Genomic DNA, 288,358 nt, shown 5'->3' on the forward strand with positions numbered 1-288,358 from the left:
AGAACCTAAATGCTAACATTGTTTTACAACTAAATATAATTAATAACACTGGTTTATAAGGGTTTAGTTGCCGAAACAAAATTATACTTTTCTGAAGGTTTTCGGTGTGCCGAACTCGAATCCGAAGTCAAAAACAACGAATCAGCTCCCATTTTTGAGATATTACCGTTAGAAAATGCAAAACAACGTTTTTTTTAATTTTTCGGATATTATTCTTTTGTGTAAGGAAAATTGTTTGAGCATATATAGTAACGGTTTCTATAAGAACTGTTTTCCATCTTTCGATACCTGTTTTAATCATTTCAATATCTTTTGTATTGCCTGAGATATCTTAAACTGAAGTCAGTGGGTTTGGCTTCATATATCATAAAGAAGATAATGACGTTATAAAATTTATAAAAATACCAAACAACTGCGGATATCTCGGGCAGTAAAAAAGATATCGGAAAGATTTAAACAGATTTAAAAAGGTGGTAAATAGTTCTTAAAAAAACCTTTACTACATATGCTCAAACAATTTTCCATATATAAAAGAATAAGGTCCGAAGTGCTGCATTTTCTAACGGTAATATTTCAAAAACGGGAGCTGATTATTTTTTTTTACTTCCGATTCGAATTCAAAACACCAAAAACCTTCAGAAAAGTATATTTTTGTTTCGGCGACAAAAAAAAAGTTTAATTTTGTCAACCAGAGTAATAAGAAAAACAATAACCAAAAATGCATAAAATTAAAAAAGGTTTGAGAAATGTAATTTAATTTTTTTCAGGATTTTGTAAAATCATCTTCTCGCAAAATTTGTTGCTTATTTGATAAATCGATAATTTTATGCTGGCAGATTTTTGAAAACCAGAATCTTGAAATCAAAATTTTGATCCCATTCCCTTTAATCCATACAAAAAATTATGGTAACAAAATTACCAAAATTTAAAAGAGTTCATGATAATACGACCTTTAAGTAACTAAGCATGAATTTGGATGCAAAGACCTTTAAGAAAAACTGCAAAGCAGATGCTTTTCTTTTTTAATGACTTTTATTTAATTAGAATTGTTGTTGCAAATTAAATTTTAGTAATATTGGCACAAAAAAAATTAAATCATGCAAATTTCTTTAAAAGAAGTAAAAATCCCAAAAATCTAACATTCATTTAACAGTATTTAAGCAGACTTTTATCCATTATAAAGAAAAAAACATGATTTTAAAAGCTCTCTTTTTTGGTATAAGAGATTTCTTAGACAAAAAGCTTTTGAGATAAAATATATAAACACCCTCACATGAATGTTGCAAGAGACAAACAAAATGTTTCCTTGATACTTTTTAACCTTATGTTGAAATTCGAGAGAATGCAACTTTATGCAAGTTATCGGAAGTATAATTGTTGCTTTAAATTGAATTTGAGAATGCACATTATATAAAATACATATATCATATATGTATCTATTTACATGTCCTTTGTACAAGGACGTCATTGCAGAATCGATTACTATTCTATTTTTTGATAGGAGTGTATCAGTTTGGTACCGAAATCCTTTTTTTTTTCTAAAAAAAATTTTATTTCCGATTTTGCAAAACAAACAAAAATCTATTTCATCATAAATAACCCATATTAGAACCATTTTTTTTTTTTTTTGAGGACCCAACCACCCGAGAAAAAAAGGGGGTTAAAATTGAACATGAAAAAATGTTAATATGAAATATCCTTGAATATATATCGGTTTCTATAGCAAAAAAAAAACAATAAGAAATTCCTACGCATCCTTTTATCCTTCCTGTTTTGGAATTAACATCTTTTTTATGTAAAAAGAGAAAAGGGTCCTTGAAATCTGCATATGTATGTACAATATTCCCACAAAATATTTGAAAAATCCATGTGACAACAAAATTTTATTGCCTAAAGGTGTTACACCACCTCAAGGGACATCGTTCTTAGCATATTCGATTCATGTACAAAAATACCAGCTGATATTAGATTTTTGTCCATATTCAATATTATAAAAGAGAAAATTTCCTCTCTCAATCTCTTTTGAAGTCCTTTTAAAAGCTCTATTTCCTTTCTTGGTGTAAAAAAAAAACATCACTGTAGTGCTATCATACACCTGTTCGATTTCCTTCCTCACTCAGTTCCGAATTGACATCGACCACGAATGGTATAAAGGACACGCGATTTTGCTTTTAACACTTCCATTTGCTTTTTCGCGTTTGGCTCGCTTTTGTGAGAATACCCTTTTGTAGCACAATTATTGTGACATTTTGATTCTAATTTGCTTAGAAATTGCTTAACTTGCGTAACAAAAAAAAAATTATTAAAAAATCCTTACCATATCCTTAAGGGTGCTTTGGCAAATTATCTCTATTTTTTTGTTTTCCTTGTTAGCCGGTTCAAAACAAGTTTTCGTGTGGTGTCTGTTGTGGGTGTGAACTTAGAAGAAATAGAAAAAAAAAAAAAAATATTTCGTTCGTGTATTCGTTTTCTTAAATGGTGTCCTGTCCTCAGTCCTGACTGAAAGGACTTAATTGTTTTCCTCCTTTTTTTTTCTTGCTTGTGCAATCAAAATAGAAAGAAAAAATAAAAATAGAAAAAAATAATTTACTCGTGTTGAGTGGTGGCAAGCAAGAGCGGTTGTTTTGTGTTTTCTCTGAGATTGGTTGTGATTGATTAGCAAATTGATTTCGTGTCGTCGTAATTATCCTTGAGAGTACGTACGACGTTTTCATTGTTATTTGTGTTTTTTTTTTCTATCCTCGGGAAATAGCGAGCGTTTGTGCTTTAACGCTTTTTTACAAGAAAAAAAAAGTCTTAACCTATTTTTATTGTTTATTATTACCAACATCTGTAAAATCTACAGGACTAAGCATCAATCAGAAATATTATATTTACATCAAAATCAACATGTTTTGGATACTACGAAGAACTGGAGCAGTAAATTTTTTCAATTCACTGAATAATAACTGCAGCTCATCGAAGAACAATAATAACAACACAAATGGTAAGTTGAGTGGGTTTACACTTAAGTTCAATAGTTTAAAAAGGATCATTGTACATTCTGTAGAATAGGTAGATACCTGCCGTTTTTTCCTTTTATCTTTTTTTAAAGTGCAGGCTTATATGAAAATAATTGAAAATTGTTATTGGTTCTTTTGAAAGAATTCAACAAGTGGAAAATTAAATAAATCACACGAGCATACTTCTTTTCTAAAGGTTTTAAAAGAAATATGAAAATGAAAATTGAAAGTTGTTCTGAGAAAATGGACAAAACAAGTGCCAATTTCCTAAAGTATAGATTTTTTTATAAAATAAATCAGTTTTTGAAATTATAATCAAATGCTTCAGGATTTTTTAGAATAAACGCTTACTATCAGATCCTTGTTTTTATCACCAATAATAGTTTTTGAGAAATACATAAATATGTAAATAGTAATAAAACAACAAACAAAAATTTTTTTAAAAGCTGAGATTTTGGGGATTATATTTTGATCAAGGGCACGGTTGAGCCCCAGCCAAGTTTTCTAGCAACTTAGGTAGTCGTTAAGTTTGTGTAGCAGGAATCTACTGTTTTCGTTTAAATTTAAATCACAAAAGTGAGTAAATTATATCTTTTTTACTGGGTCAATGGAATATTAAATGAGATTTATTATAAAAAAGGATATTGTTCCTTTATTTTCAGCACAACAAAGTAGAGAATCTTATCGAATTCGAATTTTGTTAATTTTATGTGCTGCATTTAAATTATTACAGGATCTTCTTTAACTTATATGTTTATTAATTGCAATAATTAATAACAGCCAAAACTTACCAATTGATTTATGTTCTCAAGGGGATAATATACACTATACAGTTAATATGATAAATACAGGGAGAAGTTTGCAAAAGAGATATCCATGAGCTTAAGTTTTGAAGATATATATTTTTAAATGGGTAGGAATAAAATAAAGGCGTGCGACGGCGGTGCGGTGGCGGTGCGGCGCTGGTGCGACGGATTCCCATTTTTATTCGAGAAATTTTACTCTTGGGTAAACGTGTTTTTCTTGAAGCACGAACAACAACGGTTGCATTTTTTGAGAAAGCAATACAACTTGCTATTTCTTAAGAGCTTTTGTCGTACAAATAACGATAGAACATGAAACGCGACTTGTCGGTCGCGTCGGTGCCCTAGAAATATGCATATTTGTTAAAGTTGTTGAACTATCACCTATCATTTTTATAGCTCTATTTTGTTTACTGTCTGGAACTAAAAGAGGTTATTGATATATCAATCTTTGAAAGAATATACCTAAGCCTTTTGTATATTACTGCTAGATCAGACCGGGAGAAAAATATCATGCATTTTCGGAGAAAAGTCAAACATTTCACAGTGGATTTGGCGGTGTCAAAAATATATTGATTCCACAGAAGGTGGTTTGTACACAGGCTTACAGTTGTTTACAATTTCATCATCTTTAACGAAATTTCCATAAAATTGTACAAGTGTTGGTATAGAATTGGATGTGTTTTCTTCGTCATTGGTAGTTATCAAGTCCGAAATGTTTTGACATGTTGATTATTATTTTTCCTATTTCTTTTAGTAAATTGAAAGGTTTTTTTTAGATTCTGGAGACGTCTTTATATAATTTTTGATATTGTTGTAAAGCCTCTTGTTGCTGGAGTATTCCCTCCGTTGCATCACAGCCAGTGTTGCCATAAAATATTTTTTGAAATCGGGAGATTACCACATCAAAAATCGGGGAAAATCGGGGAATCAGTAAAAATAAAAAAAAATCAAGACTTTAAATAAAACAGATTTTAAATAAAACAGAATCTTTAATTTCGATAGAAAACTTCCTTATAGCATTGTCATCAAGTTCTGAGTTGAATAACAATAAACATTAAATTACGGCCTGGACATTTTTTATTTCACGAGCAAAGGCTGAGGTGTGGTTTTGTTTTAATATTTAACTAGAGTAAAAAGAATTCTTTGTTGATATCGACTTTTTTTGTCGTTTTGAAATGTTTTGAGGTTTAAACTGGGGGTCGTTCGTAATTTTTGCATTGATAAAATCGACAAAACGATTAATCGTTAACGTTAATGTCCGTTTATTGCTTCACATAAAGTTTTTTTTTGCCACATTACAGTTTGAGAACCTTCAAAAATATTTGAAATCTTTAAAACTTTAAAGTTCTTGAATACCCAAACAGGAAATGGTTTAAAAATGTTGTAAAAAGTAGAAATATTTCTGTTTTAGACAGTACCCAAAAAGATCTTATATGTATGTGTAAAAATTTTTCTAAATTAAAATAACTTAATATTCGTGTTTAACTCTGTGGAAATAAGACAAAGTAGCTTATGTCGACTTAAGAAATTTTTTGAAAATTTCATTTTCAATGTTATTTTTTTGAGATTTTTAATTTTAATTGAACTGAAACTTTGTCTCTTCATATCGTGGGCACAACGCCAAAAACACGAATCTGCAAAATTGTAGTTTTGAGAGAAACGGCTTCAAAGTTTTGGAAATGCATGCAATCTTATGGGAACTCGTGCTACGGAAATTGATATTTTAGGCTTTTAGGCAACAGATGGATAATTGGGGTCGAAGCAGTGGATAGAGGGAACGATAACAAGTTAAATGACGCATTAAAGTGAAATTGTCCAAAAATGCAGATTCGCGGTTTTAGCTTTGTGCCGACGATATAAGCGTGAATCATAGCACAATTTCTGTGATTTTGTTTTTAAATTAAAACTTATATGTAATGAGTACGTACATGCAGATAAGAGTTGATTATGGTGAACTAATTTGTTCGTATTTTTTCAACCAAATTTTCATTAATTTAGTTTAATATTTTGCATTAATTTAGTTTAAATTTATTAAAATTTTTTTAACACAATTTTATTTCATTTGCAAAAAAAAATTATTTTGAATGCAATTTTTTTTTATTATGGAAGGCAAATGCATTTATAAAATATGTTTTTATAAGCCCGCTCTGGTGTAATAATGAAATAAAATCCTAAAAACTTCGGTTACCTATCGTCTATAAGCGCTGCCGTTTTGAAGACATTTATTAAAAGACCTACCGACCTACCGAAAAAAAATTTTAAACCAAAAACTGTTAAAAAAAGAAAACAACTAAGACGAAAGGAATTTTTAAAACGTTTAAGTGAAGTTCTGCCAACTTTAAAATAAAATTTTAAATGTTTCTATAAAAAACGTGACGACGTTAAGGTAGCACATCCTTTTTTGAGTTGAAAATCGGGAGAAAACCTAATTTTTAAACACAAAATCGGGCAATCGTAAATAGCTAAAAAAATCGGGAGAAATACGAAAAATCGGGGAATCTGGCAACGCTGATCACAGCACAGATTTACGAGATCTTTTTTAATTCAAAAACGACTAACTTCTTCATGTGCTAGGTTGCTTGTTAAGTAGCAGCTAGGTCCTCTGGCTGAAACTGATGGGTACGATGGAAAGCGAAGTTAGCTGTCTTCAAAACGGCTGTAGAATACGTGTTGAAGTCAAACCGTGTGACCGTTGAACTGGTAGGTGTATTTGTGTGTTTCAACTCTATAGATTTGGTGTATGTCAAGGAATCATAGGTAAGCAAGCTTTCCGTGTTGTCAGGGTGGATTCAGTCCAAGATAAAAATGTTGAAGAAGAATGGTTCACGTTTGGATTTTTGTGCAACCACTGCTCTTGTGACCTTTATTGTTGATAGCCAGCTACCGATTTGGACGTTAATCAGTAATAATGGAATCTCTAAATTGTTTAAATAAGACTATCGGAAAATTGGAGTTGATAGAGCTCGTGAATAAGTCCTTGTATCCAAACACCGTAAAATGCCTTTTCGACATCAAAGGAAGTATCCAACAGTGACCTGATGAGAGTTCAATAAACGAGTCACATCATGCTGCAGTTTTAAGAGACGATGGAGAGTAAATTTTTTTTTCACGAAATCCAAACTGCATATCAGAAACCATTGAGAAAGGAATACCTTCATCTATGTAATAAACTATGTTGTCGGAATAGAAGTTGAGATGAGATGTCTTTATTCTTCTTTTTTTGCAATTTTCCGTTTAGTAGAGAAAAACCAGTTGTTGCTTAAGATTTTGAGGAGTATTTATCATCACCGACTAGGTTAGGCTTTTCACGACAAAGTTCCAGATCTTATAAGGTCGTGCTGTATTTTGGTGGCTTCTATGAAGGATGTCCTGGATTTGGTCATAAGCGGTAAACTTTGTGTCATTAAAGGGATCATTGGCTGAATTGTTGCCGGGCCGCTGAAACTAGCATTCTCAAGATGCGATTGCACTCTTTGATTCAATAAGTCTATTTCATCTAGAAATTCTTGGTCCGCTGGTGGATTTGATTCAAAATGGGCTTTGAAGTAGTCTGCAAAGGATATTGTCATCGTAGCCTTTAGTGGTGGTGATGGTTGTTGGAATTTAAAGCCTATGAATTTGTTAATTTTCCTGAATGTGTCGGGCCCTGGTTTGATAGCCTAAAGTCTCTTCTAGTACCGAAAGAGCTGTACGGAATCAAGGGTAACAGTTAGAAATAAAGTAAAGTATCATACTTCAAGTCAAGTTTATTTAAGTACATATTTATAGGAAATTAAGGGCCATTTTTACTTGCGATATAGGTACTATATATCAAGTTATGCATTGTACAAAAAAAAATTGAGATAACATTTTTCCATGACATTACGATGGTAGACAATGCCAAAAAAGTGAGTCCCGGAAGTCCGTCTGTCTGTCTGTCTGTCAGTCTGTCCGTCAGTCTGTCTGTCTGTCTGTATAAGGAGCTACAGCCTAAACGGATGGACCGATTAATGTCAAACTTGGTATGTAGCGTTATTTGGCGACTCTCCAGAGGGGTTTTTGGAATTAATTTTTTTGGACCAAAAATAACGGTACTTGTCATATACCGATTTTAGTAAAATTGAAATATCTCAAAAACGGCTCTAACGATTTTGTTTAAAAAATTCAAATGTTAGTTTTAAGCTAGGGCCTATCTGTCAATGAAAAAATTTTTTTTGAAAATCATTATTAACTGTACCTGCCATAGAACCGTTTTTTTCAAATCCGATTATCTCCTAAACTGCGTATTCGATTTCAACGAAACTTTTTGTGAAGAAGCATTTATATAATTTAAATATAAGCCAAAAATAAAATTTTGAAAAAAATAAATTTTGGATTTTTAAAAAAACGGCTTTTTTAAAAAACTGCTCTAACGATTTTGAAATTTTTTTTTTTTAAATGCATCTTAATATATCAATCAAAACTGCATACTTGTTTTGGAGGGCAATTTAATTTCAGATTTTATTTTATTTTTTTTTTTAAATCGAATTTTACTTTTTTTTTCCAAATTTCTATATAAAAAGTCTTAAAAATTTAAGCATCTTTAACTCTAAGAGCAAGTTCGTACGACCCATACGTGCATTTTATTTTCACTCGGAGTTGAACATAACTTGAGAATTTTTATATGAAAAATTCTCAAGTTATGTTCAACTCCGAGTGAAAAAAAATGGCCCTAAATGATTTTAAACTATCTTCGGTAAATACTTTCAAGGCTGCTTCCCAGGTTCTGAATATCCTTAGGTATATTGCAGCTATTGAACTTTTAATTATTTTCGAGTTTAAAAGTCTATTAAAACTGCGTCCAAAGAATATCCGGAGGAAACAAAATATCTGGTGCAAATATTTGCCCCCGACTATGAATTTGCTTATTGTCTATTATCCCTTTTTTTTAACACAATAATTCACGAAACAATCAACTTATATCCATGTTTTAGGATTTATCTTATGGCGTTCCAATAAAAATAAACTATTTTTATTCAGTTTATCGAATGGAAGTACTGAAATTTTACTTTCCCCATAAGTGATAAGTGAGATATGATTCGTCTCATTTTTTACGATGGAAATAGTTATTTCCTTTATTGGTCAGGGATAAAATAAACTTTTTTTGTAGTAGCTATTACTTTTATGATTAATGTTATAGTGTTTTCTGTTTTCCATTGCAGCTTAATGTATTTTTGTGTGAACCATAACTCAAATCAAATGGTCGTTAAAAAAGCTTCCTAGTTTAGTTTTGAATCACAAATTTTGTAAATGGAATACAATCGTCATTTTTATGATGATTTTATGCTAAAACTACAGATTTTGTATTTCTGTTTTTTTTTTTTTTAACAACCTTGATTCAGAAAAACAAACATTTAAAATTAGGTCAGCATTCTATAATCCTAATTTGTTTAAACAAACCTTTATTGGACCTAAATAGTTTATCCATTTCTTATCAAAAAGGACATTAAATATAAAAAAAAGGACACCTTTTGTAAATTTCATTTTCAAAAATGGTCAACAAATGTATTTGCTTCTTTATCAAATAATATCTCTATCATCCCTATCCTAATCAAATATGTACCTTACCTTCATATTTATATTCACTCATGCATATGTATATCCTTCACGCTTAATGATTTCCATTCAAATAGCACATTTTTCCAATGAAAGAAAATTTATATAAATCCATACTATCAAGGATATCATTTTTTTACTTGCGATATAGGTACTATATATCAAGTTATGCATTCGTACAAAAAAAAAAAGTTGAGATAACATTTTTCCATGACATTACGATGGTAGACAATGCCAAAAAAGTGGGTCCCGGAAGTCCGTCTGTCTGTCTGTCTGTCTGTCAGTCTGTCAGTCTGTCTGTCTGTAAACGAAGCTACAGCCTAAACAGATGGGCCGATTGATGCCAAACTTGGTATGTAGCGTTATTTGGTGACTCTCCAGAGGGGTTTTTGGAATTAATTTTTTTGGACCAAAAATAACGGTACTTGTCATATACCGATTTCAGTAAAATTGAAATATCTTGAAAACGGCTCCAACGATTTTGTTTAAAAAATTCAAATGTTAGTTTTAAGCTAGGGCCTATCTGTCAATGAAAATTTTTTTTTTTGAAAATCATTATTAACGGTACCTGCCATAGAACCGTTTTTTTCAAATCCGAATATCTCCGAAACTGCATATTCGATTTCAACGAAACTTTTTGTGAAGAAGCATTTATACAATTTAAATATAAACCAAAAATAAAATTTCCAAAAAAATAATTTTTGGATTTTTAAAAAAATTTTGAAATTTTTTTTTTGAAAAATCAAATTTTCGAAAACGGAACATTGATTTTTTTTGAAATTTTGTGTTTAGATGTTGATTAGTGATTTCTACAAAATGGCATACCAATTTTATTTTAAAACTTTTTTTCCAAAAAAATATTTATAAAAAATTAGTTTTTTAAAAAACGGCTCTAACGATTTTGAAAATTTTTTTTCTAAAAATGCATGTTAATATATCAATCAAAACTGCATACTTGTTTTGGCAGGCAATTCAATTTCAGATTTTATTTTATTTTTTTTTTTTTAACGAATTTAATTTTTTTTCCAAATTTCTATATAAAAAGTCTTAAAAATTTAAGCAACTTTAACTCTAAGAGCAAGTTCGTGCGACCCAGTCGTGCATTTTATTTTTATCTGGTTTCTCCTTGAAATCCTTTAAAATCGAAAATATAATATACCTTTGGGTCAGTTTGACTTTTTATACTCGTAGATACGTATAAAAGGGTTAAATTTATGTTACATCCCATCCGATTCGAAAGGAATAAAATTAAATCTACCTTACTACGAAAATATCATCGAAATTGAAACCAATACTTGTCTGATGAACTTATTTCATTTCCTTTTTAGCTGTTGCAAAAGGTAGATATATATTTTTAAGGTAGCGCATCTCTTGAATGAAAAGTCTCATATTTCAAATTGAAATGTCCAATTTCCTTTCGTCGTCTTCGTAGACAAAATTCATTTAAAGAAGTGCGAGAATAAAAAAAGAACTCAGTTTACCTTCAACTTCAATTTAATTGAAAATGTTCTAAAAATAAAATCAAACCTTTTATTTATACTTTTCGGGATTGTTGAAGTCTATAAAAAAATATTGTGAGTGTGAGGTTTTATAATTAAAGCTATGGGCTAAGTTTACCAAAAGCTTAAGAATTTAAGATTGAGTTTTAACCAGAATATAATTAAAATCGCCCATTTTTAAATTGAAAAAAAAAAAATGTCGTTCGGGATCTAGCTAGAATTGCTTTTAGAATCCGAGCTAAACTAAATCACATGAACCATGGCATGGGTTGACTTGAGAACTAAGAGGACGAAGTATCAAGAATTTTGAGAGGACAAGATAAAAGCAGATAGTGTGATTAAAGTTGGTTACTCGCGTATATCTCGTAAAAGACTGCACCTATAACATTCATTTATTTTCATATCTTTATGACGATGTGTCTTTGAATTTTCAAAAAAAAAAACTGAAAGAAAATTTGAAAAAATTATTTTTTCTTACATGATTTTTTTGACTTACCTATGTAATTTGGAAAAAAATTATTAAAAATCAACAATTAAACCTTAAATAACATAATAAACCAAGTATTTTATTTTGTTTTTAAATAAATCAAGGGGCACGGTAGTGCCCAGCCAAGTTCTCTAGCAACTTTGGCACTACACCCTTATTTACAGGAAACAACTCAGGCCATTTTTGAGCCCCCTCTAACTTCCACACCAAAGATGCTAGAAATTTCAAACTCGCTTCGTTAAGCTGGTCAAAACAAAACTCCTCAAAAAATTTCAGCTTGCTACGATCAGTAGTTTCTGAGATATAGGGCTTCGAAAATCTGAAAAACCGTAACTGACTGACTGACTGACTGACTGATTCACTCACTGACAGACCATCAAAACTATGGAGAACTTCCCGTTATCGTAGAAACTTGAAATTTTACACGGCGATAGGACTTGTGGTTTATACAAAGGAAAAAATCGAAAATTTGAGATTTTCAATTCAGGGGGCGTGGCATCCGCCCATTTCCGCTGAATTTTCATCAAATATTACAGAGCACTTCTGATTATCTTAGAATCTCGAAATTTGGTAGAATGGTAGGGATGGTAGTTTATACAAAGGAAAAAATTTAAAATTTGAGAATTTCAGCCAGGGGGCGTGGCAACCGCCCATTTTCACTGAATTTTCATCAAATATAGAGATTTTCAATTCTACAGCTTTACCTTGCAAAAAGTAGTGAAATCACAACAAAAACATTACTGTTAAAAAAAGAGCCAAGTTCTCCTATGTTGAAATTATGCTGGCACAAAAAGTACTGAGATGTATAAGTGTACCAAGTTCTAAAGTTTGGGTTCAAATTTGTATCAATTTAATTTGTTTTAATTTTTTTCTGATAAGGTATGTATAACCAAATTTATGAATTACCTATTGTTAGCTAATATTTATGTACTTTTAACATAAGAGAAAGTACGTGCATTTTATTTTTTCGAAAAATTCGGATAACAAAATTATGAGCCGTTTTTGGAAAATTATATGTTTTTTTGGTTATATCTTATTATAGCCTAGAAATACTCATTCAAAACTAATTAAAAGATAATCCTTATCATAAGAAGTGATTCTGTGCATTTAGGAGGGTATCGGAATCCCGCTTCTTATAATCCAGAAAAATTAATTTAAAATCCCTTCTTTTAAAATATTTTTTATTGAGTCTTGTTTTCTAAAATCATACTTATTATAAATCACCTTTCTCATATCCCGACCAACCTTGTCAAATACATTTATCCATCAGACAAGAGGATTTAGGCTAAAAATTAAAGATTAAAAAATACAAATTGAATACTTTTTTTCATGCCTGGCGGATATCAATACGTAATGGTATTTTCGAGATACAGACAAACTTCAACCACAAATTTCAGTATTTTTTTTAATTTTTCCTCTAATAAGTTTGAAATTAGTCATTCAAAGCATTATTATAGATACCTAAGTAAATCAAAAATTTCCCTCAAATTTCAATATCCAAAATTATTTTAACACAACAAAAAAATTATTCATTAAGAACAGAAGAGGTGATATTCCATGAACAAACGATTTTATCACTAAAAAAATTATATCGAAAGAAAATCTCTTTAATGCAAAGAAACATCTAGAACAAAACATGCTGTGCAAAACAAAATTAACAAAAAAAAAAAAAAAAACAGATTAAATCTTTTCCTGGAATATGAATGATATTATTTTCATTCAATTCAAGCAAAACAAAAAATATTATATCTCTTGAGTTTTCTTTCATAATTTTATATGCTTTATCCTGTCCAACCAAAAAAAAAAAAATCTTCCCCAAAAGTGTAATTTAATCAGAATTCTCTTTGAATAAGATTAAATATCCATTGTGACGACCCTTAATTATCGTTGAGTGGTGTATATTTGGTGATAAATTGTATCTTCCATTTGATTGATTACATTTCTTGAAATCATGCAAACAAAAAAAAAAACAAAACACACAAAAATAAAGTTAGGTCCTTCCTCAATGCTTATCATTAATTGATTTTCTTGTGTTTACACAAATCTCAATTTTTTGTTTTTTGTCATAATTTTTGAAGGAACTTTGTCGTAGATTTGGGGGTAGATTGATGTAAATTGCTGTTTGTACTTACAAATGGAAAAACATTTATTTGGACTTGTTTTTATTTTTTGTTGTAATAGGTACAACATGACTTGAAAGAACCTTCAAGTATTTTCAACATACACCTGTTTTTTTTTTGTTCCTGGAAGAAAACAAGGTTACCTACTTCGTCTACATTAAAAACCTATTACAAGTTCATCATCATGACTGTATTCAATTTTTGAGATTACATGAGAACTTTTTCATCTTTTATGTTTCTTATTTTGGTGCTGCTTCACCATTTTCGGCATTAACTTTGCCGTAAATTCATGAGGAAACATTTTTTTATTATTATGTCTAATGGTGGTTTGTTGTAAGTTAAGGTGAAAAGAAATAAATGGAAACATCCTTACAAAAAAGGAAGAAATATATGTACCTACATAGGGATAGGATGAGTGATGTACAAATTGAGTATTTTTGTTTAGGGTGTATTAAAAAAAACGGTCAATTACGCAAAGTAAAATAATTACCGACAACGAAAAAAATCTTTTTAATGAATAGGTTAAAGTCATTCCTCTTTAATAATTATGGGAACGTTATCAGGGTTGTAAAAAAATATTCATTTTGAATGCATTATTTGTTTTCTACTACAAATTAAAACAAAAATTATCCATAGCAAAAAATTGCATTAGAAAAAAATATTTGTTGCAACTAAAAAAAATTTCCATTAAAAAAAAATTGTTTTGCAACTGAAAAATATTTGCATTAAAAAAAAATTTGTATTGCAACAAAAAGTATTTTGCATTAAAAAATGTTATTCCAACTGAAAAATATTTGCACTGAAAATAAAATTTTTATTGCAAATAAAAATATTTTGCATTGAAAAAAATTTTATTGCAAATAAAAAATTATCTGCACTGAAAAAAAAAAATCATAGCAAAAAGTGTGCATTAAATATTTTTTAAATTTAAATAACAATTTTCCATGACATTACGATGATAGAGAATGCCAAAAAAGTGGGTCCCGGAAGTCCGTCTGTCTGTCAGTCTGTGGTCTGTTTGTCTGTAAGCGAAGCTCCAGCCTAAACGGATGGACCGATTAATGTCAAACTTGTTATGTAGCGTTATTTGTCGACTCTATAGAGGAATTTTTATGATCCTGAACTTTGCAGACAACTTGTCTGCTGAGGTTTGGACAGCCACCAAAGTCGCAAAACCCGTCTGATTTTGAAAAATTAAATAAAAATCTAGAGGCGATATTTTTTAGTTTTTTTTTTATTTGCCTTAACAAAAAAGTTATTGCCAAAAACACACAAAAAACACCAAAAAAAATAATTTAAAAATTTTTGGACTTTCGTCACCACTGTAATAATTGACCCATTTTCATAATTTGTGTTTTTTGGCCATAACTTTTTTATTAAGACAAATAAAAAAAAAAACTAAAAAATATCGCCCCTATATTTATATTTAACAAAGCGAATGGTGTTTATTTTATGAAAATGGGTCCATTATTACAGTGGTGACGAAAGTCCAAAAATTTTTAAATTAATTTTTTGGTGTTTTTTTTTGTGTTTTTTGGCCATAACTTTTCTGTTAAGACGAATAAAAAAAGACTAAAAAATATCGCCCCTAGATTTTTATTTAACGAAGCTAATGGCGTTTAATTTTATGAAAATGTGTCCATTATTACAGTGGTGACGAAAGTCCAAAATTTACAAAAATAATTTTTTTTGATGTTTTTTGCGTTTTTTGGCCATAACTTTTTTGTTAAGACAAATAGATTTTTATCTAACGAAGCGAATGGCGTTTATTTTATGAAAATGTGTCCATTATTACAGTGGTGACGAAAGTCCAAAAATTTTTAAATTAATTTTCTGTTGTTTTTTTGTGTTTTTTGGCCTTAATCTTTTGTTAAGACAAATAAAAAAAACTAAAAATTAGATAGATTTTTATTTAACAAAGCGAATGGCGTTTATTTTATGAAAATGGGTCCATTATTACAGTGGTGACGAAAGTCCAAACATTTTTAAATTAATTTTTTGGTGTTTTTTGTGTTTTTTTGGCCATAACTTTTTTGTTAAAACAATTAAAAAAAAAACTAAAAAATATCGCCCCTATATTTTTATTTAACGAAGCGAATGGCGTTTAATTTTTCAAAATCAGAAGAGTTTTACGACTTTGGTGGCTGTCCAAACCTCAGCAGACAAATTGTCTGCAAAGTTCAGGATCATGAATTTTTGCAATTATTTTATTTTTTACCAAAAATAACGATTTTAATAAAGTTGAAATTTCTCGAAAACTGCTCCAACGATTTTGTTTAAAAAATTCAAATGTAAGTTTTAAGACAAGGGTTATCTTCTAATAAATTTTTTTTTTGAAAATAATTATTAACAGTACTTGCCATAGAATCGTTTCTTTTTTTAAATCCGATTTTCTCCGGAACCACCAACAATTTTTTTTTTTAAAGTATTTATATAATTTCAATATGTAAAGCCAATATAAAATTTTGAAAAAAAAATAATTTTTTGGATTTAAAAAAAAAAATGAAATTTTTTTTTTGAAAAATCAAATTTTCGAAAACCGGACATTAAATTTTTTTGAAATTTTGGTTTTAGATGTGGATTGGTAATTTCTTCAAAATGGCACCCAAATTTTTTTTAATTTTTTTTTTTCAAAAAATGATTTTTAAAAAATTAGTTTTCTAACGATTTTAATGTTTTTTTTTCTAAAAATGCTTTTTAATAAAAGAAATTGCATACTTGTTTTGGGGCCCAATTTGATTTAAAGTGTTATTTTTTTTTTTTTCCTTTGAAAAACGAATTTTAAGATTTTTTTTCAAATAAACTTTCTATGTTTTCATATTTACATATACATATATGTAAATATTCTTAAACATTTTAGCAACTTGAACCCTAAGAGCAAGTTCAGTCGTGCATTTATTTTTTAATTTCTTACATTTTTGACTATTTGATTTGTTAAAGTCGACATAGCTGATATGTGGTCAAATAGTCAAAATTGTAAGAAATTCGACGAAAATGAAAAAAAAAACAAACAAACAAACAAAATTTTTTATTTACAATAGATTTTTTTTTAAATATGTAAAATATTTTTAATTGCAGTACAAAATTTATTTCAATTAAGAATTTTAAGTTGCAATCATATTTTTTTCAACGCATAATATGTTTTGTTTAATTTCAAATGCATTCTTATTTAAATTGATATAAGTATTTACAATCCTGAAAAGTATAACAAGTTTCTCACATCAAAGAGTTTTGTGGTAGCTCAATTTAACTATTAAAGTGCAGACATAGCAAACGTCTTAAACATAAAACTAAAAATACAAATTATCAGATCATCAGTATTGCTTTGAGCTTCTTGAAATTGAAACCTAGTCGTTAGCTTTGTTAAAAAAATCCGATTAAATCAGAATTCATACAGAGATGCAATATGAAAATAAAACTTATTCCTCCCGACTTTCTACGAGTTCATCCTTTGAAATTATACCTTCGTATATGTAGGTACCTTCATACAAAATCCTTCATCCAACATGATTTCAATATTGAAGATAAGTTTCATTTCAAGAGGTAAAAAATATATAATTCTGATTCATATATAGGTAAGTATTATGGGTTAAGATACAAGAGTAGTACAAGGGAGAAGGTCATCACAAGTTGTTGAAATATATATTATTGAAACCTTGGCATTATGAGAGGATACTCTTGAAATGTCCATCTATCTATTGCTTTGATATAATGTCCTCACATTTATACACCATCCTATAACAAAGCCAGCTTAACACAATATTGATGGTTTGATATTTGTTTTACTTGACTTTGAATTTCTTTGCTTTTTATCCTTGAGACTAACACACAACAGAAAGCCAATGCAAACGTTTCAGATTCTCTATAGGAGACTTAATAAATATATGCAACTTACTTTAAGTATAAAATACTTGTACATACGATCTTTGTCTTTTTATTCGCAAAGAAAAAGGATAACCTTTGCCTTGGAAACTTTTAACAAGAAAATATAGGACGTAGAGGTACTCGTAGGTCATCCATCGTTAGTACTCAATTTATGTAGTTTAATGTTTTAATAACGTTAATTTTTTCATTTTTTTTCGGCTGTTGTTTGATGGTTATGTAAACGTTCAGATTTGTATTTTACGACTAGAAAATACTTGTCAAAAGGAAATGAGTAAGAGGTAGGCCAAAAAAAAGATGGGCTCTGACTTTGCATCCTTGTCTAATAGGTATCCAAGTAGAGTAAAAAAAATACTGGTATAAGTATCGAATCACATCTTTTTTACGTTGCACTAACTTGCACTCTCTTGCAAAAAATTGTCTGAAAAGGATTTTTTAGTTACTACTAATTAACCAAAACTGTACACAAAAATTACTTTATATTATGATTATTTGTTTTTGATTTGTTTTGTGTAAGTTTTCTATTTTTTAACTTATTTTTTATTTTTGCAATATTTATATATTTAATTACGATTTGGATTTGTTGGCAAACTTTCACGTTATTTCCTAGTTGTCCACGTACACTGTGGCGTATACGTGCTATAATTTTTATTTATTTGTTAATTTTTGAGTTTCATCTTATGTAAAACAACCTTAAACCAAGTGCAATATCCCACCACCGCGCCAAAATAAAATGTAATAAAATCAAACTTTTCATTTCACTTTATTACTTTGATATTTAAATAATATGTAAATTCTCCCAATTTCCAAAATTTTCAAACATATTTATCAAAAAAAAAAATTGTTTTCAATAGCTGAGTTTTATTTTCCTCGTGATCATTGTATTTATTTGCGAAACAACAACAAAACAAAATCCTGCTAATAAAAACAATGATCTGATCTGGATCACGAGGAAAATAAAACACAGCTAATATTTCAAAAAAATTAAATTTGTTTTTTTATAATCCAAAAATGAGTTTTTAAATTTTAAAATTTAATGTTCAAACCATTTAAAAACTTTTTGATAAATTTTTCATGGAAATCAGTTAAGTCATTTACGCAAAAGTCGGAGAAAAAGACAAATACCATTAATAACACTATGTGACAAAAACGAACTTTAAAAAAAAAACTTTTCTCTAGCCTAGTACGTTTTGTAGGGTTTGTTAAAGACGACATATTTTATTTTTCTACAATACATCACAACAAATATTTTTTCTACCTTCAGCTGTTGCAAAAATTTTATTGTCGTCAATTTTAAACAGATTTTTGTGTTTTTACCTGTTCAAAAGGTATGTAGAAGATATCAACCATGTTTAAAACGTGTGGTCACGAGGAGCATATAATGGAGACTCTGCTTAAAAATGTCAAAATACACTTGCACTAGAACATTTATTTTTAGTTTAGATTTATAGACAGTAATTATTTCCAAATATCACGACGCACTTTATATGCTGAGAAAAAAAATATATTTTTTTTAATTTTAATAATTTTTGTTTCTTTCTAAAAATATTTAATAAACGAAATTGATAGGTGACGCTTTCCAGAAGGCGGCAGCATTCTCATGTCTGTTTTCTCATTCGAAAAAAATTGTAATCTATTTTATGAAATAAAGAAAGAATACATATATCAATCTAACTCAAATTTGTTTGACGACGCTTTTTTTTGCAATGGCTCAAAATCGAAAAAAAAAACGATTTTGTCCCTATCTACCTCCAGATTTTGGGGACAAGTAAAATTTGTCCAATTTATTGAATTGAGGTTACCGATTTAAGTATATTGTTAGAAACGGCGTTATATTAAAGAATCCCAATGGCCCGTTTCAAAGCTTAATTCATTTTAAATATTTAATTAAGAAATAAATTAAGTTGATGTTTAATAATCTTCTTTCTTCAAATCAATAATTTCTAAGTTTTGTTTTTCAGAATAGTTTGATTAGCAGCTACTTCTATTTTAAGTTCTCAATAAGTGTTTCTTCGTATGAATGGATGTACCTATCTAACAATTTGAATATTAAAAGGAGGTCCATTTATAGCGATAGCAAACATGTAAGTCTGCCGACTTGTATCGCTGCCGGTTTTTGTTTAGAAAAAAAAATAAACAGTGCAGTTTTTAAAAATTTTGGAGCCAAACGAAATGATTTCCACCCACAATAGTTCATTGTTCCCTATAAATTCAAAACATTCGGTTCAACTAATTTAATTTTATTGTTGCCTTCTGAAATATGATGAAATATTTTGTTTCATAATAATTAAAAATAACCACTGTTAATGCATTTTTTCTCAGAATCGGCCCAATACAAACTTGCAACTTACAAGCTTGTTAGAGGTATATAAAAATATCAATTAAAAAAAAAATGAAATGAAAAAGCATTCGATCGACAACCACGAGATCTGATATGGGTGGCCCTCAGACAACGAGGAGTTCCGGAAACCTATGTGCGGATAATTATGGACATGTATGATGGAGCAGTTACTAAAGTAAGATGTGCAGCTGGAGTCACCGAAGAATTCGAAATCACAGTAGGTGTACACCAGGGAAGCGAATTGAGTCCTCTGCTCTTTATTACCGTTCTTGATTACCTGCTTCAAGGCAAAGTGACGGACCCAAAAGTGCATCAGTTATTCTTTGCTGACGATGGAGCCATCATAAGTGAAGACCCGATATCCCTGCAACGAGCACTTGATGTATGGGTGGATGTTCTAGAAGGTAGTGGGTACCGCATAAGCGCGAAAAAGACAGAATACCTATGCTGCCCATTTTCTGATCCACACAGGCCTATTCCTGACATTTATTTGAATGGTGTAGTGCTTCCCAAGTGTGAAAAGTTTAAATATCTGGGGTCTATGATAAATAACGAAGGTACTTGTGATGACGATATCAATCATCGCGTAAGCGTAGGGTGGATGAAGTGGCGGGAAAATTCTGCCATCTTCTGTGATCGAAAAATGCCCCCTAAGCTGAAAGGAAGACTCTACACCGCAGTCACATACGGTTCACAATGTTGGACAATGTACAAAAAGTATGAGAGTAAGTTAACGGCAGCTGAGATGAAGATGCTTCGTATGACAGCAGGAGTAACAAAGCTTGATAGAATTAGAAGTACGAAGATCCGAGGAAGCCTTCATGTTAAAAACACCATCTCCCAAAAAATTGAACACGACCGACTCAGTTGGTATTGCCATGTTCAAAGGAGAGATCCTGAGAACCCCGTCAAAAAAGCAATATCATACAACGTTCCAACACAAAATAGAAAGAAAGGTAGGAGTAAAAACTCCTGGTACAAGCAAATGCAAAACCACCAGCATTCAGTTGGCCTTAGAAATGGAACAATACAAAACCGGGAGGCTTGCCGCCGATTTCTGAGGTCAACCCGGCGAACCCCACAGGCGGATCACTAGTGTGAAGCAGTTACGTGGGATAGTTATGATCCCCTCGACATCGAGATCATAACAGCGCCGAGAAAAAGGAAGAAGAAGAATTAAAAAAAAATGCATTTTAAATGAAATAAAATATTAATTTCAAATACCTACAAAAATTTGCATTACAAAAATGTTTTTTTTTTGTACCTAACCAAAAATAGTGTGCATACACAAATAAAATGTTATTGCAAACGAAAAAAAAAAAAAATTGCATTGAAAATTAAATTTTTATTACAAATAAAAATATTTTGCATTAAAAAAAAGTTTTTTTACAACTTTGATTACACTGGTCCGCAAAAAAAAACAAAAAAAGTCGGGAGCAAGAACTCTGTAAGGTGATTTTAATAAACTTGAGTGTGCTGAATTCAAAACAGTTTACAGATTTTTTTTTGAGCTCTGCTCATCACAATTATTTTAGCTATAAAGTCCCAAAAACTAATTTTAAATGAAATGTTTTTTGACATTTGACCTAAAAATATTATTTTTCCGTAATATTTTGCTATTTTTTCAACCGAATCAGGAGTCGAAAACTAAAATTTACTTCAAATCTGCTTCAAAAACCATAAGTTACCTTAACCACCAAGATTTTGAGAAATCATACATACACTGTCCATCGAACCAAAAACCATACTTTTGACTTTGACTATCAATATCTCAACAACAGATAACTCCACAGAAAATTAAGGATACATTTGAAAATTTCATTTTATTCTCTGAAAAGAAGTTAAGTTTGCTTTGTTAAAAAAGTGTTTTCGTACATTTGATATCAATTTAGAAAACCTATCAATATAGGCCTTTTTACGGTTTTTTTTAGAAAATGTGCCGCTATATAACTATGGGTGATAAGATTAAACTGAGGCTTAATTATTGAAGCTTAATAGACTTGAAATTAATCTACAAAGTTTCAGACTTATTCATCAAATAGTTTTTCTGTTGTGGGGGTTTGAACTTTTGAGATAATTTAAAATACCACATTTTTGCAAATGTAAATGACTGACTTCTAATCACTTTTTTATGAGCAAAAATCAAATTCTTTTGAGTTTATTTGAACATTTTATTTTTTAATACCGTTTAAATAGATAAACCAAAGAAAATTAAAAGTTTTCAAAAAATTTTAAATTTTGAAAAAAAAAAATTCATACCGTTTTTGGATATTTTTCCATTTTTTGAAAATTTTGGATTTTTCTTTCCTTAATTATTTGGGCTAGTGTAATCCAATTACAATAATGTACGTTTATTTCATAAACGAAGAATGGGTTTAAATTTAATCTCCTGTAAGGCCATATATCCAATTTCAGGAATAACTTATTATCTAAATCCTAACACCTACGTATTACGCATTAAATTATATTTCCAATATAATAATTGACAGCATGTGGTTTTAGTCTTAAGAAATTCGGCAGAAATTGCCTTATAATAAATTTCCTCAAATCTAATCCATATGCATATACTTAACTCATTTACCAAAGTAATCTGATTTATATGTAAGAAATATCTGATGAGTCATTTTCTCTGTATTCTGAGAAAATAATCTTTAGCCTGGTGTTATCTCATCAGACTATAAAGGCATCAAGTGTGTACTGATTTCACTTATTTCCGCCGATAGAAGAGTGTTATTAATATCGAAATTTTATCTCACAAGATTTAACTCGACACGTGTGGGAGTGAATAATTTATATAAAAAAGCCACAGTATGTGGTTTTGTTTCAGTTGTGCCTTCATATCCTCTCACAATTTAAAAGATATCCTTTTTGGTTACACAGCATTCCGTTCGTTATTTTGCCATAAACATTATTACAGCCATATGGTACTCTGTTGGTTATATGTATTTTATTTTATATATGTATTTGTGGAGGCATAAGGTGTTATTCAATTCGATTGTAGTAATAATTGTCCATGCGGGAAAGTTGTGTGAAAGGTTATGGATTAAGGTTGGTATGTTTTTGATATAACCTTGAATGGTTTTGTATGGCGAAAAAGGCCATTTTGGACATGAGTATTACCTACATATTGTTGCTTGACCTTTAGCATTTTCAACTAAATACGTTGAAGCAACAGAGTGATGTATGGATGGAGCTCGTCTGGACTCTGGGGGCAATTTATTTGCCATAGAAATAAATCTAAGTGTATACTATACGAACCATAGACCACTGATTAAGATTTATCGTCTAGATACGGATACCTTAGCTGGTGTACCTTCTTGGATTTAATTGAGAATTATAAGTCGACTTTTTGATAAAGCCTTTTTGGAAGGTTCTTTTGGATTATATGGTTTACTCTGTTTGTTTTTGTTTCTTCGAGCAGAATTTTTGTTTTGTTTTGTTAGACTTTGGAAGCCATATGAGGCAATGTTTGAATAATGATTTATGATTGAGTATGAGAAGTGAGTATGTAGGTATTCTGTCATGCGAAACTTACGTTACATTAAGTCCCTAGTTTATGTCAATGGCCTACATACATACATTATTGATTGAAGCATTCATAGTTCAATAAATTCGCAATAAACACCCCCAAATACAAGTAATGATGATTAGAAACTGCATAAATAGAATATGCTTTGTATGATGTAGGCGTGATGGATATAATTAACTTCAAATAAATATTTTGAATCAATTTATGTAAATAATTTGCAATCAAATTGAATAGATGCAATGAAAATATTATATTTGAAATCAAACATTATTTTAAAATTGAAAAGCAATTCTTGGAAAATTATAGAATTTTGGCAAGTGGTAATTCAATAGAATAAATAACGTTTCAATTATGATGAAGTAGATGACGATGACGAAATGGTGGCGGTGGGGTACAAGGGCGGATCCAGGATTTTTTTTTCTGGGGGAAGCACAAGGGACGGATTGGCAAAAAAATCAGCAATAACAGTTAGATATAAAGTGAAGTATCACGACTGACTGACAAACAGCGCATTTTAGTGACGCACATTGCGGTATTTTGGTCTAAAATCTGGCCAAAAATATTTGGGCACATTTTTCACATCAAATAGGTACCAAATGACAAAAAAGTTATTCGGAAGGAAAAATTTTAATTTTTTTGGTACAGTAAAAGCCACTTAAGTGCTTACCCACTTACCTCCCGATTAGCCGGGAGAAAAAAAATATTAAAAATCATAAAATACACGTACAATCCTGTGCTATAACTTTTCTTAAAGTTAGTAATTTATATTTAATTTTTTTTTTGACTCAAGTTGTTTCATTAAATAGTTTTTGAGAAATTTAGTTTTAAAGATGAAATTTAGAAAAAAAAATGTTTTCGTTTTTTAATTATTGATTTTGTATAAATTTTGCAATATCATGGACATATTTATACCATTATTTAATGATCTGGTAATTTTTAGTCAAATACTTAAGACTACATTCTAATAAATATTAAAGTTAGAGTTGCATATACAATTAATTTTTTTTAGAATAGCATTCATACCTTGATTATCGATGTCCATATCAAAATTTTTCACCAAAATCACTTTGAGGTAAAAAAAAACACTTAGAAAATTCACTTTTTTTTTAAATCGAAAAAGAAATTCGTGTTTACCCAACAAATAGTCGTTTATTTATTTCTGAGGTGGAGCTTTTTATGGAAAAGGGATGCAACAAACAAAAAAATTCGCTTTTCCAGCCAGAAATAGACAAGAGTTTCACTCAAGTTCTTCCTGTTATTATTCATTTATTTTAACAACTTTTATAAATTGATTTGCTTTAAGTATGAACCAGTTCTAGGGGGGGGCACGTGCCCCTGTGCCCACCCCTGGATCCGCCGTTGGGTGGGGATATTATCGGCTAAATAGAAAAGGTCCACAATCAAACTGAGACTTCCAAATTTAGTCATATTTGGTTATTTTTGGGTCTGAGTCTGTCCCCAACTTCAAAAACTGTGGTAAAAAATATGAAAAAACAGTGTGGTGGTTGTTTAATGAATGGGTTTGACTTGTTTATAGCATGATTTCATTTTAAAATAAAATATGAAATCGTGAATGTGAATTCTGTTTATATTGTTCCAGACTCTTTAACTTTTATATTGTCTCACAGTTTTATTTTCTTCTGAGATTATTTTCTATGAAATCTCAGAAATTTGACAGACTTCCTAGTTTAGTGCACAATAAATATGGAATAGACCTAAAATGTCCAAACCACCCACATATCTAACACATCACATTATGTCAGTTTCTGTATATGGAAAAAAATAGATTGATTAAAAACAAAAAACAACCCAAAAACATCTGACATGGAATCGATTCGAGTTTAATTTAAATAGAAATCTATTAAGTCGTGTCGTAGTCGTGAATGTACTCCTGTTTGATTTAATTTTGTTTCTAATTAAATAGTCTATTGAATAGACCCTTTTGGATGGAACAAATTCGTTCAAGAGTTTTTATTGGCGATTATGATTCCTTGGCATACAAGAATACTCCAGCCAAAAGTGCTACTAAATCCATTGGTGCATTTCTGAGAAAACGGCAACACTGGTCGGTTTTCAGTTTTTTTGATTTAACTCGAAAACCAAGCCTGACTTTGAAATGGTTCAAAGACACTTTTCATAGCAAATTAAATTTTCTGTCAAGTTAAGATGGTTAAAAAATTTTAAAAATTATTTTTGTCTAAAATTCTAACCTAAAATCAAAGAAAAAAAAGTTAAAAAATTGACAATTTTATTTTTTTTTACTAAATCAAGGGGCATTTTGTGTATGTAGCCGGGACGTCCAAACTTTGTACTAATGAAATAAAGTAGAGGTAAAATCCTTTGATAATATGCAATTTTTAATTTTTTTTGTCAAGAAACAACTTAAATGTACCTATTCAAAAATTAGCACTTTTTCTAAATTTTTGACTTTTTTAGTTAAAAGCAAGTTTTTAAAACTCGATAAAATCGTATTAATTGGTAACTTTTAGACTTTTAAAGTAAACATACTTCGAGGGATTGATTTAATATAAACTAAATATGACAAACAAAAAAATTTATTTGCATCCTTATGGCCTTTTGTGCAATTTTGTGTATGTGCATTTTTATAAATTCGGGTCGAATGGATGGACGGAGAGCCATTAGCTTTGGTCTATTGCATAGAAGAACATTTAATACCAACTCTTTTACTGTTTTCAATGGCCTGAAAAACAATTCTTGTAAAATCCGCGACCAACGAAAAGTTTCTCTTGAAAAACGAAAAAAATACTCTAATGAGTTTGAAACAAAATAGCTCAGGGAAATTAGTAAATCAAATTGCACTTTTCGCGGGACAAATTTTTTTCATGGAACGTATTTAGGTGAATGTCCTTATCGTAAAAGTGAATTTTTTGGGATGATAAGATATCGGGAACAGCCGCCATCTTGGAAAAGAGGTCGGTGCCGTTTTTATTTTATAACTCCATTTTTACTCATTTAAACCAAAAATGTCCGAGGGTAGACTTATTATCAATTAAATTATCTAAAAAATGATATACAAATGAATTCCGTGAGTTAGTTAAATTCAATTTTATAGTCGGTCAAAGTCCGGGTTCTTCTCGCAAGGTTAAGACAATATGACATTTTTTTAAATATCTGAAGAACTTTTGATTTGTTTGGGATTTTCTTAAAGAATGAATTATAGCACTTTTAATTATCTATGAAATGAACCCTTTATTGTTTTTGTAACCATCACATTGTAGAGGCAACCAAACGTGGAAGTCATGATATACGATTTTTTAACTGAACATATTTGGGATTTCAATAGTTCAAATAAACAATCAAAAATTAAACACAATAGTCTCGAAAACATAACGGCTTACACACCTCATATCTTGAGTTATACTTATCGTAATGCTGAGATTGAGGTGTTCATGTTTAGGAAAAATGACAGGGCATCAGTTCTTATATTTAGAATTTTAAATAGTGTTACTTGAGCTTATTCACATTAATTGGAAAATTCACTTCATTTAAAACCTCGAAAACCATATAAAGGTTAACATTAAAGATTTCAAACTTTGAATTCAATATTTAGACGAATATAGTTAAAAAACTGTTTACTTATATTTTGGTTATACCTCCACTTCAAAAATTTGCTCGGTGTAATAGAAGAAAACTTGTTATTTTCTCACTTTTGGATAGTAGAATGTGAACTTCGACGTTAGATGGCTTATACATTATGTTGGTTACAGTAACGATAAAGGACTCATTTCATAGATAATTCAAAGTGCTATAATTCATACTTTAAGAAAATCCCCAACAAATCAAAAGTTCTTCAGATATTTAAAAAAATGTCATATTGTCTTAACCTTGCGAGAAGAACCCGGACTTTGACCGACTATAAAATTGAATTTAACTAACTCACGGAATTCATTTGTATATCATTTTTTAGATAATTTAATTGATAATAAGTCTACCCTCGGACATTTTTGGTTTAAATGAGTAAAAATGGAGTTATAAAATAAAAACGGCACCGACCTCTTTTCCAAGATGGCGGCTGTTCCCGATATCTTATCATCCCAAAAAATTCACTTTTACGATAAGGACATTCACCTAAATACGTTCCATGAAAAAAATTTGTCCCGCGAAAAGTGCAATTTGATTTACTAATTTCCCTGAGCTATTTTGTTTCAAACTCATTAGAGTATTTTTTTCGTTTTTCAAGAGAAACTTTTCGTTGGTCGCGGATTTTACAAGAATTGTTTTTCAGGCCATTGAAAACAGTAAAAGAGTTGGTATTAAATGTTCTTCTATGCAATAGACCAAAGCTAATGGCTCTCCGTCCATCCATTCGACCCGAATTTATAAAAATGCACATACACAAAATTGCACAAAAGGCCATAAGGATGCAAATAAATTTTTTTGTTTGTCATATTTAGTTTATATTAAATCAATCCCTCGAAGTATGTTTACTTTAAAAGTCTAAAAGTTACCAATTAATACGATTTTATCGAGTTTTAAAAACTTGCTTTTAACTAAAAAAGTCAAAAATTTAGAAAAAGTGCTAATTTTTGAATAGGTACATTTAAGTTGTTTCTTGACAAAAAAAATTAAAAATTGCATATTATCAAAGGATTTTACCTCTACTTTATTTCATTAGTACAAAGTTTGGACGTCCCGGCTACATACACAAAATGCCCCTTGATTTAGTAAAAAAAAATAAAATTGTCAATTTTTTAACTTTTTTTTCTTTGATTTTAGGTTAGAATTTTAGACAAAAATAATTTTTAAAATTTTTTAACCATCTTAACTTGACAGAAAATTTAATTTGCTATGAAAAGTGTCTTTGAACCATTTCAAAGTCAGGCTTGGTTTTCGAGTTAAATCAAAAAAACTGAAAACCGACCAGTGTTGCCGTTTTCTCAGAAATGCACCAATGGATTTAGTAGCACTTTTGGCTGGAGTATTCTTGTATGCCAAGGAATCATAATCGCCAATAAAAAGTCTTGAACGAATTTGTTCTATTTTTGCTCTGGAGCTCGGTTCTATTAAATAGACTAAAAATTAATGTGTTTGTATTTGCTTTATTTAACTTCATTCGAATTTGTTTTAAATAGAAGCATGTGTTTTCTTTCAAACACTTGCTTGTTTAATTTAAATACGTTTCTAGTGAGCATTTTCTGACATAAACATAGTTATTTAACAATTGATCTATTCTGGGGAAATTGTTTTATGTGGCTGAATTTTAGGTTTTTTTTTTACTATGCTGAAAACGAATCTGAAGTTGACCAACAATATGTAATATATTTGCTTATACGACTTCTGTTTTCCGCTTTAAAGATCATTGAAATTGATATGAGTTTTTTTACTGACTTACCTAATCGATTTTTCAAATGTTTTTTGAGTGGACACTCGAAAATGAATTCATGAATTTACTATCTAGTTTTTTTTATGTGTATACAGAACGGTATTGACATAATCGGAAAAAATAAAACCTTATTTCAGTGACCCTTTTGTGAGAATCAAAGCGCAAAGTCAGAGGGACGACCGTCGAATTAAGGTTAGAGCAAAGATCATATAACTAGTAAAGATGTCGCACGTAGAACAAACTTCTGTGCTTGAAATTTTCTACCATTAGATTTTACCCATAGGTCCAAAACATGTATCCAAGAATTAAATTGTTGAGAAACATTTTAAAATTTTTCGATGACTGCGTAGAAAAGAGAGGGTTGATTTTTATAGATGAATTTATTTAATGGGAGGAAGCGAGATAGTAGTTAAATGTTGATACGAATAAGGAAAAGAAAAAAAAAATACATTTGTCTGCGAGAATGTACCTATGAAATAATTTTTTTTTTGTTAAATTATTCAGGAAACTGATATTAACACATGATTCAAAATAATAATTTTAATAAGAATAATTTTAGAAATATATATGACAAGAGTGTATGAGCAAAATTGTGTGAAAATGAATTTCAACCCTCAAATTGTCAATAGTTATATACTAGTTATATGATCTTTGGTTAGAGCTTAAAATTGGTATCAAAGTTAATGCAAAACCTTCTTTCAAACTTGCTCTTAGGGTTGAAGTTGCTAAAATTTTTAGGACTCGCTATATAGAAATTTTGTAATTACTGTAGGTACCTACGTTAGAGCCGTTTTTTAAAAAACTAATATTTCATAAATAATTTTATGGAAAAAAAATTTTAAAATAAAATCTAAAACCAAAATTTCAAAAAAATTCAATGTCCCGTTTTCAAAAATTTGATTTTTCTAAAAAAATTAATTTTTTCAAAATTTTATTTTTGGTTTATATAAAAATTATATAACTGGTTTTTTAAAAAAAGTTTCGTTGAAATCAAATTAGTAGTATTGGAGTAAACCGAATAAAAAAATAAGGTCTATGGCAGGTACCGTTAATAATGATTTTCAAACAATTTTTTTTTCATTACAAGATAGACCTTGTTTAAAAACTTACACTTGAATTTTTTTAAGAAAATCGTTGGAGCCGTTTTCGAAAAAATTCAACTTTTTTAAAATCGATATATTACAGGTACGGTTATTTTTGGTCAAAAAAAATGTATTCAAAAAAATCCTCTAGAATGTCGCCAAAAAATGCTACATACCAAGGTTGATGTTAATCGCTCCATTCGTTTAGGCTGTAGCATCGTATACAGACAGACAGACAGAATGACAGACGGACTTCCGGGACCCACTTTTTTGGCATTCTCTATCATCGTAATGTCATGGAAAAATTTTATCTCAACTTTTTCTTTGTACGAATGAATAACTTGATATATGTATAGTACCTACATCGCAAGTAAAAAAGAGTAGGTACCCACAATTTTGTATACAAAAAAAAATCAAAACTATACACCATACTTTAGCTGACACTCTCTTCTTTTCATAAAAAAGTCGAGTGCCATCCCTAAAATATAGACAAGTTCTTTGCAACCCTTCAAAAATGTTAAGAAAAACTAAGATCCTCCTTACACTAAAAACTTTCTATCCCCCGATAGTTTGGTCGGTCTCTTAGAGCCCCCGCACACTACAGACTTTCTATCGGCCGATAGTTTAGTCGGGTTGGGCTCCTAGTGTGCGCACAGGCAACCGACTAAACAGTCGGGTCGCTAGGAAACATTTTAGTTTGAAGGCAATTGTGTAGCAAAACAAACTTTTTTTTCGATCAAACAAACTTTTTCATCGGCCGATACTTAATCGTTGTAGTGTGCGCACTTTCATACATTTTGATACTGATTAAGAGACCGACTAAACTGTCGGCCGATAGAAAGTTTGTAGTGTGCGGGGGCTCCCAACCCGATTAAACTATTGGCCGATAGATAGTCTGTAGTGTGCGGGTAAAAAGTAAAAATACTTTTTTCAGTCAAAAGGCATAATATTTGATAGAGTTATAGGTTAAAACTATATCAGATTTTATCTGTGATATTGTGATTCTAGTCTTTAGTTATGAGTGCCACCTTGAAAATATTGGAAACTGGTTCTAAGTCCCATCATATTTTGTTCTAAGTCCACTTTTTATGTAAAGGAAAAAACGTACTTGTATAGGAATTGTTCCATGGTCCAATTTTGGGTTTTTAGTTTTAAAAAATATTTAAAAATAGTATGCACCTACTAATGAGGTAAACTTGTATATTTTATTCAAGAGAAAAGAAAAAACTTAATAAAAAACATAACTTGAATGGCAAAATAGCAGAAAATTGTCGTATTAAACCAATTTGAAACTTAAAAATCGTGCCCTGTAAAATTTGCTTTTTGTGACTTAGAACAATTTTGCTTTACGGCGACGATTTATTGAATGGTCAATAAGGGTGAACTGTTGTAATTGTTTAGTCAGTTATAAATTTGTTTTAATTATTTAACTTGCGTCCTAACTGCGGGTCACTATGGCGTATGTGTAACTTTTTTTTACAAATAATTTTGATCACCAAATACCCAGGTGTTTCTCCATGCTTTTGATTTTTTTATTATAAATTCACTATAATAATTATAATCCCTAACACCTGATATGGCAATCTACACTTAATATTAAATTTTAATTCCACTTAAAAGGTTGTTTTCACTTTTAATGGAAAACCCAAATTGAAAATCACCTTAGAAATGTTCACTCCTCGATTTTTACATAAATTATGAGGTTATTCCTTATTCCCTAATAGACTAAATGGGTATTCGTCTATAACTCTATATAGTGCAATATTTCAAAAACAACTTAACCATATGCGGTTCTCTCATTTGATCAGGTTCAAGCAATTGTTTTTATTTGGCTTTGATAAATTGGTTAAATTATCTACCAACATATATTTATAAGATTTTTTTTTCTTTTTTGCTTTTGTTTTTGATGATGCGACAATTTATTTTTATGGACTGCCCTTAACATAATTATTCATTTGCCTCTAGCAGACATAAGAGAAACATTCAATCCATCCTATACATAGTCTGCCGGTCTGGGCTGAGTGTTTTCAATGGAAATAGCTGGCAATAAGTATTTTTCTTCGGATATTTTGTGTGAATTATTAGACTACTTTGAGGCTAGCTCCATACACACTTTTTGCGTCTTGGTCTTCGTGTATTTATGGAGGTGAAAAATATTTTGTGTAACTTAGGTGTTGGTTGCTGATACTTTGTCAAAGTGTTTTATTTATTCATAACACGATTTAAGAGCCAAAAACTTGTAATAGAAAAGTATATTAAACTTTTGCACATAAATCTAAAGGACAACCGCATAAGATAGAATGATATAGAAATTAACTTTGTCAAATGTCAATTCACACAAGAAAGTGAAGAAAGAAACTTCTGACACTGATGAATAAGACTTCATACAACTCAATAAAGGTAAATTGCTGGCAATTTTGGTATAATTTGTGAAGTTTTTTGAGAAAATGATGTTAAGACACCTGCCAATATTATAGCTTGTATTATATTGCCCATCCTTGATTTTCAGGATTCTATCCCATTCTTTAATTATTTTTTTTTCGTCAATTATATTATTGCGATGCGTAAATAACATCAACCTCAGTAATTGCAAAAAAGCGTTTTAACGGAATCAAATCAGATGAGTGTTTTTGGTTTGCGAACTAGGATAAAATACAATAGGGAATTAGGTAAGACAGCATCGAACTGATGAGCCAACTGTGATACCTGGCCGAAACGCATATTGGAGTAGAAATCAATTTGCATCAAAATATATAAGGTAACTTTTTTCTCGAAAATATATCATTTCGGAGTTAAAATTAATCTGGACGAATACCCATTTAGTTCCTTAACCTAATAGGGTATAGAAAAAACCTCATAAGCTATGTAAAAATCGAGGAGTGAAAATGTCTTAGGTGATTTTCAATTTGGGGCTTACTTTAAAAATGTAAACAGAAGCTTATAAGTGAAATTAAGATTTAATATTAAGTGATGATTGCCGCCTCAGGTATTAGGGACTATGCCGAAAAATTTATAAAATTTGTATTAAAGCAAAATGGAAATCTGAGAGGAATGTCATTCCATCGATTCTCATCATTCCATATTAAGAATTCTTCCTGGTTAAGCTAAGTTTTATTGAGGGAATTCCAATCCCTGACCCCTTAAAAATACCACTATGCTCTGGATGGAATTCTTTCCCTAACCCCCTTTGATTTCTCCTTATTAAGAACAATATACACGTAAAGTTTGAGAGAACTGGAAGGCAGCGGCATATGCGGATAATCTGGTTATTCTAGAATTTGGATAATTTTTACCCGTGATCAATGAAATGAAAGTTACAAAAACATCTACCTTCAAACGAAGTATGACATTTAATTTCTTGTATCATAAAAAACTTTAAGAAAAAATATGAAAATCGTTTTAAAAAAATTGTTTTTTTTTTATAGGTAACATAAAAATAAAAAAAAATTTTTTCAACTTTTTATTTTAAATCCAAAAATGATATTTTTTGAAAGCTAACCTGTCTGGACTGTTATGAAAAGCTAACCATTCGAATTTTTGACTAACACTTAAAAACTTCTTTTTATTTTTAATAAGTTATTACTTTTTATTCAAGATAATGGTATTTATATGAAACTGGTTTTAAATAAAAGGAAAAAAAAATTAAATTAAATTAAAATCGCATTTTTCATAGCACACGTTTTTTTCTGAAATCAAAAATTTTTTGATCGATGTGTGCCATTTTGACGAACGTTAGATATCTAGGGTTAAATATTAAAACCACTCATAAAATCGGATGTGTTATTTACGAGAAAATTAGGCATCATGGAAAAGTTTCAAAAAGTTTCATTTTTTTTTAATTTTAAAAGAAGTGCAACCTTATTTCACAACTTACATTTTGTAATCAAAATTGTTAGAGCCGTTTTTGTCAAAGAGCAACTTTTCCATTTTTGTCATATTTACCGTAAATTTTTGTTCTAAAAAAAAACAATTTCCCCTCTAGGGAATTACCTAAAACCCTTAACTACCAAGTTTGAAGTAAATTGCTTAAGTGGTTTAGGCTGAAGTAAGAGATAGAAACACAGACAAAGGTAAATGTCGGTACATATGGAGGGCTTAGAGCTGAAGTGAACCCAAGTCACAAAAAGTGAATTTCGAGATATAACGAGTTAAAGTACCTGAATACGCTACCATTGAATTTTATGGGGAATTTTTTCTAGGATAAATTAAAATTTGAAACGAAAAACTTTATGACCAAACTTAATGACAGATCTAAATAGAGTAAAACCTTGCGCATGTTTTGGTACTAGATTTTATTTTTGAAGTAAAAACTTCTTTAGTATCGTAGTGATTTGAAACAAGATGAAAAGAAAACGCGACACGAACATTCAACTTGTTTTAACTTTTTTGAATGAATGAAATTTGTACTGTAGATAGGTAATTAAATAAACTATAAATGTACAAAATTTCAATTAATTTCATATTCAAAATTCTGAGATAACGGTAAAAAGATGTTTTTTTTCTACACACGTTATATCTTTTGATCTAGTGCACTTACAAATTTGATTTAGCTTTAATACACATGCTGATAACATAACCTTTCATTTGATATATTACAATTAACTGTACGAGCTCTACAAGTTACACAATCTTAAATTGAAAAACTTGAAAAACACCTCAAAACACCTGTGGAGATCTGTTGACGATAACCAGTGTAGAAAAAACCTTTCAGATGATATAAAATTAACTATAGGTTGTCATTTAAAAAAATATATTTAATGGTGTTAAAAAAGATTGATTGTTTTGCTTTTTGGATGAAAAGTAATTTGGTTTGAAAAAAATAAGCTCTTTTTGTAGATGTTGCATAGACATGGACGATATAAATATTTTGAGCTGAAACAATAAGCTTTCAGATGATATAAAATTAATATAGGTTGTCATATAAAAAACATGTACCTATTTAAAGGAGATAGAATAAAAAATAGGTAGAGTTTTTCTTTTTTTTTGCAAGAACATTTTTTTTAAGGTTTCACTTCTACCACGTGTGAATTGCACACATGACTTTTTTTTTGTTTAAATTATTTTACTAGGTCCGTTACAGCTGTGAGACCTCCATATATGAAAAAAAAAAAAAAATAAAATTCGTTTTTCAAATGAAGAAAAACAGCATTTTAAATGAAATTGAGCTCCAAAAAAATTATGCAGTTCAATTCCATTCATAAGAAAACTAATTTCTTATGAAAAAAAAATTCTATCTGCTTAACAAGAATTGCCTTTTTTATTCATTTGTGCCACTTGAATGCTAGATTAAAGTTTTGTGTTTCTTCGATGTTTGAAATTTTTTGGAATTAAATTTTTTTTCATATTTTTGATCGAAAAGAAGGAAATAAGAAAATAACTGTTTAATCTTACAGTCAAATACGATTTAACTCACCCACGCAACTAGAATTATTTTTCCCCAGCAAAAATATCACTTCAATAGTGCAGTTTTAAAGTAATTCAACAAAAATTGTTGTGGTATTTTTCCCCAACAAAACACATGCCACGAGTCCAATTGTTAAAGAAACATGCCTCCCTTCCTTAATTTGGCATGTCTCATCCAATTATAAACTGGAAAACAATTTCAAATATCCCACAAATTGAATCAATTATTCAAACACAAAACGCACAAATTTGATTTCTTTGAAATGTAATTAACTTAAAAATAAAACAAAAATTATTATGCGAGGCAGAGAAAATATAAAAATAAAAAAAAAAAATATATATCTACTTCAAATTAAAAGCGTAATTCAATTTAATTATTATCTTCCTCGTAGGGACAACAACTGAAAATTTATATTTTGTTCACTATGGTCGGAACCCCAACAGCGGATACTTACTTATTATACAAAAGGACATTTTATAATTTTAAAGCTTAAGGAACATAATAGGTACTTAGTGTCAGCATTCACCATCTCCATTGTCCCTACTTGTTTAATTATTTTTATATTGTTCCAAAGTCTGCAAAACCACACACAAGCACAAATATATACCAACACATTGAAAAAGAGTGAATGAAATTCTTTATTTTTTGTAAATAACAAATACATATAAGTAAAGTGTATAAAAGTTATTTAATATTATGTAATTAAAATTCATTAAGCGTTAAGAATTTCACAAACAATGCAGACAAAACGAAACGATTTGAATATCAAGCAAAAATATAATCACGGAGTAACAGGACAGAGTTGAGTTGAGTTTGAATACGTGTTGTAATAAATCATTTAGAATGCCAGTCAGAGTCAACATCAGCAAAACAACAACCGCACCCACTTCAATGTCAAGAGTTTCTTTCGTCCTTTTTAGTGTCGAGTCGAGTCGACCACTGCCGCATAGTGCCAGTCACTATTACCATTACCATTTGGCACCCCCCCTCAACGCCATATTATTCCAACCTTGTTTCTTGACACAAACATTTCTATTTCTATCTATATCTTTTGGATTTTAATGAGTTTAAATTGTACGGTTTTGCTATTTGAATATCACCGCACCATCATCAACTATACTATTGTGCAATGAGCTGCTTCTTGAGAGTTTTTAACACTCAAGTTATTCTTCACCCACACGCCCATTCATTAAGTGGTTTTGAGTAACAAATTAACGATGTCATGATCCATGTTATCATATTACGAGAATTTTCAAAGCACTTTCTTTTTTTTGCTAAATTATGAAGCTTTATTATGGAAATCAGCGGACTACGAAATGAATTTTTCGTACAATTTAGGCAACCCTCTAGGGAACATTGGTGGTTTCCAGGATTTTAACCAAAACTACTACTGTTTTATTTTGGAAACAACATACTTTTTAAGGGTTGAACGTGGTTCGTAGTATCTCTTTGTGTTTGATACGCTAATGCCCTAACTACCCCTATTTGATAAGGATAGGATTCTGAGCTTTTATACAGGGTGTCCTAAAAGTTAACGTCAAAACGAAAACGGTAGATAGGGTAGGTGGTGATAGTTATCAGTAAAATAATTTAAAAAAATCGCAACCATATATTTTGTGAGTTATGGGCATTTGAATAAAAGTCGAAAAAATAGTCACCCTGTGAGGGTTTTTTATGTGCCGTGACTACAAATCTTAATTTTTTTCATTTTTTTTCTTTTGTTACGGAACCTTGAATAACCCTGCTACCAAATGCATTCAAAAATTTTGGCTCCGCGAAATTAGGCCCCAGGAAATAAGGCCTCAATAAAAAAATAAAATAAGGCCCCAAAAAAATACACACAAGACAACAACAACGAAATTTCTCAAATTTTGGGTTGTTATTTCATTTTTTGGGGCCTTGTTTAATTTTGTTTTTGGGGGATAATTTCATTACGAAATAAAGCCCCCATGAAATTAGACCCCAACACTTATTTTGGGGCTTACTTTCATTTTATAAAAAATGAAAAAATCGCGCGATTTTTTCAGCTATTCTGTTATTTAATACTGCAATTATTACTTTTTTGCCCAACTAAGTACTAAAAATTTGTACATGACTCTAATTCAATAAACCGTAGATAGTGTAAAAAAAAATGCACTAAAATGTTTCGGCAAGTTACCTTAAAAGTTGCTGTGTTCAATTCTCTTTTCAAAATGGTATAACATTGTTGAGAATATTCCATAAATAACCGAAATAATTTTTTTTTTCTTAAGAAATCCGACTTTTTTATTAGGTAATTTTTCCATATTATTGGTTCTGAAAGGCTACAAAACTTAAATAATATGCAAAAAATACTTAATAAAAAAGTCGGATTTCTTAAGAAAATAAATTTTATCTCGGTTATTTATGGAATATTTTCAACAATGTTATACCATTTTGAAAAGAGAATTGAACACACTAACTTTTAAGGTAACTTGCCGAAACATCGTAGTGTATTTTTTTTTTTCACTACGGTTCATTGAATTAGAGTCATGTAAAATTTTTTAGTACTTAGTTGGAAAAAAAAGTAATATTTCCTTTAAAACTAATGCAGCTGGGTTAAAATTTTTGGTAGCAGGGTTATTCAAGGTTCCGTAACAAAAGAATCAAATGAGAAAATTTAAGATTTGTAGTCACGGTACATGAAAAACCGTCACAGTGTGACCAATTTTTCGATTTTTTTTTCAAATGCCCATAACTCACAAAATATATGGCTGCGATTTTTTTTTATTATTTTTCACCACCTACCCTATCTACCGTTTTCGTTTCGACTTTTGGGACACCCTGTATAAACTGATCGGCAGAGTTTCTTGGTCATCATACCATAAGCAAAGCCAAAACCTAGCATTCGTCGAACATGGTAAACATGTCTATTAACCATCAACACCTGACCCTACCCTCCAGTCGAAATGAAAAAAGGATCAGGTACCGGAAACCTGCTGCTGCTAAGCTTGAAAGAGACGTCGACGATAAGCGAATTATCTTACCAGCTATTAAAAGGAAACTTTCTTTCTTCGAGATTGGAGCTAAGCTCACTGATCTCACATGGGTTTTTTTCAGCTTGGCGACACTATGTAGAATGTCAATGATGTTCAGTACCAGAAGGACTCCAGGCCTTCAAACCAGATCCATTCAGGAAGTTTAAAAGCTTCATCAGCAATAAGCCTTCTGTGCCAGCAATCATCCCAACCATGTATGGTGAAGTTACAGAGGATAAACCAAAATAATTTGCGGGCTGATCATGAAGATCATTTTAATCGAATCCACTGACCACGGTTTTGACCCCGTGGCGCACAGTTTGACGACTCATTTTAATAATTAAAAAATAAAACTATTTTAGCGGTATTTGAAATTAATTGGTAAGTGATCCCAAAAAAGCTCAAAATGCATTAAAATTTTTTGCATTTATTTATTAGTGCATAAGTTATAAACACGTGAACATAGCCTTTTTTCCGTTTTTTTTTTTTTTTTGTTATAAAGAGTTTTAAGGTGTTTTTGTTTCAGCTAATTGTTGTGCAAATATATTTCTCCTGTGAAAATTAGATTAATGATTGAGTATATTAATAGTCAAGGTATTTTAATTAAAATACTTTTTTCGTGTGTCTTTTTTTTAATTGTGATTTTAAATGTGTTAGTGCGATATGAGAAAAAAATAATATTTTCAAATTTTAAATCGAGTTTTCAAAATATGGTCAAATATGGTTGTTGGGGATTTTTTAGTTTCATAATAAGCAATGTGTCTATAAACCGAATCAAGAGAAAAATCTTGCGCAAGTTTGCGCCATTTTAAGTAAATTGACATTTTTAGGTTCATAGCAAAACATAAACAAACAATTATAAAAAAAAGTTAAAATAAAAACAAGTTCGCTGCTCAGCTCTGTAAAAAAAAATATCTTAGATTTATATGTTTTAGTGTATCAATTTCTTTGTTTTTAGGTTGCAATCATAGATATTTATCTGAATTTCTTATTTAATTCCCAAGATATTAATTTTGCCGTTTTTCCCATACACTCGTTCCACTGTGTGCTCGATGGACTATAAAGCCAAAGGTCTGAATTCTAACCTCGAAGTGGGAACCGTGAATGATCTGTTGATAGAACAGATAAGTCCCTTTCAGGACTAGTCTTCTTTAGATAACAGGACCGCCTGTGTACTTGCTATGCAAGCAGAAAGCTAATTAAGTTACCTTGTAAAGCAGGGCCTAACGAAAAACAAAGTTGTACTGAAAAATCGCCAAAAACTAATTTTTTTCAAAATTTCAAAATTCTGTCGTTTGGCCACACCGATTTTTTTTTACATAAATATATCAAAGATCGATGTCTACCCTACGTTTAGAAAATATTCAAAATTCAACATTTGCACAGAAAAAATTCAAAAGTCCTCAAAGCCCTTTCCAAAAAAATTGTTTGCAAACATTAAAGGACTTAAAATTTGTTATGTTTTTAAATTTTATGATTTTAGATGTTTTTGTGCGAGCTCTTTGTTTGCTAAATCCACAGTCATAATTTTGAACCTGCTAAAACCGTATAATTTTCACAGTAAGTGAGTGGTCAAAAATACTGAAATGGTTTTACAATTCTTTCAGTGATTAAATAAGAGTTAAAGACTAAAGTCACTGTGGTGTATGCGTAACTTTTTGGATGTAATAATCTTAAAGCATAATTTTTATTTTATTTATTTCTTGAATACAAAGACTAATCTATTAACGCAAAGCTTATTGCAACTTATTGATTTATTAAAAAAAAAAAATAATTGACAGGTTTTTTGTACTTCTTTCAAGAGTAGATAACAAAAAAAGGGGAATTTTTCAGTACACGAAAAATATGCATGCACAGTTATGATTTGATATTTATTTAAGCTTTTGTAGAAAAATGACACTAACAAACACAATTAGAAAAAAAAGATCAATTCTGATTCATGTTCCATCACTGCAGAAAAAAAGGATGAATTTGTAGTATACTTCTGATCTGAGTTGATTCAATGAAAACGAAATTAATTTTGCGTATTTGGTCTCTATTGCACCGTAAAACAGATAAAATTCTTTGAACTTCAAACTTAAATGCTTCGATGAACATTATCTTCTCCTTCACTTAATTCAAGTATATGTGTGTTCAATGAAGTATTCTTTCCGCTTAAATAAACAAAAATCTATCTGATTAGACCGCGTTTAACAGAGTAAAGTTTTGATAAACATTATCTCACTGAAATTTTATTATACACCCATGGGAATGAATTTTAAATTATCCTCATTCTAGTGAACTTTTTACAAATTATAAACTTATTACAGATATATTAATCTTTCAAGGATTAAAACAAGGAATTGTTTGGATACACTCTATCTCATATGATTGGGATTACTTTTGTGTGCAACTTTTTTATTTCTTTTAATAAGTTTTACCTATTTCAACATAAAATACATTTTAACAAACCTTTGGGGGTGAAAAACCACTAACTTTTTACTTAGAAATAAACCCTGTAAAACTATTGATTGTTGAAAAAAAAAAAACTATACGGACACCTAGTCAATTTATGCGGAGTGTTGTTCAGTAGATATGCATGCTATGCAAACATATTATACATAATAATGTAGTTTGTAGTTCATGTGGACCGCAGCGGGTGTGGAACAAAGTTAAAATTCAGCTAGAAGGAAAAACTTTTCCGCAACCACATACACGGATTTCCACCTCTACTGTGTTTTTGTTATGTGTTTTTCTTGTAGCGATAACCACAACCATCATTGCACCAAGGAATTTATCGATTAAATAAATAACTTCCCCGGGAGGCACAAAATATTTTCTTTTTTCAAGCTGTCACTGGCGGTATGACAAAGGTGGTTTGGTTTGTTTGGTAGGGAGTTCCAAACAGGATAATATGGTAAGAACTCTCTCACTCTTAGTTCCTCAGATATAACAAATTGAATTTTTTATTGCTTATTACAGTTCTGTACATCCATGCAGGAGCAGATAAAAATGTCATTTGCCGAGCTTACAAATTGAACCAAACCGACAATAAAGACATTTTTATAAAAAAAAAATGGAAGTTAAATTTTCGATTTTTCTGCAGATTTACAAAAAAGAAAACCCTAGGGGCTAGAAATACTTATAAATCGTTTCAGACATTTATGATTGTGAATTTTTTTTGTTGGTAAATGCTTCTAAAAGATCAGAAGAATCAAAACGAATCAATTTAAAAATGATTTTATTTTCTGATAAACACTTACATTATGTAAGTAGTTGGAAAGTAGTTAGAACTTGAAAAGTTATTCTTTGAACTCATTCATGATCATTACACTGAGGTAAAAAACAACTTAAAATCAACGAAAACCACGTTGATTCAACTATTTTTCGGAATGATTTTGCGTTAAAGACGAAAATTTTAAAATCAAAGTAGAACGTCGTTAGTTTAAAGTGGTTTACCGTTATAAAACATCTTTAAATCAAAGTTGTTTCAACTTAAAAAAAAAGCATCAACTTATTAAAAAAAAAAAGAAAAAATGGGCAGCCGCTGGGGATCGAACCTACAACTCTTAGGTTACTAGGCGAATGCTTTACCAACGTGCTATCTCACTGTTGAAAATTAGAGTGATAAAATGCAACAAAAGCTGAAGCCCAACAAAAATAAAAAAATTTCTTACGTTTTTCTTTCAATTTTATTTTGAAGAAGTTTCATGTTATTTTTTTTTTCAACATTAAATCAACGTTGAACATTTTACATTTTACGTTGCCTTTTTTCCCTCAGTGTAAGACTTTTATTCCACTTTAATTAGATGGATGTTTACTTCTCCGAAAATCCTTTGTATATCTGAAGATCTGTTTTATTGAAGGGTAAGTAAGTATTTATTTCACATCTTATTTAGACATCACTATTTCCTTTTGAAATTGCTATATCTTTACTCATAAAATTCACGAAAAAGCCATTCCCGAACTTTTTTCAACAAGTTTATGGTCCGGAAAATAGAGGAAGACTATTCCAAAACGATCCGTAATGTCAGAACGGTGACCACAAAGTTTTTGAATTACCAATTAGTCTATAACTCGTTTGTCCACCCTTCAAAAAATGTTTTTTACTTGCTCAATAGGGCAAGTATTGGTTTCGTGTCGAAAAAAAAATTTGGGGTTTTAATCAAAACCAACATTACGATGATGGAGAATTCCAAAAAAGTGGGTCTCGCAATTCCGTCCGTGCGTCTGTGCGTCTGTGCGTCTGTACGTCCATCTGTACACATTTCCACAGCCTAAACGGGTGGACGGATTTTCTTCAAATTTATTACAGATGGTTTTTATGGAATTCTGAAAGTTGGTTTTTTTTGTTTCTTTTTTTATCTCGCTCAGAAAGTGTACCTCCCATACAAATTTTTCAATTCAAACCAAATAACTCAAAAACGGTTCTAACGATTTTGATTAAACTTTGCAGACGTAATATTTCAAGCAATTGCAATAAAAAGTCAAAAAAGTGTACCTCCCATACAAATTTTTCAAAATTTTGCCCTAAATGTCGGCTCTTCCCAAACATCAACAAAATTTCTTTAATTTTATGTAGAGGCAGCTCTTAAAATCTACAAGTAAACTAACATAATAGTGTTTTAAACTGCAAGAGCAAGTACGTGCGACCCCAGTCGTGCATTTTATTTTTTTTATAGGAAGTGTGAAAAATCGTCTAAAACGCTTTCAATTGCAATTGTTACGCATTTAAGAAATGCATATTTAGGAAATATTCAAAAAATCAATTTTTTCATTGCAACTTTCTTTTTTTCTAAAATCCCCAAAAATTATCTTTTTTTTTTTCAAAAAATCAAACGGCAATCGTTTGTGCATCTTTTAAAAAATCATCGTTTGTCTACTCTACGTTTAGAAGATATTTAAAAAACAAATTTTGTATTGAAAAATTCATAGTTCCCCAAAATCTCAAAAGGTATTTTTTTTTGTAAATTGCACTGAAAAATTTAAAAGTCCTCAATTAAAAAAAAAAAAATAAATAAATAAAAAACTTTAGAGCTTAAACGTTAGCCGTTTTGTATTTAAAAAGAAATATGAGCTCTAAATTGTATAGATACAAAATTGATACGACAACATCCAGTTTTTTTTATGTTTTTATTTTTTATGATCTAAGGTGTTTTTTTTTTCAAAATTAAGACTCTACAACCACATAACTTCCAGTTAGTAAATCAAAAGGATTTTTTACTCAGTCAGTGATTAAATTAGAGGAAACTATGAAAGTCACTGTGGTGTATGCGTTACTTTTGTGTATGTTACAATCTTAACGCAAATATTTTTATTTTATTTAATTACTTATGTGGATATAAGTAAAAATATAATTACTTTTACAAAAACCATTCTGTATTCATGAAAAGGATTTTGTAAAGCTTTTATAAGAGAAAAAAATACTCTTTTTTTTGGATATTCGAAAGGATATTCGAAATTTTGGGAACAGCGTGAAGAGCCATTCATTTATCTTTTTTTTTATTTATTCAACTAAAATTTGCTGTTAAAATGACATTTCTATTAGCAATTTAATGAACCAAAATCAAACAAAAACACATGCATCAATAAATTTTTAGCGCTGATTGGTTATTAAATTGAAAACTTAATTAACTTAAAAACACATTACCCATCACTCATTCATTAATTTATTATTATGAACTATTATGATGAATAATGATTGCTTCGTTGTATCTACAACTATGATTGATGAGTAGATATAAACAGATTAATGCGTTTGACATGAATGTGTGTTCTGTTCTGTGTGACAAAAGGATATTGAAAATTCACAAGAAAATCAATTTCTATTTTATGCAACATAAAAGATAATTTTATATAAAATTATATTTAATATTCATTATTTAGTTTTGAAACACTGGCAGTTGGTTCACAGTGTATTAATTATGTTTTAATTAAGTTCATCGATTTAATCTTTAAAAAACGAAATAACTCTTATTTCCGAATATTTTCTTTTTCTAACGGTTATTTCTCTAAAATTCAACCTTCTAATTTGAAGTTCAAATTCATATTTCATAGGTAAAATTTATAAATAAAAACACACACACTTTCTTACCCTAGGCAATAAAATTTGTAAAAGCTAATTTGTAACCATACAATCTCATTTTCATTGCAATTTGTTTATGTCTTTTACATATCGTAAATGTTCTCAGAAAATACATATCGTATGTATTTTTAAATAACCTTAAGCTAAATTCATACATTATTCATGGTCTTCTTGAAAAACTTCCATCGAATAATATTTTACTTCGAAAGACAATCTATCAAGGTATTCAAGTTTGAATTTTGAATTTCTCCAATTAAAAACTCAAACATCTTTTTTTAGGTTCCTTGGAGCAATATAATGAAATTAACATGATAACACAACATGTGTGTTTTTGTGTTTTAAATTCTTGGTAATTTCAATTAGATGAGTTAGATACAAGTATTCAAGTCCCCTTTGTTGGAAAAGATAACATGAAAAGTAGTGAATATTCTGTTATATTTTTTGGAAAAGAAAAATATTTGTCTGTTTATTCTTTTTGTGTTTGATGTCTTATGGAAATTATTTCTGCATGGAAATACATCAAGGACCACACAAAGGACACTTTAAGATACTACATAGTGAAATTGAAAAATATTTTTCTGTTGGTTTTGGCTGAAATTATAGTGTTTCGACAAATGGAAATGGAATACTTGCAGCACATGCTGCACTCAGTCAGACAGGGTTACCAATAGAAACCAAGTCAAAGCAAAGCAAAATGGTACTAGCATGAAAATGATATCACAACAAAAACATTACTGTTAAAAAAAAGAGCCAAGTTCTCCTATGTTGAAGTTATGCTGGCACAAAAAGTATACTGAAATGTAAAAGTGTACCAAGTTCTAAGCATTTGCTTTAAATTTGTATAAATAAAATGTTGATTGTTCTTTTGACAATTTTTCTTCAAATTACCGATTTTTAAAGCTATTTGAAAAATTGCCAAGTTAGCAATCAACATTTTATTTATACAAATTTAAAGCCAAAGCTTAGAAACTTGGTTCACTTTTACATTTCAGAAAAAATTCAATTTTTTTCGACAAAATTCGAATTGAATAGTTACATGCTGGACTAATTTGAATTAAGTGCTCCATTTTCCGATGAATTTTTCGAGATTTTTCAAAAACAAAAAAATTGTCATTGTCATATATTTCAATGTGATAATATGAACATAAAGTCCTTCATCGATTTGTATATGGAAAATGAAAATATTTTTTTTTTTCGGAAAATCTCTGAAAAGTTTAAATTAATCGGGCACTTAATTACACGGTGTTACAAAAATGAGGTTTCAAAATATACGCGGGAGGAGACCTATCAGGTTTTGTAGAGCTAATCGCACTGATTACGAAACGGTATTTGAAAATCCCCTAACACCCCCAAAATCTGAAGTTACGGGCAAAAAACGGTTTTTTGGACCTTCACCCATTGAAAAAATTCTAGCTTCGACAATTTTGTACCCATTTTCGATTTTTACAGTTTTTACAGTTTCTGATAGAAGATAAATATACCTTTACAACAATGTATAAAACATGTAACTCGGTTAAACCACTTAGAATTTATAAGCTGTCAAAGTTCAAAAATTCCATTTTTTTCGTCATTTGCCCAACTTCGGCATCAATTTAAAGTATATGTTTTCAAAACAACATGCTATTTAAAAAATATATTCATAAACAATATCTATTTCCCAATCAATCGAGGTATTTTTTATGAAAATCACTCTAAAATTGGCTGAGAAAAATTTTTTTTTCGATTTCAACCCAGATACAGAAATTCGAACTTTTAGGTATAGAACAAAAATGTTGTTTCGGCACGTAGTAGGATAACGTGGGCGCCAGGATTTGATAACGGATTTTTGTAGAGGAGCTCAATACAAACATTTTTTTTCTTTGGAAGGGGGGTCTATCTCCCCCCGTTTAGGTGGGAGGGGCAGTTTTCTAAAAAAAAATTATCAAAATAAAAAAAAATTATTAAAAAACAACGGCAACACTTACAGTAATAAATGATACCATTTGCGAAAGGAAAAATTGTACATTTGATTCTTATTTTTAAATCAATATAATATAACCAATAGTTTTTGAAATAATCGATTTCAAAGTTAAAAATAGGCGAAAAAATTTTTTTAAAAACTCATTTAATACTATTTTTGTCCAGACTGTGAATTTTAGTAAACAAATTACTTACACAGAAAAATTATTTTATCAGATTTTTCTTTTTTCAAAATATTTTTTGTTTTTATTTGTCTTTATTTTTCAATTTTCTCAAAAACTAGAAGACATAGAAACATATAGTTTTCACGAAAATAGGCGAAAAAATTTTTTTAAAAACTCATTTAATACTATTTTTGTCCAGACTGTGAATTTTAGTAAACAAATTACTTACACAGAAAAATTATTTTATCAGATTTTTCTTTTTTCAAAATATTTTTTGTTTTTATTTGTCTTTATTTTTCAATTTTCTCAAAAACTAGAAGACATAGAAACATATAGTTTTCACTGTTCGATAAGGAATCAATTGAGGCAGTTTTGTGTGTTAAATTTTTTTTTATTATCGAAAATGGGTAAAAAATTGTCGAAGCTAGAATTTTTTCAATGGGTGAAGGTCCAAAAAACCGTTTTTTGCCCGTAACTTCAGATTTTGGGGGTGTTAGGGGATTTTCAAATACCGTTTCGTATTCAGTGCGACTAGCTCTACAAAACCTGATAGGTCTCCGCCCGCGTATATTTTGAGTGTTACACCGTGTTATTTAATTCAAATTTTCTCGAAAAAAAAGGAATTTTTTGAAAAAAAAAACAAATTTAATATTCAAGTACACGGAGAAAAAAGTGTCACATTAAAATAAGATGATGCGCACATTAAATTTCACCATCTTAAAATAAGGTGATATCCGCTTAAAATAAGGTGATTCCACTTAAACTCAGTTAAATTTAATGTGAACTTCGTCTTATTTTAATGTGAATGTATTTAATGTGAACTTCATCTTATTTTAATGTGAATGCTCATCTTAAGAAAACCGACCAAAAATAAAAATTTTAAAATTATAGTCACACTTAAGTTTTAGTTGTAGTTTATCATATTCAGCCCAGTAGTAAGGCACTGGCCTAGTTACCCAACAGTAGTTCGATCCCAAGTGGCTGCCAGTTTTTTTTTTTTAATTTGCGCATTCAAGAAATTAATGTGACTTGTCACCTTAATTTAAGGTGATGTCACCTTAATTTAAGGTGATGTCACCTTAATTAAAGGTGAAAGTCATCTTAGCAAAAAACCATGCAGAAATCCGCTTAAATTTAGGATTAAGGTGTGATCCACTTAATTCTATGTGGTCCGTTTTCTCCGTGTAGAACATGGATTTGTATGGAAAATAAAATTTTTTTTAATGGAAAATCTCGGAAAATCTTCGGAAAATGGGGTACCTACTTAATTTAAATTAGTCAAGTACTTAATTATTCAAGATAATTTGAAAAAAAAAAAAAAATTTTTTTTTCGAAAATCGGAGAAAAAAAATATTTTTGGAAAAAAACATTTATTTATTTATGTTTTCGAAAAGTAGTGGGGCACTTAATTTAATTTTGGGGCACTAATTTAGGACTTAATTAGCACTAAAAGACCCAGTAAAAAAACTTATGTTGTGCTAACCTTGCTCTGCTAACTTGAGGGACATTATTAAATCGTCCTGTAAGGCCAACAAAGTTACTTAGTTTTACGTAAAAAACAAAAATAAAATAACACAAATTAATTTATTATTTCTTATAAAATTAACACAATTTGAATTATTTTTTTCGTTTTAAGAATAACATTTATCATTTTTTTATTTATTTCCCCATATTGGCTCCTCTTCGGATGATGATGATGATGATGATGCAACTACTGTTGAATTCAATTCAGGCTTAATTTGATAGTTATTATATTCATTTGTTAAATGCCATATAGCCAATAATGTCAAAAGATCACTAAAACCCAAAACATTTTCATTTTTATTCAAAACATCTTTTGGATTTTCCTTCTTAATTCCATTAACGTTATCAATATTTTCGGTTACTCCAACAAAGTGTGTCAAATATTCAGATAGTGTTGATGCTTCAATTTCATTTGGACGGGGTATTCGTGCAACATGTTGCCGTTTTGGTGGTGCTTCTGTTGTATCCTCATCAAGTCTGATGTGATGTTTTGATTTTTCCAAAACATATGACAAGGTGGGATTTACAATTAACCCCAAGATAATAAAACAATAAACAATTTCCGACGAATTCATTGAATTTCTTTATAACTAGAACAAATAATTAATTTGTGATCTCAACAAGACGAATTATAAATTCGAACTGATCAAGCATTGAATATTATGTATTTAGATGAGATATAAAGTTCAATTTAAATGAAATTGGAAATCTTTTCTTTTCGTTTTTTTTTTTATTTTTTTTTTTTTGAGATAAGAACGCAATTTTGCCTGATGAACTGAATAAAGATTATTGTGTAGTGTAGTAGAAGCTACTACAAGAAAAAAACAATAACAATTATTAAAGACAAAAACCAGGACAGGGTGTTTTTGTTTATTTGTTTTTAGAAAAACTATGTAGGTAGTTAAGTTTTATTAAATCATTTAATAATTATAATAATTATTATAAGTGGCACTGAAAGTTTCTAGCGCCAAAAATATTATTTTTCTCGGCAATCAAGTGTACTAAAACGGAATGGAGCTTGTCCTAGATAGTTTGTTTTCCAAAAATTTGTTTAGGTTTAAAAAAGTATATTTTACTAATACACACATGAAGAAACAAAAATCAAAACGATTTTTTTTTTTTCAAAATTCAAAGTTTTAAATAATTCCCTAAAGAGGAAATTGAACTTGTTTTTTTTTTTTAACTTGCTATATGAACCAATATGGAAAACCTATACTTTTTTGTAAACGGCTCTAATGATTTAGATTAAACAAAATCTGTGTACTTTGGAAATTAAGGTCTCAATTTTAAAATATATAACAATTAAAATTTTTGAACTACACAAAAATGTATTGCACTGTTTATCACTAATAAAATCGGTCCCAGACCTATCATGGTTTTAAGGGCTTTTCCCGCTGATTACGAAATTAAATGTAAAAAATTCACTGCACATCTAAAATCTATTCATAGGGAGTTTCTAGCGCCGTCAATTTTCAACCGATTCAAGTGGTTTTACCTGTTTCTTTTTCTCAGGCGATTCTCAACTGATTTTGATAAAGGGTAACTCATTGAATTTGTAAATAATTATAATTATTATTTATAAATATGTATATAAATTAAAAATAACATCCAAAATCGATGTCAAAATGGCCAAAAAAAAAACAGTAGGTATTTCATACATTTGAGTTGAGTCTAGTTTATATTTATCTAAGAAAACATGTTTTATACACATATCCTACCATTATGTTCTAAACAAGTAAAAACACTGAAACAAAAGGTCGAACAAAATATATTTTACCAAAAATTTGCAAAATAAACAAAATATGGTATTTTACTATATATTCAACAATCCTTATAAAGCGCACTTGAAGAATAAAAGTATTTTTACCGTTATATCAAAATTTAATATTTTGAAAAACCACATTTTTTGGATTTTTGCGAAAAATTTAAATTTTTTGAAAATTTTGTTAATCATGTAACGAATCAAAATCTGTTAAGAATGGCATACCAATAATTTTTTTTTGAAAAATGTGTACAAATTTTGGATAAGATAGAGTTGAGAGCCAAGACTCTTTACAGATGAATGAAAAGTTCGATTTTATAACAATGAAAGCACATATTACATGATTCAAGCGTTTTTTAGAACCTAAATCCAAAAAATTTGCATCTTGAAAATAGAAAGTTATTTTTATTAAACAAAATTGTACGCAAAATCAGTAGGTATAAAAAAAAACCTTAATCATGCACAATATATGTGCATAATTCCATTACTACAAAATAAAATTTAAATTATTCAATCTTACTTTTCGCTTGGGCCCAAAAACACCCTCGTGTATATTTGTATAAACTCTTTTGGTTCTTTGTTATCATATCAACTGCAACACTTTCACTCAGTTTCATAAATGTTGCATTTAATTCACTGGGTATTTCGGTTCTATTTGCAAATCCTCTCATTTTCCTCAAAAATACGCTCTCAAGTGAAAAAATAAAAAAGAATTTATTGATTCTTTATATGCATTACAAATAAGTGGTCTAAGTGTGTCAGTCGTTTTCCTGACAGTAATTTTAACCTAACCTAACCTTACTATTTTTAATAGTATTTTGCTAATATTTGATCTTCTTTTAATCAACAAAATAGGAATCATAATGAAAAAGGATCAAAAGCTGTATCTTCACAGTTTTTGATCGCTTATATCAGTTTAAACAAATAAACGAAGTGGTCTAAACATGTTACACCTTACTACGGAAAATGTTTCAATTTACTTCAGCATGAAATTTTACAGAACGAAAAAAATTACACAAAACCAAAAATCACACGTACTTCACATTAATGCACAATTTTTTTAAAATGGTCGAATAAGTTTCCATTCCATTTAGCAGTATAAAATACTTTAAAATAATGGTTAAATTCACCAGATTACATGAACATAAAATTTCTAGTTGAATAAACCGTTTTCTTTTTCCCCTCCCTTTCAGTTTAAAAAAAAACCCAATATATAAATACAAAATATATATGTGAACAACGTGCAAATATTGTGAACTACAACTTTTCACTTATTAATTGAAAAAATCTTTCGCCCCTCTTAAATACTGTAAGCCTTATTTATTAGATTTCACTAACAAGCCTTTATGCTACGTTACATAAATTTCTATTTATAAAACATTTTCTTATCCATTATATTTATGCTAGGTTTGTGTCCAAATAAGTGCTAAAAATGGAAAATTAGTACTTTTAATCACTACAAACAACTCCATCTGTCGATAAAAAAAAACTCCATTTGATTCGAAAATAAACAAAAAAAAAAAAAACTAAAACGTGAGCGAAAGTTCTCTATGTCATATATACAGGGTGTCCGGTAGAAAATGGATAATCCTGAAATGGCTGATAGGTGCACTTTTGACTGTTCTGAAACCGAATAGAAAAAGTTTCTAACGCAACCAGTTTAGAAAATATTAGCTTTTTTTCGTTCAGTGTACTTTAACCACAACCACGAATGAATGAATTTTATAAATTTCTTATTTTTATAATTTTCTACAATAATTGGCTCACTACATAAGAAGTTAAAAGTTTTTATAACTGTTGCATCTTTTCTTTAAAAAAATTTTGAAATTTGTTTTTCGATGCAAAATGTGAAAAAAAAATTTGCATTAAAAAAAAAGTTACATTATTTTTTGTATAGCCATTGTTCAACGGTTATAACTCTTTTTTAATAGCTACGTGTAAGAAGAATTATTGTAAAATATGACTGATTAAAAAAACTGATGGAATCCATGCATTTGTGGCAGCAATGTGAAAATTTTAAGATTTTACAGTTAAAATAATTTATTAAATTAATAGGCTTTTTTTGCACTTTGGTACCAATAACTTCCTAGTAACTATAGATTTGATAAAAACTTTTACCATTCTGCAATCCCCTTTAGATGCGCATATTTTTAAAAGAGTTGGCCACAGGTGTTTGAAAATTTTCATAAAAATTTTTTTTCACATTTTGCATCGAAAAACAAATTTCAAAAATTTTTTAACCCTGGATGGTTATGCATATTTAACGCACACTAAAGTTATCCTTCGTCGAATCGACGAAGCCCATCTTAACACCTACGCTCTACTCAAACTATAGTGAATTTGATTCTGAAATTTCGCATTAAAACCTTTCAACATATTTTCTAATCAAAAAATCAGATTTTGTGCAGATATCATAATGTTTTATTCACTAAAAGTTAATATTATTTTGGGATGTTTTTAGGGAAATTTCAAAATTTGAAAAATGTGTTCGTCGATTCGACGAAGCATAACCATCCAGGGTTTTAAATAAAAGATGCAACAGTTTTAAAAACTTTTAACTTGTTATGTAGTGAGCCAATTATTGTAGAAAATTATAAAAATAAGAAATTTATAAAATTCATTCATTCGTGGTTGTGGTTAAAGAAAACGTAAGATGATGAAATTTAAAGTACACTGAACGAAAAAAAGCTAATATTTTCTAAACTGGTTGCGATAGAAACTTTTTCTATTCGGTTTCAGAACAGTCAAAAGTGCACCTATCAGCCACTTTAGGATTATCCATTTTCTACCGGACACCAAATTTCTTATTTTTTATTTTAGTTGTTTTCAAATTGTTCACTTAATTGCAAATGTATAGATAATCCAAAAAAATAAATTCTTCAATGAAAAATAAATTATACAAATCATTGCTATGTTTTCTTTTTCTGAAAATTATGTGATGTTCAAATGACATTTAAGCAAAATATATTCTTATTCAGGCTCTTAACAACATAAAAACGCGTTTAGCTCATAACACCTCTATGAAACGTTGCATAAAGTTTATAAATAACAATTTTCTAATTAAAGACATAATAAAGCGTACATAATGCTATGTAAAGTCTATGATGAGTTTATAAATAGGGCTGTGTTTATTTTAAAAATATTTTACACAGAATAAATACAGACAAACAAAATATTATTGTATACCTAAATAGAATTTTATTATTATATTTATTATTAGTTTTGCCTGCTGAGTAACCAGGGATTCAGAGATTTTTCGTTGATGTGACTATGGCGAAAATTTTCATTCATACCGGATTTTTTTCCCGGCGTCATTTCTATGTAATATTTATTAAATGATTAAAATTTAAAAAAAAACGCAAAAACTATAAAAACAAAATGAGAAACCTACGAAGTTATGAATACCAGAGATATGCGCGACAGAGTTACGCGCGTCAAAGTTACGCAAAACCGAAGTTACGAAAAACCAAAGCTATGAAAGACCGAAGTTACGAAAAACCAGAGTTATGAACAACAAAACTATGAAACGATGTTTTTGGGTTGGTAACCATTGGGAGAAACAATATGCGGGAGGAACGTAAACTGAAAACTGGATCCAAAAAAGTCTTGTCGTTTTCGATAAATACAAAAAAAACAAGACTACTTTTTTCAAAAAAGCCCTAGCTAAATATTTTTTGAAAGTCTTTGGCTTTACAAAAAAGTACAGTACGATATTACTGGTGTAACCGTTAATTTTCAATAATTTTTTTTCCAAATTAAGTCTTTTTTTTTAGAAAATCCCCCCTCCTGGCTATACGGAGGGGAATAGACACCCCAGTTCCATTCAATTTTTTTCTTGCCTTGACATAACCTATACGCTCTAGCTTTTTGGTACGTTCCTCCCGTATATCGTTCATCTCAATGGTTACCAACCCAAAAACATCGTTTCATAGCTTTGGTGTTCATAACTCTGGTTTTTCATAACTTCGGTTTTTCGTAACTTCGGTATTTCATAACGTCGATCTTTCATAACTTCGGTTTTTCGTAACTTCGGTTTTGCGTAACTTTGACGCCCGTAACTTTGTCGCGCATAACTCTGGTATACGTAATTGGAACAAAATAACCTTTTGCATTGACCGCCCTTTTGAAAAAAGTTGGAAAAAGCATTTACTACTTATAGGTCATAGAGCAATTATTTTGTGTTTATACTTTTCTATGAAATTACATTCACTAGTGTTTTTGTTGTGACAAAATGTTTTTATTTTTTTTTTTATTTTTTGTTTCGAATCACCCTGTCAACAACAATTATGCATTTAATAGAAAATAAATTCATTTTATTGATTCCACAAGTTGAGTTGTTTTCTTCTTTATCATCAAACAAATGAGAGCTGCTGTCAATTGATATAAATTTCACTGTATTAGATCGTTCTCTTGTTAGGTCTTCAGTAGTTGTTGATGTTTTTATACAAAATTAAGTTTTTTTTTTTCAAGAATTTCGCAACAATTGTTATTATACCGAGAAATATAAAACAAATTCAATTGAAAAATCATAGGTAAACGTAGTTGCAAACTCAATACACAATCGATTGAGTCTTGAATGTCAATATCAGAGAAGAGAACTTTGTAGGAAATTGTGCGGATTTTAATAATAAAAAAAAAAATATTTTGAAGTGTCTGTTCGTGAAATTGATTTCAAAACAATTTCGTTTAAATTGTTTGAAAGAAAAGAACACTCTTGAAATAAATTTGAAATAAAAATTGAAATGCATTTTCATCCAGGCTTCAATCAATCAATTTTGAATGAATGAAAAACTTCTGTTAAATTGATAGCAGATATTTTTTTATTTATGTAGGTTAAATGTCAATTTCATTCATTTCAATTTAATCCTTTAAGCCAGTTACTAATTTGATTAAAAGGAAATACGAACCTTAAATTAATGAAACATGTAATATATTTGTACGTTTCGGTCCTTAAGTAAATTCGAAATTTGATTATTTCGAAATATTGTAAGTGCCCTCTCCTTTTCCGAAAGGATATAAAAATATACTTAATAATATTTTTAAAATTTTTATCTCTTAATTGAAGCTTTCCAACAAACATCCAATTAAAAACTGTTCATTCATAAAATTCACGATTCATGAAGCAAAAAGCTTATTCCTGCGAAAAAAAAAACAAAAAAAAAATAAAACCAAATCAATAACTCCCGGGCTCGAAGGTATAATCTTTAATTGCAATACTATACCATTGCCATGCTAAAAAGTCAAAGGGCAAACGATGTCCTTGTGTGCCTTGGAGCAATACGGTTTCGTTTTTCTGCTGTGGTTTCCACTTTAAAGCGCGAAAAGTCGTTACACTATGGCGGTAAATTGATATAATGCCTTGAACAAAACTCTAGACTGCTGTAAAAGTGGCAATTTTGAAAACTTTTATACCAAATTATTGGTTTGCTTTTATTTTTAGCACTGAAAGAAAAAAACTTTTTTAACTTTGGAAAATGTTTGCTATTAAGGTATTGGTTGTGTTGGGATTTGGATATGGATAAGGGTTTAGCCGATTTTTTGTCCTCTCCAAGGAGATAAGATTTTTTTGTTTTGCTTTTGTTTTGTTTTTTTTTTTGGTTTTTTGTGTTGTGTTTGTTAAAAGTTTAGGTATTCACAAAAGTCGTTCAAGATAATTACTTTTGACAACTTTTTATCGATACACTTTATATACACTTTTGAGAGAAACAATAATTTGAGTTAACTTTTTGAAAATGTTAAGGTGCGAACATATTTTTTACAAAAAAAAAAAAAGAGGGTGGAATAAGATTATAGGTAAGTATAAATTTCATTTTTTAATGGAGACACCACGAAGGTATTCTTTTTTGGAAATATTCTTTTGATTATATTTTTTGAACTCAAATGAGACATTTTTAGAGGTTGATTTTATGTTTTGAGATAGATACCAATAACCTTTATGAATTTGTTGATGTTGAAAATTGGATTGACAAATAAATGAATAAAATAATAAATGTCCTTGGTTTCGGTCATGGATTCTTTAGGTTTTAAATTTAAAAAAAAAAAAAAAAAAACAATTTCAATTGTATAAGAGGTATAATAAAGGTTCATTTTTTATTTATAAATGTAATTGCTTGGATTTGCATGAAAAATAAAGAGTTTTAACATTAACTGCAGAACATGGACACATGGTGATTAAATTTATATTACAAGGACGTTTTACGTATGTAACGTGAATGAAATTATAGCTCTTACTTAAAAGAAACCATTTAAACGAGTACTTGATTACTTGATTCAAAAAGGATTTTCCCAGAGATGCCAGATAAATATCAGCAATTGCTGATATTAACGCAACACAATATTCAGAGTCCTCAGTGAGTGAAAGAGCAACCTTTCTGATGGATTTGTGGTCCTTTAAACTGCATTTATACTCGTACTTATAAAGTAAAGATGTCTTGTTAAATTAAATGGTTCTTTTAATGCAATCAAGTATCCTAGACAGAGTTCTCTTAGTAGAGCTTATAAAGTATACTTTTCCGAAAAATCGTTTCCTTCTTTTTGAGCGCAACTTTGTAATATCCAGTCTTTTTGATAACTTTTAAAGATTGCATATCTTTTTAAGTTGAAATGCCATTTAGGGTGCATAACGAACTTCTGTTTCTCATTTCTGGAATAGTTTTTTTTTTTAACAAAATCTCCATTTCTAGATATCCTTCAATCAATACGTCCTTATCGTTTGGAAAAGTTTATAAATGCTGAGCTTCGTTCTCTTCAATGAATTTCTCTTGATTGAAGTCTAGAATTATGTAGGTAATTTTTTAGGATATCGGAGTGTATTTGATTTTCTTCTGAATCATTTCTAGAGTTTCTCTGATTTCTTCGAATTAATTTTTTGATTTTTATAACTCACTCACTCGCTTTCGGGTTGCAATTTATGTAATGAAGCTACAGAAATTTTCTGATGTGCACCGTGTGTCCCGAAAGGGATAAACATAAGTCTTCCTTATGATATCACTTTCTTTTTGTTCTTTTTTAGATACTTCTTGCTTTGAGTCGATTTTTTTTTATTGTTTATTCAAATCAAGACTTTTGGTTCTTTCGAACAAAATATTTGAAATCCTTCATTGGTTTAAAAACGATTTATTTTTATATTATTTTAATTCATTCGAACAGTTTTCAGAGATGAAACATTTCCAAGGTAGCTAGAGAATCTTCTAAAACACAATGTAACACAATGTAACACAAAGCAGTTCGCTGCCAACTCTACACTGCCAGATAGTGTCATGACTCCTCCAGTACTTGAGTGTGTAAACGGTTCCATGGGACGAATCTTCTTTCGCACTCGTACAGTGGCAAGAGTCCTGAAAGACCTTGACATACACAAATCCGCTGGCCCGGATAGTATCCCTCCCATCGTTCTGAAGAGGTGTTCTTCCACGCTGGCAAAACCACTGCGTAAGCTTTTTCATCTGTCCTACTCTACTGGACTCGTTCCGAGTGGATGGAAAACCGCATTTGTCCAGCCTGTCCCTAAAAAAGGCGAATCCTCCTCACCCTCCAACTATCGACCAATTGCACTCACGTCCCTTCTTTCCAAGGTCATGGAAACGCTGATTAATTTCCAGCTTAAGAAATATCTTGAAGAACGGAAGCTTCTTAATGACCGGCAGTACGGCTTTCGTAGCAATAGGTCCACTGGTGATCTGATGGTATATCTCACCGAACAGTGGAACAAATCTTTGCATCGTTTTGGAGAAAGCAAGATTATTGCGCTTGATATTTCAAAGGCATTTGATAGAGTTTGGCATCAAGCTCTCTTATCGAAAATGCATGCATTCGGTATCGATGATTCTCTTCTTCATTGGATTAGAAATAACCTTTCGGGCCGTTCAATACAAGTCGTATTGGATGGTTTCAAGTCTGAAACCCACAAAATAAACGCTGGTGTGTCCCAGGGCTCCGTTTTGTCTCCGACACTCTTTCTCATTTTCATTAATGATTTGCTCTCTGAAACTTCTAATCCATTAAATTGTTTCGCAGATGATAGTACCCTCAGCTTTTCATATTCGTTTGAAGATTCACACCCATGTCCTTCGGATGTGGATTTTCAACGACAAAATATGATAAGCTCATTAAATTCTGACCTTGACAGCATTGTTCAATGGGGAATAAGAAATCGTGTAGAATTTAATGCATCAAAAACACAATGCTGCTTACTATCATTAAAACGGAACCTTCCACCCATGCCACTATCAATGAGTGGCACTTGCATCGAGGAAACTGAGAAACTTTCCATTCTCGGTATGAGTGTAACAAACCACCTTCTGTGGAACGAACACATATTCGATGTCGCCAAAAACGCTGCGAAATGTTTAGGTTTTCTCCGAAGATGCAAGAAATTCTTCTCATCTTCTGATCTAGCTGTAATCTATAAAGCTTACATTCGACCAAAACTTGAATACAATTGTCACATCTGGGCAGGTGCTCCGATAACGTATTTGAGTTTCTTGGACAGAATACAAAAACGTGCTTTCAAAATGATAGATGATAGATCGATAACTGAGACAATTGCGTCCCTAGACCACCGACGTAATGTGTCATGTCTCTCCTTGTTTTATCGCTATTTTTATAAACAATGTTCAGATGAAATAGCTAGTTGCATTCCTCCCCTGAAAAAATTTAACCGTAATACTCGCGCTTCTAGGAATGCTCATCAGTTTACCCTTGAGCCCAACTTCGGACGTACCGTCAAATACAGAGATTCTTTCTTTAGCCGCACCACACGAATGTGGAATATATTACCCGCCTCTGTTTTTCCCTGCCATTTTAATGTCCAGAGCTTTAAAACTAATGTGCATCGGTTTCTCCTTTTAAATCCCTCCCTATTTTCCTGAAGCTCGCACTGTGTTTAACATATTAAGGGTATTTAACTCCCTTTAGTGCGCGTTAATTATAAAAAAAAAAAAAAAAAAAAAGGCCTCGACCTAGACCCTAGATGTTACTAAGCTTTTATATTTTAACCTTTCCAAAGCTGAAGTGGAATTTTCTATTCCAGAGAAAACAATGGGGTTGGACTTCTGCTCAGTAAGTTAAGGGTGATTAAAATCCATTTAAAAAAGTGGCTATTGATATTGATACATAAATTTACTGTCAGGCTGAGAAAGGTATTGAAAAAATTCTAAAAATGACCCAAGTTATGAACGGTTTTTAAACTCAAACATGTGGTAAAACTTTGACAATAAATACATTTGGGGCATTTCTGAGAAAACGGCAGCACTGGTCGGTTTTCAGTTTTTTTTATTTAACTCGAAAACCAAGCCAACCAACTTTGAAATAGTTCAAAGACACTTTTCATAGCAAATTAAATTTTCTGTCAAATTAATATGGTTAAAAAATTAAAAAAAAAATTTTTTGACTAAGATTCTAACCTTAAATCAGTTTAAAAAATTGAGGATTTTATTTTCTTTTTACTAAATCAAGGGGCATTTAGCCGGTACGTCCAAACTTTGTATCTACTAATATATATATATATATTTTTAAAATTCGATAAAATCGTAATAATTGGTTAGTTTTAGACTTTTAAAGTAAACAGACCTCGAGGGATTGATTTAATATAAACTAAGTATGACAAAAAAAAAAAATTATTTGCATCCTTATGGCCTTTTGTGCAATTTTGTGTATGTGTATTTTTATAAATTCTGCATGCAGAATGCATCGCCAAAAAATTCTGTTGCCAACATACGACCATATTTTTCTCGTTTGTATGTGAAAACCAGAGATACCCTTTGAATTGTAATTCTCTGTCTCAGGTGAAGACTTATAAAAAAAAGAAATCACAACACACTGTTTATAACGTTTGATTGGTGCTGTTCAGAATTGGTTCCAAAATTAGCATAAATGAAGTTAACGCATTCAATAATTGTTATGTGTTTTTAATTAATAAGTTTTTGGCCAACAAGTCCTGTGTAAAATTGTAAGAGCACGAAAAACCGACCAAAATTAGTCATCTTCGAGTAGTGCAAATCATTACCAACCCAACCTACATATTGTTTATTTTTTAAATGAAAGTTTATGCTCATAAATTAATTTTGTCCGTTTGGTAGCAGAATAAATATGAATGAATAACAAATGTTTGTATATGTCGCCTTCAATGTAAATTGACTGAAAAAAAAAAACATTGTCATTGCAATCAAAACATTTTTCTTCATTTAAATAAATAAATAAAAAAATTTAAAAATCAATTACACCCATTGTCCCCTTATATAAACATAAACATAGTAATAATTAAAATTTCACACGAAATTTTGTTTGTTTCGATTTTGCAAACAAATTTTAATTTTAATTTTTAATCACAACCACTTTCATTCTGAATAACTCTTGAGGGTTAAAGTTCACAATATGTGTATAACATCTGATGATGTGTTTTTTTTTTTTCAAAACCACGTTATTATGATTTTCCCACATAAACAAACTGAATAAACCGATACAATGCATAATTAATTGTCAAATGTTTTCGTTTTTAACTCAAAATAAAATTATAAATAAAACAAACGAAGAGAATATAAATGATTCATTAATTAAATATTTTTTGTTTTAATCATTTTATGTATAGTATACAGTATAGAACAACGAAATTACAGGATTTCATTACGAACGACTGGGTTAGAATATAAAAATAACAAAGCAGATTAAAAATAAATGAGTTACGTTTGCATTGAGGTCGTTGCAGGAATAAACTTTTTCGTTTATATTACCTTGTAACTGCGCTATATACTATATCCACAAAAGTATTACCTTTTTCATATTAAATGTCACGGATACTTACATTAAATTCCTGGAATTCTCGCAAAAACAAATGGCATTATTTTTTTCGAAAAAATTAATTATTTTCCCTGCTTATTTAAAAAAGAAATAAATCAAATGCACGGCTAGGGTGGCACGAACTTGCTCGTTTTTAAAGTTCAAGTTGCTTTATAAATACAAATTAACTGGATGTAAGCTTTAAAAAAGAAAACAAATTTGTTTCAAAAGATAAAAAGAAAGCTCTAAAAAAAATATGCAACTGGACTAAATTCATCATGGATTTTTAGAAAAAGAAAATAAATTTAAGGTCGTAACACAAGTTTATACAAAAATAAACAGTTTTTCGAAAAACAAGATTCAAAAATAAAATTGCAATGCTATTTGTATCAATTATACCAACGCATAAAAACTAAATTTCAAATCCCGTTTTCGAAAAATTTTTAATATTTTTCCTGAACATCTTCATTTTTTTTAAATTGAGTTTTTGATTTATTTTTAAGCTACATAGATACACATACACAAAAGCTTTTGTAAAAAAAATCATTGAAATCGAATAAATCGTTTGTGAGAAATTCAAAAATTATAAAAAAAAGGCTGTACCCATACAACTTTTTTTAATAATTTTTGTACCTTTTATAATGAATTTTGAAAATAAAACTTTCATAAAAAAACACGAACACTTGACTTTTTATGAAAATTATAATTGCCGTTTTAAGAGAATTAAAATTTTCTGAAATTATAAGTGCATACATACAATACGCGTATGGAATGTATAAATAGGTACCGTTTTTTTTCGGTCCAAAAAACTGGTAAGTTTTAATAATAAATTCCTTCAAACTATGATATTTTTAATAAAAACAAATATTTTTTTTCCTTTGTTGGATTGGACAGTTGGTGGTGACAGTTTCTTCTCAAATCTGTTTCAATATTAATTCAGAGCGCTCAGAACACGTTCAGTTCGTTCAGAGCATTCTTCTGAACTAAAAAACAAAAACCCCTTATGTTACCTATGATTGTTACTCATTTCGCGCTATATTTATTTTAGCTTCCCCCTTTTTCTTCACTTTTTTTCGTGAACTTAATTGTGACATATACTAAATTTACAGCTTTACTGCAGGAACACAATGCAAAATCGGAGCCGGAACCATAACTGGCAAGGGCCAGTTACAAAATCAGCACTCAAAAATAAAGAAAGTATTTTAATTTTTTTTTGTAGAGAGTTATTTTCTTATTTTTTTTTTTTTTTTTTTTTTTTTTTTAAAGTAGAATTATTCTGGAACAACATATCAGGATTTACTGATAGTTGACCGCATTCACATCAATTCAATCGAAGAAAAGCAACGGGTAAAATCCCCTGTCACACAATAGGTGTGTTTTTTATTACCACCGGGCTTAGCTGGACAAAAACAACGCCTCGGGGCTTAACCGGAAATCTTGGCAGCACTGCTTATTGAATGTTCTGAAATCAGCAGACACAAAAAAAAATTAGAGTTTTCATATTTATCGCTTTCCGGTTTTCTTCTATTTTTCTTGTATGTTTTACAAAGAGATACAAAAATGTATGCTAGCAAAACTAGTTAAATAAATTTTGTCATTTCAAACGTCAGTACCTACCTGTTTGTAAACCAATTCTAAACAATTTATGAAAAAATTAGTTTAGTACCACAGATTTAAAACTGTTCAAAAAAAGTTATCCCAGAATTATAATTGGAGGAAGCAGTCGGAAGCTTATGTCAAATCCTACGTTTTTGTTGTTGTTTTCTTTGAATTTTTGATAAGCTTTCATCCGTCGAGTGCGGTTGGAAGCGCTGTTCCCCTGCGTTGAATCGGACGCTTCAGGCAATTATAGTTCTACCTTTAAGCCCAAGGATATCATCGGGCTTGAAAACTAAGCCCAAGGGGCTAAGGTGTTGCTGCATTTAACATGTAAATTGCTTAGCCCTGACTGCGCTTTTTTTGTCCAGCTAAACCCGGTGGTAATAAAAAAGAACCTAAACATGCAACAATTTTTTAATTTTCCTTAAAGTTCATATTACTCGTAATTAATCTCGTGATATTGTAATGTATGTTCAAACAAAAATATGAATTGTTACGTTTATGAAATAATTTTTTAATTGTTTTCTGTTTTTTTTTTTATTATTTTTTAATAAAAACTTAAAATCATATAAATTTTTTCTTGAAAAAAAAAGTTCTCTTATCCGATATTTTCGATTATCCGTAATGGGCTCGGTCCCGACCATCCCAGTTAATCGAGTTTCAACTGTATTTGGGTAAACAGGAATTTTTTTTTCGAAAAAAAAATTAATTTTCTAAGAAGTTTTTGTTTTTTTAACTTGAAAGTGATTTTGGTGAAAATTTTTGATATTGACATCGACAGTCAAGGTATGATTGGTATTCTTTAAAAAAAAAATTAATTGTATATGCAACTCTATTTTTTCATACGGAGGTGTTGAAGTACATTTTTAGTGTTTTTAAAATAGCACAACACCTCGCAACATTGCCTAGCCTATATTTAAAACTTAATTTCTCAAAAACTATTTAATGAAAAAACTTCATTAAAAAAACAAAATAAAGAATAAATTACTAAATTTAAGAAAAGTTATAGCACAGGATTGTGAGTGCATTTTTTGATTTTTAATAATTTTTTTCTTTCGGCTAATCGGGAGTTAAGTGGGTAAGAACTTAAGTGGTTTTACTGTACCAAGAATATGAAAATTTTTCCATCCGAATAACTTTTTTGTCATTTGGTACCTCCTTGATGTGAAAAATGTGCCCAAATGTTTTTGGCCAGATTTTAGCCCAAAATACCGCACTGTGCGTCACTAAAATTCGCTGCTTGTCAGTCACAAATTGTCGTACGTTTCACAAAAAGTACCCACACAACGTGTCTTACGATATTTGGTATATTTGTAGTTTACAAACACATCAAATTTCTCAAAAAATATTTTTATGTTCACTTTTATTTCTTATTTAGGGGAAGTGGGGGCAAGACCGCCTATGGGGCAAGACGGTTTTGTACTATGTTGAATGAAAAAATATTAAATTTGGCAGGACTTTTAATATAAAATAAATGGCTTCTGGTAAGATCGATTATGTCTGTAATGAGCAAGTTTGGTTGAAATCCCGAAAAGTTATAGTAAATTTTGTGATTTTTCATCAAATCGTCATGTTTTGTGTGAAAAGAAGTTTGTACTTTTTTAAATGAAATATTTAAAAATCTTAACTTTTTCTTTTTTTTTTAATAAAATTTGGGAACCGATGAAAAAATAGCATACGTTTGTGATATTTGCAAAAAGATTCCAAATTTTAAAATAGAAACGGTTTTATTATCAATAGAAGTTGATAGGGCGGTCTTGCCCCCATGTGGGGGCGTACATATTGTACGATTTCAACCCAGGCACAGAAATTCGAACGTTTGGGCACCGAACAAAAATGTTATTTTGACACGTAGTACGATAACTTGGGCGCCAAGATTTGATAACAGTTTTTTGTACAGCAGTTCAATACAATAATTTTTTACTATGCGAGGGGGGTCTATCTCCCCCCCCCTTTAGGATGGAGGGGTAATTTTCTAGAAATAATTATTAAAATAAAAAAAAATTATCAAAAACAACGGCAACACTTACAGTTATAAGTTATACCATTTCCGAAAGGCATAATTTTACATTTAATTCTAATTTTCAAATCTATACATATATTTAAACTAATTGTTTTTGAAATAATCGATTTCAAAGTTAAAAATAGGCGAATAATTTAAAAAAAAAATTCATTAATTACTATTTTTGTCCAGACTGTGAATTTTAATAAAAAAAAAAATTACTCATGCAGAAAACTGCCTCAATTGATTTCTAATCGAATATTGAAAACTATATGTTTCTAAGCCTTTTTAGGTTTTGAGAAAATTGAAAAATACTTTTGTCAGATATTTCTTTTTTCAAATTATTTTTTTTAATTTTTTAAATACCGTTTCGTAATCAGTGCGACTAGCTCTACAAAACGTGATAGTACTCCGCTCGCGTATATTTTGAGTTTTACACAGTTTTATTTTTGCTTTAAGTGGAGTGATTTTCACTTTAACTTTAAAATTTAACCTCTGATTTTACAGTTAAATCATTGCATTTTTTTTTGTTTAAATTTGTTGCTAAAAATTCTTAAAAAAAAAAAAAATTAAATGAAGTTTTTGTATATTTAAAACCAAAATGTATATTGTTTTACTTGTTTAAATTATTAATTAATTATTATTATATTTATTAAATTTCCTATGAAACTAAAAGAAAAATATTCTTTTATGCATTCTCACAAAACTGCTTAAATATTCCATGCAGCTTTAACTTTTTTAACAGTGACCCATTCGTATAGATTTTATTTTATTCAGTTTTAGACTTAAAGGAAAATTTACAATTTTTTTTTTTTGATATACCCACCTCCGAATGTTCTATCAGATTTTCAACTTTAAAACAAACATTATTGCATTTAATTTTTTATTATAACTCAATTTTTTGTTTCTTTTATTTTATTTGCAGGTAAATATCATGCAAATTAACATCAATTGTCGAACAAAGCGGAGATACTTTACAATATTTAATGGACAAAATGTGAAGCCAAAACGAATTGATGAATTAATTTATTCCTTACGATCGATATTTATTTAAATTTGAACGAGCTTTAATACAAAAAGTATTAAAAAAAGACGGTATATTTATGAATTTTACTTTAACTTTAGGTACTGATTTTAATTTATCGCCTGGCTGAAAATTATGGGTGTGTTAACGGTTGAGCATAGCTCTTAGTTTGCCAGCCGGGTATGGAGATAAGCATTAATACCAGCCAAAAAGTCTCGTCCTGAACAGATGATGACTTATTGGCGTCTAGCAAACTTTTGAAAAAACGATTTAGCGAGTGTAAACATTTTTAGCTTCATTAGAAGGTAGCGCAGAGGTCACTCGAACTGGAAGCTCGAAAGCAAAACAATAAATGGTAATTTTTCCTAAGTTGATTTGTAATATCAATTACAAAAAAAATGTATTTGAAATTAATAAAAAAAAAAATTAATGCAAATAAAAAAGTATTTATTGCAACTGAAAAAAATTTGCATTCAAAAAATTTTATTGCAACTGAAATTTAAAAAAAAATGCTATTGCAACTGACAAATATTTGCATTGAAAGTAAAATTTGTATTGCAAAAAAAAAATATTTTGCATTACAAAAAAATGTGCAAATAAAAAATTTTCTGCATTGAAAAAAAAAATTAATGCAAATTGTGTACTGCACACATTTTGCATAAAAACTTTTTTTCGATTTTTTATGCAATGGAAATATTTTTCAGTTGTTAAAAAATTTTTTTTAATGCTAACTTTTTCAGTTGCAATAAATATTTTTTTTTTAGTTCAAAATTTTTTCGTTTGCAACAAATACTTTTTTTTTAATTTGTGATGGAAAACAAATGCATTAAAAAATAAATTGCACGAACTTGCTCTTGGAATTCAAGTTGCTTAAATTTTTAAGACTTTTTATATAGAAATTTGGAAAATGTAGGTACCTACTATATAAGTAGGTAAAAAAAAAAAAATAAAATTCGTTTTTTAAAAAAATAAAATAAAATATGAAATCAAATTGCCCTTCAAAACAAATATGCAGTTTTGATTGATATATTAAAGTGTATTAAAAAAAAAATTTCAAAATCTTTAGAGCCGTTTTTTAAAAAACTAATTTTTTATAAATAATTTTTTGGAAAAAAAGTTTTTAAAAAAAATTGGTATGCCATTTTGTAGAAATCACTAATCAACATCTAAAAACAAATTTCAAAAAAATTCAATGTCCCGTTTTCGAAAATTTGATTTTTCAAAAAAAAATTATCAAAATTTTTTTAAAAATCCAAAAATTATTTTTTTTTTAAATTTTGTTTTTGGCTTATATTAAAATTATATAAATGCTTCTTCACAAAAAGTTTCGTTAAAATCGAACAAGCACCTTCGGAGATAATTGGATTAGAAAAAAAAAAAAAACGGTTCTATGACAGGTACCGTTAAAAATGATTTTCAAAAAAAAATTTTTTTATTAGAAGATAGACCTTGTCTTAAAACTTACATTTAAATTTTTTAAACAAAATCGTTGCAGCCGTTTTTGAGCAATTTCAATTTTACTAAAATCGGTATATGACAAGTACCGTTATTTTTGGTCCAAAATAATTAATTCCAAAAACCCCTCTGGAGAGTCGCCAAATAATGCTATATACCAAGTTTGACATCAATCGGTCCATCCGTTTAGGCTGTAGCTTTGTTTACAGACAGGCCGACGGACAGACAGACGGACAAACAGACGGACAGACAGACGGACTTCCGGGACCCACTTTTTTGGCATTCTCTATCATCTCTCTATCTCAACTTTTTTTTTTTTACGAATGCATAACTTGATATATAGTAATATAGTACATATATCGGAAGTGACTCTGAAAATACTACAGTAAAACTGCTGGTGTATGCCAGGACACAGCTGAACATCCTGCAAAGTAAAAATGTTCTTATTGTTATCTTTAACATTAAACATTGAATGGAAATATGTATATGGTGTTTTTTTTAATCCTTTATCAATTCTTTACAACAAAAGGGGGATATCAAGTTCGATTCCTTTTTATTTTTATCTTACCACAGTTTCTTCACAATCTACTCGAAAATATAAATTGTATAGATATCATTCACAAATTCACATGTCTATTTATAATGTGAAAGTTGACATTGAATACTTTAGCTTCGTCTTTTATGTTTTATAATTGACAGTTCTGTTGAATGGTTGAATGAGAAACATTTTAATTCTGTAAGAAGATTTGTGTTGATGATGTGGGTTTTCATTGAAATCTTTATAAAAAGACAGAAAACCCAACATTAGACTCCTAAGGGAAGTCGTCAATCACAAAACAAACGGGGAATAAAATTGTTAACATTAAACACCCAAACACTTTTAAAATTATTTTAAATTACAACACATTTTTTTGTTACAAATTTATTTCATGGTTTTTCAGTGTTTTGTTTTAGGTAGGTGAGAAAATGCTATGCTTTTATTTTTTTTTTTTTTATCAAAAGAATTAGGAGTTTTTTTTTTCTGTATCAAACCAATATTCGTTTTTAAAATGTCCTTTTTATTTGTTGGGCAAACATGTTTAAACAATGAAAAAAACCGGGCTCTTATTTAATTTAGTTATGGACATAGTGTAGGATGTAGATTAGTGTGGTCCACGTTATAAGGCAACAAAATAAACCATATAATTCATTACATCCCCACCCATTATTTTGCTACAGACATCTATACCAACATATGCTGAAAGTTTTAGCTCTCAAAAGTAAAAGGAAGAGGGCGCTCATCAGCTTTGAAATATTAGACTTTGTTACCCTTAATATCTGATTATATCGTAATAGGACTTGGCTTAGAGTTAGAATTTGGTTTAAATATGATAAGCACGCATGCTTCCAACAACCAAGTTAATGATTTTCACGTTTCTTTAGTTTTGAGTCATTCATATTTCATTGATTAATTCTGTTTTGTTTTAATTTTAAGCAAAAAATACTTACAGACGAATTTAAATGAACAGAAAAAAATTTGTGAAAACATCACTTAACTAGTGTTTTTTTTTATAAAAGAAAAAACATTTCATGAAAGAATTGACCACGTCACAACTTAATTCACATGATAAATTTAAAAAAAAAGTTAATTACTAGGCATGAGCACCTAGTTGTAACAACATCTGAGGAAAAACTTTGAGCCTGTTGAGCGCCCACTTACACTTCACCTAAAAAGCTGAAATCTCACGTGAGTAATACAAAACACATATGCAAACAATTTTTGAGTGGGGAACAACGGAAATGTAAAAACCAAAAAATTGGACCACCCTAATGTAGATAGATGGCGTCTTGCATTTAAAATGACTCCTTAAATAATTAAGGCTTTTGACATTTGTTTCCTTGTTTTGGCAATTAGCCATCTATTTTTAGAACAAGCATCTGAGAGCAATATCTAATTTTGTATTCATAGCTGATGACAGAGTGACAATTCTAATGAACAAAATGATGATTTTCCCTAAGAATGAAACTATCAAATTAACACACAAGGAGATTTTTTTGTTCGTTAATTTTTTTCTTTCGTTCATTGTTTCTGGTTTCCTTATTAAATGAAACCTTCCTTTCTTTCAGTAGACTGAACAAAAATTTGTACAAACAGTAGACTTTCATTGTAAACAAAACAAAAAAAAAAACATGTAAATCACATCATGAGGACATGTTCAATTAACTTTTATTGTAAATGTGACAGCATTGCATACATAATCTAAATTAGACTTTAGACCTGTGAGATGTGACAACACATATTTCTATGAAGTAATTTTTCAAACATGACTCCATTCTTCATGTACGGAGAAAAATTAATCTACATACGAGTAGGTACCTAGCAATGTTAAAGCTACAATAAATATAAGTATGCACTAGATTTTAACATAATTCACATTCCGTATCGACTATTTTATGGCTTCGTAAAATAAAACGTGCAAGTAAATTATAAAGGATATTCTTTTAAAAGCGTATAAACTTTGAAACGGTAATTTTTCAACTATAAGACTTATATTGTGCGCTATCATGCCTGAGTTCGAGGTTCTAATCCCAGTCCACATCATCAAAAGTACTGCCTTTTGCAAGGAACTGACAAAGGAACTGAAAAAGTGCACCTCTGTCAGCATAATTTGACAAGGAGTATCTATCCCACTCTTGCAAATACGGTTAAAAAAAAAAACAGTAGGTAGGGTACGTATACGCCACAGTGCATGTGGAATACGTGCAATGAATTTTATACGTGCAAATAATTTGAACAACACCTACGATTCAGTACATCGTAGCTGGTCAAAAGTCGAAAAAAAGTTGTTGTCAACATAAAAAATACCGTTAGGCCGAAAGTAAATTTTCTTAAACAACAAAAAACAACAAAAGTAATTTTTGATTCCGTTATTTTATTCATGGGAAGCATCTCAATATAATCATTCATGATTTGCTCACTCTCTATTTTAACGTCCGCGAGTTAACAAGTGTTTAAAAAGTGATAGTTTATGATAAAAGTGAGTAATTGAGCTAAACAAAAAAATGTCAGAAAATGCTAGTGGTATGTATTTTTAAATTCAATTTGTTTTTTGTAAAAAAAAGTCGGATTCTATTTCTATTAACTGAATGTTGTAAGGTATTTTTTTGATAGTTTTCAGATTTTTGTTTTTTACTTCTTGGACGATTAAAAAAAAGTGCCGAAGAGTGCCATCGTGAATTTTTTATATTTTGTAGTTTGAATCATTACCTTTACTCTGATGCTAAAATTAAGTGCCGAAAACCGCCGCAAACTATTTTTTTCGTCTCTTTCAGGTACCAATCCGCTCTTTTTAAGGTGACCATTTTTTTTACGGAAGGACATTGTTCAAGATTGTCTAGCTTGTAGAGCATGAACTGTTATGTGTGATATATGAAATGAAAGGTTATATTATCTCTTCTCAATATAAAAATAAATCAAATTTATAAATGCTCTATGTAAAAAGATATTACGTGTCAAAAAAAAGACCATCTTTTTACCGTTATCTCAAAAATGTGACTATGAAAATGATTGAAATTTTGCACAAATATAGTCCTGGCTTTTATTTATGTTTCCTGTTAATTTGATTGATATATCTATCAAAACGAAAAAGATATAAATAAAAAACCTGTCAAAAGGGCTCGAAAACGGTCAAAAATTTGGGAAAAAGAAATGTTTTTTCCCATTAAAGATATATCGGGCAGTAAAAAAGACATCAGAAAGATTTAAATAGGCATTGAAAGATGGAAAACAGTTCTTATAGAAACCGTTTCTAAATATGTTCCCTAAAAAACGTTTTTTTGCATCTTCTAACAGTAATATTTCAAAAACGGGAGCTGATTAATGTTTTTTAACTTCGGATTCGAGTTCAGGACACCGAAAACCTTCAGAAAAGTATATTTTTGTTTCGGCAACAAAACCTTTGTAAACCAGTGTTATAGTTTAAGCTGTACATTGATAAATTAATATAGCAGCTAAGGTGAAAAAACTGCTAACAGGCACGGGAAGAGCGGGGGACCAGGGTTCATCGATTTGTAAGACGTTATCACATTAAAAATAATATTCAAAGCCAATAAGACATATAAAAGAATTAAGTCCACCTAGTGACTCAAAATCGACCACTGTGCTTTGGTGTAAAAGCTTGCACACACTAATCGAAATTAAATAAACACAAGCATACTCAATTATTGAATAAAATGTTCATCTTATTGTCGACAGTGTTAAAAAATAAACAGAAAAACAAAATCCTTTCAAATAAAAATCACAAATTTAAAAATATATCGTCAGGTTCAATATAAAAACCTTAAACTAAACACTTTGGTTAATTAACAAGTTGAGTATAATTATTTAAGTTAACTACGCGAACTCGACCGAGCGCCCGTCACCGTTGATATGGAATGAATAATATTCTACTCAAACACCTACTTCACTCAGTCCCAGTCGAGCTGCGTACACAGATACATATCCTTATATACCTAACAGAGTGATCGGGATTTTATCACTCTCTACAATATCATCCCAGTATAAGCTCCTACAGTAGATTACCCATATTCTTTCCCTGTAGGTTAACAAATAATTCTGCTTATTTTTAAAATATTACGAAATGTCGCTAAATCTCATTCATACCGAATATTTTTTCCCGGTGTCACTTCCATATATTATTTTTGAACCATACAACTACATAACATAATAAATACTTTTTCAATAGTACATCCAATCTTAGCTGACTTTACAAGTGTTTTTGGAAGATTTTTTACTATCATCAACTGAATTTACATACAGCTTATAGAGTTCATTAATAAATGAACTCTCTAAGCACAGAGAATCAAATATTCTACGAAGGATTTTTCCTTAAAAGTACGCAAACTGCTGATCGTCCGAATCTCGGTTCTGTCTAAGAACTGCTACTAAAGAGGGTCCCATAATTCTTTGCCTCCGGGTACAAAGGGGTTAAGTCATAATTGATAGTTTGCCTGAAAATGTGAAGTTGAGCTAATCGATGAACTTTTGAGCATGGATCCTCTCATTTTTATAGAAAAGAGTTGTTCTAAATTTATGTTTTTGATACCAAAATCTTATTTCATCGAAACCCGGAAAGTGCAATTTAGTGACTTAACCCCTTTGTACTCGGCGGCAAAGAATTCACGCAAAATTTAATTTTTGCGCCCTTTAATAGTACAGTGTTGCCAACGCAAAAAGGTAACAATGTGATTGTGACAACTGAAAATTTGAGGTTGGTAAAAATATACCTAAAGATTATAAAAAATATAAAAAAAATGTGTTTTTAATGGATTTAAAGGAGTAAATCAAAAGGAAAAATAAAAATATAGAATTATTCAAAGTCCAGTATATTCGTGTTCGTTATCGTGAGATGATATACGGAGAAAAAAGACCACCTAAAAATAAACGGATTCTGTATTAAACTAAGTGGATTTCTGCATGGTTTTTTTCCGTCTTAAATTAAGCCAATGCAAAAGAAATCGACTGAATATAAGCGGAAAATCATCTTATTTTTATGTGGAAACATTTTTTAATTTAAACAAAAAAAAAAAACTGAAGATCGATCCTACAACCGTTGGGTCACTAAGTGAGTGCTTTACCATCAGCCTATCTCACTGTTTGAAAAAAAGTATGATAAACTGCAACTTAAGCTGATGTCAAAGTATAATATTAAATTTTTTATTTTTAATCGATTTTTAAGATGAAAATTCAAAATGAAATGATGCTCACTTTAAATTTAACAGAATTTAAGCGGATTCCCCTTATTTTAAGCGGAAATCGTATTGTTTTAATAAGGTAGGATTTAAAGTGGGCATCATCATCAAAATTTAATTGGCGAGAAAATCTCAAGTTTTAAAATTTTTTTCCTGTTCTACGAAATTTTAAAATTCTACAATGATCAGAAGTGCTCTGTAACAACAACAACAACAGCATCGACCGTATTTTTCTTTTTGAAACTTACTTTTTTAAAGACACCTATTACATCTTAGTCATTAGGTCATTACATATTTGAAAAGAAATTGTCAACCACATTATTTCACAAAAAAGCAAGAGCCCATTAAATTCCAAATTACAAAAAAAAAAACAACCTCCAGACAAAGTCAAAGCAGATGCTTTTAAAATCAACAATATTCTACCGTCTACCTTATTAATGGATTTTTAGATTTTATTTCCTCATTCCCCAGGACACGTACATTATACTCGATATTACGGTACATTGTTTCCCAATGATGCGTAAAGACTCGTGTTCTAAAAATATTTCCATGAATGTCATCATCATATGATATCCTTGATATCCTTTTTGGTGACAAAAACCAAAATCATAAAAAAAAAGAACAATTTTAATTCAGATTGTGTGTCGTATAAGGTATAACCCAAATCCCCTTACATACCGATTAAATGTGTGGTTTGGTGTCATGTCTACTTCAGATGATACCTAACACGTGGATGTAATAACCCAATACCCAATGGAACACTTTCAAAAAGTAGACAAATCACATTTTTATCGGTCTTCTTTCATTTTATAAAATAAATATATTGTGAACTTGATGCTCCAAAAATGAACCACAAACAACATGCGATCCTGAAATAATTGCTCTTCAAGGACAATTAAAATTTTGTTCAGATAACAGCAGATTGTTTGCACTGTGTGTTTATCAGTGTGATTGTGATGTTAATGTTATAAACTTTATTGTGTACTTATCAAACACACGCTCTAGGCTTTAATATGATGATTGTTTTTGTTACATCAACTGAATGTTTAATTTTTATTATTTTGACGAAGGATGCTTTTAAAATAATGACAGAATGGAAGTGGTGACAGACAACTGTGAAAATGGTTGATTGTTATGTGGGTGATTTAATTTTTGTTTTAATACAAACAAACAAGTAGATAGTAGCTAAATAAAGAATTTATTTTTTCATGTAGGTGTTTGTTTATTTTATTAAAATTGTTAAAACTTGCCAGCTGAAAATAGAAACAATTGAATTAATCTTGATAAAATACAATTTTAGAAGCTTGGAAGGTTTTGAATAATGAAAAAATTAAAAATAAATAAAGAATTGGGATTGCAAATACATCCTGTTGTATGTAAATAATGAATAAGATAACATGTTATCGAAGAGAATCGAAATAGATTCTTAAGTTTTAAGCAAACACTGTTACCTACATATGTATATTCTACATTTTCGAAGGCGTTTCCTAAAATCAAGGAGAATAAGGCTGGATAGATGATTATTTATACACTGAACCAAATCCTTACGTAAATACAACGAAAAACTTCGTTGAGCCAACGAAAATTTAATTAATTTTCAGCCGATGAAAAATTTAATTGGCTCAACGAAATGGCTTTCATACGTTAATGAAGAACTTCATCAATCAACGAAAACTGTAGTATTTTAATGAAATTTTTCATAAAAATTTTTGATCGAGAGTTAATGAATTTTTACATCACTTTACGAAATTTTTCATCGATTAACGTAAAATTTAATTAACCACGGTGATTCATTTATGAAAGAACTTTCGTTAGCTAACGAATTTTTTCGTAAATTTAATGAACATTTTAATTAAATTACGAAAAAATATTTGTTAACTAACGAAACTTTTCGTTGTATTAATTGTATTTTTTTATTGGACTTGTTAAATTATTAATTTAATATAGTCCATACCAAAAATTGGCGTTTCGACCCGGTGGAGCTCACTTTAGTCAACTGATGAGTCCGACTTATCGTGAGACACCTTGTCAATACGCAAATATTTTTAATATTCAGTTCAACTTACATAGATTTTTAAACAAAAACCTAATGTGAACTATATAAAGCAAGATTCAATTTTTAATCATTAAAACAGAAATGTACCCAAGTCTACGTTTTTTTTGTAAGGCAACGAATTTTTTCGTTAACTGATGTATTTTTTCATAAGCCAATGTAATATTTCATTAGTATATGAAGAATTTTCATAAGCTTATGAAGATTTTCGTTAGTTAATGTTGAATTTCATAAGTTAATGAATTTTTTCGTTACTTAATTAAAACTTTAATAAAGTAAGGAAAAAATTCTTATTTTTATTCTTTAAAATGAGTATGAAACGTTTTCATTAATTGATGAAGGTTTTCATATTACGAAAAATTACATATTTTCGTTGAGCCAACGAAAGTTTCGTTGGGCCAACGAAAATGTAGTGTATGAAAAGATTTTCGTAATCTTACGAAATTTATTATTTTCAGTGTATGTAAGTTATGGTAAAGTTCGCACAATTTGACTTTTGAAAACGGGATTGGTTCTTGAAAACTTACCTACTGGATATAAGAATATTTTTCAGAAGCTGGTCCTTTATTATTCTTTCTTTATAGAAAGCACTAAAAGAATGTGTGTAGGCCGAAATTCTGAAGCTAAAACTGGGGGTCAAATCGTCGCATACGTTAACGAGTAACTCGTTAACGAAATCTGTTCATTTGGCATGATGTCATACGTACAGCAAACGACTTCGTATTCAACTGAACGGAATGTCATTCGTTTGGTTTGAAGCTTTCGAACAAATTGTTAATGGGTTCAAAAAGTAATGAAAATATAAGAATATCTTATTTTAAAAATAATCAAACTGTTTGAAATCACGAAAACATACATTAGGGCATATATTAACAAAATAAAATTTCACCAAAAGAGTTCAAAGCACCAGCACCAACCCCCAATGATTTAAGAAAAAAATAATTCCTCAAATTAGAATTACAATGGAAAAAAAATTTGATTTTAAAACTAAAACGACGTGATTAGCCAAAAAAAATAATAAAACTCTTAAAATGTATAAAAAAAAATTAAAAAAAATTCTTGTCAAAAGTGCGATTCGAACCCATTGCCCATGTTCTGTAACTTTTATCACTGGCGATAAAATATTTGAATGACTTAAAAATCCACTTTATCTCAACGAAATAAAAGAAATTTGGTTCAAAATCATAGTTTCTTAGTTCATAAATTCTGAGTTTGAAAGAAATTTTGCTTTATGTGTGAGAGAAATTGGATTTTAGAGACGTTGAAAAACGCTTATCGCCAGTGATAAAGTTACAGAACAGGGGCCCATGTCATTTACGCTCCTATATCTTTAGAAGGCAACATTGTTTTTTGAGTCAGGCGCCTCAAACCACTCGGCCATCCTCGCATAGGGGTCGACGAAGTCAAATTTGTCACCAATTATGTTTTGGCCTATGCAGTTGTACATTCTACCAAAAATTTCGTTCTGTTTTTTAACGTATGCCGTCATCCCAATCGCTGTGCTCGTTTAATGTATCACGAAATTATCTTTCGTACGCTTGAGGTTTCGTCAACGGATGCGACGATTTGGCCCTTGGTTCTTTGTTTTTTCGGTAATTAAAAAATTTTATCCGTTTTTCAAACAAAGGAGAAAAATGAAATTTTAAGAATAAAATCGATGCGATGGTAAGAATAATGTTTTCGAAACATAAAGAAAACACCCATTGGCAGAAAAAACTACAAATCCAAAGTTTGGGATTACAAAAATTACAAATGGAGACTTCCGCTTATACTTTACAATTTAAAGCACTATTAAAAACATATTTCCAAACATATTAAGAGCCATTGTATTCACTATCGCTCAACTCGAGACAAATTCTTAAAGCGTAACAAATTTTTATACTTATTTATTTGTCTAAAAATGCCTCTTTTTAATATTTTAGTTCCTCTACCTACTTATCTGCAAATGAGGTACATACATAATACATAGTAACAGAATGTAAAATTATCTTTTTTTTAATTCCTTACAAATAAAACTTTTGTTAATGTTTTAAAAACCGACTTTAAAAATAATTTATAATTTTTTTTCTTAATTAACAAAAAATTAAATACCTTTTTTTTCAAACTCCTTTTACAAGTTGTTTATGTCGTTTTCGGAGCGAATTTAGGGCAAGTTTAGGATTCGGAACAAAAATCGAGCTCAGATCCCTAGAGCCAAAACTAACGGTACCAGTCGTTTAACGGAAATAGAAGAGTTAATTTGTTTTTATTTGAAATTTTGTGTGTGTAGTATTACACATAAGAGCGAACTTTTAAAAATAAAAAAAATATTAATTGTACCGTTATTAACGTTATTAACGGTACCTGTAATAGAACGTTTTTTTTTTTTGCTTTATGAATTTCTCGGACAAAACAGATGTCAACCAAAAACGTTAAAAGGAACGTTATTTAAAACATTTAAAAAAATTTTCAAAAAACACATTTTTGGATTTTTTAAAAATATTTATTTTTTTTTTTTTTGAAAAATCGATTTTTTGAAAACGGGTTTCATGAATTTTATCGAAATTTTGTTTTTATGTGTTAAAAATGGCATACCAATTTTTTTTTTTTTTTTGAAAAATGTTAGAAATTTTTTATACATAAAAAATTTTTTTTTACCGATTACACTGGTTTGCAACGAAAATGGAGCTGAACCAAAACCATAGTTTTCTAAAGGATTTTTGTGAGTTGATTCCGAATCCGAAGTCAAAATTTCACTGGCACGTCACGTTTTTGAAATACTTGAATATTAACAGGTCAAAAACGGGTACATTTGAAGTTGGATTACACAACAAAAAGAACTAGAAAATAAGTTTTTGAGAGTTTTTAGTGAAAATAGTTATGATATGAATATAGCTCAAAAACTAGGCGTGATAGAACAAAACGGTAAACAGTTTTGAATTCAGTACACTTAAGTCAAATAGAATCACCTTACATAGTTCTTTGATCCCGACTTTTTTTTTTGTTTTTGCCGACCAGTGTTATCGAAAATTTTTTTTTTTTTAATTCCTTTTTATTCAAGTTTTTGTAATCTAGTAGGCACCTAATGCATTTAATTTAACCATTTTTATAACTTATAGCAACCAAACCTAGGTTGGTAGGTTTATATAAAATTTCGTGCTACTTTGACGTGTATTTTGTTTTGATTTGGACCCTTTTTTATTGAGGCCACTTTTTCTCTTGAAAGTTGAAATCCTTATTTTGTGTCCTCTTTTTCAAAATCCGAATACCTGATTATGAATACTGAACAAATAGTGAAAGGCTCTTTTTGAGTACAAAATAATTCATAATGAACAAAACAACTACTTAAAATAATGAACTTTTATTATAATAACGAACAAATGGACACCGCACCTATGAATTCGTAAGAAAATCTATTTTAGGATAACAAAATCAATACAAAATTATGGCTGCCTTTTTTTAAATAATTTGTTTCATCTATTTTAATTTTTTTGCCTGATATCTTTTTTGAAAGATATCTTCGAAAAATGCAATTTATGAGAAGAACTTTTCCAACTACTTTGAGGACTTTTATCTTGTATTAAAAATTTTGTATATTAAAAAGGTTTAAATACTCCAAGCGAGTTTATTTTTAAAAGCAAGTAAGTTAAATCCAGTCGTGCATTTAAATTTTATTAAGTAGCTAGGTACCTACTTAAAATATTAAGTTATTTACAAATCTAAAGATTCTCAAAACAACCAATGAAGCTGCCACCTACTTGTTTCTACAAAACAAAGTACCGCAGGAATCAAACTCACCCTCATTTATTTAATGGTCTTTTGTCTACAACTTTAATATAGAATACTGTCTTAACAAATCCTTACCATAAAACCAATAAAAACGTTACTTTATAAGCTCCTTTCAATTTTATGGACCATTATCTGTTCAATGAGTCTCTAAATCCGATTAACTTCCGCAAGTTAAGTTCTGAGCTTACCGAATTTTGTTTTCTACCATTTATTTTCATATAAGTACATCCCATGAACGGACTTGAAGAATAATATAATAATCACTATATTTAGAATTGAGTGAAAGATAAACCATAAAATTTTCTCATTATGAAAAAAAAAAACAACACACATAGTTAGGAGTGTTTAGGTTTTTCTTTTTAAGGCATAAAATATTTTATGAACAAGACGAACATTTTGAGATGAAGCAAATGTAAAAAGAAAAAAACGATGTTAAGGAAGGAAATAAAAAAATAGTTGTGTTCTTTTACACACTAAAAAATCCTAAAAAGATTGTTTAAATAACAACAATCGCTGGGACTTCTCAAATGTAAAAACAGACAACACGAGGTTTTGGGTAGTTAGCGTAAACGATATCCCACTTCTGACACGCATGTTACATTTTCTCTACGACTTTTCTTCTTTGTTCAGAAAGTATCCAATTATAGAGATCAGTTCCCAACTAACACAGCTTCTGTAAATTGAAATCTTGTAGGTATTTGCTTTTATGGAGCTTGTATAGAGCTTGCTTCAGAATAGAATTGCTTATAGAAGTTCGAACTTCCTTAGCAACTTCTAATAAGTTGATAAAATACTGTTAAGGAAACTTAACCGAAGAAAGCTTGTTTTTCGGATAAGTTTCGTTTAATGAACTTACAGAAGCTATACAGAAATTGCCAAGTTTTGTACATACCTATTTTTTTTTTTTTTTTTTTTTAATTTAATAATCTAGTTCGTAATTTTTTTGGTCTGCACACTTAAAAATCTTAAAAAGGCATATACAAGATCTTTCGAAGCTATCTTTCAAATCTGAAAGCTTCGGTATAGCTTCGGTATAGCTACGTTTCAGCTTTTAATAGACCTTATAGAACATTGTTATAAAGGGTCAAACTTATATAACGTTCTCCTTTTTCCATGCCCAACAACCTTACTTAAGTTTAAAAGAAACTGAAATGTAGCTTCGGTAATAACTTTACCGAAGTTGAAATGCACACACAACATTCAATAATAATGTTTCTTATGGTTCGACTAACGGCAACGCTGATATCAGAGGGACCTGGTGATTTCTTGCGGTTGCTATTTAAACCATGGTGCTATTGGCTATCTCAAAATTTTGGAAAAAGGGTAGTCTGGCTGCAATGACATTTCTGACATCATTCCTTTTTTTGAACATTAGCACTTCTATCTTATTAATGGTGGAGGAGAAACCCATCCATACGAAAAAGGACATCTTTTCTAGCCTTTACAGTGTTCCTTTATTTAATAAATTCTAGTGGAAATTCTCTTGCAAATTTACCTCATTAAAACCCCACTTCTGAAAATGTCTATTTAATGAGTTCAAAGACATTATTTTATTTAACTTAAAAATCTTTTTCCAAAAAAAAAAAAAAAAAAAAAACATTGAAGGTACCTCTTTTCTATGTTAACAAGGGTTATGTCTCAAGAGCAAGAGATAGAACGTAAAAAATCTACTTCGACATTATGAAGGTAAATTGTCTACCCAAAAAGATAAAATTCCAACTTGCTCTCTCAAAAATGTTCTGTAATGTGAACATTAATGAATATTAAGATCAAAAATTGTTAAAACACGTCGACTTAATTCCTGAAATACCAAACAGTAAAAAAAAGAACTTAATTTAATCCCAAGGCCGGGAAAAAAAAATATCAGGTCCATTGAAGTTAAGTGATACGAGTATTACATTGTTGTACATAACCAGAACAAATATTTGTAAATACCAACGACTACAAGAAGGACATAACCAATTTACCCCAAACAAAAAAAAAAAGAAACAAAAAAAAGGAACTTCGTTACGCATGGTCTGGCAGGTATTTGTAGGTGTAGAAGAAGATGCCGTGCCTACCTCTTTTACGTTTACGACTTCACGTTAATCTTTCCTCTTTTTGAAACTCAATTCAAGTCATGAGCTATGACGTAAATTAAGAAATAGGTCGGGTTTTTATTACTCTCTTTTTTTTGTAGCTCAATAAATAAAGATTTTTTCTTCTTGGAAAAAAAAGGCCTAAGGACGAGAAGAAATAGGTTGATGAAAGTCAAGTAAGTGACCTTTTTGAGAAAAAAAAAAGACTCCTATATCATCTCGTGCGGAAGTGAAAAGGTTGAAAGATAGGCATTTGTTAATGAAATGCAATCTCGAAGATTTTTTCCTTTCCTTTTTAGCTTTGTACTTGATTTCAAAGACTTCAGCTCCAATGCTACATTTAAGAAAAAAAATAGAAGCAAATAAAATCACCAAATAAGATATAATTATTTGCTGACAGATTGGTATAACAATTTCCTACCCTTTTTTAAATGGATTGACATTGCAGAGGGTTTTATGGCGACATTACCACTGCTTTAACTGCGTTTACGAAGAAAAAAACCAAAACGTAACCCACAAAGAAGTGCTGCTCCCAACAAAGAGGGCAGATTTCGCTTGAATTAAACATAGTTACCTAAGCGACAATAGTTCCGGTCCGGTTGAACGGGCTTACATTATTACATAAATATTCAATCTATGATATAACGGTTTAAGACTCCATTCCCACCAACAATGGCTGGAATATACTATAGATGGAAGAGTGTCCAATAGGAGAGGGCTAGGTCAAGCATGTTTGTTTGGTTAGCTTTGGTTAGCTCCCCAAGAAAACTGGAATTCCGCCGAATCACCGCCGCACCCTACTTGGCACTTTGAGAGCCGAATCACCACCGCACAGTGGTGGCATTGGTCGTTTTTGGCGTCAAAATTCATTTGCACGACCATTTCTGTACGAAAAGTTATAATGTTATATGGTACACTGAATGATAATAGTATGGAGAATAAGAAAAAACTGCCAAATTTTTTTTATTCAAAATGGCGGCTCCAAAAAGGCGGAAAGAATGGGCGTTAAAATATAATTTTCATTTTCCAAACAGTATATAAGCTAGAAATTGGGCTAAATTCATAACAAAAAAGTTTTAGATCTTAGATTTAGGATTCATAGATTCATATTCTTTGAAAAAAAATTAAAAATTTTAAAAACAAAGTCCAAAAAATGCCAAATTAGTAAAACACACCTATTTCATGGATTGTTTTTTTAAATTAGCACAATTTTGAGATCTCTTCTATTTATTTTTTGTAAGAAAATTGAAAATATTGCGGTTATATCGTTGCCAACTATGTTTTTAAGTAAATATTAGAAAACATGATATAATGAAAAGTTTCAATGTTCAATAAAACTGAGAATTTATTTTTTCTGTGAACAAAAATATACTTTTCTAATAGATTTCAATGTTCTAAATTCAAATCTGAAGTTAAAAAAAAACTATGACGTTTTTTCTAATATTTACTTAAAAACATAGTTGGCAACCATATAACAGCAATATTTTCAATTTTCTTATAAAAAATAAATAGAAGAGATCTCAAAATTGTGCTAATTTAAAAAAAACAATCCATGAAATAGCGTAATAAGGGGTCTTAAAATGTGTTTTACTAATTTGGCATTTTTTGGACTGTTTTTAAAATTTTTGATTTTTTTTTCAAAGAATATGAATCTATGAATCCTAAATCTAAGATCTGACACCTTTTTGTTATGAATTTAGCCCAATTTCTAGCTTATATACTGTTTTGAAAATGAAAATTCTATTTTAACGCCCATTATTTCCGGCATTTTGGAGCCGCCATTTTGAATAAAAAAAAAAGTTGGCAGCTTTTTCTTATCCTCCATACTATAATCATTCAGTGTACCAAATTTTATAACTTTTCGTCCAGAAATGGCCGTGCAAATGAATTTTGACGCCAAAAACTACCAATGGCACCACTGTGCGCCGGATCACCGCCGAATCACCGCCGAATCACCGCTGCACCATGCACCATGTCCGTATAAAATGTTCTTCTAATTCGCCTACTTGTTTCCAATGCTCGGGCGCCATTAATCGATTTGGCACTTTTGAGCAATTGCTCCTCACTGCCTATCTCATAACTGAGAAGGCTCCTTGGCTATCGCGTTCTGAACATTTGTATTCAAAATCTCCATGGAAACAATTAATTTGCTTGCTCTGCTTAGTGATGTGCCTCGGGTATATACCAATCGGGTGGGTATTTATAAATGTGTATTTACCGGGTTTATACCGGGTAAATACCCAAACAGCGGGTTTATACCCAAAAAGAGGGTATTTACGATTTACAGACGAAAATGAAAGATCCCACTAGGGGGAGGAGTGATGTCAGGAAATATTTTTTTTCAATCAATACTTGTATTTTTAATAAGCTTTTATTAGCTTCAATGTAATAAAATCGAAGAAGTTAGTTTTGACCGACTTCCGATTATCGTATCAAGCTGAAACTTTGTACACATATGTAGTTCAGACGTCAACACCATATTTTGGTGGTCAGGGGAGGGGCGTCGAAACACCCCAAATCAATTTTAGCCTTCAACTTATTGTAACAAACTGAAGCTTAGAAACATTGAACACTCCAAATCAATTAGGTAAATGAAAAAAAAAATCATGGAGGCTTATACAACTTATACAACCTATGTAAGTAAAATTTTGCTTACCTTCAATAATGATAAGAATAAAAAGTAAAATATATATTAAAATATATAACTTTAAAAACAACGCTTTTATCACGCATTAAAAACTATAAAATAATTTTGTTAGTTTATGTCAAATGGTAAGTCTTAAAAAAGTAAAGCGCGCTTTGTTCAAACTTATTAATAAAACTACACACAACCAAAATGCGCTCTACGCTTTTTGATCTAACCATTTGATATAAGTTAACGCCTGATTATCCCAATAGCAACAAAAAGCAACGTTTTTCTTGATTTTTCCATAAATTGCAAAAAAAAACCCCACTAGATTTTTGTGATCTAAAGCCAAAAAGATCCTTTCCAATACTAAATTTGATATCTCAGCGTCAAAATCAAACTTAAGTAAAAAAAATTTAAGCTGGATAAACAAGTTATCCAATCCATATTGTGGTTAAGCTGGAAAGATTTTTTCCAAGTTTTTAGACAAAAAAAAAAAAAACGGAAAAGTTTCCAATTTTCTTCTTTTTTTTTTTGATTCAATAGGATTGAGCCGAACATGTAGCTTGAAAAAAATTCATTATGATTTCTCAAAACTAGAAAGTTTGAGCTGTTTAAAATTTTGGAATTTTTCTTTTGATCCGTTAATTTTTTCCGCTAGTGTCTTTAATTAAATAAAACTTTTTTATAAATAGAGCCGTTTTCAAGCCGTTTCAATTTAAGCGAATTTTGCTTAAATTACTTTTTTCTTGCTCATAACTGTGAAAATATCATTTAAAACTATACATACGTTTTTGAAAATTAAACACGTGGGTGAACAATAAAATTAATTGTTTTTTCCTCCAAAATTTAACACAACAAAATAACTTCAATCAAGAAGACCGAACAAGTGTGCCCCTGTGCCCCTGTCATGTTTATATAATAAAAGGAGCCTATTTCAGAGCTTAATACATTGTTTACATCAGCTACATGAATGACTTTAAACATTAGTTGCGGAGTCCTGTTGGACTTCACGAAGCGCATTTTTTGAACATTTACACCATTTAAACCATAAGAAATATTTCCCGAATTTCAATCGGACTCAACTCTTGGCTTTTGAGGTTGCTGATGTAGCTGATGTAGTTGATGTAGTAGCTCTGAAACAGGGCCCTGAAGACAAACAATCGAATTTGTAGCGATTATAAGTAAATACCCGTATTTACCCTCGTTTTGGTAAATACCCGGTATATACCCACAGTCTCATTTATTAGATTTCACTAAACAGCTCTAAACAGCTTCATAGTTATACAATGCATAAGGTTTTATGTAGCCTTTATGCAACGTTACATAAATTTTCATTTATAAAACATTTTCCTATCCATTATAGTCATGCTAGGTTTGTGTCCAAATAAGTACTAAAACTGGAAAATTAGTATTTTTAATCACGACAAACAACTCCATCTGTCGATGAAATAACTCCATCTGCTCCGAAAATAAACAAAAAATTAAAAAGAAAAACGTTAGCGAAAGTTCTCGATGTCATACCTCTATGAGGAAGAAAATCTCTAAAAAAAAACAACACATTTCCTCATTTGTTTCACTAGATAACAAATTTTCACATGCAAATATTTGTAATCCAAAAAAAGTACACCAATAAAAAAGATATACATAGGTACATCGAACATGAATCAATTTCTATGTAAAAAAAACAACACGCAAAATGAAAAAGAATAGAGAATACACCACAAAAGTTAGTTAGGAAAAAATTTCAAAAAAAAACACAATTTCTTATTTTTTGTTTTTATTCATTTCAAATTAATCAAATCAAATGCCAAAAATGAGTTCTTTAATTAAAAGAAAAATATACAAATGATTACAAATGATTGCTGTTTTTTTTTTTTCTTTTTTTGATGTGATTTTCAAATGACATTTGAGTAAAAAATATTCTTATTCAGGCTCTAAACAACCTTAAAACGCGTTTAGCTTATACAACTTCTATGCAACGTTGCATAAATTTTATAAATAGCAATTTTCTGTTTTAAAACATTATAAAGAGTGTATAGTGTTATGCACTATCTATACTACGTTTATAAATTAGGCTGCCAGGGTATAAACCCACAAATGGTATATACCGGGTATTTGCCCATAATCTAGTAGCTCTGCTACTAGATTATGTTTTAAAAGGAGATGGCACATTTTTGGGCCCAGTGTGTTCACTTACGAAATGGGTATCAAATGAAAGGTGACGGTAAGCACATTACGTGGGTAAAATATTTTCAAATTCGTTAGTGGGGTTTTGGAGATATTTGAGTTTGAAGTTTCATATTTCAAAATCAAGATTTCAGCTATTTTTGCGATCAATTAATCGTAGAACGCGTAGAAAGGACTTTTTAGATTGGAAATTAGTTAATCTTTCTTTTTCTAGTACATCATTTTTCTCTAGGAGTTATACTTTCAGAGTAACAGAACCGCAAAGTATCTCATTCTCAGTAATTCCGCACTTAACTCTAAGGGTTGTTTAAAATATTTAAAATATCAAAAAACACACAATTTTCGGTAGTGTAACTCTGAAATTATAACTCCTAGACAAAAATGATGTACTAGAAAAAGAAAGATTAACTAATTTCCAATCTAAAAAGTCCTCTCTAGTTTTCTGTCCGACCAGTCGTTCTCGAGATATTGAGACAAATGCGTTTTTCAAAATGGCGGTCGCCCCACAAGACCAAACAATACGCAATCTGAGATTTGTACTTGGGATAAACCCCTCTTCAATACTGCATTCAAACTTAGCTCACGTCATAGCTTTTTCCAGATTTTTCCCCATTGACTGAACTATAGTTTCTATTCTTATTATTTAATAGGCATATTTCAGCGCGTTTTTGTGTATTTTGCTTATTATAAGGTTTTTGTATGTTTTATAGAACTATTTTATATATAGAATTAAAGGTAACACATTAAGCTATCGAAAAATTACAAAAAAAAGTGCATGTCACCACTGAATATTTTGATATTTCGATGTGCCAAATGCCTCGCTTAAAAAAATCACCTTTTGAGAAGTAAATACCTAATATGTATTATTTTTTTTAACAAAGAAAAAAACTTTTGATACAGATTTATAGACAAGAGAAATACCTTTTATTTGATACCAATATTATTTCTGTACACCCATTATTACGCATTCTACGATTAATTGTTCGAAAAATTAGCTGAAATCTTGATTGTGAAATCCGAAACTTCAAACTCAAATATCTCCAAAACCCCACGTAATGTGCTTACCGTCACCTTTCATTTGATACCAATTTCGTTAGTGAACACACTGGGCCCAAGCTCCATAGAAAAATGTGCCATCTCCTTTGAGCAGCTGAATAAAAATAAGCCAAGTAGTTTTTTAGAGCAAAACACTTTACAAAATTTTTAAAAACATTACATTTTGATGAATGTCAACGTTCAAGAAATGAAATTGCACAAGCACTGTTGCTTTCTTCAATGACGCCAAGCTGAAACTCTGGAAAAAAAAACCCGTACTTTTACCAAACCTATTTTTTTGCATTAGGAAAATTAAAAAATGCGCGAATTTTCTAATTTCACTAAACATATAAAGGGTGATTCAGGAGCAATGTGCCAAAAAGCTAGAGCGTGTAGGTTGGGTCGAGACAAGAAAAAAATCGTATGGGAGGGAGGGTCTATTCCCCTTCGTTTAGCGGGGAGAGCAATTTAAAAAAAAATTGACCTAATTTGGAAACAAAATTATTAAAATCAACAGTTACACCTACAATAACAAGGGTGACAAAAATACTGAAAATGCAAAATTCTTTTCAATGATGTTTTGTATCCTCGTAAAATAATTTGGATTCCTATGCTGATCGGAATTGCACTTAAGTTGTTCCAAATTTGATGTACATAAATGTGTAATATATCAAGAAGTCAATTGGTTCGGCAGCGTTTTGTTTTTTATTGCACATACATTTTGTCGCATTTAGACATATTGCACTAAATGGCCAACATTTGGTTTTTAATTCCTTATCATATATTTCTCAGGTACCGTTTCTCTTTGGAATTACTTTTTTGCATTTTGTTTTAATTGAGTTCATCAATTCTATTTTATCAAGAAATTCTTTTTGATTTTCGTGATCATGGATACAATTATTGTTCAGCTTTTTACCAAAAATTTTTTTGGAATTGGACACCGAAACACTTGCCTTACAATTCTTTATGTAACACACGTACCGAATATCTTCTTCGTTTTGATTTTGCATTGCAAATAATTGTTGTTCACTTTCATTATGTAATAATTTACTATTGGCTTGTAAGCCCGGCATAATTTTAAAGTTCAAACTTTCCGCGTTATCCATTTTTAGTAATATTTTAAGGTTGCAGTTGCAGCCTTCCACTTCGAACTTACGTTATGAACTGAACTTTGCAATTGTTAAATTACTGAAGGTTACTTACAGCTGAATAATACGGTTAAAATTGTTTTCTCTAAATTCTAACTTACATAGACAACAATATTTGTAACTGCATCTAATATTTTGCGTTTTTGCTTTTTTTTTAATTGTTTAATGAAGAGTTAAACTCATGTGTGGGGCTTATAGCCAATTCAAAGTGACAATAACGTCCGCAGGTGTAAATACCTTTTTCTATCATGGGTTATTGCCACATTAAAAAGGAAAGAATCCCTGCAGGGTTTTTTTTCTTTTAGTTTGGGAAATGCAGGGATTCTGTAGGAGTTATTGCCGCGGGTGTTATTGTACTGCGCCCCAGTAACCCAGGAGATTCTCATGTTCTGCCAACTATTTTTTGTTATTCTTTCTTCACTATAGTAAGCTCTTAGGTGCTTGTCTATTTGACTGGAAAGTAATAATTTTACTTAAGTTAGGTTAGACTCATTGTGAACAAGACCCTACAAAATAACTTTTAATAAACATTCACTTATGCGGTTGTTCTCAAAAATTCAATTATTTTCTCAATTAGCAAACAAAATAAAATCATACTCGTTTATTTTCAAAGACCAAGAAAACTTATTTTGTCCCCTGAGGGAGTTTTCCCCATTACTGTAGAAGTTACACGCTCAAATCAAAGGAAAATTTTTCTTAGAATTATTGAAAATATCGTTACATTCTTCGGCCGGCCAGCGGGCAATAAGGAAAAACACAAGAAAAATATTAAATATCCTTGAAATTGTAAAAAAATCTTCAACCAATGTAAATGCATTAAAAAATCATATAAACTAACTTTAAAAGGTCCCTATCTCCAAACATTAAGTGGTTGAGTTGAATATCAATCTAGTCCATTCTAAGCTTATATAAATTATATCCCCCCTTAAGCTAAAATTTCGAGTACCATTTTGCGTTTGTTTGACAACAACTTTTGATGTGGTCGCAATGAGAGATGGTTTTGCTTTTAGAATAGCAATGGCAAAGGACATCAACATCATCGTATGACTAACCGACCGAAGGCAAATATTTGTTTATAAAATATGGATGCGAGATAAGTCCATTTCCACTTTGAGTTGGGTAAATCAACAGGATATATTCCCTAGAGAACGTGAATACCAGGTCTGGACTCATAGCTGTGTGGGGACTGGGAAGCCTTCAGGCAATTTACAAGTATTTTAGAAAATGTTATTATTTGGTAGAAAATTGAAAAAAAAAAATTACAAACCAAATTGAATAAGCTGATTTGTGGAATGGGAAAGTATACAAAACCTCATTTTCATCAACTTTTAATTTTTGTTTGTATCCTAGGTCTTTATTTGATGAGTTCTAATTTTCTAGATCCCCAACAGTGGAAGCAGTTACGATGTCACAATGTAGATACTTCACTCTGGTAACAGATGTCCTAGCCGAAATGCGAGAATAATTGGAAGCCAGACTCTGTCACAGTACAACAGTCTGACAAATCAAATTCTGGCAGCATTTCAATGGATTGAAGATGACCAACAAATCATCAAAACCAATTAGATGCAGGAATTCATTAATTTTCTCTTCTAAAAACAACCTAAAAAAATCCGACGAGACAAAATGACTGAAAACCCTCAAAACATTCATTCCCTCTCTCAACTTACCATATAATTATAAATTTTCATTCATATTCAGCTTAAAAAATTCCTCAAACTCCTATTAAGATTGAGTTAAGAACAAAGTTATAACAAAATCAAACTAAAAAAGCTTTGCTGAGGGATTTTCTTCGAAAAGTTTTTTTTTTTTTGGTTGAATTTAGGTTAAATTTTTTTTTACTGTCAAATCAAGCAAAAAAAAAAACCGAAAACCGGTTTCTCCAAAAACCGGTTTAAAAACGGCCGGTTTAACCGAGAGGAAAAAAACCGGAAAAACCGAAAACCGGTTCTTGTACTAACAACCGCCATCCCTACCTAAACATCAAAGCGTTGAGTGCGGTTCCAACATTAATTTTTTTCAATGCACGGTAGTATTTCCGCCATTTGGAACTGCATAGCCAGATTGCTTCTTTGCAAAGGTAAGCTGAGAATTTTCAAGATTCATAAAGACGTAGATCCACGTTCGGAAGACGCTCAAAGAAAACTTCGAAGTGCAGAGAACCTTGTCAGTTCTACGGGAAACTTATTTGCGGACAATTATCAGTGACCATCCAATCTGCAGTCGTTATAAGTTGCATTTACGTCAGTGAAATGTATTCAAAAGATTTTTATTAATCGATTTATGAGGCGTTCAGAATAATGATGGGTCAAGTCCACTTTTTTTATAAGTTAGATGTTTGAAGGTCTTGTAAATTAAGTGTTTGTTTTTTTTTTTTCTCAAATTGGATTGTAATTTTTTTTTTCAAAAGTTCCTTAGTTTCTTTTCAAAGTTGTCTATAAAGCATTTGACCCATTGCCATTATTACACTGAGCGCCTCACAATCATCGTTACATTCCACCATCTTTCCTAATAAAATACTTAAAGTACGACTTTAGCCACCTATAGCACTCGTATCACGCATACTAGTTGAACAGCAAGAGTGTCATAGTTTAACATAGAAAATTACATTTTGTGTTTATACATCTCACAGTTAGTCGATACACATAGTAATATAGGCAAAGCAGATTTGAATGACTTAAAAATCAATCTGGTGTTGACTTTATACAAGTACAAGACAAGTCACGGTCACGTACAATACTAACAATGAGGCTTCCTCCAACCAGTGGCAAGAGGTCTTTTGACGGGTTCGCCTATAGTTTGTTGATTTTCCATGCTCTCCCGTTGATTTCCTGGTTCGCCTGTTGATTTGCCGGATTCGTCTGTTGGTTTGCTGGGTACGTCTGTTGATTTCCGAGGCTCGTCTGTTGGTTTTCCTGGTTCGCCTGTTTTCGTTAATTCTTTAGTTACATTCTAAGACCCAAAGTGCATCTTAGCTTTTTCAACCAGAGTTCTATTTAGCCAGTTCAGCCAGTCATTAAAAATATAACGATAACGATGTCTTTTATTCCTTTTCTAGACCATTTTAGATCACAAATCAATCGGTTAAGACAATCGATTAGCTATCAAATATATCTGACGTTCTAAAGATTAAGAAGTAAAACGATTATATCGTGTTCGATAATTATTATTATATTATAATATTTTCATCTCATACTAATGAACCCCTAAGAAACATAAGCTCGTTTAATGAGAGCCTCTATTTTTTTTTAACATTTTTGGTGGAGTTTGACTGCGAGAATTCCTCATAGCTCTAGTTTATCAATGGTACTTGACTCACCAGTTAATCGTGAATGTGAAATTAATTTGAAAACCTATGCAAGCCTTAATAGATGATACCTAAAACGATACCACGGAACAGCATTAAAATGCCTTGGAAGACAAGATTGGATTACCAAACTTAAAATTTTTCTACCCGTCATAAGAATACTGAAAGACATCTCAAGCTGAACTCGTTTATGCCGACTTTTCATGAGTAAATTTTTGCCGTGCGGCGAAGCTTTCCGATTCGCTTGAACGTAAGCCGCAGGTGACTAAAGTGGCAATCCCCATAGAAAAATCCTAGTCGACTTAAGCCGTGAGACAAATCGTGCGGCTTAAATCGACACGTGAAAAGTCGGCATTAGGGAGAAACTTTTAAACTTCCAAGCAAATTTTTGTGACAGCGACTGATTCCTCATTAAGGCGCTGAGATTAAACAATGCAGCCGTAGTAGATTACGGCACTCAGAGTAAACGTTTCCTAAAGGACTAGAAGATTGCCTAAGTTTTGTTTTATGGATAAGGTAATCCGTCTCTGGCTAAATGTCTGCAAGGGATCAAATGGGATATGTTGACTGACAGATTAATATTTCTTATTTGAATGGAAAAAGGCAGTATGGATAAGAGACATTTAATATTCAAAGCCAAATGGAACAGACCAAATCTCTCTCTCTCTCTCGGGGCGGTTTTCTACAGACAAAGCGAAAAGCCTTATGGTGTTTATGTAAAGTTGGTTTGTTGAATTGAGACATTGACAATCTTTTGAAATGAAGCAAGATATCCGAACAATGTTTGCTTTGTGTCAATAAAAAAAGATATATTTAAGTTTTAAGTTGATACGTGAAGGTCAGACTCTTGGGTGTCTTTCACGATGAGATGATAAAGTGTATTGTATACAATATTGAAAGTGAAAGATTAGATAGGACAGTATTTTTTTTTTTTTTTTTTTTCAGAAAAAAATATTCTCTCCCCTGCCTAAAGGAAAACAAACATGAGGCTTCGATTGAGATAGACACATTCAAATTTAATTAAAAAGTTTCATAGAGTAAAAGAATATTATTATTTTTTTTTCCCAAAGCTCTATTCACCACAACATGACCAATAAAGGCTGGAATTTTATATTTAAAAAAAATAATAATATAAAACTACGAGTCAATCAAAAAAAAAAATCTTCACTTTAACCTCTTCAAACAGAAAAATAGATCACCCTCGGCCTGGGGCTATGAAATGAAAATCAACCATTCTGTTGCTGATGAAACTCCCTCTTTGCAAACACTATAGTGTGCCATACATTTTAATTAAGAGGCTAGATTTTTTTTTTTATAATCGGAATGCTTTCACCAAACGCACGTTTAATAGAAGAGAAATAGATGATGATGGTATGGTCTTGGCATTTTAGGAAGAGCCTTGTGTACCTACCTAAAAGAAAATTTAATTAAAATTCTGCTAACGCCGAGACGTAGACATATATTTGTTTTGTTGTTATGGTAGAAAAGGCCATTATGATAGAAAAACAATTCGAAATTAAGTAGGTGGTACTAGTCTCATATACATACAAATTTTCTTACAGGTTTGCAAAGCTTATGGCTTGGTTGTTTAAAGGAAGTTCCTTTTTGAATAAAAAATAAAACTAAATATAATTTGAATTTTTGTCCCAATATTTGATGCATGAAAACCGTCCGCAGTCCTAATGTGACTTTTTTTTTCTTCGAGCCCACACTTTAGTTTTAATTAAAAAGAACAAAGGGCTCAAGACGGTTCCCTGGTGTGATCCAACTTTGAATAGTTGTGGTTGGATAGTTGAATAGCAAGTGCTTTTTCAGTATGAAATATTAGATATCTTGGCAATGGAGGTTTTTTTTAAGTTACCCTTTTACTCATTGACCTAACGACTAAAATAGTATGTCAAAAACAAAAGCCTTTTTTCGGTAGCATGGCAGGATTGTGGGAAGGGCTCATAAAAGAGCTTAAAGATAAAATTTATTTAAAATTAAATGTACCGTAAAACGGAGTGACTTTGTGAATGACATTATTTAAGCGACATGGCTCTTACGATAATTTAGTTTCCAGAAAAATCATTGTTCTCTTTTGTTCTTAGACTTTTTAGAGGCGAATTGATGTGAATGTTTTCTTTTGAGGCTTACAGGTTAAAAACGGTCAGGATTTTGGAAATATTAAGAAAAATATTTGAATTGCTGAAATTTTAAGAATAAACTGACAGAAAATGAGGTCCTTGTTAAAGTATAATTTTTGTGCGCGGCGATTTCAGAGATTTTTGTTTGCTATCCAAAAAAAGATACATAGCACTAAAGGGGGTTATGTTTGTTTGTTAAAAAACAACAAAGAGCTTGAACATAGTTCTTCTGAAGATAAAGAGCTTCTGTCTTAGCATTTATATTCGAAATGGTAACGGAGTTACGAATAACAGAGTTACGCGCGACAGAGTTACGGCCGTCAAAGTTACGCGAAACCGAAGTTACGAAAAACTAGAGTTACGAATTCTAAAGTTATGTTAAGCTATGACATGTGATTTTTGGGTTGGCAACAATTGCGAGGATCGATATGGAATTATGGAAATACAAACAAGAGATTAACATTTTCCTCATTGGTCAGAACTAAATGAGTTAAGCGAAAATGGGTGTTATTTAATCTTGTAAAACTTTGATTGGATAGGTATAGATATACAAAGTGGGTATTACAAAATACGCTATGAATAATTATATTAATTGAATCGTTTATTTTCAAAACATGATAAGTCCACTTTTTTCAAAATTCGTTTTTTTAACTGAATATGTTCTTGGGGGATAACCACACCTGCCTTCAAAATATGAAGCATCTAATCAGTCTATATTCGATTTTACAGCTAAGCGAAAAAAATTTTTATTGTCAAAACATCATAAAAGTCCCGGACTTATCATCTTTTGAAAATAAACAGCAACTATTTTATGAGTAATTGACTACACATAGAGAAGCTGACTAAGTCCAAAATCGCTTTTATTTTTTATCTTTTAAACAATCGGTCCAAGAAGTAAATACCAAACGATATTCTGTAGCTAGGTAAAAGTTCTACAAAATATATTTTTTATACATTTAGCTACACATAAAAAAAGAAAATAGAACGTTCTTTTCTTCTTCTGAAAAATTTGAAATCATGGACTTATCATGTTTTGAAAATAAATGATTCAATTAATAGAAAAAAAAATACGTAGGTGCAATATTAGTTGGACAAATAAGAAGTTAATTTCAATTATGTCCCCCAAACTTACATAAGTATACTTATGTTTTATTTTCTATTTCAACGTTTATGCGATCTTCTCACAAAAACAAAACCATATGTATATCTATACCTATCTAATCAAAATTTTACAAGATTAAATAACACCCATTTTCGCTTAACTCATTTAGTTCTGACCAATGAGAAAAATGTTAATGTCTTGTTTGTATTTCCATAATTCCATATCGATCCTCGCAATTGTTGCCAACCCAAAAATCACATGTCATAGCTTAACATAAGTTTAGAATTCGTAACTCTAGTTTTTCGTAACTTCGGTTTCGCGTAACTTTGACGGCCGTAACTCTGTCGCCCGTAACTCTGGTATTCGTAACTTCGTCGGTTTCCCTTTATATTCTTGTTGGTCACTTGCAATGGCGATCGTTGAATTTCCGTTGAACCAATAAGGTTAAAAAATATTTTTATTGCGATCATGTTAGCCAAATCCCCATAAGCCCTAAATATAAGACGTAAATAAATGTTCTTTGATGAGCACAAATTTTGCGGAGAGAGACTGAAACTGATGAAAACATGCGATTGTTAAGTCATTTTATTTTTGTGTAAGTTATGAAAGTTGGGAAGAATATGACTTTCTTAATTTCTTTCATGTTCGTGACCATTTTTCCAGTGATTGGATAGAAATTCAAATTTAACTTTTAAACCCAAGAATAGGTGTGTTTTTTTGTTTATTATACAGGGTGTCCCACAGTCACCGCCCCAAACGAAAACCATGGTTTCCTGAGGTCATTTTAAGTCGAAAAACTTAAGAGGTAATTTTCTCGTTTTCGTCCCGTTTTCGAGTTACCACGGTTTTTATGATTTTTGTTCTCTTTTCCCTTATCTGGCTTTATCTTTGCCAAACTACGTTTGATTTGAAAAATTTTTTTTACAACTAATCAAGAATTTATTACAGTTTTAGTTTGTCTCAAAACTTTTTTTCTGCGGACAACCGTTTCTCCACAATTTTGCATCAAACACAATTTTCTTCGTTTTTTAAGTTGTTTTTTACACTTTCATATCATTTAAGTCAAAAAAAACACGTTAATGAGTATTAATTTTTTGTGCTTTTTATTAAAGCCCAGTTTATTTTCATAATAAAAAATAAGTTTTATTTCATAAAAAAGGCTACTGAAATTAATTAAAAAAAAATAAACAAACTGAGTGAATTAAAAAAAAAATAATTTTTAAATAAAAAATTAATTTAAATGAATTAAAACTTTATCTGAGCTTTATTTATTTGTTCTTTTCTTAACCACAATAGCTCAGAAAAAGTTTTTAATTCATTTAAATTAATTTTTTATTTAAAAATTATTTTTTTTTTAATTCACTCAGTTTGTTTATTTTTTTTTAATTACTTTCAGTAGCCTTTTTTATGAAATAAAACTTATTTTTTTGATGAAAATAAACTGGGCTTAAATAAAAAGCACAAAAAATTAATACTCATTAACGTGTTTTTTTGACTTAAATGATATGAAAGTGTAAAAAACAACTTAAAAACGAAGAAAATTGTGTTTGATGCAAAATTGTGGAGAAACGGTTGTCCGCAGAAAAAAAAGTTTTGAGACAAACTAAAACTGTAATAAATTCTTGATTGGTTGTAAAAAAAATTTTTCAAATCAAACGTAGTTTGGCAAAGATAAAGCCAGATAAGGGAAAAGAGAACAAAAATCATAAAAACCGTGGTAACTCGAAAACGGGACGAAAACGAGAAAATTACCTCTTAAGTTTTTCGACTTAAAATGACCTCAGGAATCCATGGTTTTCGTTTGGGGCGGTGACTGTGGGACACCCTGTATAGATTTTGTGCAAAAAAACGACATCGTGATTTTTGAAATCCATGCAAACATTTGGCACCACTGTACATATACTTTGGCAGTTGTCTGTCAAAAATGTTGCTTTTGTTTTTTTTTTTATTTTAACTCCGAAGTGGGAAGGCCATTACATCCATGTTGGATGCAAACAAAAATTTTCATATGGCCATGGCATCCATGTTGGATTCAAAAAAATTGTTTTTTCACATAAAACCAAAAATTATCTGTATATTCTTAGCTACATTTTAAGACCATGACCATTAACATTAGTTGCGTCGTTCTTGTGTTATAAGCGTTTGAAGGTAGCCATATTGAATTTTTTTTCGATTTTTAAAAAATCAAATGTGAAAACTTTTTTATTTTTATTTCTAATTTTTCGAAAAAACTTTGGTAATTTTATATATGTACATATCTTTTCAACAATCTTATCAGGATCCATTTAAGACTTTTATCTGAAAAGTGCATTGCGTATATCTCGAGATATTAACATTTCAATGCAACCATGTCAAACAAATTTTTTTCTATGAGATTTTTTTTCAAACCTCGTTTTCTCCGCTTTTTTTTTTTTGTTAATATTTTCAGATATTTCTGTATGAACACAACAATTAAACTACCTTGGCACTACTGTTTTAATCGAGAGAAAGTAAAATCTGGATAATTATCTGGATTTTTCAAAAATCTATACAGATAAAGTTTTTGTTGTTTTTAACACGTAAATTGTTTTAATTTCAAAAATCTCGATGTCGTTTTTTTGCACAAAATCTATATAGATAAACAAAAAAACACACCTATTCTCAATATTTCAAAATTAAAATATGTACATAATATGTAGATATGTATATAGTATCAAACAATTTAAAAGTACAAAAATTCCTACCGAAAATTGAACTCTTCTCGGACGTCTCAAAATTCTGTTAACTACTGGAAAATAAAAATGACATTTAAAAAAAATTAATAATTACAAGATTTTATAAAACAATACTACATAATGTACATACACTACTGGAAAAAATTAAGGGATCAAAAAAAAATTCCAAATTTTTGGGCAAATTTCAACAGGCCGTAACTTCGAAAGAAATGGTCGTACAAGAAATCGATAAAGAAGGAAATTGTAGCTCCAAGTGTCTAGTTTTTGGATTAGAACTTTAAAAATTTTTAACCTCCGCGGTTTTTGAGTAATCGTAGAAAAACCAGCAACAAAAAAATTTTCAAAATTTTTTTAGTTTTTGGAAAAGCAATGGCTAGCCGTTAAGGAGAATTCAATTAAGTTCTTGAAACCCACCTTTAACTTTCTGTGCGATCATTGGTTGCTGAGATATCGATAATCAAACACAAAGGATTTTTTTCCATTTGAAGACCGATATCTCGGCGAGAAGTTGACGTATCGAGGTGTTCAAAAAACCAAATTAAAGCTAAATGAACAAAGTATCCGATCCTTATAGTGGTTAAGCACGCCCGTAGACCAAAAAAAAATCTAAAAAAATTTTGAAAATTTTTTTGTTGCTGGTTTTTCTACGATTACTCAAAAACCGCGGAGGTTAAAAATTTTTAAAGTTCTAATCCAAAAACTAGACACTTGGATTTACAATTTCCTTCTTTATCGATTTCTTGTACGACCATTTTTTTCGAAGTTACGGCCTGTTGAAATTTGCCCAAAAATTTGGAATTTTTTTTTGATCCCTTAATTTTTTCCAGTAGTGTATGTATGTATGTTCACTTACGAAGATTTACATTGCTGTTAAAGAAGATTGTGACCACTCTTTTGATAGTACGGATACGGAAGTTTCAATGGCAAGCAATATTTCGTGAAAATAAATAATATAGTCTAGTCAAATTAAGCATAAAATACATCTGTAAAATCCCGGAATCCAGGGAAAGTCGATGAATCTGTAAAACTAGTATACTAAATAAGAAAGTTAAAAAAAAAAAATTTCACCGCTCTCGATTACAACTGTTTTTATGGACCGTTTACTGTCATTCCGTATGAAAGCGTTCAACCGGAATTGCTGTCTCATTTTAGATTTTGCTCAAACTTTGTAGGGATGTTCTCTAGGACTGTAAGGAAGCAAATCCATGATGATTAAATTTTATGTTGCGTGGTTTCCCCGCTACCCGCTTTCAAACTTTTGGAAAACGTCAATTTCATGTTACTATAGTTTTGCGTCTATTGAAGATATCTTTTTGTTTGAAATGGCATTTGAAAGCTTAAGAATATTAATTTTTTTAATATATTTAAAAAAATTACGTAATAATTATCCCTGAATTAAAAACAATTTTTGAAAAACTGGTAGTTTTACTGGTTTTTCATGGTTTTTGACTGGCTCCAGAACCTTGGCTATTATATGTAGAAGGCTTATACTTACCAAATATTAACCCTTTCGAACCCAAGCTATGAAAATCAATATTAAAAAATGTTTTTTTCAGTATTATCGTATCAAAAACATCACAACTAAGAAATATGAATAGCAAAAAGTTATGTTCCAAAATAATAAATAGTAAAAGTAATGTGTTACTCTCATGCTGCATGTTAATAACATGCACTGCCTATGACCACCAAAAAAAATCGGACAACTGAGAAAATAATTTTTTATGGAACAATAATATATGCTACTTCTTCTAAGCCAAAACACAAAACACTTTCTGGATTAACTTTTTTTATATCTTTTTTTCAAAATTATGACCATACCTACATAAAAAAAAAAAATTTTTTGCAAAAAAAAAATGAAAAAATGTGAAATTCAGTTCCTTTTTCGATAAAAAAATTAAATGTATGATATTTGACTAAATTTTTGTAATAATCCAGTAACTAGGCATCATTATCTTTCAATTGAGTTATCGAAACCTAAAAAAATATTTAATGGAATATTTTTTACGAATTTTTAAAAATATGTTACATGAGAGTAACGCTGGGTCCGAAAGGGTTAAATATAGATATTTTTTAACAAAATAAATCTAAAATTAACTCGATATCTTCAATAGACACCAAACTATAGTAACATGAAAATTACGTTTTGCAAAAGTTCAAATGCTGGTAGCGGGGAAACCACACAACTTAAAATTAAATCGTCATGGATTTGCTTCCTTACAGTCCTAGAGAACATCCCTACAAAGTTTGAGCAAAATCTAAAATGAGACAGCAATTTCGATTGAAAGCTTTCATACGGAATGACAGTAAACGGTCCATAAAACTGTTGTAATCGAGAGCGGTGAAATTTTGTTTTTTAACTTTCTTATTTGACCCTTTAATAATACATCCCTATACTCGTTTTGCAAATTCATCGACTTCCCCTGGATTCCGAGGTACATATAAAGCTAATTTGACTCCACTAATATGTTTTCGTTACCAAATAATATAGGTACCCTTCTCAAATTAAACACAATCTTAGGTTATTCCATTTCCTGCTGCCAAACTAAATAAGAGAAAATGTATAAAACAATGGTTAAGCATTAAAATTTATACAAAATTACCTACATTTTAAAAAAATCGTTTTTCCATAAAATTATCCATTCTTCTTTAAATTGCTTCTATTTTCCTGTTGATATACATTTTGGCAATGGAATTTTGCATTTATTTTCCTAGCTCTAATTTGAGTGAAGACTTGTTCCCCCTAATTCAAAATCTCATAAAAAAAAAACTTGTTGTCCAAATATGTACTCATTTCAGCTGTCAGTTTCTATCTGTCAGTTTCTTTGTTTTGCAAGAGATATGATTAAATTACTTTTAATAAACTTCTGAAAAGTTGTTCTAAAAATAGATATTTTATATGTGTTTCACATATGTATCTTACATTTCGTACATAAAAGTATTATTGTTCTTACCCAGAAATGATTTACTTTTGTTTTTGAGAAAAACAGTTTTCCACGAATTTTCTTTCCCAGCTTTGTCTCATTACAATTTCTACATATTAATATCTTCTTTATAACACCAGTTCACAACTCTCTGTTACTTAGCAGGAAGTACTTTATTGAAATTCCAGAACTGCACATGCATGAAACCACTGAAAACTTATTCTTGTTAACAACAATTCTCCATTTATCCAGGGTGGCAAAATTCAGTCATTCCATTTATCATTATTTTCTCCTTTATTTCGTGAAGCTTACAAATATACATATTAACATGGATAAATGCTGTCTGATTCTGCTCGGGTAACAATTCAAAGTTATACATATATTTATATTAACGCTACTAAATGAAATGCAGAAAGTAAGAATAAATCGACTTCAATTATAATGACAAAAAAAAAAGTTATTCCAGATTGTGTGTAAATGTCCTGGAAAGTTGCTCCCTTTTTCGGTTGATTGCACTAAAACAAACACAATAACAAATTTGTCAACGTTCTGTAACTTCTGCACCGAGGACACCAAAAGTACTCTTAACTTTAGTAATTAATTTAATTTATAATGGAAAAAAAAAATGAAAAAAATAACTTTATCAGAGTGTTTTCTACCCTGACTAGGTATTTTTTTTCCAGTTACTGAATACACTTAATTTTTAAAGGTAACTTAGGTATTCGTAGAAAAATGGATTTTATATTTACAAAGATAAAAAAAGTCTGTTCAATCGGGGGATAAGCGAGTTAAATGTAATAAAACCCTTACAAATTCTTCATTCTTTGTAAGGCAATAAAATTATGCTGCAAAAACATAAATTATTCAATGACATTTAGATACCGTTTGTTACTCATTACTATACTTACTTTTTATTATTCAGAATTTATTTTACGGTGCAAAATCATGGAGGTGAGGTGGGAAATTTCGAGGACCGATTTCTTAAAAAATCAACTTTGTCTTATGATAAAAAAATGTAAAAATGAAATGTTTACTATTATCTGTCGGTTCATAAAATTGTGTATTCTTGTTCAGAGGCCTAAATAACCAATTTCTACAAAAAAAATTTATTTTATGAATGTCCGAAATACCTTTTTTTTGTTTTTTTTTTTTTTTTTTTTTTTTAACTATTTGATAAAAGTTGATATTTTATGTACCCAAAAATAGGAGAATTATGTGTGTTACATTACACGGTGTTACAAAAATGAGGTTTTAAAATATACGCGGGCAGAGACCTATCAGGTTTTGTAGAGCTAGTCGCACTGAATATGAAACGGTATTTGAAAATCCCCTAACACCCCCAAAATCTGGAGTTACGGGCAAAAAACGGTTTTTTGGACCTTCACCCATTGAAAAAATTCTAGCTTCGACAATTTTTTACCCATTTTCTTACAGTTTCTGATAGAAGATAAATATACCTTTTTAACAATGTATAAAACATGTAACTCGGTTAAACCACTTAGAATTTATAAGATGTCAAAGTTCAAAAATTCAATTTTTTTTGTCATTTGCCCAACTTCGGCATTAATTTAAAGTATATGTTTTCAAAACAACAAGCTATTTAAAAAATATATTCTAAAACTATATATATTTCCCAATTGATCGAGGTATTTTTTATGAAAATCACTTCAAAATTGGCTTAGAAAAAAAAATTTTTCGATTTCAACCCAGATACAGAAATTCGAACTTTTAGGTATAGAACAAAAATGTTGTTTCGGCACGTAGTAGGATAAGTTGGGCGCCAGAATTTGATGAAAGGTTTTGTAGAGGAGCTCAATACAAACATTTTTTTCCTTGGGAGGGGGGTCTATCTCCCCCCGTTTAGGTGGGAGGGGCATTTTTCTAAAAAAAAATTATCAAAATAAAAAAAAAATATTAAAAAACAACGGCAACACTTACAGTAATAAATGATACCATTTCCAAAAGGCAAAATTGTGCATTTGATTCTAATTTTTAAATCAATATAATATTACCAATAGTTTTTGAAATAATCGATTTCAAAGTTAAAAATAGGGGAAAAAAAAGTTTTTAAACTCATTTTATACTATTTTTGTCCAGACTGTGAATTTTAGTAAATAAAATACTTAGACAGAAAACTGCCTCAATTAATTCCTTATCGAACAGTGAAAACTATATGTTTCTATGTCTTCTAGTTTTTGAGAAAATTGAAAAATAAAAACAAATAAAAACAAAAAATATTTTGAAAAAAGAAAAATCTGATAAAATAATTTTTCAATTTTCTCAAAAACTAGAAGACATAGAAACATATAGTTTTCACTGTTCTTTAAGGAATCAATTGAGGTAGTTTTCTGTGTGAGAAATTTTTTTTACTAAAATTCACAGTCTGGACAAAAATAGTATAAAATGAGTTTAAAAGTTTTTTTTCCCCTATTTTTAACTTTGAAATCGATTATTTCAAAAACTATTGGTAATATTATATTGATTTAAAAATTAGAATCAAATGCACAATTTTGCCTTTTGGAAATGGTATCATTTCATCTTCTATCAGAAACTGTAAAAAAATCGAAAATGGGTAAAAAATTGTCGAAGCTAGAATTTTTTCAATGGGTGAAGGTCCAAAAAACCGTTTTTTGCCCGTAACTCCAGATTTTGGGGGTGTTAGGGGATTTTCAAATACCGTTTCGTATTCAGTGCGTTTAGCTCTACAAAACCTGATAGGTCTCCGCCCGCGTATATTTTGAGTGTTACACCGTGTTATTTATTCAGAAAAGTTGGGGTCAAAATTCTGCCGGGGTCAAAATTCTTTTTTCAAAATTCTGCTTTCAAAATTCTGTTTTTCAAAATTCTGCTTTTTAAAATATAGTTTTTGGGTCGCTGAATCCGAATCCGAACTCTATTTTGGCGTATCACGTCAGGTTTTTGAAATATCCTCAAAAAATGTCTAAACTAAAAAAAAAAGTTCTTATCTGACATTTTTTGAGGATATCTCAAAAACGTGACGTGATACGGCAAAATAGAGTTCGGATTCGGTTTTAGCAACCCAAAAACTATATGGACTCCGGATTCGGTTTCAGTGGCTATATGAAAAACTTAGTCGCAACCCCAGGTCAGAACTTTTATTTTTTTTGTGTGTGGCTGTGTTATTATCAATTTAGTTTTTAGTGAAATATTATTTCGCAACATTTTTAGCAAAGGTAAACATAGCAGAGACAGAAAGAACACAAATCCAACAAATAACAAATTGAACACCGAACTGAAATTCTCTTCAAATGTCAAACTCAAATGAAATTTCCATAGGTTGCTTTAAATTTTTCTAAGGGTCTGTTCATTTTTTTTTAGTTTCGTGATTTTTTTTTTAAGTTTCTTAAATCCAACCAACTTTACGTGTGAACAAGCAAGTTTGTGGTTTGAAAAATGTTTCTTTTATCAGTGTTTTTCTTATAAATGTGTTTCTTATAAGCGATAAATACTGTAGGTACCCCAAAACAAGCGTTAACGAAATGACGGTTAATTGATGTACGCTACTTATAAATGAAACTAAAAGTAACTTATAATATACCTAAATTCAATATATTTATCCATGCAAATAGGTGTGGAATGATAAATGTATATAATGTCAACTTTAAAAACTGTTTGCTGCTTTCATACTATGTCAATATAATCAATCAACATTATTTTTTTAATTGTTGACGTGTTATTTTATGTGTTAAAAAAAGAAATACTTTAAATTCTTTGTTATTAACTCAAAAACTGAAATATAAATGGCTTAAAAACATATAAAGTTTTTAAGCCATTTGAATTTGAGTTTTTGAGCTATGAACATTTAGATGAAATAAAAACGAAATAGAAATTTTTACATTTCTTAATGCGTGCTATTATTTTAATCTGTAAATAAGTCACAACCTTTAATTAAAATGTTGTTTTGATTTGCAAAAAATTTCTGGATATCAAATTTTTCCACCTACATGATGTCAACGGTTAACCCATATGAATATTGTATTTATTTCAATTTGTAGGATTTGCAGTTGTAAATTGTAGTTGTAGATTGTAGTTCTAGATTGCAGTTCTAGTTCTAGTTTAGTTCTAGTTTTAGTTTTAGTTTTAGTTTTAGTTTTAGTTTTAGTTTTAGTTTTAGTTTTAGTTTTAGTTTTAGTTTTAGTTTTAGTTTTAGTTTTAGTTTTAGTTTTAGTGTTAGTTTTAGTTTTAGTTTTAGTTTTAGTTTTAGTTTTAGTTTTAGTTTTAGTTTTAGTTTTAGTTTTAGTTTTAGTTTTAGTTTTAGTTTTAGTTTTAGTTTTAGTTTTAGTTTTAGTTTTAGTTTTAGTTTTAGTTTTAGTTTTAGTTTTAGTTTTAGTTTTAGTTTTAGTTTTAGTTTTAGTTTTAGTTTAAGTTTTAGTTTTAGTTTTAGTTTTAGTTTTAGTTTTAGTTTTAGTTTTAGTTTTAGTTTTAGTTTTAGTTTTAGTTTTAGTTTTAGTTTTAGTTTTGGATTTAGTTTTAGTTTTAGTTTTAGTTTTAGTTTTAGTTGTTGTTGTAGTTGTAGTTGTAGTTGTAGTTGTAGTTGTAGTTGTAGTTGTAGTTGTAGTTGTAGTTGTAGTTGTAGTTGTAGTTGTAGTTGTAGTTGTAGTTGTAGTTGTAGTTGTAGTTGTAGTTGTAGTTGTAGTTGTAGTTGTAGTTGTAGTTGTAGTTGTAGTTGTAGTTGTAGTTGTAGTTGTAGTTGTAGTTGTAGTTGTAGTTGTAGTTGTAGTTGTAGTTGTAGTTGTAGTTGTAGTTGTAGTTGTAGTTGTAATTGTAATTGTAATTGTAGTTGGAGTTCTAATTGATAGATAGATAAATTAATTTTATTTTCATTAAAATGTAGTTATAAAAACAAGATTATGCTGGTTTACAAAATTAGTTGTGACAATAACTTGTTAAAGTTGCATTCAAATTTAAAAGCCCACATCGTGTTCTTAAGAGCAGACTTATCATTTCTCGTGACTTCGAGTCAACAAAATAGTTTGGTACATCTGTGAAGGATAGATTGCATTGCAGTATTCGTCGTGGAACTGCGATTGTAAAGCCCGTTCGGTAAATGCATTCCATTGTTGTTCCTTAAGCTTAGTTAGAGTCAAGTTGTGAGTCTCTTTCCATTCGAAATTACTGGTTTCGAAGTCAACAAGGATGCTAGTCTCGCGAAAAAGCTCTGACCATTCCTGGGCCCAATAAATTTTTTTGCGGAGTACTGATGTTGCAAGGATTCATGGTAATCTAAAGGTAGGTAGACTCAAAACTATACGTAGATATGAAAAATGCATGTCAAGGGTAGTAAAAGAAACGCTTTTGGAAGACCAGTTTCGATATGGACAACGTAGTTTGGTGTGTTATCAGGTATATTAAAGCATCTTTTGACGAAAAATCTTTGAAGTTTTTCGCATTGTGTGTACTCTTGGTACCCTCACACTTGTGCAGAGTAGTACATTATGGATCTAACGACTGCATCATGAACTTTAAACTTAGCTGAGTGAGGCACGGATTTATTTTTTACGAATTTTGGACCAGGTTGCGTTTATAGCATTTTTTTGATGTTGACAGCCTCTAGGTGAGTTCTAATTGTAATTGCATCTGAAGTTATAGCTGTTGTAGTTGTTATTATAGTCAAAATACGTAAAAATAGTTAAATAGTTTCCAAGAAATTTCAAAATCATGAAAACGGTTAAAAGCGTTCCAAAAATATATCTTTTTCGGCATTAATTTAAAGTATATGTTTTCAAAACAACAAGCTATTTAAAAAATATATTCTAAAACTATATATATTTCCCAATTGATCGAGGTATTTTTTATGAAAATCACTTCAAAATTGGCTTAGAAAAAAAAATTTTTCGATTTCAACCCAGATACAGAAATTCGAACTTTTAGGTATAGAACAAAAATGTTGTTTCGGCACGTAGTAGGATAAGTTGGGCGCCAGAATTTGATGAAAGGTTTTGTAGAGGAGCTCAATACAAACATTTTTTTCCTTGGGAGGGGGGTCTATCTCCCCCCGTTTAGGTGGGAGGGGCATTTTTCTAAAAAAAAATTATCAAAATAAAAAAAAAATATTAAAAAACAACGGCAACACTTACAGTAATAAATGATACCATTTCCAAAAGGCAAAATTGTGCATTTGATTCTAATTTTTAAATCAATATAATATTACCAATAGTTTTTGAAATAATCGATTTCAAAGTTAAAAATAGGGGAAAAAAAAGTTTTTAAACTCATTTTATACTATTTTTGTCCAGACTGTGAATTTTAGTAAATAAAATACTTAGACAGAAAACTGCCTCAATTAATTCCTTATCGAACAGTGAAAACTATATGTTTCTATGTCTTCTAGTTTTTGAGAAAATTGAAAAATAAAAACAAAAAATATTTTGAAAAAAGAAAAATCTGATAAAATAATTTTTCAATTTTCTCAAAAACTAGAAGACATAGAAACATATAGTTTTCACTGTTCTTTAAGGAATCAATTGAGGTAGTTTTCTGTGTGAGAAATTTTTTTTACTAAAATTCACAGTCTGGACAAAAATAGTATAAAATGAGTTTAAAAGTTTTTTTTCCCCTATTTTTAACTTTGAAATCGATTATTTCAAAAACTATTGGTAATATTATATTGATTTAAAAATTAGAATCAAATGCACAATTTTGCCTTTTGGAAATGGTATCATTTCATCTTCTATCAGAAACTGTAAAAAAATCGAAAATGGGTAAAAAATTGTCGAAGCTAGAATTTTTTCAATGGGTGAAGGTCCAAAAAACCGTTTTTTGCCCGTAACTCCAGATTTTGGGGGTGTTAGGGGATTTTCAAATACCGTTTCGTATTCAGTGCGTTTAGCTCTACAAAACCTGATAGGTCTCCGCCCGCGTATATTTTGAGTGTTACACCGTGTTATTTATTCAGAAAAGTTGGGGTCAAAATTCTGCCGGGGTCAAAATTCTTTTTTCAAAATTCTGCTTTCAAAATTCTGTTTTTCAAAATTCTGCTTTTTAAAATATAGTTTTTGGGTCGCTGAATCCGAATCCGAACTCTATTTTGGCGTATCACGTCAGGTTTTTGAAATATCCTCAAAAAATGTCTAAACTAAAAAAAAAAGTTCTTATCTGACATTTTTTGAGGATATCTCAAAAACGTGACGTGATACGGCAAAATAGAGTTCGGATTCGGTTTTAGCAACCCAAAAACTATATGGACTCCGGATTCGGTTTCAGTGGCTATATGAAAAACTTAGTCGCAACCCCAGGTCAGAACTTTTATTTTTTTTGTGTGTGGCTGTGTTATTATCAATTTAGTTTTTAGTGAAATATTATTTCGCAACATTTTTAGCAAAGGTAAACATAGCAGAGACAGAAAGAACACAAATCCAACAAATAACAAATTGAACACCGAACTGAAATTCTCTTCAAATGTCAAACTCAAATGAAATTTCCATAGGTTGCTTTAAATTTTTCTAAGGGTCTGTTCATTTTTTTTTAGTTTCGTGATTTTTTTTTTAAGTTTCTTAAATCCAACCAACTTTACGTGTGAACAAGCAAGTTTGTGGTTTGAAAAATGTTTCTTTTATCAGTGTTTTTCTTATAAATGTGTTTCTTATAAGCGATAAATACTGTAGGTACCCCAAAACAAGCGTTAACGAAATGACGGTTAATTGATGTACGCTACTTATAAATGAAACTAAAAGTAACTTATAATATACCTAAATTCAATATATTTATCCATGCAAATAGGTGTGGAATGATAAATGTATATAATGTCAACTTTAAAAACTGTTTGCTGCTTTCATACTATGTCAATATAATCAATCAACATTATTTTTTTAATTGTTGACGTGTTATTTTATGTGTTAAAAAAAGAAATACTTTAAATTCTTTGTTATTAACTCAAAAACTGAAATATAAATGGCTTAAAAACATATAAAGTTTTTAAGCCATTTGAATTTGAGTTTTTGAGCTATGAACATTTAGATGAAATAAAAACGAAATAGAAATTTTTACATTTCTTAATGCGTGCTATTATTTTAATCTGTAAATAAGTCACAACCTTTAATTAAAATGTTGTTTTGATTTGCAAAAAATTTCTGGATATCAAATTTTTCCACCTACATGATGTCAACGGTTAACCCATATGAATATTGTATTTATTTCAATTTGTAGGATTTGCAGTTGTAAATTGTAGTTGTAGATTGTAGTTCTAGATTGCAGTTCTAGTTCTAGTTTAGTTCTAGTTTTAGTTTTAGTTTTAGTTTTAGTTTTAGTTTTAGTTTTAGTTTTAGTTTTAGTTTTAGTTTTAGTTTTAGTTTTAGTTTTAGTTTTAGTTTTAGTTTTAGTTTTAGTTTTAGTGTTAGTTTTAGTTTTAGTTTTAGTTTTAGTTTTAGTTTTAGTTTTAGTTTTAGTTTTAGTTTTAGTTTTAGTTTTAGTTTTAGTTTTAGTTTTAGTTTTAGTTTTAGTTTTAGTTTTAGTTTTAGTTTTAGTTTAAGTTTTAGTTTTAGTTTTAGTTTTAGTTTTAGTTTTAGTTTTAGTTTTAGTTTTAGTTTTAGTTTTAGTTTTAGTTTTAGTGTTAGTTTTAGTTTTAGTTTTAGTTTTAGTTTTAGTTTTAGTTTTAGTTTTAGTTTTAGTTTTAGTTTTAGTTTTAGTTTTAGTGTTAGTTTTAGTTTTAGTTTTAGTTTTAGTTTTAGTTTTAGTTTTAGTTTTAGTTTTAGTTTTAGTTTTAGTGTTAGTTTTAGTTTTAGTTTTAGTTTTAGTTTTAGTTTTAGTTTTAGTTTTAGTTTTAGTTTTAGTTTTAGTTTTAGTTTTAGTTTTAGTTTTAGTTTTAGTTTTAGTTTTAGTTTTAGTTTTAGTTTTGGATTTAGTTTTAGTTTTAGTTTTAGTTTTAGTTGTTGTTGTAGTTGTAGTTGTAGTTGTAGTTGTAGTTGTAGTTGTAGTTGTAGTTGTAGTTGTAGTTGTAGTTGTAGTTGTAGTTGTAGTTGTAGTTGTAGTTGTAGTTGTAGTTGTAGTTGTAGTTGTAGTTGTAGTTGTAGTTGTAGTTGTAGTTGTAGTTGTAGTTGTAGTTGTAGTTGTAGTTGTAGTTGTATTTGTAGTTGTAGTTGTAGTTGTAATTGTAATTGTAATTGTAGTTGGAGTTCTAATTGATAGATAGATAAATTAATTTTATTTTCATTAAAATGTAGTTATAAAAACAAGATTATGCTGGTTTACAAAATTAGTTGTGACAATAACTTGTTAAAGTTGCATTCAAATTTAAAAGCCCACATCGTGTTCTTAAGAGCAGACTTATCATTTCTCGTGACTTCGAGTCAACAAAATAGTTTGGTACATCTGTGAAGGATAGATTGCATTGCAGTATTCGTCGTGGAACTGCGATTGTAAAGCCCGTTCGGTAAATGCATTCCATTGTTGTTCCTTAAGCTTAGTTAGAGTCAAGTTGTGAGTCTCTTTCCATTCGAAATTACTGGTTTCGAAGTCAACAAGGATGCTAGTCTCGCGAAAAAGCTCTGACCATTCCTGGGCCCAATAAATTTTTTTGCGGAGTACTGATGTTGCAAGGATTCATGGTAATCTAAAGGTAGGTAGACTCAAAACTATACGTAGATATGAAAAATGCATGTCAAGGGTAGTAAAAGAAACGCTTTTGGAAGACCAGTTTCGATATGGACAACGTAGTTTGGTGTGTTATCAGGTATATTAAAGCATCTTTTGACGAAAAATCTTTGAAGTTTTTCGCATTGTGTGTACTCTTGGTACCCTCACACTTGTGCAGAGTAGTACATTATGGATCTAACGACTGCATCATGAACTTTAAACTTAGCTGAGTGAGGCACGGATTTATTTTTTACGAATTTTGGACCAGGTTGCGTTTATAGCATTTTTTTGATGTTGACAGCCTCTAGGTGAGTTCTAATTGTAATTGCATCTGAAGTTATAGCTGTTGTAGTTGTTATTATAGTCAAAATACGTAAAAATAGTTAAATAGTTTCCAAGAAATTTCAAAATCATGAAAACGGTTAAAAGCGTTCCAAAAATATATCTTTTTTCTCAAGTATGAACTTTTCAGGTTTAAGACCTGTTAATGTTTTTCCTAAAAAAAATTCCAATTTGCCTTCTATGGAGACCGTTCGCCTTCTGTTAAGCATCCTTTATCTGTCATACCTCATTGTTACACAATCGAGTTCGATTTGGTTTTATGAATCCTAAACTTAAAAATGACATTTGAAAATCATTATTTTGTTTGTCATAAAACATTAGATGTTAAGAGCAGAATCATTCGACTCAGCCTTGAACTTAATTTTCCCTTTATTCACTTTCTGCTTTTGACATTATATAAAAACGAAACCGAGACCAATATAATCCCCAAAGTAGATTTGGAAAGTTGTTTCATTTAGCCTTTCTGCGGATAAAGAAACTTTATTTTATTTTTCCTGTGCATATTAGTTTGTATTACTCTGTGATTTTAGATGGCAGTTCTATAACACTCAAATAGCTATTTGTTGACAGTAGATACGAGAGAGGTTATTGGGGACACATAGTTATAGTGCTTGAGTTCTTGGAGTCATGTGATCTTAATATAATGAGGATGTATGTGATATGTGAAAAGTTTTTCCTTTTAACACTCTGATGCCCGGCATTAAGGCGGCCGCCTACAATACGATAGCGATACTTAACAACAATTTGTATAAGTATAGGATGAGATTTCGTGTCCAAGTTACCAAACATTGACTTAATTTTTCGGGTCTTTTAAGAACAAATAATTTATTTATTATAGAATCTTTAATGAAACGGACACAGGAATGAATATAGGATCACACTTAATATTTAGCAAACTTTCTTAACAGCTTCGTCCTGATGGAATTTAAATTTTGTTTATTTAGGCAACTTTATAAATATTTTCATTAAACAAAGCAAAGTGGGATAGATATCTAAACTAAATATTTTTATCTAAGTCCAGAGAAATTTCTAGTAACTTAAAGTTTTGGGAACAATGAAGCTTAAGTCAAGTAATTAAAAAAAATATGTATTTGTCCTTTATACTTCCACAGCTGGGGTATTATTATTTTGTTTAAATCTTTTATCCCTATGCTCTGAAGGATTATATTATTCTATACAAAAAATAAAACACACACAACAAAAAAAAAAAAAACAGCTTAAATAAAGGCTAAAATCATATTGTTTTGTTCGTTTTTCTTTTCTCCAAGGATAAATCTGTTTATGATCCAAATGGACCTTGTTTATTATTAATTCAATTTTCTCTTCCCAAAAACAACTACCTACCTACCTACCACACCATCTGATACCCTCATATATTCAATTCATGTTTGGTATGACGATGATGCTTTAAGCCCAACTTATCCTCATTCCTCATGTGCATACATAAATAGTCCTTCAATATTGTTGGCCCTATAAATTGTTCATTACAATGGTTGGTCAACCGTCAATCAATAAGGATAACGTAGTAGCAAAGAGGCTCTTTTGGGTATATAGGAGAACAAACCCCCTATAGGATCACAGGTCCTTTTGTTATGAGTTGCTTTTCGGTTTTATTGTTGTTTTTATTTTTTGTGTAAATATGAAAAAAAAAAAAGGAAAAACAAAAGAGCCTTGAGTCCTATAGGAATGCTTGCATTCATATAAAACATAAAAAGGCCTATAGAGCCTAGGATATTCAGCAGGATCATCCATTCATCTACACCCGATGAATAATGGCAAATCTTTTTTTTTGTTTGAGTTATTAATGATTAATTGTTGGAATTTTGCCTCAATTCGTTTTTCATTGTGGTGGTTATAACCATAAAATGTGGAAATTCTCTGACGATAGAAAAATGACTGGCAATATAAATGCTCTCTAGGCGAACTCAATGTAGTACATAAATCAATATGATGGGACAAACTTGGTGGTACACTGAAATAAATTGTATAACCTTCGATGTATTGCACGTTGTTGGGTACAAAGTGAGGTTAAGCTATTCATTTCAATACGAGTTCTCTGATATGACAAGTTTGGAATTCGTTTAAAAAAAGACCGGAGATGACAATCAAATATGACATCTAGATGATTGAAAATTATGTCCTAAACTTCTTTATTTTTTCTTTGTTTCTATTATGAGATAATGCCTCAAAGAAATGGTCTATTAAATTAAAACTTGTTGGTACCTTACGCTTTTTGACCACTGGATAAAGCTTTTTGTTTATATTTGTTTAATGGCTAAAAAGAACGGCCGCTGCATGCATGCCTTAACAAACAAACTGTTTAAGAGCCCAAATCACCAAAGACTGATAAATTCCAGTAGGTAGGTACCTATTTTTTCACATTTTTTTTTCGTTTGATGCTCGATGCCGAAAATATACCTAAGATTTTCATTGGGCTAAATCTACACTGAGCGAAAAAACAACGTACATGAAATTTAAAAAAATTACTTCAAATCAAAAATCGAAACAGTTTGGGCCCAAACGGGAATATTTATCAAAGTTTACCAAGATTAATTTAATATCTATAGTTTCCTTTAAAAAAAAATACTATTAAATTCTTATTATTATTTTATTTTGGAAAATAATCTCAAAAATAAAAAAAATAACCAAGCCCCTTCGCATACAGAACAGTCCACCTCTGTCCTGAAAATTACTTTAACGAATTTGCTTTTCAACATAAAGCCAAGCACGTAGATCTAAATTTTAGTGGCTAAATTTTAGCTGACATTTGTTTTCTCCGTTTTTCTTCATACGAATGAAAAAAAAGACTTATTTGGAGCATCGCAGGAGGAACCATCATTTAAGCCTCCATTTTCTTTATAATAATTCGTAGTATCCAACTTTTCTGACGGTGTGAGCCAGATCGCACTTGTTAAAAATCTAGTCCAAGCGAGTCAAGTGCATTAATTACACCAAGAGAAAAACTAAATTTTCGCACTAAAAAACTTCCACGAAAAATGCAAGTTCTAATCTTCTAATGTTTAGATAAATTATTTCATTCACGGAAGATGATAAGTTTCAAATTTGTAGATCAATCGTAAAGGAGCTTTAACACATTGAGGGCGTATTGAGGGGGGGGCTCAGGGGGCTCAAGCCTCCAAAATCATGTTACTATTTAGCTGATTTCACCATAATCTACATGATTAACTGAAACTTCTTCGTAAATCGTAGAGATTAAGAGGCAGCTCAAATGATCGAGCCCACTCCAAATTCTAAAATGGTTGTTTGTCTTTGTTTGAGTAAGTGCCTTAGTTGGCGTTGAGGTTTGGGATTTTCAGGATTTTAGTCCAATTCAGAATTCTTCAAATAATTTGTTTGGTATTTTGACGTCGAATTACATCACCGTTAAATTTTGCAAAGCTTCTTATGCAATCACGTCGTATTTTATTGTCTTGAGTATATTACTTTTTTTCAAAAATAATATTTTTCTCAAAGATATTGGAAATACACATTTTTTATATCTCAATATCTTAGTGGTCAACATAACTAATAGTTTATTTAAGCAAATTCCAGTTTGTGCTTTTGATTTGTATTAAAAAAGGAACATATTATTAAAAAATATATATTTCGGATTAAACATCAAAAGAATTTCATTGAAAATTAGTTTTTGAGACTTTTACGTTCTGCATTTCAATTTTTGAGCATTCACTTGCGTTGCCGATAGTGAAATTAGGTGTTCTAAATTTGTTCGCTCATTTAGATTTTCTGATCGAATTCAATTCGGTTTGTTTCTGCTCGTAAACTTGGTATCTTTTTCAATGAATCTCCAATTTTTGGACAAAATATTATCAAAACTTATATTTTTATTGTTTTGTAATGTTTATTTGTTGTTAATTTAATACAAAATACATAAAACACATGAGGCATGAAATATCATAATTCATCACTGCCTCTGTGTTTGCAACCTCATTCGCTTTACACTTTATCTAAATCATTTTTCTTTGAAAATTTGCAATAATATCGCCCATGTTCTGCATTTCACTTACATATTTCATATGTCTCGCAAAATGTGACTTCTTATTTTTTCTTTTAAATTCTGCTTTATTCCAATAAAGTTGCCAATAAAATTGCATCCATGTTCAAAGTAGCAGTAATTTAACTTTAGAAACAAAATAAAAATGGATAATCCTTTAGTTTTGACAGTTCGAAGCATTTTCGAAGTTTTCGAAATCGATCGAAGATCAATTTCACGTGAAATTGAAAAGTGATGCCAGTTTACTTTCGGTCGAATTGCGGAAATATAGGCATTTATACCGAAAAAAGTGATGAGTATAGCTCAAAAACTAGACGTGATAGGAATAAATCTGTATAAACAGTTTTGAATTCAGCACATGAAAAAGTTCGAACGAAAAAGTGTTTTTTTTTTTTAAGATTACTAAACACCTTGCTGTTTGTGTAAAATGTTTGGGATACAAGAACTTGGAAAAATAGCTACTTTGAATGTGAAAGGTGGAGACAGTAGTACGAAGTTGTCAAGAACAGTAAAATGCTACTATACGACTTTCAGTACCGCAGCACAGCGCTTTTCTCTCGATCAAAGATGAATAAAAAAAGAGACAAATTTGTAGTAAATTTACCTTCTCAAAAATTTTTGAAACATTTTCCAGCCCCCCCCCCCCCCCCCCAAAATTTTTTCTGGATACGCAATAATCGGAAGTGTTTTCCCTAATTTTTTAGTTTTCAAAATCCTTTTGAGAAGATTAATTAACCAAAAATTCAATCAAGTAGAATTAAAAATAAAAATGCTTGCGTTTAATAAAAGTTTTTTGAGGTCATATGGGAAAGATTTTACAATAGACGCCTTCTTCGTTCCTAAATTTTGGCGCCCTTTCACTGGAAAAAAAATAAAATAATTTCATAGATTTACTTACACAAATTTTCATCGAATATTTCTTGTTGAAGTAGGTATTAATAGCTCCATGATAACATTCAATATTTAATAGCAATTAGGTACGACTCGTTATTTCCTCTTTTAAATACATTTCACTGAGGCAACGAGCAAGGTAAGGAGAAATCATTAAAATGTTTCTCATTTTAATGACTTCTTGAAATTTCTAAAAATTAAAAAAAAAATTCCTTCTCCGGTTAATCGAAAGGAAAGTAGGCAAATTAAACAGTAATTACTTCCAGCTCCCAGACAACAACGTGGAATCTATATTTATACAAGGGAGTCGTTTAATTTCCTCATTTAAACCTTTTTTTTTGGATGTTTATTATGAAGCTTTAAAAAGTAAAAAAAACTGGTTCACCAAGAGTATCCTGATTAAGTTTATTTTTTTTCTTCTTGACTCTGACTGATGGAAAGAAATCAATTAGGAAATATATCTAACACTTCAACATCAATCAATAAATTGATTGTGTACGAGTACGACAAGCGTAACGGAGTATTTTTTTCTTATTTTTTTTTCGTATTTCTATTATTCTTCTCCCTGTGTCGATTCGATGTATAGCTTGTTTCCGTTTCCGTATCCGTAGCAACAATAATACTATATTATAAATGCGTTGATTTTTTTTTTTCCACCATTCACATAATCACTGGCTCTATATGGGAAAAAAATAAAAAACTCCAAACTCAATGGTATATGATAGGTGTAGGTGAAGCGGTTTGCACTAAGAAAGGTTTTTACTCAAATCGCACATTTAATAGGGTAAAACGGGGCAAAATGGCAAATTGAAAAAATTATCTAAAATCTAAATGCGATGTCGTAGAGAGTTGATTTTTTTTGCAATAGATAGATAATCATTTTTTATGTTAATGGACTTTTGGTAAAAAATTTTTAAAAATCTAAATCGGTAAGAAATCGTTAAGTTTTTAAAAGCTTATCAAATCGGGGCAAGTTGAGAAAGGGGTGATTACGAGAGAGGAGAATTTTTCTGGGAAAATCTGAGTACACCAATGGATAGGTGGTGGAAAAATAGTCGAGACGTGTGTTGGGATTTTTTTTTTAAGTAACTGGTTTTTGAGATAGAGAGTTTTGAAAAACACCTATTTTTTGCGTGTTAAAATTGGGTGGGTTTTTATTTTTAGAAATATTTCCGAGTGCTCAAAAAATCTGAAACTTATAGGGTGTATAGGTGGAGTATGTATGAGTGTATGTGCAAAAAATTGGAACTCTACAATGAAATTTTCCATCAAAATCGAGATGAAGAAGTTTTTTGGAGCCAAGTTTTTTGGTCATTTTTTCCCGTTTTTAACCGTTTTTTATTTTTATCTTTTTTTGTTTAACTCATAAATATATGAAATTTACAGGGTTGATAGATTGTTGTTAGGACTATATGTGTACAAAATTTCAATCAATTTCGTAAACACAATTTTGAGATAACGGTAAATTAAAGTGTGAGAATTCAACAGGTTATAACTTTTGATCTAGAGCAGATAGAAATTTTATTAAACTTTTATGAGCATCCTGATACAATTACCTTTCATTTGGTATATCACACATAACGGTAGACTAACTACAAGCTACACAATGTTAAATCAAGAAACTTGCGAAAACACTCAAAACACCAGTGGAGATCTGTTGATCATGAACAGTCACCAGTGTAGGAAGTACCGTAATCTCAGTCTGGAAATTCGACATGGTTGACTTTAAAAAATTCTAACTTTTCTTGTAGGCAACTTGGAAATAAGATTGAACCGTCATGTGAAAGGTGAAACAATAAGCTTTAACGTGATATAAAAATTTTTATAGGTTGCCATTGAAAAAAATTGATTTAATGGCATGAGAAGAAAAAAATAAATGTTTTTTTTGCTTTTTTTGATGAAAATAGATTGAGTTCAAAAAATTCTAGCTCTTTTTGTAGGTATCTCATAGACCTGATATATATATATATTTTAAGCTAAGACAATAAGCTTTTAGATGGTATAAGATTTTTTTTGGTAGTCATTAAAAAAAATTGAATAAATGACGTGTGAAGATTAATTTATAGGTTTTTTTTGCTTTTTTTGATGAAAATGATTGTTTTCAATAAATTATTTTTATACTTTTTGATCATTCTTAAAATTTTAATATGGCTTTATTCTTTAGGAAATTTTATAAGCTTTTTAATGGTATAATTTTTTTCTGAGCTTTTCATATTAAAAAATCGATATATTGATAAAAGAAAAGAAAAAAAGTGTTTTTTTTTTGGCTTTTTTGTAAAATTTGATTGACTTTAAAAAATTATTACTTTTTTTCTACAAAACTTACAGATATAAATTAAGTCTCAATTTCTAGCTTAAGTAACAAGCTATAATATGGTGCTATTATTTTATTAATTTTTAAACAAAAAAGTTGTAAAAAAAAATTAAATAATAATATTTTTTTGTTTTTTTTTTTTTCAAGAAATAAGAAAATTTAAAATATTACAATCTACCTACACATGATTTGTCACAGTTTCTTTGATACTTGCTTGATTTATCTGATTGAGGTATCAATGGAAAGGTAATATCACATATAAAATTAAAAAAAATAAAGCAATAAACCGCTTTGATTACTCTTCTTATGCGTTAATTATAAATCTAATTTATTATTTTTTTACACACACGTATGCTTAATTTGACATATCAAACATTATTGTACGTCAATTATAAGCGTCTTGAAAAATAATTGAATTGTGCTTATACGCAATTCTAAGCAAAATTCAAGGTATTTGGTTGGAAAAATTTCATATTCTAAAAACTCTGATGTTGATTTCAGAAATCCTCTTATTACTTCGGTATTTGTTTTTAAATCACAATAAATGGGGTCTCTAATAAATAATGATATTTAAAGCTGACATACATACATTTTGATCAAATAATAATACTGAAAATTACCATAATTTTTGAATGTTTTATTCCTAAAATACAATGTTTTCCAGTGTTTTATACTAATATTTTCTCTGTCTTTTTCTGACCACCTACATATACATTAGGGTGCTTCTTATATGGTCGAAAAAATCTTTTTTTTGATTTTTTAATGGGACACCCCTGCATAATTTTCTACTATATAAGCATAGTATATGGTATTTTTTCCGATTTTAATATTAAAATTTAGGGGTCGCTACCATTCACTAAAGATTTAAGTAAAAAAAAAAGATCAATTTCAACAAAATTTTTTTTTTGTTACAATAAAAAGTACGCTTAAGACCCGATTTTTCAATCTTCTAATAAACAGTCAGTTAACTGTCTGTCGAATAAAGATATAAGGCTCATAAACGATCAGATAAAATCATTGAATTTTTCAATTAAGAAAGATCACTCAGTTAGTTATTCTACAGATTAACACAAAAAAAAAAATGTCAAATTCAAAAATATTAAAAATTAAACTTCATTTTTATTCCGCTGTATTTTTATCAAAATTTCTTTCAAAACAGTTAAAGATTTAATATAAAGTACTTAATTCTGATTACAAATTTTAAAATTTTCTGAAAAAAAAAAACAAAATTTGGTGTATTTTTTAAAACTTTGAATTGTGGTAGCGACCCCTAGAACGTGTTTAAACTGGACCAAATTTTACCCAATTTATATTTAAGGCAGGAAGAACAAAATGAAAGGGTGTCATATTAAAATTTCGAAAATTGATTTTTAAGAAGCACATTATTATTTGTATTATCATTAAAAAGGGATCGGGTCAAAATTCTGGCTTCAAAATTCTGCTTTTCAAAATTCTGTTTTTTTAAAGAAAATTCTATTTTTCAAAATTCTGCTGTTTTTCTATTCTGCTTTTCAAAATTCTGCTTTTTAAAATTCTGCTTTTCAAAATTCTGCCAGCATTATACTTGAACAAAAAAATTCTGCCAATTCTGTTTTTTTTTTATAGCATATGCGCTGACTAAAGAAAAAAAAACCTCATTAATGTAATTCAACATTGGCACTTTCCTATATTTTTTTGTTTAAGTGTCGCAAATATTTTTTAAAATGCATAGACTGACTTTCTTTCAAATAAAATCTATAACTTATTGGAACCGATGTTGTTTGATACAAGATATTCCTTTTCTTATTCAAATTTTTGAATATTCATTTTTATTTGATAAATTAAAAAAATTTGAATTATTTTCGGAAATGTTTAGTATTCAAAACCTTTCTTAATATTTTCAAATTTATTCATTTATAAAACAAAAATTAATATACATTCAAAGAATGCAAATTATGTAGGTAAGTAATTAAATAAACAGATAATTTTTCAAGAAGATGATTTTACAGAATTTTGCAAAAAATTAAAAAAGGGTTTGGAAAATGTTAAAAAGCGCGCGCTTTTGAACATTTTCCAAACCCTTTTTTAATTTTTTGCAGAATTTTGAAAAACAGAATTATGAAAAGCAGAATTTTGAAAAACAAAATTTTGAAAAACAGAATTTTGAAAAACAGAATTTTGAAAGCAGAATTTTGTAAAGCAGAATTTTGAAAGCAGAATTTTGACAAAAGAATTTTGACCCCGGCAGAATTTTGACCCCAACCCCATTAAAAATAGTACTCAAAATATTCATTAATATATTATAATAAAAATTATTGCTTTACAATGTTTACGAGTTTAAAAATAATTTTTGAAATATCACAAAATCAGAAATTAGGTAAATCTATGGAAAAGCACATCATTCCTCACAGTTTCATTAATAATTTCTGGATTTTTAATAGAACGGCAATATGATATATAAAATTTAAAAAAAAAATATAAACCTTGAATATTCTTAAAAAAACTCAAGCGAGAAAGTCTTAAATTCCAAAAACAGACTAAATATTGCACTTAACTGTTATGATTATATTTTTTCCGCAAACTTGATAAATTTAATTAATTTTTTAAAACAATAAGCACTTTAGTTGACATATCAAACATTATTCTATGTCAAATAAAAGCTTCATGAAAAATAATTGAATTATATAGTGGAGTAACTAAAGCTCAAAAATTGGCAATATTAGGGAACCCGGCCGATCAGCTTAGATTTTGATGATCTTTTTTTTCAAACGTCGGTAATTAGAAATACTTTAAAGTCTATAGATTAAAAATTGCCGGTGTTTCCGTTTTGATTTTTTAAATTTAATTGAAGATTTTTGTGAACAAAAACAAATTTTTTTCAAAATTTTTTCTTAAATTTCATAAATTAACTGATGCCAAAAGATTGTCTACGAAATTCAAGGAAAAAAAATATATGGGAGTGAGGGACAATCTTCCATAGTTCAAGCAATAGATGCAATTTTCTTATTAATTGACTTCAAACACAAAAAAAAATATTTGAACACAACGGCAACACCTACAATATTCAAATATAGATTTTTTAAAAGCTAGAAGCTTAGTAATATATGTAAAATTAAAATTAAGTTAATTGAATGAACGGCTTTTGAAAGAATGGTAATTGAACTCAGATTTTTGAAACAAAAAAATTATTGAAAAAATTTTAACATGTCGTTTTTTAAACTTGGTCGTAATATAAAATGCATTTATTTTCAAATTTTTTTGGACGCATTTATTATGATTTTAAATTATAAAAGGAAATGTCAATATGTATAACGGTTTATGAAAAAAATTAAAAAGTATTTTATTTTCGAAGAACTTTTTTTAATAAAAGTTTTGAAAAAAAATGTAACTTATTTTTTTTTTTAAAGTTCAACATCTAAACATAAAATTATTTTTTATTCATTTAATAACCCTTACTGTTAAAAGTTAAATAGCAAAAATTTAAAGTTCCTATTTACCACAGTCTCTGAAAAAATTAATTATTTCAATGCAAAAATTCAGTTTTAATAAAAAAAAAAAACCATTGAAATTGAAGTAATTTTTCATTTTTTTTTTAAAAGTGTGATATATTTTACCTTTTTTGCTTCGAAATTCAACTGATAATATTTATGGCCAAAAATTTTTTTTAAATAAATTCATATTTTATTAGAAAAAGTTTGGAAAAAAGTAATTTTAAATTTTTCTAATAACATTTTTTTTTTTTAATTCTGAGTTTGAGGACCATTTTTTCAAAAAGTCTTGATCAAATTTAGTGGATTTAAATTCAAGAGATAAGAATGAGCTTCTGGCTTTTTAAAAATGTATCTTAAAATATTGTAGGTGTTGCCGTTGTTTTCAAAATATTTTTTTTGTGATTGCCTTTTATATATTTTCCTTAAATTACCTAGAGAATCTTTTGCTATCATTTGTTTTATGAAATTTAAGCAAAAAAAATGGTTTTGTTAAAAAAAAATTTAATTTTAATTTTAAAAAATAATACGGCAACACCGGCAATTTTTAATCTATAGACTTTAAAGTATTTTTAATTACCTACGTTTGAAAAAAAAAATCGTCAAAATCAGAGCTGTTCGGCCGGGTTCCCTAATAATTTGCTTTAGTTACTCTACTAATACTTATGCGTAATTCTAAGAAAAATCTAAGGTATTAGGTTTAAAACATTTTCGTAATATAAATTTATTTTTCAAATTTTTTGGCCACATTTATAAAGATTAAAAAAGGAAATATCAATATGTATTACAGTTTATGAAAAAAATTAAAAAGTACATATTTCCTTTTCGAATTCAATTGAAGTTAAAAAAAAATTAACTTATTTTTTTTTTTAAGTTCAACATTTAAATATGTATAAAGCTATTTTTACTTCATTCAATAGCTCTTATTGTTGAAAGTTAAATAGCAAAAGTTTAAAATTCTTATTTGCCAAAGTCTTTGAAAAAATCAATTATTTCAATGCAAAAAATCAGTTTTTATCAAAAAATCCAATGAAATTGAAGTAGTTTTTAATTTTTTTTTGTTTTCAAACTGTAATAAAAATTACCTTTTCCTCTCCATAATTCATCTGATTATAATAATGGCCAAACACTTTTTCAAAATAAATTTGAATTTTACTACGAAAAAGTTTGAAAAAAGCCATTTAAAAATTAGTAGTAACTTTTTTTCCAATTGAGGACCAATCTTTCAAAAACTCTTGATTATAGTGAATTTAAATTTTTACAGATGGAAATTAAATTCTGGCTTTTTAAAAACGTGTATGCAAATATTGTAGGCGCTGCCGTTGTGTTCAAAATATTTTGTTTGCGTTTGAAGTCAGTTTGTGAGAAAGTTGAAGATTGTCTTTTACTACCACATACTTTTTTTTTCCTTAAATTACCTAGAGAATCTTTTGGTATCATTTATTTTTTGAAATTTAAGCAAAAAAAAATGTTTTTGTTAAAAAAAATTAATTAAAAAAAAAAAACAGTACGGCAACATCGGCAATTTATAAACTGTAGACTTAAAAGTATTTTTGATTGCCGACGTTTTAAAAAAAATCAAATCTGTTCGGCCGGGTTCCCTATTAATTTGCTTTAGTTACTCCACTTATAAAAATTATTGCAATGTCTACGAGCTTCAAATTAATTTTTCAAATATCATAAAATTTAAAATTTCATAGGTAAATCTATGAAAAAGTTGAAATATTGTAAGCCACCTGCACATTATTGCTCACAGTTTCCTTAATAATTGCTGGATTTTTATATCAATAGAAATGCAATATGATGTACCTATAAAATTAAAAAAATAGATAAAAACTTTGAAAATTTTGAAAAACTAAAGCAAGAAAGTATTAAATTCCAAAAACCGACTAAATATTACACTTTTAACTGTTATGATTGCATTTTTTCCGCAAACTTGATAAATCAAATGTGCGTCAATTACAAACTTCATGAAAAATAATTGTATTATACCTACTTATGCGTAATTCAAAGCAAAATTCAAGGCCTTTAGTCAGAAAATGAATTAATTTTTAAGCTCTGGATGAATCTTAAAAAACAATTAACTATAAATTAGGAAATTAATTTTTGATCATTATAAATCCGATTAATGAAAGCTTATTAGGGGAAGTGGGGCAAGGCCGCCTGCCCTTTCAGTGTTTGACTGTGTTAAAACCAATAAAAAACTTCTTCTAATTAAAGTAAAGGGGCATATTAAAAGTCGTTTTAAGACCCCGGTTTATCTTAGACTACGGTTTACCCAATGTTATTTAAATAGGATAAACTCCAGTCTTTCTTAGTAATAACTAAGACAGCGTCAATGAATATGGCCCATAGTCTTTATTCTATAAGTTTTTTTTTTTTTAGAAACTCTCAAAATTAATAAAAAACACTGAAAAGAAGATAATACGTTTTGAAAAACATCAAACAAAAAACTTTCTTGCTTCCACATGAGTGTAAGACTGCCCTATCAAATTTTGTTGGTAACAAAATTGTTTCTTTTGTTGACAATCTATTTGTAATAATAATAACACACGTAGAATAATATTTTCATTAGTTCTTCCACCAGCCATTTATATTTTTGGCAACTTTAACGGATACCTTATTTTTTCACTTTTTTTAGCTACCAAAGCTTTCAATTTCGCCCAATGCACCAGTCATAGGTATCCTATCTGGTTTTAATATTTTTTTTAATGTTGTCTTTACGACTATACATCTTTCACAGAAAATACTTTTGAATATTTACTATCTATTATAGAAAAGGAAATGCTAAAAATACTACTGACATACATACCAGAAGGCACTTATTTTATGTTACAAGTGTTGCCAATATTACTTTTTTTCATGCAACAAAGTGCAACGCACTTAACCCTAGATGAATTTTTAACAAAAAAGAATATGTATTAGAAATTGCAATTTTATATGAAAATATGAATATTTTCAAGCGTATTTAGCAAATATTTTCTTTCCTTTTATTAAATAATTTAATTTTTTTCTTTGTAAAAAACGCAATTTTTTTTTAATAAATCTTTTAAAAATTATATTGCTTATAGTCTTTTACTATCATATTTTATTTTCCTTAAATTACGAAGAGAATCTTTAGTATCATTTATCTTATGAAATTTAAGCAAAAAAATGGTTTTGTTAAAAAAAATTTAATTTCATCGGCAATTTTTAAACTATAGACTTTAAAGTATTTGATTGCCGACGTTTAAAAATAAAAAGATCATCAAAATCAGATCTGTTCGGCCGGGTTTTCTAATAATTTGCTTTAGTTACTACACTAATAAAAATTATTGCTTTATAATGTCTACGAGCTTCAAATTAATTTTTCAAATATTATAAAATTTAAAATTTTATAGGTAAATCTATGAAAAAGTTGAATTATTGTAAAACACCAGCACATTATTGCTCACAGTTTCCTTAATAATTGCTGGATTTGTATATCAATAGAAATGCAATATGATGTATAAAATTAAAAAAAAAAAATAAAAACCTTGAAAACTTTTTGAAAAACTAAAGCAAGAAAGTCTTCAATTCCAAAAACTGACTAAATATTACACTTTTAACTGTTATGATTACTTTTTTTTTCGCAAACTTGATAAATTAAAAATGTATCCATATCAAACATTATTGTGCGTCAATTACAAGCTTCATGAAAAATAATTGAATTATCAAGGGGCACGGTAGTGCCCAGCCAAGTTCTCTAGCAACTTTGGCACTACACCTTTATTTACAGGAAACAACTCAGGCCATTTTCGACCCCCCTCTAACTTCCACACCAAAGATGCCAGAAATTTCATTACATTTGTTGAGCTCGCCGAACCCAAATTCCTCACAAAATTTCAGCTTCTTACGATGAGTAGTTTCTGAGATAAAGGACTTCAAAAATAGCGAAAACAGTAACTGACTCACTGACAGATCATCAAAATTATGGAGACCTTCCCGCTATCGTAGAAACTTGAATTTTACATGGTGATAGGACTTGTGGTGTATACAAAGGAAAACAATTTAAATCTGAGAATTTCGACCAGGGGGCGTGGCGACCGCCCATTTCCGCTGAATTTTCATCAAATATTATAGAGCACTTCTGATTATCGCAGAATGTTGAAATTTTGTAGAACGGTAGAGCTGGTAGTTTATACAAAGGAAAAAATTTAAAATTTGAGAATTTTAGCCAGGGGGCGTGGCGACCGCCCATTTCCGCTGAATTTTCATCAAATATTATAGAGCACTTCTGATTATCGCAGAATCTTGAAATTTGGTAGAATGGTAGAGATGGTAGTTTATACAAAGGAAAAAAAATAAAGTTTGAGAATTTCAGCCAGGGGGCGTGGCAACCTCCCATTTTCACTGAATTTTCATCAAATATAGAGATTTTCAATTCTACAGCCATACCTTGCAAAAAGTAGTGAAATCACAACAAAAACATTACTGTTAAAAAAAGAGTCAAGTTATTCTATGTTGAAATTATGCTGGCACAAAAAGTATTGAGATATAAAAGTGTACCAAGTTCTAAAGCTTGGGTTCAAATTCGTATCAATAAAATTTTGATTGTTTACTTGGCAAATTTTTGAAATAACTTTAAAAATCGGTATTTAAAACAAAAATTGTCAAGTAAGCAATCAAAATTTTATTGATACGAATTTGAACCCAAGCTTTAGAACTTGGTACACTTTTATATCTCAATACTTTTTGTGCCAGCATAATTTCAACATAGAATAACTTGGCTCTTTTTTTAACAGTAATGTTTTTGTTGTGATCCTTATCTCTAAAGCAAAATTCAAGGCTTTTAGTCATAAAATGAATTAATTTTTGAACTCTGGATTAATCTTAAAAAACAATTAATTATAAATTCGGAAATTAATTTTTGATCATTATAAATGCGATTTTAAATGAAAGATAACATTCAAAGCTTATTAGGGAAAGTGGGGGAAAGGCCGCCTGGCTTTTCAGTGTTTAACTGTCTTAAAACCAATAAAAAACTTCTTCTAATTAAAATAAAGGGGCATTAATAGTCGTCTTAAGACCCCGGTTTATCTTAGACTGGGGTTTATAAAATGTTATTTAAAAAGGATAAACTCCAGTCTTTTTTAGTAATAACTTAGACAGCGTCAATGAATATGGCCCATAGTCTTTTTTCATTAAGTTTATTATTTTTTTTAGAAACTCTCAAAATTAATAAAAAAAAAAACACTGAAAAGAAGGCCCTCATGGCCCCACATGAGGGTAAGACCGCCCATTCAAATTTTGTTGGTAGACAAATTGTTTCTTTTGTTTTAAATGCAATCTATTTGCAATAATAACACACATATGATAATATTTTCATTAGTTCTTCCTCCAGTCATTTATCTTTCTGGTAACTTTAACGGGTACCTTCTTTTTTCACTTTTTTGAGCTACCTATCTGATTTTAATATGTCTTTTAATTTTATCTTTACGACTTTACTTCTTTCGCAGAAAATATTTTTGAATATTTACTATCTATATAGAAAAAGAAATGCTAAAAATACTACCGATTAACATGAACGATAACATTTAATGAAAAATCACAAAATTTACTGTCTCAATTGAACTTGCTCAAACTTACAAACGTAGTCGACCACATTGTATATATATTTCTATACTACTATCATGAAGTCGAATTTAGTATTACTTTATGTCACAACTATTTTGAGGTAGCGATCAGTGCATTTATTTCATACAAATTCTGTTTTTTTAAGCTCCCACTAGAGTTTCTAAGATCGTTTGTCTCCATGATAGTACTATGGAAATATATATACAATGGTCGACCATACCAGAAGGCACTTATTTTATGTTACAAGTGTTGCCAATATTACTTTTTTTCATGCAACAAAGTGCAACGCACTTAACTCTAGATGAATTATTAATAAAAAAGAATATTAGAAATTGCATTTGTTTTTGTAGGCTTATATGAAAATATGAATATTTTCAATCGTATATATATTTTTTTTTTTTTTGTAAAATACGCAGATTTTTAAAAATTATATTGTTTTTTAATACTTTTGAGTACTTATGACAGTTTTGTTTTTGAAGTGAAAACTTCTTTAGTATCGTAGTGATTTGAAACAAGATGAAACGAAAAAGCGACACGAAAAATAATTTGATTATAACTTCTTTGTTTTAATAGATAGATAAATTAAATTTATACTGTAGATAGGTAATTAAATAAACTATGACTGTGCAATTTCATTTTCATTCAATTTCTATTAATTTTCTATTAATTTCATATACAATATCCTGAGATAATTATCATACAATCAGAAATCAATATTATGTTCCGTCAATAGAAAGCATGAGAGATAATTGAAACAGGAGATTTACCTATAATAAAATTTTGTAGATTCAAAAGTTGATACTTGATCATCAAAATACATAATATTGTTTAAGTTATAATAAACTTTGCATATAAACAAACTCAAACCCACTTTACTGTTAACCCCACTAAAACTTTAACCCCACCCTTATTCCTATAACGTGTCCAAGAAGTAGTTTTTTAAATGATTAAATGTATTCATGTGTACAACAAAAACAAAAAGAAGCAACAAGCACCAAACAGCAAACAAGGACCAACAAACAACCAAACAACTTAATAACAAAAAAACAAACACCTAACAATAAACATAAAACAATGAACATCAGAGAATAAACAACAATTAACAATCGACAGACAAAAAACAAGAGGCAGCCAAACAATTAAATCATTATACAACTAAACAACAAAACACTTACAACAAACGAACAATCAAACAAACAATCAAACAAACAATCAAACAAACAATCAAACAAACAATCAAACAAACAATCAAACAAACAATCAATCAAACAAACTAAACAATCAAACATACAATCAAACACAATCAAACAAATAATCAAACAAACAATCAAACAAACAATCAAACAAATAAACAAACATATAAACAATCTAACCAACATTCAACTATATACATAAAACACTATATACATAAAACACTATTTGATTGCACTCATAACCATAGCAGCGAAGCGCTATGCAACGGGCAGGTCGGCTAGTTATTATATTACTAAATGCCGACCGTAGTTACCACTCACTGATTCATTCATAATCAACGCACAGCTTATACTATAAGTGATAGAAAATTGAATGATGTGTCAAATGATAGGTATATTGATGAAAGTGCACACTAAGAAAGGAATTTTTGAAATTCGTCGATTTAATAGGGTAAACTGGGGTAAAACGGTAAGTCCAAAATTGGGCTAAAATCTAAACGGGAGGGAGTAGAGTGATGATTTTTTTTGCTATAGATAGAGGAGATTAATTTAAGATGAACTGCATTTAAGAAAAAATTCTAAAAAATTTTCGAGCTAAGCTATAACGTTTTGTTTGAACGGTGATCAGGTGTAGCGGGTGTGACAAAATGATGATTATGGGTAGGGGAAATTTTTTTTGACAATTCTAAAGAGGTCAGATGATAGATGGAGGAAAAAAAAATTAGGCGTCTAATACGGATTTTTTTTAAATGCACTGGGTTTTGAAATATGATTTTTTGAAAAACACCTACGTTTTTAGGGGTATTTTTGGGTAGTTTTTGATTTTTAGCTTTTTTTTGGTGCGTTCAAAAAATCTGAAATTTATAGGACATGTAGGTCTACGCTATCCGCATACATGTGCAAAAAAATGGAGTTCTAAAATGATTTTTGACTGAATAATAGGAAAAATAAGTTTTTTAAAAACAGGTTTTTTTGCCGTTTTTAACCGATTTTTATCGTTTTTGATTTTTATCTTTTTTTCTTTAAGAGATAGAGAAATAAGTTATATGGGGAGTTGATAGAATATAATCAGGACTATATGTGTACCAAATTTCAATCATTTTTATAAACACAATTTTGAGATAACGGTAAATTAATGTGTTGTGTGTTCAACAGGTTATAACTTTTGATCTAGAGCAGATAGAAATTTGATTAAACTTTTCTGAGCATCCTGATACAATTACCTTTCATTTGGTATATCACACATAACGGTAGACCAACTACAAGCTACACAATGTTAAATCAAGAAACTTGCGAAAACACTCGAAACACCAGTGGAGATCTGTTGCGCCATGAACAGTCACCAGTGTGGGAAGTACCGTAATCTCAGTCTGGAAATTCCACATGGTTGACTTTAAAAAATTCTAACTTTTCTTGTAGGCATCAGAAAAATACGATTGAACCGTCATGTCAAAGGTGAAACAATAAGCTTTCACATGGTATAAAAATTTTTATAGGTTGTTATTGAAAAAAATTAATTTAATAGCATGAGAACAAAAAAATAATGGTTTTTTTTGCTTTTTTTGATGAAAATACATGAAGTTCAAAAAATTCTAGCTCTTTTTGTAGATGTCGCACAGACCTGATATATATATATATTTTAAGCTAAGACAACAAGCTTTCAGATGGTATAAAATTTTTTATAGGTTGTCATTAAAAAAAATTAAATAAATGACGTGTGAAGATAAATTTATACGTTTTTTTTGCTTTTTTTGATCAAAATGATTGTTTTCAATAAATTATTTTTATACTTTTTACACATTCTTGAAATTTTAATATAGCTTTATTCTTTAGGAAATTTTATAAGCTTTTTAATGGCATAATTTTTTTTTTAACTTTTCATATTAAAAAATCGAGATTTTAATAAAAGAATAAAAAAAAAGGGTTTTTTTGGCTTTTTTTGTAAATTTTGCTAGACTTCAAAAAATTATTACTTTTTTTCTACAAAACTCACAGATGTAAATAATGTCTCAATTTCTAGCTTAGATATCAAGCTATAACATGGTGTTATTATTTTTTAAAGAAAGTTGAAAACAAAAATAAAAAAAAAATAAAATAGTAATATTTTTTCGCTTTTTTTTTAAGAAATACGTATTAATTCAAAGAATTAATGAAAAATTTAAAATATTGCAATCCACCTATACATGATTGGTCGTAGTTTCTTCAATACTTGGTTGATTTTTAAGATTGAGGTATCAATAAAAAGGTAATTTTACATATAAAATTCAAAAAATAAAATCTTTCAAAATTTTCTACAAAGTAAAAAAGAAAGGCTAAAATAGCAATAAAACGGCTAAATATAGCATTTTTTACTGTAGTGATTGAATTTATTATCCAAAAATTTTGAATTAAATGTATTTTTAAGACAATTATACGCTCAATTTGACATATCAAATATTAATATACGTCAACTACAAGCTTCCTGAAAAATAATTGAATTAGCAATTTTAAGCTGAATTCAAAATATTTGATCGGAAATATTTTATTTTCTTAATTTTTCTGACCATCAGCATAGTATTTTTTTTATTTTTAATAAGTACTCAGAATGATTTAAAAAGTTTTCTAATATAAATAATTGTTTTACGATATCTACGTGGTTCAAAATCAGTTTTTTAAATAATATACAATCAGAAACTCTAAATTTTATTCAAATATTTCAATCCACCTGTACATGATTTGTCACAGTTTCTTCGATACTTGCTTGATTTTCAAAATTTAGGTATCAATAAAAAGATAATTTGTCATTTAAAATTCAAAAAATAAAATACTTTAAAGTTGTATACAAAGTAAAGCAAGAAAGGCTTAAACAGCAGAAACCGCCTAAATACAACATTTTTTACTGTAATGATTGCATTTCTTATCAAAAAATATTAAATTAAATGTATAATTTTTAAGACAATTATACTCTTAATTTGACATATAAATTACAAATATATGTGAACTACAAGCTTCCTGAGAAATAATTGAATTAGCAACTTTAAGCTAAATTCAAGATATTTGTTCGGAAATATTTCAAATTCTCAATTTTTCTGACCACCTGCATAGTATTTTTATTTTCAATGAATAAAGTACTCAGAATGATTTAAAATGTTTTTCAATATAAATTATTAACGATGTCAACGGGGTTCAAAATTACTTTTTTCAAATAATATTCAATCAGAAATTCTTAATTTTATTCAAATATTGCAATCCACCTGTACATGATTTGTCACAGTTTCTTCAATACTTGCTTGATTTTTAAGATTGAGGTATCAATAAAAAGGTAATTTCACATATAAAATTCAAAAAAAAAATCTTTCAAAATTTTATACAAATCAAAGCAATAAAGGATAAAACAGCAAAAAACCGCCTAAATATAGCATTTTTTACTGTAGTGAATGAATTTCTTATTCAAAAATTTTCAATCAAATGTATTATTTTTAAGATAACTATACGCTTAATTTGACATATCAATAAGAAATATGTCAACTACAAGCTTCCTGAGAAATAATTGAATAAGCAATTTTAAAATCAATTCAAAATTTTTTATCGGAAATATTTTATTTTCTTAATTTTTCTGACCACCTGCATAGTATTTTTATTTTCAATTAATATAGTACTAAGAATGTTTTAAAATGTTTTCTTATATAAATTATTGATTAACGATGTCTACGGGGTTCAAAATCAGTTTTTTAAATAATATACCTACAATCAAAAATTCTAAATTTTATTCAAATATTGCAATCCACCTGTACATGATTTGTCACCGTTTCTTCGATACTTGCTTGATTTTAAGATTGAGGTATCAATAATTTCACATATAAAATTCAAAAAATGAAATCTTTCAAAATTGTCTTCAAAGTAAAGCAAGAAAGGCTTAAACAGCAAAAAATCGCCTAAATATAGCATTTTTTTTACTATAGTGATTTAATTTATTATCCAAAAATTTTGAATTAAATGTATTATTTTTAAGACAACTATACGCTTAATTTGACATATCAAATATAAATATATGTCAACCACAAGCTTCCTGAGAAATAATTGAATTAGCAGTTTTAAGCAAAATTAAGATATTTGAACGGAAATATTTTATATTATTTTATAATATTTTATATTCTTAATTTTTCTGACCACCTGCATAATATTTTTACTTTTATTTAATATAATACTTAGAATAGTTAAAATGTTTTTCAATATAAATTATTGCTTAACGATGTCTATGAGGTTCAAAATTAATATTTTTTAAATATAATACAATCAAAAATTCGAAATTTTGTTTCAAATATTGCAATCCACCTGTACATGATTTGTCACAGTTTCTTCGATACTTGCTTGATTTTTATGATTGAAGTATCAATAGAAACGTAATATAGCATATAAAATTCAAAAAATAAAATCTTTTAAAATTTTAATTTTATACAAAGTAACGCAAGAAAGGCTTAAAAAGCAAAAAACCACCTAAATATAGCATTTTTTTCTGTAGGGATTGAATTTCTTAACCAAAAATATTGAATTAAATGTATTATTTTTAAAACAACTATACGCTTAATTTGACATATCAATTACAAATATATGTCAACTACAAGCTTCCTGAGAAATAATTGAATTAGCAACTTTAAGCTAAATTAAAGATATTTGATCGGAAATATTTCATATTCTTAATTTTCTGACCATAAGCATAATATTTTTACTTTCATTTAATATAATACTCAGAATGATTAAAAATGTTTTTCAATATTAATTATTGATTAACGATGTCTACGGGGTTCAAAATTACTTTTTTTTTTAAATAATATTCAATCAGAACTCCTAAATTTTATTAAAATATTGCAATCCACCTGTACATGATATGTCACTGTTCTTCGATACTTGCTTGGTTTTTAAGATTGAGGTATCAATAAAAAGGTAATTTCACATATAAAATTCAAAAAATGAAAACTTTTAAAATATTATACAAAGTAAATCAAAAAATGCTTAAACAGCAAAAAACAGCCAAAATATAACATTTTTTACTGTAATGATTACATTTCTTATCCAAAAAAATATTATTTTTAAGACAACTATACGCTTAATTTGACATATGAATTATTATAAATATACGTTAGCTACAAGCTTCCTGAAAAATATTTGATTTAGCAACTTTAAGCTAAATTCAAGATGTTTGATCAGAAATATTTTATATTTTTACTCTTTCTGACCACCTACATAGTATTTATATTTTCATTTAGTATAGTATCTACTTAGAATTTTGATAAATGTTTTGCAGTAAAAATTATTGCTCAATGATGTCTACGAGGTTCAAAATTAATTATTTTTAAATAACATACAATCAGAAATTCAAAGTTTTCTTAAAATATTGCAATCCACCTGTACATGATTTGTTATAGTTTCTTCGATACTTGCTTGATTTTTATGGTTTATACGCTTAATTTGACATATCAATTGTAAATATACGTTAGCTACAAGCTTCCTGAGAATTAATTGATTTAGCAACTTTAAGCTAAATTCAAGATGTTTGATCGGAAATATTTTAAATTTTTACTTTTTCTGACCACCTACATAGCATTTATATTTTCATTTAGCATAGCACTCAAAATATTCATACGACCTTCAGATAAAATTTTAAAATATCCTACAGTCAGAAACTCAAAATTTCTTGAAATATTACAATCCACCTGCAGATTATTACTTACACAGTTTCTTTAATAATTGCTTGATTTTTATAATTGAGTTATTAATAAAAAGGTAATATGACACACAAATTTCAAAACATAAATGCATTGAAAGTTACTTAAAAACATAAACCAAAAAACGATAAAATTTCAAAAAAACGCAGAAATATTACCAAATATTACATTTTTTACTGTCATGAATCCATTTTTTAACCAAACATAATAAATTAAATGTATTATTCTTTTGGACAAACATACGCTTAATTGGCACATGAATTATAAAAGCTTTCTGAGAAATAATTGAATTAGCAGTTCTAAGGGAAATGCAAAATGTTTGATCGGAAATATTTCATATTCTTAATTTTTTTGACCACTTGCATAGTATTTTTATTTTCACTTAGTATAGTACTCAGAATATTGATAAATGTTTTGCAGTATAAATTATTGCTTAATGATGTCTACGAGGTTCAAAATTAATTTTTTAAATAATATACAATCAGAAATTCAAAACTTTCTTAAAATATTGCAATCCACCTGTAGATGATTTCTTACAGTTTCTGTAATACTTGCTTGATTTTTAGGATTGAGGCTGCTTGAGAAATAATTGAATTATGTTTATAAGTAGGTACCTAATTCTAAGCAAAGTTCAAGGTATTTGTTCGGAAAAATTTCATATTCTAAGATCTTTAATTTTGATTTCAGAAAACTGCTTATTTCTTCGGTATTTGTATTTCAATCACAATTAATAGTATCTCAAATAAAAGATTATAATTAATGGCTCACTGCATTTATTTTTATCAAATAATAAAATAATGAAAATTACCATAATTTTTGAAGCTTTAATTTGAAAAATACAATGTTTTCCAGTGGTTTATACTAATATTTTCTCTCACTATTTCTGACCAGATGCATTTAAAGTTTTAATTTTCATTTAAAATAGTACTCAGAATGTTCATTAATATCTTCCAATAAAAATTATTGCTTTAGAATGTCTACGAGCATCAAAATTAACTTGTAAAAATCATAAAATCAGAGATTTAAAAAGGTACATTTATGAAAAAGTTTAAATGCACATCATTGCTCACAGTTTCTGTAATAATTGCTGGATTTCTATGTTATGTCAATAGAAAGGTAATACTATATTATAAATGCGTTGATTTTTCCGAAACTGACAAATCACATAATCACTGGCTCTATTTGCTCTATAAATCATTAAAGTTCATTATAATATTAACGGATTTGTATTTAGAAACATATTTGCAATAATTTTTTAAATACAATTAATAAATTAAATTAAATTTTTAATACTTTTCGATAAATAAATTAAATCGATAAAATTGAAATTCATAAAAATTAAAATTTATCAAAAAAAAAAAAACAAACAAACATTCTTAATACTTTTTTAATAATCCAAGCAGGGGGGTGCGGGGGGGCAGCATGCCCCCCTGCTATATTAATATATAATTATTTTATATATAAGTATAATATATAAATTTATAATATTATTTTTTATACTAATATTCTTATACATATATTTATATATATACTTATATATATATATACTTTTTTAATAATCCAAGCAGGGGGGTGCAGGGGGGTGCAGGGGGGCAGCATGCGCCCTTGCTATATTAATATATAATTATTATTTATATAAGTATAATATATAAATATATAATATTATTTTCTTATATTAATATTCTTATACATATATTTATATATATACTTATATATAACAAACAACAAACACTTAACAATAAACATGAAATAATGAAAATCAGACAATAAATAACAATTAACAATCGACAAAAACAAACAAAAAACATGAAACAATCAAACAATTAAATCATGACACAATAAAAAACAATTAAACAAACAATCAAATAAACAATCAAATAGACAAACAAACAAACAATCAAACAAACAATCAAACAAACTATCAAATAAACAATCAAATAAACAATCAAACAAACAAACAATCAAATAATCAATCAAACAAACAATCAAACTAATAATCAAACAAACAATGTAACAAACAAACAGTCAAACAATTAATCAAACAAACAAACAATCAATACAATTAATAAATTAAATTAAATTTTTAATACTTTTCGATAAATAAATTAAATCGATAAAATTGAAATTCATAAAAATTAAAATTAATAAAAAAAAAAAACAAACAAACATTCTTAATACTTTTTTAATAATCCAAGCAGGGGGGTGCGGGGGGGCAGCATGCCCCCCTGCTATATTAATATATAATTATTATATATATAAGTATAATATATAAATTTATAATATTATTTTTTATACTAATATTCTTATACATATATTTATATATATACTTATATATAACAAACAACAAACACTTAACAATAAACATGAAATAATGAAAATCAGACAATAAATAACAATTGACAATCGACAAACAAAAAACAAGAAACAATCAAACAATTAAATCATGAGTCAATAAAAAACAAAAAAAAAAAAAAACAATCAAATAAACAAACAATCAAATAAACAATCAAACAAACAATCAAATTAAACAATCAAATTAAACAATGAAATAAACAATCAAACAAACAAACAATCAAATAAACAATCAAACTAATAATCAAACAAACAATGAAACAAACAAACAATCAAACAAACAAACAATCAATACAATTAATAAATAAAATTAAATTTTTAATACTTTTTGATAAATAAATTAAATCGATAAAATTCAAATTCCTAAAAATTATAATTTTATCAAAAAGAAAAAACAAAAAAACAAAACATTCTTAATACTTTTTTAATAATCCAAGCAGGGGGGTGCAGGGGGGCAGCATGCCCCCTTGCTATATTAATATATAATTATTATATATAAGTATAATATATATAAATATACAATATTATTTTCTTATACATATATTTTTATACATATATTCTTATATATATATTTATATATATACTTATACATATATATTTATATATATATATACATATACATATATATTTATATATATATATATATATTTATACATATATTTATTTATATACATATATATATATTTATACATATATATTTATATATATATATATATACTTATACATATATATTTATATATATATATACTTATACATATATATTTATATATATATATATACTTATACATATATATTTATATATATATATATATACTTATACATATATATTTATATATATATATATATATATACTTATACATATATATTTATATATATATATATACTTATACATATATATTTATATATATATGTATATACTTATACATTTATATATATATATATATACATATACTTATACATATATATTTATTTATATATATATATACTTATACATCTATATTTATATATATATATATATATATACTTATACATATATATTTATATATACATATATATATATATACTTATATATATATTTTTATTATATAATATTCTTATACATAATATATTCATTTGTACTGTTTATACTATTTATATTTTTATACTATTGGAATATCAGCGAAGCGATATTCATTCACGGGTATGATGGCTAGTACTATATTATAAATGCGTTGATTTTTTTTTTTTCACCATTCACATAATCACTGGCTCTATATGGGAAAAAAATAAAAAATTCCAAACTCAATGGTATATGATAGGTATTGGTGAAGCGGTTTGCACTAAGAAAGGTTTTTACTCAAATCGCACATTTAATAGGGTAAAACGGGGCAAAATGGCAAAATGAAAAAATTATCTAAAATCTAAATGCGATGTCGTAGAGAGTTGATTTTTTTTGCAATAGATAGATAATCATTTTTTATGTTAATGGACTTTTGGTAAAAAATTTTTAAAAATCTAAATCGGTAAGAAATCGTTAGGTTTTGAAAAGCTTATCAATTTGGGGCAAGTTGAGAAAGGGGTGATTACGAGAGAGGAGAATTTTTCTGGGAAAATCTGAGTACACCAATGAATAGGTGGTGGAAAAATATTCGAGACGTGTGTTGGGATTTTTTTTTAAAGTGAGTAGTTTTTGAGATAGAGAGTTTTGAAAAACACCTATTTTTTGCGTCTTAAAATTGGGTGGGTTTTTATTTTTAGAAATATTTCCGAGTGCTCAAAAAATCTGAAACTTATAGGGTGTATAGGTGGAGTATGTATGAGTGTATGTGCAAAAAATTGGAACTCTAAAATGAAATTTTCCATCTAAATCGGAACGAAGAAGTTTTTTTGGACCAAGTTTTTTGGTCATTTTTTCCCGTTTTTAACCGTTTTTTATTTGTATCTTTTTTTGTTTAACTCATAAATATATGAAATTTACAGGGTTGATAGATTGTTGTTAGGACTATATGTGTACAAAATTTCAATCAATTTCGTAAACACAATTTTGAGATAACGGTAAATTAAAGTGTGAGAATTCAACAGGTTATAACTATTGATCTAGAGCAGATAGAAATTTTATTAAACTTTTATGAGCATCCTGATACAATTACCTTTCATTTGGTATATCACACATAACGGTAGACTAACTACAAGCTACACAATGTTAAATCAAGAAACTTGCGAAAACACTCAAAACACCAGTGGAGATCTGTTGATCATGAACAGTCACCAGTGTAGGAAGTACCGTAATCTCAGTCTGGAAATTCCACATGGTTGACTTTAAAAAATTCTAACTTTTCTTGTAGGCAACTTGGAAATAAGATTGAACCGTCATGTGAAAGGTAAAACAATAAGCTTTAACGTGATATAAAAATTTTAATAGGTTGCCATTGAAAAAAATTGATTTAATAGCATGAGAAGAAAAAAATAAATGTTTTTTTTGCTTTTTTTGATGAAAATACATTGAGTTCAAAAAATTCTAGCTCTTTTTGTAGATGTCTCATAGACCTATTATATATATATATTTTAAGCTAAGACAATAAGCTTTTAGATGGTATAAAATTTTGTATAGGTTGTCATTAAAAAAAATTGAATAAACGACGTGTGAAGATAAATTTATAGGTTTTTTTTTGCTTTTTTGATGAAAATGATTGTTTTCAATAAATTATTTTTATACTTTTTGATCATTCTTAAAATTTTAATATGGCTTTATTCTTTAGGAAATTTTATAAGCTTTTTAATGGTATAATTTTTTTCTGAGCTTTTCATATTAAAAAATCGATATATTGATAAAAGAAAAGAAAAAAAGTGTTTTTTTTTTTTGGCTTTTTTGTAAAATTTGATTGACTTTAAAAAATTATTACTTTTTTTCTACAAAACTTACAGATATAAATAAATTCTCAATTTCTAGCTTAAGTAACAAGCTATAATATGGTGTTATTATTTTATAAATTTTTAACCAAAAAAGTGGTAAGAAAAATAAAAAAATAATATTTTTGTGTTTTTTTTTTTTTCAAGAGATAAAAAAAATTTAAATATTACAACCTACCTTCACATGATTTGTCACAGTTTCTTTGATACTTGCTTGATTTATCTGATTGAGGTATCAATGGAAAGGTAATATCACATATAAAATTAAAAAAATAAAATCTTTCAAAATTCTTAAAAAAATAAAGCAATAAAGGGTTATATAGAAAAAACAGACTAAGGGCCAATTTATTGAGCCCCCATTAAATTTTGAAATTTATCGTTTTAGTTAAAAGCGTTGTTAAACTATTGACGCCTTTAAGTATACATCATTAAAAATTCATTTAATTCACCCTTCTTTAGTTAAAGTGCTTACTTTTAATGGAAACTTTAAATTTAAAACTCTGTTAAAAATATCCTAGGGATTTTTTTATTTTTTTGAAAAATTAATTTGTCAAAATTTAATATTTGTCAAATTAAATATGTATAATAAATAGATACATAGATTTGAATTAAAAGATTTAAATGAAGAATAATAAAACAAATATAAAAACTGGTCCATAAGCGAGGGTATCAAAATGTCAGTGTGTACCAAAAACTGATGCAATTGCAATTTTATGAGATGAAAATATTATCCATCAACGCTTGTGTTTCTTTGAAGTGGAGAAGATGATTTTGTATATTGTGCTGTTCTGTGGAGTAGATCCATTAATTTTTTTGAATTTATGTCCTTTCAAAATCTTTATCTTTAGTGCAATGTTGCAATAAAATGAAAACAGGCTATAAGTCGTTTGTACTAAAACGACAAGAAAACGACTTGCTCTAGGAGCGCCAATTTGAATTAATTTTGAACTTTATAACTTCGTAATTCTGTCCGCTCTTCGCCCCTCTTCCTTAAAGCACGATAATTGCTTTACTAGAACCAGAATTTTGGCGTCCAGAGAGATTCTTTTTTTTGGGTCGTTTTAGGACAACGTATTAGGGAATTTTTGTCATAAATATGTAGATATGAATCTTATTCGATTCTTAGCAATCGTCCGCGTGACTCCTTAATACACCTAAAAAATCTACAATAGAATTTCCAGTTGATAAAGGCAATATTTATTCAGAAGTAGACCGATACAATACATTTATATAACTTCATTGAAATCACATCACAAAATTTACACAAACATATTAGGACTAATAATTTATTTCAACAATCCTTTAAAGAAATGTTATCTAATTTTTCGATGTTTATTCCTTCGGTGGACTATTTTGTTTTCTGTTTCGATTTTGGTGTTTTAACTAAAACGACTTTTAAATTTAATGCTCTATTAGTTAATGTAGTCAAACTTAAAAAACTCTTAAAAGAGACTGAATAAATGAATTTTGTTTTTTAATTTAAAATTCCCTTTTTTAATGGAGATTTAAAGTTTAATGGAGAGTCAATAAATTGGCCCTAAGTACTACATTTTTTACCGCTTTGATTACTTTTCTTATGCATTAATTACACTGGTTTACAAAGGTTTTGTTGCCGAAACAAAAATATACTTTTCTGAAGGTTTTCAGTGTGTTGAACTCGAATCCGAAGTCATAAACAACTAATCAGCTCCCGTTTTTGAGATATTACCGTTAGAAAATGCAAAAAAACGTTTTTTTTGATTTCTTCGGACCTTATTCTTTTGTATAAGGAAAATTGTTTGAGAATATTTAGTAACGGTTTCTATAAAAACTGTTTTCCATCTTTCGATAACTGTTTAAATCTTTTCAATATCTTTTGTATTGCCCGAGATATCTTAAAATTAAGTAAGTGGGTTTTTCTTCATATATCATAAAGGAGATAATGACGTCATAAAATTTATAAAAATACCAAACAACTGAGGATATCTCGGGCAATAAAAAAGATATCGGAAAGATTTAAACAGATTTAAAAAGGTGATAAATAGTTCTTATAAAAACCGTTACTAAATATGCTCAAACAATTTTCCTTATATAAAAAAATAAGGTCCGAAGTACTGCATACTCTAACGGTAATATTTCAAAAACGGGAGCTGATTAATTTTTTTTTACTTCGGATTCGAGTTCAGCACACTGAAAACCTTCAGAAAAGTATAATTTTGTTTCGGCAACAAAAAAAAAGTTTAATTTTGTTAACCAGTGTTATATATCTAATTTACTATTTTTCTACACAAACGTATGCTTAATTTGACTTATCAACTTTACTGTATGTCAATTACAAGCGTCTTGAAAAATAATTGAAATATGCTTATACGCAATTCTAAGCAAAATTCAAGGTATTTGGTCGGAAAAAATTCATATTCTAAAAACTCTGATTTGATTTCAGAAATCCACTTATTACTTCGGTATTTTTATTTTTAAATTACAATAAATGGGTTCTCAAATAAATCATGATATTTAGGGTCACTGTATGTATTTTGATCAATTAATAATACTGAAAATTACCATAATTTTTGAAGGTTTTATTTGAAAAATAAAATGTTTTTCTCTCACTTATTCTGACCAGCTGCATTAAAAGTTTTTATTTTCATTTCAAATAGTACTTAGAATGTTCATTAATATTGTCCAATATAGTAGAGTAACTAAAGCTCCAAAAGTGGCAGTATTTGAAATAAGAAATTATTTAAAAATTTTAACATGTCCTTTTAAAAACTTTTTCGTAATATAAATTGCATTTATTTTTCAAATTTTTTTAGCCACATTTTTTAAAATTTGAAATTATAAAAGGAAATGTCAATATGTATTACAGTTTATGAAAAAAATTTAAAAGTATTTCATTTTCGAAGAACTTTTTTAATAGAAGTTTTGAAAAAAAAAATTAACTATTTTTTTTTTGTAAATTAGCTAATTTTTTTTAAGTTCAACATTTAAATATAAAGTTATTTTTTCACCATTCAATAGCCCTTATTGTTGAAAGTAAAATAGCAAAAGTTTAAAGTTCTTATTTGCCAAAGTCTTTGAGAAAATCAATTATTTTAATGCAAAAATTCTGTTTTTATCAAAAAATCCAATGGAAATGAAGTAATTTTTATTTTTTTTTTTTTCAAATCTGTAATAAATATTACCTTTTCCTCTTCGGAATTCATCTGATAAATAAAATAAATTCAAATATTACTAGGAAAAAGTTTGAAAAAAAAGCCATTTAAAAATTTTTAGTAAGGTTTTTTTTTACAAAACTCTCAGTTGAGGACCAATTTTTCGAAAAGTCTTGATTATAGGTATAGTGAATTTAAATTTATATAGATAGAAATGAGATTCTGGTTTTTTTTTTTTAAAGTGTAGGTATGCAAATATTGTAGGTGCTGCCGTTGGGTTTAAAATATTTTGTTTGCATTTGAAGTCAGTTCGTGAGAAAATTAAAGGTAGTCTTTTACTACCATATATTTGTTTTCCTTAAATTACGTAGAGAATCTTTAGTATCATTTATCTTATGAAATTTAAGCAAAAAAATGGTTTTGTTAAAAAAAATTTAATTTCATCGTTTAAAAAAAAAAAGATCATCAAAATCAGATCTGTTCGGCCGGGTTTTCTAATAATTTGCTTTAGTTACTACACTAATAAAAATTATTGCTTTATAATGTCTACGAGCTTCAAATTAATTTTTCAAATATCATAAAATTTAAAATTTTATAGGTAAATCTATGAAAAGTTGAAATATTGTAAAACACCAGCACATTATTGCTCACAGTTTCCTTAATAATTGCTGGATTTGTATATCAATAGAAATGCAATATGATGTATAAATTTAAATAAAAAAAAAAAAAACCTTGAAAATTTTTGAAAAACTAAAGCAAGAAAGTCTTCAATTCCAAAAACTGACTAAATATTACACTTTTAACTGTTATGATTACTTTTTTTTCGCAAACTTGATAAATTAAAAATGTATCCATATCAAACATTATTCTGCGTCAATTACAAGCTTAATGAAAAATAATTGAATTATCCTTATATGTAAAGCAAAATTCAACGCTTTTAGTCATAAAATGAATTAATTTTTGAACTCTGGATTAATCTTAAAAAACAATTAATTATAAATTCGGAAATTAATTTTTGATCATTATAAATGCGATTTTAAATAAAAGATAACATTCAAAGCTTACACTGGTCTGCAAGGAAATCCTCCTTTAAATAAAACTATGTATATTGTATACTTTTCTAAAGGATTTTTGTATGCTGATTCCGAATCCGAAGTCAGAATTGATGTAGTACGTCACGTTTTTCAGATATTCCCGTTAGACAATCTCAAAAACCCATTTTTTTGCTGTTTTCGAAGAAATATTTTGGCATAATGTAATATTTTTCAATTAAAATTCTTACGGTTTTTAAAAGAACTTATTTTTTTCTTTCAAATTAAGTTTCAATCTTCTCAATATCTCTTTTCTTCTCCGAGATATCTTAAGTAAGTTTAGTAGGTTTGGCATATCTTATCATAAAAAAAACTTATCTTTAAAAATTATTATATCTTTCTCCCTAGAAAAAAAAAATATACTTTTCTAATGGACTTTAGTGTGCTGATTTTGAATCCGAACTCAAAATTTCGGTCAGCTCTGGTTTGTGAGATATAGTAGTTTTAATTGAGATTTTCTAAGAAAAAACTTGATTTTGTGATACTTTAATGCGAATATCTTAAAATCCTCACGTGATAGAATTTTTTTGACTTCGGATTCTAACTCAGCACATCAAAAATTTTAAGAAAAGTATACTTTTGTTTCTAGGAGAAACAAATCTGAAGCTTTATAAGTCAGTTTATCGAATGGTTTATTACAAATAAGATATTTATAAATACATAGATAAATAGTATATAAAATTACAAAACACGTAAAAAAATTTTTTAATGTATTTTATTATGGTTTTCTTTACATATTTGACTTTTTAAATATAATGGGCGTTGATATTTTACATTTTCCTTAATTAAGGTGTTTTTGTTCATGTTGGATTTACTAAAAAGTAAAGGGTTTCGATATTTCTGCTTTTTTTATAAATCAGTATTTTAAAACATGAGTAAACATTAATGTAAAAGGACATATTTGGTGTGAATCGATAGGCCATATTACGAGGAATAAGTCCTCCAAATTTGAGCTCAATGCTACAAATAGTTTTAATTTTGCACGAGTTCAAATAAATCTAAAAGGTTGATTTTTTAGAAACTACCCACATTTTTCAAAAATCATTTTTACAAAAATGGTACCTGATAGAATTTTTCTGAAACCAGGTTTAGATTCAAGAAAGTCTAATCTGTCATAATATCAAACAATTATTTGAAGGAGAAAAAAAAAGTTAAATTTTGCAGACCAGTGTTATTAGGGAAAGTAGGGGAAAGGCCGTCTGGCCTTTCAGTGTTTAACTGTCTTAAAACCAATAAAAAACTTCTTCTAATTAAAATAAAGGGGCATTAATAGTCGTCTTAAGACCCCGGTTTATCTTAGACTGGGATTTATAAAATGTTATTTAAAAAGGATAAACTCCAGTCTTTTTTAGTAATAACTTAGACAGCGTCAATGAATATGGCCCATAGTCTTTTTTCATTAAGTTTATTATTTTTTTAGAAACTCTCAAAATTAATAAAAAACACTGAAAAGAAGATAATACTGTCTCAATGGAACTTGCTCAAACTTACAAACGTAGTTGACCACATTGTATATATATTTCTATACTACTATCATGAAGTCGAATTTAGTATTACTTTAAGTCACAACTATTTTGAGGTAGCGATCAGTGCATTTATTTCATACAAATTCTGCTTTTTTAAGCTCCCACTAGAGTTTCTAAGATCGTTTGTCTCCTTGATAGTACTATGGAAATATATATACAATGGTCGACCATACCAGAAGGCACTTATTTTATGTTACAAGTGTTGCCAATATTACTTTTTTTCATGCAACAAAGTGCAACGCACTTAACCCTAGATGAATTTTTAATAAAAAAGAATATTAGAAATTGCAATTGTTTTTGTAGGCTTATATGAAAATATGAATATTTTCAAGCGTATTTAGCAAATATTTTCTTTTCTTTTATTAAATATTTTTTTTTTTTTTGTAAAATACGCAGATTTTTAAAAATTATATTGTTTTTTAATACTTTTGAGTACTTATGACAGTTTTGTTTTTGAAGTGAAAACTTCTTTAGTATCGTAGTGATTTGAAACAAGATGAAACGAAAAAGCGACACGAAAAATAATTTGATTATAACTTCTTTGTTTTAATAGATAGATAAATTAAATTTATACTGTAGATAGGTAATTAAATAAACTATGACTGTGCAATTTCATTTTCATTCAATTTCTATTAATTTTCTATTAATTTCATATACAATATCCTGAGATAATTATCATACAATCAGAAATCAATATTATGTCCCGTCAATAGAAAGCATGAGAGATAATTGAAACAGGAGATGTACCTATAATAAAATTTTTTAGATTCAAAAGTTGATACTTGATCATCAAAATACATAATATTGTTTAAGTTATAATAAACTTTGCATATAAACAAACTCAAACCCACTTTACTGTTAACCCCACTAAAACTTTAACCCCACCCTTATTCCTATAACGTGTCCAAGAAGTAGTTTTTTAAATGATTAAATGTATTCATGTGTACAACAAAAACAAAAAGAAGCAACAAGCACCAAACAGCAAACAAGGACCAACAAACAACCAAACACCCCAATAACCAACCAAACAACTTAATAACAAAAAAACAAACACCTAACAATAAACATAAAACAATGAACATCAGAGAATAAACAACAATTAACAATCGACAGACAAAAAACAAGAGGCAGCCAAACAATTAAATCATTATACAACTAAACAACAAAACACTTACAACAAACGAACAATCAAACAAACAATCAAACAAACAATCAAACAAACAATCAAACAAACAATCAAACAAACAATCAAACAAACAATCAAACAAACAATCAAACAAACAATCAATCAAACAAACTAAACAATCAAACATACAATCAAACACAATCAAACAAATAATCAAACAAACAATCAAACAAACAATCAAACAATCAAACAAATAAACAAACATACAAACAATCTAACCAACATTCAACTATATACATAAAACACTATATACATAAAACACTATTTGATTGCACTCATAACCATAGCAGCGAAGCGCTATGCAACGGGCAGGTCGGCTAGTAGCAAATTAAATTGGCAATTGGCATGTTAATTGATTCAAAGTGCAATTATTAGAGCTTAAAGGATAAAAGGAATATTGAGTGTTTATAAAAGAGAGTATGAATGTGCGCTTGATGGGCGACGCGACGACAATACTCTTGTGAATGCTTAATTAATTGTATGCTGGTGCTGGTTGTGTTGCGTCAGTGATAAATATTTTGTGCAAAAGTGCATATTATATTGGGTTGGGTTTAACACCTGCACGTATTTCATTTTCATTCATTCTATCTTTCTATCTATCTTTTGGTTCAATTGTGTTAATGGAAATTGTTGTAGTTTTATTTTGGGAAGCAAATAAACTTGGCAAAATAATAAATTTTGAGGTGAAAAAGTTTTTATTTAAAATTGGATGTAGCATCATGTAGAAGTTTGTTGGTTTTCGAAAATTTTTTTTTTTTTCCAAAAAATAAATAAAATAGAAAAAGACAGGACAGGTGTAGTAGGGATGTGTTGAGTACAGGTACAGATGTTGCAAAAGTCTTTGTGGAATAATGAACTCGGTTCTTTCTCTTGAATTGAATCCTTTTACAAATAAAAATAAGGATGTTTGAAGCAGAAGTTTGACTTACCGCATTTAAATTCGGTTTCTAGGTGTATTTTATGTTTGTGTATTTTCCACACATATTTATTAAATTAGGTACATATACTATACATACGTTATGGTTTCGTTAGAAAATCGGACTCGATAGTAAACATTATCTCTATAGAATACGTCATTCAGTCTGTGTTTGAAGTCAAATTGGCAACAGCTCTAAATCTATCATTGGCTGCAAAAATATACATACATATTTAGTTATTATCGTCAATTTTGTCGACATCTTTTTTTCTAATAGTGTTTTTAGCACTTTTTGGTCTTCAAAAAGTGAAATCGTTCCAAATTTTGAAAATGTTGCTTAGATGTTGACATTTTTATGAAAACAGGCACAGGGCTCGATCCATCATTTTAAATCAAAGGTGCCCAAAAGTACATTTCATCAAGAAACTCCGTCCCGTTCATCTGACGAAACAAAAAATTGATGCAACGATGCAAGTCTGTTAGAAAAAAAATTAATCTTTTGAGATCAAAATTACGTTGACGAAAAATGTTAGGCAAACTGAAAAAATTTGGCAAGCATTCTTTTTGTTGTTGGAACTAAGACCCTAGAAAACACGTCCCTTACTTTGGCGGACACTAACTTTGTGGCGGAATCAAAAAAAATTTATCTCATTAATTGTAGCTAATTAAATGCTAATTTGTTGCGCAAACCAAAAATTTGTAGCTCGCATTGTTTTTGAATTATTGAATTTTCCGCTAAAATAAGTCTGAAGTTAGCGGACAAAATCTGAAATGATTGAAATTAATGAGTTTAGTTGACCTCCAAATTTGTAGCTTTTTAAATGCTTTTCAATTACAAAATTCCGCTAAAATAAGACTGAAGTTAGCGGACGAAAGTAAGAAAATTAATATTTTTTGATGCCCAAAATTTTAGCTCATTAAATGCTAATTTGTTGCTCAAAAATTAATTTTGTAGCTTCACCCAGTCATTTCTTATTGCAACTTAAAGTTTCAGAAGTGCACTTCCGGTTTGACGAGTCAGTGGAGACTTTTTTAAAAAATCACTTTTTAAAATTTTGTCTTTTTCCATTAATTGTAGCTTTTGAATACATTATTTTTGATACTAACCCCAATTTTGTAGCTCAAACCGTTTTTGAAATATTCAAGATTTTGTTTTAAAAACATAGCTCAAAAGTAACTTTTCAAAATCCAAAAAAATGCGAAATTCAAAAATTGTTTTTTGCACAAATTTGAAGTAACCTAAACTAAGACGAAATCCAAAAACCTTTTTCTATTTCAATTTGAAGTTTAAAAAGTGCACGAAAATTTAAAAAAGACTTTTTTAAATTTTCGTCCGTTGGTACAGCGAACAGGAAGTGCACTTTTTAAACTTGAAATTGAAATAAAAAATGACTGAGGGGAGCTACAAAATTAATTTTTGAGCAACAAATTTTGTTTTGCAAAGCTACAATTTCTAGAAAAGAAAAAAATTAAAAAATTCAACTTTTTTGAAAATTTTGACCGTTACATATGAAATTGAGTCTTATTTTAGCGGAATATTGAGTAACAAAAAAACTAAACTAGCTACAAAATCGACGTTTTTGGATTTCGTCTTAGTCTAGGTTACTTCAAATTTGTGCAAAAAAAATTTTTGAATTTCGCATTTTTTTGGATTTTGAAAGGTTACTTTTGAGCTATGTTTTTAAAACAAAATCTTGAATATTTCAAAAACGGTTGGTGCTACAAAATTGAGGTTTGTATCAAAAATAATGTATTCAAAAGCTACAATTAATGGCAAAAGAAAAAATTTTAAAAAGTCTTTTTTTAAATTTCGTGCATTGGTACAGCGAACAGGAAGTGCACTTTTTAAACTTCAAATTGAAATGAAAAATGACTGAGAGGAGCTACAAAAGCAAAGCTACAATTTCTAGAAAAGAAAAAAAAAAGAAAAAATTCAACTTTTTTGAAAATTTTGACCGTTACATATGAAATTGAGTCTTATTTTAGCGGAATATTGAATAACAAAAAAAACTAAAAGAGCTACAAAATCGACGTTTTTGGATTTCGTCTTATATAGGTTACTTCAAATTTGTGCAAACAAAAATTTTTGAATTTTGCATTTTTTTGGATTTTGAAAGGTTACTTTTGAGCTATGTTTTTAAAACAAAATCTTGAATATTTCAAAAACGGTTTGAGCTACAAAATTGGGGTTGGAAAAAACTTAAAAAAGTGATTTTTTAAAAAAGTTTCCACTGACTCGTCAAACCGGAAGTGCACTTCTGAAACTTTAAGTTGCAATAAGAAATGACTGGGTAAAGCTACAAAATTAATTTTTGCGCAACAAATTAGCATTTAATTAGTTACAATTTTGGGCATCAAAAAATATTAATTTTCTTACTTTCGTCCGCTAACTTCAGTCTTATTTTAGCGGAATTTTGAATAACAAAAAAAACTGTTTAAGCTACAAAAAACAAGTTAATGTAATTGAAAAGCATTTAAAAAGCTTCAAATTTGGAGGTCAACTAAACTCATTAATTTCAATCATTTCAGATTTTGTCCGCTAACTTCAGACTTATTTTAGCGGAAAATTCAATAATTCAAAAACTATGCGAGCTACAAGTTTTTGGTTTTGCGCAACAAATTAGCATTTAATTAGCTACAATTAATGAGATAAATTTTTTTTTGATTCCGCCACAAAGTGTCCGCCAAAGTAAGGGACGTCTAGAAAACGCAACAAGAATTTTTAAAGAATCATAATTTATATATTCATACAGCAAAATTGATATCTATCGTAACTTATGTATGTATAACGACACATTTACGATTGCATTTCCATTAATTTCTTTTCTTTTTTGCAAGAAGTTTAAATACTTAGATTTAAGTCATACATTTTTTGAATTTGATTCGTCTTTCTGAAAGAAACCCTTCGGCATGTCATGAAAACAAAACAGAACAGAACAGAATATAGAACTATAAAACTTAATAATACTCTAAGCAACAGCGACGAGTAATGCGATAGTCCCTCTTAACCTTATCTATATTTCAACTCTTCTCTAGAGTCTAGATATAGACCATCATTGAGTTCAAGAAAAACAAACAAAAAAAGAACATGAAGACGAAATCTTGATCATGACATCACAATAGAGAAGTCTTCCATTTCCAAAGCTATATTCTCGTATCTTGCACTATCTTCCCATTGTGTAAAATATTTTTAGCCCACCCAAGACCCAACCCTTTGGCATAGTAGAATCGAACTTAAATTGATTGTACTTGTACCCGACACACAACTGCCGGCGATATCTCTTTTCCACTTAAAGTTCAATCAGTTTTCGTAAAACAACAAAAAAAGTAAAAAAAAAATAAAGAAAGAAGAAAAATGAAAAGTTCCTTTTCTTTAAATTTTTTTTTCTTGTTATAAGCCAATTGGAATTTTAAGGACAAAAAGGCGTCCCACGTTCTAGCTCGCATCGATACTTTTTGTCTACCCAGTAAATATGGGAAGAACATCTACCTACCACTTTTCAAGAATTTTCTAAGTTATTTCGAGCTATTCATATGCAATTACCTCAAGATGAAATATTGTTTTAAAAAATGTCTCCATTTTTGTCTAACCATAATTTTAATCATTGTATTGTAGTCCAGTGTATTTATGATGTTCATAGACGGGCAGTTTGTACCACCCCCAAATTTTGTTTGCTTATTCGATATTTTGATTTTTCGCACTCGTGAAATTCACCTTTTAGCCGCCATCTTGGATTTTAGTTTTTATTAAATATCTCGACTTCCCTCCATCCTAGGTAAAAGTTTGTTATACAAAAAACGTAGACAATTAAATTTCGCGTCTTTTATGTATGTATATTAAGAACATTTTTTGGATATTCTGAATAGGTATTAAAAAAGTTAAAAGACAAAAAGTAAAAACAAAGAAAACGAAAAAACAGAAAGTTTTTAAGTTTTCAGCACTTTAAATCAAAATTATGAAAAAAACCTTCCGAAAAAATATTGTTCACCTTAAAATTCTCTACAACTCCATTATACAATTTTTTTTTTGTATCGGTATAAATAAATAAATAAAAGATACCCTTTCTTTTACCAAATAAAGAGACTTAAGAGACTCAAGATTTGGTTAAAAAAATATATAAGAAAAAAGTAAAAGACACACAGACAAAAAGGGCTTTTTTTTTACAAAAAAAGTATTAATTATTTTTGTATTTATAGCGATACAAAAAAAAAATAGTTGTATAGCAGAGTTGTAGAGAATTTTAAGGTAACAAGCTAACAGGTATTTTCTCGAAATGCTTTTTTCATAATTTTGATAAAAAGTGCTTTAAACATAAAAGTTTTCGTTTTTTTTTTTACTTTTTTTGCTTGTAACTTTTTTAATATTTAGAATATCGAAAAAATGTTCTTAACATAAAAGATGTGAAATTTAATCTTCTACGTTTTTCGTATAACAAAATTTTAGCTAGGATGAACAGAAGTCAAGATATTAAATAAAAACTAAAATCCAAGATGGCGGCCAAAAGGTGAATTTCACGAGTGGGGGTGGTATAAACTGCTGGGTCAAATTATAAATGCACTTGACTTTTAGGGTAATACTTGTTTTTTTCGTCAAGCCGTTACTCATCCAATAGATCAATAAAATTGGCTGACTGAAAAATAGGAAAAAAAGTTGATCAAAAATCAAAGAGTCGAATAAGATGAATGACTTGAGTGTTTTTTACATTTAACAAAAAAAAAAAAAATTCCATTTGCATACAAATACGTTCGGCCTTGGGAAAAACAAAATCTTTGAAATTTTTTTTACGAGTAATGAATGAACACCTCTTAACTCTTCTTTGACCTTGTGGTAACCCTATTCTTTAACCACCCGATGATGGACCAACTGGAAAGAAGGCGAGATGATTTAATGCTTTTATCTTTGCCTAGAGCATCTGTTGGTCCTTTTTGCCACCAACATTAATTCCATTCAACGAGTATATTCGTTAGTCAGGAAATATAATTCGCAAGAAGATAGACAGACTGCAAGAGATACTGATAAAGGAAAAAGACGGATTGTGATTACGAACGCTCTAGGGGTTAACACTTCATTCCTCTCGGAATTAAGAAATTCATTAATTTCAAAATAATCATCACTAAGGTTTATCCTTTTCTCTTTTCTTCTTGTGTGCTTTTGTTTTTTCTTTTTTTTTCTGTTTCAATGAATCTTATTCCCAAAGATATACAAATTATTATTAGCTATATAAAGCGTTTTGAAGTATAACTTCTTCGTAATTTTTAAAGGATACTTGGGATATTTTTAAAAGGAATTTTGTTACTTTCTAAATTGTACAGTTTGAGTTTAAATTAGAATTTGTGTCTAGACTGATTTTAATAATTTTGGGAATTTAAGTACCTTCGTTTTGAAGAAAATTGTGTCTTATGTTATTATGTTTTTAAATTTGGTCAAGGTATTCATTTAATTCTTAGGAAATATTAGAAATATGTATTAAGAAATATTAAAATAACACTAAAGCTGTTTTTAAGAATTTTGTTATCTTAGAAAAAGAACACAATATGAACGAAAAATGTCTCCTCATTATGTAAAAGAGCTTTTTTCAAGACCTAGTGTCTTGTAGGGCTGTAAAAGTAACGACAAAATGAGTACCCGCATGTATACGTTACTTTTGATACTAGTACCCGCATAAATAATATCGTTACTCGTTACTTTCGTATGTTTCGCATTTTTCGCATATTTCGTATGTTTCGTGTGTTTCGCATGTTTCGTTACTTTCGTTACTTTCGCATGCTTCGTGTGTTTCGTACTAGAGCTGTAGCAAATCGTATGTATTCGTTACTAAAATGCGGGTATTCACTTCAGTAACGAGTAACGAAACGTTACTTTCTAAACCGTATCGCTAACTGCAGATAATTATCTGGAGTTTACTTTTGTCTCGATTAAAACAGTAGTGCCAAGGTTCAATAATCATTGTGTTGTCGATAATTTATACAGAAATATCAAAAGAGACGTTTTTGTATTTTCTCTATTTGGCCGAAATATGTATATCCACGACGCACATAGGAGTATTTCGATCAAAAACCTGGACAAAATTATTTTTTGAAGTAAAAGTAATTATTTTTGCTAAAAATTATTATTTATGCAAGGAAATAATTTTTTTTCAGCAAAACTTTAAAAACGCTTGTGAGAAGAAAAACTAAAAAAATAGTATGAAATTTAATACACCCAAAATGTAAAAAAAATTAAATATCTAAAATATTAGACCTTCTAGAATGGAAACATTGTGATTTTTAGGCTTAGTGAATCCAAATGCATTAATATCAATAAAAAAATTTCTGGAAAATGTTAACAACCAGTTAAAATTAAACGTAGGGCGTATGAGTGATTTTTCTAAAAGTGAAAATTTCACTCGCAAATTATTTTGTTAATCGCAAAAAATCGCACCCAATTTTTTGATATTAAATTTAAAGAATAGTCAAAGTTATCATAAATCTATGTATCGAAGCAGAATAGGAGGGAATACTATAACAAAACACTTAGACTTTAAAAAAAAGTAATAAAAATATCTATATGTGGAAGACTCTTTTCCCACTGTCATTTACTCAAACAAAAAAAATTTAATATTTCCATAACTACTCTTTAATTACTATTCAATACCTGCAATTGTATTTTTCATATGAAAATTTAATGTTTAAAAGCACACTTGCTCACAATCAATCTCTAAATATACTCACCAAATCAGCAAAAATTACAAAAAAAATTCCAGAAAATAAACAGCTGACTTTGAACTTGTTTTGACACACCAAACACTTTACCACAAAAAAAAGAAGTGCATTGTATGATCCCATGTATATTTAGCATCCGCTTTGTAAAAACTTTAATTCAAAAATCGACTTTTGTCCAGCTTTTCGACCAGAATACTCCTATGTGCGACGCAACCAATCTGTTTATGGCCTTGGTGTTAATGGTATTGATATTTAGCTTAAGAATGTACAAAAGTTTTTTGGTTTTTCAAAAAATTAGTTTATTTTCGGTGCAAAATTTTCAACACAAAAAAAAGCAGAGAAAACGAGGTTTGAAAATCACTCTCAATAGAAAAAATAAATGAAAAATTGTTCGACATGGTTGTATTGAAGTGTTAATATTTCGAGATCTGCGCGTTGCACTTTTGAAATAGAGGTCTCTAAAGAATTGTGATAAGATTACTGAAAGAATATAAACAAAAAATTACCCAAGTTTTGTCTAAAAAAGTTTCCACGTTTGATTTAAAAAAAAAACGAAAAAAATTCAATATAGCTACCTTTAAACTCTTATTACATGAGAATGCCGCAACTAATTTTAATGTTTATGACCTTAAAATGTAGCTTAGATTATAGAAATTGTTTTTGGTTTTTTTCAAATAAAAAAAATTTTACACCCTTATAGCAATGTACGAAACATACTTAAAATACCAAACATACGAAACGTATCAAATACATGAAATATACGAAATGTACGAAACACACGAAGCATGCGAAAGTAACGAAAGTAACGAAACATGCGAAACACACGAAACATACGAAATATGCGAAAAATGCGAAACATACGAAAGTAACGAGTAACGATATTATTGATGCGGGTACTAGTATCAAAAGTAACGTATGCATGCGGGTAGTCATTTTGTCGTTACTTTTACAGCCCTATTTCGTACATTTCGTATATTTCATGTATTTGATACGTTTCGTATGTTTGGTATTTTAAGTATGTTTCATACATTGGTATAAGAGTGTAAAAATTTTTTTTTGAAAAAAACCAAAAATAATTTCTACATTTTAAGGTCATAAACATTAAAATTAGTTGCGGCACTCTCATGTAATAAGAGTTTAAAGGTAGCTATATTGAATTTTTTTCGTATTTTTTTTTTAATCAAACGTGGAAACTTTTTTGATTTTTTTCCAAATTTTTAGACAAAACTTTGGTAATTTTTTGTTTATATTCTTTCAGTAATCTTATCACAATTCTTTAGAGACATTTATTTCAAAAGTGCAACGCGCAGATCTCGAAATATTAACACTTCAATACAACCATGTCGAATAATTTTTCATTTATTTTTTTCTATTGAGAGTGATTTTTAAACCTCGTTTTCTCTGCTTTTTTTTTGTTGAAAATTTTGCACCGAAAATAAATTAATTTTTTGAAAAACCAAAAAACTTTTGTACATTCTTAAGCTAAATATCAATACCATTAACACCAAGGCCATAAATAGATTGGTTGCCTCGTGGATATAAACATATTTCGGCCAAATAGAGAAAATACAAAAACGTCTCTTTTGATATTTCTGTATAAATTATCGACAACACAATGATTATTGAACCTTGGCACTACTGTTTTAATCGAGACAAAAGTAAACTCCAGATAATTATCTGCAGTTAAGTTATCATTCTGACTATGGTTACGATACCGACACAAGATGCGAAATGCGACAAATTGAGTGTATCACTTCATTTCGTATCTCTTACATCGGATTTAGTATTGAAACTGGAATCGCGTCGTTACTCGTATGTTTCGTATCTCGTACGTTTCGTATGTTTCGTTACTTCAGTACCCAGTAACGAAACATACGAGTAACGATACTGTTTAGAAAGTAACGTTTCGTTACTCGTTACTGAAGTGAATACTTGCATTTTAGTAACGAATACATACGATTTGCTACAGCTCTAGTGTCTTGTATGACGTCCGTTAAAATCTACAACATGGATGCGTTACGGTCAACTTTAAAGTATGTGTCTTATTTTTAGGAAAGGGACAATGGCGGACAAGTGTAATTTAGGCACTATGTCCCCCTAACATCTACAGATCAAATACAGATTTCATAGGTCTTGGGTCCGAAAAAAAATCAACTAAAAACAAAAACAAAGAGATCTGATACATTGTTTGTTTTTTAACACGAGTAAAAATAGAAATTGAATTTTTAAAGAAAAAAATTTAAAAAAATCCTGACCGCCACACCACAGCTGCATCACCGCGCGCTGTTTGGCGGAAAACTTCGGCGCACCACCGCCGCACCACGACTGCACCACGTTCGCACCATTTCATTTTGTATGAAAAATTCGCTGCACCATAATACATAATTTTGGATTCGGTATTAAAAAATAAAAAAAAAAAAAAGGAGATTCGAACCCGAGTATCCATAGCACTTTCAATTAGAAGTCCAACGACTTAACCACTCGACCACCAAGTCATGTTTGTACGAACTGGCAATTTTTTGTCTAAGTCAAAATAACTTTGAAGATGACTTAAACATTTAAATAAGTACGAGAATAGAATTTTTGATCATTGTGCAGACGTGGTGCGGCGGTGGTGCGGCGGTGGTTCACCGAATTTTTCCTTTAAAATGAAATGGTGCGGACGAGGTGCAGTTGTGGTGCGGTGGTGGTGCACCGATTTTTTTTCATACAAAATTTAATATGCGGACGTGGTGCGGCGGTGGTGCACCAAATTTGTTTTTATATTTTTTCATTTTTTCAAAATGAATAGTGCGGACGTTGTGTAGCGGTGGTGCGGTGGCTTAGAAATTAAAAAAATGGTGCAGCGGTGGTGCGGTTGTCTAGAAATGTTTGATTATGGTGCGGACGTGGTGGTGCGGTGCAATAAAAATATCTAATAACAGTGCGGACGTGGTGCAGCGGTGGTGTGGTGAAATTTTTACTCAGGAAGGATTGTTGGAGAAAATTTTAAGAAACTTAATATATTTTTAATTGTGATTGACCGATTGAAATGTTTTTAACATTCGAAGAAAAAAACTTTTGGTCAATTATAAACATGTCGCTTATATTGCCTCCATAAATTTTCCTCCAAAAAATTTCACCTAACTAAAAGCTATAACAGTATTTATAGCGTATGAGTGATTTTTTTTTAAAGATATCGCATTCAAAATATAGGATACAGAATAAAAGGTCGTACTTCTCAATTAACTTTATTTGAGTTGATTTATAACAAGGCCTTTAGGCAAAATTTGTCACAATGTTCACAATATTGACACGACACTAAAATTTCATTAATCACACTTACATTGTTCCATTTCCTACATACTGCTCATTTTATCACAATTCCTATGAAGACTATTCCTTCGAAATGACCCAATCACACTCCTCTTTTACAACAATTCTTGGTGTAATTATCGTACTCCTAGATCCTAGAAATGCACATCCGTCTTCTCCGAACGTACATATTGTCAATGTCAATTACAGACACACACATCAGACAATGAGAATCTGAAACCCTTCCATTGAAATAGAAATGCGAAAAAAAAATCTCTTCAGAAATCAATTCGCACTTCAGAATATTGCTAACAAAACAACAAAATGGCAAGGTGCCAATCTAAAGGAAAAAATCAACTCAAAAGCTGTCAAATCTTTGGCCTTTTTTTATTCCATGAATATATATCATTGTCCTTTACAATCACAATACTATTATTTTTTTTCAAATATACCTCACTTCCTATTTCATTTGTCGTGGGTTCATTTTGATTGACATGGTTCACTTTGAAAAATATCCCTCTGTCATTCACACAGTGTCCCCCTATATTCACTTAACCTTTGGCAATTGAAAATAAGAAAAACTTCCCTTCCAAACAGGAAATGAGATCCTTTAAGCAGAAAAAAAAATAAAATATACTCCAAACAATCTATCTATCGTCCCTCCTACTGTTTGATGTGCCGTTTTCGACAACAAAAAGGACTCTTCATTCTCAAGACACTTAAACTTTATGTTCTCTTCGTTGACCCTTAAACGTTTCATATGTCCGTCGGTCGGTTACTGCCGCCCATTTTGTTAACATAGACACACACTTGAACTCATAAAAAAATCTCAGCAATTTCTAAGACGAAAAAAATAAGAAAAAACATTTTCAGCACCTGAGAACGGAAATTAACTAGAAAATTGAATCCTCAGCAAAAAAGGAGTATTGTGACGGGATTTGGAATTCAATTTGCTTTGTTATACGAAAAATAAGCTCTTACTCCTGCTAAATTTCTGCTCTAAAAAGATTTTCAATAGAAATGAGATATTAGAGAAGTAGAGTGGATTTTGTCGATGTAACCATACACTATCTTAGGACAAAAATACAACACATGCATTGCATTTTAGGATTTGGAGAGGAAATATTCCTATGATCTGTAAAAATAGATACGAGAATTCTCTGCATAGAAAGTCTCAAAAGGATGCCATTATGACGATATCTTGTGTGGTACCGATTTTATTGGAAAAATTTTATTCGTTTTCCTTTCAAGTGGATTCTTTAAAGGAGCTGTATTTTTTCGTCATTATAGTATTTTTGTTCTACCATGTGTTGGGAATTGTTCCATCTGTCATTAGTATTCTATTTAAATAAAATACACAAGAATTAAAAATAGCGATCAAAGTGTTTGGAATTTCCAGTTTCTTCAACATTAAAACAAAATATAGTGGATTTGTGAAACAATCAATAATAATTCTATCGCAGTTTCCCAGATTATTGACGAAGTACTTTATACACATAAGGAACGCATCTCTGGGTGATGTTGAGGAGACTGATTCCTCCGTTATTGGCGCAGTTCAGAGGGTCTCCTTTCTCAAGGACCGTACATACACTTCTGAGATTCAATTCTGCGGTTTTTAAACTTGTTCTTTTACCTTCTTTGTTATAACTTTCAAACCTCTTGCTATAACGTCACACAAATTCCTCTATAGCTCCTTTCCCGTTGCCTCTTTTTCACCTCAGAAGCCGATGTTCGTGTACCTCCATTTTTTTCGTTTGTAGAGCTCATTCAAAGATCTGCTTGTGCTGCTTCTCTGCAGCGCTGGTTTGTATGCTTTCTGTTAAGCTGCATGTACTTGCCGACATTCATTATAAAACAAGGGTTTCGTTGTAGTGGCCTTGTGAAATCCAGCACTTCAGAATTTGCATCTAAGATGGCTTCTTGGGAGTGTTGGCTCTGTAACTTTTGCAATCGTAGTCTTCCGACTGACGACGACGTTGAAATTCCTCACAGTATTTCCGTATGATGGCGATTGGCTACTACCAAGTAGTCGTCAGAGTCAGAGTCAATGTTGGCTCCTCGGAAGTTTGGAAGTCCATACAATTTAAAGAATGTCTGGCTTCGATCGCAATATGGTCAATCTGTTTGACGGTTGATTGATCTGGAGATTTATATGTCCTTTTGTAAATATATGAAATGCTGGAAACCCGTACTAACTACAACAACATTCTGCCCCGCATCACTAGCATGAATCCATTATTTGACATTTTTTCGTGCAGCCTATGCTTTTCGACTGTGCTTCCAAAGATGACTTCTCTCCCGAGCTGGGCAATAAAATCACCTAGAACATTTTTTTTTTTTTCGAGGAGCTCGTAGAAACTGTCTTTGGTGGACTGCCTTTCTCCTCCGTGTTTGGAAGTGTGTGCATAAATCAGGCTGATGTTGGGCGAATTTTGCTTAGATGCGTATTGTGGTAATGACATTCAGCTTGAGTCTGATTCCGATGAAGAATCCGCATCTAAATGTGCGCTGTTGTCGGTAGGAGCCGCAGTAGTACCTTGTACCTAGATGTCAAGGGTATTGCTCCATCTAATGTCAGAAAGGCTTTATAGCAGTCGAGGGCCTCCGCTAGTTGTTCGGCTGCACGTAGTCTGTTAAGGAACCTAACATTTTTCGAAATTTAATGTCCTAAATTTCATTGCAGGGTTTTTTTTATCAGTAAATACTTCCGTAGCCTAGGCTTGCCGATGTTGCAAACTTACTTTTTCGACAAGGACTTTATCGCATTAATAATTTTAACATCCCACTTTTCAATCCTTATTTTAGGTTATACATTTTGCATATACATATACATAGACTTCGTTGAAATAACAAAGAATAAAGTTTTTCTCAGTGCCCCGTGCACACCCAGCCTTAAGTTAAAATTTCTCAAATTCATGTGTTATGAAAAGGAAACTTTATTTAAATTGCATTTCCATAGCAACTAACTACTCTTGCTATGCTACCTACCTGCTCTGGAAAAATAAGAAGCTCAAAAAGTTATTGGCACAAAAGTTATACTTACCATAAACGTTATGCAAGCTCATGGATACACAAACACATTCATTATTATTCATTTAATATCACTTTGCTTGTATTAAGTTGCCATAGAGCCTACAGCTGCTTACTTCCACAACCTTACCTATTCTATATGTCCTTCGGTGTTTCAATCGATTTCATTATAATTCCTTGGCATAAATTTTGTCAAATCGATATGTCGAGCCTGAGATATATTCCAATTAATACGTAATAATATGCTACGACTTGGATATTCCTATAGGCTTTTGCATATTATTGCCTCTCTCTTTCCTCTCTTCTAACCACAATGTCCCCCAAATATGCTTGTGTTATCTACATAATGTGGTATACTGCATTGCTGACAGTGACAATGACAAATGAATGTTAAATGCCATCGGAATAGAATACCTGCCTTGAACCATGAAACCTAATTTTATCTTCAAATTGCACACCATGGAGAAATATATTCCCAGGTAATGAAGTCACGTCACACTATCACCTCTTTTCATCTGAACCAAGGAAAGGTATTTGCACCTCTTGCGACTTTCATACCAGGAAAAATAGTTCAGTTAATTCATTTGCATATAATAAGCGCACCAGCGAGTGGTAGAGAATTTCTAAGAAATCAGTTTCATTTTACAGAATACAATGACTCTCTTGTTGTGAGTTATTCGTAGAAAAGGATACCCTCGAAGATGCGTCTTGTATATGTTTCTGGTGTAGTTCAACAAAGTAAACAGATGGGGAGTAATGCCCCCCCAAGGAAAACTTCCTATTGAATTATGTTTGCACAACGTGCAATGCATAGAAATATGAACTTTTGTTGTTTATTGAAATCGGGGAAAACTGAGGAAAGATGAGAAGTTTAATTACCCAACCCTAGGCGACAACAACGCAAAACAGTTGAAATTTGTTTAGCTTCCGAAGCAAAATAGAGAATTTCTTGGAAGACTCTAAAGATGAAAATTACCTACCTACTTCTTAAGTTTTGCACTCATTTGTCTTAATTGGTTCAAACAGAAAAGTTTGTTAAGTGGAAGATGGAATGAGTAGTTTCTTTCTTTATGCAGTAATTCAAGACATTGTAGAATTCTTGAAGTCTTCATGACGCATATGGAATTATTGACTTGTGAAATTTTTCTTCAGACTTGAACTATATGTACAATGTACATACGTCATCGTAAGTTAAAAGTTTAGCCCCCTAACAATATTTATTATTCCACCAACACCAAAAATCTTCTCTTTTTTTTTGTTTGTGGAACTTCTGAATCCTTCTAAATCAATTACATCAACAACAAAAAAAAAAAGAAAAAGAAACTTTACTCTCTCAAAGTGCCTTAAGCTAATAATTCAAAATCTTCCACCATTAAAACTTCTTCAATCGATCAAAAAATGTCAAATGTCTCATGGCAATTCCAGCAGGAAACAAAACATTAAGATGCCAGCTGGGTACACCAACACTCAACACACCCACCATAACATTATTATATGTTGTAGGTATGTGTTTGAGCTTGTTGATATTCCAAATATTTCAATATTTCAATTCTTGTCACTCCTTGTGTATATTTTATCTTTCAATATAAATTCAAAAACCAACCAACAATGTAACGTTAACATATAAAATTGCCAAAAGGCATAATGTTAATTTAGCTAGAAAAAAAATTGAATATGTTGTCTGGGAGAGATACATACGTTGTATATATTTTACCAAAATCGATTGTTTCTTCAAATATACTTGGCTGACGTACTGTATGCGTACGTGATGCTGATAGAAGACGTCATAGAAAGTCTGCATTTTAGAATAACTACTGGTTTTATGCTAAAATTGATTAAGATATAAGTTCTGTTCCTTTGATTGCATTAAAGATTCAACTTGTTTTCTTCTTTAGAAAAAAATTAAGCAATGCCTTCAGAAGTAGGTACTCAAAAGTAATTAGCAGCAGAGGCTGGAAATAACACAGCTGTAGAACGTAGAAGGATTAAATATGATAAGTCATATCAGAGAACCCTGTGGTACATGAGACTTAACACTTAACAGTATATAAACCGAATACGGAATTCCTTTGAAACGTAAAAAACGAGAAGACATGTAATCAATAATGAAAAACGTAATAGTCGTAGCCTAACCAAACATTTTTCTTGAAGTGGCATAAGCTTTATAGAGTACATATTCAACATTTCAAGAAATTTTAAGGAGAGTTTAAAATCTTTTCTTTCTTCCTTTCTATTTCTTACTAGTGGGCTGTAATTTGCATTTAAAAAAAAACTTTGGTTGTCTGTAAAGTCGATTTTCGGACAATTATTTTACGTGTGTGCTTTACATTGAATGCAAAAACGCAACGTTAAATAATGTAATATCATCAACGTTGCGTTGATTTAATGTTGAAAAAAAGAGGTTGTCTGTAAAGCCGGTTTACGGTCGATGATTTTACGTGATAACGTCGTCAGAAAACAGGTTGTGTGCTTTTGTTTAAAATGAGTCAATTGAAGTGTTTACTTATTTCAAACAATCATAAATTTACAAGAAAAAGCTAAAAAAAATACCTTTTTTATTTTCTCATTATATTATTTTTTTTATTTTAAAAGTTTACAAAAAAAATTATGCAATTTAAAAGCCAAGTATTTCTTCTTAAGAATAAAACCATTTTTAAATTTTTACAATGCGCAAAAAGTATAAAAATAATTTATTGAAACAATCATTTTCATCAAAAAAAGCAAAAAAAACATGAAATTTTATCTTCTACCATTTTTTCCCTAACAACCTATAAATATAAAATCTGAAAGCTTATTGTCTTAGTTCAAAATATATATATCGATCAGGTCTATAAGACATCTACAAAAAGAGCTAAAATTTTTTTAACTCGATCATATTTCATTAAAAAAAAGCAAAAAAAAAAACATTTATTTTTATGTTCTCAGGCTATGGAATCATTTTTTTTTTGTTTGACAACCTATAAAAAATGTATACCATGTGAAAGCTTATTATTTCACCTTTAATATGACGTATCAATCTCATTTCAAAGATGCCTACAAGAGAAGATAGAATTTTTTAAAGTGAACCATGTCGAATTTCCAGACTGAGATTACGGTACTTCCCACACTGGTGGCTGTTCGGGGGGCAACAGATCTCCATTGGTGTTTTGAGGTTTTTCGCAAGTTTCTTGACTTAACATTGTGTACTCTTGTAGTTAGTCTACTGTTATGTGTGATATACCAAATGAAAGGTAATTGTATCAGAATGCTCATAAAAGTTTAATAAAATTTCTATCTGCTCTTGGTCAAAAGTTATAACCTGTTGAATTCTAAAATTTTATTTTACCGTTATCTACAAATTGTGTTTACGAAAATAATTGAAACTTCACACACATATAGTCGTAGTCATGGTTTATCATTACTCCATATACTTTATTCCTGTATCTATTAAAGAAAAAAAGTTAAAAACGGTGTTTTTTAAAAACTTGTTTCTTCCGTTATTCAGTCAAAACTCACTTAACGATTCCAATGAATAATGCCAAAACCTACATGTCCTATAATTTTGAGATTTTTTGAACGCTCCAAAAAAAGCTAAAAATGAAAAATTACCCAAAAATACCCCTAAAAAACAAGGTGTTTTTCAAAAATTCATATTTCGAAACGCAGAGTGTTGGAAAAAAATCCGTATCAGACTCCTAATTTTTTTCCCTCATCTTTCACCTGACATCTTTAGAATTGTCAAAAAAAATTTCCTTTACCCAAAATCATCATTTTTCATAGCCCTAACACATGTACAACGTTCAAACAAAACTTTATAGCTTAGTTTCAAAATTTTTTAGAATTTTTTCTTAAATGCAGTTATTCTTAAATTACTTTCATCTATCTTTAGCAAACAAATCAATTCTCTACGACTTCGCGTTTAGATTTTAGCCTAAATTTCATCTTTCCGTTTTACCCCTGTTTTCCCTATTAAATGACGGAATTTTTAAAAATCCTTCATCTGGATTAAGCTTTAGGTTATTATCTTTCAAATAAGCTATAGAAGATTTTTGTATCTCTAATAGTTTATTTTTAATTGAAATTTTTGCCGCACTGCGAAAGTGCGTTGGCTGCCATGGTTCATGGATTTATAAGACGTTATCACGTCAAAAACTAACATGAAACATCTTTAAATTAAAGTTGAAACAACGTAGGTACAAAAATTTATAATATTTGTCGGACTTAAACTTTTGTTACATGTTATCACCCTAAGTTCCAACAGTGATTTTTATCTACTTTGATTTTAAAATTATCGTCTTCAACGCAAAATCATTCCGAAAAATATTTGAATCAACTTCCTTCACCCGTTACAATGTCGGAAAAGAAGTATAACATGAAAAATGATTTTAAGATTATTATTTATAAGCAAAATGTTTCTTCTGCATTTATTCTTTTGGAAGAGATCTAGATCGGAAGAATGGCAGCGACAAGCCCCCTAGAATAGATAGATAAGTTTCCTGGAAATATGTCCACTAAACAACTGTTCTCAGTAGATAATGTAATTTTGTTAACCACTATTGGAATGTCAGATTTCCACAAGTTCCAGTCAAAAAAAAAAAAACTTTAAAACAATTAATAACAATTTTCAACTATAAAGCTTCTTTCATTTCTTTTCATATGCATCTTTAGGTATTCAAAAATAACATCAAACAAAATAGAAACAACTTATAAATTTATTGGTGTGGATCGGTACTTTGTCTTGCTTCAATTTCGAGTAAAATTTATCTAAAAAAAAAGCCATACGTTCGGAAATTCACAGATAATGCATAATGTATTTTGTTTAAAACATAAATAAACAAACTAGAAATCTTATTATGTGTGATTTGGATATGCCCTTGAGCTTGAGCAAGTTTTTGATGATATTAAAGGGTGTTAAGAATTTTAATTTGTACACAAGTTCTGAGTTTCGTATAACTTTGCTATGATAGAGTTTGTAAAAATAATGAAGCACCGAACATTGTACAAATGTATTAATTTTAAGACAACAAAAAAAAAAAAAACAAACTCGTGAAGTTTCACAGAACTGTCCAACGAATCTTTTTCGGAATAATTTTAAGGTTTTATGAAAATCATTCCCGGAACACCTCCATAATTCAAAAACTGAAATTCAATTGCTTGAAAAAAAAAATTAATATCATTGTGATTTCTATTCTAATTATTCTTAGTAAAAACTATTATGGAACATTTTTTCGAGGACTTTTACCTAAGATCACAAATTGTTTGTGAACACAGTCATTAGATAAATTTTTAAATTTTATCTGCCTTCCGCGTCGATTTCAATTACATTGCATTTTTTCGATAACAAATCAACAAGAGAAAAGCTTTTTTGCATACCATCACCCTGTTGATCTATTAAAATATTATTCATATTTTCAGAAATATGGATTAGCAATTTACAATGGAAAACGTTCCTTGTTCGTCTTATTTTCACACATGCTATCACATTCACATGTTCATGTAAAATTGTACATCAGCTGCCACTTATTTTTACATCCATACCTATGGTTAAATCGAAATAGTTTATCAATAACTTTTTTTTTTAATTTAGGTAATATTTCAAGTTCTTTTTTGATTGTTCAATTTATTGCTCTCGCATTAATAACAAATGAAATTATTGCCTGTTTATTGCGTAAACTAATAAAAAATAAAGTTTTCCAAAACTAAGAAGAAGCAATTCAGATAAAAAAAAAAAAAAACAGATGCCAAAAATACTAAATAAACAAAATAAAAATAGAACCTATGGAATAGCACCGTCACGTTGAAAACATTAATTTAGGTAAAACATCTAAAAATTGGGGAATATTAATCGAATGAAATTAGAGTTTAATTTTTTATTATTGGAAATACACTACTGGGCATAATTTAATGAACACTAATATACTGGTGTGAACATGCCTTTTAAAAATTTAGTATCGGTTCACTTCGTATTCGATTTAATCGCTGTGCAAGGTAAATGTCATTTTGACATATGTCAAAAAGTAAATTTGCACTCTATTGCAATTTGCAAAAATGCTAGAAAAGAAGTATGACTTCAATAATATTACAAACTTTCGCATTGCGTGTTGCAAAAACTTTAATCATTCGTCCTGCTGTTCACACAATCTTTCATTATAACTTTTCAAACCACAAGAAATATAAAGACACATCACACATTAAACAATTTATGTGAAATATCTTCTTTTGTATAAGTTAATGAGTTTGGTGTGTCTATTTTTTCATTACTTAAGCTACTTGAACAATAAATTTGATGAGTTCTTAGTTGAAATATGAGAGCGTGCATTTTTATTATTATACTCGTATAGTAGCTAGATATGGGTAATAAAGTTGAAAATATAAATTAAGTCCTTATGAAAAGGACATAAAACTATAATATACATACATCGTTATCAACGCATATCGAAAATTAGAAACATTTTATTTGAAAGGTAATTAGTTAATTATTGTATAGCAGTATAATTTTCGTTTTAATACTTGTGCATGAAGAACAGTGCTGGCAATAGGAATTAAATAATAACTCACAGAAGTGCTCAAACGTATGAAATTTTGTTCTTTTTTTCATCAGGAGGATACAAGTTAACAGATTAAAAACTTGAATTAAAATGTGTAGGTACCTCAATCCTCAATCTTTAAAGAATAAAGTTTATTGATGTTAAGGAGTACATTGTTTAAAAAAAAGAGGAAAAAGAGGCACTAAAATATTAAAAAGGGTCATTTTTGAACAAACTTTAAAAAGTGGAGAGAAAGTGGTTTAAGTGAAAAAAGAAGAAAAAACGCCTCTTATAGGCGCTAAGTTAGCCCTGCTCAGTTTTGCTCCGATGGTTGTCATCACTATCATTTTCAATTACAAATCCTGCTGACTTATTACTTACTGTCAGCTAAGCTGAACTGATCGTTTTTTTTCTGCACAAGAAATTGGGACTGGACTTTGAAGTTGGTCCTCCTCCTTTGCAATCATTTACACAAGTTTTTAGTTTTCTTTGTGTGTTAAATGTTGGAATTCTCCAAGCTCATCCTTTTTGAATGTTGCTGTAAGAATTATTGACTTTCTCTTCTTTAATCTCCCATATTTAGAATTTCGGACACCAAGAAACTTATGAATCTAAGGGATTTGTTCTTATGTTTTTTAAACTATCAACGTATTTTGAGTAATTTCATTTGATAAAAGCTCTTCCGGATATGTTGAACATTCAGGCTCCTACAAAAGCTGTTGCATCCAGGGTGCATGGTGAAACGTGATTATCTAGAAAAAGCAGAATTGGATCTTGGATATGTTTTAGAACATCAATGAATTCCTCTGATGACATCAGAGATACTTTCTATTTCTTCAGGGGCACCACCACCGTCCAGAAAACGACTTTCTCATACATTTTTGTAGGATCATTGAAGAATTCTTCAACAGCTTTTTTAGTCAAGGCAGTCGCAGGAGCCACACTGGTGATACTCTTAGTTTATAGTGAGTTCGCTTACAATCACCGTACAGGGAACTGGATAAATCCTGCCATAGATATGGATGGTTAGTGGTTAGTGTCAATGATAAGCAAGATACATCACTGAAGAAGAAATCTTACGAGTACCTAACATGTTAGGTACTTCACATGCATATGAAGATAGAGTAACGATGTTTCCCACTTTTGGACAATTCTTATCACTTGAGAGGTAGGTATTAGTTTTAAGCAACTCTTAAGATTCTACCTTTTTTCAATCTTCGGTCTCTGGTTTCTCACCAAGATTTTTTCGGATCATCTTGCCATTTGACGACAGACGAAATCCCTTTTTGAAGTTATTAGTCTGTTAGTTGTTCGTTTCTCATAGCTATAATAATACTTTCGAAATTTTTTTATTAGCTGTGGCTAAAGCGGCCCATACACACCACACTTGTGTGCTCACCGGAGCAACAAAATCAAAACTTTTAAATTTTTTTTGTCGGTGTCATGATCGGTGTGCCGTCTGTGGTGCGGGTGCGGTGTACACACCAAGTGTGTACACAAGTGTCTTGTCTATGGGCCGCTTAAGGCCTGATGCACACACTTAATAAATTTTTCCGCAAATTTTGGCCGCTGAGAGCTTGTAAGCACTCTCGACTCTTGTCTACATTTCAGCAACAATAACCATTTGATTTATATCTTTTTTTATAACTTGGATTTTACATCATCCATGAACATATTTTTTTAAGTCAACGGCTTAAAACTTCATTCCAAAGACTAATGGTCGATTTCATAAACATTTTACAGGCTTTTAAACTTTTAAATAACGTGTTTTTGTTTTTAAGATGTATAAGCCTGATAAATATTTAATAGAGCTTTATTGAACTGGCCATAAGAAGAGCGATTTGTTAACTAGGTCATTAACATTCCTGGGCAGTGTAAACATTGTAATTACAAACCGTTTAAACCGGAATAATAAAGTACAATAAATAAAATATGTAGGTTGGTAAGCTTCTTGAACTAAAAAAATCATAGAACCTACAAATCTAGAATTGAAACTGTATTCCGAAAGAGAAAAGCTATAAATAAACTTGAAAAGAACAAGAGAGAATTATTGATACAAAAAATTCTAATCTAGTTTTAAACTAACTACCATTTTTGTGTAGATTATTGTTGACGTGTGACGTCAGACCAAATGGCATACCTAAAATCTTCGAAGTTGTAAATGATAAATGGGTTGCTTCGCTGCGCTGCTGTCTATTGTTCTGATTATTATGTAAATTTATTGTGTACCGATGACAGCAAAGACGTTCGTGTCAATCTAAATGCATTTCGCTACAGCTATTAGTTGAGCTGCTTTTCGTAAGACAGTCATTGGGAAAAAGCTCGTTTGGTGATTCAGTGTCAATATAATGAGATTGAATGGAGTTTGTTTATTTTGCAAAAGCTTGCTACTGGATACGGATATTAATTTCTCACCCAGTTTTTATGCTTCTCAGATAATTTTAGTCTGATGATCGAGTCCACAATCGAAAGTTCACTTGTTTTTCTGATCAATACTTGGTACACCAACAATAATAGCATCACTATCACACATCTGATCTTTTTCCTTTTTAAAAGTTGGTAAATGATGACCTCTTATTCTTTGAAGAAATTCATACTTTTTCGTGAGTATCTTATTTATTAACTGTACTGTATCAAACACTTTCACTACTTTTTTTTAGTTCCATCCAATTTAATAGTTTTCATCCCTGGAAAATTTGTGTTCTTTCTCTTTAAGATATAATTGTACTTTCACAAGCATGACCAGCCCTCTTCCAGCGAAACGAGCATTTGGTCATAATTCTTTGCAGAAATACCTAATCGTAAAAAAGGTGTTATCAATTAATTATCTATAAAGCACTCACTCACCTATAATGCTTCCAACATACGCAAATAAATAAACAAAACAACAAGACTCGCCTTGAAGCAGCTTTGCAACTAGATAACAATTTGGTCTAAAACATTATTATGCCAACTATAACATCGCACATTATTCAATTTAGTATTCATTTAGATCTGAACGCCGCAACATGTGGTGGTTTTCTGGAGTAATTATTACTGCCGCCGCGAGAATTAGATCGGGCAATTTATTATTTACAAAAATTCTATTTATTATTTTTATTATTATTCCGGTTGTAAATTCATTTGCTACAACTTCAGAAAGCTCTGAATTAACATCATCATCAATAGAAGATAATTCTTTGTATTCGAAAAGACGAGTCTGTCAACGAGAACCTTTTCGAAATGCAACATTATTTTGGAATGAAGCTGAAGTTGGAAATGCTGCAATTACAAATAAACCATGTCTACAAAGAAACGGACTTCCACTTACACGGAAATGTATTCTCAATCAAAATCTACAACCATCTTGGGAAGATATTTCAACAAAGAAAGTTGATTGCTTGGACTTGACGAGGGAGAAGCTTATAACGAATCTTTTGGTAAACTTAGAACGTGAAGCATTTGGCGAGAATAAAACAAAACCTGCTGAAGCTGTTAAACAATTGAAAAGAAATCTCAAGATGAGGAATATCAAACTTATTCCAACTGATATACATTTTGCCTGTAGAATAGTTAAACAAGCTGTTGAAAGAGCAAAATCACCAGATCTATGTTTAGACTTGTTGGGAATGTACAATAGCTTGATGGGAGCCGATAGAGAAGTTCTAAGGGCTTCACAAATCTTTAATTCAACTAATAAGCTTGTTGCAAGTTTTGAAGCTTGCATTGATGGAACCTATAGAGAAAGAAGCGTTAAAAGGCTGCTTACAGAAGATCGTATCGATATGCTTGAGCTTCCTGAATTGGGAGTGAGGGCACATTTGGCCGAGAACTTGAGTGTTTTTCTTATAGATCCACAAATTGCTAATGTCTCTGGAATAGCATTATACAATCAAACATCCAACGGGGGGGCTTCAAAGATGTTTCGAGAGGAATACGGTGACTTCTTTTATCGCTTTCTGTACTCTAACGAAACTATTGGCAATCTTCTGAAAGAAAAAGGACTTCAAATGGCATCATTTTTTCCTTATGATTTGTGGAAAAGTTTAACAAGAAACCTACCTCAACCTGGACGAGTCATCATAAAGGTGTACTCCAGTGATGTTCTCTTCCTGGAACCTCGTCTCAAGACCGATCGAAAAGTATTTAGTAAAATTGCTTCCTTAACCATCCCAGGAGTCAGAGAATCCTTTCCAGGACTTTTGCCAATGATATTCCGAAATAGTGGTCCCTATGTCAATCATCCAGAAACTGGTTGTGGCTATTGGAACTATGAAACCTGGGTAAGTGATGGCATTGTTACACTCGAGAAGCAAGGCGATCTAATAGCTTGTGGAACCCATCATATGACACAATTTGCATATCTTATCGGAGGAGACTATCGTTATGCAGATTTTTCAGAAAGTATCATAATAAACAAGCTTCATTTGAGAGCTTTGGACATGATAACTCTCATCGGTTGTACCCTCTCGACCATGGGATTGTTTGGAATTTTCATAACAAGTATTATCTTCAAGTCGTGGCGGGCGAAGGCATCTTCAAAGGTTCTTCTTCATTTGTGTACAGCAATCATATGTCAAATGGGAATATTTTGTTTTGTGAATACCAACGACATGACTCAACATTTGATAGAGAATCGAGATTATATTGGATGTGTTGCAGTGGGAGCTCTTTTGCAGTATTTTGTTTTGGTACAATTCACTTGGATGCTTTTGATAGCATTTTTCCAATTTCAACGTTATGTTCAGATATTCGGTTCTAGACCCAAGCATTTTGTGTTGAAATCATCATTTATTGGCTGGGGACTTCCAATTATACCTCCAGCTATTCTCATAGCCGTGGACCGTTCATCATACATTCCGGATTTCAACTCAGATAGTTCTTTGATGTGCTATCCATCAGGGTATGGTTTAAATTTCGGTGTCATTTTGCCAGTGACACTCATAATTGTGGCTAATTTTATAATTTTCGTCATGGTTATATTGAGTATTAGACATACCATGGAAGCATCTTCGAAACGAAGTGAGAAGAAGAAAATTCTTCAACAAATTCGACTTTTGGTAATGATGTTTTTCCTTTTTGGCTTCTCGTGGATATTTGGAATTCTAGCTGCAATGGGGGCTGGTTTGTTATTTTCATATCTGTTTTGTATCACTGCCACTTTGCAGGGATTTGTTTTGTTTGTTTATTTTGTTGTATTGGATCCGGCAACTAGAAAATTGTGGTATCAGTTGTGTGGGAAAGAAGAAGATAAGTTAAGAGAATCGGAGACGGTTAAGTTGAGATCTGGAACAACTACAACGAGTGGGTAGATGAGTTTTTCATAAATAAAATAAATGAAATTATAAATATCGAATATTTAAAACAAACAAACAAAAATATTTCATTATAAACTATTTTTATGTGTGTATTCTATTTTTAAGCAAATCTGTGTTGTCTGAAGACTTTGAAAATAAAAAGTTTTTAATTTATTTAAATATTTGAGTTCATTGTGTTTTAATAATTTGAAGACCACAGCATTGTTGTTAAATTTTGGAGAGCACTTGAAGTTTATTTAAAAAGCATAAACACAAAAGTGTTGTAATGGAAAAGACAGATTGGGCGAAATGCTTGAAATTCTACAGTGAAAATGGAAAAAATTCATATGGCTCATTGGGGGACAATTAAGCCAATAAAATAAAGACTTAACACGAAGTTAAAAAACTAGATTTTGAGGATTTGTTTCTTAGAATATACGAATATACCTAAACATTGGAAAATAATGAATATATTGAAAATCCAGTATATTGTGTCCTCTAGAACAAGCCTTTTTTAAGGGTTCATTTGAAAACAATTTTGTTTAGGTATTGGTCTTTTATTTAAAATTTATTTTTAAAAATCATACATTTTTATGATTGGAAACAAAAAGTTATTACAAAAACCTAAAATGTTTTCATACATATTTCTAGGTTTTGCTTCAGATAGCTGCCCAATTGGATCAGATCGTTTTCAATTATCACAGCCTCATGAATTAGTATTTTATGCAATGTGGAAGTCATTGGCTCATTGGGCACCATGAGTACCTCACATAAAGCCTTGCAGTAATCCGTTGAAAATTCGTCAAATTTCAATTTATTGATATTCTATTCACTTGAAATAGATGCCAGAATTATTTTAAATTGAAATATCAAATTGAGGTCAATCCCCGTAATTTCAGCTGCAATTTCAAGGCTTTTGAAAAATCTTCTACTCTTATTGCCTTATAGTGTTTCCTAAACCAGCTCGTGGGAAATCAACAATAGGATAAAGCTCTTCTCTCAAATTTCAAAAGAAAGTTGAATTTTTTTAATTTTAAATATACAGTTTATTTGTTAAAGAAGATACAATGGTCGGAAAAAGTATTTTGACAAAATGAACATTTTTCTAACTGATGAGAATAATCTGTAACGGTTAAACATAAAATAAGGAAGTTGACGGTTATTTATTAAGTATATAATGGTGAATATCATGATGGTCAATGTCAGTCATATAGTTGGTATTATGCTTCGAGGCTGCATTTTTTGTATAAAAAGTATTAATTTTTGAGGGAAAAAAGTATTTTGACAAACGTTCTTTTTCAACGTTGGTAACGTAACGTAATGCATTATACGTGTTTCAAGCACGTATACAACTGACAGACTTGTTAAGGCCCCTATTTGTAAAAAATTGGGCAAAACGGCGGAACTTAACATTGAAATTAGTGCATCTTCTGTTGCAAGTCATAACTTCTGTGTGTCTGTTAAAAAATCTGTAGAGAATTGAATATATAGCGGGAAACTAAAAATTACCAAATATACAAACACAAAAATATAATTCTACTATTAAAAATTTACCACAAATGAACAAAAAATGAAAAAAATGCACTAAGAAAAATTGAAGCATTTTGAAGAATTCACTTTATCGCGGATTGACTCCAAAAAGTCTGAATTTGGAAATGCCATTCTTTCATCAAAAACTTTGTTAGCAAAAGTACCCTTTGCATTGAGATCAAAGAAGACAATTTTACCATGTTTATGGGAAGATATTTATCTCATAAAACAAAAATTGAAAAAAAAATTTAATTCTCAAAGGGACATGTTGTTGTGCTTTTCGCTTCTGGAACAAACTTGACCAAATTTTCACGGAGCTTCAACAGTTCCTTTTCCCGGATCATTGATATAGAAATTTGTGAGAATGTGGTCCATAAAAGTTTGTTTTTGAATGAAAGAAGCATACCAATATGTTCCTTTGAGAATTCAGTTTTTTTCAATTTTTGTTTTATGAGATAAATACTGTATTATCTTCCCATAAACATGGTAAAATTATCTTCTTCGAGCTCAATGCAAAGGGTACTTTTGCTTACAAGGTTTTTGATGAAAGAATGGCATTTCCAAATTCAGACTTTTTGGAGTCAATCCGCGATAAAGTAAATTCTCCAAAATGCTTAAATTTTTTTAAGTGCATTTTTTTCGTTTTTTGTCCATTTGTGGTAAATTTTTAATAGTAGAATTATATTTTTGTGTTTGTATATTTGGTAATTTTTAGTTTCCCGCTATAAATTCAATTCTCTACAGATTTTTTAACAGACACACAGAAGTTATGACTTGCAACAGAAGATGCACTAATTTCAATGTTAAGTTCCGCCGTTTTGCCCAATTTTTTACAAATAGGGGCCTTAACAAGTCTGTCAGTTGTATACGTGCTTGAAACACGTATAATGCATTACGTTACCTTACCAACGTTGAAAAAGAACGTTTGTCAAAATACTTTTTTCCCTCAAAAATTAATACTTTTTATACAAAAAATGCAGCCTCGAAGCATAATACCAACTATATGACTGACATTGACCATCATGATATTCACCATTATATACTTAATAAATAACCGTCAACTTCCTTATTTTATGTTTAACCGTTACAGATTATTCTCATCAGTTAGAAAAATGTTCATTTTGTCAAAATACTTTTTCCGACCATTGTATGTATAAGGAAAACGCTTTTGAAAAAGTCTAATACGAGCATGTAAAATCGAAGGTGCAAACTCTATAAATTTTAAATTTCCTCTTTCCAGGCTTAATTTATTGAAATCATTTTTGGGTTGTTGAGTATTCTGTTATTGCATTACATACTTTTTCATCTACCATTGTGAAAAGCAATGTATGTTTTACATCGATATCTTGTGTTGGCATGAATCTTTCAAGCTCTTAGGTTGATTTTTGAGCGAGTATTGACTAATGAACTTCACATTCAGACTTCGAAAGTCTAAACGTTTTGCAAGGAGAAAACAGATTGCTTGTATTCAAAACATGTTTTCTTTTTAATTTTCTAAAATCCTTGAAATTTATTGGTTGCATTTGAATTACAGTTAAAGGATTTCGAACATTTACTCATTTTAAATGACACAAAAGCCTAAAGTGAAAAATTTTCATAAACTCGCAAAATGTAGCGTTTCCAAGGTCATTATCCATTTTTTTTTCACTTATTCACTCCATTCAAGAGGTTTTTATATTTTTAATAATGCCGAAGCAACGAAGGCAACGATATTGCCGTTTCGACCACCTTTATATAACGGATTAACACTTTTATATACGGATTATACAATAATGCACAGCAAATTTTCGTTGTTGTCGGGAGATGTGCAGTTAGGTTCAAAACACTTAATTTTGAACTAAAAAAACATGGACCCCCGAAAAACAATTTTGGTTCTATAAAGCTTTACAGATGCAATTGCTGCTTCTGTAAAGCATTATAGAAGCAAAATTGTTAGTAGGGCCGGTTTCCACTCCTGGGCAAGCTAACACATTCGATCAAAAGTGATAACAGGAATATTGTACCAGTAATATTATTTTAAAATCTGTGGATTTTGAGATATACAAAAGGTACCTAACCAAAAAGAATTACAGTGAAACCCGGATAAGTGCCTCTCGCTTCAGTGCCTAAACCGCATAAGTACCTTTGTTTTTTTAGAACCAACATTTTAAGGATACCGAAAGGGAAATTTCCTACTACTTTTAGTTGTTGTCGTGCATTTAAAGATGCAGTTGGGTTTATTTTCTTGATCTAAAACCAAACAAAAATCTTCGAACAGCGAACTATACCTTTATTATGAATTTTACTAGCGTTACACATATCTTTTTGATATTGTGGTTTTCGACCAACTCTCTCTATCGTATGAGAAAATCAAATTTAAGGGTTGGTACGAAACAAACTTATGGGGCAGATTTTAATTGTACCTGAATTATCGCATCGAATCGAAAGTAAAAACATGAATTATTTTTCTTCAAGTTTTCTTTAAAATATGGTTTATTAAAATTCTACCTTTAAGTACTAGTGAAATCTTTAAACCAATTATAATTCTATAATCCGAATTTGATAGGAAAGAAATGTACTGTATTTTCGTCCCAGCTCCCTTAGTAAGTTTGAAATTTTATAGCTGCGTTTCTAAATAATCAATTCTGTAGGTAAAATATTTAATTTTTTTACAGAATGCAAAATTCCCTTAAACTTTGTATATCTCTTGACTTGAGTGTTGAGTAGTTTTACAGTTCAATAGAATTTTATTTTCCTAAAATCGATTGTTCGCCATCATACCATTACCATTATTGCTGGTCACGGCTACTTATACATACTTATGAAAAAGTTATATTTATGTACATTTCCACAGTATCTTTTTTTCATTTCGTTTGTAAGTTTTCAAGAGCAGCACTTTATAGATCTATTTTTATCAACAATACATAAGTGCTCTTAGCGTAATTCTAATTTATCGGTTAGATTATTTATTCATTACCTTTATGATAAAACAAAAACACCAAAACCAACATTGTTGTAGAGTTTTTTTTTATCTGAATTCGATAAGCATAAGTAAGTGATATGATAAAATTCGCGATTCGCCTACGTCATTATTTCCATTAGAAATAGGTGTTTGCTTTTATTTTTATCATCATAAATATTTGCATTACTTATTACAAGAGTATAGTGGTGAGCGGCATGAAGTCTGATAACAATTCAATCGATTATAAAGACTTTGAAAGGTTCTACTTCTTTGAGTTGTTGTTTTATTTAACATTCCCCTTATCAAAGGGGATTTTCGCGGAATTTCATGATAAGTGTATAAAGTTCTAGGTATGACGGAATATATTAAGTATCAATAAGTAGAATTTGTTGTTCAAATTTATGGCTAGTCCAGTTTTTTTAGAGGCTTGCAATCGACGTTAATTCGACAAAGACCTACCCTTATTGTAAAACAGTCTAAAATTGGAGAAAACCCTTTAAAAGCTTCCAAAAAATTCTTTTCCTTCATCAAAAATCACAAACGAATATTTAAAAAAAAAGTTCCTTAATTGCAATCGAATTTTCATAAAATCCATTGTCTGATAAAAGACTTTAACGAGGGAATCTTAAATCCATATAATTGCATTAAACAAGTTTGCCTTAATTTCAAAAGCGAAAATACCACCTTCAACCTTTTATATATTCGTTGCTATATCGTTTAACGTTGTCGTCGTCGTCGTCGCGTCGTTGTCGTTACCGCAAATGTAATTAATAATGAATCCTTATATCAAGTACCTGTGCACATATGAAAATGAGCACCCGGTGAGAATATTCAATTAACTTCTCTCTCATATATGACAAGGTTATCCTTACATAATGTAGTTAGGTTTATACATACTACCCTTAAGCAAATGACATGTTTATCGAAGCAAGATTTTTGCAGACTTAAGAAGCTTCTACTTAATATTATCCTTGGCATACACACACACACAGAATATGTAAAAAAAAAGGACCAAAAGGATTCAGCGATGGGGATTGTGTGTGGAGACATCAACTAAAGTATGCTAAGAGAATTATGTCAATGAACTTACTCCACAGGTTGCTAGTTGCTATAGAAATAAAAGTGCAATATATTGTCAAAGGATTAACCTGGAAATTTTCCTCCATCTCCAGCGTGATTGTACAACGATAAGTATCCACTTAAGTGTACTGGCTGGCACACTTGTGCCATTTTTATTCATAGATATAATGTCTATGGGGCTGCTGTGTATTATGGTGGATGTAGGTACTCTCTATCTCTATTGTTGAAGAATTTTCTTTTCAATTCCAAGAAATGAACATTATCCATCTCTACTTGAAGATTTCGATTAAACGAAGCCGGTGTGCATCGTTTTCCACTTAGACAGTAGACGAACTTAAGAGGATTCAGGGCTAAAGCAAATGGATGACATTGTTCTTAGCTGGCTGCTATTATTAAGAATTCTTTTATATCTTTCGTTTGAACTAATAATTTAGGGGAATTTCACCAGAAGTAAAAAGTGGATTTTTCGATTTTTTTAGTTAAGCTGTTGGACTTCAATTTCGAATTGAAAAACTGGGTTTTAGAATTCGGTGTTGAAAGCAAATAATCTTTTTTAAAAACTGCATTTAAGTTCAGGGAAAGAGATAGTTAATCAGGGAACAAACAATGTAGTTCCTCTTGAACTATTTTTCCTGTATTTTCTCACTTTGTTAACTTTTTCTTTGATACTTTGCGTCTGATGCTAGGTAGCTGCGCCAAAGGGGAGATCACTATGAAAGATCTTCCCAAAAGTGGCGTCTGAAGAGATGTTCCTGCTCTGCATTATTCAGTCTTCTGCCATCTACGGTTCTGCTTGATTGATTCTTATCCGGATGATTTTTGCACATTACTTTCGAAATCGGGGCATTTCAAAACGGGTGTTTCAAAGAGCTTATTTTTCAATTGTTTCAAAAGCATCGTCTTGCTTTACCATATTATCACTTTTGACTTTTATCAAGTTTTTTGAGAGGTGTAGTGATGATTGAAAAATCTTTGATCAACCGGCCTATTCGCAAAGTATTTAATGCTGGCTTTATAAACTTAAATCTCAAGACCTTTCTGACTACTTGTAAAATCCTCCTCTCAATAAATCTTATGAATCTTCAATAAATTTGTGTCATAAATAATAGAGCCCACAGCTTCTTATCCTTATTTCATTATTCTTTTTCTTGAATGTAAGCAAAGCTTTATTTTCATTTATAACTATAAAAGCGGGTAAAAGTATATAGTGAAGGAAATCACTTATAAATTAGAACAATAAGTATGAAAATTGAGTGATTACAAATAAAATTCTCAAGTAGCTCTCATCAAAATGATACTTATTATCTGGAACACTTCAAAAGTGATTTATTAGAAACTACATAATGACACTAACAAGAACAATGCATATAATCCCATCTTGAAACCACTCTCCTTTCGTGTAAAATAAAGCTTAATATGGACAGCTCAGTGCTTCAAATCTTTAAGAGTATATGATTTTCGTTTAAATTAACACATTTAACTTTGACAGATGCTTCTTTATACATTAAAATTTCTACAAAACCGTTTGAATATAATAGTTATTCTTAACAGTAAAATATGATTGCATTTCCATATTTATGTCATTTTATTAATGTCAGATAAGCTAAGCCGCACTTACTCTGCACTACTATTAGAAATTTGCATTGCGCCGCACCACCGCACAATGGGCCCAAAGGACCATTTGCGTCTCAAAAATGGTTTTTATGAAATTTTAATTTTTGGTAATTTTTTTACGGAAATGAATCAAGGGAAAGTCAATCTATATGTTTTTATTGAAAATTGATTTTTAAAATTAGTTTCTCTATTACAAAATTGTATCTAAAGTCTCCACTTGAAAATACTTTGTTTGAGTAACAAAATAAAGCAAATCTTCACGATACGTTTTCAAAACTATATTTGAATAAATTATATAAGTGTTGTATGTCGTTGGAAAGCTTATTTTAACTGCTTATTTATATTGCTGAAAATAAAATTTTTTTAAAATATATTTTTAATTAATATTATTTTTTTCACACAATAAGCTTTTATTTGCAGTTTTTTAATTTCGAATTGAGTTTCAAATGTTTCCGCTGTCTTCCGCTGTCTACTTTTTTTCACAATTATGTTCTTTGGTTTATGTACTAAAAGATACAAAAAGAATTGGCTGCTTTTATCTGCTTCTCTTTGATAGAGAACGATATATTATCTTTCGAAAGACATAGTACAAAAATACGTATTTTGGTGCATCCTGACCTGTTTCAATACATATCTTGAGTTCTATTGATCGCACTGTCAAGATTGATGTCTTCAGGCTTTGTGGAAATGACAGAGCATCAGTCCTTATATTCAGAATGTGATTTTGTGTTAATTTAGCCTACTCACATTAATTAGAAAACTCGCGATATTTAGCCCCTCGGAAACCATATAAAGCCGCTATTTAAAGCTGCCAGACTTTTGAATTCGTTATTAGAACGCATAAGGCTATAAGACTGCATACTCACATTTTGGTTATAACTCCATTCCCAAAATTTGCTGTGGGCTCTTAGACTTAGTATATGCACCCGAAATTGAAGATATTTGTATTTTGAACAATGCTGTCATTGTACTATTAGAAAAAGTCTAAGGTAGCAGAAAAATGTTAGAATGTAATATTGTAATTGTTGAAAAAAATGTCATCTATGGAAAAAGTTACATAAAGATTTTATTTACTGATTTTGATTTTACTCGAAGATTTTCAAAAGAGCCGTTTAAAGTATTTAATTAAGAAGGATTTTCGTGAAAATTGACAACCAGTTTTTTTTTTTTGTAAATTATTTTTTTGCTCTTTTCTCAAAAGCGTAGTTTTTGGACTATTTCACTTTACCTTACAAACGACTTTATTTAAAATGAGCATAATCAATATTTTTCTTATAATTTTTCAATAAAATAGCTTTAATTTCAAATAACGTAACACAAACAAACTACATTAAAATGTATTTTTCTATATTTTATACTCATAAAAATAATTAAGTAATTTTAAGACACGAAAGGAAGGTCTTTATAAAATTAAGAAACCAGTTTTATCTTATTTTGCAAAATTTGAGAAAATAATCTTTTAAGATACAAAAGTTTCAGATTTTTGAGACGTTCTAGCCTAGTCAAAGTCGTATTTTTTTAGCTTTGAATAAACATTTAATACTTAAATAAAAATATTATCTAATAAAACAGTGTGTCAAATAATTTATTAAACATTTCAGGTAATATATTCCTAATTTGAGTTAATTATTTTCAGACTCGAAAAAATGACAGATTTTTGGAACGCCATAGTCGAGCCAAAATTGTACTTTTTGAACTTTGCCTAGCTTTTCAAAGCTCAAAAATAATTTACATTTAAAAAAAAACTACGCTAAATGATTTCTGATACATTAAAAATTATATGTTCCACATTTGGTTTAATTATTTCAGGAGACAAAAAAGTTACAGACATTTTTAAATACCCAAATCAAGCAAAAATCGTACTTTTTGAACTTTGACTAATTTTTAAAAGCTTAAAAACAATTTTAATTTAAAAAAAGTAAGTTGAATGATTCGTTATATATCAAAGGAATTATATTCCAAATTTGAAGCAATTATCACAAAAGTCAACAAAGTTACAGATTTTTGAGACGCCTAAGCCCATATGGGCCCACTGTGCACCGATATTCTCCGAAACGGCTTATTCGATTTCAACGAAACTTTTTGTGAAGAAGCACTTATATAACTCAAATATAAGCCAAAAATAAAATTTCAAAAAAAATAGTTTTTGGATTTTTAAAAAAATTTTGAAAATTTTGTTTGAAAAATAAAATTTTCTAAAACGGAACATGTATTTTTTTGAAATTTTGTTTTTAGATGCGGATTAGTGATTTCTACAAAATGGCATACCAATTTTAATTTAAACATTTTTTTTTAAGAAAATCTGTTCCTTCTGCCTTCATTTTTTTTCAAAGTACAAAGTCTCGGCAGTGCGCAAGCATGCGCAGCTAAATATTTTTATTTTGGCTCAACCATTTTTTGGTACACATACCCTATTCGGCTGAATGCATGGACTCGAATGGATTATTAACATTAACGGTACCTGCCATAAAACCGTTTTTTTTTTTAATCCGATATTCTCCGAAATGGCTTATTCGATTTCAACGAAACTTTTTGTGAAGAAGCACTTATATAACTCAAATATAAGCCAAAAATAAAATTAAAAAAAAAATAATTTTTGGATTTAAAAAAAAAAAGTTTTTAATTTTTTTTGAAAAATAAAATTTTCGAAAACAGGACATTGTATTTTTTTGAAATTTTGTTTTTAGATGTGGATTAGTGATTTCTGCAAAATGGCATACCAATTTTAATTTAAACATTTTTTTTTAAGAAAATCTGTTTTCGGCCGATGATTCCTAAACACCCTGTAAAACAATTTTCTTGAAATTCAGTGTTGTAACAGCCCTGGAAATTTCCTTCAAATTAAAAATAAAAAACTGTACCGCTACCTCAATCCGTTCAAAAGTTATGATTTTTGCAACGAGATAAGTCATTTTGGACAACCGTGCGCCGCCGCACCACGACTGCACCACGTTCGCATCATTTCATTTTAAATTTTAAAAAAATCTATTCTCGTTTTTATACAATAATGTTTAAGTCGTCTTCAAAGTTATTTTGAGTTAAGTTCGTACAAACATGACTTGGTGGTCGAGTGGACTAAGGACCTCTAATTGAAAGTGCTCGGGTTCGAACCTCCTCTAATCGGTTGTTTTTTTTATTTTTAAATAATTCAAAATTATGTATCATGGTGCAGCGAATTTTTCATACAAAATTAAATGGTGCGACGGTGGTGTGTGAATATTTTCCGCCAAACGGCAAGATTTTTTTTATTGTTTTCTTTAAAAATTCAATTTCTATTTTTACTCGGGTGTTGGGACTCTGCAAAAAATGCTACATATCTTCCAAATTAAAAAGAATAAGCACAGATGCATAGACGCTTTTCTTTTTTTTATTTCTCCATGAATAGTGAATTTTAATCCAAGAACAAAACAATGGTCCTTTCAACAAAACGCCAATATCTATTAGATTGAAATAAATTGATAAACACTTATTACGTTCACTTTTACCAAAATCCTGCCCACCAAGTGTTTTTTTTTGGTTTCTCCATATACCTATTCTTTTTCTATATTCACTCTATCTCTGATCTCTGGTATCATTGATTCTGACTCGTTGAATCATTTAAACTTCTCATTCATATTCATTGGGCAAAAAATGCTTTTTAGTTCTGCTCTAACAAATGGACTTTCGTTTAACCGTAAAAGCTATAATGGTTCAACACGGCATCAAGCCATAGAGTTTCATAAAATATTCTATGTGCCGCACTCATCCGATTTGAAAAACCACTTTAGTATTGAATATGATTGTGGTTTTTTTTTGTTTGTATCTTCTTTCAAAATGAATTTCTATTTAAATGGTCGGAAATGAATTGTTTCTCTTCTGTTTGTTTGAATGTTTTTTTTTTTTATTTGTTTATCATTTGCGATTGTTGAAAGTTTAAGGAGCAGAGAAAAGTGTACTCGAAAAGGTGCGAATTTTGTTGCTTTCAAAGTGGAGAAGTGTTTTTTTTAACCTTATCTTTGAGTTATTAACCTTTTTTTGTAAATCAAATTCTCGTTAACATTTTTAGGTGTTGCCTAGAATTCACAATTTCACGCTCCAAAAAGGGACTAGGGTATAAAAGTCTCGATTTGCTGATTTTCCTCAAAATCCAGGACCTTTTAACATCTGTTTTGGCTTTAAAATTTATTCCTCATCCCATAACTTTTCGTAAAGTTTTTATAAGAACTAGCAAGAAGGCATAAAAAGAACTTACCATAACAACACTTCCTTCCGTTCAGCATCATTATACTTTTATTGAAATTTTCGATGTTTCTTATTATTATTTGTCTGTCTACTTTACTGGGAGATATCCTTTATATTCAATAACTTTTTTTCTTGTCTCATTTCAGACAAGTACGTGAAACGTCCCCCTCGCAAAGCTTACGGCCGACTGAGTGTGGATTCAGATGATGGTTCCTCAATGAAGAACAATATCGACGATCCCTTCGATGATCTGGAGAATTTTGAAATGATTTCGTCAAAGGACAATGGCGGCACGAAAACAGCACAACACCGTCACCATCCTGCGGATAATGATGGCCATCGCCATCACGACATGCAGGGTAACTTTGTTGAGAATGATTCTGACTTGGAATTAGATGGACCATCGAAAAACGCCACACGACAACAGAAGGAGATTAACGCAAATACTATAAGCCGATTACAGGCAATGGCCATGTCCGACGATGAGGATTATGGTAAGAAATAAAATTTTTTTCATTTAAAATTCAAAATGAAACAGAAAGAGAAAAATAAGAATATATAATTTATGTAGAGAAGATTTGTACAAAAAGGAAAAAAGTTGTATAGAAAAATACTGGTGGAAGTGGTTTTAGGTTTTAAGCCATTTGGTATTATTTAATACGAGAGCAAGTTGCCATAAAAATCAATAAATGAACTTTGAAACTTTTAATTTCTGGATTCTAAAAAAGTTAAATGTGTTATATCAATTTGCACTTTGCAGTTGTAATTGAGAGAACGATTTCATTTTGAAATGTGTTTTATTTTTTCTCTTTAATTTTTCCAATGAAGTTGATTGTTGAAAGAGAAATTTTTTGATATCATATTTTTCATAATTCGTAGAAAAATGTGTTTCAATATTAATTTTTTTTTTATATTAATTTTTTCTCACAATTTTTAAGTGTTGAAAAAGTTCGTTAAATCAAGATTTGTTCGTGAATATAAGAGGCAAATAGTGTTCAATGAACTCGTTTTATTTGTGTTGAACTTTGGACAGACAAGCAGCTTCTAGTCTAGCCAATACTCGTTATAGATTTATGAAAATATGTTTCGAAGTAGGTACACAATTTTGATATTTACTAATTAGTAGAGTAACTAAAGCAAATTATTAGGGAACCCGGCCGAACAGCTCTGATTTTGACGATTTTTTTTTTCAAACGTAGGTAATTAAAAATACTTTAAAGTCTATAGATTAAAAATTGCCGGTGTTGCCGTATTGTTTTTTTTAAATTCAAATTAATTTTTTTTTAACAAAACCATTTTTTTTGCTTAAATTTCATAAAACAAATGATAGCATAAAAGATTCTCTAGGTAATTTAAGGAAAATATATAAAAGGCAGTAAGGGACAATCTTCCATCGTTTAAGCGATAAATGCAATTTATAGGTTATAGTCTTAGAGCCCACAGCAAATTTTGGGATTGGAGGTATAACCAAAATGTGAGTATGCAGTTTTATAGCTTCATGCATTCTTATAACGAATTCAAAAGTCTGGCAGCTTTAAATCACGGTTTTGTATTGTTTTCAAGGGTTTGAAAAATGTGAGTTTTCCAATTCATATAAGTAGGCTAAATTCACACTGTTTCATATTTTTTATACCGCAACTGATGCTCTGTTTCCCTAAGCCTGAAGACATCAATCTTGACGATGCGGTTAATAGAACTCAAGATATTAGCTTTTTAAGCGGCTTTGTTTTGGAGACCTTTCCGTTTAATTTGTGTTTGTTATTTTGAACTCAAAACTCTCCAAGAATAGAGTTGATATGGTTAGTTAAAAAAGCTTATATCTTGATTTCTATTTGTCGTATCACAAAGATTGAGGCTTAGGGGAAATGACAGAGCATCATTCCTAATTTATCCTATTTTCGTGACCTTTTTTCAATCAAAATTATGATCCCAAGTGGGCTGTAGGTCTGTCTTTGTAATTTTAATATATTTCATATTTTTGTAAATATTTCAAAATTCAAAAATTGAAGCCTTGAAAAAGACGTTTCAATTAATCGAATTTCAAAATAATAAAATCTAAATTTCACATTTGATAAGAAAATCAAAATTTGACTTTCAAAATCAAAAACGATCTTCAGAAATCATGTCAGATATAAAATTTAGCCTAAAATATTTCTATGAACAAACTGGCTATACAGGGTGTCCCAAAAGTAATGGATCAAACGAAATATGCTGATAGGGGATCTTAAGGGCTCTCAGAATTTGGTAACTTGTTCATCCCAAATCCTTACGGTTTTCGATTTAATGCAATTCTTGTGAAATTTCGAAAAATCCCTACTTTGCAACAGTATTTTGCTTCTTGCGCCCATTATTGATTTTTGTTTTTTTACAATTCTTTTACTTAAACATTGCCAAATAATTAGGAACAATTAACAAATTAAAATATTTTTTTATTTCATATGCCATTTTGCTGCAAATTAGATAACAGTTTCAAGTTTTATGAAAAATCAATTTCTAACTTTTATTTGAGAGCAACACCACAAAAAAAATTTGTACGGTGTGGGAATGGTTTATTATTTTAAAAAGTCGCCCTGTTATTGTAGTTTTCAAAAATGTATAAAAGTTTCCATAGTTGCAGTTAGATCGCAAAATATTACAAATTGAATTCAACAAAACAGGGTTTTTCAGAGCAAAAATACAAACAAAAATAGAGGCTTTTGTTCAAAGAAAAATAAACAAATAACAGTTCGAGAAAATGTATTTATTTTTGGTTGTTTTTTGTTCTGAAAAACCCTGTTTTGTTGAATTAAAATTGTAATATTTTGCGATCTAACTGCAACTTTGGGAATTTTTATACTTTTTTGAAAACTACAATAACAGGGCAACTTTTTAAAATAATAAACCATTATCACACCGTACAAATTTCTTTTGCGGTGGTACTCTCAAATAAAAGTTTGAAATTGAAATTTTATAAAACTTGAAACTGTTAGTTAATTTGCAGCGAAATGGCGTATGAAATAAAAAATGTTTTGATTAATAGATTGTTCCTAATTATTTGGCAGTGTTTAAGTAAAAGAATTGTAAAAAACAAAAATCAATAATTGGCGCAGGAAGCAAAATACTGTTGCAAAGTAGGGATTTTTCGAAATTTCACAAGAACTGCATTAAATCGAAAACAGTAAGGATTTGGGATGAACAAGTTACCAAATTCTGAGAGCCCTTAAGATCCCCTATCAGCATATTTCGTTTGATCCATTACTTTTGGGACACCCTGTATATACTGCTTAGTCCTTCGCAATCTCATCGCCTATTAACAGTATTATTAGTATTTAAAATATGCAACATTTCCAATAACATACGTTTACTATAGTGTTTTTCTGTCTGTAAAATGTCAACATTGTTAAAGTCTGTCCTTCATCTTTACAATGTAAAGCTAATGCTGTTTTTTGAAAGTCAAATTTTGATTTTCTTATCAAATGTGAAATTTAGATTTCATTATTTTGAAATTCGATTAACTGAAACGTCTTTTTCAAGGCTTCAATTTTTGAATTTTGAAATATTTACAAAAATATAAAAGAGATACTTATACCTACCAGAAAACTAACCACCACAAATTTTAAGAAACATCTTAAAATTTATTATTTTAAAATATTGTAAGTATAGATTTTAATTTTAATTTGTTTAGTATTTTTAGAATAAAATTTTTTAGAGTCCTGAAGAAGGGTGTAATCACGCCCGAAACGTCGACGAAATATATTAAAATTACCAAGACAGACCTACAGCCCACTTAGGATCATAATTTTGAGCATCATTCCTTATATTCAGAATGTGAATTTTTGCTTACTTAGCCCACTCTTGTACCGACACTGGAATTAAATTTTTTTTTAAAAAGTATTATTTGTATCGTTATTAACGGTTCCTGCCATAGAACAGTTTTTTTGGTTTCTGAATAACCCGATTTAAACGAAAATTTGTATTAAAAAGCGTTTAGATAAAAGTTATATTAAAATTAAAAAACATATTTTTGTATATTGGATATTTCAACATTTTTTTTTTGAAAAATCAATTTCTTGAAAACGGGTTGGTGACAAATTTTGAAATTTCGTTTTGATGTGTAAATTAATTATTTCTTCTAAATGGCATACCAACTTTTTTTTGGAAAATGTAAGAAAAATTTTATATGTACCTACATATCTATTAAAAATTTATTTTTTTTAAAAAACGGCTCTAACGATTTCGGAAATCTTTTTTTATAAAAAATTCTTTTTTATACAGGAAATCAAATGGCACACTTGGTTTTGTGTAAAAGATCATTTAAAACGGTTTTTAGTCATTTATAAAAACAGATTTAATTTTTTTTTTAACTACTTTTGTTCAATTTAAAGTTTTAACATTAGAGTAACTTTTACCATAAAAGCGACCCCAGACGTGCGACCCCAGTAGTGCATTTTATTTATTTAGGTACTGCATCCCTCCTTAAAATACCGGCTAATTCATCATTTTAACTTGTTGGCTTGCAATATAGAGGACAACAATACGAGCAATAAGGATTGGTGCGTTGTCCTATTGAAAAATCCATGGCAGAGGTTCAAAAAGTCCCCCAGCTCAAAGAATGCTGATTCCAATACTTCCCTTCCATATAGGATATTTGAGTCAATTTTGTGCTTTAAATATAGAGCTCCAGTGCTCCATTATACTACTGCAATTTCCCGAAAAATTTGAAATTTTGGATTTCAGTGGTTTGAAAAGAGGCTCCAGATCTGCTCATCTAGAAATCTAAGATTCGCTGCGAAGCTGTTAGCTGGACATAAACTTAATGTTTTTTTTTTCTATGAGTTCTGTGAAAGCTTAACCTCGGAATGTTTAATCCGTTTAAAATGACAATCACCACTAATGCAAAATTGGTCATTTTCTTAATTCTTAAATCCAAAAAAAGGTCGAATTTCTAATAAAAAGCTTTCAGTAGCTTTTAAAAAAGGTACCTACCTAATTCTAAAATCAAACAAAATTTTTCTTATGTCTGAAGTTTTTATAATTAAAACACCCTTTCCCCCTTAAAATAGTCCTTTAATGTTAAATAAAAAAAAATACACCAAAACTCATGACATAATCTAATCAGAAGTAAGGTATGGCTAATGGTTCTTTTTATTATGTTTCAATTCAGCTTTGTGTATTTTTTTTTTTCTTTTTTGTTACATTTAAAAAATGTGTTATAAAGTCTGTTCCCTAAAACTTTTTCTTCTATTTTCTCTTTTTTTTTATTCTTGACAGATGAGTCCTTGACTTGTAATGTGTGTGATAGAGCCTTTCATTGTCACAGGCAGTTGGCGTCTCATCAACAGAAAAAGCGACATTTCGGGTAAGTGCTGAAAGAAAAAAGTGTATTTTTTTTGGTTTGGGGTTTTTGTGTGTGAACTTGGAATTACATGTTTTTCTTTTTTCCGAACAAGAAAATTGAATAAAACTCAAATTGATTGAAGGTTTTTCTCTGTGTCGGTTTCTTTATTTTGAATTGGGTGTCGAAAGGAAGTTAAATAATGAAAAAGACTTGGAAAGAAGAGTATTTTCACACATACATCGAATATATATAGATATACCTTTTTACATTTAATTTACTTACGTAAATGACGATGACAATGAGTGACTTATTTATTGTGTCATGTTTTTAAATTGGGTTTTTTACTTATTTTTCATTCATTCATTTTGAGAACGTGTTGGAGAAAATAATTAAAATTAGGTTATGTTGTCTGGGAGATTAAAAGATATTTACAGGGAGAAATGGAACCAAATGATATTAACATTAACAATTTACAAGGATCAGATGAACAAGTCGGGGTTGGGGTTGACAATTTTGGGGTTTGCCTCTTAAATTAAGTATATTTAACAATTGAGAGGAATTTATAATGTTTTCGAAAGTGAAAAGATCTTCCATTCCAGTTTACCTGACGATTAATAGCACAGGATAAGAAGCAATACTAATGGCTGGAAGAGGGAGAAAGGCTGTATTGATTTCAATTTTTGGCAGCCCAATTGCGTCTTAGAAATAAAGACACATTTCAGAAGAGAATTCTGGTTTAGTTAAACGGGAATTTTGAAATAAAAAAGTAATTGGATTTTATATTATACGTAAAAACTAATCTGGGTGCGTCCTTTTCGAGAAAAACCGGCAACTCATTATGAGACCATTGAATTCTTTGAGAAGCCGCTACGGCAAGATCGTATACGAAATTATTAAAAAATATTGAAAAATTTCTTTCTTTAAATTAAAAGTTATTATGTCATGTTAGATAATGGGAAAAATTCCTTCAAATTCAAAAAGATAATTGCGACTTCATTAATAAATCCTTGCAAAGTAACGATAACTGAACTCGAAAATTCCGTTCAGATTCTTTGTGATGATAAATAATCAAGAGATGAAAAAATTTCTACCGCTCTGACCAAAGAAGAGCTTTATTTGAAGCGGATGCTGTGGGAGCTGGAAAAGCGGTCAACGAATTACGAAGAATGGAACTAAATTTAAATTTATTTTAGCTACGAGTAGCCTTGTAAAAAACTAAGTTCCTGACGAGTTTTCTACCCATCATTGCAAGAAAAATTGAATCTAAGTTTATTTAAGTTCTATTAAAATAATTAGGTACATGTATGTGATTTTCTGAAAAAAAAAGAGGTTGTCTGTAAAGCCGGTTTACGAACGATGATTTAACGTAATAACGTCGCCAGAAAACAGGTTGTGTGCTTTTGTTTAAAATGAGTCAATTGAAGCGTTTACTTATTTCAAACAATCATAATTTACAAGAAAAAGCTAAAAAAAAATACCTTTTTTATTTTCTCATTATATTAATTTTTTTACTTTAAAAGCTCACAAAAAAATTATGCAGTTGTAAAGCCAAGTATTTCTTCTTAAGAATAAAACCATTTTTAAATTTTTACAACGCGCAAAAAGTATAAAAATAATTTATTGAAAACAATCATTTTCATAAAAAAAAAAACAAAAAAACATGAATTTTTATCTTCTCACGTCATTAATCCCATTTTTTTCCCTAACAACCTATACAAAATTTTATACCATCTGATTATCTTAGCTCAAAATATATATATAGATCAGGTCTATAAGACATCTACAAAAAAAGCTAGAATTTTTTGAACTCGATCAAATTTCATTAAAAAAAGCAAAAAAAAACATTTATTTTTATGTTCTCAGGCTATGGCAATTCTTTTGTTTGACAACCTACATATAAAAAAACAAATATATACCATGTGAAAGCTTATTATTTCACCTTTCATATGACGTATCAATCTCATTTCAAAGATGCCTACAAGAGAAGTTAGAATTTTTTAAAGTCAACCATGTCGAATTTCCAGACTGAGATTACGGTACTTCCCACACTGGTGGCTGTTCAGATGGCAACAGATCTCCATTTGTGTTTTGAGGTTTTTCGAAAGTTTCTTGACTTAACATTGTGTACTCTTGTAGTTAGTCAACCGTTATGTGTGATATACCAAATGAAAGGTAATTGTATCAGGATGCTCATAAGAGTTTAATAAAATTTCTATCTGCTCTTGGTCAAAAGTTATAACATTTTGAATTCTAAAATTTTATTTTACCGTTATCTCAAAATTGTGTTTACGAAAATGATTGAAACTTCGCACACATATAGTCGTAGTCATGGTTTATCATTACTCCATATACTTTATTCCTGTATATATTAAAGAAAAAAAGATAAAAATAAAAAAAATATGAAAATCGGTTAAAAACGGTCAAAAAACGTGTTTTTTAAAAACTTGTTTCTTCCGTTTTTCAGTCAAAACTAACTTAACGATTCCAAGTTTTTGCACATGTATGCATAAGGCCAAAACCTACATGTCCTATAAGTTTGAACGCTCCAAAAAAAGCTAAAAATAAAAAATTAACCAAAAATACCCCTAAAAAACAAGGTGCTTTTCAAAAATTCATATTTCGAAACGCAGAGTGTTGGAAAAAAATCCGTATCAAACGCCTAATTTTTTTCCCCTCATCTTTCACCTGGCATCTTTAGAATTGTCAAAAAACATTTCCTTTACCCAAAATCATCATTTTGTCATAGCCCCAACACGTGTACAACGTTCAAACAAAACTTTATAGCTTAGTTTCAAAATTTTTTAGAATTTTTTCTTAAATGCAGTTATTCTTAAATCAATCTCATCTATCTATAGCAAAAAAATCAATTCTCTACAACTTCGCGTTTAGATTTTAGCCCAAATTTCATCTTTCTGTTTTACCCCTGTTTACCCTATTAGATAAAGGAATTTTTAAAAATCCTTCATTTGGATTAAGCTTTTGGTTATTATCTTTCAAATAAGCTATAGAAAATTCTGTAATAGTTTATTTTTAATTTTGAATTTAAATTTTTTGCCGCACTGTGAAAGTGCGAGAGTGTAACGTTAGAAAATGGCGTCACTTTTTTGTGGTGGCTGCCATGGTTCATCGATTTATAAGACGTTATCACGTCAAAAAATTGTTTTAATTGAGTGTAGTGGACAGTAGGTAAGCCCAGAGATCGTTTATTATGCGATGTCTTATGCCGAATTTTTACGAGTCGATTTTAGCCGCACTATATGGCTAAAATCGACAATGACTCTACTATGAAATAAACATAGACATCGGATAAAATCCATTTCAAATCGTGCTCCTCCACACCTCCACTTATGAAAAGGACTTAGGTTCCAAAAGTGGAATCCCAAGTTATCAAATAGTGACGTCTGCTATTTCAGACTGTAATTTATAGTGGACCCACAACCCTCCTATCACAGTCGACCTAAAATTAAGTTTATGAATTTTGAATTGTGTAATGTATTGACTTTACGAAATGAAATCAAAAAAGAAAATAAACAAACACAACCTCAAAAACTAATGTAAAACCTCAAAAATTAAAGTGAAACCCTAGATCCGACGAGTATTCCCTAGCCTATGAGAAAAAGCTCCAAACAAACGAGAAGAAAATTAAATGATCAAGGAGTCAATAAAAACTATTTCATTCACATATGAAAAGAATTTTAAGGATTTTTTGAGATCAGCAAGGAGCATATTTTCGTTCCTACAATATAAAAAAAAAATATTTAAATCTCATTTTATTTGTGAATGCAACAGTTTTCATTGATTCCTCCTAAATGTTTGCAGTAGAACTCAATAGGTTTCTTAAATGGCCGACATAGTCTCACGTACAGTTGTTTTTTAAGGGAATTGTTTAGGGAGAGGAGACGGACACATTCCCGAAATTTTGAATCCAGAAAACCCAAAATCCTGAATGGGATCCCGAAATTTTGGTTTAAGGAATTTGGACCCCAAACCTAAAACTAAGATAAAAAGTTCATATTTTGCTTTAAAATAAAAAGAATGTTAAAGTCCTATCTTTTGAAATAATGTGCAGGTAGTATTGCAATTGTTGCTTTGGCCGTGTCTAAGTTAATATTGTTTCCATTTAAACACGCAATAAATTAAAAGCACTGATTTTATAGTCCAGTGCATTTATGATGTACAAGAAACGTAGGCAATCAAATTTCGCGTCTTTTATATTAAGAACATTTTTTCGATATTCTGAGTATTAAAAAAGTTACAAGCCAAAAAAGTAAAAAAAAAACCGAAAAAAATGACAATTTTAAAGATTATTCGCCTTAAAATTTTCTACAACATTGCTATACAATTTTTTTTTGTATCGCTATAATTAATAAAGTTATTAATACTTTTTTGTTAAAAAATGCCCCTTTTTTACGCAATGAAGAGACTTAAATATAAAAAAATTGCAGGTCCTGAATTTTCTCTTGTAACATAAAGCTATAAAATACTCACTAATCATTTAAAATTCAAGATTTGGTAAAAAAAAAATTTAAGAAAAAAGTAAAGTAAAAAACATAAACAAAAATGAGCATTTTTAACAAAAAAAAATAATTAATAACTTTTGTATTTATAGCGATAGAAAAAAAAGTTGTATAGAATTTTAAGGTGAATAATCTTATCTCGGAAGGTTTTTTCATAATTTTGATAAAAAGTGCTCAAAACTTTCAAATTGTCACTTTTTTCTGTTTTTTTTTTTACTTTGTTGGCTTGTAACTTTTTTAATATTCAGAATATCAAAAAAGTGTTTGACATAAAAGACGAGAAATTTAATTGCCTACGTTTTTTGTTTGCACAACTTTTATGTAGGATAAATAGAAATTGAGATATTCAACAAAAACTAAAATCCAAGAAGGTGAATTTCGCGAGTGCGAAAAATCAGTGTAATGATATTCAGTCAATGCTCTATCGAATGAGCAAACAAAATTTGGGGGTGGTACAAACTGCTGGGTCAAATTATAAATGCACTGGACTATTAGTAGTTTTTTTCTGTAAGGAAGTAACAGTTCCGAGCATAAAGTAAACGCATGTATTTAAGTTGTTCCTAGTTTCCTTTTCATTGTAGAATTTTTTTATTGTTTGAGTCTTTTAATTTTCTTCTAATTCTCATTTCTCTTAAAATGACTGAAATCTACTTAATATTTAACGGAGAAAACTGTTTATTTTTTAAATTGAAAAGAATTTAATATGAGGTACACCGTACACACGAATCGTCATTCTTCTGGAGTTATTGTTTCCTTTTTGTTTCGGATCGGAACAACCAGCTCCAACTCAATCATCTGTATATCCGTTTGGCATCCCTACTTACAACTTATTCACTAGTAAGAAAGAAGCATTTACACTGAGAAAAAAAATGTTACAACAGTTAAAATTTCTTAAATAAAATTGAAGGTTAGTTAAGGTATGATAAAGAATTCAGCTGGAGTTATGAAATGCTTAGGAACTTCTGATACTTCTGACCATCTGCTTTGTTTGTGATGGTTTGAATCAGCATGTAAATATCAGATTTTGGGGCAAAAATGTCTTTCCTTTATTGCTTTTCTCCGAGTGTATGTTCTCGATAGAACAGGTAGGGCGTTTATTCCCGACTCTCTTTATCTTTCCACTCTTGAAATTCCTTTCTTTATCATCGCACACCATTTTCATTTATTTGCAAACATCCTTTTATTCTTCCTTAGTCCTTTGAATGTTTAAGAACAAATACAACAAAGAAAAAAAAGAAGTATTAAACCTAAAGCTGAACCAAATATAAACGCACTTCCGAAAGTAAGTACGTGTTATTGTGATGTTTATGGTCTTTGTTTTATTATTTCTAAGAAATATACAAAAATGTCCTTCGAGCTTGAATTTAATTCATTTGTGGTTGGTTTTTTGCCAAGGACGAATTTTCTTCCAACAACTGAAGAAACACAGAAAATTTCTTTTATTTGCAAAAAAAAAGGAGGAAAAATCGAAACAAAAGAAATGTAAAAACAAAAGTAAATAAAATGCACGACTGGGGTCGCACGTACTTGCTCTTAGAGTTCAAGTTGCTTAAATTTTAAAGACTTTTTATATAGAAATTTGGAAAATCTAAATATATGGGAAAGAAAAAAAAAAAGGAAATTCGTTTTTTAAAAAAATAATATAAAATCTGAAATCAAATTGCCCCCCAAAACAAGTATGCAGTTTTGACTGATATACTAAGATGCATTTTTAGAAAAAAAAATTCAAAATCGTTAGAGCCGTTTTTTAAAAAACTAATTTATTATAAATAATTTCTTGGAAAAAAAGTTTTAAAATAAAATTGGTATGCCATTTTGTAGAAATCACTGATCAACATCTAAACACAAAATTTCAAAAAAATTTAATGTCCCGTTTTCGAAAATTGGATTTTTCAAAAAAAAATTTTCAAAATTTTTTAAAAAACCAAAAAGTATTTTTTTCAAAATTTTGCTTTTGGCTTATATTTAAATTATATAAATTCTTCATCACAAAAAGTTTCGTTGAAATAGAATAAGCACTTTCGGAGATAATCGGATTTAAAAAAAAAACGGTTCTATGGCAAGTACCGTTAATAATGATTTTCAAAAAAAAAATTTTCATTAGAAGATAGACCTTGTCTTAAAACTTACATTTGAATTTTTTAAACAAAATCGTTGGAGCCGTTTTTGAGCAATTTCAACTTTACTAAAATCGGTATATGACAAGTACCGTTATTTTTGGTCCAAAAAAACTAATTCCAAAAACCCAAACCCCTCTGGAGAGTCGCCAAATAACGCTACACACCAAGTTTGACATTAATCGGCCCATCCGTTTAGGCTGTAGCTCCTTATACAGACAGACAGACAGACAGACTGATAGACAGACGGACTTCCAGGACCCACTTTTTTGGCATTCTCTACCATCGTAATGTTATGGAAAAATGTTATCTCAACTTTTTTTTTTTGTACGAATACATAACTTGATATATAGTACCTATATCGCAAGTAAAAAAGCATACAACTAAGCCTCAGGCGTTACTCTTATTGTTTGACAAGAAAAAAAAAATGAATTTTCAATTTTTGCTTCTCTTTCGAAATTGCTGACTTTGAAATTATGAATTTTTTAATCGAAATCGAAAAAAATTATAAAAGTTTTTGAAACGTTAAGAATAAAGCAAACAAGCTTCTCAGGTCATTTCCGTGGGGTAGGTACATTTCGCATTTTATGATTGGAACTGAAATTCTTTGTTTTTCAAAAATATTACCTTAAAACCTCAGAAGCTTTCATCACATTTTCATACCTAAATAACCAATATTATTTCGGATGCACTTTTTTTTAACGATGCATAACATGCTGCCTAATTTTTATTCCAGTTTCTGCTTTCCCTATAGGTAACACAAGCCAAAAGAATTCCTTAATGGTTGAAGTGTCGTAGTATAATTTAAGAGAAGAATGAGTAATAGTTCCCCTCAGGCGCACAAGCCTTGAATATTAAAAGAAATTTACATGGATGTAATCCCGTCTGCTGTGGAAAGAAAAACCTAAATACCAACATTTTTTTTTTGTACAAATATATTTATTGTCCCAAAGAATGAGTTATAAAAAAGTACGTAAATACACATAGACCTAAGCTTTGTACATATATATTTCTTGTATTTTTTAAAATTTCTAAAGAAACCCGTAAGGACTGTAGACGACAACAATGACGACTACTACGACGCACGAGGATGAAAAGAAGACGATGAAAACGAAATCCTTACGAGTTGTGTTGCGACCCATTTTTTAATCCTACTTTTAAAGTCAAATGGAAACGTGCAGCTCACAAAATCAGATCATAAGTTCTGTCGTTCTGTGTGGTAGCAGTGGCATTTGGCAAAAGTGTATAAGTGTATTTATGCACGACCTGAAACAATGACAAATATAAAAGAATTTCTACCCTGATTTGAAATAATAGCAGCATAAAAAAAATGTATGTAGATATCATATTTGAACAAAAGTTTGTAATGTTTTTAGTTTAAAATGTGCGGAGTATAAAGACATCTCCAAAAAGGCGACAGTCGATTATAACTTGTGAAGAATTGTCCACATTAGCGTGTTTATCACCAGTGACCACCCATCAGCATGAAGCTGACGTTGCTATTTATGACTAACTTATATTTAAATGGTTTTGAGTTACACAGAAAGGCAGCTTAAAATTTAAAGCCTAAAAAAAAGTTCATATAAGTTCAAAAGAGAAGTTGTTCTTAACTTTATGGCAAAAATGTTTAATTTGTGTATTTATATTTTACGTTCATGAAAAATATTGTATAAGTTTATTTGCGACTGGGTACTATGGTACAGAAAGCCAGAAGGAGATGGGAAACTAAACTTCTTGCCTACAAGCTCGGATTGAGGCTTTTACATTGTTTTTGTATTTCCCATACACGGATACAAGAGAAATTACAACAACACGAAATAAACAAAATGGGTTTAGGGGGGTAAAACGTACGAAAGTTTCCGATCTCCTTCTGGATATCTCTGATTTTGACATCAAGTGGTAAATAACTGAAAATTAGATACTTTGTGGTACTGTTTACTGTAAATCTGAAATTATAACCCCTAGAGAAAAATGATGTACTAGACAAGAGAAAGAAAGATAATTATATTTCCAATCTAAAAAACCTTGCAAGTTTTCTGTCCAACCAGTCGTTCTCGAAATATTAGGACTAATGCGATTTTCAAAATGGCGGACGCCTCACAATACTAAACAATACGCAAACTGACATTTGTACTCAGTATAAACCTCTCTTTAATACTGCATTCAAATTTAGCTGACGTCACAACTTTTTTCAGATTTTTCCCCATTGACTGAACTATTGTTGTGAATATCAGAAAAGTTGTTTTCTTTACCGGTAATGAATGATTGCTTTCAAGTTTCAAGAACTGTATTTCTTTGTTCACAGGTATAAGCACCTCATGTCCGCGCACAATCAGCAGGGTTTAGGGTTACCATTCCTCCCCTTTTTGGGGAGGCTATCCCCCATTTGCATCCCAAGAACTTATTTGTCCCCCATAACTGAAAATGTGAAAGTGTCTCCCTTTTTTAAGCATTATTAATTATTTTTTTTTTTTAGAGCAATATTTTTTCTTCGCAAAACATTTTTCAGTTCTGTATACACTATACATCAGGCATGGAAAAGTCGATACAATTGTATCGAATTCGATACAAATGAGTTTGCTCGAGTACAAAAATACAATTCGTTTAAATTCGATACAATTATTTTGCATCAATCTAAGATTTAAAAAAAGAGGAAACCGAAGGTTAAAAAAAACGAGAGATCTATTTGTTTAAGTTTTAATTTAATTCCAGATTTTTTGAATTAAAATAAATGTTGCAATTTGAGTGTAGTGACTTGTTTTTTTTTTGAAAATACTTATAAAACTGATCAAGTTGTTCTATTTTTTCGACATTCATCAGCAAATATTGTAAATGTTGTTGGAATCTGAGACTTATAAAGTCGAAATGCAAAAACTGAATTCACTCTCTTATAAATTCATAAAAAAAAAAATTAAAACAATTTTCAAAGTATGTAAAGCATTAAGCCCGGAGTCCTGCAGACTTTTAAATGGAATAGTCATGTTAGTGTAGATTAAACTTCGTGAACTTCAAAGAAAACACGTTTGTCTTTATGCTGGAAATGTGTTCACATTATATCTTTTTAAAAAGTTGTGGTAATTACCGAGTATTCAAGTTCAAATGTGAGTCATTACCTAAAAACAACAATTATTGCACTTTTAATTTAGGTCTCCACGATTTTTGCATTTTTTTAATACATAGTGTTTTGTGAACAAGTACTTTTCCCCATATTTATCTATACCGCAATTAAATAAAAATTTCAATTTTACGCAGAAAATAATGAAATGTATCTTAATGGAAAATTTAAGAGTTTTTGCAAATGAAACATTTTGATTAAATTTTATTTTATTAATTACTCGCGTGAAAAATATATTTCAATACAATTATACCCATTTTAGTACAATACAAATGAAATTTTCAGTACAATTGAAAAATTTCATTTTCCATCCCTGCTATACATCCATCAACCATCATAAGTTCAAAGCTATTAAAATTTTCACAGCTGGATTATGGTTGCAAAAAATCATTTTTATAATGCATTTGTTTTCCTTATAGGTTTAAAAAAAAAAATATTTATTGCAAATAAAAAAAATTTGTAGGTATAATATTAGAGATGCCGCGAATAGTGATTTGGCCGAGTACCGAATATTCGGCCAAAGATATGTGTATTTATCTTACTTCGTCGTGACTTTTCTCATGTTATAATGTCTAAATTTTAGAAATGGTAACCCTAGCAGGTTGTGAAAATTCGTTTGATGTCCTGTGGATTCCGAAATTACAGCAGTTAACAACGATCTAGATCCATTAGTTTAGTTACTAATTACTTGAGATAATAGCCCAGTCGGGATGTACAAAAAATTAAGCTGAAATAGAAATAATTAGATCGTGCAATTTTTTTCATAGGACGGTAGAGGGGATCACTGAGAGCTTAAAACCAGTGTTGCCAGGACAGGCTATTTATAGCCAAACCGGCTCCTTCAAGTTTCTTCCGGCTCCTTCAAATTCTGATTTCCGATTTATCAAAATTTGGCTCCTTAAGTTTTCAATTTGGCGATTTTTGGCTCCTTCAAAATTAAAAACTTTTATAATAAAAGAACTTGATTATTATGATCACGCCTTAAAAGCCTTCGAAGTAGAACTATACTTCTTCGAAGTAGATTCTGACGTCTTGCTGAAAAGCGCAATTGTGAATGTACCTGCTTCCATTTTCATTTATATATGAGGCGTTCAGAATTATGATGGGCCAAGTCCACTTCTCTTTAGGTTGGATGTTTTAAGGTCTTAAAAATTAGGGGTTTCGTTTTATGTCAAATAAAATAAAAGAAAGACATTTTGGCAATATGGAGCTATCGATCTGTGAAACATTTATTTCAAAAGTTCCTTTAGTTTCTGAGAAAAAGCTTCTCAAAGTTCAGAATAATGCACAAATTTCAAATGGACTTGACCCATTCTGAACCCATCATATTTTGTTTTCACTATTCCACAATGTATATTTGTTTTGTTATTTATTACTAAAATAAAAATTAAAGAATCTAACTTGAAGTCTGATAAATTTAATACAAAGTTATATTTCTTTTTAATTTTTTTAAAAATTTTTTGTTTATGTTATCATATTATATCGAAGTTAATTTGAAGTTGGAAAAAATGATGAAAAAACAAAAAAAAATGGTACAAAATGCATTATTATGAGTTTTTATGAACAATTTTTGAAATTGGCGATTTTCGGCTCCAAGACTTCTGAAATTCGGCTCCTTCCCTCTAAAATTCTCTGGAAACACTGCTTAAAACCAGTTTTTCGGGAAAATCGACCTTGTGCTTAAGCCGCCATCTTGGTTTAAAGGTAAAACACGTTTTAGTGAATAACTCAGCCATTTTTAATTTTTGACAAAAATTATATTATGTAAAACTTGTAGAAAATTTTATTTTCTATATCTTTTAGCTTAATAAATTTTTCTATATGACCCATATTTTTCGAGTTAATTTGAAAAGGCTATACCCCTACTCAGCTTAAACTTTATAACCGCTTTGAATATAGATTTTAAGATCAACGCAATATGGGAGTGTTTTTATATGTTTTTGGGGATGATAAATCAAGCTGCAATGTTAGTTTTTGCAAATTCCTGAAATTTTATAAACAAAAGGAACTATCTCAAAATCGGTAAGTGTCGTTTTAAACAAAATTAGTAAATATTATAACTGATGTCTAGCCAGACAATTGAGTCTTTGAATTTTTCAAATCGGTTCATTAATCCTTGAGATATGACCAATTGTTTATAATAAAAGCTTAAAAGAGAGAGTGAGTTATAAGCAATTGGTCATATCTCAGGCATTAATGAAGCGATTTGAAAAATTCAAAGACTTAATTGTCTTGCTAGACATCAGTTATAATATTTACTAATTTTGTTTAAAACGACACTTACCGATTTTGAGATAGTTCTTTTTGTTTATAAAATTTCAGGAATTTGCAAAAACTAACATTGCAGCTAGATTTATTATCCCCAAAAACATATAAAAACGCTCCCATATTGCGTTGATCCTAAAATTATCTATAATCAAGCGGGTATAAAGTTTAAGCTGAGTAGGGGTATAGTTTTTTCAAATTAACTTGAAAAATATGGGTCATATAGAAAAATTTATTAAGATCAAAGTTATAGAAAATACAATTTTCTACAAGTTTTACATATATAATTTTTGTCAAAAGTTAAAAATGGCCGAGTTATTCGCTAAAACGTATTTTACCCTTAAACCAAGATGGCGGCTTAAGCACAAGGTCGATATTCCATTTTTTAATTATTTAATTAATTTTCCCAGCAGTGTTTATTTTGTTTATCTTTTCATGAAAATTTCTCAAAGACATTAATCCGGACCTGCCTCAAGAATCAAGATCAAGCAATTAAAGAAAGAGAACTGCTGCCCTATTTCATACAAAATATGAAAATATGTATGTATATTAGGGTGGGTCAAAAAAATCGAAAATTTTTTTTTTGATTTGGTACTCCGAAAAATCGATTGCTAGACCCCTCTAGAATATACACACCAAATATGAGCTCTTTATATTAATGGGAAGGTCCTCCGCTTTGCAATTTTCCATTTTTACATTAAGCTTCTACTAAAAAAAAAGATTTTTTTTATTAATTGACTTTTTAGCAAATTTCTTTTCATATTCTTGTAGGAAATTGAACGCTCTACAAAAAAGGCCTTATACACTTTTTTCGTTTATCTAACCGTTGAATAGATATTTGAGGGCCAAAAATCGAGAAAATCTTTAAAAATTCGTTTTTTGTTCTTTATTTTGTAACAAATTGAAAAATTATAATGATCAAACGCGCAAGACATATTCTTGTTGGAAATTGATTGCTCCACAAAAAAGGTCTTAATAACTTTTTTCATTAATCTAACCATTCTAAAGATATTCGAGGTCAAAGTTAAAAAAAAATATAAAAACATTTTATATTTTTAAAAAAATTCTAATTCACTGAAACTTCATTATTTTCAAATTAGCAAGATATATTCTTGTAGGGGATTAAACGTTCTACAAAAAATTTCTTGGAATGAAATTGATTGCTTTAACCGTTTAGAAGATATTCGTATCCAAATCGCAATGCATACGGGTCATAAGAAAACTATTGAAATCAGTGAGCATTGGTTTGGATACGAATATCTTCTTAACGGTTAAAGCAACCAATTTCATTCCAAGGAATTTTTTGTAGAACGTTTAATCCCCTACAAGAATATATCTTGCTAATTTGAAAATAATGAAGTTTCAGTGAATTAGAAATTTTTTAAAAATATAAAATGTTTTTATATTTTTTTTTAACTTTGACCTCGAATATCTTTAGAATGGTTAGATTAATGAAAAAAGTTATTAAGACCTTTTTTGTGGAGCAATCAATTTCCAACAAGAATATGTCTTGCGCGTTTGATCATTATAATTTTTCAATTTGTTACAAAATAAAGAACAAAAAACGAATTTTTAAAGATTTTCTCGATTTTTGGCCCTCAAATATCTATTCAACGGTTAGATAAACGAAAAAAGTGTATAAGGCCTTTTTTGTAGAGCGTTCAATTTCCTACAAGAATATGAAAAGAAATTTGCCAAAAAGTCAATTAATAAAAAAAATTTTTTTTTTTAGTGGAAGCTTGATGTAAAAATGGAAAATTGCAAAGCGGAGGACCTTCCCATTAATATAAAGAGCTCATATTTGGTGTGTATATTCTAGAGGGGTCTAGCAATCGATTTTTCGGAGTACCAATTAAAAAAAAAGAATTTCGATTTTTTTGACCCACCCTAATGTATATGTATATGTAAAAAAAATTCTTTGTATTGCCGCTTTACCGATATGACAAAGAGTATTCTTAGGCTCAGTGTGAAAGAAGACATCTTCATGCTTAGCTCTCTAATGGCATTATCCGTCTTCCGTCTTCCGTCAACGTTTCCTTTCTTCTTTTTTTTGCATTGCTTGTGTGAGTTCGAGTTATCTCAGCATGTTCGTTGGTTGATTGTGCTGTGTTCACTGTTGAATTGATATTTTTCTTTCCCCAGACCAGAAAAATATATATAAAAGCCCCATTTAAAGATACACTTTTCCTACAGAGAGATAATAACATAAATGTGTTTTAAGAAATTTGATTGTTCCTTAAACGTTTTAATGAAGTTTTTTTTTTCTTTCTTTTTTTTGCCACAACATCTTCATGCTTTCGATATGTAAATGTCTTTTTGTTTTGAAAAATTACAAAAGAATATTTTAAGGTGAATTATTATTTATTTTTTTTTCTACTTTTTGGATTTATTTTCCATGAAAAATGAAATGAAAGAAATGGAATATAATTTAAATATTAAATCTTGTAAGAATTTTTGATTTAAATGAATTTATGAAAATTGAGTGATCGAAATGTTTTGGCCTTTGTCAAATATAACGTGTAATTTTATTTTATTTTAAGTGAATTGGGCAGATGAAATTGATTAATTTCACTTCTTTAACGGAAGGGAAATAAATGTAATGTGCGAACAAGTAATGACGGAAAAAGAAAAACCACAAGCAGGATTTTTGGATAAATTTTCCCTTAAGATAGCATAGATTCGTTGTAAACTAACAGAATAATATGGTGATTTTGGCATAGAGTTGATCTCTTTTCGACTATGGATATTTTTCAGTCTGTCGGAATTTTTCGTTGCGGAAACAAGTTATTGCCTGTTTATTAGGTTAAGTAATAAAGCCATTGTTAAGTTTTGCAAAAATAAAATATATTCCACCTAGCCTAAATATAATTTAAAAACTGATTTTTGAAAAATGGTGCAATTACCCATACCAATTGCTTATGATGAAAGACACTCGAAAAACTATAAACCAGATGTTTAAAGCGAACATCGTGCAGCTAGTGAATTTATTCACCGTTCCAAAAATGTATTTACTTTGGTGTATTGGCAAATATTTTGACAAAAATCACATTATTTACCATCTGGAGATATTATTTCATTACGTTAGGCGTTCTAAGCAACGTTGCCCTGTTATGCATAAAATTGTCTTAGAAGAGATATTGAAAATTTCATTGAAAAAATGCTAAAAAATTTTCAAGCCATATATGAAAACCGGAAAGAAATTGTAACAGTCCGTTTTCTTGTGTAAATTGATGTATGAGCGTGTGGACTTAGTGGAAGAATAGAAATGGAAAAATTATTTTGACGTTATAATAGTTCAAGCTAAAAAACCTAAATTCTTCACTGCAGTTACTTTGGAACATAGTTTTTATAACTGATTAAAGATCATCAACCAAATGACTGTTAAAACGCTCGAATAAGTTTGAAAAACTGAATGAAGGAAAGGGATCTATTGAGAAACAAGACGAAAAATAGTATTCAGAGTACCTACACAATTTGGTAGCGTATTTCATACATATCATAACCCTACATTTTTTTTCAAGACGTTTTTATTTGATATATTACATAAAAATTAAACATGCAAGTAAACAAGAAAATAGATGACTGTTGACTGTTCATAATTTAGTGCGACGAGGAAATCATTGCAGCAAAGAAAAATTCGTCGGATGTTCAGCCAAAATGTTACGAAATGCAATCATTTAAAAAAGGATTGAGCCGACGACACATAGATACTAGTAAATTTTTAAAGGATTTGTTCCCGGTGAAGAAATTGAGGTTATAGATTGACAGGCTCAATCTCCTGACCTCAATAATTAACAACGAACTTTGGGCTGTTGTTCAAAATTCGTACCAAAGGTACCATTGAAGAGATGTGAAATCCTCGTTGATTCAATGAAAAACACCTCTTTCGCAAATCGCAAAGTTCTTAACAAATAAGGTAAAAACTTCTGTATTTTTACCAACTCAAAGGTACACTATTTCACTGATCAGCTTTATATTCAATGGATGGATATTACGAATTTACTCAATTACTCTGTATCACATACATTTTATAATAGAACCTAGAAGAATGAATTATGAATTACCTATTAGTATTTTTTGTAACAATTTAAAGTGTTAACTTAATATTTAAATTCATTCAGTTTTCAACAAACCGGCATGAAGTTAGTTATTGTCAAGTAATGATACGAATCTATGATGGCTCTTGGGGAGCCAAGAATCTGTAAATTTTTGGAATTATCTGGCAACCTCAAAGTGTACACTTATTTCGTCTTTTGAGACTGTCAAATTGAAATCACACTTTCTATCTTTCAAACGAGTTTATCTTTGCAAGCTACTTGAACGTGTAACTTATTATAATTTAAATTTAATAACACTGGCAAAATATGTATTGTTAAAAATCAACTTTATCCTTGTACAATGAAAAGTATTCATTGAATACAGTGAAGTGATGGTACTCATGGCAATAGAATTCTTCCTGAATAACCATCCCGAAAATGGTTGTACAAAAAATTACAGCAAAAATAGAGCACTGAAATATTCTTCCTAGCTGACGGGCTTTGGCTATTGTGGTAGTGGTGGTGACTGGTGTTGGAAGCTTTATTGTATAGTGACAGTATTTTCACACAGCCATTCTGCATCCCTCTATGCGGTCCTTTCTAACAACTATAATACTTAATTATAGGGAAGGTATGTATATCGTTGAAGCTATTTACATCCCTGCTTTATGATAGTAACATGTGCTCAGCTCACACATATAAAACCTAATGCAAGTTCTATTTAGCACATCACTGTGAAAGGCAAGGACTTTTATGTGTATGCGGTCGACTCTTCATTAGCAGATTTGGTTTGCTAACTTTTTCACACCCCTTAACTAGTATACGTTGCGTTGGTTTGGGGTTGTTTATTTATGTACCTACTCTATAACAATACAGAAACCTACTTTATAGATGTTGAAGGCCATTTTAGTAGGTGTAATAAACTTGACGCGTGTTGATGGCATTATGAAGTTATAATATGGCTTAGTTAAAAATGTTGCAGTCCGCAGCTGATATATTGATACTATTTATATAGTGCGTGAAGCATTGTTATATTAAAAATATGCATATTTCACGCGCTAGCAAATAAGAATCCACGTGGAACACAAGAGATAACACTTTCATTCTGTTACCATATTGGATATAAAAATATACTTTTTAGCGCAAGGTGATTTGTTTAATCCTATTTCGATCAATAACAACTATTTTTTTTTTTAACTTAGCAAAAGTGACAATCCAAATGTGTGATAAGGATTTCTCATTATAAACGTTTAAGTGCATGCAAATAATAGAGAAAATGATTGTGAATAAAAATAAAATTATTTAAAAAAATAATTAATATGGCACTTGACCGATTAATACCTACTGTTATCGCAATCGCAAATTTATTTCACAAAAGGAAACACGCAATTTGTGTGAAAGCTTAAATATTGCGTGCCGTAATAATTAGTTGATTACTTAAGCCACACTATTTTATAGCGACTATCATTCATTGCCTTATTTGTGGCTATTCCATTTTAACCTTCGTGCTTATTCCTAAACACCAACCCAAACCACCATCTCCAATATTAGAGGTGTTATAAATCCTTTAATTTGTTTTTGTTTCTTTTTTTTAACTCTTTCCTACAAACCAAAAGCTGTGTATATTGATGTTGATGTTCAAATATTAACCAACAATCAGTTAAACAAACACGCCTATCCAATCAATATAGCACCCGATAGGAATCTAGTAAAACTGTTAGTGTGACAAAAAATGAATGTAAAAAAAAATAAGGCATAATGTAGTCAACTTGGTTTTATATTTTTGCTCAAGATACGAAAATGAAATATTTTGTGCGAATAAATATTTAAGCTTAAGTCAAATTACGCCTTACAGCCAAGCTCTTCGAAGCAGGTTGTTGGAAATATTTTATTTTTTATTAGAAAGTTTCCTTACAAACTGGACAAAATGGACCCGATTTTTCAAGAATACCTTACTTGACCGTAAAGGACATTTTTGGTGTATTGAATTTACATTCTACTCTAGGTACAACAAACAACTTAAACCAAATATGTTTTTTTTTGTGGAAATTTCATTGGTTTAAAAAGGGTTGCGGAATAAGACTTTTTTCTCTCTTTGAGACCTTATTGATTTGGTCAATCGCTGGAAAATCAGCAATTAAACCTTGTTAGTCTCTTGTCCTAATTGAATTCGTAATAAAACTCAAAAACAATTCACTTCCCTAGCATACTCGTAACTCGTAACTTGTTTTTTTTTAACATTTGCTATTACAACCTGAATGCTGATAAAATAATTGGTTTAGCAAAAGAGTCTTTGTACTCACAATAATCTGAGTTTGGTGTAAAATTTCATTTGTACAATCGCATTGCAATGTGAAAATTGGTTTACGTCGTAGGTGGATTTTTCAAAGGTAAAGTATTTACTTCTGGTGGAATGTTGTGTGTACCTAGCTGCCTACTTCCATTTTTTTTTGCTTGAAAAACATAGATAGGTACGTTTATTGAAATAGAAGCAATGTTATAAAATTTGTCTAGGTTTGCTTTCACATTTTGACAAAAAAAGAAATTGAAATCACAGACTTGTTTCAACAACTTTTTGGATTTGTTTGTACCTATGTACACTACGCGTCACTTGAATAGAAACAACAATTTTTCTTTAGAAAATAGCGATTGGCGCTTCGGTGAGGTAACTTAGAAGATTTTTGGTTTTGCATTTTCAAAGAGGAACTTTTAACAAACAATGTTGTAAAAACAAAAAAACCCAAAACAGAAACCGTATGGCTACTAGTTGCGTTTTTTCGCATTACTTCACAAAAAACAGTTTTATTTTTGCGTCACTTGAATAGAAACAAGCTCTTAAATTAGATAAAAACGATGAAAAATCAAGGACAACACTAATTTTAGTAAAGCAATATTTTACTTTGACATTATTTGGACATTATAACCAATTATGGGCTACGAGCTACCATTAGGCACCACAGAAAATGCATAAATAGAATTAAACATTGAAAATGCACTTGTACTGTACACAATCGTGGACCTAATTGGAGAAAGTGATAAAAGTGTTTGGTAACTTCTTACAAATTAAGAAAATGACATTTTCTACAATTTAAGGTTTGAATAAGTGAAATAAACTTTCGTTTTCATCCGGAATGCATCTGTTTTGTTTCTATTGCGTTGTTTTTTCTGGAACTATCCTTGTGCAATCTCTAAGAGGGTTGTTTTTCCGCGTTCCTAAACTTCCCAAGAGCTTCTTCCATTATTTCTTTGTAAAAGTTTGCATCTTTTTTCGAAGCGTGAAGCTTCAATTTTGCTATTGCACATCATAAAAACAAAGCGTATTACTGTAACACATTTTAGTGCAGTTTGGTGGCGTTATTCTTTCATAAACCAATGAAATAGGACTAATATTAACGTGGTCCATCTGATTTGGTATGTTTTCCTTTAAAAAACCACTCTTTACCTCACTTCTTTTCAGTTCGAATGCAACTATAAAATAGTTAACTTTTTTGTAATCTTAGTAGAACTTAAAATGTTGTTATTTTGCATTTAGAGGCTTTTTAAATGTTGTGCACCTTTTATAACTTTCATGATGGAACAAACCAACACATAACCATCACACTAACACCACGTTTTTGACCGATTTTAGCGGCAAAGTGAAGGAAATTGCTGCTAGTTTTTAAATTATTTTTTCTCTGCTCTTGATTTGGGTCTCACCTGTCTTATTTTTTTTTATTCAATCACTAGTTTACGATATTTTAAAAGTATTCTCATACAAATTTGGCAAATTTTCCAATATCTTTCGCGATTTTGCATAGTGCAAGTGCATTTCCAATGCTAGCTGCTATTTAAGCATTTTTTGTGATGCCTAGTGGTAGCTCGTAGCCCATAATTGGTTATAATGTCCAAATAATGTCAAATTTTAAAACTGCTTTACTAAAATTAGTGTTGTCCATGATTTTTCATCATTTTTATCTAATTTAAGAGCTTGTTTCTATTCAAGTGACGCAAAAATAAAACTGTTTTTTGTGAAGTAATGCGAAAAAACGCAACTAGTAGCCATACGGTTTCTGTTTTGGGTTTTTTGTTTTTACAACATTGTTTGTTAAAAGTTCCTCTTTGAAAATGCAAAACCAAAAATCTACTAAGTTGCCTCACCAAAGCGCCAATCGCTATTTTCTAAAGAAAAATTGTTGTTTCTATTCAAGTGACGCGAAGTGTACATATATTTGACCCTAGGGTGGGCGTAACAAAGGTAGGCAGGGGATTCTATTTCAATAAAGGTGACTCTGCGAGGCTAATTGAAAAATCAAAAATATAAATTCAGATAAGAATACAGACTTGATGGACACATCCGCCGCGGCCAGCAGTTGAATTTTATATGAAAGCTCATTTTTCCATAAAGCATAAACACAAAAGTACCACATCCAAAAAAAAAAACTGGTTGTAAAAATCACAACGAAATCGACCCGACAACCAATCAAGAATTAATTGTTAATTTGATCACTTTCCTTCCTTATTAGCCTGTCTAAAATATTGTTGAAAAAAAGTGATAAATAGGGTAGAAGGGGGAGCATTTGCCAGTGGGGTACCTTTGCCAGTCCAGGTTTTTTTCCAAACCAACAGAATATTAAATACCGAAAAATCATTTTCTGTTGCACATTTATGATTGAAAACTTTGCACAAAGTTTGACAGCTTTTGACTGGACACGAAATAAATTAGACGCTTTTGTTAGTTTTTTCATGTTGAGAACCAAAATATGAAGGTACATAACCGTCGTAAATTGTAGGTATTTGTCGTGTTAAATTACTTTGTGATACAAATATCTTTTCAAAATTATGTATACTATGCTGTGTAGAAGCCATTTTTTTACTGTTTAACTTATAAAAAAGTTATAAGTAAATTTTTGAAAGATTAGCTTGTGGGGTGCATTTGCCTTTCGTTTTTGGGTAGGTTTTGCTCTGGCAAATGCACCCCCTGGGGTACATTTGCCAAAAGTAAGCTTCCTCAAGAGAGGATGGCAGAATCCTTTAAAATCAGTCCCTTCTTCGTATTTTCAGCTAAAAAGAAGTTTTGTTTATGATTATTGGTTTTATTTGTATTAACTTTGATATTTAGGTAACTGGCAATCCCTCCCCACCCCCGTGGCAAAGCCTCCCACCTGGGGAGGATTTGCCACATCGCTTTTCATTTTTTTGAATAAATTATTAAAAATAGAAATAATTAATATATCAAGATGAAAAAAATATTTAAGTGAAGATAATAAAGTCAATAATAATATCAGATATAAAAAAATTAAAAGAAACGTAAAAACTTTGCGTTAAGTAAATTTTCCTAAATCCTGGCAAATCCTCCCCCTTCTACCCTACCTACAAACAGAAAAGCTAAGAGGATTTTTTCGGAGAATCGTTTGTTCATTAGCTATAGCCCGATCAACCTTCACAAAATTTTACTGAGATATAATTTCTAATCGGGGTAGTTCCAAAGAAAAAGTGTAGGTACTGTCACTCTGCTAATATGATACATTACATATTGCTGACCGATACGATCCTTTTCCAGAGTAAATGGACATTATACGTAAAGAAATGATAGCTACTTAGTAGTCGTGTATTTGGGACCGGCTCCCTTGTTTAAATTCTCGAGTGTTATTTAGACAACGAAAAATTTCAAAGACTTTCCAAAAATTGCGTTTTATAAAACTCTAACATCCTTTGATTATTTGTTAGTTTGAACATCAAAAAGTTCCTAATATTTAATTAAATATTGAATAAAAAGTGTTTGATTTTCTTTTTGTTGCGATAATGTCAGGCTCAGAAAAAAATACCGGTGCAACTACTCGGAACAAAGCCATAAACAATACCACACCGAATATTTCTTACTCTCTGTCTTAATCCACAAACACTTTGAATCCCAACAAAAAAGTACCAAGTGCGAACGAAGAGTGTAAAAATATGGACCGACCCGACAATGGAAAGAACAACTATACCTATTATTGGTCTTCTTTCCAAACAAGTTACCAACTCCGAAAAAAGAATTTCTGATAGAATAAGTAATAAAATTAGAGAATTGCAAATTTCTTTCGAAAAATCTTTGAAGATGGGTGTCAAAAACAGTTTTGGGATTTGTCAAACAGAGAAAGTACAAAGTTTTATTTCTAAAAGTAGTTCAATATTCAGTGAACGACGAAACTGTGCCAATTACTATTTCAAAGAATTTCTTTGAATACCTATAAGCAGCAAATCGGACATGAAAAAGTATTTTAAGTATGAATTTGCTCCGTTTCCATTGTCACTGTTCACAGAAAATGGTCTCAAAAAAAACAATAAATCACATCTGCTGTACTGTACACGTTGTTAATGGTGGGTTTCTGCTACATGAAGTAGTTTAGCATACCATTGAAGAAATCGCAATGTGTACAAAGTCACTATGCATGCAGCTAACAGTAACGTAGTGTTTGATGGATATCCTGAAGCTAATGTGATTACTAAAATGACAACATCAACAATCAACATCAACAGAAAATGCTATGAGTACGAAGTAAAGTGAACGATCTCGTAGAAAAACTGCAGGAAGTATCTCTACGTTCGATTTTCGGAGTCATACAAAAATTCCATTTAGATACTCAAGAGAAATTTTCGTCCAATGAACAAGATTAAATTAATTAAAACACTCTCACTGTCAGACAAATTTGAATTTAATAAAATATTTTGTAAGCAAGCAGAAGAAGATGCTGATGACCTCATAGGTAACACACCCATCGCATTAGCTGAAGATTTCAACAAAATTGTTCTAATTGTGGGTCAGGATATTGATACGTAAAACTTACTTAACCAATTAATTTCGAAGGATCGTACTATTTATTTTCACAAACCAGGTTCAGGGAATACTAAAGACACATATTAGGTACACCTCAAATAGCTTGAAACATCAGTAGAAAAAAGACTTTGTTGCGTTCCTTCACTGTTTTTCTGGATTTGACACGACTTTTAGCTTAGTCGGGAAATGAAAAAGAACTATTGTAAAAGCATTACTGGCCAATCCTAACAGAAATTTTGTTTTAATAGAATCGTAGAAAAAAAGAAGTAATAGTTGAAAATGGATTAAGCCTCATAGCGTCTATTTACAAATTTAAGAATACATTTATCTCTTAATGAACTGCGATCTGCGATTTGAAAAGTATTAAACTGCTATGATACCTTATAACTGTTAAATTAAATTACTTATAACTCACAATGTCACAATTACACATGCTGTTAATAACCACATCATCTCGATATGAAATTATGGTTTGCCGGATTGAATATATTCATTACTTGGAATGTAGATTTGGTTTTGTGGTGAAGATATGTTTGAACTATGACTCATAGTTTAAAAGCATAGTTTCACCACAAAACCAAATCTATATATCAGTGAATATAACCAAATTCAGCAAACCATATTGTTGACAAGTTTTTGTATTAAAATCAAAAGCTATGTCATGTTATTGATGATATATTAGTTACATATATTCCCCAAAAAAGAAAGTATTATTCTATAAAACAAACACTAAACAAGATTAAAAAGTTTGTGGCAAACAGTTTTCAAAGAAAAGAAATACCACTTGCTTGATTCTGAGTTGCAATTTATGTATCAAAGGAAAAACTTTGCAATACATAAACTTTCATTTCAAGGCACAGATAAAGTTTAACTCTTTGATTAACTTATTCGTTTTAGTTGAAACAAAATTTGATTACACATTTGAGATTCAATTTGATGGGAAAGTATAAAAGCAATATAAAATAATTTCACAAAAATGTCAAACTAAAAAGTTTATTTTTATCAAAATGAAAAAGTTAATAAAAAGACCATATAGGGATGTGGTTAAGTCAAACAAAGAAAAACGGAACGCATGTGAATAGAGGAATTATGAAAGAAACAAAATTGCAATGTTTTTATTTCTGTGAAGTTGAAGTTATGAAAAAGTTCTATCAAAGGAATTCTTGATGAAAGCAAAGTAATTGTATTTTGTTCTATTGAATTGTATTTGTATTTTGTTCTATTTCCTTCCAAATAAGAACTCACACGCTCACCAAAACAGAACCATTTTTTGAAATCACTGTATAATTATCTTGAAGTGTCTGTTGTTTTTCTTAGAAAATTTCAGTTTCTATTTCGTCACTCGTATGCTCGTGTGTGCAAATTATTTGGATACTAACTCAAGAACAATCTGAGTCTGAGAGTTATTTGCAAAAAAAAAAAACATTTTATTAACCATTTTAACGATGAGTTGAACATTGAAGTACAGAAAATTTTCTGCTGAAAATTAATTTGTATGTAAAACGTCGAGTTTAAGGGGGTAACAGCTTCGAGTTTGAGTTACCAGAACCCAAAACCAAAAATTAGAGAAGCATAACATATAATGTCCTAGCCACCAACTATCCAATTTTTGAGCGATCAGTCATTTTAGCAGTAAATCTTAGCTCTTTTATGTTAACAAATAAGTTAATGAACAGAGAGCCTTGCCTACAGAAGTTCAAACTTGTTTAGCAATTTTTTTAAATAGGTAGGTACTTTTAAAAAACTTAACCGAAGAAAGATTGTTTTTGTTTTTTTTCTTAATAAGCTTCAGTTATTGAACTTATAGAAGTTAAAGGAAGATTGATCTTCGAAAGACTTGGTTAACAAGCTTCTATATCTACTGTATCTATTTTTCCTATAAAACCTTTAAATCTTTTGTTAACGAAGCTTAAAAGCTTTGACATTGAATAATTTAGCTCGGAAATCCATCATTCGTTGAAAATTTATAAGGTATCAGAAATTCGTCTACAAAAGTTGAAAAGTCTGGGCATCACAATAGATATCTTGCCAATAGGTGGAAATCTATGATCCGAAAAGCTTATGAGCTGGAACGCCAGATAAGATTTATTGATCATCCAGATACCTTGTAGATGGTTTTGTTTTTATAACTTCCAAGAGGTTTGTATTAAAATGCTATACAAGCCCTTTGGAAGCTCCAGGAATAGTTTTTGTTTGTTTTGTTGATGTATAATTTTGATAAGGCTTGAATTAAAGAGTTAAACACGGTCTGTCAAATCTTACAGTTTGGGTAGAAGAGACCTAATAAGGATATTTTTATAAAGGCTCCAACTTGTATAACGTTCTCCTTTTGCCACTAATATTTCTTAATATATTTACGCATCCGTGGTAGACTAATGGGAAGAAGTCTCCCGCCCCAGGATACCCTCAAGAAACTTATCGTGTCAATAAAAAATGGATAGGAAGCTGTACTTATAATTCTAAATAATTTTCCAGCTAATCCTTTTATCAATATCACTCAGTTTTTTTGTTATATGTTTTAACTTCCATATTTTTATCGTAAGTGCAGACACTTTAATTAAAAAATATAAAACAACTTCAAGAAAAATTAATTTTAAACAAGGCAAAGAGAGCAGAAAGGACCTTCCATTTACTTAAAGCAAAGGCAAAGAAAACATGCTCCCGTAAAACAATCAAAATTCTTAACATTGCGTGTGGCAGTAATATATTAAACTTTTTTTTTTACATAATAATTTAATTAATTAAAATAATATTTTAATTTTCCCTTGATGCTAGCTAAAGGGAAAATTCACTTCCTTCCTTGTTAGAAAATAATATTAAAATATTTAATAACATGGGAGTACTTAAAGCAATTTATTTTGTCTCTATGCTAAATTAATTTAACCCTTTGGCTTTTCAAGTTAAATTTTTTTTTAGAAAGATAACTGTGTTACCGAATCCTTGTTTAAGTACCACTAGGGAGAAATGCTTCGTAGAAAATTTAATTAATTTCATATAAGACACACACAAAATAATAAATTCTCGTATGTAAACAAAATAGCATCTAATTCCTAGAAGGATACAAAAATGTCAATTTGTGTTATATTTTTTTTTTTTTTGTATTCCTCATCTTGTGAGTTGTGACTGGTATGCAAATAAAAAGGATTCTAAGAATGTCAACTTTGTATATCCAAGTGTTGCACAAAGCATTATAAATTTATCCCAACTATACTACTTGTAGTGTCGTAGTTTGTAGCTAGGATATGAACTTGCTTTGTACTAGTTTTTGTTTAGAATTTGTTTATGAATTATGGTCTAGATTTAAAAGGATACACTTAACTTTATCTGTGTTTGTCTGATTGTTTCATATAGAAAGATTAAATTGAAAAATAAAATAAGAAGATAGTTTCGCAGAGTTTTTGGTTTTGTTGAATAATTAAAAGTATATCTTAGAGAAGATAAGATTTTACTTAATTAACAGGATTAGATAGTTAATTGTTCTTTGGAAGTACCATTTTTGAATATCAGTCGAATGTTGAAGATTTTAAAAAAATCCATAAAATAATTCTGTGATGTAGACAAGGATATTTTTTATTTTGCAAAGGACAAATTTAGCTTTTCACGTATTTTTGCTGTTTTTTTTTATTTTTTCCTTTTAATTAAGGCGTTATATTGGTCTAAAGCTAACAATTCCGAACCGGAATAGGGTTCCTGATGAAATGACTCGACATTTTCCGGAAATAACAGATGTCAGTATTTGTGTAATTGATCAATGGGCAGTTAAAAGAAAGACGTCTATGTTTTTCGCAAAAACATAGACCAAGGTACCGATTGCAAAAAAATTAATTAAAAAAAAAATTCCCCCAAAATTCATCGACTGAGAAAGTTCTCATTAAGATTTATTCATAAATGAAAACCAAAAGCTTTTATGAGGTCTCGTTGCTGAGTTATTTGCAACCAAACAGAGGTTGATAACTGCGGACCAAAGTCCCGAAACAAGTTTTGGTTTTCAGATATGATTTCACAGTGAACAGGTCTATGGATTTAGGTAAACAAAATTACAAATTAATTTTTTTTCAGATTGTCAAATTGTCCAAATTCATCGATCGAGATATCAAAGGTCTCTTTCAGCTCTATTCATAACTGAAAACCAAAAGCTTCTCTGATGTCTAGTTGCTAAGTTATTTGCATCCAAACATCTTACATTCACGGTTGCCACTGGTGAAAAAAATTCCTACCAAAATTCCCCAGAAATCCTACCAAATTATACAAAAACCTACCAAATCTTGAATTTTTGTTTTTAACTGATAAAATGATTAAAAATTCGAAAACGGTAACTACATTTAAAGTATGTATGTACATTATAACTAGAATTGCAGAGAATAAAGGCTTAACTACATACACCACTTTTTGAAAAAGTACAAAAGTGAAAATATTTTTTTTCTGGCTAGCGCAATTGTTTTGTGAAAAAGAGTGAACAAATTGTTTTTTTAGACCAAAAAATAAGCTTTCTGCATCATTTGTTTTAATTTTCCAGCCTGGAAAACTATATAAAAATGTGTTTGAAAATTTTCACTTTTTGAGCCAATGTAGTTAAGGCTTAAAATTGAAGCAAAACGAAGAAACAAAAATTTTACAAATTCCAGAGAATGAAAATGAATCAAAACGAAGAAAAAATGTTAAATTCTAGTTTCCTCCAAAATGAGTTTTAGTACCAAAAGGTTCATCAATTAGAAATGCAAATTTTGGTCAATTTCTGACGTTATTTGGATGAACTTATAATTGAAGTTTTGAAGCTACATTATTTTTTCTTACTAATGCATTGAAATTGCAACTTTTAGAAACAGATTTTGTAATCTATGTATAAGAATGAAATTAAATAAATGTAATTGAATGACTTGAGATTAAAGCGTTTAATAGTCATTCTAAAAACTTTAAAATAGTAAGTATTTTAAGGTGACTTAAAAAACCTACCAAATCGAGTTTAAACCTACCAAAGCCAAAAAAACCTATCAAATTTGGTAGGATTCTACCAAAACGGCAACCGTGCTTACATTCGGTGTCAGATATCTGCACATAAAAGTGTCAAAACAAATTTTGGTTTTCAGATATGAGTTCACAGTGAACAAGTTTATTTATTTAGGTACCTACACAAAATTATTTATAATCGAAAAAGTGGAGAAGATTAAAATCTTGTTTTCCTTTTCCAAAAAAGCCAAAGGAAAACAAGATTAAAATCTTGTTTTCCTTTTCCAAAAAAGCCAAAGGAAAACAAGATTTTAATCTTCTCCACTTTTTCGATTATTAACTCTAAATTGGTGAATAAATCATCTTTAAAATTATTTATATTTTTTTTTTTGGATTTTCGATAAAAAATCAAATTGCGGAAAAAAATGCATTTTAAAAAATTTCTTCCAAATTCATCGAGTGATACCTATATCAAAAGAAAGGTCTCTTTAGGGTTTTTTCATAACTGAAAACTAAAAGTTCCACAGAGGTCTGTTTGCTGAGTTATTTGCATCTAAACATATTTTTTCTTACATTCGGAGGTATGTGTATATTTGTGGACCAAAGCCTCGAAACAAGTTTTTGTTTCCAGATATGAGTTCACAGTGAACAAATCTATGCATTTGTGCAGAAAACTTACAAATATATTTTTTCTGGATTTTCGAAAAAATTCAAAGCTAACCCCTTGTCGAAAAAAATGCATTTTAAAAAAATTGCCTACAAATTCATCAAGTGAGATTACAAAAGAAAGGTCTCTTCAAGCTCTGTTCATAACTGAAAACCAAAAATTTCTTGGCAGTCTAGTTCCTGAGTTATTTGCATCCAAATATATATTTTTTTAAATTCGGAGGCAGATATTTGCAGGCAAATGTCTAGAAATACAGCAAACAAATAAAGAGTGCGATATAATAAAAAAAAACTAAATCTACATCCATTGTTTTAATATTTAAGCATTTTAAAACTTAGGTTCTTCAGAATTTTTACAGGCAATGAAAAACTGAGATGAGACCAACCCTAATGTCAATCAATCAACTTTTGACACTGACCCTAAGGATCACTACTTGTAGTTGCTGATTTTGTTATGCATTCTAACAACAACAAAAACAAATCTTTTGCGTTGATAAAGCTGGAATTTGTAAACTTTTAGCGTAAATTAAAATTATTAAGTTCTGTAATTCAAAGTTTTTACCAGAGAAAGCCCACTTTTTGCATTGTTTTCCGTTCTTTGTAATTTCTCCTTTTTAACAAAAATAGTTGTATAGTTTCTTTGTAAGTTAAAGGAAGGAATAAAAGTTTCCTAGTTTACAAAAAAAAAAAATGTGTTTTTTTATGAAATTCTTTTGAACTTATTTCAAGTTTCAATTTGAATGTTTTATTTTGAATAAATTAAAGCTCCTCTACCTCCATAGCCTTGAGCTCAAAGTGCAAGTTCCATTATTATTATTTTTCCAATAAAACCTCACATCAAATATTTTTGTGCTGTGACCTGTGAAATATACTTAAATTGAAATTTTTCACTCATTCATGTACACCTCTTCTTCTTAACTAAATGGGGGGGTAAATCTAAAGTTTGTTCTTGTTCGGTGGAAGATTATGATGAAAAAAAACCCTCATGCATTTTAAAATATATTTCACATTTCATAACATTAATGCAGCTTTTCTTTTCTTTCTTCTTCTTCATTATTTCCAGATGTGGTGGCTGTGATAGCTTATTCCCTTCCCTAATGCTACTTGAACATCACAAGGAAGAATTCGAACATTGGAGTGACGATGAAATAAGTCGAAGGATATGCTGTCGTCGGAATCGTGGTGACGACTATTTCACAGACACGGACTCATTTACCAGCGAAGCAGAAAGCGAAGACCTTGAACGTCTTTTATAAGACACAGAAACCAAAACCTAAATCATTATTTTTCTTTATACATTATAATTCACACTTCACCTCGGTATAGTGTAATTTGCATTGTAAATAGTCATAGACGATATACAAAAAAATATATTACTATATAAAAAATACAAAAAATAAAAATGTAGGTATATCTACATTAATTTATGTATATTTAGAGTTATAGTAATTGAAAAATCAGCCTCCTTCCATAAAATACAACTAAAAATTGAAAAAAGCAAAAAAATTATTTATTTTCTAAAAATCAAAAATATCATGCATACAAAAAACAAAACAAAAAAACAAGAGAATTTATATCAGTCAAACAAAAAGAAAATATAAAAATACTCGTAAATTGAAAAAAAAGGGAAACAAAAATATTTTTGTACAATTTGTAAAGTTTTTTATTGAAAAATCGAAGACACATTGTTTTTTATTTTTGTTTTGGTTTTCGATTATTTTAAATTTGTTTGATTTTTATGAAAATTTGCATCACCCCTCATGTAATTTTAAAATTTATAACTTTTGTTTAAAATTTTGATTGATTTACTTAGGTAAATGTATTTTTAGAATTAAGACAGCAACAAAGAGGGTTCGCCCTCGATTACTGAAACCTTTATATGAGTCTTGTCTCGTGTTTATAAAAAAAAAACTGTAACTGGAATTTATATCCCCGAAAAAAAAAATACCTTAACCATATCAATAATATTCTTATGTTTTAGAAGCATACCTATTCAAATAAAATGTAATACAATAAAAAAAAACTGATCAAAATTATTATTAATTTGTTTGTTTTACTTTGTAATTTTAACTCTGAGAATGAGAAAAACAACCTACGGTTCTCATACACTTCGCGTCACTTGAATAGAAACAACAATTTTTCTTTAGAAAATAGCGATTGGCGCTTCGGTGAGGTAACTTAGTAGATTTTTGGTTTTGCATTTTCAAAGAGGAACTTTTAACAAACAATGTTGTAAAAACAAAAAACCCAAAACAGAAACCGTATGGCTACTAGTTGCGTTTTTTCGCATTTTTTCACAAAAAACAGTTTTATTTTTGCGTCACTTGAATAGAAACAAGCTCTTAAATTAGATAAAAATGATGAAAAATCATGGACAACACTAATTTTAGTAAAGCAGTATTAAAATTTGACATTATTTGCACATTATAACCAATTATGGGCTACGAGCTACCACTAGGCATCACAGAAAATGCTTAAATAGCAGCTAGCATTGGAAATGCACTTGCACTATGCAAAATCGCGAAAGATATTGGAAAATTTGCCAAATTTGTATGAGAATACTTTTAAAATATCGTAAACTAGTGATTGAATAAAAAAAATAAGACAGGTGAGACCCAAATCAAGAGCAGGGAAAAATATAATTTAAAAACTAGCAGCAATTTCCTTAACTTTGCCGCTAAAATCGGTCAAAAACGTGGTGTTAGTGCGATGGTTATGTGTTGGTTTGTTCCATCATGGAAGTTATAAAAGGTGCACAACATTTAAAAAGCCTCAAAATACAAAATAACAACATTTTTAGTTCTACTAAGATTACAAAAAAGTTAACTATTTTATAGTTGCATTCGAACTGAAAAGAAGTGAGGTAAAGAGTGGTTTTTTAAAGGAAAACATACCAACTCTGATGGACCACGTTAATATTAGTCCTATTTCATTGGTTTATGAAAGAATAACACCACCAAACTGCACTAAAATGTGTTATAGTAATACGCTTTGTTTTTATGATGTGCAATAGCAAAATTGAAGCGTCACGCTTCGAAAAAAGATGAAAACTTTTACAAAGAAATAATGGAAGAAGCTCTTCGGAAGTTTAGGAACGTGGAAAAACAACCCTCTTATAGATATCACAAGGATAGTTCCAAAAAAAAACAACGCAATAGAAACAAAACAGATGCATTCCGGATAAAAACGAAAGTTTATTTCACTTATTCAAACCTTAAATTGTAGAAAATGTCATTTTCTTAATTTGTAAGAAGTAACTAAACACTTTTATCACTTTCTCCAATTAGGTCCACGATTGTGTACAGTACAAGTGCATTTTCAATGTTTAATTCTATTTATGCATTTTCTGTGGTGCCTAATGGTAGCTCGTAGCCCATAATTGGTTATAATGTGCAAATAATGTCAAAGTAAAATATTGCTTTACTAAAATTAGTGTTGTCCATGATTTTTCATCGTTTTTATATAATTTAAGAGCTTGTTTCTATTCAAGTGACGCAAAAAAAAACACTGTTTTTTGTGAAGTAATGCGAAAAAACGCAACTAGTAGCCATACGGTTTCTGTTTTGGGTTTTTTGTTTTTACAACATTGTTTGTTAAAAGTTCCTCTTTGAAAATGCAAAACCAAAAATCTACTAAGTTACCTCACCGAAGCGCCAATCGCTATTTTCTAAAGAAAAATTGTTGTTTCTATTCAAGTGACGCGTAGTGTATCTAATGATAAATCAATTATCAACGTCCTTTGTTTTTTTTGGCTCAGTTAAGAAAAATTTTAGCTCCTTGAAGTTTTCTGTTTCAAGCCCGAAAAGTCAAAGATAGAAAGTTAATCTATACAACTCCCGCTCCCATATGCTTGTTATAGATATCTACAGCTTTCGGACTTCGGAGATCTAATCTTTGCCGAGAATATCGTCTTTTATTTGTTTCAGTTCCAAAGTAAGTTGAGATCATATTGACCATCTTATTATCATACGATGACAATGAGCTTGACTTTACATCTTTGATTGCTGTTTTTTCTGCAATGCTTCCCTGTCATCAATTTTGCAATTCTTTCTCAGGAGGCATTTCCTAGTTCAAACCATTTTGAATCATTAAAGCATCAAACTATTGAATCAATACTATCAATATTAACCAGCTTGGAACTTCCATAAAAGCTAGAAGGTTTCATTTCTGCAATCAAGGAAAATACTCTTGAATACACATATAAAGCCATATATGAACGGTCTTGTGGGGAATGCATACGAAGCCACATATGGCAATTTTGCTCCCTTTTAACTTTTCATCATTATTAATGTTTTTGATAAAAATTATATTTTATATGCATAAAAGACGTAGTAAATCCTGGAAAGGTATTGTATTTACTAAAAGAAAAGTATTTTCTAGTTTTTAATGAATTTTTATAGTAAAGATTTAGGTTATATTGATATGGATAAAAAACTAGTACAAACTTTTGTTTCTAGTACTTAGCTACTTATTTACTTAGGGTGAAGACCAGCGCCGTAAGATGGCTACAATCCGCTGTGGATTTGGACCTCGCCAACCAGCTCTTCTGTCTAGTGTTTGCTGCAAATTTGTCAAGATTCTAAAAAACCAACTTGAACATTTACTAGTAAAAACTTTCTCATGTTAAATGTCAACATCAACAGTCGCAACTTTTGCTTCAATGCAACTGAACTGCAGAACATTTATTGCAAGTATAAGTATAAATTTGTTTATTAAACTCAAGATTACAGGTATTCTTAAAATTGATGGGTTTTGGTCAACATTGATAAGCTTTAAGAAAATATGTTCCCATTCTTTAAACTTGATTGGTTGATTTAAGGTCCGATTTATTTTCACGTCAGTCTTAATGTTATTTATCCTCTTCTTTAATTGGTCTTCTGTTATTAAAATACTAGTCTTGGCTTGAAACTCATGAATAAACAATTTTAAGGCATCCGCCTTTGCTTTTTTATATAAGGCTATTGAGATTTATTTATAAGTACGGCATACTTTTCTAGTGTTTTAACAAACTTTCTGCCTTTTGCCATTTTTGAACGTAGAACATTCACTTAAAAAAAAAAGTACCTATAGTCTACAAAAGAAGAAAATTGTAGAAGGGTAATTTACTACTAGTAAAACCCGGATAAGTACCTCACCTTAAATGCCCCATTTTTATAGGCACTAAAGCGGGTAAGGTACTTACAAGAACCCGCTTAACTGCTCATAGGCAGTTATCTCTATAGTTATTTAATAATAAAAAGAAAACATGTTTGATTACTGAAAACATATCACAAAACAAAATTACTTTGAAAGTTTAAAATAGCTAACTAGTTAATTTCTAACTTTAGTAGAATTTTTGAATTTTAAAGCGGTTAAGGCAACGAAATTTTTCTTACAGTTCAAACTTGTTTCAAACGTGTACTTAAAAGAATTTTTTTCAAGTAAATTCAATTATAAGTATTTGAAAAGCCAGGCAATTAAGCGGGGAAGGCAGTTAAGCGAAAGGTACTTAAAAGATGAATTTTATGTGAAAAAATCCTTAAAATTTTATGTGAAAAAATCCTTAAAATTTTGGTTCTAAGAAAACAAAGGTACTTAAGCGGGTTAGGCACTTAAGCGAGAGGCACTTATCCGGGTTTTACTGTAAATACTATTAGTTTCAGCTTCTACTAGTAGTAGGTACTTGTATTTACTATAACCATTTACTTCTAGTAATTACTTTCGTTTTATTTATTATTTTTCAAACTTATATCGCGATCGAAAATTTCGCAAAATATGCACACATGGGTTCTACCTATGTACCTACTTACATTGAAAAAATTCATCCGATGGAGTATAGTATATAAAATTCCAAAATTGGAGTTTTTAGAATTATTTTTGTCAAAATTAAATATTGCGCTCCCGACAGTTTAAACTTCATCTTGTTTCTTGTTTCTTGCGTTTTGCCTCAAAACTTGCCTACCCAACAAAATATATCATAGCCGTTAGTCGGAATATATGACGTAAGTACCTTGCTGAACTATAATCCCTATTGAATTTTTTCATCAACTCTATGTTCTCATAACAATCATCTACTGCTTGGCTTGGGAAAGCTCAGAAAAATTTTCGTGCAAGCGCATTTCCTTTTCAATATATTCTTCATGTGCTTCATTGTTTGTGGATTCGGCATTCGGCCTATTATATTACAGTTAGCATGATTTCTTCGTCTTCTGCACAATTTCCAAATCTTGTGAAATTTTTTTTTTTTTAACAAAATAAATTCTTCGTATATGTGATTATGATTATGTATTTTTTGTCCCAAAAAAAATTTCAATTTTTTAGAATCCTAAGCCTTCCCTTAGTATATCTTAGTACATCGCAAATAAAAATTCAGTTTCAATTGCACTAAGCCCAAAAACAAAAGAATCGTTTTCATTGAAAAAAATGATTCAGCCCTATTGTTAGTTTCACGTGAGTGGGTTCCGGGCGAAAAGTTGTTCACGTTTGAAAAACTCTTCATATTGTTCACGTTTGAAAAACTCTTCATGCTGTCTGTGGAATACTCTTTTTAATGGATATCAATATAAGGTAATTGATTGGTCCTTACGTCAAGATGTAAAAAACGGGACGACACATAATTGAATTTAAAGAAGATCAGGAATTCGTTTATATTGGTTAAATCTCCTAAATCCAAATGGGTTTCAAGTCGAACTATTTCAGTACCAAAAAACATTACCCCATTGTATCATAAGCAATAGATTTCTCAAATCTAATCAAGTTCTGAAATCGTATCTCATTTCAAATTTGATGAAAATTATTCTGCAGAAAACTGGGAGCAAACTACATACTTTAATTTGAATATATCTACATACACTGACAAAAAAAATGTAAATGTCATTGCTTGAAGTAATGAGTCACGTTATCCCTTCATAGCTCATAAACTTTAACGATTCTTCTCCAAATCGATATATTCTTTTATAGCAACAATAAGGTATTCAAGTAAAGGTAACTAGATACGAGAATACCTTTTCCCTCAACCAATATTTCCTTAAATAGACAAGACTTCAATCGAATTCTACAACAACATAAGGTAGATATACGAGTGAGTATAGGGAAAGACATAGGGTATCTATATCTATACACGGACTTGCGTCAGGATGAAGAGAGAAATTTTACTTCACCGCATGAGTTTCAACTAAATTCTTTGATACAAACTGCTGGTATGTGTTGTGTATAATAGTGTTTGTGTTGATGATGGTTGATGTAACATAACACACTGACAAAAGGGTAAACATTTCTGACGTTTTATGAATAAATTTTATGTTGTTGTTGCGGTTCTGGAAATTTGAATAACTGTCATTGCTGACGTACATATCTTTGCACATTTATTAACAACTAATGGCCATGACTACGACGACGACGGCTGAAATCAATGACTCTGAAGGAAAAAAAAAGATTTTTCCGCACATCAATGCGACAAGGACAACGTTGACATTTTCAATCTATGATGACATGAAACTTCCTCATACAGTAGATACAATATGTATACATACATACATATGCACATAGTAAAATCAGGTAAATATTAGTCTGAAATTTGGCGTTCAATAAAAAAATCCCTATCAAGTGGAATGGGGGTAAAAGAAATAAGCTTGAATGAACATAAACAGGAAGAATTTGCATTGACAATAATTTAATAATTCAAAAATTGCAGAGGTGAGGTGAGAGTTAAGAGATATTATCTACTTAATATCATTCAGTACAAATTTTAACAACAAATTTATTGATTCCGAGAAAGGTTTACGGCAAAGATCCACAGAAGTCACGTTTGAAACTGACGCGCGTCAATTTTAACAAAAGTGACGCGAGTCAGTTTTCACAAAAGTGACGCGCGTCAGTTTCACTAAAAATGACGCCCGTCAGTTTTCATAAAAGTGACGCGCGTCACTTTTCATCAAAGTGACACCTGGCAGTTTTCACAAAAGTGACGCGCGTCAGTTTCACTAAAAATGACGCCCGTCAGTTTTCATAAAAGTGACGCGTGTCAGTTTTTAAAAAGAATCGCGCATCAGTTTTTCAAAAAGTGACGCGCGTCAGGTTTCAAGTTGACTTTCTGGTATTGACAATCGAGTTGGCTTTCTGGTATTGCCAATCAGTTGAATCCGGTGTGCACATAATTGCAGCACGACGCAACGCGTTGTTTGACGTCCAAGTAGACATGCATTTTAAATGTCAATGATAATCTTAGAGGCTTTTTCAATTCCTCGCAAAAGTCAGTACTCATGAAAAAAATGTCTAGGGGTGATTTTTTTTCTAATCTGAGCTGTATTGACGTCTGTCGTCTGCCTGATAAAAAAAAACTAACTAAAAAGTGAACAAGGCAGCATCCCCCTACCCCTACACACGTTATGATCCTTTCAAAGAAAATTTAATATATTTGTATGTAGTACATATATTGACGAGTATGTTTTTTTTTTTTGGTATGTTACAGAAGCAAAACCCCTGGGGAGACAACAGGATAAAAGCATTCCGCACTTTTCGTTTTCACTCAAAAGCACCTCTACTCTATGTGAGATAACATAACAGAATTAGCCTCATACACTTCAGGTATTTCTTTTGAACCGCATTTCCCATTTGAAAAATTCTATGCTGGCATCTTTTGTCCTTGGTGGAATGTCGAATGTGTGATGTGTGTGTGTCTTTTTTTGTTGAATAAGGACCAACACAGTGTTACAAAAACTTAATAAAGTAATAAAAAAAAGAAGGAAAGTAAGTACATATCTTTACCGTGCTATACTTCCTTCAAAATTGGATTTTTTAAAGCCCCCTACCCACCTTCATGTATATAAAAACTACTACTTGTTTGAGTAGAGTTAACATTCCAGGTTGTTTTTTTTTTCTATAAAATTCCCTTTGACAGACTTGATTTGAAAATTAAATTGAGCAATCGTGTGTGTGTTTTTTTTTTCTCTGGCACATTTTAATGAAAATGGGGGAACATATTTTTGTTTTACAGAGAAGAATTTCGTTTAAAAACTTTGATATATTTTTTTTTAAATACTGAAGAAAAGCCTAACATTTTATAAGGCTATGGAAATATATTTAAAGTTCATACATGTTTTATTATTTGAATTAACTTTTTTTAGAGAGGTGCCCCATTATTTTTTCCTGTTTTCAAAATCAAGCCAAATTCCACCTTCCAAAGATCCAAGGAAATAAACTGGTTGCACATAATTATCTCTTCTAGTCCTTGAATGTAATTTAACATTAAAGTTCCTTACTATTTCAGCAATTGCAATTTTTGTTTGAGCTTGAGCAAATTTGATTCCCATACACATTCGTGGGCCGTCACCAAATGGATAGAAAACTCCCATGTCACGGAATTTCTTGTGGCCACCATTTTCTGGACTAAAACGTTCTGGGATAAATTCTTCAGGTTCAGGATAATATTGTTCATCGTGATGTAAACAAAATAGAGGAATAACAACGATATCACCGGGTTTCATTTTTAATGTAATGCCACTTTTGTTTTTCACTTCACAATGTTCAGTACACAGTTTATTGGAAATTAAAGCTGGTGGGAGGAGACGCATACTTTCTGAAACATAACAAAAAGTAACTTTTATTTATTTGAAAGAAAAAATATGTTAAAATGGACTTACCATGGAAACATTGATCAAAATATTCCATCGAATCTAGTTTATCGTAAGTTAGTTCCACTTTTTCGTCTGAGTTTTCAAGGATTTCTTTAAGGAGTAGTTCCTGTTTATCTGGATATTTTGCTAGCTAAAAAGAATTAAAAGTTGGAAGAGAAATCGGTTAAATTGTATAAAAATTTAGCACCGGCCTATAAAAGATAGTAAACTCTTTGCCAGTTGAAGAAAAGAAAACTAACGGAATATCGATACATACACAGAGAAAAATGAATCTAGTATTTTATACTCCATATGACTAGTAAGGTAATTAAAGTAAAAAGCCCTAGATTTTAAGTGAAATTTACCTTACGTATTGAACATTTCTTTGATCCGTAAAGTAATTTTTACAAAAAAATTACGGTGAACAAATTAAAGTAGTATATACCTTACGAGTAGCAATATTTTCTTTACGTACACTGAAAATAATAAATTTCGTAAAATTACGAAAATCGTTTCATACACTACATTTTCGTTGGCCCAACGAAACTTTCGTTGGCTCAACGAAAATATGTAATTTTTCATAATATGAAAACCTTCATCAATTAATGAAAACGTTTCATACACTTTTTCTCCCTTTTTAGTGACAAAAAATCCAATTCAATGAAAAGATTCATCAATTAACGAAAAATTTCATACTCATTTTAAAGAATAAAAATAAGAATTTTTTCCTTACTTTATCAAAGTTTTAATTAAGTAACGAAAAAATTCATTAACTTATGAAATTCAATATTAACTAACGAAAATATTCATAAACTTATGAAAATCTTCATATATTAATGAAATATTACATTGACTTATGAAAAAATACATCAGTTAACGAAAAACAATCGTTGCCTTACAAAAAAAAAAAAACAAAAAAAAGGTAGACTTGTGTGCATTTCTGTTTTAATATTGAAAATTTAATCTTGTTGGATATAGTTCACATTAGGTTTTTGTTTAAAAATCTATGTAAGCTGAGCTGAATATAAAAAATTTTTGCGTATTGACAAGGTGTCTCACGATAAGTCGGACTCATCAGTTGACTTAAGTGAGCTCCACCGGGTCGAAACGCCAATTTTTGGTTTGGACTATTGAATCAATGATTTAACAGGTCCAATTAAATATTTATAAAAATAAAAATGAATGAAAAAATTCGTAGGTTAACGAAAAAATCGTAATTCTACGAAAAGAATGTACAAATAATCTACTAAAAAAATAATTAATACAACGAAAAGTTTCGTTAGCTAACGAATATTTTTTCGTAATTTAATTAAAATATTCATAAAATTTACGAAAAACTTCGTTAGTTTACGAAAGTTTTAATTAAATTTTACGTTAATTGATGAAAAAATTTCGTAAAGTGATGTAAAAATTCATTAGTTCTCGATCAAATTTTTTTATGAAAAATTTCATTAAAATACGAAAGTTTTCGTTAATTGATGAAGTTCTTCATTAACGTATGAAAGCCATTTCGTTGAGCCAATTAAATTTTTCACCGGCTGAAAATTAATTAAATTTTCGTTGGCTCAACGAATTTTTTCGTTGTATTTACGTAAGGATTTGGTTCAGTGTAGAGTCAAATATACCTTCAACCAAAAAAGTGTATGAATCTTTTCACTTTAAGATTCTAGTAAAACATATTTTACAAATTTAACTATTCTATGAATAAGTTTTACCTTACACTAAGGTAATAATAATACTGAATTCTAGGAATTTTCCCCAATAGAGATCAGTGCCCTCGATACATAGAAAAAACTCTTTAAGCTGTCATTGAAAAGTGCGCCATTTGTTCTCCATTTGTGTTGGATGTTTTTTTTTTTGTCAAAGTTTTTATGTGGCGAGTGCGGAATAATTACATTAATTCATAAAGAATTCGCAAACAATTGGATCAAATAAAGTCAATTTCATTTTTATTGATGATATTTGCTAAGATAAAATTGTATGCATTTATCTTACAAAAATTAATTAAAATAAAAAAAGGTGATTTTTGTAATTATTGAAAAACATAACAAGGTCATACGTACTTACTCCTAAATGGCTTTGAGGATTAAGTACGTGTTACCCAGTTATGTTTTTCAATAATTACAAACCTTTTTTTATTTGAATTAATTTTTGTAAGATAGATGCAAACAATTTTTTTTTTTTAAATGTCATCAATAAAAATGAAATTGACTTTATTTGATCCAATCTGTAATTAAATTATATACCTTCCACAGAGAAGTTCAATTTACTTTAAAAATCAATATTTTCAGCCTTATAGTAAGATAAAATATGTACCTAACTTTCTAGTAATTTCTATAAGAAATTCATACAAAAAAAGGCTTTACTCTAAAGTTAATCATAAGCTATACATTTACTAGAAAAGTAAGGTAAATTTCATTTTATTGGGGAGTCATCCCTATTTTAACTTTACATTAAAGTTAAATGTACCAGAAATAAAGTGGTTCACACCTTATTTTTTCTCCGTGTACGATATAAAACAACGAAGACGAGGTATTTTTCATTCGATCAGCAACCATGGAAGCGAGCAGACCTAAGATAGCGCAGCGACACGAGTTACAAAAAATAATGAAGAAGCAAAGCATCTCCGTTTATGAGGCAGTGTTCGGTAAGGACAAAATTTATGTAGCCAGCCAAAACAAAAGACGATGTGGAGATTTAGGCAGCAGAACAAATAATACCTCCGATTCCTATTGAAGTAAAGATGGAAAGGATTAGAAAAATGAGCGAAGTAAAGTTTAGAGAGAGTTCGAAAAACGACTCAAATACAATCGAATAAATGAAGCAAAAATTCCGAAGAGTGTCAGTTCAAAATTTCTGAACTAATGGACGAAATAAAATGTGAAAAAATACCAGCAAAACAAACAGTTAGAGAACACTTGCGTTAGAAGTATGGATATGATGTTTATATAAATTGATCGTCCAAATCATAACAGAATTATATTTTTCCGCAGTATTTTAACAAAACCATTTAAGGATGAAAAAAATCAAAATCCTGAAGAAAGAAGTAAAAGCTGAAGCTGTAGTTATAATTCGTAAGGGTATGTTGACATTTAGTAGAGGGGAGAAGATGACAACCACAGATAAACATTGTCAAACGATCAAACCAAACACATGAAAGATGAAATGGCGGAGCCACTGGGTTAGTACAAAATTTAATATTTCAATTTTCATAATTATTTTTAAATCTGTAGTTGTTTTTATTATTCTAAAAATTTTATGAATTCTAATTATAATGTTTATTATATTTTCAGATTGCCAGCATATCGGACAAAAAGGCTCAAATAGCCATTAGCGTTCAGGTGAGTAGGTAATCTGTTTATCTATTTGCCAACATTTGTTTACATTTTTTTCTCCCTACAGGATTTGATCTCAACATTTGGATGATTTATATACCAGACAACCGAAACAGGTATTAGATCGATGGTCTACAAAACCGAAAAATATCCACCTTGTGTTGTGGTAGCTTTACAGGACTTGATAGCCAGAGCATGGTCCCTTAAACTGAAAACATTTTTTTTAGCAACTGTGATTGCTAAATATGTATATATGTACGTGGACCGGCAAACAAATATTTAAAACATATTTCCCTTGCTCAAGCTTTTTAAATCTTCCTACCTTTAACCTGAAAGTCGCCAAGGGTAGCTTTTGCCTCGAGTTTTTTGCCTTTGACAATGTTTATACCTTAGATGGTAGGGATAAATTTCAAGCTTTAGGAGTGCATAACATGATATTGAAAAAGATTTTTCATTTCTTAGTTGTCCTTTTCCCAACCTTGGTATAAACTCCTTGCTTACTAACTGTTTAGGTCCAGAACGGAAATTTACATTTGATTTTTTTTTTGTAGGTATGGAAAATGATCTTGTAACTCGCGAATTGATGGTTGGAATGATTTTATTAATAATGTACCAGAAGGAAAGGAGTTCGAAAAATTTATCTTCCATTCATCAATACTCCACACAACAACCACAATAACATACTTACGACTTACGAGTCTTTATTTTGACCTAGAAAAGTGCAAGTGCTGTCACCAGAAAACATGTACCGTAACATTTGATCAACCTCTCTTCTGAAAAGCTTATGATATTGGAGGTTCTGCTAAACTTAACTCAGACTTAAGAAAAATTGTTATCCGTCTGGGTGGCTTTCATTTATTTATGTCATTTATGGGTTCCATAGATTCTAAAAAACTGGCAGCGGACGCGATAATTCATTTTTAACAACCAAAAAGGAAAGTTGATTCGCTAGAAAACACGATTTAAATTTTTATAATGGTCGAAAAACTCATCACAGATTTAAATTTTGTCAAAGGTAAGAATTTTGCTTTATCACCAAGAAGTATTTCAAAGAAAATTATTATAAATAAAATTCAAGAATCTATTATAATGAATAAAATTGGTAGAATTTCTGCCGAAACTATAAGGCAAGACTTATTAAGAAAAGATAAAGATATTATTGTTTTGGCGCAAAGAAACAAAATTGAACAGCAGGCAGTTCTAGATATTAGATTCCAATACGATACAAAAATAATTTTTCTTCTGAGTGGATGAGCAAACGTTCACGGCGATTTCCGGAAAGTTAGGCAAATAATAAGCCAAAATAAATCAGTCTCACGCTCGCCTAGTACAAACATTAACGCCACGCCATCCAAATTATATGGCTTTCCTAAAGTAAAAACAAAACTACCAAGATTCGTCTAGAGCAGAGGAATTATATTTTGTTGCATTGTATGATAAAGGAAAGACAGATATGGAAATAAATAAATTCGGTTGCCAACTTTTTATAACATCCGTTTTAAAGTAACTCAAACTTATCTCTTTCGTCTTCCTCCAACTATAAACGCTCGCTTACAACACAACACACTAAGAACATTATTATCAAGCTTAACCATGGCGACGTAAGTTCAAAGAGAAAACAAAGTATGATTGGAAAAGAACGCCACTTCTGGTTAAGTCCTATAATTTTTACACGGATTCTGCACTACTTGAGTGCAAAACTTAATGCGGGACAACTTGTGGATGTCGCAACTCGCAAGGCTAGCATGACTATGAATTTCTTTGTCAAAACTGCTGCGAGGAGACGAGTAGCTATTATATGAAAATGAATACGATGACGGCGGAGGAGAAGAGCACCATGTGATACTAGTAACAATAAATTCAAAATAAATCGCCTTTAGCAGAAAACAAGAATAACAATCAATCCATTCAACATTTATATGTAACTTACTTGATATAAGCACGCAGCAATAACAGCAGCTGTTGTCTCCAGCCCATCCAACAGAAAAGTCATCGCATGCGATAGCAAATGATCATTTGTTAGGTTTTTCTTTTGTTGCATTTGCAGTAAATGACCTAAGAAATCAGCACGGTCATTGTTAATTTCTTTCTGGCGCATATTTATGCCTGTGTTTAATAGATTGCCAAAAAATTTCTGAGTATCAGATTTGAAGAATTTCTCTTTATAAATTGACTTAATAAATGGAAAGAATCCAGCAAAAAATGCATAAACCGTAAATGTTGTAGATTTTTCAAAAAGTCTTTTAGTCATTTCGGGAATTTTAACTGAACTATCTTTAAGACAGTCAGTTTGTAAGCCCAGAACAAAATCAGCTACTACATCAGAGGTGTAATTTAGGCAGACCTAAAATAAAGAAACAAAAAATGCATTTGGAATAAAGTAATTGCCTCTTTTTGATAGTCACACTTACAAATTTTATATCGATTCCGGTCTTGGTGGGTCCAGTACAATGCATCTTCATGTATTCTATTAGTCTATTGCAATTCTTTTTCAACATTGGAAATGCTGCTTTGACCTTGTTTGGAGTCAGACCCTGAGTAGCTTCAATACGGCTTTCTTTCCAATCATCATCTCGAAGAACAAATGAATTCTTCACGAAAAATTTATCATTTTTATAATCAATCTAGAAAAAAGAGTATAAATTATTCTGCAGAGTAAATTCAAGATTTGTTCCATCTACCCAAGTAGTAGCTTCGTTATAACGAAAGTTTTTAAAATCTTTGACAAAAACTCTGTGAGCCATATCCCCACTGGTCACCATTAGCTTAGGAGTTCGAATACTTATAAGTCCAACAAAATCTTCTTCGTAACGATATTTACTAGAAAATTTAAATATTTTAACTTCTTTCTTAAATTTTGTAAAATTTGTATACCTACTTGTAAATTTCTTGCATATCATAAATAATATGACGTTTATGTTTAATCATATTCGGAAGACTACCAAATAACGGTTTTGGCTTAGGACCTTTAACACCACGATCAGTCCAATATTTGAAATTCCAAGTGAGAAATAAGTAAATTAAAGTTGACAATCCCAAAAGGATAAAAGTAAGAAACTCTAGAGACATCATCATTCGCTGCTTGATCGATGGATGTAGTTTAAACAGGTACTAAGTATGTCACAATATGAACCTTGAACGTATTAATTACTCCCTTTTATATAGTTAAGAGGTCTGATCTTGATAAAACATATAAAATCAATAACAACTTAAAAATAATGGTTAGATAAAAATTAGTATTAACATGTTAGTTATTAATAAATAGTAAGTTATAATTAAAAATATGTTATGTGTAATTTAAGCGACAATGTTTTATATTACTTTTTGGAGATTGAAGGAGAAGATTGAGGTCATCATTCTTTACAATAACATGTTATTAAATTTATGTTTTTATTTACGGAAGCAACACTACTAAAGGGGGGGGGGCGGGCAAATTGGTAGTGCAAGGTTATCTATAGCATAAAATAAATAATACAAAGAATGTAGAATAAATTTGGGTAAATTATAAGTTTGAAAAACTTTCGTTCAAGCAAAAGGTTGATTAGAGTGGTTTTCAAAAGTAAGTAAATTGTTTCCAATTCATAAAGGATCCCTGTTTTGAGATATTCAAATTCGCTTTTTCATCGTTCTCTTCAAGATTTTTAACGATCCATTATGGCTTAGTCATTGAAGACACTTATAGTCGCGTGCTTCCAGACTAAAATTTAATGCAATTTTTAAATATGTACAATACATCCACACTTTTTTCGAAAATCAAAATTTCCAATTCTCAGCCTCATAATTTTTGATAAAGTAGACTATAAAGAGAGAGGAAAAAGTTATAAAGATGGTTTTACCGTACTATAGAGATCGACCTTGATTGAGGAGCGTGTTTTAAACTTGGCTGGAGACGGATGGCCCAAGAGGAGCAAACGAAGTAACATCTATCGTTGTGGACTACTTAAAAAAAGTCTGAAGTCTGAAGTCACAATCTGAACCAAAGCCAAAAAAAAACTGCGTCTATTTTCTGATTCATGTGCTTCTCAAAATAAAAACACGACTTTGATGATTGCAATATGCTCTTTTTTGGGAAAAAGCAAAATGTTCAAATATATAAGCTATTATTTTTCAATAACAGTTCACGGCTATGTAGGTACATGCCACCAGATTGTGTTTTTGGACGAGTGGAAAAGGAATATAGAAAGAAAGAAGTCATCATTTTTCCTGAAGAATATTGCAACGTTCTTCAAAATCATTGAACCGTACGAAAAATCGGAAAAGACTGGACTGGAAATAAAGTAGCATTATCTGTCAGTGACACCTTCAGCGGATCTCCTGTAACGGTTGCACCTCTACAAAAGGAATTTTTCAAGCGTCTCCAAAAACTGCCAATTTAAAAATGTTGCCCCAGAAAACAAAGGAAAAAAAGATGGCTGATGTAATTATTTACTATTCCGGATGATACCAAGAACTTTTATGAAACTGGTCTCTCCGCAAACGCTAAAGAGTCCACAGACGATGGAAGACGATGGAAAAGACACTATGGCGATTAAAGTTAATGTTTGTTTTTATTCAATATTTATTTTAGTTACTATTAATATAAGTTAATTTCAATGTATGTTCATATTCTTCAATAAACAAGCTTTTCAATACTAATTTATCTATTAATTTATTTAAAAGAAAAATAAACGCTTTTGAAAAGCGTTTATTTTTCTTAAGCCTGTCTATTAGCTATTCAAGAAAGAACAACTCCTCATTTCTACTTTTAGAGTGTTATGGGGACTTTTCACGAGTCGATTTTTGCCGTGTGGCGAAGCTTTTCGACTCGTGTGAACGTAAGTCCCAGGGGACTAAAGTGACATTCCCCATAGAAAAATCCTAGTCGACCGACATATCGTGCGGCTAAAATCGACTCGTGTAAAGTCGGCATTAGTGTTCTGAATACTTTTGATTTCGTGGATAGAGTGAAAGAGATACGTATAGAAGATGATGAATCTATAATTTTCTTTGATGTAGAAGCATTGGTGCAAAGTTTTAAACAATTTTACTAAAATGTTAAAGCCATTTTAGTATAAGTTACTTGGTTAAAAAGAAGAATTTGCTAATTTTCAACGATTTTAACAACTAACTTAACATTTTACTAAAGCCAAAATCAGAAAATGGCTGTTTTAACTTTAAGTAACTTGCTAAACTCATATGAAATCTGTCATTTTCCTCAAAAACAAATTAATTTAAATTTTATTTGAGAGAAATAAATTGAAAAACATATATTTTATTTTTAATTCTGCTTCATTTTTTTATGAAAATTAATAAATTGGGCGTTTGTAATTTACTAGTTAGTAAAATGTTAATAAGTTAGTTAAAAAAGGGTTACAATTTTCGGTCGGCCAGTAAATTACTAAATATTCAGCAAACTAGTAATATGCTAAGCTCTTAGCAATAGCTTGCTTCAAATTTTGAGCCATTGTTCCTGAGTATACAATATAGTAATAACAAAGTCTACTACATCTTGAAGCGAGAAATATAGAAAAAAGTCATAAGAGAGTGTATGAGCAGCAAAAGTTTGTGTTGCACATAATTGTTTCGTTTTCCGTCTAAGAGGAAAGAGGGCCTATTGTCAAGAATCTGACTTAAATTTATGTTGATGACGTTTTAAGTGTTGTAAAATAGAAAAATAATGAAACTCTAAATTTACCAAACAACAGAAATGACACCATCAAGTTTACGAATAAGGAAGAAAACGACAAAAATTTCATCAAATTTTTAGACGTTTTATGTAAGAAACACAACAAGAAAATAGAGTTTGACGTATTCAGAAAAAATGCATCAACTGATCGCTACACCACTTTTTGGTCGTACCAACACAAAATAGACGCTTTCCATTCAATTGCATACAATTCGGCCCTAGCTAGGTAATCCGTCGGAGCGGAAATTCTCCGATTTCATACGAAATATGCTTCGAGGTGTGTTTCCGATAGGTAAAAACTGTCCGATTCGGATGAAATCGAACAAAATCCGCTCCGACGGATTACCTCAGATAAGCTCCCACTTCCCTTTGGGAATTAAAAAAAAAAGAATTGTATTGGATCGTTCGTTTGGCTGATGTAAATGGTTTTGAGAAGACGTTTGTGGAAAAAATGTAAAAAACAGTCAAACCGTATACGTAGAAATGAAATTTCCACACTTTTTAGCCAAATTTCACCAACAAATTTCGTAAATCAATTTCTTACAAAGCAACAATAACAAAATCAACTGAGCATGATTGTGCGACGCAGTAGCGCATTTTAATTTCAATACATTAGATCGACATTAAAATACAAATTAACGATTAACCTCAAGTACATGTGGGACATCGATTAATGTTGTTTATCATTTCAACGACATTGAAAAAAGTCTATATAAGCATGAAACTTTTTACATTAGGCCTCTATAATTATATTATTTTAAAATCCAAATCACTACAAAGTAGTTTAAAAAAAAATGCAAACTGAATTTATTTATCGCTTAGCGACCAAAGAAGATAGTCAAGCAATTTTGGAATTTTTACGCGAACACTTTTACCCAGACGAACCACTAACACATTGTGTTGAACCAAAAGAGCAGGATGTTCACGATGAAAATTTCATCATGGATAATGTGGCTGCACCAGATTCAATAAGTTTACTTGCTCTTAAAGAGAATCAAATTGTTGGCATAGTTATTGCTGCAAAGAAGACTCCTGATGAGGTTGAGAAATTAGTGGAAGAAGCTGCTCAACTACCTGGTACAAAGTGGGCTAAACTTGTACTATTTTTAGCAAAATTAGAAAAAGAATCAAATGTCTACCGGAAATACAATGTCAATAAAGTTATGCATGGTCATTTGATAGCAGTGCACAGGGATTACCGTAGATCTGATATTGCTTATAATTTGTATAATAAAACAATGGAAATTGCCAAATTGCTAGAATATGCAGTTTGTACAAGCGATTGTACGAGTACACATTCAGCTCGATTATCGGAGCGTTTGGGTATGAAATGTATATATACTTGCAATATGGAGGAATATCGGGTTCCAGGAAGTGATAAGCAAGTGTTTTTTCCGGAGAAGGGTCAAACCTTAGCAAAAACTTATGCTAAAAGTATGTTATAAATAATTTATTATTTTTGTAATTCGTAAATAAAATAGAAGTGATTATGGAGTAAATTTGGTGTTTTTCCTTTGGTCCGAATACTTTCACAATACTTTTTCATCCATACAAAAATGATTTTTAGAATTTATACTTCCTATAGAAAAAGTTGAGTATGAATAAAATTATGTAGGTACCTATGTAAGTAATTAATTCTAAAGAGTTTAACTGAATTGAGAAAAGAATAACTTCGAAGCACTTGTTTTTTTTTTTAAGTTTTAACTACGAACTTAGCACTGCAACTTTTGTAAAGAAAAAAACTGTTTTTGAGGGAGAGATGGTTATATTTAATACCTTTTAATTAATGACATTCTCGGTTTTTACCGCGAACTTTCGATTATCCGAATCAAATTGAAACAATTAAAGAATTTTCACATTTTTACTTGCGATATATGTAGGTACATACCTACTATATTGCAAGTTTAGGATTCTTAAAAAAAAAATCGAACTCAAGATAACAATCTGACATGACATTACGAATTACGATGATGGAGAAATTCTGTCTGGCTCTGGGCTGTCTGTCTGTATGTACCTCGAGCTACAGCCTTAAATACTGGAGCGATTATCTTCAAACTTGGCAGTTAACAGTTTTGAGTATTCCTTAGAGGACAAAATTTTTTGTTACAGAACCTGTCATTCAAATTTTTTTGCGTAATTTTATAAAAAACTTTTGAATTAAAAACAACATTTTTTGCACCGTTATTAACAATACCTGCCATAGAACCGTGTTTTTAGTTTGTGAATATCTCGATTCTCGAATATGACTAACCCAATTTCAACGAAAATTTGTATGCAAAATCGTTTAATCAATTGTAAAATTGACTGTCCTAATGAGATAATTATTTTGCTCATGAGGTCAGTTCAGATTTCAAATTAAATTTTTTTTCCATAGAATTTGGCATTCGAAAAGAGATAATTTGCGTAATTTTCTCATTTGGGCTCAAGTGAAAACAGGGTATAAAATTCTTGAAAATTTTCAAAAACACATCTTTGGATTTTTCAAAAATATTAAAATTTTTTTTTATCAATTTTTTGAAAACGATTTGGTGTCACTAAGCTTTTTACAGGAAAAATCTACCAAATAATATGTGAACAGAGACAACCAATTTCCATATATCTTTAATTTTTACGCATTACAAATTTAATTTAACCCGGGTAAATGAGCGTGAAAACCAGAATTATGAACATAATTAAAAACAAAAAATTATACCTGAAGTCTGATAAGCAAAAGTTATCTGAAGATTAAAAAAATCTAAAATCTCATACCACAAAAAATTGTTTGCGTATTTTTGAACCATCTTTGAAAGCGACTATTTTTGGCTCCAAGATTTCTCAAAATCGGCTCCTTGCCTCTAAAATATTCTGGCAACACTGCTTTGTAAAATATTTCGAAATTTTGTTTTTAATTGTTCAATCATTTCTTCAAAATGGCATACCAACTGTTGCTCCCGTCCCGAATAGCGGTGGTTGCGACCGAAAAATACACACTTCAACATCATCATCGACAACGAATATGGCACAAAGCATCGCAAGTCGCAACTCATCAAACAATTGCATCAGTCACATTGCTCTTGAACCATATCATACCATCACCGACCTCGCTCCCAAATAGCGGTAGTTGCGACCGAAAACGATGACTGAAGATCAAGTTCAAGATTAAGTCAAAAAACAATAACAATTGTTACGCATATGCAATCTGAATAGATCCAGAAATTGAATAAAAGCCTATGCTGTTTGGGCATAGGACTCAGTCCATTATTAGTCACCCTCTATAGTGCATCATATGTACATATTTGTAAAGACTTAAATTTTGAATAAAGTATGGGTATTTGAATTAATATAGAAAATTTGTCGCATTTAGTTTTCATTTAAATTTTATTTCGATTTGGTTAATTTTTTCGTTTTGATATTCGGCTAATAAGCTAGTCGCATCACCGACTTTTTTTTATATTAGAATTAAGATATTCAATTTAAATACAAATGTTCTTTCATGTCTTTGCTCAGGATGAAGGTGTTCAAAATACTGCCTTCACCTATTAAAAAAGGAAAATAATGAAAAATTAGTTTCGAGTGTAGAAGTGGAACTCGGTTGTTTTTTTTAGAATTTGAGTTTTGCAGACTTGGACTGCAGTATTCAATTATTCCCAATGTTTTGTAAATGTCCGATGTTTTTGGACACAATGCAATGTCTTGGGTATTGTTGTCAAATAGGTTTTTTGGTTCATGCATACTCCAATGACTGCAATATAAAAAAGTATGTCTTTTTGTTAAATGATAGAAATGAAAATTTAGTTAGATTACATACCTATCCTATCAATTCCATTTGTTTCCTGTCCACCGCAATGTTTAAAAGTGCATTTTACACCTGGGGGAGCAATATGATTTTCAAGATCTTTCCCAAGAGGTTGCTTCAGTTCCCTACTTGTAACAGTCGACTTCTCTTGAAAACTGGTACATTCTTTGAGTATGTAATTTGCAATGGACACAATTTTAGTGTGGCCAAGGATGTACTGTATCGCATTACGAGTGGGAGCTATGTTTTTATATTTTGACTCGCTTTTAATGAGTTGTTTGCTGGATTTTTTTTGCTGCCACTTCATAGACCATATCAAAAAAATATATTTTAACTTGATTTGGCTTTAACATAGTTAAATATGTTTCCGTTATCAGTAACAGCCGCCAGGAAATTTTTTTTTTTTTTTTTTTTTACAGAAAATTTTGTGGCAAGGGTCTGCTTTTGTCCGACAAAATTATATCATTAAGATCTTGATTGGTTTTGCTCATGTATTGGGACTGTTTTTTTTTTTTGCTGGTATTGTTTCCTAGGTCCCACCAATTTTCAACTTCCTTCAGAGCAAATTTTGTTGGCAAGTCAGAACTATTAGAACAAGTAATAGAAATCCTTTTTTTACCAAAACTTTCTTCTTCTCCATCAAGAGGAATCGAACATCCGTCTAAGATATGCACATTTAAACTACAGATAGCACAAATGTGAGACCCGGTGTAAAATGTTCATTTTTACAAGAAAAACATTCGTCAAGTGGGTTTCTTTTACCATCAGATGAATCAGTTTATCGGTTTTAAAAGGACTGCCATTTTCCACTTTTTGTTCTGTTTCTATCAAAGATACTTCTGGCAGTTGCTGGCGAATTTCAAATTCTGTTTGTTTGTATCATCAGACAAATCCGAGCATATTGACACGCCCTGGTTTTGAAATTGGCTCAATTCTTGTGTTCATAGCCAAATCTACTATTTATAGCTTCCCTTCGTAATAGCTCACAGAACTTCGACAGCTTAGTCTTTTTTCCTCTTTTTAAAACCTGGTTTTTAAGGGTTTTGAATTCCTGTTCAACCAAATTTGTCGCGAGAAATGCTCGACCAAAGTGGTATCAATGGGAGCTGTTTGATAAAGTGAGTCGAAGAAGTTGACCAATACCTAGGGTTCAATATCATCTCCGAGTCCGATTCCTTGTTCATTGATGCGATTAACCTTAACCTCCATACATTGAGCCCATTTTTAGAGGGTCTTCTGTTCTGGTATTGTTTCCTAGGACCCGCCAGTTCTCAACTTCCTTCAGAGCAAATTCTGTTGGCATGTCAGAACTCTTAGAACAAGTAATACAAATCCTTATTTGACCAAAAGTTTCTTGTTCTCCATCAAGAGGAATCAAACATCCGTCCAAGATATGCATGTTTTAACTACAGATTGCACAAATTTGAGACCCGGTGTGAAAATATCCATTTTTACAAGCAAAACATTCGTTACTATTGTCAAGTGGGCTTCTTTTACCATCAGATGAATTGGTTATGTTGGCTTTAAAAGTACTGCCATTTTCCAATTTTTGCTCTGTTTCTATTTAAGATACTTCTGGCAGTTGTTGGTGAATCCCAAATTCTGTTTGTTTGTATCATCAGACAAACCCGACGCCCTGGTCTTGAAAATTCATTTGTTTCTTTTTTCTTTAATTGGCTGAATTCTTGTCTTCGTACAATCTACCATTTTCAGCTTCCCTTCGTAATAGCTTACAATTGGCCTTTTTTCCTCTTTTAAAACCTGGTTTTAAAAGGTTTTGAATTCCATATCCAAATTTGTGGCGACAAATGCTTCACCAAAGTGGTATTAATGGGAGCTGTTTGATTAGGTGAGCCGAAAAAGTTGACGAATACCTAGGGTTCAAATCATCTCCGATTTCTTTTTCATTGATGCGGTTAACCTTATCCTCCAAACATTGAGCCCACATACCTATTTAAAAATATTTAAATGGTTTTATTCTTTAATAACGACAAAATATGAAATAGTTTCAAGAAAATTTCTATTAGAAACTCTGTCTAGAATTACAGCCCTCTTCTTTGTACCAATTCTATTATAATCTCAAATCGATTTAAAGCATTCAAAACCACTCAAAAAATTTGCCACAGAGTTCAACTTTTATAGCACAAACAGTAGCTTTAGTTAAGAACACAACCTTTTCGAAGTAAACTTCGGTTTTGAATACATAAGCAGAATATAACAGTCTCATTTTCGTAATCTCTTGAAAGTGCTATATGCGAAATGGTTCAAGTCTTGAATGTACAGTTAAAATAAAAATTTTACACCAAGCATCTCTAAATCAATGAATCAGAACGCAACAATTTTGTTTTCTTATAATTTGTTTATACTCAAAAAGTACGATTTATTTTGCTATAAATTTCCATAAGAGCCCCCGCACACTACAAACTTTCTATCGGCCGACAGTTAAGTCGGTCTTTTAATCAGTATCAAAATGTATGAAAGTGCGCACACTACAACGATTAAGTATCGGCCGATCAAAAAGTTTGTTTGATCGAAAAAAAAGTTTGTTTTGCTACACAATTGCCTTCAAACTAAAATGTTTCCTAGCGACCCGACTGTTTAGTCGGTTGCCTGTGCGCACACTAGGAGCCCAACCCGACTAAACTATCGGCCGATAGAAAGTCTGTAGTGTGCGGGGGCTCTAAAAACTTTTTATAACAAATAAGAATGTGCGAATACAGTACATATTTGGATAAAATTTGAGAATTTTAATGCATCTTGTGTTTTGATACTTCAACACGCCAATAGAAGTTAATTTTCTGGAAAGTAGGAATTCTATCGGTCAACTTAAGCCATTGCCATGAATCTGAAACCAACAATCTAAGCAGTCTATAGAAACATTTTTGTGTTTTTAGAAATAAACAAAATTCACGGCAGGTCCGATAAAATCAATGGTAATTATTGGTACCCACTTTATTAAAAATTATGTCTTTGCCATGGGTAGGTAGGTATTACTCATTTTCTCAAACTGCAGTCTTTTTGCCACTCTTTATGCGACAATGGGTGACACATGGATCTAAATCATATACGGATGTTAAAATATCATGTATTGTATATGATTGTGTATTTTACCATGAAATACGTCATTTTTGTGGCAAAACCTTATCACATCCACTACTTGCAGACCAGGAGGAATGTGACCATTTATTGGGCACTTCAAGGCCTCAAACTCAGATCGTACGAGCCAGTGGCGTAACTAGCCCTTTGGGGGCCCTGTATCCACATTTTCTTGAAGGCCCCCTTCATCTCCAAGACTCGGATACAGCCTTAAGCCTTAACAACATTGCATTGGTTCCGACTGTTTTGCAGAAATTTGAAGTAAGATAAATGTGGATAGATAAATGTGGATAGATAAATGTGGATAGATAAATGTGGATCGATAAATGTGGATCGATAAATGTGGATTGATAAATGTGGATCGATAAATGTGGATAGATAAATGTCGCTAGATAAATGTCTCTAGATAAATGTCGATAGATAAATGTGGATCGATAAATGTGGATCGATAAATGTGGATAGATAAATGTGGATTGATAAATGTGGATCGATAAATGTGGATAGATAAATGTGGATAGATAAATGTGGATTGATAAATGTGGATAGATAAATGTGGATAGATAAATGTGGATAGATAAATGTGGATCGATAAATGTGGATTGATAAATGTGGATCGATAAATGTGGATAGATAAATGTCGCTAGTTAAAATGTCTCTAGATAAATGTGGATCGATAAATGTGGATCGATAAATGTGGATCGATAAATGTGGATTGATAAATGTCGATAGATAAATGTGGATCGATAAATGTGGATCGATAAATGTGGATAGATAAATGTGGATTGATAAATGTGGATCGATAAATGTGGATAGATAAATGTGGATAGATAAATGTGGATAGATAAATAATGTCGATAGATAAATGTGGATCGATAAATGTGGATAGATAAATGTGGATAGATAAATGTGGATTGATAAATGTGGATCGATAAATGTGGATTGATAAATGTGGATTGATAAATGTGGATAGATAAATGTGGATAGATAAATGTGGATAGATAAATGTGGATCGATAAATGTGGATCGATAAATGTGGATTGATAAATGTCGATAGATAAATGTGGATCGATAAATGTGGATCGATAAATGTGGATCGATAAATGTGGATTAAATGTGGATTGATAAATGTGGATAGATAAATGTGGATAGATAAATGTGGATTGATAAATGTGGATCGATAAATGTGGATAGATAAATGTGGATTGATAAATGTGGATTGATAAATGTGGATAGATAAATGTGGATTGATAAATGTGGATCGATAAATGTGGATAGATAAATGTCGCTAGATAAATGTCTCTAGATAAATGTCGATAGATAAATGTGGATTGATAAATGTGGATAGATAAATGTGGATCGATAAATGTGGATCTATAAATGTGGATAGATAAATGTCGATACATAATCGGGTTTATGGATTTTTTTCAAAATTCCGAGAAAATCCAGTTTAAAGTTCGGGTAAATTGTTTTTTTCGAAAAATCCCAGAATCTTTGAACGCTCCTGGAAGCTTAACCGGTTGAGAGAAATTTTTGGCAGTGATGCCAAATGGTAGCTTGTGTCATGGGCTTACGCTTTGCACATTGTTAGATTTTTAAAAAGCTCATCTTCCATGTTAAACCGCCAAATAATACCTATTTTTTCAGCATCGGGCTTAACTTTTTTTTTAAGCTTTAAGTTCTCCCAGTTTGAGAACCCGTGGACCTACAGTGATGGGAGTTGAACCCAAATGTAGGTTAGAGTCCCCGTTACCTTTGGGTATCAAAACAAAATTTGTACCCTTTTTCAAAATCCCGAGATATAGGCGTTGGAAGTTGGGGGTGCGAAAAAGCTTCTGGGAGCTTGATTGATAAATGTGGATAGATAAATGTCGCTAGATAAATGTCGATACATGAATGTGGATTGATAAATGTGGATAGATAAATGTGGATCGATAAATGTGGATCGATAAATGTGGATAGATAAATGTGGATCGATAAATGTGGATCGATAAATGTGGATCGATAAATGTGGATAGATAAATGTGGATTGATAAATGTGGATTGATAAATGTGGATCGATAAATGTGGATAGATAAATGTGGATTGATAAATGTGGATAGATAAATGTGGATAGATAAATGTGGATAGATAAATGTGGATCGATAAATGTGGTTCGATAAATGTGGATTGATAAATGTCGATAGATAAATGTGGATCGATAAATGTGGATCGATAAATGTGGATCGATAAATGTGGATTAAATGTGGATTGATAAATGTGGATAGATAAATGTGGATAGATAAATGTGGATTGATAAATGTGGATCGATAAATGTGGATAGATAAATGTGGATTGATAAATGTGGATTGATAAATGTGGATAGATAAATGTGGATTGATAAATGTGGATCGATAAATGTGGATAGATAAATGTCGCTAGATAAATGTCTCTAGATAAATGTCGATAGATAAATGTGGATTGATAAATGTGGATAGATAAATGTGGATCGATAAATGTGGATCTATAAATGTGGATAGATAAATGTCGATACATAATCGGGTTTATGGATTTTTTTCAAAATTCCGAGAAAATCCAGTTTAAAGTTCGGGTAAATTGTTTTTTTCGAAAAATCCCAGAACCTTTGAACGCTCCTGGAAGCTTAACCGGTTGAGAGAAATTTTTGGCAGTGATGCCAAATGGTAGCTTGTGTCATGGGCTTACGCTTTGCACATTGTTAGATTTTTAAAAAGCTCATCTTCCATGTTAAACCGCCAAATAATACCTATTTTTTCAGCATCGGGCTTAACTTTTTTTTTAAGCTTTAAGTTCTCCCAGTTTGAGAACCCGTGGACCTACAGTGATGGGAGTTGAACCCAAATGTAGGTTAGAGTCCCCGTTACCTTTGGGTATCAAAACAAAATTTGTAACCTTTTTCAAAATCCCGAGATATAGGCGTTGGAAGTTGGGGGTGCGAAAAAGCTTCTGGGAGCTTGATTGATAAATGTGGATAGATAAATGTCGCTAGATAAATGTCGATACATGAATGTGGATTGATAAATGTGGATAGATAAATGTGGATCGATAAATGTGGATCGATAAATGTCGCTAGATAAATGTCTCTAGATAAATGTCGATAGATAAATGTGGATTGATAAATGTGGATAGATAAATGTCGATAGATAAATGTCGATAGATAAATGTCGATAGATAAATGCCGATACATGAATGTGGATTGATAAATGTGGATAGATAAATGTGGATCGATAAATGTGGATCGATAAATGTGGATCGATAAATGTGGATAGATAAATGTGGATTGATAAATGTGGATTGATAAATGTGGATCGATAAATGTGGATAGATAAATGTGGATTGATAAATGTGGATAGATAAATGTGGATCGATAAATGTGGATCGATAAATGTGGATCGATAAATGTGGATCGATAAATGTGGATAGATAAATGTCGATAGATAAATGTGGATTGATAAATGTGGATAGATAAATGTGGATCGATAAATGTGGATCGATAAATGTGGATAGATAAATGTGGATTGATAAATGTGGATAGATAAATGTGGATAGATAAATGTGGATCGATAAATGTGGATCGATAAATGTGGATCGATAAATGTGGATAGATAAATGTGGATAGATAAATGTCGATAGATAAATGTGGATTGATAAATGTGGATAGATAAATGTGGATCGATAAATGTGGATCGATAAATGTGGATAGATAAATGTGGATTGATAAATGTGGATCGATAAATGTGGATAGATAAATGTGGATAGATAAATGTCTCTAGATAAATGTGGATAGATAAATGTGGATTGATAAATGTGGATAGATAAATGTGGATCGATAAATGTGGATCGATAAATGTGGATAGATAAATGTCGATACATAATCGGGTTTATGGATTTTTTTCAAAATTCCGAGAAAATCCAGTTTAAAGTTCGGGTAAATTGTTTTTTTTCGAAAAATCCCAGAACCTTTGAACGCTCCTGGAAGCTTAACCGGTTGAGAGAAATTTTTGGCAGTGATGCCAAATGGTAGCTTGTGTCATGGGCTTACGCTTTGCACATTGTTAGATTTTTAAAAAGCTCATCTTCCATGTTAAACCGCCAAATCATGCCTATTTTTTCAGCATCGGGCTTAACTTTTTTTTTAAGCTTTAAGTTCTCCCAGTTTGAGAACCCGTGGACCTACAGTGATGGGAGTTGTACCCAAATGTAGGTTAGAGTCCCCGTTACCTTTGGGTATCAAAAAAAATTTTTTACCCTTTTTCAAAATCCCGAGATATAGGCGTTGGAAGTTGGGGGTGCGAAAAAGCTTCTGGGAGCTTGATTGATAAATGTGGATAGATAAATGTCGCTAGATAAATGTCGATAGATAAATGTCTCTAGATAAATGTCTCTAGACAAATGTCTCAAGATAAATGTCGATTTATAAATGTCTCTAGATAATTGTCGATAGATAAATGTCGATAGATAAATGTGGATTGATAAATGTGGATAAATAAATGAGGATTGTTAAATGTGGATAGATAAATGTGGATAGATGAATGTCGATAGATAAATGTGGATAGATAAATGTGGATTGATAAATGTGGATCGATAAATGTGGATAGATAAATGTCGATAGATAAATGTGGATCGATAAATGTGGATCGATAAATGTGGATAGATAAATGTCGATAGATAAATGTGGATCGATAAATGTGGATCGATAAATGTGGATCGATAAATGTGGATTAAATGTGGATTGATAAATGTGGATAGATAAATGTGGATAGATAAATGTGGATTGATAAATGTGGATCGATAAACGTGGATAGATAAATGTGGATTGATAAATGTGGATTGATAAATGTGGATAGATAAATGTGGATTGATAAATGTGGATCGATAAATGTGGATCGATAAATGTGGATAGATAAATGTCGATAGATAAATGTGGATCGATAAATGTGGATCGATAAATGTGGATAGATAAATGTCGATAGATAAATGTGGATCGATAAATGTGGATCGATAAATGTGGATCGATAAATGTGGATCGATAAATGTGGATTAAATGTGGATTGATAAATGTGGATAGATAAATGTGGATAGATAAATGTGGATTGATAAATGTGGATTGATAAATGTGGATAGATAAATGTGGATCGATAAATGTGGATCGATAAATGTGGATAGATAAATGTGGATTGATAAATGTGGATCGATAAATGTGGATAGATAAATGTCGCTAGATAAATGTCTCTAGATAAATGTGGATAGATAAATGTGGATTGATAAATGTGGATAGATAAATGTGGATCGATAAATGTGGATCGATAAATGTGGATAGATAAATGTCGATACATAATCGGGTTTATGGATTTTTTTCAAAATTCCGAGAAAATCCAGTTTAGAGTTCGGGTAAATTGTTTTTTTCGAAAAATCCCAGAACCTTTGAACGCTCCTGGAAGCTTAACCGGTTGAGAGAAATTTTTGGCAGTGATGCCAAATGGTAGCTTGTGTCATGGGCTTACGCTTTGCACATTGTTAGATTTTTAAAAAGCTCATCTTCCATGTTAAACCGCCAAATCATGCCTATTTTTTCAGCATCGGGCTTAACTTTTTTTTTAAGCTTTAAGTTCTCCCAGTTTGAGAACCCGTGGACCTACAGTGATGGGAGTTGTACCCAAATGTAGGTTAGAGTCCCCGTTACCTTTGGGTATCAAAAAAAATTTTTTACCCTTTTTCAAAATCCCGAGATATAGGCGTTGGAAGTTGGGGGTGCGAAAAAGCTTCTGGGAGCTTGATTGATAAATGTGGATAGATAAATGTCGCTAGATAAATGTCGATAGATAAATGTCTCTAGATAAATGTCTCTAGACAAATGTCTCAAGATAAATGTCGATTTATAAATGTCTCTAGATAATTGTCGATAGATAAATGTCGATAGATAAATGTGGATTGATAAATGTGGATAAATAAATGAGGATTGTTAAATGTGGATAGATGAATGTCGATAGATAAATGTGGATAGATAAATGTGGATTGATAAATGTGGATCGATAAATGTGGATAGATAAATGTGGATAGATAAATGTCGCTAGATAAATGTCTCTAGATAAATGTCGATAGATAAATGTGGATTGATAAATGTGGATAGATAAATGTGGATCGATAAATGTGGATCGATAAATGTGGATCGATAAATGTGGATCGATAAATGTGGATAGATAAATGTGGATTGATAAATGTGGATAGATAAATGTGGATAGATAAATGTGGATTGATAAATGTGGATCGATAAATGTGGATAGATAAATGTGGATAGATAAATAACAACATAAGTCAACTTATGTCGAAATTGAGATTTTCACAAAATCTGATGCACAATAAGCGATTCTATCTACCATATTTTTTTCATATTTTTGTCTTAAGCGGCTTATGAATTACAGGTAAAAGAAAAATGACATTAGCATTGACTTCTTATGGGAAGCCAAACTTTCAAAACGCTCTCCTGAAAAGTTGTAAAAACTGACTTATGTTGTCTATTGCCACAGAAATGTGGATAGATAAATGTCGATAGATAAATGTTGATAGATAAATGTCTCTTAATAAATGTCGCTAGATAAATGTGGATAGATACATAAATGTCGATAGATAAATGTGGATAGATAAATGTGGATAGATAAATGTCGATAGATAAATGTCGATAGATAAATGTGGATAGATAAATGTGGATAGATAAATGTGGATAGATAAATGTGGATAGATAAATAATGTCGATAGATAAATGTAAACAGATAAATGTCTCAAGATAAATGTCTCAAGATAAATGTCTCAAGATAAATGTGGATAGATAAATGTGGATAGATAAATGTGGATAGATAAATGTCGATAGATAAATGTCGACAGATAAATGTCTCAAGATAAATATCGATAGATAAATGTCGATAGATAAATGTGGATAGATAAATGTGGATAGATAAATGTGGATAGATAAATGTCGATAGATAAATGTCGACAGATAAATGTCTCAAGATAAATGTCAATAGATAAATGTCTCTATATAAATGTCTTGAGAGAAATGTCTCAAGAGAAATGTCTGAAGAGAAATTTCTCAAGAGAAATTTCTCAAGAGAAATGTCTCAAGAGAAATTTCTCAAGAGAAATGTCTCAAGAGAAATTTTTCATGATCAATGTCTCGAGATAAATGTCTGGAGAGAAATGTCTGGAGAGAAATGTCTCGAGAGAAATGTCTCGAAAGAAGTGTTTCGGGAGAAATGTCTCGAGAGAAATGTCTCGAGAGAAATGTCTAGAGAGAAATGTCTCGAGAGAAATGTCTCGAGAGAAATGTCTCGAGAGAAATGTCTCGAGAGAAATGTCTCGAGAGAAATGTCTCGAGAGAAATGTCTCATGATAAATGTCTCGAGAGAAATGTCTCGAGAGAAATGTTTAGAGAGAAATGTCTCGAGAGAAATGTCTCGAGAGAAATGTCTCATGATAAATGTCTCGAGAGAAATGTCTCGAGAGAATGTCTCGAGAGAAATGTTTTGAGAGAAATGTCTGGAGAGAAATATCTCGAGAGAAATGTCATGAGACATTTCTCATGAGAAATGTCTCGTTGGACATTTCTCATGAGAAATGTCTCATGAGAAATGTCTCATGAGAAATGGCTCATGAGATATGAGACATATCCCATGTCTAATGAGACATGTACCATGAGACATGTCCCAAGAGTCACACTTACCGGTGCCAGGAGCTGACTGTCGCTTTTATTTCGTTGACGACCGCAGCCAAACTGAATATTGTTATATTGTGAGTGATGTGTGGCCCTATTTATAGCAAAATATGATCCTCCCGCAGAAATGTTTAATTCTATTATTTCCTTTTTTGTTTAGTAGTAGGTACACTCCGCCCCTGGGTGTGGTGTTTTAAGTTTTTTTTTTTTCTTGATAGACAAAGTCAGATTGGTAGGGTTTTCAGAGCCATCCTTTGCTAGGTTTGTGTGGCATGATTCTGGAGGGTCGACCCTCCAGAACTTTTTTATTTATATTTTTTTATTTATTAGCCTACTTCCGATACGATAATCGGAAATATTCTAAAATTGATTTGGGGTAATTTGACCCCCCAATACCCCTCCTCTATTATAATCAAGTTCTATTTGAGGTTTATAGATTTATGTGAATTTTTTTATAAACGTGTTGTGCTCTGGTCTCTTGGGGGGCCTCTATAATTCGGGGGCCCTGTTACAGTGATACAGCTGATACAACAGCAGCTACGCCTCTGGTACGAGCTCTTTTATTTTTATATTTCGGCTTACGAAATTCTATATTTTTGCCTAAGGAACTTTTCTTCAAAGCCACAGGGTTACATACTTATTATTTTCTTTAGATGTTCTACACGAAACGTTGGCACTTACTATTCAGTATTCACTCCCTCCTCGAGAAAACACCCTTTCACCCAAATGATCAAACACCCTTTTAGCCATGATATTCTTATGTGGTAATAACCCCACATTATATCTTCACCTTAAAAAAAAACACCCTTTCACATGAAAAAAATGTATAGACTTATTTTATTCATAAAAAAATTAAAAATAAGAGAAAAAATTTATTTAAAATTAAGCTAAGATTTGTATCTACAATTTCATTATTAACTAAATTGGCAGTGTATAGATAAGTCTCTTATAATAAAAAAAAAACCCGTTAGACCAGACAGCCAGACATTAAATGATGAATAGATCCAGAATTTAGTCGATTGAAAATTTCATGGTTCTTCTTTTTTAGCCATTCACCGTATTAACCTCAAATTAAGCAAAATATCCACTTTGACTAGATTGCACATATGAACTTCCTGCTCCTACATCAACACCACTTGAAAACAATGGCGGAAAACTTTGATTCGAATCATCTTCATTGTTTGCTACTCCAATCGTCGTCGCTGTTGTCAACGGCAATATCACATTGCTAATTGCATCATTAGAATAATTTACAGATCCAGTTTGTTCTGCGGTTCCTAAAGTGGTTCCAATTTGTGTTCCAAATGAATCTGATGGTCCGGGTAGACTTTCATATTGAGCTTGAATTGCTTGCTGAGCTTGAATAGCCTCATCGTCTGTCTTGTACTTGATGAATCTTACTTCTGGCATTTTGCGGGCAGTTGCTTTAATTTCGTCAAATCTTCGTGTGAGTTCTGCGATATCTGGTTGCTTGCTGAGAACATAAACAATTGTCTGAGTATCGACGGCTTGGTTGGCCATTTTTTGTAGAGCTTCGGTGTAAGCCTCGTATCCTGGGGTCTGAACAATCATCACCTGGGGATTCTGTTGCACAACTGCAGCTGCTTGCTGAGTGTACTGAAGTTGTGGTTGTGGAGCAATTTGATTGATGATTGTGGGAACTTGTTGAGGAGCTATTTGATTGTATGTGATGGTGTTTTGTTGAGGAACTGTTTGGGTGTATGTGATAGGGCTTTGCTGAGGAGCTACTTGGCTATACGTGATGGGACTTTGTTGAGGAGCTATTTGGTTGTACGTGATGGGGCTTTGTTGAGGAGCTGTTTGGATGTAGCTCGTAGGTCTCTGTTGGGAAACTCCTTGATTATTTGTAATGAAAGGTAGTTGTTGTACGTCTATTTGATTTGAATAGACAGGTTTTTGTGGTTGCTGTGAAGCTTGATTGTGGTATGTGACGGGACGTTGTTGATGACCTATTTGGCTGTAGGTAACTGTTTTTTGTTGAGGAACTATTGGCGCATATGCAACGGTGTTCTGTTGAGGAGCAATTTGGCTATAAGTGACTGGACTTTGTTGAGAAGCTTTCTGCCTATATACTACGGGGCGTTGTTGTGGTGCAACTGGGCTATAGGTTAGGCGTGGTTGTTGTGGAGCTACCTGATTGTGGATGACTGTCGTGCGCCTGATAGATTTTGCAGGTCTGTCATAATTGTATCCATTTCCAGCGCTACACACTCCGACAAGAACTGTCAACACCTGTAAAATAAACATCTAAGTTTAAAAAGTTACCAATTTCTTGTGTCAACTAACTTACCAAAATCAGAATAGTTCTATCCATGGTGACTGTTCGATTTCAAATGATAGTCAAATCACTATATCCAACTGAATAAAGTCTCCATCTTGTCTGGACAAGTTTATGGTTGACCACAACCCGTGTCGCTTCTTAATTCGGACGGGTCCAACCAAATTCACGTCAATTGAGATTTGAGAGAATGATGCATTATAGAATAGTAAAGTTATTCATTATGTAACCACGAGAAAAGCTTGTTTGAAACTCAGCACAAGGCATAAATTTAAGCCGTTAATTATGTTTGATTGTATCTTTCGGGTATTTCTGGTATTAAAATTTTAGATGAGCGGTATGCGGGGATATTAAATCAATAAAATATTGAATGCTAATGATTTGGTCGCATATCGATATCGTGCATCTGATTGTTATTTTCAATGTTAAGTTAAAGCAGTTTAATATTGATAACGGCCGGCGCCATTGAAGAATGCAATCATTAACATTATGATGTGATGTGTGACCATTATAGTCATTTAAAAATTTTAACGTCTTTTCATTCATTGTGGATGTAGATTTTATTGATTTTTATTTCTACTGGACAACTTAACAACTTTTTGTCTCTTGTTTTTGTGGGTGGGATTGAGTGTTATTTTTTTAATCGCATCCGGCATTTGGTCAGTTTACTATCCTATTAATGTGGATTACTTTTGAGTGGGTGTTTTGGAGAGTTAACTACAATGCGGAACTTCATTAAAATAAGTATGAAAACCAGAGTGTAATAAATGATTTAAGACCTCAAAAAACTTCCTTTCGTAATGGAGGTCTTCGGTTTACTCATTTTTTTATATTCAGAAGAGAAAATAATCCAACAAGATTCTACGCAGGGTAAGGACCACTTATATCTTCTTAGAGAAATAGCAATTAATAAATTCAAATACCCGAAAACAAAAAAAGCACACAATACTCTTTCACAAAGTATAGTTTATTATTTGTATTATTATATTCTTTTCACATGTTTTACTACTTTGCATTAAAAAATAAAATTTAATTTAAAGTTGTGGTTTTTTTCTTTCTACCCCCAAAGAACAAAAAACTACTCAGCAAAGTTGGAATGTCCAGCTTGTTAAACTATTCATATTTTCGGGTTTTCAATTTTTGATCCGGTTCTTTAGGTATTGTTTTTGAGATCATTATCAACAGGTTTTTCCTAATATCTACGTACAATATTTTAAAATCTTTCAACTTTCGTCACACCTTTAATAACTATTATAAGTTTTTTTTTACCCATTCAAAAATAATATTTTTTGTTGCTTCCTCTATTTGGTTTATATCGACGAAACAAGTTCTATATGCGTATAAACTATACAAAATTTTAATAAAAAGTGACGATTGATGAACATTCGCATGTGGATTTGAGGAATTTAAATGACATTTTGAATTCTATAGTTTGTGAAAAGGTTATTGTCTTTCTAAAACAATAGTTACTTTTTCTTGTATTTCCCCGTCAAACTTGTTCATAAAAAATTTGGTATGCATAAATAGATTTGCATAGCTAAAACTATTATAGTTAATTTAAATTAGTTTAAAGCTTTCTATTTAATAATGTTTTTAGGTCCTTTGTTATTTGATCATTTTGAATTTCATTTATAGGCTGTCTTAAAAAAAAAAAACATAGCAATAAGGGACTGAGTCGTTCACGGGTTTTTATTGAAGGAATCGTTCAATGATAGGAAATTTTATTCTCTACAAAAAGTTTTGAGAGCAATAGGTATATCAAAACTTTTCTTTGTTTACGATATACATTAAAAAACTAAAAGGGGGCTTTTGTAGCTTTACCTTCGATTCCCACCCCCTGGTTTTATGTTCTTTTATAACCTATTGAACGATTCCTGCAAAAAAAACCCTTGGCCGTGAACGTCTTAGTTCTTAACTTTAAAAGACTTTAAGATTTGAATAAATGTTTGGCAGCATTTCAATGCGCCATTCGAATTGGGGCCTTAATTCGTAGAACGCTAGTCAACGTCACTTAGATAAACCCAATTTTTGTATTTATTTATTATAAAACGAATCATGATAGTTTATGTTAAAAAATTATGGAAGTTCTTCAAACAAGCTTTATAGGAAGGTCTATGCGAAACACTAAACAAAATTTCGAAGTTGTTACTGTCTAAACTAAGTTTATTCTCAATTATCGAGTTGATAGAATTCACAATAGCAAGCGAAAAAAAAACAGCGCCAGTCACAATTGAATAGATTGAAAAAAAAAAACGTCATGAAAAAATGTGGACACTTTGAGTTGCTCAATATTTAGATTTGGAGCAAATATTGATCCTTTTGATAAAAATTCAATGAGCTTGGTATATGTTTTCTTTGCTGCCATTGTTTGACAAAAAATATGTATTAATTGTAAATGATGTTCGTTTTATATCGTGCACCTGCACCACAAGATAACTGAGAATTATGTAGGTACCTTACTTTCGACAGCAACCATTTTGGAATTTTCTTCCCATAAAGCAGGACTTCTTATACTCACATTGCTGTTCCTATAAATTAAATAGTATTACCTTGGCCAGATTGAAATTGATAAAGCAAATATTTTGTTTCTTCAATAAAGCAAATATTTTGTTTCTTCAATTCGATATATGGATTGTTTGTTACTGTTATTATGTAGGTAATAAAGAATGTGCGAATCTTATGAGAAGGATATTGAAACAAAAAACGGAAACCAATAAGACCGAAGCTTTTGAGAGTTTCGAATAAATAGTCTTGATACGTTGTTTGAAGTTCAAGACTTTGACAGCGATGAAGGAAGGTACCTTTCAACTTGCGGTGTGGCTTTCACATATTGAATTTGGTTGCAATTATCTACGACATAAGAAGCAATTTTTTACTTAGGCCGTGTGTGAATTGCGTTAAATAGTTAACACCGTGTACAATTTTTGACACTATTGAGGTGAACAAAAAAATTTAAAAACAAAAATTTATTGTTTAAGATTTTTTCTGGCTTTTTTCTGACATGATACTCCTTTTTAATAAAACAAAAAACAAAACAAAACCGTCTGCAAAAAAAATTTAACTCAAATTTAACAAGGTCCCAGAGCCCAATAAATTTTTAACAGCTGAAAATTTTAAATTCACCTCAATAGTGTCAAAAATTTTACACGGTGTTAACTATTTAACGCAATTCACACACGGCCTTAATCTTTATAAGGTTTACGGATTGAAAGATAAGCTCCTTACTTCAGAGCTTATCACTATAACTATATCTAATAAACGTATGCTATTTATTAAGATTGATGATTTTGAATATGAAGCTAAAATTTTTTTATGGTTGATTGACAGATTAAAATGAAAGTAGATGTTTCATAATGCACATAAATTTTGATTTTTTCAAAACATTTATGATATTATGAACCGCATGAGACTATAAATATTGACGAACAACTCTTTCTTTATTGTAGTAGGAGTAGGACTAAATTATTTATTGTAGTAGGAGTAGGACTAAATTTACTCAATTAATATTACCATCAGTGTTGCCAGAGTATTTTCGAGGCAAGGAGCCGGTTTTGAAAAATCTTGGAGCCAAAAATAGCCACTTTCAAAAATGGTCCAAAATAACGCGTGGCATGAGATATAAAAATGGTTTTCTTTTAATTTTAAAATAACTTTTGCTTATCAGACTTTAAGTGTAATTATTTTTTTCTATTTGTTGATATATGTATTTTGGTTTCTATGCTTATTTACGGACGTAAAATTAAGTTTCAAATGAAAATCAAAAATGTATGCAAATTTGTTGTCTGTTCACATTTTTGGTAAATTTTTTTGTAAAATGCTTTGATTCCTGAAATCGCCAAGCTCGAAATTAAAAGAGCCAAAATCCGATAAATCGAAAATCAAAGTTTTAAGAAGCGAGTTAAAAGTTCAAGGAGCCTGTTTGGCGATAAATAGCCGGTTCTGGCAACACTGATTAGTATTGAAATCAGCAAAATATAGAATCAAAATTTGGTGAGTATGTGATTCTAAGATAAAATATCCTTTGGAAGGAAAACAATAAGCGTTTTGCTAGTATTGGACTTACATTTGTTGGCACAGCTCGATCCAATAAAAGGTATTTTTCCGAAAAAATGAAGGAGAATTACCTCGCGATCTTTACTTTCTACCCATGTTGGGTTTCATGAAAAGATTGTAGAGCAATTCTGTACACCGGAGTGACTAAGATAACAATTTTTTTGCAAAATTTTGGTTGTTTGTTTTCTTTACAAGATGAAAAAAAAACGTTAACAAAAATTGTTTTATTTTTGTTTAGTCTGCAAAAATCCAGTTTGTCATCAACATTCGAAAATCAAATATATTTGCTTTATTTACATCACAGATTAGAACGCATACAAATGTTGATTTTCGAATTTATTTTACTCAAAAATAGCATGTTTTTTCAAAATAAAACGCAAAAATCAACTTAAAACATAATTTTTTTTTCAAATCTTTTTGTTTTAGGAATAATCGGACTGTTGATGCTTGTAAATGGAAATACATATGAAGGGTCCAAGGGAAAAACGGCACATGTCCAAAACAAACTAATGATGAGGTCTTGTATTATTTACTGAGCACTATCTGATGGCATCCTTACTTTTGTAAAACAAATTTAAGCCTTACTGAAAAATAAAATAAAATGCACGACTGGGTCGCACGTACTTGCTCTTGTAGTTCAAAGTATCGTTATCTTAAATATCTATCGGAAATTTAAGATTTTGTTTAGTGTCGAGAAAAAATACAAAAAAAAAATGAAAGTTAAAAAAATTACATTTAAATTTATTTTGTTCAAAAACCTTTTAAAAATTTTTTTTTAAAAACTTCTTTTTAATTTTTTTTACATTCGCCAGTTCAAAATTATGTCTATAAATTTTGAATAAAATTGACTTATGTTTTGATGAAATTTATGAACTTAAAAAATATGTCAATTTTTAAAAACGGCAACGCCATATTTCCGTTCTCCGCATTTTTTGAGAAAAACTAAAAACGCAGTTTTGTTAGAATCAGTAAGAGTATTACGTACACTAAATTTAATTAAAATCGTTAGAGCCGTTTTCGAGAAATTTGCAATACCTCGAAAACGTTATATGGGAGATATGCGTTAAAACGGAGATATTAAAAAAATAAAAAAAAGGGGTCTAGGGAATTACGTAAAAGTCATCTGTACCAAGTTTCAAGCAAATCCATCCATCCGTTTAGGCCCTAGCTCGATGTACAGATGGACGTACAGACGCACAGACGCACAGACGCACAGACCGACGGACGGCATGACGAAAACCACTTTTTTGATCTTCTCCATTATCGTAATGTTGGTTTTGATTAAAACCTCAATTTTTTTTTTCTACACGAAACCAATACTTGCCCTATAGAGCAAGTAAAAATGTGTGGTTTTAGTACTAAGTTGTATGGAGAACAAAATTGTAAAATGCGTTTTTCTCGAAATGAGTTGTAATGGACGTGTGCTGTTTTTCCCCTGGATCCTTCACATCTTTTATCATTTGATTGAATTTTTAAGGAATTATCGGGTCAAAAATCTATTTTACATCGTTTGGAAACAAAAAATCTATTGAAGTAAAAATTTATTCAAAGTAGTTCCGCTTTTTCAGTTCATCAAAGCACGTTTATTCAAAACTAGATTAAGTGCATTATTGCACCGAATATCTATTCTCAAAACACCCACTAAAAAGTAATCTCCATTTATAGGGTTATTATTAAATGAGCAAATGCCATGCGATAGATATAAAAAATGAAAACAGTCAATTGCAAACACAAAAAACAAAAGAAAACGAGCTGAAAAAAATCCATAAAATCTACATCCACAATGAATGAAAAGACGTCAAGACAATTTTTATGTGACCATATCGTCACACATCAAATGTTAATAATTATATTCTTCGATGGCGCCTTTATCAATATTAAACTGCTTAAACAATCAAAAAGATACAAAATCACAAACACAATACGCTGCACGATATGCGATATTTTATGCTCATCGCTCAATCAAATAAATTCCCATATCTACATACCTATCTGTCGAATATTCATCGAACATGTTTCCGATAATAATTATTCACCGCGAATATAGGTAATACTCTTGACCATGTTCATGTTAATTTACATTCCGTCGGACACAAACTCTGTGATATGTAAAAAAAAAAAACAAACTTACCGGCATCATAAATCAGGTTATCAGCATTAACGAGGGAATTCCATTCTGACGAAATCATTAGCATTCAATATATTATTGATTTATTCCCCCCGCTCATCTACAATTTAAATACCAGAAATACCCAAAAGATACACAAACAAACATAATTACGGCTTAAATTGATGCCTTGTGGTGACTTTAAAACAAGCTTCGCTAGTGATTACACAACGAATAACACTTCTATTCTATAATGCATCTTCTCTTAGTCGTCGTGAATTTGGGGGTAAACATTTTATAGCAAAAAAAAGACCCGTCCACATTCTGAAGTCGTAACGGACACACGGGTTGTGGTCAACCTTGAACTTGTCGAGACCAAACGGAGACTTCATTCATTTGGTTATAGTGATTGGACTATCATTTGCAATCGAACAGTCACCATGGATAGAACTATTCTGCTTTTGGTAAGTTAGTTGATAAAAAAAAGATTGGTGACATTTTAAAGTTAGATATTTTTTTTTATAGATGTTGACAGTTCTTGTCGGAGTGTGTAGTGCTGGAAATGGATACAATTATATCAGACCTGCAAAAACTGTTGGGAGCATACCAACAGTTGTGAACAAAGATGGATCCACAAAATCTGTATATTTCTTTGCTGATCCTGACTATGAACAAAAAGTTCCAAAACAACGGGCCATCGCCTACCAGCAACCACGAAGGCGCACTTCAGTCACCCGCACACAGGCAGCTCCACAACAACCACGCGTAACCTATAGCCAGGCTGCACCACAACAACGCCCCGTAGTATATAGGCAGAAAGCTCCTCAACAAAGTCCAGTCACTTATACCCAAATTGCTCCACAGCAGAACTCTATTACATACAACCAAGTAACTCCTAAACAAAACTTCGTAGGATATGCTCAAAAAGCTCCTCAAAAAACAGTAACGTACAGCCAAATAGCTCCTCAACAACGCCCCGTCACATACTACAATCAAGCACCACAGCAACCACAAACATCTATCAACTCAAATCAAATAGACGTACAACAACTACCATTCATCACAAATAATCAAGGAGTTTCCCAACAGAGACCTACAAGCTATATCCAAACAGCTCCTCAACAAAGCCCCATCACGTACAGCCAAGCAGCTCCTAAACAAAGCCCCATCACGTACACTCAAACAGCTCCTCAACAAAGCCCCATCACGTACAGCCAAGCAGCTCCTCAACAAAGCCCCATCACGTACACTCAAACAGCTCCTCAACAAAGCCCTATCACGTACAGCCAAGCAGCTCCTCAACAAAGCCCCATCACATATAATCAAATAGCTCCTCAGCAAAGTCCTATCACTTACAATCAAATAGCTCCTCAGCAAGTCCCAACAATCATCAACCAAGTAGCTCCCCAACAACCCCAATACACTCAGGAAGCTCCAGTTGCAAAAAAGAACCTCCAGGTGATATTTGTTAAGACCCCAGGATACGAGGCCTACACCGAAGCTCTGCTCAAGATGGCCAAGGAAGCCATTCAATCTCAGACAATTGTGTATGTTCTTAGCAAGGAACCGGATGTCGCAGAGCTTACACGACGATTCCAAGACATCAAATCTTCTTCCATAAAAATGCCAGAAGTACGATTCATTAAATACAAAACCGACGATGAGGCTGTTCAAGCTCAGCAAGCAATTCAAGCTCAATATGAAAGTCTACCCGGACCTTCTAACTCATTTGGAACACAAATTGGAACCACTTTAGGAACCGCAGATCAAACTGGATCTATAAATTATTCGAATGATGCAATTAGTAGTGTGACACTACCGTTGGCAACGGCGACAGGAACAGGAAATAATGGAGATGACTTAAATTCACAAAGTTTTCCACCATTTTTACCAACTGGTATTGATGTAGTACCAGGAAGTTCATATTTACCACCAAGTCAAAGTGGGAATTAATATTAAAAGTTAAGGTTCAAAAAGTGTTAAGCTCTTATGATTTGTGTTCATATGATTATCCATGATTTGTTATTTTAATCGAGTGGATCTATTAATCTTTTTTTGTTTTGTTTCTTGGCTAATGGTGTCATTATGATGTGATGAAGTTATTTATATACACTGCCAATTTAGTTAGAAATGAAATTCTAGAAAATAAATAAAAGTTATTTTCAAAAATAAAAAAAAAAAGTTGTTTCAATGAGCTCAGTTTGTGACTAATGGGATATTTGATTTTCAACCCGGACCATAAAAAAAGTATTTAAAAAAGATTGGTCGGATTGGATCTTCTATCATTTCATGAATAAAATTATATCCTTTATTATGTTTATTGATGAAACGAGTTCATAAAGTCACATGTTCGCAGATTGAATGACATTTCAAATTCTCTACAATTTGTGAAAAGGTTATTGTCTTTCTAAAACAATGGTTATACTAAATTTCTTGTGTTTCCCCGTCAAACTTGTTATAATAGTTTAGTTTTGCATACATAATGCAAAGTTTACGTAGACAGAACACAGAAGATAGAAATTTTAAAAAATTTAAATTAATTCAAGGTTAATTCTTTTTTACAGATCTTATAGCACATTTAAGTTTTAAGTTGGTTGGTGGTAGTTAAAAGTATCCCAAGATATAAAAATCAAACATTTTTAGGTTGGTTTTAGAAAACAATTTTTTTGTTATTTAATGATAGGTATAGATTATGTAAATGCTTCTTACTTGGTTGCGCTCACAGATCAGGATAGATTTAAAGCTGAAACACAATCACGCTTTAGGGCGTCGCTTCGTTGCGTTACGTTGAGAAATCCTCAAAGCGCGCTTCTGTCACTTTGACTTTGAACAGCTGATTGCAACATAAAATCTGCTGTCAAATAAGAAAAACACAGTCACTCACAAAATTATTGGGCCAAGTCTTTATCTTGATTTAATTGTGGAAAAATGAAAAAGGATATTAATGTGTTTAAAAAATGCATAGAAATTTGTTTATTCTTTAATCCTATAGTTATAAAAAACAAAACCAATCAAAATATATTGTTTTTAACAATAAAACTCAGTCTAAAACATCATTAAATTTTTTTTGTTTTTAATACGTAAATTGTTTTGATTTAAAATATCTCGATGTCGTTTTTTTGTGCAAAATCTATATAGAGAAATTAAAAAACACACATAGTTTTGCAATAATTTATTTTTTTTTATTCACATTTGGCGCAATAATAATGTGGGTGACTGTAACTATGTCTGTTAAATGTCAGAAAGCGAGCAAAAGTTCAGTCTGGTTGAACTTTTGCTCGCTTTCTTACGTTTCCTTACGTTTGTCAAAAAAAGCGTACGTAAGGAAAGCGTCATTGTGTGAGGATACACAGATTTCCTATAGTTGAACTTTTCGCAGTTGTCAAAATCGACGGCAAAGCGTGATTGTGTTTCAGCTTTTAGTCCTCAACCGTCCCACAGTGGTGCCTTTGGTCTTGTTGGCGTCAAAATTCATTTTCACGTCCATTCTTGACTATGTAATGAAATTTGGTAAATTGAAGGATATTAATATGGAGAATACGAAAAAGCTGCCAATTATTTTTTATTCAAAATGGCGACCAGAATAAGACATTAATTATAATTTCCTTTTTTAAATCAGCATAAAAGTTAGAAATTTGGCTAAATTCATATCATTTATGTATTTTTTTATTTAGCTACAAAATACATTCTTAGCCTATTTACAATTTTTCATTCAATTAAATTTTTAAACAATATTTTTAGATTGTTTGAATTAATTATTATTAAAATTTATATAATCGCTTTAAAAAAAAGAGGGGTTCATGCTGACCATATACAGTTCTGTTAAATCTTAAATTTAAAAGTTCATAATTGCGAAAAGATCTGCTTGGAACATTTATGTTGATTTTACACAATAATTCACTTGAGTTAACTTTATTTGTCAATAAATTAAACACAAAATAGACATTTATAATGGTTCTTCTTTTACTTAATGTTTCAAGATCTAATAATTTTAAACGATGTGTATAAGCAAGGAGGTAGGTTAACATCTCTGTTCCAAGGTAGATTTGGAAACGCAAACAGTTAAAACTTTTTCTGAGTAGATTCGATCCGATTTACATTTGAAGTGTAACGTGGACACCATATACTGCTGCAATATTCAAGCCCAGATCTCACAAGAGCACAGTATAAAGTTTTAAGTATTTGTGGGTCGTTAAAATCTGTTGCTCACCGTCGCGTCATTTCCTTGATAAAAATTCATTTTGAACTTCTTATATCTCAAAAATATGACGTCATAGATTTTATAGTCTTCAGATTTGAATTTAGAATATTAAAATCTATTCGAAAAGTATTATTTTGGTTCACCAAAAAAAATAAATTCTCATTTTATTGAACATTGAAACTTTTCATTATATCATGTCTTACAATATTTACTTAAAAACATAGCTGGCAACCATATAACCCCAAAATATTAAAAATTCGTGAAATAGCGTAATAAGTGGTCTTAAAGTGTGTTTAACTAATTTGGCACTTTTTGGACATTGTTTTCAAAAATTTTTAATCTAAAAATGATTTCTTCCACAACTGTTATTTGTTGGGAGTAGTACTAGAGTGTCCGTGAGTGTGTGTTTGTGTTTGATGTTGTTGCTGATTTTGATGCGTCTTCTTCAATGTTTTGTGTGCCACCCCGGGATTGAATAACCGCTCGCAATATTTGTGGCATATTTATGAATTTGGCTAGATCACGTTGTGGGATGGTGTTCCAGATCTGCTGGGGTGCATGTAATTTCTAAAGTTGGGGTATTCTCTTCGCATCAAATTCCAAACTTGTTCGATTGGATTTAAATCTGGACTTCTCGCTGGATGGTTTAAAACCGTAATGGAGCAGTCAAATTTAAGATAACAAATACCAGTGTAGTCCTCCAATTTGTCGAGTTGCCACCCTACACTATTACCGATCCACCGTTGAAAGCAGCAATTTGGCGAGTCACGTCACGTTTTGGTTGAAGTGTTCACCTTGCCTTTGCCAAACAAGAGGCCGTGTGTCGCTTTCATAGAAGGAAAACCTAGACTCAACAGTAAATTGCACACTCCTCATTTGCCTGCTTGTCTTCGCTTGATGCTCGAAAGCGTAGGCTAACCGAGCTCTAATATGTCTGACAGTCAACATAGGGAACTGAACTAGGTGTCTTTGACGCAAACCGAAATCGTGAAAACGATTGATCACCGTTTGGCAGGAAATTTTTCTAGGCTGCCCTTGACGCTGCTGTTGACGCCTCCCGTCGTCACGCAGCCGAAAAATGGTGCTTGCGCGAATAAATAGTTCTCTTCGAGCCATAATTCTGTCATTTCGTATAGATGTTATTCTTGGTCGACTTTGTGTAGACCTCCGACAATAATTATTTATCAGTTTCATGAAACATGCTATAAGCTCATGAAACCTGATGTAGGCTCATGAAACCTGCTGTAGGCTCATGAAACCTGCTGTAGGCTCATGAAACCTGCTGTAGGCTCATGAAACCTGCTGTAGGCTCATGAAACCTGCTGTAGGCTCATGATTCAACAGAGGTGGATAAGCCCAAATTAGCCCCAACTTCATGAAGGACCCTCTTTCACCAGGGTCACTTAAATAATGGTTTAACATATTGAACTGATTTAATAAAAAAATGAAATGTTGTAAAAATGATTCCATGTTTTGTATTGAAAAGTTTGAAGACTCATAAAAGCAAAACAGCTTCACTGATTGAACAAGAACTTAAACTTGGCACAGTAATTCTTGTTAATAAGCTTACATAATTAGTATTAATCTTATAGCTTATTTAAAACAAGAAAAATGTAGCTTTTATATGCTTTTTGTTTGATCTTAATACCATAATTTTTCACGTAGAAATACGTTTATGTCTTCGAAAATCACTAAAAAAATCAAGCTTTTATTTTGTTCCTTTAATATTTTGGGCTAGTGTAGCTTGGTGCTTGGAAGACAGCCACACTGCGTGCCATACTCAGATTCACTTGAAGAAGTTGCGACGTTATGTGGCACCAAAGGAGAGCAAAGAAGAAAAAGCAGTCTGGAAGGTGGAGAAGGAAAGAAGCGGTCCCAAGCCGGCCGCAAAGAAGACAACCAACAACACAATTCGTACAGACGGTAAGTCGGCGATGGAAAAAGAGTACGGTTCTTCATCAAAAATCTAGGTGAAGGTGAAGCCGTTTTCTGGTACAAGTTAACACAGAATATTGTGTTCATCCCATAAGTTATTGATTTTTTTTTATATTATCGTTTGTTTATCAATACGAATTGCTGTTTTTGTTACCTATTATATTTCAATTAATTAGTTTATTAATTTTTTTTTGTAACAAGAAGTCAACACAAGAAAACCTAAAACAATCAGGCTCTAAAAAAAGAAAATCAAAGCAAATAGCTGAAGTAAAAGTCGCAGTTTCAAACCCAAACGAGCACAAGCTGACGTTCAAAACTCGAAATGAAACACAACCAGGTTGTCAATGGAAAACATTATTATTTTATTTGCATTGTTTAAACGCAAATAAATTTTTTTTTTCAAAAAAATATTTATAAAAAAACGGCTCTAACGATTTAACATTCAAACATTTTAGTTTGTCAATAAAAAAAGGAAATAATATTTAGATTTCTTTGGTAGCCATTACGGATTCTTACACCTTTTTTAATAATTTATCAAAAAAAAAAGCAAGCTTACTTCACAGGATTCTTAAAAGTCACTGAAAATTGCATTAATAAAGATTATGTCACAACTTTGACATACCTACTTACCCAAATCGATGATTCCGATTGAAAATGTCGCTGCTTTGCAGAAATAAGCTAGGACCGGACGTTACGAAAACTTTTGATGCTGAGATTGGTTTTTTTTAAGGTGATGTATGCAGGTACCAAAGACACTCGAAAGTCAATGCGGGCCTGATAATGTATTTAATTACATTAAATTCCCCAACACACAAAAGTTTAATCGATGCTAGGGAAATATATTTCCAGTGCCATTTTTTTTTTTTTCTTTTATACAAAAAAAAAAAATGAAAACAAAATCAAATCTGTTCCATCACGTTATCCTACAAAAAGAAAATGGGTTTTCAGAACAAATTTAAATATTAAATTTATATAAAAAAAAATAAAAATTGAACAAGGACATCACCGCTATATTTATATGAAATTTGCTGAACAGAGGCTTTTTATTTCTGTGTTGCACTTCAGGCCCAAGGTAGACAGACATATTGCATCATCGAACGAAAAAGCAGATGCCATAAAACAGACACAAATTTTTAAACAGACAATTTAAAGAAAAAAAAAGAAACAAAAAAAAAATAAATAAATAACACAACAGAAACCGCTTTTACACAAAGGATATGTGTGTTTTCCAGTGGAAAATGTTATAAAAATGTGACAGCGACAAGAACAGGACACATCTGATATGATGACGTTTTATGAATAAATCCAACAACAATATAAACAACAGAGTGCTTCTGTCTGCTGCCGCCTCGCCTGCTGTACAAAAAGCATAGCAAGCAGCAGCATTCTCACTCTGCTGGACGCTACTCGAGTTATATGTATAAAAGTTGAAAAGCTTATAGGCGAACGAAATCATTTTGCCGAGATTGATTTATGCCTTCGCTTTACTTTAACATCGCCGCATGATGGACAGAAAAATAAAAAATTAATCTTTTTTTATTTTATTTTTATTTTTTTTTGAAAAGGCGATTAAGTGGACGAAGGGCGAGGATTTATCGACACATTTTATTTTTATTGTTTTTATTATTTTATACATATTTTTTGTTTTGCAATGTTGTGTCCCTTTAAAATGCTTGCAACACTGCAGAACAGCATTATTGTGTTGATATGAACGTGAATTAAATACTGTCAATCACTTTAAATTGAGTTCATCGAGATGCTGCTGTGCACAGTGCAGTTCTGCTGGAACGATATAACATAGAACGATATGACGATAAAACGGAAAATTTTTGCTTAGGTCACATAATTAATATGTTATCTCATAACATTGACAAAATGGAAAATTTATATTAGAAAGATGGAGAAATAAAAAAAATATATATTATTTATTATATATATATTAAATAGGATTTCTTCTTGGGCTCCACTTTTCTTTTTCGTGCATATTTGTTAGGCAGTGAAACGGTCGCTAATTCGTAATCTACAGATAATGATCTCTACACCACTGCCAGACCCGATTGCCCACAAACTGTGATTATTGACAACAACTGTTGAGAATGATTATTCTCTTGATCTTTGCAGGACTTTAAAGAAAATCATCTTCCAGAGCTTATGTTTACACAACAAAATGCATTTAAGATGTTCTACAATTAAAAAAAGAAGCTACTAAGCAACCCACTACTTAACAACTTTTCTTCGTATCTCATCATGCTGTAAAAAAAGAATCCAGCACATCAACAAAGCTGCGTGTTGTCTTCAATGCTGCATTTAAAACTTCGGACGTAAGTTTCTTAAATGATCACAGGAAATGATTGCAGGAACAAAGACCCAGACAGACATCATATTATCATCACTTTCACATCTGATATTAAGCCAAATCGAGATCAATCCAGATGCAGCAAATTATTGGCAAGATGATCCAAATACCCCAGTCAAACTTTATACAGTTAAAGTACTGATGTTTGGTATTTCTCCAGCTCCATATTTGGCAAATCGAACTCTTTATAAACTTGCTGCCAACGAAGAATCGAGATATCCACTAGCCGCCCAAATAATTTCAGATGATATGTATGTATATCGATGAACTAGTATCAGGTGTAGATACCAGTTGTTGAAGAAGCCATAGAAAAATTTCCAATATGTTATCATCTGCAGGTTTTCATCTTCCCAAGTGGATGAGTAATAATGAAGAATTTCTTGCTTCTATATCGCATGAAACTGATTCCTTCTCCTTTTGAAAAATTGTAACTGATAGATAACATTGTTACAAAACTAACAATACTTTCAACAATTGCTCGTTTCTTTGATCCGTAAGGATGGATAATTCCGTTTATCATCAAAGCAATTATGCAGCAATTATGGTTGAATTGCGAATAAGTTCCAGCAGAATTGCACCAAGAATGGATCTCTTTTCAAGAGGAATAAGAGATCTTAGAACACATACATCTTAAGACAACCAAGGTCAGGGGCGGATCCAGGATTTTTTTGCTGGGGGGGGGGGGGGGGGCACAAGGGACGGGTTGGCAAAAAAACAGCAATAACAATTAGAAATAAAGTGAAGTACCATACGACTGACTAACAAGCAGAAAATTTTAACGACCCGCAGTGGTCTAAAACCTGGCCAAAAATATTTAGGCACATTTCCCACATCAAATAGGTACCAAATGACCAAAAAGTTATTTGGAAGGAAAAATTTTCATTTCTAACCCTCTTACTCCTGGATTAGCCGGAAGAAAAAAAATATAAAAAATCAGAAAATGCACGTACAATTCTTTATTTAATTTTTTGACTTAAGTTGTTTCACCAAATAGTTTTTGAGAAATTAAGTTTTAAAGATGAAATTTTGAAAAAAAAATGTTTACGTTTTTTAATTGATTTTGTATAAAATTTTGCAATATTATGGACATAATTATACCATTAGTTAATGACCTAGTAGTTTTTAGTCAAATACTAAAGACTTCATTCTAATAAATATTAAAGTTCCTAAGAATAACAAAAAAAACTGAATCATACTTTTTTGCCGGGAAACCCAGTTTTGTTTTTTTTTATTTGCATTAACCTTTTGTAACCCAAGGTCGTAAATTTAAAAATTAATAAGTCAATCGATTGGCCTTTATCTTTAATAAAACACGTATTTTTTAAAAATTCAATAAAGTCATTATTTAGGTACTTAGTTATTTCGATATTTTGGGAGTAAAAAAAAAGTTTAAATAATTTATTTTTATATAAAAATGCAAAAATTCAAGCAAAAAACTATCTAATATTAATTTTTAGGCACTTTCCTAAAATCCAAAAATAAAACAAACTAACAAAAACTATTTTTTTTCTGAATTTCGTAGTTTTTACACAAATTTGCTTATTTTCAAAAAAAGCCCAACTTTCAACATTAACTGTCAATTAAAAACTATTGGTGCTATTTATTAGAAATTTGAAGTACTATTTCGATAAAGCAATACTTAAAGATTATAATATTAGAAGCTTCAAAAGAAAAAAAAAAATAGTTTGTAGAGCTTTTATGCAATCTTTTTCGGTTTGTTACAGAAATGTCACATGGGGCTACAAGGGGTTAAATTGTTTTATACCTCAAGAATATTGTGTTCAAATTGTAGGTCTCTTGGAGCCAAATTGACCAAGTTATGAGTATTTTAATACTTCCCTTAGGAACGTTTAAGTCTTTTAGTCCAGAGTTCAAAACTTTAAATCGTTATCCCCACAACTAATGTTTTCAACGCCGGTGCTCCTCATAACTTCAAAACTACTGCACCGATTTTTTTGAAATTTGGAACACTATTTTTTTACATATTTTTAGAGGTATCCCTGGAGAAATTTTCTCAATAAAATAATATTTAATAAAAATCTATAAGTAAGGGTCGCTTATGAGGAGTTTTTTTTTCAAGGGGTCTTTATTTTCGGGGTGCAAACTTGGGCAAACTTCTGAAATGCAAGTTTGTTCTACATATCCAGCAGTTCTATAATATATAGTTTATGCAATTTTGTGACGTGTTCCGCTATTTTAAAAACACTAATGTTAAAAAAAACAACGAAAAAAGTGCAAATTTTTTGACCCCTCTGTATGAAAAAATAGAGTTGCATATACAATTATTTTTTTTATATCATTCAATGTCATTCGATGTCCATATCAAAATTTTTCACCAAAATCACTTTGAAAATTCACTTTTTTTTAAATCGAAAAAAAAATTCGTGTGTACCCAACAAATAGCCGTTTATTTATTTGTGAGGTGGAGCTATTCATGGGAAAGGGATGCAACAATCAACAAAATTCGCATTTTCAGCCAGAAATAGACAAGAGTTTCACTCAAGTTCTTTCTGTTATTATTCATATATTTTTAAAACTCTTATAGTTTGATTTCCTTTAAGTATGAACTTTAAGTTCTGGGGGGGGGGGGGCACGTGCCCCCGTGCCCCCCCCCCCTGGATCCGCCTATGACCAAGGTCATATCGAATCTTTCGAAATCCATAGCTTCAGTGATGCATCTAACATGGCATATGGAGCCGTGGTGCATCTTCGAGTTTTGGATAGCAATTTTATAAATTAATCAATGTATTTATTGATCGATTTAGGAAAGTAATAATGGGAAAGAGCCATGCGACGGTGCTGGAGGAACATTTAAGAGCTACGAAAGCTAGTTTGCAAAGATCAATGTTGGACCAAATAGTTTCGGTAAAAGAACTAGCTTCCTGAGCTCAGAATTGGGATTCCAGTATGATCATAGAATATGTTTCGGAAGCAATTATTGCAGATAACAAACATTTTTTTGGCTGGAACGAAAGATTTAAGTGAAATCTTTTCCTGGCACACGGAGCTGAAACTGTTTTACAATATTATAAATGAAGAAACAATAAGAGCTAAAAGATTTTCATCATTAGATTGATGATTACAAAGATTTTGACTTGATTAAAAATGTTATCTTCTTAAATTATTCAGTCAGCTTTTCTTTCTTTTAAAATTGATTTATGAGCATTGAATAAACTTAATATTTATAGAAAAAATAATAATTTGATTGTCTTTTCTTTAAAAAGCTTTTCTTCATTTGTAAGTTCAGTATAACACTTCCCTTAAAATCACAATCGATACCATCATTATACTTTTTTGCTTTTGTCCTTTATCCTAATTTTAATAGATAAATTACCAAGGACATTTTTGTAATACAACATAACACGGTCAGGTTTCTCGTGATCCTTATTCGTAGCCACTTAACATGGAAATATAATAAAGAACAAAATTTAGAGCTGACGACTAAACGATTTATAATCAAAGAAAACATTTTTCCAAAATCCTTATAATGCACAGTCTACCCTAACAAAGCTTTCATTATTCACTGTGTGTCGTTTGTCGAGTGCACTTTTCAGCTCATGTGTTACTTTTTAAGTTCCAAACTGACGCCCTATACTTAAAATATGAGATGCTTTAAATTTCCCATTTCTGATAAGACGTGACCGAACATAAAAACTTTGCAGTGCTATACTCAACTCCAACACAAATACCCCTTTTTATGGAGTAGGAGTTGTATTTTCCAACAAAATAGAGATGGATATTTAAACAAAAAAAAAAAACCATCTATCTATCTCCTATGGCATAGTGGCGGCTCTCGCCTCTCGTCATATCATTCTTGTCATTTCCCTTCACAGCATTTCAGAGAGATCATTCGAGGCAGACATAAACTTGTGACATGTGACTTCACTCTATAGCACTAAAACTAAAATATACGACTGGCCGTAAACTTTTTATTGTAATATATGTATATATCTTTTGCACTCTATTCACATTCGACATCTTCTTGAATATTTTGAGAAAAGGGTCGATACTCGATACCCAAATAAATCAATAAAAAAAAATAAATTCTATGAATCAAGATCCTTTGAGGTAATTGCTGTTAAATTGAGTCTGTCTATTAGAAAACATATAATATTTACGCATAAATAGAAGGGTGTAGGTGTACCCTTTCTATCAACATAATTTGCATTTTGAATATGTTGGAAATTTTATTTGGTAAATGGAAATGACATTTGAACCTTGGGCGCTTGCTTAAAACATTGCATTTGAGTATACAAATTTACTAAGCAGAAGAAAATTTATCAGAGTGTGTAACATAAATTATAAGATCTGTATTTTATACGTTTGAGGTATTGAGTTTTCAAGCAGGTGTCTACTTGCCAAGGAAAATAGTTTACATAAGGTATTGAAAATAAAGAGAGACATTTCCAACACCAACACACTACCGCTTAGAATTCTTTAACTGCAAGTAGAAATTATTGGTTAGAATTACACTTAGCTTAGCGTACTTTAACTGGAACGATTAAAATCAACACAGAGAAAAATAGACCACATAAAATAGAACAAAAACAATAAGATTTCTCTATGGTTTTCATCCAAGAAGGAAACCTTATTAAAACAATCGGGTTTTCCTTATTGTTTTAAAATCTAGAAAAAAATAAAAAAAACGATGACCAGGCTGGGAATCGAACTGGAGACTTCAAATCATTAGTCGCCCACCTTACCACCTGAACCAACCTGCCATGAAAATATTGATCGCGATTTTTGTTCTAGTGCTAAGTTGCAAAAAAAATCAACTTTTCAGTCAAATTTTAATAAGATTTTCTCTATAAAAATAATAAGAAATCTCCTTAAAAAAACCTTATTAATCGTTGATTTTAATAAGATTTCCTTATGAAATGTATGGACGGTAAAACAATATGGCAATCTGTTAGTTTTTAGCGGGTCATATTTTTCTCTGTGAAGTAAGCTACTTTTTTTTCAGCCATAATAATAGAAAATAAGAGTCTGGTACGTGGTACCAGTTCTGTCTTATAAGCAAGCACTCCAAGAGTGATCAAGTGCATAGAATCACCGAAGTCATTGAGAAAGCTGAAAAATTCGTTTAGCGGTGCGTCAAGCTTTAGAAAAGTGTAATGTCTGAAGGATTCTTTGTCATTCTTATGGCCGATCGCCGATTTCATAATAATAATAATAATAATAATAATAATAATTTAACTATATGCCTGTAAGACCTAAGGTCTTTTAAATGCAACTGCACGGCACTAGTTAGAAGGAATAGAAAGATAGGAAAGATTTTTTGTTGGTACAGTGAATTGAGAATAAGATGATTATTATCTCATATAGTCCCACGGGTGGCTTCCAAGCTGGGGGATTAAGAAAAGAATGCTGCCTGAGGTAGGGCTCGAACCCACAACCTTCAGGTTAGCAGTCAAGTACTACATCCACTGCACCATTGCCACCCGCGACATCATAGACATTTTTAAGAGGCTTTTAAAATTTTAAATGATGTTTTTTTGACATAAATATTTAAAAGGCCCTTATGAAACTATCGATTAGAGAATATAATAGAATTTTCAACGTTAGACACTGAAATGATTATTCATATTTTAGGGAAAGTGGGGATAGGGTACCGTAAGGTTCTGCTCTAGGTTCTATTTTGTACTTGTACATATTTATGGTATACCTTCTAAAATATATATGTATTGTAAATGTATAAAACAGTGTTTTGCGTATTTGAAATATAGAGAAATTGCTTTTGCTTGGAGTTTCATGTCTAAAAACAAACTGATAAAAGTTAAAAGTTACCTTAACAAAATAAGACGAACGAGACGAATGTAAAAATATAAACATTTTAGAGACCTACGACTTTATTGTGTTGATGTATTATTTTTCTTCGCTGTTTGACATTATAAATCCAATTTCCAAAGCCCTTCAAGATGAGCCCTGGAAAATGACTCACAAAAAGCAAGTATTAGCAAGTATTTTCCTTAAAAATCTTTTAAACGGACTACAAGAAGAAAGAAATCAAATGAAATTCAGTAATTTACTTAAAGTCCTAGGATTTAGCCAAAGATTGGGGAGTGACGCCTGTCATCAAAAATAAAAGGAGGAAAATAACGCAGCACTTTTTTGATGAGTTACTTCAAAGTCAATATTTACTTTTTCTGCTTGGACATTTTGATTGGACCAAAGATTTCAAAGCCTTCATAGTCATAGTCTAAGTAGTATGTTTGAAGTGTTGGAACCGGATAAGCTGTTATCGTTCTCAAATGATGTGATAAATCAAGGATCCAAAAAGCTAGTGGAAGATTACAATAGACTCTTCCTGTAACCACAGCAACAGCTGAAAGATCTTTTTCCAAGCTGAAAATAATAACAAAATTATCTCAGAACTTCTATGGGACAGGAAAGGTTATCAGATTTATCACTTTTATCAATAGAAGCAGATAATCTTGAAAAACTGAAATCTTCTTCTAGGTATGGAGGATTTAATTAATAAATTTGCAGACAATTGCAAGGAAAGTAGTACTTTGAGAAGCATCGGTACAAATATTATTTTTTTTTAAGCTTTATAAAATATATGTATCTTATCTTTATATGTTATAGTTCCTATGTCGTTATACATTGAATTAAATTTATCTATTTATTGACGTAAGTGTTTTAATTTAAAAAAAATGATATATCGTTATGGCCCAGTTTTTATAAGAGGGGGGGCAAAAACAAATTGGATACAGGGCCCCCAAATTTTATCTAGTCAGTGGCGTAGCTAGGCCACTGACTAGATAAAATTTCCAAAAGCATACTCAATATTCTGCGAACAATCGCTTTTGAAAATCGCACATTGAAAATTTTGTGAAGCTGTAAGAAGTAGTATTTACTTTATGCCAAGCAACGTACACAAACTTCTTATTCATTAGGAAGACATAATAAGTTTTTGTTTCGAATTCCCGATTGTTAAGAAAAAAAATCAATTTTGGTGAGATTTTTAACGACCTTAAGGCTTGGCCACATTGGAGGGTATGCGGTAGCGGTACGGGTACTTGTATGAAAAAAATTCCAAACTGACACATCAACGTTCAGGTGTGGAATTTTTTTAGTACAAATATCGTTACGGCTATACCGCATACCCTCCGGTGTGGCCAAGCCTTTAGACGATTTTTTTTGTCTGAGCTGTCTTGCATATTGGTGTAGATGACACTTTTTAAAAATATTTGCCCCCTTTTCGACAAATTCGAAGAAGCTTTTAGTTAGATACCACTAAATTCATTATCGAATTTATATACAAGTGAACTACATTGAGATTAAAACTGAATGAAAATCTTCCAAAGTGAGTAACGAGAATTCGAAATAAAAAAGAAATATATGCAAAAAAAAGGAATCAAAATATTTTTCACGTTCTCATTCGTAATTCCATCAATTAACTGGCAAATGCTACACAGACCAGACTGTTGAGTTTGAATTCCCGTTGAAAAAATCACGTCCGTTTTGGATGATGTCCAGATGTGGTTTGGTTTTTTTTTTTTCAGTTTGGTTGCATTTCTTTTGTTTCGTTTGCATTTTTTCTATTATGAAGATTTTTCAAATTGAACAAGTGATTGACAATCCAACTTGTGGCCTAACATGGAAATGGAAAATTTAACGTTATTATGGAGAATGTCAGAAAATTGCAACAAAGTATATAAAAGATATGTATGTCATGTGGGATATATCATATATGGAAGCGCGCTTGTGTGTGTACAAGTATGTGCATTTGTGTATTTTGTACTGTCCAGTGCACTGCTTCCACGTGAAGAGAAAATCAAATTCTCAGTTAATATCATTAATTTTCATGAAATCAGCGGGCACTTATAGAGCAAAAGGGGTTTTTGAAAAATATGGTGGAGTAGTTTAATGTATAGTTAGTGAGGGTTCTTTGGGATGTAAGGGAAAATAATGTTCCATATTGATTAATTCTTCATACCTTGGTACATAAGATTTAAATAGATTTTCTTTTAGAATTTATGTGATGAATTAGAAGGATCACATCAAAAAGGAAAAGCCATAGATAAAGAAATCCATTAATGAGCTCGTATGTCGTAAAGGATAGAGAGTTAATTGTTTGTTTAAGTTGTCGGTTTTTTTCTGAATAGTTTTTGCGAAATAAATAAGTACTTAACGTAAAATAAAATAGTAGTGGAGTAACTAAAGCAAATTATTAGGGAACCCGGCCGAACAGCTCTGATTTTGATGATGTTTTTTTTTCGACAAACAGTTTAGACAGGGCCGGTTTTAGGGGGGGGGGGGGGGGCAGCTCGTCCAGGGGCGCAAGCATTAAGGGGCGCCATAGGCGCCCCGAACTTTTACAAAAGTTATATAAATAACGAAGTCTATCCAATCGATGTTTTAATTATTTTTACTTTGACAAAGGCACCCCAATTTTTTTCTATTTTACTTTTTCAACGGCGCTCGTATTGTTTGTCCTAAATTTTTTTAAGAATGAAGGCGCCCCCCAATTTTGAGTTAATTTGTTTGGCTTCCGGAAGGACAATGGTGTCCAAAATCTTCGTTCATCTTTGAAGAACAAGGCGCCCCAATTTCTTTTGAAAGACTAAAGCAACCCTAATATTCCTCCAACCAATTTAATTTTTGCAAAGGCGCCCCTATGTATAAAACACTAAATAATAGCTGGTAATATCCAGACTGTAATAATGAATAAAGAAACAGAGGGGAGACAGACAGAATCCCGAAATTAAAAGCCCAGGAAGCTCAAAATCCAGAATACCTACCCTAAATCCCGAAAACCCAAAAACCCGAAAACCCAAAATCCCGAAAACCCAAAATCCCGAAAACCCAGGATCCCAAAATCCCGAAAAACCAAAATCCCGAAAACCCAAAATCCAGAAAGGCCAAAAATTGACAACTTCTCCATTTCTCATAAAAAAATTACGTTTGTGTGTGAGAATAAAAGAATAGATCTGTTCGTTTTTAATTAACTGTCAAAAAAAATCAGAGTTACTCGGGTTTTCACTTCGCATCGGACACTTCAGGGCTTTAGTTTCATCAGTTTTATCTCCTTTCAAACCCCTCCCTTTTTTCCTAATGCTCGTACTGTGTTCACCATATTAAGAATAGACTAATCCCTTTAGTGCGCGCTTATTATAAAAAAAAGCGAACATCGAACACAAAGGAAATAACTCTGGTTGAAAAAGGAGCTACAAAAAACGCTTGACAACGAATTCGGAGCGACCCAGAGTGCCCTAGAGCTCACAACGAACAAACCTAATACTTATAAAGGTATGTCGTTTTCGATTGGCCGTCCGGAAGCGTCCGGAATCATTCAGAAGCCTGCTACAAGTTTTTTACATATTCTCCTACTGAAAAAAACAAAAAAAAATTATTTGATTTTTCACCAATACAGATATTAAGATTCAGAATTGGGTGGAAGTGATTCAAACTTTTTTATTGGATTTCAGAATGAGTGAATCACTGAGTGATTCCAATCGAAAACGACATTAATGTACCTAGTTGAAAAAGTTTTTGAAAAAATATTGTTCAAATAAAACCAACTGTACCTACTCTTTAAATTTGTTTAAACAAAAAAGTCAGAAATAAAGGTAAACTTGTCAATTGAGCCTAAATGACATGAATATTTAATTTTTTTTAAAGTTAACCTTATGTACTTTAATAAACTGCACATTGTCAATAAATGCATTAACAAGTATATGAGAGGTAAGACATAATCTGCTTTTGCTTTTTTCGTGATTTTAAAAAATTGTTTTAAAATTAATTTTTTTTGAGAGGCGCCACTTGCAATCTTGCCCAGGGGCGCCGCACAGTGGTTCCCTCATGGAAAAAACCCAAAAAAGTGAAACAATTTTCTCAATTTTTTTGATTTGGTTTTTCGATTAACAATATATTTAAATACAGAATGCAATCAATTTTAATTTTTTGCATAGCCCTGGTCCCAAGTATACTTAGCTCAAACTAGATTCTTTAAGATTTTCGAAATTTCGTTCTTTTTTTCTGCAACTTTTGACGATTTTTTTTTAAAGAATAGAGCTTTAAAAAAAAAAAAAAGTATGTAGTGTTGTTAATGGTATATTTGTCCTTAAGTCTACATTAACCGATTGTTGACTTTGCTTTTGAATCAGAAAAACCAGAATATTATATAAAGACACCTCTAGAGCGAGTAGTTTTTACTCTTTGTCAGCCTATAAAAAAAAAGCTCCACGATGCTCCACGTTCATTTTAGTATTAATTTAAAGCTTATGATATATACTATTTATGGTGTTAAAACAAATGACCCATTTTGACCCATTCTCCCGTAAGAGCTTCTTGAGTGTAGCAATGCGTGTCACTCAAACAGCACTTGAAATCGGTATTATCGTTTCTAATTTAACGGCTTTTTTGATAAAATAATTTTTTTTACATTATGAGAGGTCTATGTAGTCATCACTGATAAGCCAAAAAATAAAGAAAAATCAAAAATTTTCCAAAAAAGGAAAAATATCCAAAAACGATATGATTTTTTTTTTCAAAATTTAACTTTTTTTTTGAAAAATTGTAATTTTCTTTGGTTTATCTAAAATTTAAACGTGTTTAATAATAAAATGTTCAAATAAACTCAAAAGAATTTGATTTTGCTCATAATCACCCATAGTTATAAAACAGCAGCACATTTTCTAAAAACCCATAAAAAGGCCTTTTTTGATAGCTTTTCTAAAATGATCTCAAATGCAAGAAAACATTTTTTTAACAAATTAAACTTAATTTATTTGTAGAGAATTAAATGAAATTTTCAAATGTATCCTTAAATTCTCTTTAAAAAGATCCGTTGTTGAGATATTGATAGTCAAAGTCAAAAGTATGGTTTTTGGTGTGATGACTGATATTGCAGTCTAAATCGTAAATCGTAGAAGTTTGAAACATAAAGAATCTTAAGGCCAAATAGTTATAAAAATAAAAATCATTTTTTCGCTTTTTTTAGAGAAAAGTAAAAACAAAAAAAAATTGGAAAATTTTGGTATTTGAATAATTCCAAAGATTTAGCTATTTTACCATTAGAAATAAAATATTTAGTTTAAAATTAGAGGAATGTAGCTTTCAATGCTTTTTGTTTTGTCATGATACGATCATTTTTATACTATAGATATATCTATCGAAAATCACTAAAAAAATCACAATTTTTTTTTTTGTTCCCTTAATTTTTTGGGCTAGTTTAGTAAGTATAAATTTAAGGTGCTATAATACTTATGAAACTTTTTAATTTTTTGCTTTCTGAAAAACCTTCTCTGTATTCAGTTTTAATTTGCCTTAAAGTGTAAGAGACATTTACATTTTTAAGAAAAAAAAGAACAAAAAAAGTAAATAAAAAGAATAAATATATTAATCAATACAACTTTTAAAAAAAATGAGTAATTTTAAAGCACGACACACAATTTTTTAACCACGATGAGAACTCGTTTCATTTAATTTATATACCAAATTTCAATCAAATCAGTCCACCCGTTCGGTTTTTATAGGTTTTTTCCACTTACTCTATAGAAGGGAACCACTGTGCGCCGGTAGTGCTTAAACCGGCACTGAGTTTGGACTTTAAAAATTTGTGTTTTAATTCTAATTTTGAGGAAATAAAATTGCATCAAAATGTAAGATAATTTCGCAAATTAAGTCAGTTCAAATTTCAAATTGAATTTTTTGAAATTATCTCATTTGGGCTGTAGTGAAAACGGTTCTTAAGAACCATTTTAAATTTTAAAATACTTAATTAGAGTTAAATTTGCAAAAAATCATCCACTGCTCGATAAAAAATTGGAAAATATGCAAATATACACCCGTATTGTGATTTACAACTATCAATCGATGGTTCATTAATACTGAAATTTGAGATTTTTAAACATAACACAAAGGCTGATAAATTATTTTATTTGCAAGTAAAATTATGTGGAATTCCTTTAAAAAAAATCGAATTTAAAGCGAATTTGCTTTTGGTACACTCGAATTGAAATTGAATATGGTTATTGGTTATGGTACTTTTTTTTTAACTGGCTTTGATTCGTTTTGTCCCGTTATTTTTTATTGGAAATTTGGAAAGTAGGGGAAATTTAAGTTAGGATTTAATATTGTCAAATCAAACAAAAAACCGAAAACCGGATTTTCTAAAAACCAGTTTTGGGCCCGGTTTAAAACCGGGCCGTTTAACCGAAAGGAAAAAAAAACCGGAAAAACCTAAAACCGTTTTTTGCACTAACAACCGCTAGGGATGGCGTAGTGCTGTAGTTAGAATAATGCTGGGGGTTTGTCATTCAGGTTCATGTCTTATTGACTGTGTAGCTTCGTTAAATTGTCTGAAGCTGCTATTAGTGCCTATGAGAACCCATATTGATAACTCGTTTTCATCTGTTGATCTATCTTGCATCTGCCATCCAGAGAAAATTCCAGAACCAGGTACCTAAGGATTTAGGTATGCCTAATAAATAGGAAAGGCCTGGTTGTTCAGCCTGAAGAACCTTTTCTCGATGACAGTAGTATTAGATTTCCCTTTTATGCTAATGGTTCTGCATTTACTAACTTTGATACACATGCCGCAGAAAGTTGTTCGATTGATCAAGTAGTTGCTGCAGACCTAGAGACGTAGTTGCACACAGAATCCAAGTTTTCAGCAAAGGCTAGGGTGTTGATTTCCTTCGGGAAAGATTAAAGCAACCTGTCAATTACCACGTTGAAGATGATAGGAGACAGAGGGTCGCCTTGATGTCCTATGTCCAGTTGTTCGTTTGGATTCGCGTTGTGGAGTTGGCCTAAACGGATCCAATAAAAATAAGTAAATGCTCCTAGGTGCCTATACTGCAAGGCATTAACTATAAATTGTTCTGTATTTAAAATAAACTTTTTTTTAAATATGAAAAACATATACAATAAAAATAAAAAAACTAAAAGTCGTTGAACTTTCCACATTAACATTCAAATTAATGAGACAGTTTATTATTCAATGCGTTTTAATGCATTCCCCCATTCTTTACGACGAAGTACCTAAAACTTATTTTATGAGTATGTATAAAAACTGTGTCAACAACTTCTGATTTTTAAAAGCACCTCTACAGTTTCCAGTATCTAATAGTTTGCAAGTTTAAGCGTATACATTCTATACGAATGAAAAACCAAATTAAATCTGAATAAATGCAACAGTTTAACAGGACAAAGCATAGAACTTTCTTATTAAAAAGTCTAAAAAGGCCCATACCTTCAGAAAGTATTCACTATTCATATTTATATTAAAAAAATATCAAAACATCTCCACAGGGAAATAGTAAATTCAGGACTTTTTTTAGCTCATGTAAATTTTTCTTATTCTTTCTTATTCTTTGCATACCTAGTTCTTTGACGTCATATTCTTACATCATCATAATAGATACCACCTACAACCCCCACCACACCACATTAATAATAAGAGTATAAATCGCATTATAACGCGCATTAGAATAAACTCAACACAAATGTTGCAGCAACAAAAACTCCGAACTAGCAACATTTCCCACGGTTTAATTTTATTATCCTTATCAAATATATCCCCAGGATTAAAAGCGCAGGACCACCATAGCTCACCAATTCGCCTGATTTCTGCAAACATAAATGTTGAATACAGAATTCTCTCTCTACCCATGTTCTCACTCTCTAATTGAGAGAAGTATTAGTATTTCGCTGTTCACCATGAAAGAGTGACTAGGACATTTTTGTCTATTGAATTTAGGACTGACCTAGTTTAATGCACTGTGTGTGAGGACGGACGACAAAAACTTAGCACGGAAGTAGTCTATGGTATGTTGGCAACGAGATAAGATATTGTCTGACGGATTAAATTCTCAAATATATTTCGTTCACTTCTTCTGTATACAATGGGAAAGACTTAGAGAGGTAGGTTTTTAAAGCCTTTGGCGGATTATGCCTTCAATGTATCTACGCGACGCACAGGACAATTTTTCAAAAGAAAGGTCATCATATCTTTCTTGGCACTTTATCTCACAAGGATGATGTCCTCTTCCTTAAATGGCCTTGGCATGTTATCCTTTTGTTATGTATTTTCTTAGAAACAAAATAATAAAATATTAAAAAACAGACAACAGATACAATATGTGTGCCATTAATGTTACCTAACCTACACCTTAAACAAAAAAAAAAAACCTGATTTTGGTTTCATTCAAAAAGGGAAATAAGGCAAGGAGCTACACGTACCAACCAAAGGGAAACTTCCCCTAGTCCTTCGATAATTAAGTGAAAAAAAAAGTAATTTAATAGGGAAAGTTTTCACGTGCTGGCAATACAAATGAAAAAAAAACTCTCGCAACTCACAACAAGGATATTCTTCATTTGTGAGCACTTTATATGGATCTTGCTTGAATCCTTATGCGTGAAGAAAATAAAATTGCGTAGATGGGGGGAGGGAATATTATGTGTACTGTTGGCTGCTGGTGGCTGACTGCTGCGGCCTTGAAGGCGTATCATCTAACAGAGAAAATAAAAATTTATGTATCTACCAGATGCGAGTGTACAGTATTCGTCGGTTTGGTGTTCCTGCGACTGCGATTTATGTATATTTCTTCTTCTTCTTGTTCTTCTTTTATTTTACTTAAACAGTTTTTTTTGTACTTTGTTGACTTTGCGAGTTTCTTTTTCAGAGTCGCGGTGTTAATCCGCAAAATTTTTCATCAGGATTATATGCCTTCTCGGTCTGGAGGTAATCGGATGAAGAAATCTTCATTAATCCAAGGAAAAAATAAAAATTTTAAATATTCTACTCAGGCTGTTGTGTGAAACTGGAGAAAGTATATTTTTTGGTGGGTATAACGATACAGCTACGCATTATCTACATACCTGTTTCAGATATAAAAATATGACTAAAAATAAAATAAAAAGTACAAAACAATCTTTTGGAATATCATTAATTTTGATTTTAAATATATAAAAACCATTTATGGTTGAAAAATGGCGGCAGTTTTTAAAGAAACGGAAATATTTTCAGGAATTTAAAAATATAATATAAACACTTTCGTATTATATAGGTGCACATCTAAGTTTAAAAAAAAACGATTACCATTAGAACTGGTGCAGAAGGCCCCAAAAGATATTGGAACCTGGATCGCCTTATGTTGCGACTCTATACTGTTGCTTTTACAATACACGTTTCCCAAGTTCATGTTCTTGAAAATTTCAAAACATATTCCGGGGCAGCAGTTTAGCAGGTCTGTCGTAAGAAGAAAGCCATAAACCATTCTTTTTGACGCTGCAAGAAATCTAAAGCTTCGGATATTGGGCTCACAATTTTCACATAATCTGCCAAATACTCAAATTCCGCATCCAACAATTTAGGCACTTCTTGTTGTTAAAAAAATTCGGGAAGCTTACTTTGGTGAGAAATTATGACTTTTATGGAATTGTATAGCTACGTGCTACGGGGTATTTCAGCTGTGATCCTAGAACAGCAATTGAATCATTTATTTGCAAAACATGATAAGTCCATGATTTTAAATTTTTCAGGAGAAGAAAAAAACGTTCTATTTTCTTTTGATATGCGTAGAAAAATTTATAAAAAATATATTCTGTAGAACTCTTGCCTAGCTACAAAATACCGTTTCGTTTTTAATTTTTGGAGCGATAGCTCAAAAGATAAAAAATAAAAACGCTTTTGGACTTATCATACTTTGAAAATAAACGGATGTGAAATTAGTTTTTAAATGGATATGCAATTTTGCTTTTAGCCCCAGTCTATCAAACAATTGTATTTGAGAATAAAATACAATGTCCGGACTAATTATTTAACTTTAAAGTAGCTTTAAACTTAAGATTTTCAGCCATTAATCTAATATACCATTTACACAAAAAGAAGCTGTTGTTTATTTTCAAAAGATGATAAGTCCGGGAGTTATTCTATTTTTGATACTAAAAAAATATTTCGCGTAGCTGTAAAATCGGATATAAATGGAGTAGATACTTCATATTTTAAAGACAGGCGTGGTTATCCCTGGAGTACAAATTTAGTCAAAAAAACGAATTTTGAAAAAAAGTGGACTTATCATGTTTTGCAAATAAACGGTTCAATTATTGTCTACGAAACCGAAATCTTGGGTCCATAAAAACGCTTACAAGCCACAGCAATCGAGTTTTCATCAAGCCAGTGACATGTTTACTAAATCAAACTGCGATATTTTGTGGACCACACATCAGCAGTTAAACTAAAATGGTTGTTTTTTTTAATTATGTATTTAATTTTGTCACTTATTGAAGAATATACCTTGTCAATCATTTAAAAGATTGTTGGTCTACTCCAAGGAGTTCTATAAATGAGTGATCTTCCACAATGCAAATAGGAAGCACATTGTTTGCCTGAAAATTTAACAAGAAGCGTATTGAAGACTCTTTTTGTTTTTATTTCTTTTGATGTGATTTTTGTCATTTTCAATTTTTCATATTCCTTTAACATGTTGTGATGTTTTTTTTTACGTAAGCTTCGTATAAAATCCTAGTAATCTGGTACATATTAGAATTAAAGGCATGTCATTCACTAATACGCCATTTCTTTTCAAACTCTGTATTGTTAACTTAATACAACAATAGTTAGACTGTATGAATCATGTAATAATCATGAAAGATTATTTTTACATTTAAACAATTCTTGAAAATTTTCGATTATAATTTTGTATTCCTCATCAAATTAATTATCTTCAGCTAATAGAAAGGTGCTATTGGGTCTCAGGATTTTTATTTTTAGCAACAATACATTGTTTATTAATATTATTAATAACACTTCTTTTATTATTTGGAAATATTTTTCAGAAAAAATAAAGTTGTTCCTTTTCTTACTCATACATTTTTGTAAACAAGATTAAGTCATTTAAAATGAGATATCAGAACAGGGTAAACGGGCCGTTATATCATGATAAGCAAAAAAATATGATAAAAGTACCTTATTGTATTTTTCGCCTATCACTTTTTATATTTTCATTCAGAAATTTTGTTTAAATTTATGTTTGGATTTCAACGACAATTTTTAATATTTCAAAACATAATACTTTTATTTCAATTTTGGACAAGGAAGTGTTGGAACTTGGAAGTGATATCTGCAACTTGTTTTGCGGTTCATATCTGTTGAATTTCGATTCTACCTTCGGTGACTTTTTCTCTGATGAAAAAGTGTTTTGTGGCTTTAGTTCTTCTATGAAACTTTGGGTTTTGAACTTATCTTACAGCTGCAGAAATGTCCACTTGAAGAACTGGAATTTGTTTTAATCTGACTATTCCTTCGAATATAATCTCCATAGCCAAATTATTTCTTTAGCTGCGACGATCTCAAGCTTAGATGTAGATTTTGCAAGCATGGGTTGTTTTTGGCTAAGCTAAAAAAAGCTCAACCTACGTGAGTTATAACTTCACCAGGAGTTGATCAACCAAAATCAGGATTAGGTACTGTAAGGCTTTAGGATTCCTGTTTTGTCATCTTTCCTACATTCAATTCCTAAATCCAAAGTGCTAGCTATAGCTATATCTGAATACTCTTTTCACTCTAGTCATCTTCTTTGGATGGACTATCTAAAGTTCATGACAAAGATAGCATTCTTTTAACACAGTTACTTAGTTATACAAATTTTGAGTTCTTGTTTTTTTTTTCGGGGATATAGAGCAAGTGTTCTGTTTTATATTTCTTGATAGTCGTGACCACTAAATTTACGGAAATTTTATGGCCATCATAAGCTTGCCTTTCAACATCCTCTTGGAATACGGTTAAAAGTGTCCTTGACAAATAACGGTTGGACACGACGCTACAAGGTCAAATAAAATTGTTAAAGCAAAAGAATTTGCTGACCCAAATAGTTTTTTTCTCGCCAAGCCAAAGCACGGGTATTATACCACCAAAACCATTTTAAACCATTCCATAAACTTGAACAGCGAACCTTTGCAAAATGACCCTGAGTGCTTGAGTATTTAGGTACATAAACTGTTCTATGTACTTCACAAAAATTGTCAAAAAAATCTAAAATAATTATTTTTGATACACCAGCAATTACTATGATGCAAATAAATTCTTCAAGAAAACACAAAAAAAAAAAAAATAGAAATACAAAACCTGACAAATAATCACTGCCTTGCACCCAAAAAGGATATCATGCTTTTCCTAGTTTAAACCACATCAAAAAAACATAATTATTTCCTTCACAAAAAAACAAGATTGTTTCTTGAAGAATTCAAGGTTTTGTGTGTTTGGTTGAGAGAGTGAGAACTAAGAAGGAAAAGGGCTAGAGAAAGACGACTGCTTAAGTCGAACCGCATGGAAAACTTTGCACAAAGGTTGTATACTTCAATTAATTTATTTTTAATTAAAGGCTCTCAAGTGCCAATCCCGACAACTACCGAAGAGAGACTCTACAAGTAGAGCGCATTCTGAAAATCGTTTACTGTAATTTCGAAAACAGTCGACAGCAAACAAAAGACGCAACTTGCTCAGCAGTGCTCCACACAGTTACAGCACAGTGGAGCAGGAGCTCTGCGTGCTCATTCCTCTTGCATCCGTTTCGCTGCTTTTACACTTAAATGCTAACTCCTCCAGCCGACACAAGGACATTTTCCAAAGCCCCTGTTCCTGCCAGTCCTGATTTACTTAGGTACTTCAACGTCAGACTTTTTTTTTTTATTCTTGTTTTTAATAAAAACCCAACGCAAGTCCAATGCGAAAAGCAACAAAAACAACAACAAAAACGATATGCAAGGAAAAAATTAAAGGAAAACCTTGGTCGTCGTTGTCGTCATCTTCATAGTCGTCGCAGTCGTCGAGTCGTTGTCACAAAAATAGAAAAACGTTAGGTATACACTCCCAGAAAATTAATTGAAATTGTTGCACGTACATTAACAATTAGCATTTAATGGAAACGCCATGCAAAAGAGGTTCTTCAATTTGATTTTGTTGTCCTTGCAATGCTTTTTCTCCAAAGCTATATGCTGCTGGTTGCCTTTCTTAGGGTTTTACTGGTTTTTGTGCTACTGCTTTTCATTGCAAACCCCATCAAGCATCAACCATCAAAAAGGCATAGTTCGGTGCCATGGTCGACGCTCTCTACCCAATGACTTTGCGAAATACTTAATGAAAAGTTTTGTAATTAAATTGATTTGTGTGGTTGGGAGAAAGTTTGATGGGAAATTTATATGTGTGACAGTTCTAACAATCCATAGACCAAGAGGATATATACGAGTAAAGTAGTCATAAACGGTTAGTATGAAAAACGATGAATAAATTATTGACTTTAGCTAGAAAATGGACTACACCAAACAAAAAGGAAAGGGAAGTCGATAAACGTGGAGGTTCTGTTCATGAGAGTGTAATAATTTGAGTAAGAAATAATTTCTTTAAAGGCCATGAGGGTTTGATTTGAGGGACTCTCAAACTGTTTTGGTTTAAGAAGTTTGCCTAAAATATGTTTGCATATTTTTAATGTGTGCAGTGCTAGCTAGAGCGGGTTGCGGTGGAGTCGGCGATAACGACCTTTGGACCGGATTATGTAAGTGCGGTTGTGTTGAGCGAATGATTCGAATTCGAGGTATAAGTCTTCTACTCGTTGATGATCTGTGAATTTTTGGCTGATTTTGGCTGTTTGCTTCCGTCTTACCTAGCTTCCTTCTCGCAGCCGTCCATTTTTAGAAATTAATTACGGGCAACGGAGGAACTGGGGCAACCGAAGAATTTGGTTTTGGTTGCCCCATTGCCTGCAGACCTTTAAATCCGTCCCTGAGTATTGGTATACATTCATTCTTCGAGATTCGTGTGAACGGCAGCTGAGTTGTGATCATTGCGCGGCAATGCTGAGATCTTTAAAATAAATAGACAAACAATATCATACGTTAAAATATAAGGTTTTTACCGGTGGACAAAATAATGAGCAGCTCTTTTCTCTCAAAAGGCGTTTTTTTTTTTAGTTCAGAACAGAGCTGGAACTATCAACTATTTATCGTTCTCCACGAGTTCTGAACTCGTTCATACCGCGATCTTTGAACTCAGAATAAAATAACTGAGTAGACTGAGTTAAATGCTGAACACAAATATTTGAAAAAAGAAAAACAAACAAAACAATAGAAATGGCGTAAGATTGCACTGGTCGTGGTGGGCCTAATACAGAAGGTAGTTTTACATAAAATATAGCAATAAATTATATTTTTTAAGACTTGGTTTTTATTTCAGGTGGCTTTAAATGGTCAAGAAATGTTGTTAATGTCGTTATGAAAGAAAATTATGACCGCCTGCAAAGTGGCGTCAGTAAAACGCTCCAGAGATAAATTTCCCGGCTAGGCTATACCTACTACTTGTGGATTCTTAACGATCAACCTAGAGTCAAATGTTGTCACCTGAGAGAAGATGGAAATCCCCAACAAGTTCTTGAATATATTTGAGCAAATGGTAGCTAAAATGTGACTTTTCCTTCTTTTTTTTTGTTTTGATGTTTTTTTTTTCTATTTATTTCACAAAAACTATAATTCAATGAACATTAAAGGCCCAAGCACCCAAGTATAATAATTATGAGCGTGCATGGGCTTATTGTGCGAACGCAGAAAAAAGAGTAAAATATAAAAATTGTAGGACAATTTCTCTCAAGCTCAAGTGTTAATAGATGCAGCAGCATCAACATCTTTGTCAAAGGCTTCAACTATTGACTCGGATTCTGCACTTGCCAATCCACTATCCAGGCAAAATTGACTAAAAAAACAATATGAAATTTTTAGAAAAGCTACTGAACGCATTGGACACCCCATATCTTCCGTTCATTTAAAAATTTACAGAAGGAAAAAAGAAATGTTACCCAAATAACTCTACTGCTTTTGTCCCTTTGCAAAACTTATTAAAATTTTACAAACTTTTGATAAATCCTACATAATCTTATCTTCAAATGGGGATGTGATGGCACAAGTGGACAAAGCGTATATAATCAAAAGTATGCAGTTTCTCATCTTATCTCTACTTACATTAAAAACTCATCTGTAGGCATTTATTTATATACCTTAAAATTGTTTAAAACCTTTATCAACTTTTACCATTGAATAGTTATAAATCTCCCTGCAAAACGGCCCTTGGCGTTAGTATCACCCGATGGCGTTTGTGAATTAAATGCCTAAAAAAAAGGTAATTTTTAATGAAAGTTTAAAAAAATGATGAATTATCCTATAATAGAATTCATCTTTCTTCTGCTGCCGTTGTTTTGGCGCATTAGGCATGAGTTATGTAAGGAAAGAACTATCTCGAAATACATTCCCAATTAATTTATATTAATAAATTTTATCTAACAAAAAAAAAAACCAAAAACAAAAAGTCACTTCCATTCATTAATACAATTATAATTCGTTTATGGCAAATAAATCCCAATAATAATAGCGTTTTCCGAGCCATCAGCACTCCATATCTATTCCTTTTTATAAATTAATTCTCAATAATTGGAATAGAATTCTATTCCAATTAACAACTTAATTAAGCATGCAAGGAAATAAACCAAAAAAAAACTAAAACTTCTCAGCTTTATAAGGTGTTGAGAAGCTTTGAAATCGTATTTACTCAATGAATTTCCCCATCGAAAACCCCCTCAGACTTATATCAACTTTTATTGTTTTGATGTGTATTTCCATCAGAAAACTAACAAAACTGCCAATTGATTTCCCATGATAATATGAATCGGAAAATAATTGATTTCCCAAGAAAACGAATCGAATTCGAATCTACAATCGTTTGCAGACACGCAATCAAATAAAAAATTCTTCGATTTTTACCTTTTGGTGGTAAGAGAGAAGAAGGAGAGATGGCATATAAACAAAGGGGTACCTTATTCTGCCCGATACACCTATCAACTCTACTCCCCTTTTCTTAGTCTTTTTGTTGTGTGCTTGCTATTCAAACCCCTGATCACGAACCCGTTTAAAATTATTAATTCACATATCGATTGTGAGAATGGATATAATAGATCGTTTGACCGCCACACGGTTGTGATTCGGTCATCCATTGTTCATGTCCCTCGATAAGAGAAGGATATATAATATCCTTCGCCGGAAGTGGCCACCGACACATTCCAAGAAATCCCTAATGGGGGTCTCTCTCGTAAGCTTTGCGGGATAAGTAATAAAAATGGTTTTAAATTGCCAGCTGGTGGGGTTATTTTTGAGGATTACCAAGAAAATCAGGAAATATATAGGACATATCGCACTAAACTGGCCAAACTCTGCAAAAGGTCTCATTATTTCAAACAAAAAAAAAAAAAGGAAGCCGAAAAAAAAAAAATTTCTATAAATAAAAAGAAATTCATTGTTGCCATAATGTGACATGTAATTTCCGGTTGGAATTGTTGCCACCCGTTGCGTGGCCAAGGGCCCCATCACAAAAGTATACAATAACAACCACATTCAGTATAACGAACGGCTTTAACATATGTACGTAATTAAGAGGGCAATCATTTTGATAAGGCTTGTTGTAGGACATGTCACAGAGGGATAGGAGTCGGCAGCAGTCAGAATTGAGAAGTCGTCGTCGGTCGTTCTCGTGGTTTTCGTTGTAGTCGTCGCCCAAGGCACATTGGCTACGGCAACGGCACGCTATGTTATCGCGATTCACGACCTTGTTGTACAGAAATTATTAATGTATCTTGTAGTTTGCACACACAGTAATGTGGCTCATGGGGCAAATCAAAGTGTCGCGCACCAACCCAACATACAATCAAACATAATGTTACATATTTTGGTTAGATGGGGGAGTTGACAAAGGAGGACGTCATCCAAATTAATATTAAACGGTACAACATGGCAGATACGCACTAAGATTAGATATACACTAAATGTCAATTTAATTAACTACTTATAAGAGTAAAATATAAGGTAT

At 30.4% G+C, this 288,358-nt stretch overlaps 6 protein-coding genes across 7 annotated transcripts; 4 read left to right on the forward strand and 2 right to left on the reverse strand.

Annotated features, from left to right (window-relative positions):
- Nucleotides 1–2,132: 2,132 nt before the first annotated feature.
- LOC129915404 (uncharacterized) lies at nucleotides 2,133–216,758 on the forward strand. Its single transcript, XM_055994918.1, has 4 exons — nucleotides 2,133–2,986; nucleotides 181,735–182,082; nucleotides 186,839–186,926; nucleotides 216,429–216,758. The coding sequence occupies exons 1-4, from the start codon at nucleotides 2,890–2,892 to the stop codon at nucleotides 216,619–216,621; spliced, it is 726 nt and encodes a 241-aa protein (XP_055850893.1). The 5' UTR covers nucleotides 2,133–2,889; the 3' UTR covers nucleotides 216,622–216,758.
- Nucleotides 167,221–170,382, forward strand: LOC129915397 (adhesion G-protein coupled receptor G2-like). Its single transcript, XM_055994911.1, has one exon. It carries the CDS (start codon nucleotides 167,935–167,937, stop codon nucleotides 170,215–170,217), a length of 2,283 nt encoding a protein of 760 aa, XP_055850886.1. The 5' UTR covers nucleotides 167,221–167,934; the 3' UTR covers nucleotides 170,218–170,382.
- A 7,588-nt stretch (nucleotides 216,759–224,346) lies between the features above and the next one.
- On the reverse strand, nucleotides 224,347–235,700 carry LOC129915400 (probable cytochrome P450 28d1). Of its 2 annotated transcripts, none has more exons than XM_055994914.1 (7): nucleotides 235,578–235,700; nucleotides 231,172–231,472; nucleotides 230,975–231,113; nucleotides 230,705–230,917; nucleotides 230,224–230,637; nucleotides 224,986–225,109; nucleotides 224,347–224,921 (listed from the first exon to the last, which is right to left on the reverse strand). In XM_055994914.1, exons 2-7 carry the CDS (start codon nucleotides 231,366–231,368, stop codon nucleotides 224,482–224,484), a joined length of 1,527 nt encoding a protein of 508 aa, XP_055850889.1. In that variant the 5' UTR covers nucleotides 231,369–231,472; nucleotides 235,578–235,700; the 3' UTR covers nucleotides 224,347–224,481. The 2 variants fall into 2 exon arrangements, with proteins under 2 accessions (XP_055850889.1, XP_055850890.1); XM_055994915.1 differs by having other exon boundaries at nucleotides 231,172–231,426; nucleotides 235,578–235,688.
- LOC129915405 (arylalkylamine N-acetyltransferase 1-like) lies at nucleotides 233,615–237,324 on the forward strand. The gene has a single exon (XM_055994919.1). It carries the CDS (start codon nucleotides 234,753–234,755, stop codon nucleotides 235,401–235,403), a length of 651 nt encoding a protein of 216 aa, XP_055850894.1. The 5' UTR covers nucleotides 233,615–234,752; the 3' UTR covers nucleotides 235,404–237,324.
- Nucleotides 237,325–249,521: 12,197 nt separating this feature from the next.
- Nucleotides 249,522–250,902, reverse strand: LOC129915402 (uncharacterized). Its single transcript, XM_055994917.1, has 2 exons — nucleotides 250,864–250,902; nucleotides 249,522–250,805 (listed from the first exon to the last, which is right to left on the reverse strand). Exons 1-2 carry the CDS (start codon nucleotides 250,885–250,887, stop codon nucleotides 249,624–249,626), a joined length of 1,206 nt encoding a protein of 401 aa, XP_055850892.1. The 5' UTR covers nucleotides 250,888–250,902; the 3' UTR covers nucleotides 249,522–249,623.
- A 6,064-nt stretch (nucleotides 250,903–256,966) lies between these two features.
- LOC129915401 (uncharacterized) lies at nucleotides 256,967–259,180 on the forward strand. The gene has a single exon (XM_055994916.1). It carries the CDS (start codon nucleotides 257,537–257,539, stop codon nucleotides 258,962–258,964), a length of 1,428 nt encoding a protein of 475 aa, XP_055850891.1. The 5' UTR covers nucleotides 256,967–257,536; the 3' UTR covers nucleotides 258,965–259,180.
- The last annotated feature ends 29,178 nt before the right edge of the window (nucleotides 259,181–288,358 follow it).

Source organism: Episyrphus balteatus, chromosome 3 (genome assembly GCF_945859705.1).
Source record: "Episyrphus balteatus chromosome 3, idEpiBalt1.1, whole genome shotgun sequence".
NCBI lineage: Eukaryota > Metazoa > Arthropoda > Insecta > Diptera > Syrphidae > Episyrphus > Episyrphus balteatus.

Coding starts and splice junctions, on each gene's coding strand:
- LOC129915400 (XM_055994914.1), bottom strand. CDS start 231,368: ATGATGATGTCTCTAGAGTTTCTTACTTTTATCCTTTTGGGATTGTCA. Junction 230,918..230,974: donor ATAACGAAGCTACTACTTGG/GTAGATGGAACA, acceptor TCTTTTTTCTAG/ATTGATTATAAAAATGATAA. Junction 224,922..224,985: donor TTTTGATCAATGTTTCCATG/GTAAGTCCATTT, acceptor GTTATGTTTCAG/AAAGTATGCGTCTCCTCCCA.
- LOC129915404 (XM_055994918.1), top strand. CDS start 2,890: ATGTTTTGGATACTACGAAGAACTGGAGCAGTAAATTTTTTCAATTCA. Junction 2,987..181,734: donor CAATAATAACAACACAAATG/GTAAGTTGAGTG, acceptor GTCTCATTTCAG/ACAAGTACGTGAAACGTCCC. Junction 186,927..216,428: donor CAGAAAAAGCGACATTTCGG/GTAAGTGCTGAA, acceptor CATTATTTCCAG/ATGTGGTGGCTGTGATAGCT.
- LOC129915402 (XM_055994917.1), bottom strand. CDS start 250,887: ATGGATAGAACTATTCTGATTTTG. Junction 250,806..250,863: donor ATAGAACTATTCTGATTTTG/GTAAGTTAGTTG, acceptor TTTATTTTACAG/GTGTTGACAGTTCTTGTCGG.
- LOC129915401 (XM_055994916.1), top strand. CDS start 257,537: ATGTTGACAGTTCTTGTCGGAGTGTGTAGTGCTGGAAATGGATACAAT.
- LOC129915397 (XM_055994911.1), top strand. CDS start 167,935: ATGTGGTGGTTTTCTGGAGTAATTATTACTGCCGCCGCGAGAATTAGA.
- LOC129915405 (XM_055994919.1), top strand. CDS start 234,753: ATGCAAACTGAATTTATTTATCGCTTAGCGACCAAAGAAGATAGTCAA.